This window comes from Vulpes lagopus, chromosome 12, assembly GCF_018345385.1.
Source record: "Vulpes lagopus strain Blue_001 chromosome 12, ASM1834538v1, whole genome shotgun sequence".
NCBI lineage: Eukaryota > Metazoa > Chordata > Mammalia > Carnivora > Canidae > Vulpes > Vulpes lagopus.
The window spans coordinates 7,616,168-7,851,020 of NC_054835.1; the positions used below are offsets into that span (position 1 = coordinate 7,616,168).

Here is a 234,853-nt window from a genome sequence, read left to right on the forward strand (position 1 = left end):
CTAGACAACATGACAGCAAATCAAAGGCATGGTGGGAAGACAGTGTGTGGGGGGTGGTGGTTAGGGGCACAGGTTCCAGAATCATATTTGATTCCCAGACCAGCTCCATCACTTGACATTGGGCAGGCATTCTAGCTGACTGGGTTTTCTGGTAAAAATGTGAACTCCCAATGAGGGGCAATGATGGGCTTCACAGACACCCCCCCCAACACACACACACCCAACAGCCTTGCCACCAGATGGAATGTTATAACAAAAGCAGGTCTTATCCTGTCAAATGTCCAAATATTTACCAGCAAGCAGGTACAAAAGAAGCCATACACCACCCATCTGTCCAAGGAGTAGGGGAACAGGGACCCCAGGGCCCTACCCCAGAGGGCCCCAGAGCTCTGGGGGGTCTTGGGCTGCTGAGCTCACTGCCAGGAATCTTTTTAGCCAACTGCCGATCTGGCCACCTCACACTTCTCCTAAGAAAAGGGATTTCTAATAGCCCTTTGCTAATGAACATACTGTAGTGTCAATTGTAATAACAGCATGTTATTAAAATGCTAATGTGTTTCCTTCTGGAGAGCAGATTCCTAATGAGGGTATTTCAGACACTAAGGGACTGTCCCTGAGATGGAGACTAGAGGTAATGTACATGCACACCCTCCATTTCCACCAAAGCGTTGAAAATAAATAAGTGCGTGGGGGCACTGCTCTCTGGGAAGACCAGGAATTGGCTCAAAAGGCTGATGTGGGGGTAGCCTGGGGCAATGTTTCCAGCACATGGTGAGCTCGCAGTGGGTATTAGCTGTTGCTGGAGTTGGCTCCTGTCTTTTCTAGGCAGCCTGGGGAGGCATCTGTAGGGACGAGGTTCAGAGCCCCTGCTTCCCATGTGGTGTGGGCAAATGATGGGTCATAGATTGAGGTCTGCATTGATCTGCCCTTGACCCAGCCTACCCTGGGCAGCTCACTGTGGGTTGAGGCCCACTGGAGGCAGAGACCTTGACTCTTCTTCTCCACCTGGGCCACCTGCTTTTCCAGGCTGCCATTTCCTGGGCGTGATAGCAGGATCAAGCGCCCAGGATGGCCCCATTTCTCCCCACTGACAGCCTTCCACCCTATCCCCTTGCTCTGCCAAACCTGACTCTTGTCTGCATGCTAGAAAGTACTTCCCTAATTCATCTTCCCTGGAGCCCAACTCAGACATCATCACCAGGCCTAGAGAGGAGGAGGAGAAGAGAAGGATGGGCAGTGGGGACGGGGGTGGGGAATGAGAGGTGAACCCCTGCTCTGGCATGGCTGCCTCCTTCCTGCCATCTTTTGGGGTGAACCTGTGCAGGACGCATCCCATGGCAACAGGTTCCCTGGTCTGGAGGCTCCTGGTCAGGGTGATGGGCATGGAAAGGGACTTTAAGGCCACCTGGGTGCAGGAAAAGTGAGCCCACATAGCTATGGTAGAGCCTTCTGCTTGTTCTCATATCTCTTGACCCCTTTTAGCGGCACTCGGGGCTGCACAGAAGAAAGGACTACATTTCCCAGACGCCCTTGTAACTGAGTGTGGCCACGTGACCCAGCTCTGACCAATGGGATGAGAGCGATGAGCACACCTCCTCTCTCACGTCCCCTTTTCCCCTGGCTGGATGGAGGACTCAGAAACTAGCCTTCCTGAAACCAGGGTCATTGACCCGCGGAGCTGCCACACCAGCCGTGAGCCATTTACACAGGGACCGTTAGGAGGAAAAGAAACACACTTCGATCTTGATTAAGCCATCCTGGGTCTCTGTGTCAACAGCCACATTTACATTCTACCTAATATACTGAGCAATCTACTGGATCATTTTATTTTATTATTATTTTTAAATATATTTTTTAGGGGGATCCTTGGGCGGCTCAGCGGTTTGGCGCCTGCCTTTGGTCCAGGGCGTGGTCCTGGGATCTGGGATGGAGTCCCGCGTCGGGCTCCCTGCGTGGAGCCTGTGTGTGAGACACAGGGCGGGGTGGGGGGGCGGTGGGCAGAGACACAGGCAGAGGGAGAAGCAGGCTCCCCACATGGAACCCCATGCGGGACTCCATCCCAGGACCACACCCTGAGCCCAAGGCAGATGCTCAACCGCTGAGCCACCCAGGTATCCCTTATTATTTATTTTTTAAAGCAATCTCTACACCCAACGTGGGGCTCAAACTTAACAATCTCAAGATCCAGAGTCACATGCTCTACCAACCGAGCCAGCCGGGAGCCCCTGGGTCATTTTAAATGATCGGATGCCACCTATAAATGTTTGCATCTAAACTCTCAATTTATGCCAGAGTGATTTAATAAAAACTGCACAGTGCAGTGTGTCACCTCTTCTCACTCACTTCCTTTTTCCTCTTCCTTTCCCACTGTGTACTCCTCCAAAGGCTCAGGAGACTGAGGGTTCCAGTGGGGAGGGCTCCGGGGGCAGAGTTTTCTTTTGCTAAAGGACTAGGGATGGGGGGCAGAGGCCAGGGGGTCTGAGGGGCCCTGAAAGACTAGGCTAGTTGGGTGTTTGCTGGGAAACCACAGTGAGGGCGCTGGGCAGGCTGGCCTCACACTGGGGGTCCTGGGAATGTGGGGACTATAAGACCAGAATTCCTCACGTCTCTTCAAACTCCCATCTCAGAAATTGTACCCTTTTCTCCAGAGACCCGAAATAAAGCATTGCATAAGCAGATCTTAGAATTAACAACTGTGATGAAGCATAAACCAGCATTGTTCAGAGAGGAGGAGGAATGGGTGGGAATCATCATCTGGCCGAGGGTGGGTTCTATTTTAGTCATAGGTCTGTTGGTTGCCCCAGAGGTGAGGGGAAGTCTTTGTGATATTGTGGAAGGCCCACATTAAATTTCAAGGCTCCCAAAGACCCCACTAATATGTGTCAAAAGGCCTTCCTCCTTTAGAAGGAGCATATTTGTGCAAGCTCAGAGGCCAGAGCTGGGAACCGGGTAGAAGGTACAATGAATCAGCCTGGGAGGAGAAGGTGGGGGAGCTCCCCATCACTGGGATGGAATCACCATCATCATCATCATCATCAGAGAAAATCTCCAGCCCACTCTGAGATTCAGAGTCACCCAAGCCTGTGCATCAAATTAACTAACACAATGCTGGGTTTTCTAAGTGATTTCTAGGTAACAGCCTAAAGCTAACTGGAGTCCCTCACCAGCTTCTGTGGGGATGAGTGAGTCTGGCATGTGAACTGTAGGGGAGGACAAATTTTCCTCTGACTCTTCCAGGTTCTGTGGCTGGTCCAATAATTAAATTGACATGAGACAGATTAATGGGAAAAGCCAAATTTAATTACATACATACACACGGGAGTTACAAAAAGATATTACTCAAAAAGGGACCAGATGATTTACTTACATGCCATCCTGAGATCAGGACAGGGGGAGGGGGCTTCTAGGTGTGGGGGAAGGATTCACAGAAAGATGAGAGGAAGAAATGTATAGGACACAAAGTTTGCCTTGTTTTGTAGACAAGTCTCTCTGGTGGATAAAAAATGATCTCTGGTAGTAGCTCAGTTCCTGGTACAGGTACCCCTTCTAATGGAAATTTCCTTTACAAATGTAGATTTCCCTTCTGCTCTGTTTCTAGAGCTCCTCCTGCACCTGCTGTTTCTCAAAAAATAATCAGCTCAAAATAATCCTGATGCCAAAGAGGCACATTTTGGGGTGGCATCTTCTGCTACCCTTCAGTATGCTGGGTGGTCACAATGTCAGGCTTTGGCCACAGCCTTTGATGAACGTGCTGGTGGTTCAGGAAGGAGAACACACCTATAGAAGGTCATGAACACCAGCCATAGATGGGTAATGCTGGCCAAGTGACCCAGTATGGGTCTCTGAATGAGACCTTCCTGGGCTGACCTTGAAGAATGGCCACTCACAGGGTCTCAGTGAGTGAGGAGGAGGGAAGGTCATCCCAGGCAGGGAACAGCAGGTGCAAAGGTGCAGAGGTTGGATTAAAGGAAATAAACAACTGGAGGTGGGGAGAAGGCAAACGGAGCCAGTGGTCGCTGCCTATGTGCCAGTGAAAGGTCAGATTTTTCTAGAATATGAATCCACCCAGAAAGACAAGATGCAGGAAGTCGGCACCAGCACAGGCCAGGGTGGTCTGAGCTCATCACCCTGTGGCCCTCTTTCTGTGCTTTTTGGAAACCTGAGCAGAAAGGCTCTTCTCTGTAACTCACCCATTTTAACTGTTAGCAGAGTGATCATAACCGTGTTAAGCATGATAATGATCATAGTCAGCACCGCATGTGTGCTTGGTTCACCTGCAGTATCTTTTACTCCTTATGGCATCGCCCCCTTGAGGCCAGTCCCAGTATGATCATCCCACATTTTACCGACAAGGGTGCTGAGGCCCAGAGCGAAGTACTTGTTAGACGTACAGGCTGTAAGGGGCTTCCAGGCTCCAATCAAACTGTCCTCGGTCAGAGGAAGGGGCCGGGGTGGTAGCTTCTGTTAAGTCCAGATGTGGGCGGTCACTGTTCACCATCATCCTCCCCTAGGCATCTAGTGCTCAGGGAGGTAAGGTCTACCAAGGAAGGGGCCAGGCCAGCTGGGGCCCATCAGTGGGAGGGCCAGCGGCTGGAGGGAAAAGAGGCTCAGAGGCAGGTTGGGAGGCAAGGGGACATGGGCAAGGGCAAAGGCTGGGTATGGAGAAGAGGGGTCCTGCTCACAACCTTCTTGGGGCTGGGAGTGTGGTACCCAGAGGGATGCCTAAGCCTTAGAGCCCCATCCCTGCCTGGGCAGTCAATAGGCATGAAGTGTGGGAGGTGGGGGTGCTGCTGGGGGTATGCCGGAGAGAGGGGCTCTCCAGGGCACAGGAAGGGAGGCAGCAGGCTTGAACAGGGTCCCAGGGCCCGTCCTGGGCAGGATGGAGCTGTAAAATGGTGTTGTTCATGGGACTCACCTCACTGGGCATTGTCATGAGCACCACGTAGCGCCAGACTCTCCAGTAGCACCCATATACAGCTGCTGCAGCTGTTGTGATGATGACTTTGTTCACACTGGCTCTCGGCCCCTCCTCGCCCCTGTCTCTGCCACCCCCGCACCTGTGTGCTGTTCTTTCACACCCAGTGGGGTAGCTACTGTCCTTATGTCCATTTTCAGGTGAGGAAACCTAGTCCCAGAGAGGTTCAGTGATTGCCTGGGGTCACACTGGTAATAAATGGGAGAAGTAATAAATGGAGGCAATAAATGGACCTGAGGCTGGGCCTTCTGGACCCAAAGCCATAATCACCACTACAAGCCATCACCTCAGACCTGGGGTTCTCTGTCTTGGGTGGCCTAGAACTGGAACTTCCCAGAGTCTGGAATTTAGCTATGGGGCTAAAACCTCATGAGGAAATGTCGTTTTCTTGATGGAGAGACAAGTCAGATCCTTGGTTCTCTAGAACTGCTGGCCCCCAGCTGGGTGTTCTTGGCTGCCTTCTGGCCTTTGCCTGCCTTGGATTCTCCAGGAAGCAAGGGAAGAATGACTTAGCCACTCCCATGATCCCTGTCCTCACCCTCCTGACCACTCTTTCGACAAGACAGGAAAAGGGGTTTCTTCTACAAAAAGGGATTTGATAGACCTCCCAGTGGCCTGGGGACACTTAAAATTCCAGGGATAGAGTGGGACCTAGGAAAGACTGCTCTCTTGGGCATTTATGGATGGTTTCAAGACATCTCCAAGGCATACCACTTGCTGTACCATCTGGCTGTAAAATAAATACCACAGGGGTTAGGAGGAGGATTTCCCACCTCTCCCAAAGTTTCCCATTTCCCACCTCACCAACATAACATAGTTATGTTCTTCTGCTGGCTTCCAGTCCTGGCTGCACCACTGCAGCTAAGGAATTTGGGATATTACCTCTCTCAGCCTCCCTCTCCTCATGGGTAAAGTGGGGACCATGGAAGCACTTTTTTTTCCCCATTGAGAATCAATGAAATGACAGGCCTGGAGACCTTTCACAAAGGGAAGAAGTTAAACTGTTCACATCAAATGCTCCGCATCCCAAAATTGCTGCCCTTTCATTTGGTCCAACTTTGGTCCAGCGATATAGCCCTCAGCTTTTATTTGTCACCACTTCTGCCCCTGGATAGACTGCACTCGGAGTCCCAAATTCTAGAGGAAAATACAGAATGCAAAATCATTCTGTAGCCGAGGGAGGCTCCCTCCCGGCTGATGTAGCTTCTGCCCTGCAGACCCCTGCCCACGTTGCTCTCTGGAGCTCCACAGCCCCTAAAACCCTCGAGGTGCAAAAAGGATGCTGTGCCACTAGCAGGGAGAAAGCCCCTGCCTCCCTCTGCTCAGCGGTGGAGGGGTTTAGGCTTCACCGTGACCTTCCTGGGGACTTCCCCATTCCCTCCTTTCCTGGAGCCGCCAGGACTCACGTCTAAGATGAGCAGAGAAGTTTGCATCAAATGCAGCCTGGCTGTGGGCAAGTCCCTGCCATGAGAATCGATACCTGGAAATTCCCCAGATCAATACCCAGCACAAAATGGGCTGAGCTCTGCTCAGTGCCAGCAGAAAATTAAGAGCTTACAGAGACACAGAGGACAGAGAAGGATGAGAAAATGATTCCGCCCCCCCCCCGCCCCCATAAAGTGAAATGAAATGATTTGTAATGTGTCCTTAGTTTCTTACCAGCAGAAGCAGCTTGTCCGGGGAGCACCAGCCAGGAGGATGGTCAGCCACTTCCGGAGTCCCGGTTCCCACACTTCCCCGTAACCACTGGCTGGCCTCGGGTGGAGCAGACCAGGTTCAGATCCAGCAGAAGCACCAGCTTGGAGACTCAGAGCAGCTTCTATTCTCTGATCTGTGTGTGCTCGTTTACAGTTGAAAAGATAATACATTAAAAAAAAAAGAAAGAAAAAGAATACATTGAATACGTTGGTGCGGTAAGTGTTCTACAAAAATGAAAGACCAAACTAAATTACATCAATGGCATGGGCTTCAGGTAAGAGCACAGAAACAAGGATCCTTTTCTTTCTTTATTTTTTAAAGATTTTATTTATTTATTCATGAGAGATACGAGAGAGAGGCAGAGACACAGGCAGAGGGAGAAGCAGGCTCCATGCAGAGAGCCTGATGTGGGACTCGATCCCGGGACCCTGGGATCACAACCCGAGCCAAAGGCAGATGCTCAATCACTGAGCCAACCAGGTGCCCCTCATTTTTTTTTTTTTATTGATGTAAAGTTCACATAACACAGTTGGCCAGCAACCATTTTCATGTGTACAAATCAGTGGCATTTAGCACATCCACGATGTCGTGCGGCCACCTCCTCTGACTACTTCCAAGACATTTTCATCACCCTTGAAAGAAGCCCTGTTCCCAATTAAGCAGTCACTCTCTTCCCCCTGTCCCTGCTCCTTGGCAGCCACTAGTCTGCTTTCCGTCTCTGGATATTTCATAAAAGTGGAATCAGACAATATTTGTCCCTTTGTGTTTGGCTTCTTCCAATGGAGCATGATGTTTTTGTGGTTCATCCATATTTGGGCAGGTACCAGGGATTCTTTCCTATTTATGCTTTTTATGTGCTTCCTAATCTTTAAGAAGGAGTGACCAAGGTCATATGGATCTGTGGCAGGGGAAGGAGTTCCTCCCTCTTGGCAGGTTTGCCTAAGGACAGATTCTCTGAGTGGCTCCCATCCACGCCCAGAGTGACCAGGAGGGTGCAGGTGACATTGAGTTTCACCTGTGCCACCATGCTGAGCAACCAGACTGACAAATGAACTGTCACACACACAATCCTCGGATCAGCACCAATAACATGCTCTTTCTCGGCTCTTCTGCAAAGTGGGGATCCCAGCAGGATGTAACTCCCAGATCAGTGTGAGACTCAGGGAATGGGATGATGCACAGAAACTCTGCACACAGAAAACACTCAACAAATGATCCTGTGATCCTTATTGCTATTACTCCCCCAGGCAGGCCTCTGCAGGAATCCCCACTGTTAGGGGAAGAGCCCTCGAGGTGGTAAGTTCTAAGGCTGGGGGCTCACACCCAGTTCCAGGGATGTTGCTTTCAGCCCAGGGTTCTCCAGATCTCAAAGCCAAAGTATTCTCTCTCTGGACTCTACTAGTTGCTTCAGTCCCCAGCTTACTTTCAGACCCCCGGGAAAAGGTCCTCAGTGAAGGCTTTTAGGACAAGGATTTGTTGGGGAGGTGATCCTAGGGAACCACTGCACCACCTGAGAGGTGAGTGTTGTTACCCCCATTTTACAGATGAGAAAACAAAGGCTCAGAAAGCTGAGTGGATATTGACATTACACTTGGACTCCTGTTAGATTTTTAAATTGTATTTTCTTAAAAATCCAATTTTCATGACCAGTAAAGCATGTTGAACACATTCAACTTCATTAGTAAACCAAGAAATATACATAAAAATAAGTATAATATATTTTAATTTACCAATTAGTACAGATTTTTTAAAAAAGATTTTATTTTATTTATTTATTCATGAGAGACACACAGAGAGAGGCAGAGACAAAGGCAGAGGGAGAAGTGGGCTCCGTATGCAGGGAGCCCTATATGGGACTTGATCCTGGGACTGGGATCACGCCCTGAGCTGAAGGCAGATGCTCAACTGCTAAGCCACCCAGGCGTCCCTGGTACAGATATATTTTTTTAAATATCTTATTTATTTGAGAGAGAGAGAGAGAGCACAAGCAGGGGGAGGAGCAGAGGGAGAGGGAGCACAGAGCCAGATGTGGGGCTTGTTCCTGGGACCCCAAGATCATGACCTGAGCCCAAGTCAGTTGTTTAATCAACTGAACTACCCAGGCACCCCTGAATTTTTTTTACTTTATTATTTCTTTAAAAAATATTATTTTAAAAAGATTTTATTTATAAGTAATCTCTATACCCAGTATGGGCGTGAACTCATGACAGACTCCAAGATCAAGAGTTGCACACTCCACCAACTGAGCCAGCCAAGCACCCTTAAAATAACTTCCAATATTGGGGAGTGTGTAGGAGAATTAAGACCTCTACTCACTGCAGATGGAAGGATATGCTGGTGACACATTTTTTGAAGGCACTCTACAGTTTATATCAAAAATATGTATTTTGGGGGTGCCTGGGTTGAGCGACCAGCTCTCGATTTCAGCTCAGGTCATGATCACAAGGTCATGAGATCGAGCCCTGCGTTGGGCTCTGTGCTCAACATGGAGTCTGCTTGAGATTCTTACTCTCCCTCTGTACCCCGTACCCCCAACTCATACTCTCTTTCTTTCTAAAACAACAAACCAAAACTTTAAAAAAATATTTTTTCAATTCTTCAGCTCAGAATTCTGCTTCCAGAAAACTTTTCATCCAATCTAATTACGAATATGTACAAAATTCAGCTCTAAGGTGCTGAGCGTTAGTAAAAATAACACTTGTTTGTATTTAGGAAAGTAATTCAAAACATGAAAATAAGGCAGAAAGTCATCCTTTTTAAAGTCAGGCTGTGGTATTTTCTAAGATGGGTTGATTCTTTTAGGAGTTGTAACTTCCTTTGACTTCCTGATATAGCCATGCATTAGGGATCAGCTATTTTACATCTCTGGGATGTTTGAGGCTAATTTGTAAGCAATTTATAAAGTACAAAGATTTTCTTTTCTGCCAGGGAGAAAGTTACCCCCCACCCCTTAATAATCCCAGTGTTGTATCTAATTTAGCAATCTGTCAGCATTCCTTGGTCCCCCAACTGTGTGCAACCCCAGCCTTTTCACAGTCTCTGAACCAATACTGTCCTAATCCTGCTGCCCTAGCTACTGAACTTGGCTATGTAATGCTATTTATTTATATGAAAAATCACGTTTTTTATTCTTTTGAAAATTTTGCTTTCACATATGTAATATCAAAGATAAGACATGATGTGAGTGTCTGATTTTTAGGGCTCTGGCTACAGAGATTATGGTATACCTGTGGTACAGTGGATTACAAGGCAGTCACTAAAAATCAGTTTGTAAACAGCCCACGGGCATATTGTAAATGTGCCCCCTCCCAAATTCATATGTTAAAATCCTAACCTCCAAGGTGCTGGTATTGGGAGGGGGCCTTTGGGAGGTGATTAGGTCATGAGGGTAGAGCCCCCATGAATGGGATTAGTGCTCTTACAAAAGGGGCCCCAGAGAGCTAGCTCCCTGGTGGTTTCTGTCCTGTGAGGACACAGTGCAGAAAAGGTCATCTATGAGCCAGGAAGCAAGTCCTTTCTAGACACAGTACCTGCCGGTAGCGTGACCTTGGACTTCCCAGCCTCCAGAACTGTGAGAAACACATGTTTGTTGTTTATAGCTTTTTGTTGTGGGTGTCTTTTTGTTTTATTGTTTTAATCACAGCCCAAATGGACTAAAACACAGGCAAAGATAGAGGTGTCGTTATATTTACCAAGGTAACAGTGGTTATCCCGGGGAAACTGGTTTAAGAAATACTTTAAAGCTCTATCATGTGTCTTCATTTTAAACATGATTTTCTGCAATTAATATGTTTTTTTGTTTATTTTTTTGTTTTTTAGAAGGAAAATGTCTGAATTTAAAAACTCATACAGGGGTCCCTGGCTGGCTCAGTCAATAGAGCGTGCGAACCTTGATCTTGGGGGTTGCGAGTTCAAGCCCCACATTGGAGGTAGAGATTACTTAAAAAATGAAAATCTTTTAAAAAATAAATGAAACCTCATCTGTGTTATTTTCAGAACTATACATTGATAGATCTATCCTACACTAATCTTCTTAGGCTTCAGTATTTTTCAATCTTTGAATCAAAATACAGCAAAACTGACTTCATATTTTGGTGTAAAGTTCTATGAGTATTAACACTTGTTTAAATCTGTGTAACCATTACCACCTTCAGAAAACATCCATCACCTCAAAGAGATACCTTTATGCTGTCTCTTGAAATCACTGGCTCCCCTCACTCTTACTTAACTTGCAGCAACCATGGATTGATTCTCATCTATATCACTAGAGTTTTGTGTTTTTGAGAATGTTCTGAAAATAAAAACGTGCACTGTTTCTGGAGGTCATCGAGAGGATGAGATCGCCAGCTGACCCGAGAGCTGGACCCGGGCAACCAAAGTCTCCTCACCCTCTCCCCTGTCCTGGGAGTCCTGTCCCCAGTTCCCACAGAGGGAGCTGAGCTTTGAGGACAGAGTCTTAAGAAAGTAAAATGTTGCGGAGATCCCCTGGAAGGTGTATGTGATGGAGATCCATAAAGCCTCTATAGAAATGTCTAACATTCTGATGGCGGGTGAGGGATCCACTTGCCTTGTGGCCCCTAAGGCAAGCCTCCTAAGTAAATGCCCTTGCTTCTTACACCTGCCACCTGCCCATCTGGAGTGGCCCACCTCAGTCTTTGGCCTTTCCCTGCCTTCTGAGTATAGGGAGCCTGTTTCAGATGTCACTCCAAGGTCCCAAGGGCACAAACCAACCCACAGCACATCATCCTTTAGGTTGGCTTGGTTCTTTTGGTCATTGCACATTGTTGCTGTGTGTGCGTAATCTCTCCTGCATTGCAGGGTAGTAAGGAGGGATCCACTCACCAGCTGAAGGACATGTGAGTCATTTCCGGGCTTTGGCGATTATGAATAGATCTGCTGTGAACATTCATGTATGAGTTTTTGTATGAACCTCAACCTTCATTTCTCAAGGGTAAATGCCTAGGAGTGGGATGGTTGGGTCACATGGCAAGTGTATGTTTAACTTTATTAGAAGCTGCTGAGCTATTTTCTGTGGTGGCTATACCACTTTGCATTTCCACTTGCCATGAATAAGTTTCTTCTCATCTTCACTAGCACTTTGTGTTGTCACTCTTTTTATTTTTATTTGTTTATTTTTTACCTTTCTATCTTGCTGTTCTACTAGGTACGTGGTACATCTCACGCTGGCTTAATTAATGTGTGTTTCCCTGAAGGCTAATGATAACCAGACATATTGAACATGGGCCTTCCAAATGTTCTCCTGGGAGTGTTATCTTACTGTTGAGTTTTGAGAGTTCCTTATACATCCTGAATACAAGTCCTATGTGGGATGTGTGATTTGCCAATATTTTCTCAAAAACTACGGCTTGTCTTTCCATTCTCTTCACAGTGTCTTTCGCAGAGCAAACACCTTTTTTTTTTTTTTTTTTTTTTTTTTTTTTTTAGAGCAAACACTTCTAACTGTGGTGAAATCCATTCTGTTTGTTCTCTTATGGGTTGTGTTTTTTGGTGGTACTTCTGAGAACTGGGTGTCTATCCCCAGGTCATAAATATCTTCTCTTGTTTGTTTGTTTGTTTTCCTCAAAGTTCTGTAGTTTCATGCTTTTTATATTTAGATCTAAAATCCATTTTGAATTAGTTTCTGTATAATGTGCAAAGATAGGTCAGGGTTCTTTTTTTACTGTTGTCAATTTTTGCATATGGATGTCCTATTGGTCCCAAGATCACTGTTGAAGAATTTATCCTTTCTCCATTAAATCGCTTTCACATCTTTGTCAAAATCAATTGGCCACAATTAGGAGTGTCTATTTCTGGACTGTCTCTTCTGTTCTATTGATCTGTGTAGCTTTCCCCTCACCAGCACTGCTCTGGATTGATTGGTTAACTGTTGCTTTAGAGTAAGTCTTAAAATCAAGGAGAATGATTCCTCCCAATTTATTCTTCCTCAAAAGTGTGTTGTGTGTTCTAGTTTCTTTGCCTTTCAGTAGAAATTTTCAAACCTGTGTTTAGATCTTAAAGCCTGCTGAGGGAGATCTCTGGGTGGCTCAGCGGTTCAGCGCCTGCCTTTGGCCCAGGGCGTGATCCTGGAGTCCCGGGATCGAGTCCCACGTTGGGCTCCTCTCTCTCTCTCTCTCTCTCTCTCTCTCTCTCTCTCTCTCCGTCTATCATGAATAAATAAATAAAATCTCTTTTTTTAAAGTCTGCTGAGATCTGTATTGAAATTGCATTAACGCCATGGATCGGGATGCCTGGATGGCTCAGCGGTTGAGTGTCTGCCTTTGGCTCAGGGAGTGATCCCGGAGTGCTGTGATCGAGTGCTTGTGATTGAGTCCCGCATCGGGCTCCCTGCAGGGAGCCTGCTTCTCCCCCTGCCTGTGTCTCTGCCTCTCTCTCTGTGTCTCTCATGAATAATAAATAAAATCTTAAAACAAAAAACAAAAAATGTGTGTTGATCTGGGGAGAATTGACATCTCTGCTGTTAAGTTTTCCAATCCATAAACACAGTATGTCTTTCCATTTCTTCAGATTCTCTTTGCTTCCTTTCATCAGCATCTTACCGTGTTCAGCATATGGAGCCTGTAGATGTTTTGTTAGATTTATACCTAGGTATCTCATCTTGGGGACCTATTGTCAAAAATAACTTTGATTTCTTTTTTTTTTAAAAAAGATTGTGTTTATTTATTTGATAGCAAGAGGGGGAGAGAGAGCGCTGAGGGAGAGGAAGAAGCAGACTCTCTACTGAGCAAAGAACTGGATGTGGGGCTTGATCCCAGGACCTCAGGATCATGACCTGAGCCAAAGGCAGACACTTAATCAACTTAGCCACCCAGGTGCCCCTGAATTTTTTATTTCTGATTGTTCATTACTAGTAGATAGACATAAAATGGATTTTTGTGTGTTGAGCTTGATTCTGCCTCCTTGGTAAATTGACAAACTAGTTCTGTGATTTTTTTGGAGGTAAATTTATTAATTTGTATATTTTTTTTATTGGAGTTCTATTTGCCAACATATATTTTTGGAGGTAAATTTAATGGATTTTTCTTTTTTTAAAAAAAGATTTTATATTTATTCATGAGAGACACAGAGACGTAGAGACATAAGAAGAGGAAGAAGCAGGCTCTATGCAGAGATCCTGATGTGGGACTCAATTCCAGGACTCCAGGATCACACCCTGAGCCAAAGGCAGAGGCTCAACCGCTGAGTCACTCAGGCATCCCTGGTTTTTCTATTCTGACAAGCAAGTCATCTGAAAAGAGAGACAGTTTTATTTCTTTCTTTCCAATGTTTAATTAGGCCACTCCTTTTTTCCTTGCCTTAACACAGTGACTAGGACTTCCAAAACAATGTTGGAAAGGAGAGGTGTAAGTGGACATCTTTTCCCTGTTCCCAATCTTAGGGAGAGGTTGTTCAGTCTCTCACCAGTAAGTATGATGGTAGCTGCAGCTTTTTGTAGATGCCATTCCTCAGATTGAGTAAATCAGCTTCCATTCCTATTTCCTGATAGTTTTTTCATGAATGGATATTGAATTTTGTGTAATTCTGTCTCTGAATCAATTGATTTGATCATGTACTCTTTCTTCATATGGTAGTTTACACTGATTGCTGTTGAATATTGAGTATCGCATATCTGGGATAATCCTCACTTAGTCTTTTTTTTAAAAAAAATTTATTTATTTATTCATGAGAGACACACAGAGAGAGGCAGAGACACAGGCAGAGGGAGAAGCAGGTTCCCTGTGGGAAGCCTGATGCAGGACTCGATCCCAGGACCCTGGGATCACGACCTGAGCCAAAGGCAGATGCTCAACCACTGGGCACCTGAGCCACCCAGGTGCCCAATCCTCACTTAGTCTTGGTATATATTTTTGTTTTCTAAATTTGGTTTGCTAATATTTTGTTGAGGATTTTGGCATCTATCTTTGTGAGAAATATTGGTCTGTAGTTTCCTTTTATTGCATATCTTCATCTGGTTTTGCTGTTAGGGCAATCCTGGTCTCATAAAACTAGTGACAAAGTGTTTCTTTCTCTTTAATTGGGAAGAATCTCCCTCCCCTTTAAATATTTGATATAATGAGACGCCAGGGTGGCTCAGCGGTTAAGCATCTTGCCTTCAGTTCAGGGCGTGATCCTGGAGTCCCGGGATTGGGTCCCACATCCGGCTCCCTGCATAGAGCCTGCTTCTCCCTCTGCCTGTGTCTCTGCCTCTCTTTATGTCTCTCATAAATAAATACATAAAATCTTTTTTAAAAATTAAAAAACATAAAAAAAATTAAAAAACATAAATATTTGATATAATGACCAGTAAATTGTCTGAACAAGAAATGGTCCTCTTTGGATTCATTTTTTTATTTTTATTAAAAGAATTTATTAATCTGTTTTAGAGAAGAGAAAGAGTGTGTGCATGTGGGGGTAGGGGCAAGGGGAGAGAGAGAGACAGTCTTCAAGCAGACCTTATGCTGAGCAGAGAGCCCAATGTGGGGTTTGATCTTACCAACCTGAGGTCACAACCTGAGCTGAAACCAAGAGAGGGACACTCAACCCACTGTGCCACCCTGGCACCTCCATTCTCCATGTCCTTTATTAGTTTAGGATGAGTCGGGTTATCTGTTTCAACTGGGCCGAGTTTTGATACTTTGTAGTTTTTGAGGAATTTGTTAATTTCACCATCATTATTGGATTTATGATATTACTTTATCATCCCTTTATTTTTTTTTTATTTTTTTTATTATTATTTTTTTATTTTTTATTTTTTTTATTTTTATTTTTTATCATCCCTTTAATGTCTGTGTAGCCTATAGTGCTATTCCTCCTTTCATTTCTGATATTGGTAATTTTTTTTCTCTTTTGTCTTTGTCAGTTTATTCATTTGGAAGTTTATTCATTGTATTGATCTTTTCAAAGGCCCAGCTTTTGGTGTCATTGACTTTTTTTTTTTCTAATTTTTCTGCTTTCAATGCCATTCATTTCAGCTGTAATTTTTGTTTCCTTTTTTATGCTTTGCATTTATTTTGAGCTTATTTTTCTAGTTTCTTAAAATGGAAGTCTAGATTATTGATTTGAGACCTTGCTTCTTTTCTACCATGAGCATTTAAAGCCATAAACTTTCCCCAGGCTTTACCTGCATGCCAAATATTTTGATATATTTTCATTACATTTTTCCTACCTGATTTCTAGTTTAATGCCATGATGGTCAGAGGACCTACTTTGTGTATTCAAATTCTTTCAAATTTGTTAGGGTTTTTGATGCCCCAGGCCATGGTGTATATATCTTAGTCATGGTCACAGTTGCAATTGGAGAGAGTGTATATTCTGATATGCTGGGCGGAATGTTCTCTATATCTCAGATACAGATGGTTGATGGTGGTGTTCAGTTCTTCTATATCCTTGCAGGTTTCCTATTTACTAGCTCAATCAATTATGGAGAGAAGCTGCCACATGTTAGCAGTTTGTTGTGTAGGGGACGAAGTGCCATGTGTGAAGAACAAGATAGGTTGGTCTCCCAACAGGCTGTGTCCTCATGGCTGCATTGGTGTCATTTACTGTGCCATATTTGGATGCAGACACACATGAGTTTGAACCTCACCAGTACTCTTGCCCCTTAAGTGGGAGCTCATGGTTAATGGTTGAGTTCCAGACATGACCTATGTATATCCAAATACACATATGCCTAGAACTTACTTATCCTCATGTTCTTCTTATGACATTGTTGAGGAGAGAAGGCTGATGGAGGCTGGGCATTCACTGCCTTTCCCCCTGCTTGACTCCTAATGAACGTTTTGTTGCCTTCCCTGAAACTCTGTGGACTGGTGGGGGTTGACGGGTGAAGGTGGGACAAGTCTAAAGGGGCTGAATTAATTTACAGTTTACAAAGGGGCTCATGCTGGGGTGCCTGGCTGTCTCAGTCAGTAAAGCATGCAACTCTTGAACTCGGAACCCTGAGTTCAAGCCCCATATTGAGTGTAGAGAGTACTTTAAATAAATAAAAACTTAATAAAATAAAATAAAAATAAAATGGGCTCATTGCTATTGGAAGGAAGAAATAATGGGTTGAAAGAGAGAGGGAGCTGGAGTAAGGGAGAGGAATAGAAAAATTTGGAGGTGCAACTGGGACATATTTGGGGAGACATGTGGAAAGAGGACTTTTTGAGAGCAGAACGGGCATTGTGAGTGTGATCCTCCCTTTGCTAACACCTAAAAGTCTTCAGTAAGGACCAACTCGACCCATACCTTTGAGTTGCACTTGTGTTTCTTCTGGCTATGATGTCGTACCAAGATGGACCTGGAGGTCAGACCGAGGCCAAGCTATCATGCTCAATGCATGGGGGACACTGTACAGAAGCTTGGGGCAGTAGCTTTTCTCTCATTCCAGCCCCAGAAGGCACAGATGTGTGCTCCCCATACCAGCAGGGGAGGCTTGGCAAGAACGTTCCAAGTTGGAATCCAGGGAACTCCTTAGTTATGGAAGTTCTGTATTCCAAGTGGAGTGCTTCCTCCAAGAGCAGGTCATCAACTCCCTCAGTGAGCACAGTCTCCTGATTACATCAAAAATATGTTTTCCCCCTTCTCAAGTTCATAGAGTTGGGAGGAACCACTTGGGGTGAGGCTTTTTTTTCTTTTCTTAAAAGATTTTATTTATTTATTCATGAGAGGCACAGAGAGAGAGAGGCAGACTCTATGCAGGGAGCCCGACACAGGACTCGATCCCAGGTCTCCAGGATCATGCCCTGGGCCGAAGGCGGCGCTAAACCGCTGAGCCACCCAGGCTGCCCAGGGTTAAGTCTTAATTGGAGATGTTTGGAGGAAAAGGGGAAACAGCCTATCCAAGACCCAACCCATCTGCCCCCCTCCTGTCCCTCCTCTCTGTAAATGGGAAGGAGACATTAGGACCAATGCTAACAATAGCATGTACCTAGCAATTATTGAGTGCTTGCTGGATGCCACGTCATTTTACAGACAGTGGAAGTATGTAGGCCAGGACCCAGCATTAGGAAGATGTTCATTAAATGTTTGCTGGCAGGATGGCTGGGTGGCTCAGTGGTGGAGCATCTGCCTTTGGCTTGGGGCCTGATCCCAGGGTTCCCAGATCGAGTCCTGCATGGGGCTCCTGAGTCAGGGAGCCTACTTCCCCCTCTGCCTCTCTGAGTTTCTCATGAATAAATAGATAAACAATCTTTAAAAAAATAGACATTTGCTGACTATTACTGGCGTGCTCTGCCAACGGTGTTTCAGTTCTCGGAGATTCTGCTTCTTTTAACTAACTGTGAGTCAGCTGCTATCTCAGGAGAAAGATCAGCCCATGAGGCCATTTCCTGAATAAAGCACCATTTATCCACCTTTAATATTTAGGATTTTGTTGTAAATGGCAGAAACCCAAGTCAAATGAGCCTGAGCAAGACAAAGAAACTTATCAATGCACATAATCACACCAAATGGTATGGTGGGGGGAGTAGAGACTCAAAGGATGTCAGGCTCCTTTCTCTTGCTGTCTGCTGGCTTCCCTGTCTCCTACTGCAGACGGTCTCCTCTCAGGGAGTGGGGAACACGCTATAGCCATCTGTCCATTGGAAGTCTTTGAGTCCCAACACCCCAGAAACAAGATTCTTCCCTAGTACAAACATCCCAGGGAAGGATGTTGATTGGCTCTGCTGGGGTCACATGTCCATCACTAGACCAATCACTGCAGCTGGAGGGCTGGGACAGTAGGATTAGTTCAGCCTGGCTCATGTGACCATCCTGTGGTTGGGGGGAGTCTGTTGGAAGTTACCAGAAGGAATGAATCAGTGTTCTTAACTGTGGGCAACAGAAGCTAACTTCTGCCGATGTGAGCAGTGCTACTGAGTGCTCACAGGTGAGCTAGAGAATCACACTTAATGCTAACCAGGTGGGAACAAGCCTGATGACGAGGGGCTGCAGCTCACATCGCTGCCCCTGTCCTGTCAAGCCTTTGTTCCTGCCACGGAGGCCTGTTTCTACTAAATGTGAAACGAGAGGTAATAGGTCTCCTTTTGCAAAGAATCCACCTCATAAATCTTGCCACTTGGCAAGCAGCCCCTCTTCACGCTAAGAAGGTCATGGTTTGATGTCTGGGCTGGGGAGCATCACTTCTCTCCTTCAGATTTCCAGGTGGGGTTTCTTGGGAAGCAGCTCCAGGCACCATTAATTTAAACATCTTTAATCTGATTCCTTTTTGCAATTCTCTGCTTTCATCAAAGGTCAGCTGTCACGGCTCAAGTGTCAGATCTATCTGTTTCTTTGACTGACATGATCTCCGTGACACTGTGGACACTTCAGTGCAGACTTCCTGAGGGGAAACTGAATTGGCAGGATGGTAAAGGAGGCTGTGGGGGGTGGGGTTGGCAAGGCTCCAGGGCAGGTGGGAGAATCCAGGTTCCCCCCCTGCAGGGGCTGGGCTCAGTGTCACCAGAGATGGCCACCAGATCCCCTGGTCATCCAAAAGCCTTAATTTGGTTTTCCACCCATCCTCCCCAGGCATCCACACCCTGCCTCTTTGTGTGTGTGTGTGATGAAATACACATAACATAAAATTCACTATTTTCATTACTTTGAAGTATACAATCCAGTGACATTTAGTACATTGATGGTGTTATGCAATCTTCAACCCTGTTTAGTTTCAGGGCATTTTCATCACCACGAAGGAAACCCCATACCTGCTAAGCAGTCACTTCCCACTCTCCCCTACCCCCAGCCCTAGCCAAATACTTGTCTGCTTTATGTTCCTATGGATTTGCCTATTTCATATTATGGATATTTCCAGATTCTATTTAGGTGACTCCATATGAATGGAATCATACAGTCCATGGCCTTTTGTGTCTGGCTTCTTTTACTTGGTATCACGTTTCTCAGGTTCATCCACACTGTGGCATATATCAGTAATTCCTTTTTATTGCCAAATAATATTCTGTCGTTTGGATCCACCAAATTTTGTTTATCTATTCATCTGTGATGGACATTTGGATTGTTTCCATCCCTCGGCTATCAAGAGTAAAGTTGTTATGAGCATGGATGTGTGAATTCTTGTTTGAACACCTGTTTTCAATTCTTTGAGGTCTACATCTAAGAGTGGAATTGCTGGACCATATTGTAATTCCATGTTTGATTTTTTTGAGGAAATGCCAAGCGTTCACAGAGGCTGCCCCACCTAACATCCCCATTGCCCTGCTCTTCTTGACCTGGCATCTTTAAATGCTCTGCAGTGATTTTTCTTGGCTGTCATGCTTCCCTCCCATTGCCCTGGAGACGGGCTCTCAGAATCTTCTGGTTGACAAGAGCCGGTCTGCTGAGCAATCCAAGTTAATGGACTGATAAGAAAGGGCTAGGGTCATCTTATCTGGGCCAAGTGCAGGGGCTTTCTGGAACAAATTCCTTCACCTTTGCCATGTAACTTGGCGTAAGTTGTGCTAATGGTGGGCATTTAGGCCTAGTAGGATGGAAATTGCCTCTGTGGCTGTAAGGGCTCTGATTTGGGGGCATCACTTTTTAATGACCCTGTCCCCAACAAGACTGTCCAATTCTGACCATGCTCTTCAAACACCTGGAGGAAATTATTCAAGTAACAGGAGAGTGTAGATTAAGAGGAGTTGGTAAAGGAACAAGGATACAGCATATGGAATTTAATGATACTGATTAAGTTTATGGATTTATAAAACTGTGTGGAAGGGCTTGGATTTTTCTCGTCTTTCCATCTATCTGCACAACACTTATTTATTAAGTTCTTCTATGTGACAGGAGCTATGCTGGGGCTTGAGGCTCTGAATGAAACATACTCACATGTGGTCTCGGTGCTTTGGGGACATTTTTTGTGGGTCACTTTTCTGCAGCTCTCAGTGACAGGGTATCTCAGCACCTGCACCAAGGGCTGGAGTCCAAAGTCAACACATAAGGACAAGTAGGACATGGTTGTGTCAAGTTGTATACCATATGAAGGAAAATCACAAGGACGGGCATATTGCAGTGAGAATGCTTTGGCTGCAAGTAACAGAGAATGCAATGCAATTGGCTTAATTAGGAAGGAAATGCATGATCGCACATGAGGAAAAAGCCATATGTCAGACTGCTCCAAAGTGCTCTTCTTAGCAGGCTGGCTTCCTCATGGTTTCAGCTGCAAAGTTCCAGGGTCCTAAGCAAGACAGGATAGCAAGTGGAAGAAGAAGGGCTCTTTTTTCCATGTGCTTCTTTTTCTAGAAGGTTTATAGTTTAGCTTTTACACTTAGGCTTATGAATCATTTCAAATTAACTTTTGTATATGGTGTGAGCTAGGGATCCAGGTCCATCACTATTCCATACAGCTGTCCAATTGTTCCCACACCATTAGCTGAAAAAGACTTTCCTTGTCCCACTGGCACCTCTGTCAAGAATCAATTGCCCATATATGTGTGGATCTATTTCTGGGCTCTCTTTACTACCCTACTGGCCTACTCACCTTTCTTTTGCCTATATCACATTGTCTTCATTATGGTTATTTTAGAATAAGGCTGCAAGTCTGGCAGTGTAAGTCCTCTGGCTTGGGAGTGACACTAGCACATGTTCCTTTATGTCTCATTGGCCAGAGCTGCATCAAAAATGCCCATTCCCAGACTAATGAATGGAAAGAAGAATGGGACCACAGGGGTGACCTATTCCATCAGGATTTCTCTCAGAGAGGGGAAAGGGTCACATTTCCTCAAGTCATATGGAGGAAGAGTAGACACCTGAATTAGGAAGCCAGGGTGGAGTAAGCCAAGCTTTCCAGGAAGAAGGAGGGAGAGACTCTAGGGTAAGAAGTCAACAATGTGCGTCAAATTATATGAAACAGTTCCATGGAATTTTAAATTATTAGATAGATAGATAGATAGATAGATAGATAGATAGATATGGAGAGAGAGGACAAAAAAATTAAAAGGGACAGACAATAAACCTCAACTCATTCTGGATATTCTAGCCAGCTGCTGATGACAATGACAAAGGTGACATCATGGCCATAAATGACAGCAGACTTAGTGTACAACGCAGTGAGTTGCCAATGGGGCAGGCTCCTTCTACCCTGATGACAGCATCAAAGGCTCGGTGGCACATGAGCTCCATCCAGAGGTCTGAGTGGTGGGGAGTGAGTCTTAGAGCTCTTGGCTCTGGTTTAGCTCATGTAATTATTTGTTCTTGAAAACATGGGGATGAGCAAGAGTTCCTGTGTCTCTTGAGCTGCTCAAGTATTTCTTGGGACAGTCTCAAACCATTCCTTATGGTACATGTGATTTGGAGCCTGGCTCCTGAGAAGGATTGGATTCAGCAGTAAATCACTCAAGTGCCTGGCTGCTTGGAGCCCTTGGTGGTTATGCAGATTCTAAATTCCTGGCTCCTCCTCCTTATCCTCGGTAGCTCAGACTCCCTGCTAGCCCTGTCCTCCAGGGCCCTCACTTAATTCTTTAATTCCTCCCCAGAAGAGATAAATAAGACTGTTTCTACTTCTCAAGGCCCTGGGTGTGCGGCCACGGAGCAATGGGCAGTCCACCTGCTAATCTATAAGCAGGCTGTTTCTCTTGCATTTTGCCCAGGCGGTTTGGTTAAACATGGGGTGGATAGGACTCTTCAGCATTTCCAAGGTGCTAAGCATCTGAAACTTGAGTCCAAGTCTGGTGGTGTTTTGCGGAGTGTTTGTCACTCAGTAAGGGTGAGTGGCCAAATGCTCAGTTGGCCAAATGCTCTCCACTATCGGTGTTTCCTTTTTTTTTTTTAAGATCTTATTTCTTTGACAGCAAGAGAGAGAGAACAAGAAGTGGGGAGGGGCAGAGGGAGAGTGAGAAGCAGACTCTGCTGAGCAGGAAGCCTGATGTGGGGCTCCATCCCAGGACCCTGAGACCAGGCAGAGGCTTAATCGACTGAGCCACCCAGGTGGCCTTCACCATTGGTGAGGAACAGGGCAAATTCCTTTAGGAAGAGGGCTAGGTGGGATGAGGTAAGAGGTGCTGGTTAAAATCAGAGAATCTAATGTGGTCCCATTAGGATACATTTAGGGAGTGTGACATAAGGAAGCATAAGGAAGGCCACGAGTAGGGAGGGGCCACTTTTCTTTGACTGACCAAGTGTCCAGAGCCCTAAGTTCTGATCCAGCCCCCCCCCATCTGGTCTTGGATCCCCAGTGTAGACACAGTGGACAGGACTGGATTTCTAAGCCAAGGCTGAGGGCGGTGGGGTGAGCAATAACAGTGCATGCTTCCTGCAAGTGGATGGGCCAGGCCCACAGTGCTCTCCACAGCAAACATGTGGTTATGTTAGGAAACAAATAACTCCTCTGAGACTGCTCCTTCTGGAAATAGGGGGAAAATGTGGATTATCTTAAGTTCAAAAATGTGGGCTCCCAGGTGGCCTGGAAGGTCAAGATGGTGGGATGGAAATTGATAAGGTTGAGCTGTTTCCTCTGGGTCTTCTGTGCTCTTGCTGGGTACTGGGGCCTTGCTCATGGGTGGTGACCATGGCTACATCCTTGGCAAGCCCTGAGCACCTGGAGAGGCCCATGCTTGGGCAGCACACCTGGCCACCCTGGACGGAGTGATGGGTGGGTGCCTGCCCAAGGCTCTCTCCCATGGCAAGTGAGGAGGCTTTGTCTCCATGAGCTCTGACGATCTCTCGAATCCTTTCTGTGCCTCCAAGGGCGTCCTGGAGGTGGTTCTAGAGTGGTGGGGCTGCAAGAAGCATTAGCCGCCCTCCATCTCAAATAATTTTACAAATGGGGAAACCAAGGGCCAGAGAGGGAATGGCCTTGGTCAAGTTCACAAGGCTATTTCAGGACTCGGATCCATGACCCCACATGCCTTTGGGATCAGCCCAGGGCAAAACATCTTGTTTTCTTTGGGGTCAGCTCTGCTTTCCTGTCCTTGGGGAGGAGGTTTATGGTTTCTCAGTGTCTGCAAGTGCTACCCTCTGAACCTCTGCCTGCTGTGACCTTTCTGAAAGGCAAATTGGATCAGGTTGCTTCCCTGCCTGATATTCTTCAATAGCTCCCCAGTGCCTTTGGAGAAATCCCATGCTCTTCGCAAGCCATTTAAGGTGCTTCAGGATCTGGCCTTTGTCCCCTCCTCTGTCATCACCTTCCAGCCACCCTGGGCTATCAGTGGGTGTCTTGTGACTTCTCACCTTTGCACATGCTGTTCCTGCTGCTCCAATACCCTTCCCCTCTCATTCTTAGAGGCTTCTCAGGCTCACTCTGTGGCCTCCTGTGACCTCTTCGGCTCAGCCCCTCCTTCCACTGAGCTCCCAGAGCTCTTGGTAATTCCTTTATTAGCACTTATGTCATTGACTTAGAATGATTTGTTTACTTGTCTTGTCTCCCCAGGGTAGGAAGTTGTCTTAGGCATCTGTATGTCCCCCCTCCCCCAACAGTGCCTAGCAGCGTGACTGATACCCAGCCTGGGCTCAGCCAGTGTCTGGGGAGTGAATGACCGCAGGAGGTATTTGTCTCCAAAGGTCCCCTGCACCGCGCCTGAAATGTCACTGTCTGTAAGCCCTGCCTGATCCTGGCTCCTGTTCGCCTTTGCTTTTCCACAGCTGGAGCCTCTCTTCTCTCTCCAACAGCTGGCCCAGCCCTGCCCAGGCTCTGGGGCCAATCACCGCCTTAGCCCAGGGAGATTTAAAGAGCTAGCGTTCCAAAGTGCAGGTGACTCAACTTCCTGTGAGCGCCGCTGTGAGTTCTACTCTGGCCGGGGCCTGGGTGCTTGGCTCCCACCCCACCCTGGGAGACAAGGAGCTCCATGAAGATCATTTCCCCTGGACTCCAGCCCCTCTTACACAAGGGCCTTGCCCTGGTCTAGAAGTGAGTCCCTGAGGACAGCCAGGGATGCCACTTCTCGCTTCCCCGCCATTGCCAATGCCCAACAAACAGGCCTCCCTGATACCCACTGACCCATTCATGGAGCAAGACTTCCTTGGGCACCTGCTGGGTCCCAGGCACTGGGTCTGTGCTGCCACAGAGCTCACACTCAGGGTGGAGGGGACAGACTTGCAGATATGACACTGGTGATAGTGTGGTCTGTGTTAGGACAAAGGATCAGGCAAGGGGCTGTGGAGGTGACTGAAACAGCCTCAGAGATGGGATATGAGCTGAGATTGAAGAGGAAAGAAGAGGTATGGGTTGGGGAGGGGATGACTTCCTCCTGGTTGAGGGCTCTGAAGGGGCAGGGGCTGGAGAGCACCCCACCCCCCATGCTGACAACCAGTCACTAACCCAGCACCCTTAGCTAGGTCTAGGGGCCTACCTGTCCTTGTCCTGGGAACATGGTTTTGTCAGAGGAGGGAGTGGGGTGGGGGTGAGCTGCCCTCTCTCACATGGCTCTCAAAACCAGGCAGGCCCACCGTCTCTTCCTTATCTATTGAGGCAGCATTTAGTGAGTCCCCAGCGTGTGCCAGCGACTGGGCTGGGAACTGGGAGCTAACTGGGAGAATTAAGACACAGCCTTGTCCTTGAGGGGTTCTTAGCCAGTGAGGAGGGAAGGATAGAACAAGCCAGGAGAGCACCGCCTGAGATGAGCAATGGTGGCAGAAATGAGCTCTGTTAGGGCCGGGGAGCCCCAGGCAGCACCAGGAGCACCTCACAGGTGTTCTGGAACCTTCTCAAGCAACCCATGGGATCTGGTGAGGTAGGTGGGCAGAGGCGCATCCCCCATCCTCTGGAGTCATCAGGTGACCTGTGACAATGTCTTACAACACTTAGGGGAGGCAGCAGAGCCCAGGGACTTTGGAATCTCTCTAAATATGGCTTCTGGGATCCCTGGGTGGCTCAGCGGTTTAGTGCCTGCCTTTGGCCCAGGGCGTGATCCTGGAGTCCCAGGATTGGGTACTGCATCGTCGGGCTCCCAGCATGGAGCCCCCTTCTCCCTCCTCCTGTGTCTCTGCCTCTCTCTCTGTGTCTATCATAAATAAATAAATAAATAAATAAATAAATAAATAAATAAATATTAAAAAAAATAAATATGGCTTCTATGCTTGTCTCCACCTCTTGAGGGCTGAGCGACTTTGGGCAAATGACTTACCCTCAGTTTGCAGCTGACTGAACCTCGGTTTGCGCATCTGTAACGTGGGTTTTGTGCTAGTTCTCTCCCTCTAGGGTCGCAGCGACCACTGGAGGAAATAAGAACTATGTAAAACACGCTTTGCACATAGTCGGTGCTCAGCTTACGGTGCTTTGGTTATGACAGTGATAACAGCAGTAACTGGGAAGCGCAGACGCCCCTGCGGAAAGGAAAGGCCTTGCACCGCCTGTGTGTGCCGCGGTGGAGGGGGTCGGCTTAGGGGGGTGGGGGGAGAGCAAGCCGAGCCAAGGCCCTGCGAGGCCAGGCCTCCGGGACAGGGGCGGTCGCGCCGCCCCTCCCTCCCCCCCCCCCCCAGCCGGGCGCGCGGTCGGCGGGAGGCGCAGGTGTCCGCGGCGTCCCGCGCGTCCCCATCCCTCCGTCCCTCGCCGCCTTGGCCGCGGCCCCAGCTCCCTTCTGCCGTCCGCCCCGCGTCCTCCGCTAACCTCGGGTCTGGACTGGCGAACAGCGGGGCCGGGAAAGTTTGAGTCACGGTGGGGGGGGCGGAGGAGGCGGGCCGCGACCCCGAACGGGGTGGGCTCTAGGACCCGCCTCGGGCTCCCAGCAGGGGACCCGCCGCGAGCCCGCGCCCCGCAAGCCCCGGCCCCGGCGGAGGGAGACTCCGGGAGGGCCGCCGCGCGCTGGGAGGGCCGCCGAGCCGGGGACCGTCGCGCTCGCAGCCACCCGCGCGCCTCCACCCGCGGCCGCCGCCGGTCGCCCCGCTCGCACGATGCCGCGCGCCCCGCTCCTGCCGCTGCTGCTGGCGGTCTCGGCGGCGGCGGTGGCGGCGGTCGGCGAGCCCGGGCCGGCGCTGCCCCTTCCCACGGGGGACGCCACCCTGGCCATCGTCTTCGATGTCACCGGCTCCATGTGGGACGACCTGATGCAGGTGCTGGACGGAGCCTCGCGCATCCTGGAGAGCAGCCTGAGCCGCCGCCGCCAGGCCATCGTCAACTACGCGCTGGTGCCCTTCCACGACCCAGGTACCCCGACCCCCGGCGCCCTGGCGCGGGGCGCACCTGGAGGTCCGCACGGGGCTCGGCGGCCGCGCGCTCGCGGCCCGCGCACCTGGGAGGCCGCCCCGGGCTTGCCCCGGGACCCGCTTCAACCTGTGCCGCGCCTGGGGGTGGCGGGAGGCCTCGCCGGGCTGGTGACGGAGAGCCGTGTGGCCGCCACCTGGCTGTGTGTCTTGGGCAGGTGACCTCGCCTTCCTCGTTTATGAAACCGGGGGAGAAACTGTCCCCAGCACTTACCGAGACACACGTGCGACAGACGCATTCGTGCTTAGGGCCTGGCACGCGATGAGCCTTTGCAGGGCTTATTACTTTGGGTTGATTCTTAGAATTTGTCCCCAGCATGGGCTTTACAAAAGAAAGCTCTTTTCTAAAAAAGAGCCCCCGAGGCTAGGCAGACCCACGCCTGCCTGCCTGCCTCGTTTTACCCCTGACCGGTTTTCCCTAGGAAAACAGCGGCTCCCCCAGGTCGCCCCCACCGGCCAGGTTCCTGCCCCTGCACGCAGCACCTTGTCCCCTGCAGCCGCCTGGGTTCCAGCTCAGTGTTAGGGGCAGGGCCTTGAAAAGGTCCCTGGGAGACCCCACTGTGGGCGGTTCAGGTGATCAGCTGCTGAGTAAGGCTGCAGACCCCCGACCTTCTGAGGAGCGGGGCTGCCTTTTCTGCCAACGGTTTTTGATGAAAAACTTCAGACTTCCAGCAAAACCGGGGCAGGAGGGCAGTCCATTGAACACCTGTCTGCCTGCCCACCCAGATCCCATGATTAATATTTTACTGTTTGCTGTAAAATACATGTCTCTCCATCTAGCCACCTCTCAATCCAGAACCATAGCTTTATAAAGCCAAAAATAACATAAAAATGGCAGATTCCTTGCGGTATTGTACTACAAAGTGCCTCAGGCTGAGCAAATAACAATAACCCAAGGTTATATGAGATAGTAAGCCTTTTTTAGAATAATGTGCCTTTATTAATCACAACAGCATTACAGATTTTTGCAAAATGTGCAACAGTGGGTGTGACTTAATCCTGTGCAGTCCTGGGGCTGGATTTGGAGATTCTTCTGCTTCCAGGAGTCCCTGAGGCTGGCGGGTATGGAAAAATATTTCTGGGAACAAAAGGATAGCTCCCACCTGGGGGTCGGGGACAACAAAAGTTGGGGGAGTTGTGAAGCGGGTGGGATGCAGGGTGTGTCCTGGGGTTTCAGCTCAGACACAGGTCACCTTCTATCTCCCTAGTGCTCTCTCTCCCTTTCTGGATTATTCTTGGGCTTCCAAAGATATCACGCTGAAAGAGCTGAGAGGTCATCCAATCCACACTTTTTTCTTACGGATGGAGAAACTGAGGCTCAGGACATGGATGGGGCTTACCCAAAGCCACCTGCCAGGATGATGTAATTTCTGATTCATAACCCACATTTGTCTCCAAAATGCTTGGCTGCAGTTGCAGGGCAGGATAGCAGCCTGCTGAAGCCAGACTCAGTGTCCCAGGCTGGGGCTCCTGAGGGCTGTTCTCCCTGCTCCACCTGTAACTGTGGTCTCCCTGAAGCCCTTTTCTCACCCCCCCCCCACCAGCCTTTCCTCCCTTCTCTGGACACCAAGCAGGTGTGCGCCTCTCTGACCTTCCCCAGTGCTCTTTGAGACAAAAATGCCAGCCTTCCTCCCCATTCCCCAAACCATCCTCCCTGCAGACACACCCAGGTCCAAGTGCAGAGGGGGACCTAAGCGTTTAGTGAGCCTGTTCTGTGTGCATAGCCTTTATTAGTCCCCCCTTTGTGAAGGGGGCAGGCTTCCCTGCAAGGAGCGAGCATCCTGCTGGGGACAGGCCAAGTGGAGAGCAGGAAGTGTTACAGACTGGCTCAGGCACCAGCTCCTGACCATGGGTCGATGGGTGGGCAAGGGAGGGTGCTGATGGAAGGCTCTTGGAGGAAGCAGCACTGGAGCAGGGATTGCACACGAATGAATGTTTATCAGCTTTTCACTGTTTGCCTGGCCGATGTTGGGTGCTGGCAATGCAGTGGGGGTATCCAAGTAGGGACTAGACTGTGGTTTAGGTTTGGCCGTCTTTTGAATTGGCCAGTGGCATTCCCTTTGGCAGAAGAGGAGCTCCAAAAACAGGGGTCTTAGCTGACTTTTGAGGCCCCCAGGGCTGCAGGCATAGAGGGCTTTCTAAAGGAAACCCCCATCCTGAACCCCGAGGACCAGTCCTTGCAGGGGGAATATTAGTGGCTCTGGGTTGGGAGTATTTGGAGAGAAACTAGGACCCGTGCCTCGGAAATATTCTTAAAGTTTTTATTTTTTATGATTTTATTTATTTATTCATGAGAGACACAGAAAGGCAGAGACAGCAGAGGGAGAAGCAGGCTCCCTGCAGGAAGCCTGATGAGGGGCTTGATCCCAGGACTCCGGGATCACACCCTGAGCCCTGAGCCGAAGACAGACGATCAACCGTTGAGCCACCCAGGCGTCCCCCTTAAAATTTTAAAAGATTTTATTTATTCACGAGACACACACATACACAGAGAGAAAAAGAGAGGCAGAGACACAGGTAGAGGGAGAAGCAGGCTCCATGCAGGGACTCGATCCCCGAACTCGATCCTGGGACTCCAGGATCACGCCCTGGGCCGAAGTCAGGCACTAAACCGCTGAGCCACCCAGGGATCCCCCCCCCCACCTTAAAGTTTTTAAATGAAAAAAGTGGTTATGTTCCCAAACTAGAGAGCATTTTGTTAATGGTTTCATCTTGGCTGAAAATTTAGCTCATTTTCAGTTTTTTTTCATTGTTAAAATGTTGCCAAAAAAAAAACCCCCACTCCTGTGCAAATATTTCAATCTCTGATTGTTTTTTCCATAGGGTAAAGTTTCGAGTGTGGAATTCCTAGGCCATTTTTAACACACTAAATGGGTGGGCAACTCTTCAATTTGTTTTCCAAAGTGTTTCAGGAGTGTAAGCTTCTACCAGCAGCTTTTGAGGGGCCCGTTTCAGAGCAGCCACCCCCAACACTGGGTATTAAGATAAAAACATTTTCTTTTTCCCTAATTCGAAAGATGGAAAATTTTTTTTTTTTTTTTTTTTTTTTTATTTATGATAGTCACAGAGAGAGAGAGAGAGAGGCAGAGACACAGGCTGAGGAAGAAGCAGGCTCCATGCACCGGGAGCCCGATGTGGGATTCGATCCCGGGTCTCCAGGATCGCGCCCTGGGCCAAAGGCAGGCGCCAAACCGTTGCGCCACCCAGGGATCCCGAAAGATGGAAAATATTTTAATTTCTAGCAAGGTCCAGTGTATTTTCAAGTGTTCACTAGATTTTTGTGTGTGTGTGTGTGTGTGTGTGTGTGTGTGTGTGAATTTCTTCTTTTGCACATTCTCATCAGTGCCTTTACTTGTTTTCCCATTGGGGTTTTAGTGGTTTTCTTATCAATTGGTATGTGCACTTTATATTGATGATATGAACTCTTTTTTGTTGTGTGATTAGTATTTTTCCTGATTGTTTGCCTTTTAGAATTGTTTGTGATTCCTAGTGGTCTGAAATTAATTAATTAATTTTCCTGGTGGTCTGAAATTTAAAATGTTTGTGGAGCAAAATCTGTTGACTTTTTCCCTTTGTAATTTCTTCTTCAACATGCTTAGAAAGTTTTTTTTTTTAATTTCTTATCACAAAATCATGTTAGGTACATATTGTAGATTTTTTTCAGCAGTTCTCTTTTTTATATTTAAATCTTTAACATGGAATTTTTTTAAAAGCTGGTGTAAAAAATAATCTAACGTCATTTTTCCAGGATGGGATCGTTGTTCGGGTATATTTTATCAAACAATCTCCCCCCTTTTCTTCATTTATTTGGAACTGCCTTTATCCCAAATTACTTTATCTATTAAGAATTTATCTGGGCTTTCCATTCTGTTTTGTTATATGGAAAATCTTGTGCCAAGAGCATATTATATTCATTATTTGGTTTTACAATATGTACTAATAAGGCAGATGCTTCCTCATATTCTTATTTCTTTAAAATATTTTTTTGGGGGCACCTGGGTGGCTCGGTGGTTGAGCATCTGACTTGGGCTCAGGACATGATTCTGGGGTCCTGGGATCGAGTACCTCATTAGGCTGCTTCTCCCTCTGCCTGTGTCTCTGGCTCTCTCTTTGTGTCTCTCAAGAATAAATAAGTTATCTTAAAAAAAAACACACACAAAAACATTTTTCCCCCAGGGGTGCCTAGGTGGCTCTGTTGGTTGAGCATCTGACTCTTAATCTCAGCTCAGGTCTTGATCTCCGGGTTGTGAGTTCAAGCCCCATGTTGGGCTCTGGGCTGGACATGGTGCCTACTTAAGATAAATAAAATTTTTTTTAAAAGGTGTTTTTTTTTTTTAATTCCCTCTCTGGCTTTACTGAAAAGTAATTGACACATAATATTGGGTTAGTTTAAGGTGTGCCACATGTTGATCTGATACATTTGTGTGTTGCAAAATGATTGCCACCATGGCATTAGCTAACACCTCCTTTGTGCCACTTAATTACCATTTCTTTTTGGTGGTGAGAACATTTAATATGTACTCTTTGGTAATATTCAAATAAATGATACAGTATTAACCATAATTACCAACTTATACATTGGATCTCTAGAATTCATTTACCTTCTAACTGAAAGTTTCTGTCCCACTTCTCCCACCCTCTAGTGCCTGGTAACCACCACTCTACTCTCTGTTTCTGAGTTTGGCTTTTTTAGATCCCACATCTAAGTGAAATCATACAGTATTTTTCTTTCTCTGTCTGACTTATTTCACTTCGCATAATGCCCTAAGTGTCCATCCATGCTATTGCAACTGGCAGGATTTCTTTTTCATGACTGGATAATATTCCGACATTCCATAATATTCCTGTCCATGCATATATGTACTGCATCTTTTTTATCCATTCATTAGTTGGTAGTCAAAACAAATTTTAAAGGCTCCTGGTTGGCCCAGTCGGTGGAGCATGGGACTCTTGATCTTGGGGTTGTGAGTTTGAGCCCCACCTTGGGTATAGAGATTACTTAAAAAATAAAAAATCTTAAAAATTACTTTAATAAACTTTTAATTTTAGCACAGTTTTATTTTAGATTTACAGATTTATTGCAAAGATTGTACAGAGGTTTCCATATGCCTGACACCTAGTTTTCCCTGTGATTGACATGTTGCATTGCTATAGTACATTTATCACAATTAACCAACTGATATTGGTGTGTTATTATTAACTACTGTCCATTATTCATTCAGATTTCCTCAGTTATTCCTTAATGTCCTGTTTCTGAGTGCATCCAGGATCCCACATTATATCCAGCTGCCGTGTCCCCGTAGGCTCCTTTGGTTGTGACCGTTTCTCAGACTTTGTTTTTGATGACCTTGACAGTTTGGATGAAAATCACTCAGACGTTTTGTCCCTCGGTCATGATTTGTCTGGTGTTTTTCTCTAGTTAGACCAGGTGATGGGAGGAAGACCACAGAGGAGCAGTGCCATTCTCATTATGTTCTGTCAAGGGTACATACCATCAATATGACCTGTCACTGTTGATGTTGACCTTGATCCCATGGCTGAGGTTGTCAGTTGTCTCCACTGTGAAGTTCCTCTTCTCTTTCTCCCTTTCTGTACCGTCCTCTTTGAAAGAAAGTCACTGTGAGCAGCCCATGCTTCAGAAGTGGGACACTGTGCCCCACCTTACCAAGGTTGGAGAATCGGCATGAATTATTTGGAATTCTTCTGCATTGGAGAGTTGCCTCTTCTTCCCCATGTATTCAGTCATCTCTATGTCTCAGTATGGTCTCATGGATATTTATCCTGTCCTCTGGGTTATAACTCAATACTACTTTATTTTGTCGCTTAGTTCTTCCAACTTTGGTCATTGGAAGCTCTGTTGATATCTATGTGCCTTTGGCATGCCTCCATTGTGTGTGTGTGTTTTATTTATTTATTTTAAGGATTTAATTAATTAATTAATTAATTAGAGAGAGAATGCATGAGCAGGGGGAGGGGCAGAGGGAGAAGCAGACACCCCGCTGAGCAGGGAGCCCGACACAGGGCTGTATCCTAGGACCTTGAGATCATGACCTGAGCCAAAGGCAGACACTAAACCAACTGAGCCATCCAGGCACCCCCGAGTATTTTAAAGCACTGTCTCACTTCCCGGCACTACAAGATGTTCACAATTCATATTTTCTGCCTCAGTCCTAGCTCTAACAATTTTATCCAAGCAGCCCTGGCTCCTTCTATTGAAAAATGGTCCTAGATAGTAGGATCTGAGTGTTAGGTTTACTGGGATGTCACTGCTTCTAGACCTTTGGCTGACAGAGCAATGAGGGGATGCTGCATGGGAAATTTGTGTATATACCTATAAGTATTTCTGTAGATAACCATCTGTTTCTATAGTAAGCTGGATGGGATTTCATACAGATGTCTCCAACTCTGGTTTTATTACCATATAGATCACTCCATAGATCATTCCCCTTGCTTATCTATAACCTCCCATCCAACAGTAACAGACCTGGCTCCCACCACCCACCATGTGTTTACTTAGTGGTTCAGGCACAGTATACAGAGAAGTGGCTTCAGCGTCGTTAACTTGTACCCCACGGGAAACAATTTTATTACCTAGAGTCAGTTCTGCCTTTAGTCTTACAGACTGTTTTATTTGCAGAGTGACTTAGGCCAGTATCTTATTCATCTTCTTTAGTTTCAGAATATTCTTGAATATTCTTTCAGATGACAAACAGAAAAACTTAGTCAACTTCCAAACAAACAAACAAACAAACAAACAAAAAAAAACGTATTGTGATTTTGCTCAGAATTGTGTGAAATCTTGATTCGGGGGAAAATTGTCACAAAAAAAATTTAGTTGTTTCCATCGAGGATGCACGCCTCTTCATTTGTTCACATATTTATTTCCTTTCATAAAGATTTATAGTTTTTTTTTCCTTATAGGTTCCACCCATTTCTTTTAAAGATCATTTCTAAGTATTTTGTTTTTTGTTGCTATTTTGACTAAGAAATTTTTTCCATTACATTTTTTGCAAATGAGTATTCTTGGTATGTTGGAAAGCAGTTCATTTTCATATATTTATTCTGTTTCCAACGTTCTTACTGAAATTTTTTTTTTAACTACTTCTGATTTTTTTGGGTAACGGCTTGAGTTTCCTAAATTGGCAAACATAGCCTGTCCAAATTATAATTTTACCTTACTTTTCCAATCATATATTTCACTTGTTTGAAATATCTCATGGTCTTTATCAGCCAGAACTTTCAGAACAATGATAAATACACAAAGAGCAGCTGTGGTCACTCTTGCCTTGCTTCTCATTATTTGCCGCTGTGTGATGTTGGCTCTCCGTTTGAGGTTTTCTTCAACAAGTGAACGAAGATGATGCTTTCACTCCTAGTTTACTAAGGGTAAAAAACAAACAAACAACACCCCAAAACAAAACAAAAAACAACAACAAAAAACCCTCAAATAGGGATGGGTGCTGAATTTTAGCCATTGGATTTCTGGTTTTGTTAAGATATTTGTAAGCTCTTCCTCCTGTTGACCTATTGATGGGATTCCTTCATTTTTAACTATTTCCACATTCCTCATATAAGCTCTGATCAGTCATGGATGATTTTTCATATACAGCTGGATCCCATTTGCCAGTGTTTCATTTGGGGAATTTTGCATTTTGTTTCAGCATGTCAGATCAGTAAGTGACATTCTTTCTCTGTGCCCTTTGTCAAGTTTTGGCATCAGGACTTGGTTAACTCTTTTAGTTAGCACCTTAAATTATTAAGTTTTCTCCCCAAATTGCAAAAGTTTTCTTTTGAAGTTTATTTAGATTTTTAGTAATCTCTCCACCCAATGTGGGGCTTGAACTCAGTGACCCTGAGACCAAGAGCCTCATGCTCCATTGACTAAGCCAGCCAGGCCCCAAATTGTAATATACAATGTCCCCAAAACTAATATACACTGGTAAAATATTCTAATAATACTACTCTCAAGGGATGCAAATGCTTTTCATGATTTTGCATCCTTGCAGACCATGTGTGTGTGTGCAATTCACTCTTATACTATACGTATGTGCACCTAATTTTTTATTACATAAAAAATAGAATTATGTGACACCTACATTTTTTGCAACTTACTTTTCTTCCCTACACAATATATCGGGTATCTTTCCATGTTGGGAAATATCAATCCACCTCAATGTTTTTAATGACTACATAAGATGTGACAGAAGGAATCTTCATTGATCTTAATCCTATCTTGAATTGCCAGCCATTCCCATATTGCAGAAAATAGATCACTTTCAGTTTCTTGACCACAAACCCATACACATTTGCAAACATATCTGAATGATAGAGTCCCAGAAATGCAATTACTTTGTTAAAGCATATGCACATTTAAAATTTTGCTAGATATCCCTAAACTGTCCTCCAAAAATGCTGTGCTATCCTGCCTTCCTACCAACAGAGTTTGAGACTGCATTTTCCCCACATCACACCTTGTTGACCTCTGAGGACATCATTCTTCCCTTTCTTGCTAATTTGATAGGTGCTAAATGATGTCCCATTTTAATTTGCATATGTTTGGTTGTTAGTGAGTTTGAGCATCTTCTCTGGGTTGCCAGGTACACTGCCAGCTTTCCTCAGGGAACAGGGGTGTTACTTGGTCTGGGACGAGGATACAGGCAGGCAGGGCTGACATGTTCATTCACAGCATGGCCTGTGAGTGGGGGTGGCTGAGCCTCTGGCTGCAGACTGTGTGTGTACTGTCACCCCAGAGCGACATTGCTATTACCCAGCCACTCATCATGAGATAGATCTGAGTGGTTCTTGCTCCAGAGGGGAGAGTCCAGCCCTTTGGCCTGGCCCCTATGCTTTTCTCCTTGGAGGTTGGGGGTTCTGAGCTGCCTGAGAGGTGTAAGCTGGATAAGACACATCCTTGTCATTGATGGTGCCTCATCCAAGGGCAGTGTTCCTGCCTGAGGTTTCCAGGCATGAGTCTATGCAGGGCAGGGGTGTGAAGAGAAAGAGGTTGGGGATGGCTTTGAGAGGAAGAGTGCCAAGGTAAGGATGCAGGGGGTCTGATGGCAGGAGTCTGCATAAAGGGGCTGGGATGGGCTGGATGCATCAGTCTGGTCCCCAGGGATCCCAGACAGACCCATTATTCACTCACTCCATAGGTGATTCTCAAAGGATGACCACAGGCCAGGCAGGGTGCCAGCTGGCCCTGGAACCTTCAGTCAATCCTGGCCCACAGCAAAGGGCCAAGTTCATTAGCCACAGTGTGGTCCCTGGTACAGAGAGGCCCTGGTTGCCCTGAGAGGTGGGGATATAGGAGTGACATTCGAGTTGAGGTAGAGAGGAACTGGCAGGGGTGGGGGTGAGGGAGAGCCTGGACAGATTGGGGAAGAGCACTCCAAGCTGAGGGAACAGCAGAAATCATGGCTCTGTGGCTGCCAAGAGTGTGGATGTGAACATCTTGAAGATGGCAGGGCCTGGCTGATGTGGACACGTAGGGCAGAGCCCGAATCCATTGGGTGTTCAGGGCAAGGGGCCCTCCTGAGGAGGCCCTCGGAAGCGTCGGGTTCTGGACTCCTGGACATGAAGGAGGAGGTGGACGAAGGTTCTGGGGCCCTTTTGGCTCTTTGGACAGAGCCTCTTGCCCCACTATTTCCTGCCCCAATGTGTCTGTCCTTTGTGGGTGTTTTCAACGGAATCACATTCACCCAGGCCTGGGCTCAGGAACTGTTGGAATTCTAGCAGGCTAGACTCCAGCCCCTGCCTTGGAAATGGGAAGCCTGTGTCCCAGAGAGTGGATGCAGTTTGCCCACGATTGGGGCAGACTGGGGGACCCGGCCTGGGGGCACTGCGGCTGGAGGGGGGGGGTAGGTGCAAATCCAGAACTGGCCCCAGGATCAAGCCCTGCTTTCAAGAAGGAGGGGGGAAGGGCAGGCCTGGGAAGGGTCCATGGCATGAGATCTTTTTGAGGCTGGGCCTCTAGTGCCTGGCTGTGACCCTGACCGACTTCCCCAGGGCACAGGATTCTGGGCCAGGGGCTGGAGCATCACCTGGGGGGAGGGGCTGGGTGCGATTCTGTGCATGATCCTCCCAGTCCCAGAGGCTCCACACCCTCCTCTTGTCGAACGGAAAACAATCTGCCTGAGGAGAGATTGTTCCAGACCAGCCTTCTGGGGCTCAGATGCTCCAGGGCGGCACAAATGGAGCCAAGGTCATGGGTTTAATGATTTTTGCAGTCGGCCGGCGGGCCCTGCTCACAAGGACTGCATGCCACATCTGCCCAGCTGTTTGGCAAGTGCCCATCTTCAGTCACGAGCCTCTCCCCCCCTCCAGGAACAAGAGTGAGAGACCAGGGGAACACGAGAGCAAGTTCTGAGTATCTGCAGCTTGGCAATGGTCATGATCTTGAATGTGGAGCTGATAGATCAGCTCTGAAGCCCGCCTGTATTGTGTCCACATTATAAGACCCTGGACAGGTCACTTCACCTCCCTGGGCCTCAAATTCTCATCTATGAAATGGGGATAATGAACAGTAGGCTTCTCTGGGGGCTGTATTTTCCTCAGTGAACATGTGGCAAGTGCACAGAATAGCACCTGGTGCTTACTAAGTATTAAAACCGTTAATAATATTAAAGATATTAAAATATATCACCATAGTCACCGTTATTTTTGGAGGCAGCATAACCAGTGGCAAAAGGTACAGGCTTTGGAGGCAAACAAGTGGATTTGACATTGTTGTAGGTTGAATAGTGCCCTCCCGAAATTTGTGTCCTTCCTAGGACCTCAGAACATGACTGTATTTGGAAACAGGATCCTTGAAGATGTAGGTAAGTAGCGTGAAGTCATATGGGAGTAGGGTGGGCCCTTCATCTAATATGATTGGTGTCCTTATAGGAAGGAGGGATGCAGAGCCAGCAGAGGGAGAAAGCTCCATGAGAGCTTTGGAGACAGACCTGAAGTGCTAACGTGTTACAAATCAAGGAATGCCAAGGGTTGCTGGTATTTGCCTTCAGAGAGCATGGCCCTGCTGACACCCCGATTGTGGACTGCTAGCCTCAAGAACTATGAGAAGGGAAATTTCTGTTGTATATAGCCACCACATTTGTGGTGTTTTATTATAGTGGCCCCAGGAAACTGGTACAGACATTAACTACCACTTAGTAGCTGCTTGACCTTCACTACGGGCATTGTCTCCTTTCTAAGTCTTGGTATGCTCATTTGTAGCAGGGAGATAGTAATAGAAGTGAGCTCAAGTCTGTAAAATAGTAAGTGCTCAAGGCATAGAAACTAGTGTGACTGTCACCACCACCACCACCATCAACATCACCACCATCATCATCATGCTAGGAAGGGCAGATGCTAAGATGTGCAGGGATCAAAACTTTTTGTCTAAGCCCAGCCCTGCCCGGACCCAGTGAAAGAAGGAGATTAGGAGCGTCTCACATGACCCCTTTCAGTAGGTAAACTCGAATAGGGATGTGTCAGGTGTCCTACCCTCTCTGCCCTGTCCTGGTGCCTCACTCTGTCCTGCTGGAAGATGAGTCTTGAAATGTTTGTCCTGCTGACAGCACCCTGTTCTGGTGGGGTTTCAGGATTGGTGAGTGATGATGTCTAGTGGGTCCCAGGAATGACAGAGGAAGGAAGCTGTGGGCCAGTGTTAATTAATGACAGGAAGGCATCTGTCTCTGGCTTGCTGCCCACAGCTGTGGATGGGTGGGTGGCTGGAAGAACAGGTGGCAAGGAGATCTCCATACCCCCAGCCCCTTCTTTGCATCCTGGAGGCCAGTCCTGCCCTGTAATGATGGGACTGTTCATTAGTAACACCCTATGCCTGGAAGTGGCTTAGGGATTATCCAGCAAAAGGAAGAAATCCCAGATTGCTCTCTGTGTGTGTAAGTGTGTACTCTCAGAAGTTGAGGCAGGCATTTAAAAAGCCCTCGCCCCAGTGTTTGCTGGGGCCCTGCCCTCTGTCTTGAGAGCAGTCACAGACACTCTTGTCCATCTGGCTAGCCCTTCCTCCGTATGGCCAAATCCTCTGTGTGCCCCAAAGAATCACATCAGTTCCTGCTTCGCTTCTTATCTGTTTCTCTGGGAGATGGGTGGCAGCGTGTTGTAGTGGGAGGGCCTGGGGACCCGGTGGGCTTGGCATCCGGTACATGTTTGCTGAGTGTTGACTGTATGCCTGGTGTTGTTCTGGGACAAATCATAAAGATAAATGAAACTTTGTCCTGACCTGGAGCTGCTCAGACAATATGGAATTCAAATGTATTTATTCAGTCACTCATTTGAACTGCATTTATTGAGCACTTACCATGCGCCAGGCACTGAACTTGGCCAGAGGCTTGCCGTGGTGAAGAGGAGAAGGGGTCACCGTCTGTGTGATGTATCCAGGCGACTCTTGCCCCAGATCTTCCCAGTTGACTTCGAAGGACTCCCCTCTCCTCTCTGGGCTTCAATTTCTCCATCTTAAAAAAGGTGGGGTCTTTGGATCTCTCTAACCTCAACTTTGTTATGTTTGGCACAGAGGTTTGTAGTCAAATTGGTTTTTCCCAAGTCCATTCTTACCAGACACAGGATGATGGGATCTGTGGGAGGCAGAATAAATGCCTCCCCCAAAGATGTGCAGGTCCTAATCCAGGGAACCTGTAAATCTGTTACTTGACATGGCAAAAGGGGCTTCGCATGTGTGGTAAGTGGAGGATCTTGAGATGGAGGGATTATCCTGGGTTATCTGGGTGGGTTCATTAATCACAAGCCTCCTTGTAAGAGAGGAAGGGGGCAGAGTCGGAGAAGGAGATGTGGCTGAGAAGCAGAGGGTAGTGAGAGAGAGACTGGAAGATTTTCTGCTGTAGGTTTTGTAGATGGAAGAGGGCCACGATCCAAGGAGTGCAGACGGCCTCTAAAAGCTGGAAAAATAAAAGAAGCAAATTTTCCTTTAGAGCCTCCAGAAGGGGTGCAGCCCTGCTGATACCTTGATTTTAGGACTTCTGACCTCCAGAAATGATGGGTGTTGTTTTAAGATGCTGAGTTTGTAGTAATTTATTAAAGCAACAATAGGAAACTAATACAGAGGCCAAAATCCTTTCCAGGGCTTTCCAGCTCAGAGGATCTCCCTGGCTCCTGAAATTTTCCAAGTCTCTGTGTTAGCCATACAGTCCCTGGCCCTCAGCATGTGCTGGCTGAGTGCTTGGGACATAAGGAGGTTGGATGAGGATGTCACTGAGCATTGCTGAGGGGTGTGGGGGAATCAGGATGGGAGATTTCCGAGAAGAATCTTCTTCTCTCCCAGAGTTTAGACTCTCCTGGAACAACCTTGGCAGCAAAAGGCTAGACCTTAGATGGTGAGTCTGGTATCCTTGCCACTTTCTACCACGGGGCTGCCCACTTTGGGTTTCTCACTCCAGCAAAATTGTTGAAAGAAAAAAGAAAGAAAGAAGAAAGGAAGAAAGAAAGAAAGAAAGAAAGAAAGAAAGAAAGAGAAAGAAAGAAAGAAAGAAAGAAAGAAAGAAAGAAAGAAAGAAAGAAAAAGAAAGAAAGAAAGAAAAAAGAAGGAGGGAGGGAGGAAGGAAGGAAGGGAGGGAGGGAGGGAGGAAGGAAGGGAGGGAGGGAGGAAGAAGAGAAAAGAACTAAAAGGAAAGGAAAACAGAAGGAATTGGCATAGGTGACCAACTTTTTATCTTAGCAGGTAGAACCGTGAACAGAATCAACTCCCCTGAACAATTCTTGTCCCTCCACGAATGAGAGCCATCCTGAATCCCCCAGAGAGGAAGACCATAGGTCGTAGCAGCAAAGGCCACCCTTCCAACTGCCGCTTTATTTGTGATAACTCAGGTCACCAACTTTATTGTTCTGACGTTGCCACAAACGGGAGAGCATGTGGTCAGCCGAGCCCTGGTCCAGCACCGGGAACCGAGGGGTGGCTGATGTCACAGACCATGGTGGGGGAGGGCGGGGGCCAGCTGGAGTCAGAGCTGGGCCCCCCGGGCTGCAGCAGTCGGTGTCCGCTCTCCACGTGAGCGGAACCGGGCGCAGGCCGGCTTCTCCAGCGTTGGCAGGTAGACGGATGCGTGGTTGGCCCGCCTGGAGAAGGGAGGACAGTTAGGAGGTTACCGGACTTGCTTCCAGACTCTTTACAAATATCCTTGCTTTTGACCTAGTAATTGTGCTCATGAGAGAGTGCGTGCCAAGGAACCAACTGAACTGGTGCTTGAATGCCATGGGTCTAGAGGTGCCCTTGGTAACACTGCTCATTGTAAAAACTGGAAAAAAAGCGATATGAGACGGGCACGTCCACTCTTAGTCATTTATACAAAGGAAATACTTTGTAGCCATTAAAAATGATTTTGAAACTGAGCATTTGGCCTTCTGGAAAGTTGCTCAAAATATGTCATTTGGTGAAAAGAATCAGGTTAAAAATAGTATGTTATTTATACTTCAAGAGAAATTCTGTGTAAAGTAGGATGCATGCGTGGAAGAGGCAGGTTTACAAATCCGCACGCACGTTTTGGAGGCTATGTGTAAAAATCAGGATGACTGTCTCTGGTTGGTAGAACTCCCTTCTCTTTCTGTGTGTCAGGAATTTCTATGTAAAATTCACAGGGAATCATTCTCGAGAGCTTGGTATCTGGCATTACACGGACCTAGGCTCATCCCAGCCCTGCCATTTACTGTCTGTGTGTCTTTGGGCGAGTTACTTAACCTCTCTGGGCTTCCATAGTCTCCTCTTGAAAATGTAGATAAACTGAGACCTACCAGGTGCCAGGGAGGATTCACTGAGCAAATGCTCAGGAAGCCTCTCGGCACACGGGCCTGCACGTAGTAGATGCTGCTTAGTAAATGTCAGCATCGTTAGTGTCCTTTTATTTTTAACCACAAACATGTATTATCGTGTAATAAAGAAAGAACCACTGTTGAGTACAAAACATCTCAAGTATTGCTTTTCTGGAGTTTGAGGAACTCACGCTGGAGCAAGATTGTCTTGCCCTGTGCCTCTTGTGAGACGTCACGCTGGAGCTCGGGCAGCTGCAAGCTGTGGGGGCAGGGCCCCCTCTGGTTTTCTGACCCTTTGCTGTGTCCCTTCTTGTTCTCAAAGTGATGCTTCTCAGCCAGGAGAGATGGTGGTGTCATATGCCTCGTTTTACAGATGGGGAAACTGAGCCTAGGGATGGTGAAGTAAGGTCTTAAGGGTCCTGTGGCTGAAGGATGGAGTCAGGATTCCAATCAGATCTGTCAGCAAAGGCTGAGGGTTTGCCTGAATCAATTATTACCGAGTTCAGAAAGTGGGAGGACTGGAGGCAGTGGGGAGGCTTGGTAGAGGCTGGAGCAGCTGAGGGAGGGTGTTGGGCATGATGAATAAATTCAGAACACAGAGACAGGGGCCCCCGCAGGGGATGACTGATCCTAAAGTGTTGAGCAGAAGAGCTAGTGTCCATACTTTCCTTGAGAGTGTGGATGAACACCAGATAATTCCATGGGCTTCCTTCCCTAAGAAAGACCAAGTCAGTGGACTAGTCGATGAGTATGGGAATTTTTTTTTTAAGATTTATAAAATTTATTTATTCATGAGAGACACAGAATGAGAGAGAGGCAGAGACACAGGCAGAGGGGGAAGCAGGCTCCATGCAGGAAGCCCGACTCGGAACTCGATCCCAGGACCCTGGGATCCTGACTTGAGCCAAAGGCAGACGCTCAACAGCTGAGCCACCCGGGGGGCCCAGAGTATGGGAATTTTTTCAGGGTGACTAGAATTTAGAATTCTTGAACCAAAAATAGCCCATTATTAGAGTTCACCAAGGATGCAGATGAAATAGTTTCCTAAGAAATTTGATGTCCATGAACCTTGTAAAGCCCCCGTCATGCACACATGTCCACATGGGGATTTGGGATTCTAGCCATGTTTTCAGCGTGCTGTTAGCCTTGTCTTATGTTAGCTGTGGCTTCCAACGAACAGCTATTAAAAAAATCTTTTTACTGGGGGACATATCAAATATATACAAAGTAAGCAAGTAGTGTAATGAGTCCCCCACATACCCATCACCAAATATCAAAACTGTTCTGCCATCCTTGTTCATCTATACCTCTTCCCACCATCTATCCTCCACCCCACACCCCGTGATGATTGTTTCCTATGGTTCTGGTTTTAGGAGGTAGAATTTTCATACATTGAAACACACACATTTTTGCTTTGCACTTTGGGGAAACCATGTACCCGATACATCTGTGGAACCCACTCTCCTATCACAAAATATAGAACATTTCCACCTTCCCCTACAGTCTCTTTGCATGTCCCTATCCCCCAGACAGCCTCTGTTCTGATTTTTTTTCCACCTTAGGCTAATCCTGCCTGTTCCAGAACTTCTGTAAATGGGACCATATAACTGTGCCTGGCTTCTTTCATGCGGCGTTATGTCTGTGAGGTTCGTCCATGTGGTTGCCTGTATTGGTAGCTTGTTCTGTTTTCATGCTGAGTAGTATTTGATTATCTGAAGAGACCACAGTTTGTTTATCTGATCATTGGTTGATGGACATCTGGCTGGCTTCCAGTTCTGGGCTATTATGAATACAACTGCCCTGAACATTTGAGTGCAAGCCTTGGTGTGAACATGTGTTTTCATTTCTCTTGGGTAAATACCTAGGAGTGAAATGACTGGATCGTATGGGATATGCACGCTGAGTGTTTTAGAAAGTTCTATTTGTCTTCCGATGTGATCGAACCATTTTGCATTCCCACCAGCCGTGGACAGAAGTTCTGGTTGCCCTGCTGTCTTCACCTGCATTTGGTGTAGTCCACCTTTGCAACTGAACTCTGCTCTTTGTCAATGAGCTAAAATATGGATAAAGTTTCTGGAAGACTTTATTTGCATTGATCAGCCTCGTTGGTGTTGGACCATTTCTCTATCTCTTTGTCTTTCCAGAATTCCTTTCCCGCTGATGGTGGGGGTGGGTGGGTGGTGGGTAGAGGGGAGGTTCCTAGGACAACCATGTTCAGGAAAGATTGGGGACAGTGATGTTGAGGAGGAACTAGGGGTTTGCTCTGTCTCACCTTTGTGCTCTCCTGGAGCTCTGGGCCTGGCTTGGAGCAGGGCAGGGCAGGGGGATGAGTGGCCTGACTTCTCTTCCAGGTCAGATCCCAGAAGACCTGGAAACTGCTCCCTTACTGCTCCCCTTTTGGTGGTGGGGGTCTCTGGGGCCCAAGCTTCACCTTCTTTGCCCTCTGGTAGCACATCTTGTAACTGCTGCGCCACTCCGTGGAGGTGATACATCTGGGAATACAAGCCCACCTGAGCCTCTCTCTCTTTTCTCTACAGATATTGGCCCAGTGACCCTCACGGCAGATCCAGCGGTGTTTCAGAGAGAGCTGAGAGAACTGTATGTGCAGGTGGGCTGCTCCGCCCCTGGCTGCTCCTTTCCCAGCCCAAGCCTGAGGCCAACCCCGGGGGCCAAGATGGAGGCTTCCCACAACTGCCATGACCTGTTTCCCAACGCTGCCTGTGGCCTGCACCCTGGCTTGGAGATCCTGAAGATTCTGTACTTTACTTCTGGGGGTCCCTTCCTTTCTTTAGTCCCGTAGGGGACTACCTATGGGAGTGCCCGTGCCCTGCACATAGTAGGTGCTTATTATTTAGTGAATAGTTGAAGCATTGGAAGGAGGAGGTATGTCGTGGTTAAAGGAGGGTGTGACCATTTGCTTCAACGTGGATGGAACTGGAGGGTATTATGCTGAGTGAAATAAGTCAATCGGAGAAGGACAAACAGTGTATGTTCTCATTCATTTGGGGAATATAAATAATAGTGAAAGGGAATATAAAGGAAGGGAAAAGAAATGTGTGGGAAATATCAGGAAGGGAGACAGAACATAAAGACTCCTAACTCTGGGAAACGAACTAGGGGTGGTGGAAGGGGAGGAGGGCGGGGGGTGGGGGGGGGAATGGGTGACGGGCACTGAGGGGGACACTAGATGGGATGAGCACTGGGTGTTTTTCTGTATGTTGATAAATTGAACACCAATAAAAATTAATTTATAATAAAAAAAAAATAAAGGAGGGTGTGAGAGGTCTCAGTCCAGACCCCTGAAACCAACATGACTGGGTCAGAAGCCCCATGGCCACCTGGGCTTCTTTCCTGCACTGAACACCTGGGTTCAGCATCTCTCCCACCCACCAAGCAGCAGCTCCCTGAAGGCAGGGACCCCCGTATCTGTCTAGTTCAGTGCCAGGTCCCCCAGGGCTCAGAAGCGGGCCCTGCACACAGAGGAGACAGGAAGTGCTTGTGGGCTGGATGAGTGAATCCAGGAGAGAAGCATTACTGAAAAGTTGTGCCAACCCTGTTGCTGGCCCTAGGTGGGCAAAACTGCCCACAGAGTAGAGGTCCTGTCCATGGTCGAGGAGGCTGGGAGTGTGTGCTGCTTTGGGATTCATTCCAGGGCAACCTGCAGAGATGATTTCGGGATGCGGCTTTGAATGCTTTCCCCTGCCCAACACCCACCTCTCCTCCTGGCTCCTCCTGCACCCTCTGTCCTCCCAGCCTTGGCTAACATGTGGCTTCTTTGGGGCATCTGTTAGATATCCTGGGACTCCTGTCCCTCTCCCCAACTTGTATCACTCATCGCAGTGGTAATTAAATAATCGTGTTGTGCATATTAGCGCTTATAGCAGGCCCCATAGGAGGGACCATGCCACTCTTGCAGGGGTGAGTAAACGGCTGGTGCTACGGGTCTAAAGCAAGAGCTCCCTCCTCCCTGTGGGTGTGAGAGGTGTCCCTGGGTGGACCTCACCTGGAGGAGGCAGGCGGCAGCCCCTGACACCCACCCTATCCTGCAGGGGGGTGGTGATTGTCCCGAGATGAGCGTGGGGGCCATCAGGGCTGCCGTGGAGGTGGCCAACCCCGGCTCCTTCATCTACGTCTTCTCGGATGCCCGTGCCAAGGACTACCACAAGAAGGAGGAGCTTCTGCGGCTTCTGCAGCTTAAACAGTCACAGGTGAGGGGCTGGCTAGGGGAGCTGGAGCGTGGGGGCCCCCAGGGGTGCCGAGGAAGCGGGGGGGCCCCCAGTGCAGGCAGCCCAAGCCCCCACCTGCCAAACGGCTGCTTCTCCTCGAGGCCGAGCTGGTCTGCTGAAGTCCAAGTGTGTTCTCATGTTCTGGGCCCCCCGCCCGCTGGGGCTGCTGCCGCCTGGCGAGGCTCGTTCTTGATAAAGACCACACCACCCGCTCCCCTCGCACCCTGTCAGGGTCTGTGCAATCCATTTTCCTCCTGGCGTCGCCTCTGCTCCCATCTCTGCGGTGCTTGGCACCCTTTTTCCCACCCTTTATCCCTCTGCCTCGGGGGCTGGACTCCCTGCCAGGGCTTTGGCTTCTGGCTTTCACAGCCAGGGGTGGGGGAGGGATGTGCACAGGGAAGGGGAGAAGGACCCCCCAACCGTGTGATCTCCTTGGGTGAAGCTCTCAAGAGCTGGGACAGCTTCCCTGTTCTCCCGTCTAGAACAAACTGCCTTCTCCAAGGTTCTTCTAATTCTGCGCCTCCCCCCCCCAGCCCCCCACCCCGCCCACGGGGCTGCTCGGAGGGGAGCCATTCCATTCCCTTCTGTGTTGTAGATTTAGTACCTGGCTCTGTGCTACACCCTTGACCTGAGTTAGCCCTGATCCCCAGGGGTGGGCACTCTTATCATTCCCATTTGATAGGTGCATCACCTGAGCCCAGAGAGAGGCAAGGGCTCGCCCCTGGTCCCTCCTCCCTTGTCCCAGCCCTGCCACACACCCCTGAAGTAGGCGGTCAGGGAAGCCCCGAGCCAGAGCCAGGCTTCGTGTCGCTCTTCCAGGTGGTCTTTGTGCTGACGGGGGACTGTGGTGACCGCACTCACCCTGGCTACCTGGCTTACGAGGAGATCGCTGCCACCAGCTCTGGGCAGGTGTTCCACCTGGACAAGCAGCAGGTGACCGAGGTGAGCCTCCCCTGGCCATTCTGCCTCGCTGGCATCTGTGCCTGGTGGTCGGATAGCTGCCATTGGCGAGCAGTGCCGTGTCCTCACCCTGCGGCCAGCGCTGCGAGAGCTGTGCTCAGGGCTGTGTGACATCATCTCGCCAAGCCCTTCAACCTGTGGCCATTGGCGAGCAGTGCTGTGTCCTCACCCTGCGGCCAGCGCTGCGAGAGCTGTGCTCAGGGCTGTGTGACATCATCTCGCCAAGCCCTTCAACCTGTGGCCATTGGCGAGCAGTGCCGTGTCCTCACCCTGCGGCCAGCGCTGCGAGAGCTGTGCTCAGGGCTCTGTGACATCATCTCGCCAAGCCCTTCAACCTGTGGCCCAAAGGCAGGTGCTACAGGCTTGCCAATTTTGCAGGTGAAGAGGCTGGAGCTGGAAGGAGCACCCTGGGTCCCACAGATGGTCCAGGCTGGTGGGATGGACCTAGCAAAGTTTGTCACAAATGGGAGTAGGGGGTGGGCTTCTCCCCTGAGTCAGGGAGCCTGGGATGGGTAGAGGAGTGGGTGGGGGGCGGGGGGTGTCAGGTTCAGGCTGTGTCACTAGGCCAGAAGATCCTGCTGGGGGCACTTAGCAAGCAGGGGCTTGCTTGGGCCTGGGTCAAGTGATCTGGGTTGTCAAGATCTGGGTTCATTCAGCCTGGTGCTGACCAGGTTGTCCGCGTCTTCATCTTATTCTTGGACTGGGGGCCAGGTCTTCCTCCCCTGCAGGTCCTGTTGGCCGCTCAGGGCTTACCCTCCTTCCCTCTCCCCACACATCCGCTCCCTCTCGGGAGCCAGAGGGATCCTTCTATCAACACGCTGGTAAATGTTCACAACCACCTCCCTGGAAAGAACAAGAATGTCCATTCCCATGGTGTAAATCCTCCCACCCTGGCTGATTTCAAGCTGCCATTGTGAAGTCACTGAGCAGAGTTGGGAAGTGGTGCTCACAGTTGGGTTTTTTTGAGCCTCTGGGAGCCATCTTTCATATCCCACTGGGTCTTTCTAGAGCAAATCTGACCAACAGGTCTCTCCCAGGAGAGGTCCAGAGCCTTATCTGACCCCTGCCTCCCAGACCCCATGGCCTGTGTTCTCCCTGTTGCTCACTGCTGCCACTTCACTGGCTTTCAGTGTCCCATGTCTTTCTACCCCAGGGCCTTTGCTCATGCAACTTGTTTTACCCTCATTTTCCCAGTCTTAGCTGAAATGCTCTCTCCTTGGGAGACATTCCTTGATTTCCCATCAAGATGAAGTCTTCTTTAATACCCCCTCCCACCTCCCTGCCCTGCTTTACATAACTGCAATTTTATAACTGCACCATTACTGAATGCTGCTAGGTTGGGAGCAACCTGAGAGCCAGGCCCTTATTATGGGTCCTGTTTCCTGCTGTATCCCCAGAACCTCATGCGGCCACCAGCATGGAGTAGGTGCTCAGTAAATAGCTGATAAATGGACAGATGTGGGCTCCCTTGTGCCTAAGACCCTGGGAAGAGGAAGCAAGAGAGGCCACATCTGAGAGGCGAACCCTGGCTCCAGCCAGCCCTGCTGTAGCCTCCAGGAGACAGTTTGATTTTGTGTTGTATATTTATGCACTGAAGAAAATGGTCTCCAGGGCCGTGTTTAGATTAGCGTGCCTTAACTCCCCATTGACAAATGGCGTTTATGGTTCTCTGAGACACATTAGACTTTATTTTTTGGCATGTCAGCCTACTCTGGCTCTGGGCCACCCAAGTGAGTGTGGGACGCATTTCAGAGTGGAGCGATGGCCCTGGTCCTTGTTCTGGGGGAGACCTATTTGGGCAGGAGCTGGGTCTGTGTCGGGGACAAATCAGACATCAGGACAGCTGGGCAGGTTATTGGAGGACGGTTTGCCCAAGTGTGGGGCTGGGCTCCCCCCCCGCCCCCACTGGTTCTCTCTCTTGAGGCGGGAAAGTGGGGTGAATCCACTGGCTCCTGGCCGTGGTGCCCAGCCTTCTGCTATGGGAGCCTGACCTGGCAATATGTGTTGGACTCAATGGGACCTCCGGTGGCCAGGATTGGCTGCCTCTGGGTAAGGGCCTGGATCCTTCTCCTTCCTGGACACAGAGCTGTGTCATTCCAGATGTTCCCAGACATTCAACAAGCCTGAGAAAGTGGCCGGGGCACTCGGGGCTGTGGTCATCCCCACCCCCCACCCCATTCCCCAGGAGAGGGAATAGTGCCTTTGCCCAAGCCAGGGGGCTTCAGCTGAGAAAATGACTCCTTAGAAGTTGCCAAAGTCCCCAAACCGTGCATGTGTAGTTAAGTCCTTTTACAGTCAAAGTGTGTCCAGTGTGGCAGGAGCGACATATTCTATGTTCCCTCTTCCCTTCAAGTCCCACTCACTGTGCACCTGCTGCTGGCTGGTGCCATCTCAGGTGCTGGGCACAGAGACGGAATCTATCTAGGTTAGGTCTCAGGGCTTTTGAGCTTTCACTTTTTTCCAGTTGTGGCCTTGGCCCTTTGGGGTTCCTGGGTAATGAAAGCAAGGTGAGGCTCCCCTCCTCTTGGTGGGGGCAATTTGGAGTTTTTGCCATCCTTCAATGGACGGGGGAGGGAGGCACCATGGCCCCTTGTGGGGGAGCCTAGGCATAGCTAGGTCTAAGACCTGACCCCCGTGCCCAAGCACAGCATCGTGTCTCCCCACCCCCTCCCTGTCTGGCTTAGACACAACTCAAGGGACTGTCGCTGTTCCCAGCAGAGTGGGCTGGAATTGCTGGGCAAACCCCCTCATTCTGCAGCTGTCCCTGATCCCAGGAGGTCTGTTCTGGGAGCCTGGACCCTTCCCCGTCTAGCACCAACCCATACAAATGTGCCAAATTGCCTGGATTCTGCACATCAACTAGGAGAAAGATGAAGCACCTTTCTAGACAGTAAGTGGGGGTGGAAGAGGCAGGGAGGGCTGCCCAGGTGGTTCCAATTAACAGATCAGGAGGCACAGGTCCTGGAGATAACGTCATCCTGGACTCTTCCAGGAAGGAGGCAGCGTGGTAGAGGGTTAGGGCCCATGCCAGCTTCGGACCCCAGCCCTGCCACCTGCCTGCAGCGTGACCTTGAACATGGCACTTGACCTCTCTGGGCCTCCGCTTCCTCCTGTGCACAGTGGGTCAGGACAGCCCCTGCCTAGTGAGCCGGGGTAACCGGTAGGCACCAGGAAGCCTAATGGCTGCAACTCTAGCCCCTTGCTTTGGTGGGAGCCCAGAACCTATGCCTGGCTCCAGTGAAGCCCCCTGAAGAGTAGGGGCTCTCTCGTGACAGGTTCTCAGAATCTGAGTGCCCAGTGGCTCCAGCCAGCTGGGGTGGTGTTCTCTCTTCATCACTGCCCGCCGAGCATCCTGATCCAGGCCCCACAATCTGGTCCCTACTTTCTGCTCTGAGGCCCTATGGGCCCCCTGGCCTCTCCTCTCCGCATCCTCGGCCGCCCTGGCTGTCAAGTGTCCGGGGAGGAGCCTCGGGGGATGATTTATCTGCCGTGACCGGCCGAGCGGCAGCCATCTGGCCAGGGTAGCAGCGCCAGATTCTTTCATTCCTTCCCTATCGGTGACAGAGCGATGAGCCCCATTGCTGCGCTGGCTCGCAGGCCCCCAGTCCCGCTAACATCTGGAAGCCATTGTTTCCGCCAAGTAAACACTGAGCTTGCTTGATGAAGGCTCTCTGCTCAGAAGGCTCCCTACATTCCGCTCCAAGCCCTGAGGGTATTGTAGGGTCTGGGAAGCCTTATCTGCAGGCCTGGACCTATAGGAGGTCTGGCCTTGCTGTGGACAAGACTGTCAGCACCCCCAGCTCCCCCCCCCCAACCCCTTGGGCAGTGATGTGCTTCCGGGGCAGACCCCATGGGCACGCAGCCTCCTTGTGGGGTCACTGGCATTGTGCTGTGTCTGAGCCTTCTCTGTGGTTCAGTAGCCTGCACTCCCGGGCATCGTCCCCCTGTCGGAACATATCAGGACAAGTTTGTAATGACAGTTGCAACACAACAGTGGGTATGATTTCTCTGCGTCTTTGTCAGCTGGTGCTGCCACTGCCTCCCAGCAGCTTTACCCAGTTGTGATTTCCTCATGACCCCTGATGAGGCCCGGCCCTGGGGCGAAGAGGACAGTGACCATGGAGCTGTGGCTTTGCTGTGGGGGCAGCTGCCTCACCTCGCCAGCTTCTGTCTGCCTCTCCAGCTGGGAGCCTTGGCTGCTGCTCCCTCCAGCCAGCCCCCGTGTGCAGGAAGAATGTTTTCGAGAGAAACATTACTTAGAAAGCTAGGCAAAAAAGAGAAGAAAGCGGCAGCTCCAAGCATAGAAACAAGTGAGTTTTCAGAATACAGGATTCTTACCCTGTGGTAACTGAAATCTAGGCACCAACCTTCCAGCTCCGGCTGAACAAAACCCGGTCACTTTTTAAATCTTGGGCAGTTCTTTCAATTCCTGTCTTTTCCTGTTCTCTTTCATGGAGGATCACACGGTAGGACTATGATTCAGAGCGAGGATGGCCAATATGCAGCACGTGAGACGCTACTTTCTAATCCTGTATCCGTGGCAGACATTACTCATCAATCACAGAACGTTTTCCTCACTGGGGCTGAATGCAGCTTCGAACTTTATCAGATGGTTTTCCAGGAGGCTGCTTCCAGATGATTGGAATTGGCCAGCCACAGGACCCCTCTGTGGTTGTTAAGGGGTATAAGTTAAAGTCATGAGGACTTTTCCTTAAAAATATTACTGTGAAAGATGTTCAAGAAAGGTAAGAAGAACTTATGTCCCAACTAGACTCAGCAGTTAATACTTTTCCCCATCTGGTTTATTTCTCCCATTCTGTCTTATCCATAAATAATTCAGTGTGAATTTTTTTAAAAATATGATCTTGGACATAATCCACAATATCCTCAAATAAAATGAAGAGTACTTCACTGTTAACATCCAACGCCAAGTTCATATTCAAATTTCCCTAATTGTCCTCAATATGTCTTTTGTAATAGTTTTTGTCAAATCAGGACTTAATCAGGGGCTGTGCATTTCATTTGGTTGTTATGTCTGTTAAGTCCTCTTACATCTGGAGCCTTCTACACTTTTTTCTCTGCCACTAACTTATTGGAGAGGCATTGATTGTACAATGTCTTGGGTTCTGGATTCATCTGATTGTTTCTTTATGGTGTCATTGATTTGCTTCTTTCCCCCATGTATTTCCCCTAACCTGGCAGTTAGCTCTAAGGGACTGATTAATGGAGGCCAGTGTTTGGGGCAGAAATATATTATGGTTGGTGCTGTGTGTCTTTTCTGTTGCATCACACCAGGAGTAAGTCACGTCTCATTGTGCTGCTATTCCTGACGATAGATTTGGTTCCTGGCTTAGGGTGGTGACAGCCAGCTCTCTGCATTGTAGGGCCATGTTTTTCCCTTTATGGCTCAAGTGGTCCATGGGGGTAATGCTGCGGCTCTACCTGGACATCCAGTGCCCCATCCACTTTCATCTAATGGTTGTGGCATCTGTGGGGGACGCTTCCCTGAAACAGTGATTTCATTAGGGGTTGCAAAATGATCTCCTAATTGCATCATCTCTTTCATATTTACTAGTGGGCTTTCTTCCATGAAGAAGAGCTCTTGGTCCCCAAAAGGGATGACTTGGTTTTTTTGAAGCACACACACACACACACACACCTATTGAAAAGACAGGGACCATACTTAAATCTTTCTCTTTAATGAAGAAGTTGCCTTCATGGGTGGCAAGTAAGGTTTTATCATTTTGAATTTTGCTTTTCTTTTTTGAGTATTATTATGGGCACTCAGATTCTTTTTTTTTCAAATATTTTATTCATGAGAGACACAGAGAGGTAGAGACATAGGCAGAGGGACAAGCAGGCTCCCTTGCCTGACCTTGGGATCATGACCTGAGCCAAAGGCAGATGATCAACCACTGAGCCACCCAGGCACACAGATTCTATGATTACATTTCAGTTAAGGTCATTGTTCTTTGGGGGGCTCTGGCTCCCCCAGATTTAGTTCATGGGAGCTCCCTCAGCCTGGTGCCTGTGTCCTTTTGCTATGTACCCATTCATCTCTGAGAACTTCCTTGCTTTATGGAATTGCTAGTTGTCTCAGGCTTATCTTGTAAATCGCCTGCTCCAGACCTGGAACCAGCCATTTCCCCAAACCGTCCTAGTGGGGAATGGTATTCAGAAACCACTGGGTTATAAATTCATTTGGAATGAATTTGTATATAAATAAAATACTTGAAACTCTCCCTTACACTTGGCTGTAAGAGCAAATCTTGGTTCAGCAAGCATTAACATCTTTACTTCTTTGCTTTATCCCGCAAGACACATAAAACAGTTTCACAAGCATGATCCTTTGTGCCAACTCAAAGCTACCAAGGAAGAATTTCTTTGCAGTTCTTTCTGTCCGCACGCAGAGTGCCTTCCACTGGGAAAGTATAGTTGAAAGCCTGGGTGTTCAATTCACTAGGCACTCTTCTTTTCTCTCTGTGGTTACGGTGCTGATTTGCTGTACAGTGAGGTTCGTGTTTCATTTTGTTTTGTTCGAGAAGCATTCTGTGAAAGCCTTAAAGTAACTTGGCCTGGAAGGAGCCCCCTCCTTGTCCTCTTTCCTGCTCTTCTTACTGGAGACTGGGAGGCATGGGTGTTACAAGGGAGGATTGGGGTGGAACTGAGTGAAGTGTCTGTCAGGTGAATCTGATGGCCCTGCAGGAACACACACAGTGAACAAATGCTTCCTGAACACCCTCTCTGGGCCAGCCACTGGGCTCGGGGCACAGGACGGGGTCTCTGCCGTCATGGGGCTCCCAGACCAGAGGGCATGAGAGAGAGAGAGAGAGAGAGAGAGAGAGAGAACAGGGGGAGAGGGAGAGGGAGAAGGAGACTACCCCGCCCCCCAAGCAGGGAACCTGACATCAATCCCTGAACCCTGAGTTCACCACCTGAGCCAAAGGCAGGGGAAACAGATCAGGAAGAGATTCTATCTTTGCAGTGGACCCTCTCGGTCCTGCTTAGAGAGCTTGGCACCCTGGCAGCCGTGTGGTCTGAGGGCCCACAGGGATGAGGGTGAATGACATTGTTCTGGGGGGACATTCCAGATCTCCAGGGTTCACCTGTGTGTAGCAGGCATCTGGAAGGCTTCCTGGAGGAAGTAACAGGTGACATAGAAATTGGCCCTTCCCTCCCAGCTGCCTCAGTTCAGGTGTCACAGCTCCCAGCCCACAGGTCAGGAAGGTCATGGTGTGTGAATTGGCCATGGTGTAGGGCCCGTGGGAGTGGGGTGGCCTTAGGTGACCTGGAAAGCCTATATGCTGCCTAAAACCCAGGGGAGGGGGGGGACTGGATTCTGCTGGCAACCTATTACGGATCTGCCTCCAGAGGGTCAGTTATAAGCAAGACCACAGGCACCTGCTGCCATCAGCTCCTCACACCTGCCTCCCAGGTGCTGAAGTGGGTAGAATCAGCAGTCCAGACTTCCAAGGTGCACCTGCTGTCCACGGACCACAAGGAGGAGGGCGAGCACACGTGGAGGATCCCCTTGGACCCCAGCCTGAAGGAAGTCACCATCTCCCTGAGTGGCCCGGGTCCCCAGATCGAAGTCCGAGACCCACTGGGTATGTGCACCTGAGGACTGGCATCTTCTTTGACCCCGGGACTGAGCTGGGAGTTGAGGACAGGACAACGAGAGAAGCCCCAGGGTGACAGGGGGTTTGGACATAAAGCTCTAGGAGCAAGGTGGGGGATGCCAAGTGCAGGGCAGTGAGGGTGCTCATGGCGAGTAAGGAAGCAGGGAGCTTGTTAGCAGCCAAGCGAGGGGAATTAAGGTAACGACCGTCCCTGGGACACGAGGCTCCTATGGAGTCTTCCCCATATTCTCTCAGCAAATCCCTACAGGGCCTAGCAGGTCAGTCGGAGCAAGAATTAGAGGCATGCCACTGAGATGGGAAACTAGGGTGGAGTAACTTAGGTGGTTCTCACCTGGGGTCAATGAGATTAGGACCCAGTCACCCGGCCTCATGGTGCCCTGAGGATGTCATGAGTCCCCAGGTCATGGTAAGGTGTACAGCCCACACCAGGAGCTGGGCAAGGGTGGCGTGCAGAAGAATGTGAAGGGCCGAGCACCACCAAAGGCCTCTGGCCACTTCCTCTGGGAAGCCCGAGGCTGGTATTTGGAGGATTGTAGGTTCCTGGGGACAGGGTAGGGCCTCTCTCATGGCCAGGAAAGGACTGGGGACTAAGAAATCCTTGGGGGCTCCACAGGGAGGATCCTCCAGAAGGACGAGGGCCTCAACGTGCTCCTCAACATCCCTGACTCTGCCAAGGTTGTCGCCTTTAAGCCTGAGCATCCCGGCCTGTGGTCCATCAAGGTAGGAGGCTCTGGTTCCCAGGGAGGGGGATCAGTTTCACCAGGTAGAGACCCTGTCTCCTTCCTGCCTGTGCTGGGGAGCCTGGGCCCTGGGAAGTTGAGGGCTGGAGCCTGGATGGTGATGTGGACATATCAATAGACTCAAAGGGTCAGGAACAGAGGAGGACTATCCTGCCTTCCACCGGTGAGAGGAAATAGAGTGATTTGGGGTTAATTAGGGAATTTAAAAAATATATTTATTCATGAGAGACACACAGAGAGAGGCAGAGACACAGGCAGAGGGGGAAGCAGGCTCCCCCTAAGAGGCCTGATGTGACTTGAATCCCAGGACCCTGAGCCAAAGGCAGATGCTCAACTACTGAGCTACCTAGGCATCCCTAATCAGGCAACTTCTAAGAAGGAGTTGGAGAAACAGCTTGAGTGTCCAGAGGTGGATGACTAATCCGGCTTGAGGTTCAGAAACCCATCCTGTGAAGAATGAACAAAAGAAGCAAGGGAGACCTTGAGGGAAAGATGGCTTAGAGGGACAGGCCTGGCACAGGGTGGGGGGCCTGCTCTAATCTGCAAGGTGCTGGGGTCAGGGACTGGGGGTAAGCTGGGCTCCTGGCAGAGTGTCCTGGGATGGGGCAGGCTGCTGCCTTGGAAGGGTGTGAGGTCCTGCTGGTGGGGCAGACATTTGAAGAGCACCTGCTAGGTGCCAGGCCCTCGGCTGGTGTAGATGCTACAGGCGAAAGGGCAACATGGGCCCCTACATTTCAGTGTCAGCATTTTTGAGCCAAGAGTTCTCATGCCAGTGGGGAAGGCAAGGCAGGGATTAAACATGCAGGAGGCAGATGAGACCGTGGGTGTTGGGGGCGCAGCTGGAAAGGCAGAGCAGCTTCAAGAGTCCCAGTCAGGGCAGTGTCATACCTGGGGCCTCTTCTACTGCATTTGGGGAGCCTAGTGCTGGGCCCCCGGGGAGCAGGGTAGTTGCCTGCGTGCCTGCAAGGGTGGGAGATTCCAGCTGCTGGCACCGGGGGCTGGGCAGGGAGGCCACCTTCTGCCCTGGAGCTGAGGTGCTGGAGTCGGGCACCCTGGTGATGTGGGTTTGGGCCCATGCTAGGTCTATAGCAGTGGTCGCCATTCAGTGAGGATCACAGGTGTCAGCAACATCGACTTCCGTGCCGGTTTCTCCACCCAGCCTTCTCTGGACCTCAATCACACCATTGAGTGGCCCCTGCAAGGTACAGTGCTCCTGACCCTGGGGGTGATTCAGAGCTGCTTTCTGGAGAGAAGGGGCTTGCTTTTGGAAGGTGGGGGAACCTTGGGGGTCAGGCTATGAGTGTGTGGCTAGAATGGGCCCTGCGGAGGCTGGTGGGGTTTGGGAGCCTAGGGGGATGTTGGAGTTGGAGGTACAAGGCCAGTTTTCTGGTTAGAAGCTGCCCACTAGGATCTGGGGTTGCCTGTGTGCCCCATCATGGTTCCATCTGGAGAATGTTGGGCTCCAGAGCAGGCAGGGGCTTTTGGCCCAGGTTGCCAGAGTTCCATGCCAGAAAATACCATCTGGTGGCCAGATCAGGGGTCCCAATTTATAGTTTGGGAAGTATGATCCCTCACCATGGGGCCATTCAGAGGATTTTGCTGGAACCAGCTCAGAAGGGAGATGGGCAGGGATCTAGACCAGCTCAGGCTAACTCTGGACCAGTGACCGGTGACCAAAATGGTAAGTACCAGATTCTTAGAGCTTTCAAGCATGTATTTTGTCTAACATTTGGCATCCTTGTCAGCCCTCAGTTCTGTGCCAGGACTAGCAGTAACATCTTCAAAGTGAAAAGGGGCTGCTTGCTTATTTAGAGCTTGTTTTTCCCAGTAGCAGGAAGGGAGTGAGGCAGGGAAACTTTGTTCCTCTTCTAGAGCCAGGAGAGAAAATAATCCTAAAGGCAGTGCTTGACAACTGGGGGATCCCTAGGGCCAGTCCTCAGTGGAAGAGGGGGAAGGGGAAGCCATGTGGAATCTTCTTTGGTTTCTGCTTTTGAAAAAGATGTGGGTCTGAGACAGTTTTTTAAAAAGGGGAGAGAAAAACAGCAAACAGCAGTTGGCACTTGGCTTCAGTGCAGGGGCATCAGAGAGTGGGGGAGGCTGTGGTTAACTGGAGTGGTTGCCCCACCATGGGGAGTGTGCCCTTTGCTGATTGTTGCAACATGAGGATGGGGTCCAGCCCTGACACACATCTTTTTCAAAGGAATCTGGACTTCCAGATTTTTATATGCCCTTTCCATATTGTTCCATGTTTCTTCAAAAAAAAAAATGTAATGCCTTTGATGGATCATACCAACCACACCCTCAGTTCCCTGGTTTATGATCTCTAAGACAAAAAAATAATTGTTTGAAAAAGGAAAGACCTTAGCCATGTTCCCAAATCAACTAGGGGAATTATGAAACCCGACTCTAGTTCTCTATTTTCTGGACTAGTGTGAAAAGTCCATTTTTAATAAGACAGAAAAGAAGATCAATAGGAAGCTGAACAGAGGAGAGAGAATAGGCAGGAGTCAGAGTTCCCAGACTAGCATGTGCCTCACCTAGGCTGGTCCCAGAGCCTGCCTGATGACACCAACCCCAGAGTTAATAGGGGATGGGTGGAGTGGAGAGAAATGCCCTCTCCGAGGTCTACTCCCCAAGAGCCCAGGCCGGAGATGGGAGGTGATGTGGCCGTGGGAAGCCGTAGTTTGGATGGACAGTGGCGTTTCAGGACCACGGACAGTAGCAGGCCCCCCTCTGTCTCTCCATCCCCAGCAGTAGTTGGCACGGGGACAAGAAGGTGAAGGAGCCTGGAGGTAGGAGGGCCAAGCAGCCTGGGGTCCTGACTGTGGCCTGAGGGTCTCTTCTTGGTTGGGGAGGGTCAGGGAGCCTGGGCAGACGCCCGGAACTTCTTTCTAACCCTTCTCTCTGCAGGAGTGCCCATCTCCCTGGTGATCAATTCCACGGGCCTGCAGGCACCCGGCCACCTAGACTCAGTGGAGCTCTCACACAGCTCAGGGCGGTCCCTCCTGACTTTGCCCACGCAACCCCTCTCCAATGGATCCACCTATCAGCTGTGGGGAGGACCGCCTTTCCACGCCCCCCAGGAGCGCTTCTACCTCAAGGTGAAGGGCAAAGACCACGAGGGAAATCCCCTTCTCCGTGTCTCTGGAGTTTCCTACAGCGGGGTGGCCCCAGGCAAGTGATTGGCTCTTACCACTCCCAGCAACCTGGCTCACTGGGAGACCCAGTTCTTCCTGGAAACCTTTTCTGATTGGATGAGATTAGGAAATGTTCATTAAACTTTGATGAGCAGCAAGCTCTGCAATGCATGATGCTAAATACTGATATGCTTCAGATGCAGCAATCAGGTCAAGGATTTAGTACAAAGCCATCCATCTGTCCCTCCACCCATGCATCCACGCATCCACTCACCCATCCATCTGTCCATTCACCCACTCATGGATCCAAACATCCATCCATTCATCAGTCTATTCATCCATCCACCATCCATCACTTGTCCATGCATCCATCCATCCAAATATATGTCCACTCACCCCCTTGTGCATGCATGCATCCATCCAGATACCCATCTAGCATTCATTTTGTGCCAATCATGGTGCTAGACACTGTAGGCACAGCGGTGGTGGTGGTGGTGGTGGTGGGGTGGGACAGGGCAGTGAGTATGGGTATGCTCTTCCATAATAATAATCATAATCATGGTAATACTAACCTACTCACCATTTTGAGCACCTCTCATGGGACAGTCCTGAGCCAAGCACCTGCCACACATTAGCTCACTGAGTGCTTATATTTCTGAGGTGTGTCCCCATTTTAGAAATGAAGAAGCTGAGGCTGCCTAATTCACAGGGTTGCCCTGAGAGTTCCATCAGCTAATACACATAACAAGACATCTCTTGGGTGCCCTGAGGCTGTGCCCAGGATGGGCGTGTTGTGGGCCAGGGCCCTCACATGTGGCAGCTGCTGTTATTCTTATGCCATTGTGGGCACAGGTCATTTTGTGGTCCTGTCTTTCGTTATGTGTGGCTTCTGCTCGTCTCCTTGGGTCTCACATCCAGGTCAGAAGCTCCCAGGGCTGAGTTTTTGGCTCTCCAGGTCTGCCTCTGGTCCTGGCCAGGGATATCTGAGTTTACCGGCCAACAGCCTCCTTGTTGGGCTTTGTTCCATTCTCCTACTCACTCCCCCCTTTCTCAAGGTAGTGGCCTGGGGGGAGCTCACAGAGGTGGATGTCCCTGACACCACATCTTCTTTGCTGGGGATCTCTTGACAAGGGGACAAGGGGCAGACTCCTGTCTACTTCAAGCAGGGATGCAGGGAGTGCACTCAGGTGCCCACAGTGAGGTGGAGGACTTTGAGAACCCAAGTAGGGCAGGGTGGGGGCACTGGGGACCCCTTCTCTCAGCCTCCGGCCTCCACTCCTCTGCTATGGTCCCTGGGCCCCTCTTCCCTTGGCTTTTATAACCTCGAGAAGGAATTTTCAGAAAAGAATTTCAGCAGAGGCAGTAACAGCCTCTGTTTCTCTCTCTCCTGTTCTTTCAGATGAATCCAAGGGTTTGGGGTTTAGCTCAGGCTTGTGTTCTTCATCTCAGCTCTAGATTAAAAAGTGTGTGTGTGTGTGTGTGTGTGTTGGTGAGGCAGGGAGAAGGGAGGTGGTTTGGGGTTTTGTTTCCTTCCCCACCTTCTAGGTCTGGGAAGCCGGGAGTCTGGCCCAGAGCAGGAGGCTCTGGGTTTGGAGACATGGCGGGTGGCAGGGCTGGGCCTCAGGTCCCTGGGCCCATTGAACTCATGGAAAATGGAGCCCGAGCCGGCCTCACAGAGGCTTCCAGGGTGTGTGGGTGAGTGGTGGCTGCTTTGCACACAGCTGAGGACGTGGCTGGATGGTCCGACATCCCTCTCCCCTGGGATGTGGCAGGGAGCCTGCAGCATGATGTCACCCGCCGCCCTCCCGCCCCCAGCTCTGGGCTCGGAGGACGTCTGGCATTGTCTCACCCACGGAGCATCTCTGGTGGGGATGGGGGGAAGCGGGGAGGGTAGGACGAGAGCTGAGCATACGCCCGCCATCCCTCAGCGAGGCCCCGACAGCACTGACCCTGCGGGGGAGTTCTCAGACCTTCCCCCTGAAGTGGTTCCAATAGCCAAGGAGAGAGAATGTCTCACCCCAGGAGCAGGGAGAGGTGTGGGGGGTTGTCTCACAGGGCCCCCGCGGGGCTCATCACAAACTGAGATTTCATTGAAGTGTCTTATCTTAAAAATGCGTGTGAACTTTGCATTCACAGCCATGCTCTAGCTTTGCTTATTTTTTAAAGAAAGGCTTTCTTCCAACATCCTTGGGTGAAACTGACTGTCCAGGCAGATGAGAGGTCTGGAAGCCTGGAGAGCCCAGTCTGGGGAGCATTTCATCAGATGTCAGGACTGTTCTGACTTCCACGTCCTGGGCAGTGGAGAAGGTGGTGGTGCAGACTGGTCCGTCTTGGCTGGTCTTCCTGCAAACCACAGAAAACACAGGAGCTCATCCCAAGGGAGCTTGCCATGCCATGTGCACGTGCCAAGTACTTCCCATGCCCTGCCTCTCACCAACTCCCCAGACGGCCTGGTGACGTCAGTGCCAGGATTAGGCCCATTTTATAGAGGTGGAAACTGAGTTTACAGGGGTAAAGCAACCTGTTCTTGGTGACCACCAAATGGCAGGGCCAGGGATGGAATTCTGGCCCCCTGGCTCAGACCTCTCTGCATCACTGACAAGGGCAGGCTGTGGGGGGCTGCAGGAAGGGGTCCTTACTGCTGGGCCCTGCCTGCAGGTGCACCCCTGGTCAGCATGCCCCCTAGGATCCATGGCTACCTGCACCAGCCCCTGCTGGTCTCCTGCTCTGTGCACAGCGCCCTCCCCTTCCGGCTACAGCTGCGGCGGAATGGAGCCAGACTGGGCGAGGAGAGGCACTTTCAGTGAGTGGGTGCTGGCCGCAAAGTATTCCCAGCCCTGGGGGTCTGAGGGGAGTGGGTGGCAGGAGAAGGACCATGGTCTTGGTCATATTGTTCCCCTGGGCATCTTGCGGCATGGCCCGGGATGGGGGAGTGTGGTCTGCAAAGCTCCCACTGCTGCTGTGGTCCTCCTTAGCTTCTGAAACACTCAGTCCATGCAGGGCCCAGCTCTATGGTGTCAGGGCAGGAAGGACTCTCTTTCATTCCCCTCCTGGATGAAAGTCAAGAGCTCAGTGACAGAAAGGGACTTGCTCAAAGTCACATAGAGCTGGCTGACTCTTCTTACCAAGTCTCCAAGAGGATTTGTACCCTCTGGGCCGGGTTTAGGGGCTGGACGAGGCTGGGGGACCCTGGCTGAGGTCAGTGGGATTGCGTGCCTTCAGCTGTTCTGTATTTGCAGAGTATCGGGAAACAGCAGCTGGGAGATTCCACGGGCCTCCAAGACCGAGGAGGGGGTGTATGAGTGCACGGCAGTCAGCAGGGCTGGGACCGGACGAGCAAAGGCCCAGATTGTTGTCACAGGTCTGTCCTTTCGGGCCCGTCCTTGTATACCCTCCCTACCCGCTTCGTGATTTTTCCCTCTAGGATATCCCCCCACCCCGGGTGTCTCCGTCTGTGGGGGAGCCTGCCAGCCAGCTGCTGAGGACTGTCCATCACCCAGAGTCCACTGCCCACACAGCCACCTGCCTCCTGGCGCCCCATTTGGGCCATCACCCAGGAATGGCCTGTGGATCTTAGATGGAGGAAGGTGGAGAAGCCCAACTAGGGTCATGCTCTTGTCCCCTAGGCCCTTTCTGGGGCCACCATCCATATGGAAGTCCACCCTTAATGCTTCCTGGTCCCCGCCAGGATGGCACCATCCAGCTCAAGAAGATTGAAGATGCCACAGACAGTCTCAAAATGAAATAGGCTCTGTTTATTTATTTTTAAAGATTTTATCTATTTAATTGACAGAGAGAGAGAGAGAGAGAGAGAGAGTACAAGCAGGGGGAGCAGCAGAGGGAGAGAGAGAAACAGGCTTCCCGCTGAGCAGGGAGCCCGATGTGGGACTTGATCCCAGGGTCCTGGGATCATGACCTGAACTGAAGACAGATACTTAACCGACTGAGCCACCCAGGCGCCCCGGTTCTGTTTTTTAACTCAGAAATCTAAACTGTCTTGAAAAGAAGAAACGGAGCCCTAGAAACATGGAAATACTAGCCAGTCTGCAGCCTCTCATCTCACACAGACTCACCATGCTCCTTGCAGGAAGGTTAGGGGAGTACAGACAGGCAAAAGACCCAGATAACCTGTAGCCTTATTCTAGAGACGACCTTAGCATTATACATACGGACACATATGACAACCTGGCTTTTTATCATCTAACAGTATAATGTGTCTGTGAACATGCTTCTATGGAATGGATGAATTTTTACTTTTTTTTTTTTAAGACAAACCCAATTTTTAAAAAGATTTTATTTATTTATTCATGATAGACAGAGAGAGAGAGAGAGAGAGAGAGAGACTGGCAGAGACACAGGCAGAGGGAGAATCAGGCTTCCATGCAGGAAGCCCAATGCAGGACTTGATCCCGGGACTCCAGGATCATGCCCTGGGCCAAAGGCAGATGCTAAACCAGGGCAGGAGCCACCCAGGGATCCCCACTTTTTTTTGTTTTTTTTTTAATTAAATTTTTTAAAAAATTATTTATTTATTTGGGGGATGGGAGGGACAGAAGGAGAGAGAGAGAGACAGAATTCCAAGCAGACGCCCCATGTGGGGCTTGATCTCACCACCCTGAGATCACAACCTGAGCCGAGATCAAGAGTTGGCTGCTTAACTAACTGAGCCACCCAGGCACCCCATGTTTTTCCTTTTTAGAAGTGATAAGGATAGAAAAAGAGAGCAGTATAAGGAAATGTGCACACACAGTCTATAAAAATTATTAATCACTAAAATTTTGCCATATTTGCTTTCTCGTTCTCTGGCTAAACTATTTTAAACTAAGTTGTAGGCATCCTGATGTTTCAGGATTTATCTCTCTCTCTCTTTTAAGAAAGTATATTTTCCCATATAATAAAGATTTTTATGATCACGCCTAATAAAATGAACAGTAATACCTTAATGCTATTTAGTTTGGCTGTAGTCAGACTTTCTCATTTGCCCCAGAATAGTATTTCTGGCTGGTTTCTACAATATCAGTTTTCGGGGCTGTGAAGCTCACATGCTCTTTGGGACATCAGGTCACTGGCACGTGTAGGCCAGCGTGGATCCAGCTTCTTCCTTGCCAGTTCTCAGGCCCACATCCCTGTAGATGGTCTCTGATCGTGTCACTTATGCCTTTTTCCTATCACAACAGTGTTTTTCTTAGCTCTTGCCTGCTCTGGGGGCAGTGGCCTCAGTTCTATGTTTTGGCTGTGTTGTATCCCTGCTATTTGCACAGAGAATAACTCTGGACTCATTACTGTTTCCCCCCGAAGGGTGACTTCCAAGGCTCTGTCCCCCAGGGTGGAATTACTGGCTGACGGGGTGAGAAGAGTGGTGTAGATCTTGTTACATATCGCACTTGGCTGTCGTGTGGAAAGCACACACACACCACGCAGCCTTCGCCGGGTGTGCGATGCCAACGGAGAATTGAGGGGAACGGGCCCTCTCTAAGGGTGCACGATCCCAGGATGGTGAGCAGATGTTCTTCACTGCTCTGCTGGCCACCGGGTCCTAAAGTGTCCATTACAGGGCGGACCTCTGGAGGCAGGAACCCCTGGCCTGTGTCAACCCCTCTGCATCACTCCTCTGTTTTGTCCCTTCAGACCCCCCACCGCAGCTCATCCCCGCCCCCAACATCACCGTGTCCCCGGGGGAGACCGCCATCCTGTCCTGCCAGGTCCTGAGTGCGGTCCCCTACAACCTGACGTGGATCCGGGACTGGCGAGTCCTGGCGGCCTCAACAGGCAGAGTCACCCAGCTAGCCGACCTGTCCCTGGAGGTCAGCCGCATCACCCCCAGTGACAGTGGGCGGTACCAGTGCATGGCCAGCAATGCCAATGGGGTCACGAGGGCGTCCATCTGGCTCCTGGTGCAAGGTGAGGCTCTGCCTTCACTGCTGGCTGTCCTTCCAATTTAACCCAGTGCCTAGCGCTGATCCCCGGAGCCTGCCCATCTGCGCCTCTGCCCAGGCATCACGTCTGGCAGGCAGCCTTTGTCCTGTCAGTGTCTTCTGAATGTTCAGAGAAAGAGGATTCTATAGCCTCCTAGCATAGGTGTAGTGGTTCTCACTGTTGGAAAGTTCACCCTGATATTTGGCCTAAATTTCTAGTGCTATAGGCCAAGCCAGTTTCACTGTGTCCTGTTTATTTCCCATGTCGTGGAGCACCTCCACTGGCCCTACCCCCTATATGTAGGGCAGGGATGGAATCCGGGAAACTTCTGGAAGTCCAGAAACCACAATGTGCTTGGCAGGGGATGGGTGGCAGTGACCAGATTTTGGGGGCGGGGGCACAGAGAAGGCTGTGGAAAGAGCATCCATCTGGGATTTTCAGGACCTGGGTGTTGCCTTGGGTCCACCCAGGGTTTAGACAGATCCTTCTCTCTGGGCTATTTCCCCAAATGTCAAAGTGAGCATGTTGGGACAACCGTTCTCTCTTCCGCCAGCAACTCTTGGTTGGTTGCTTAGAGTGTGCTGAGAAGGATTCTGAGGCCCTATCTAGGCCCTGCCATGTCCATTAGTTATGTCTGCCACTGATATGGGAGGGGCACTGCTTACCTTTTCTGGATGAGTTGGCCTAGTGGGGTCTGTTTGAGTCTGACTAGCCTATTATACTGTGAATTGAACCTGAGTTTGGGGCCAATACTCAGGCAGGCCTTAGGGTCCACCCAGGGCCACTGGAGATGACAGTTGTCCCCAGCCCTGGCATCTGCCTATCTGCCTAAGCCTCCCCAAGATGCTGAGCCCAGAGCAAAACCCCAGGGAGCTTGAGGCTCTCCCAGAGGCATTGGGAAATCCACCTTGTGCCTGGTCAGCCCCAGTTCCCAGGAAAGCCACTCCTAGGGATTCAGGCCCTTTGGGGCCACCTTTGCTTCCCGCATCTGGCCCATCTGTGACTTTGGGGTTGGAGAGGAGGCTGGGGCTGGGCTCCTGGGACAGCATGGCTGCTCCAACAGGCTCTTCACCACCTGTCCCCTCTTGATACTGCAGAGGCCCCACAGGTCAGCATCCACACCCAGTCCCAGCACTTCTCCCAGGGAATGGAGGTGAGAGTGAGCTGTTCGGCCTCTGGGTACCCCACACCCCACATCTCCTGGAGCCATGAGGGTCATGCTCTGCAAGAGGATAGCAGGTAAGGGGCCCAGGACAAGGGGCTCTGGGGGTGGGGGCAGGACTGGGTGAACAAGGACTCCTGGGGGTACGCCTCCATCTTTTTACCTGTAAATGGAGTGGGGGGGGTGCGGAGCAGGGAGAGGGTAGTATTTGCCTTGCCTTCTTCCTGGGATCATTTGAAACTCAGGAGCAAGATCACTTTGGAAATATAACGGTACCTTGTAGGAGCTCAGGAGTCAGGAGTTATACTAGAATCCAACAGACCTGTTTTTGCCACCCGGGCTGTGTGACCTTGGGCAAGTCGCATTACTTATCTGAGCCTCGTGAATTAAAAAGGACGATCTATGTAAAGTTCTGAGCACATAGCCAGGCACAGGGCAAGCGGTCCGTATAAAATGGTGGTCACTAGTGATGTCATTAATTAATTTGTTATTGATGATGACTGAGGTAGTCCTCATGTGACCTGACCTGACCAGCCCCTTGCTGCTGAATGTGTTGTTTTTTGGCATGACTCCAGAATTCATGTGGATGCCCAGGGAACCCTGATCATTCAGGGCGTGGCCCCAGAGGATGCTGGGAATTACAGCTGCCAGGCTGCTAATGAGGTTGGCACAGACGAGGAGACCGTCACCCTCTACTATACAGGTACTTGGGCCCCGGGCATCTCAGAAGAGCCTCTTTCTCTTTCTCTCTCTCTCTCTCTCCCTCCTTCCCATCCACAAATGCTTGTTGAGCATCTACTATGTGCCAGGCACTCAGGGGTACAGCCGTGACACAGGGTCCCTGCCCAGGTGAAGCTTATAGTCTAACGAGGAGGCACAAAACAAACAGGCAAACAGTGGTACTTTCGGAGGGTCCTCTGAGAGCCTAGGGCAGGGTGACATGCAGGTGGGGATGAGGGAGACATGGCTACACACAGGACCAGCCAAGGCTTCCGTGAGGAGGGGATGCTTGCCAGAGATGGGAATGCGAAAGTGTTCCAGCCAGAGGGACCCAGTGAGGCAAAGGCCCTGAGGTCAGAATGAGTCTGGAGTGCTCAGGAGGCTGCAAGAAGGCTGGTGTGGGGAGAATGGGGGGTAGTCGGGGGGCAGGGATGGGGGAGGGATGGGCAGCCCCTGGAGGGTATTTTTTTAGGACCTTGTAGGGTTTTGGCTTTTATGATAAATGTAATGAGAAACCGTGGGCACTGGGATGGGTTGATTCTAGGAGTGACTGGCTTTCATTTGAGGCCCTGGGTCAGAAACTTCTAAGAAACCAACAGTGGCTCCATCTTTCTGGTTCCTGCCGATTGGGGGGATGGGGAGGAGGCAGGGGTTGCAGTTCCTTCTCTGTCCTCGCCCTCCCTGCACCCCCCATTGTGAAAAGCTGCAGTGTTGCCCTAGGGAGTCTGTGAGTCCGAAGTCCCCCATCTGTTCTTCCCACGCAGATCCACCCACAGCCTCCGCTGTAAATGCCGTGGTGTTGGCTGCCGTCGGGGAGGAGGCCATGCTGCTGTGTGAGGTGTCTGGGGTGCCCTTGCCCCGGGTCATCTGGTATCGAGGTACGTCAGGTGGGGGAGGGGCCTGGGAAGCTGTCCCCTCTGGGTCCCCCCACCTGGAGACTCAGTTTTCCAGAACAGTCTTGAGAGGAGGGGCACTGCGAATGGGGTATCTGGGAGAGCTGGCCTGTTCTAGCAGCACCCCGTCCCCTGGCCCAGCATCCACACGGCTCAGCGGTGAGGAGCAGGATTTAGAGTAGGCTCAAGTGTAAATTCGGGCTCCCCCCAGGGTGAGAGCGGGCAGGTGACCTGGCATCACTGAGCCTGCTTCCTTATCTGGGACACGGGGACCATCACATAGGTTAGCTGTGTGAGGATGAAATGAGGTCACATAAGTAAAATGTTTAAACAAGCCTGGTGCACAGACTGGGCTTTGTGTGTGTGTGTGTGTGTGTGTGTGTATGTGTGTGTGTGTATGTGTGTGTGTGTGTGTGTATGTGTGTGTGTTTAAGATTTTATTTATTTATTAGAGAGAGAGAGAGAGAATGAGTGGGGCGAGGAGCAGAAGGAGAGGGAGAAGCAGGCTCCCCGCTGAGCAGAGAGCCCAAGACCGGACTTGATCCCAGGACCCTGGGATCATGACCTAAGCCGAAGGCAGACGTTTCCCTGACTGAGCCCTCCGGGCACCCCCGGGTTGGTATTTTTAGTGACAGTGACAGTGATATGGTTAGCTGAGAAACAGGGACCTTATAGTACCAGGGTTGTTCTGAGGCTCTCTTGAGTTCATGGCTGCTCCCGTCTTGCCAGGAGCAGAACACTAGCTCCGTCTCAAGGGTCAGCTACTCACATGTGTTGCTACCTGGACACACTCTACCTCTCATGGCACCTGTCTGTCACCTTGTCAGAGCCCATCTTGACTTTGACACAGATGCAGCTCAGAGTGTGAGCATTTTGTGCAAGGCCACCGCTGGATGGCAGAGGGCTCGGGACTCCTGAGTGCTCATGTCTCTCCTGTCCCAGCCGAAAGCCTACCCCTGGGCCCCTTTATAAAAGGGCCTCTCTCACTGGAATATTATTCAGACTGGAAAAGAAGTGGAATTCAAATTGTAGGGATGCCTGGGTGGCTCAGCAGTTAAGCATCTGCCTTCAGCTCAGGACGTGATCCCGGGGTCCTGGGATCGAGTCCCACATCAGGCTCCTTGCATGGAGCCTGCTTCTCCCTCTGCCTATGTCTCTGTTTCTCTCTATGTCTCTCGTGAATAAATAAATAAAATCTTAAAAACAACTGGGCAAGAATGTCGATAGAGTTAACACCCCTGAACTGTACTCTCAGAAGTGGTTAAGATGGTAAATTTTGTTGTTTTTTTTTTTTTCCCCACAACTGAAAAATTGTTGTCACTTGAAAACAAGGGATGAAATTCTGAGACCAGCATGGATGAGCCTGGGGGATGTGATGTGGGATGAGATGAACCAGACACAGAAGGACAAATATTCTATGATTCCACTCATGTGAGGGACCTAGAAGAGGGAGAGGTGTAGGGACAGACAGGAAAACAGTGGGTGCCAGTGGCTGTGGGCAGAGGGACTGGGGAGTCTGTTCATCGGGGACAGAGTTTCAGTTTGGAAAGATGAGAAAATTCTGGAGACGGATGGAGGGGATGGTTGCACAATAATGTGAATAATGTGTAATGCCTTTGAACTGGACACTCAAAGTGCTTAAAATGGCAAAATTTTGTGTTATGTACATCTTACCACAATAAAAACAATAACAGATTAAAAATTTAACTAAAATTTACAAAATAGGTCGGAATCGGAAACCTGGGTATAGACAACAGGTAGTAGAAATGAGGGAGGCCTTGGGGTGGGTTTCAGGATGAGGCCTCAGAGAGGCAGTCGTGACTGGGGTGTGCTGATCCCAGGGTGACCTTAGACTCCCCCCAAGCTGATCCAGACCTCAGGCTGGGGCTGGGACAGAGGATGGGGGGCCAGCAGGGAGGGGAGCCTGTCGGATGTAGGGGGACAGTCTAGGCCTCACTCCTGCTCAACAGAGGGGCTCAGGGAAAGCCCCCAGCAGGGAGACTTAAAACTTTTATTTTTAATTGGTAAAAAATACAAATAACAAACTTTACATCTCTACCCTTTTTTAGGGATACAATTTGGTAGTATTAAGTATATTATGTTGTTCTACAGCCTTTACCAGGGTCCATTTCCAGAGCTCTATTCCTCACACAAAACTGAAACTCCATCCCCATTAAATAACAGGGGAGGAACGTTTTTGGGGAGGAACGTTCCCCCTACCCAGCACCTCCCAGACCTCAGCCCAGTGCAGTTATGGGAGCCCGAGGGTCAGGAAGGTCCAGCAGTCCATGGCCACTGTGGGCACCTACCTGATACTTTCCCATCTTTGGTCCAGGGGGTCTTGAAATGATTCTGGCCCCTGAGGGCTCCAGCTCCGGGACGCTGCGGATCCCAGCAGCTCGGGAGAGGGATGCTGGCATCTACACCTGCCGAGCTGTCAATGAGATGGGCGAAGCCTCTGCAGAAATCCGGCTGGAGGTTGGACGTAAGTGTATACCTGTCCCCACCTGCAACCCTACCCCCTTGGCCCTGAGCAGGCCAGGTGAGGGGACCTGAGCAGGGAGGTGGGCACTCCACCGTGTAGAAAGCCAGCGTGGAATCTGTATCATGTGGCTCTGGAGCACATGAGACCAGGGACACGGTGCCTCTTACTGTATGACAAATGGCCCCCAAACTTTGTGATTTAAACAGCAAGCATTTATTAGCTTCCAGTTCTGGAGGGTCAGGGTTGGGGAGTGGCTTGGCTGGGTGTCTGTGGCTCGGGGGCTCCGATGGGATTGTGCTTAATGCTTTAGCTAGGGCTGTGTCATCTGAAGGCTTGACTGGGCTGGAGGAGCCAGTCTGGAGTCACTCGCGTGGCTGTTGGCAGGACGCCTCTGTTCATTCTCCATGTGGGCTTTTCTAGAAGCTTCTCCAGACATGGTTCCCATGAGCAAGGGAGCTGAGAGAGAGAGAGAAAGAAGAGAGAGGGAGGGAAAGAGTGAGAGAAAATCTAACAAGGGAGTTGCAGTCTTCATAAGCAGCCAGTCTTGGAAGTGACATATAGTCCCTTCTCCTATATTCTGCAGGTCACACAGACCAACCCGGGTACATGGTGGGTGGGAGGGGCTACTCAAGTGTGTGTGTACCAGGAGGCAGGGGGCCCTGGGGCCACCTTGGAGGCTGCCTACCACAGAGACTATTTGGTTCAAGCTTGGCCACTTTCATCCCTGAGACCTGAGTTCTTGCCTTGTCTCCATCACTTACCATCTATGTGCTTTGGTTGAGTCACTGACCCTCAGTTTCTCTGTCTGTAAAATGGGGCTGATCATGCCAGGGGGCTGCTGTGAGGGACAGTGAAATCAGGCATATAGCGCTTAGCACAGGTTTGGCCCCTCTCAGGTGCTTAACAAACAGATGGGTGATTAGCCCCTTTGTACAGATGGGGAGTCTGGGTTCTTCTGTGGCTGGCCCACGGCCTCGGCCATGACTGTCGTGACATCTGAACCCCAGGCCTGCGCCCTGGACCCTGGGAATGGCTCGATGTTGTGGCCACGGCTCCTCGGCATGCTAGGTCAGGATGAACTGGGCTCTGAGCGGTTTGCTGTGGCCACGGTGGGAAGGCCAGGTGTTGGGAGCTCTGGGGAAGCACAGAGACCCAAGAATGTGCTTGTCGAGGCTGGTCAGGCTGGCCAAGGGGCTCCCCCAGGGCGGTGGGCAACCCTGGGTGGAGCAGGCCCTGGGAGTAGGGGGTTCTGGCCCTGAGGACAATGGTGCATGCTGGGGTTGGGTCCTCCCAGGCTTGGGGACCCCTGAGCCCCCACTTGTTTGTTCTATCTCTCACTCGTGCCTCCCACACGCAGTCACTGGGTGGTCACCACCACCCACACGATGGTGGGTGAGACTCGGCATCTGCTTTCATGTTACTCTTGGTGTCAGGGTGGGAGAGGCAGACAGACAAGTGGAATACTCAGAGTAGCGAGCATTTGCAAGTGGTATCCATGGGGAGCTGCTGGTGCCCCAGCCAACACTGGGGTCTGGGAAGGCTTCCTGGAGGAGGTGATGTCTGAGGTGATCCCAGAAGCCATCAGTCAGGTGATGAACTGGGGAACAGTGTTCCAGGCCAAGGGAACAGCATGTGCAGATCTCCCCATGGCAAGAGAAGGGAGCCAGGGAGTGAGACAGAGCAGGGGGCAAGGGTGCCCAGGGGGGACCCTGTGGAGCCAGTTTACAGCCCCTCCCTGGGTTACTGCAGGGGTCACCTGGAGTCTGTGGGGGAGGCTGTGGGTCATGCTCAGCCTCAGGAGCCCGGCACAGTTTGGGCTTTTGTCATCCTGTGGAGGTGGCCAAGGGAGTTGTTAGGGCGGAGGGTGATGTGCTCAGATTTTCCCTGTGGAGACTGCACTGTGTGGCTCGCTCTTGGGTGGGGAGGGGTGGGTGTGGAAAGCTGTCGGCTCAGAGTCTGATAATAATAAACATCTAAGCCAAGATTTCTATGAAATTTGCCATGTCCCAGGGCCAGCTCAAAGCATGTTTCATGTGCGAACGTGTAAACCTCATGACAACTCTTTGAGGTGGGTTCTGTCATTGTCTCCTGTATACACGGGGAACACAAGACACAGAGAGGTTAAGTGACGGCAGAGCTGAGATCCGAACCCAGGGTCCATCTGGGCCTTTAGCTCCTGGACTTCATCCTGACGCTCACAGCAGGATTAGAGAGGGCGTTGCTTCCCCACTTGAGCCCCAGCTTCCTGGTGTGCAAAATGTCTCTGGGAGGCTGTATGAGTGCGAGGTAAGGAAGGCCTGGGGCCTGGTGGATTCTGATCAAGGTCGTTGTCATTGTTAATAGTAGGTTCTGGGTGAGCAGAGAGGGGGCTCCAGTCTTGGCTACACTTGGCACTGTTAGGGGAATCACCCTTTGCTCCATGTCTGATTTCTTTTCAGCAGTGCCTTATTTCTTTGGGGCCCAGGCTGACATGCCTGCTGGTCCTGTGCCTTCACCTGTCAGCGATTGACCTTAAGGTCGATTCCCAATGTCAGAGGAGGAGGAGACAGCTGGCATCCCAGAGGCTGGCTTCTTGGCCCACTTGGCCATGGGTGGCCTTCGGCTTTAGGTCACGGAAGGGGTGGACAGTGGCCCAGCCACCTGTGTGTCTGGGGAGTGCTGGTCTGGCAGCAGTGGTGGGAAATCGAATTTCCTGCCCATCTGGGTGGCAGCTGTGGCCCAGCCTTCCTCGCCAAGCCCGCAGAGCCTTCCAGGGCAGAGGACGGCCAGGCGCTGTGCCCAACGCCTGCTGTTGGGCTGGGAACTGGCTTCCTGATGGTGTTAGGGAAGGAAGGTGAAGGAGGGAAGGAGGGAAGGAGGGTGGCAAGTGCCTGTATTAGGGGGGGACCCACCTGCAGGGCACCTTTGTGTCACCTCTGGGCCTGGCACCTGGCACACTGCAGTCCCTGATCCAGAGCCCGGCTCTACTACTTATTTTGCCGAGTTATTTGCCTCCCTGAGCCTTCTTCCTTTTGCCAGCTGTGCAAAGGGGTGACAGTAATAGAGCTTTACTCAGAGTCCTTGAGAGATTTAACGGGAGAATGGGCTTCGTTCAGCATTTGAATGGAATAAATACTCAACACGCTGGCCACCCCAGGGCCAAGGAGGCAGCGTGATTCATCCTGTGGCTGGTGACTGGGGTCCAAAGCAGGTGCATCCTCCCCAAGCTCAGCACCCTTTCTGTTCCCGGGGAACAGCCTGCTCAGAGCTAAGTTATCTGTACCTGCTGGATTCTCATTGAGGAAAAGAGGATGCTCATTCTTCTGTTGCCTCATTTTGGCTCCTGCCTATGACAGGTGTGGCCAGCGTCTGGGTGGTTTTTCCATCAGGCACAGCAGGCATGGACCAGGGCCTGTGATAGTTCTAGGGCCCCAGGACAATGCTCTGATTTTAATTTCTTTTAAAATCGGAAGGAAAAAGGGAAAAAAATAAAATCGGAAGGAAACAAATGGATAACGGCAAATAAATGAAAATGAATCTAGCCTGGATTATGTCTACCTTTATGTTAATGTGGTCGTAAAATAGAATTGTTAATATTTTTTTAAGGCGAAAGAGTCCCACGAGAGTCCTCCCACAGCCCTGGCTATGGGGCTGCAGCTCCGGTCCCAATTTTAGGAGCCTTTCCAGGAGGGGACTGTGGAGGCCAGTCACAGGGACCCTGGCATTCCCAGGAGGGGGCTGTGGACCCCCAGTCACAGGCATCCTGGCATTCCCTCTGAACACAGGGCCTGTGGAGCCAGTTTACAGCCCCTCCCTGGGTTACTGCAGGGGTCACCTGGAGTCTGTGGGGAGGGGACCTAAAAGAACAGGGGGCTAAACCTCTGATGAGGATCTGGGAAGCACACTAGGTTGGGAGCCCAGCCCTCTCTGACATGCTGCAGGACTCTGGGCTGGACTTGCCTCTGGCCTCAGTTTCCTCCCTGCAACTGAGGGGACCAGTGGGCCTTCAGGTCTGACATAGAGGATTCTGGGGTCCTGCCTGATTTGGGGGCTTCAGTGAGGGAGGGGGCGGGGGTATGGCTATGCCAGAGGCCGGGTCAGTGTTTTCCGGATGGGATCTGAGTCTGGGATTTGGCTGCTTTAGTTTTCACCCCAGAGAAGGCAGAAAAGGTGGGTGCAGCTCTGGCTGAAACAGAGACCAAGGGACTGCTTCCAGGACACCGGGGGACACAGGGGTGTGGTGGTGAGAGCCTGGGCCTTAGCAGCAGCCAGACCTAATTCTGAGCCCACCTCTACCATTGAGTTTGAGCTGTGCCCTTGGACAGCCTCCTTCCTCTCTCTGACCTTCAGTTTCCTCATCTGTAAAATGGGGTTGTCATAATATCCACTTCTTGAGTTTAATGGGGCCATCGATGAAATTGTGTTTCAAAAAGCACCAGCACCATCACCTGTCTTTAGTAGGCATCCCAAATGCTACCTTCTGTATGTATTATTTGCTATTAAAAGTCGGCTACCCCTTTCTTGTGGGAAGTTCAAGTCTGAGAGGAGCCTGGGGAAGAGAGTGTGCTTTGTAATGTCCCAGAGTCTGGAGATGAAGCTGCGCTGCTTGGTGGCTAAGGAGGGAGGGGTCACGAAGCAGATCTGGCTAGATGGAGTGGGCAAAGGCAGGCTCTGGGGGTATCTGGCCCTGGAGCTGAGCCTCAGCTCTGCCCAGCAAGGGAGGATGTTGCAGTCATGCCTCCCGGGTCTAGGGCTCTGCAGGAGCAGTGATCCTGTCTGAGGCTTTCTGGGATTCTGGGATTCTTTTTGGCAGCTGCCAAGCCCCAACAAGAAAGAGAGGCGTGCGGGTGGTGTCTGAGGCTGTGTCCAAGACTTCTGGGTCCTTGCAGTGATTTTCCAAGTTGTGTTTATATCTCCTTGGAACATCCCTAATCCCCAGGCCAGGAGGGAAATTTGATGTCATGATTTGGATGGATGGGGGAGGTTTCTGGAGGGAGGCGGGCAGAACAAAGAGATGGAGGATTTTCCAGGGTGTTGGATGCCAGGGGTTAAAAAAAAGGCTGGTGGACCTTCCTGGTCATGGTTCTGGGGACAGGGACCTGAAGACAGTGCCCATGAACTTTGGGGACAGGGCCTGGACCCATCTGGAATTGGACCAACTCCTGGCTGGCTGAAGAGCAGGAAGGATCATGGATTTCTGTTTGGAGAAATAACTTATTTTCTCCTGATTATAGATATAAGATAATGCTTAGAAAAAAAGCTTAGAAGAAACACTACAGACTGTTAACAGTGGTGACCCTGGGGAAGGGCGTGAGGTTTGGGGTGTGGGGAGCAAGAAGCGGGGGAAGTATATTCTTGTGTATTACTGGAATTTTGTTTGACTCCCGTGAGCAAGGCAGTCCTCGTTGAGAACTGTTGTCCTGGTGCCATGATTAAGATGGCCCTTTCCATGCTCCGGTGTCCCGTTTGGACCATCAAGTGTAAGGTCACTGAATTTAGAGGAAGCATGTTTTCATTTTGTGGTGGGGTTGTAAATACTCGTTACAGAAATATTAATGAACAGAGATGTAGAGGAGAGAGTAAAGATGACCATTAATATCCCCATGGATTTGGCTTTTGGGGCATCAGGAAATGGTTGCCCAAGTTTTAGGGCACTTGCAAGAGGAAGCTCCTCTTGGCCCAGGAGGAGGATGAGAGAGGGTAGGGTCTCTGGGGTAGTGGGGCTCCTGTGGCTGGAGCTTGACTTGCTGCCCCTCGGAGGTGGGCTTCCCAGGAGATGCGGCTGCCTGGAGCAGGCCTGTTGCCCCCCTGCATGGCGAGGCACAGGGAGGCCCCCGTGACCCCATGCAGGGGGATGAGGCGTGGCGGCAGCATCATCCCGCCAAAGGCTGCTCCCTCTGCCTCATCCCCGAGAGTTCTCCAGGGCTAGACCCTGCCAAGCTCAGGTTGGCCCTGGAGCCCTGGATATGAGTCAGCCCCAGGTTCAAGAGGGTGAAGCTGGGAGAAATGGAAACTCCCGGCAACTGGAGGGGAGGCCGGTGGCGCGCGGTGGGGACCATCCCCTTAGGGCGGATGGTGGGTTCAGCCACCAGGCATGGCTGACTGGTCATCTCCCTGCAGATGCTCCCCAGCTGATGGAGCTGCCCCGGGATGTCACTGTGGAGCTGGGGAGGAGTGCCCTCCTGGCATGCCGGGCCTTGGGCCGCCCGCCCCCGATAGTCACCTGGCGCCGTGGAGATGGCCAGCCTCTGGGGCCCCGCCGGGGCAGCAGGACTGGGCAACCTGATTCAGGAGTGCTATTCTTTGAAAGTAAGAGACTGGAGCTGGGGGAGGGTGGGCAGGGGAGACAGGATGGCTTCTGAGCCAGTCTCAGCCCCCAGGCCGGGTGGCTCAGAGCAGAACCTTGGCCCCTGGCACTGACCATGCGTAAGGTTGATGCAGGGTCATAGTTTGGTTGAGTGACTGGTCAAGTCATTTTACTACTATGAACCTGTAACAGTAATGATAAGCACAAAACCTACCACTTGGGTTTAACCACAGGACTCCCGGAGGGGTCACCATGTGGATAATACACATTAAGCGCCCATCATGCTTCCTGACGTGTGTTAAGTGTTATGTGTGTTAACCATTGCCAGATCATGGCCACCATCATCACCACTCCTACTGCTGCTCTGTGCCAGGCTGGATGCTGGGCACTGTGTTTGCATCAGCGACCCCACCTCATCATGCCACAAGCCATGGGGATTCATAAATGTTCCCTATTCTGCAGATGAAGCCAGGCCTTCCTACCCTTCCTTCAAGGCCTGGCTGCCTCCCCCCAGCCTTCCGACCTCACTTCTGCAGGACCAGGCTGTGCCGAGGGCTGCCTGCACCTTGGGGGTTGGAATGGTGGTGTGCCCAGGCAGTCAGGCCTGCCTCTTTCTGCCCCTTAGGTGTGGTCCCTGAAGACCAGGCCTCGTATGTCTGTGAAGCTCAGAATGTGTTTGGGAAGGTCTGGGCAGAGGCCTGGCTCGTCGTCACTGGACATGGTTCGCTGGTGGATCTGAGGAGGAGGGTTTGGTGGGGAGGTTGGGCCCCCCAAGGGAGGCCACCCCATGGCTACACATCCTCTGAAACAGATGTGTCCATGCCAGGTTCTCAAAGAAGAGCAGCATGCCCCAGGAAGTGTACCCTTGGAGCCTCTAGGATCCCCTATCCTGATGCTTCCACTGGTTCCCTGGTGGGGGGCAGTGGGGCCTCTGTCCCCCAGATGACCACCCATGGGAATCTAGTGTGACCCATACCATCTCCTGTCCCAACAGCCCCACCACAGATCGCCAGCAGTGCCTCTACTGTTCGGGTCCTGGAGGGGCAGCCCGTGTCCCTGCCCTGCATCATCCTGGCTGGGAGGCCCCTCCCTGAGAGGCGCTGGCTCAAGGCGGGCCTGCCCGTGAGTGCTGGCTCTTTGGGTGCAGTGGCAACGTGCTTGGGGGATGGAAGGGGCTGTCATGCTCACCGCTCAGCCTCTACTTTGCTGTTCTCTGGTTTTGGAATGTGCTCCTTCTTCCTGCCTCTATTTCCTGCCTCTTTCCAGAAATCTCTCTGATAAATGCACCGATAGCATCTGTCACCCTCTCAAATCCTGCCAAGGATTGTGTGGCTGCTGCTGGTCACCCCTGAAGGTCAGCAGGAGGACCCCGCACTCCATTAGTGCTGAGGCTGGAGGTTGGAAGTTAGGGGACACAGAGACAATGCTTTTGTCCCCCCCCCCCCCCCCACCATTCTGATGGTTCCAGGGTAGAAATGTGGCCTGTATGGTTTAGTACCTGCCCTGAGTACATAGCTGGGCACACAGTGGCTGCTTTCTCCATTCATTGGTTTGGTTTTCTTTATTTTCTTCTGTTTCTCCTCTTGTGGCCACTCCTTCTTTGCCTCTCACTTTCCCTCAATTCTTGGGCCCTGTCCTCAGACATACTGGGGTCCTTGTGCCCTCAAGGCCATAAAGAAGTGCTTTCACTGTAGCAGTGGGCAGACACTGGACATCCAAAGAGGGAGTGACCGTGTGACTGTCTTTCTGGCTCCTGCTGGCCTGGTCCCAGACCCTGGTGCAGGGCAGACAGGGTCCTGCCCCTGGAGCATATGGGCTGCAGAGTTTGGTCATGCAGACGACTCACTCTGCTGCTTGTGTGATTAGATAGGACCCTGAGGAGGACCCTGCCTGGGGGTGTGGCTGCAGTAGTGGTGAGGAGCCTTCCTGAGTAGAACCTGATGCGGCAGGTGCAGAAGGAGTGGTCCTGGGCCTTGTCGATTCCAGGACAGGGAGTGGCTGGAGACATGGAGTCTGTTTTAGCTCAGCAGGGACACCGCGGGGACCCGTGTTGGGCCGCTGAGCACCACAAGCAGAAACCTTCTCAAGCTTGCTCAACATAGAAGGGCCTGGTGCCCAGATGGCTCGGGGGCAGTTCTGAGAACCTGAGTGCAGGGTGTGCAGCCAGGCTCACAGGACAGGGTCAAGGAGGCAGAAAGAAGGCTTGGGCCTGGTGGAAAGGTTTTTGAAAGGACCTGTCACCAAAGACAAACTGACTAGACATCTTTACAGAGGTTACTGCAGCCCCATTCTGGACCAGTGCTTCCTGCCCCATCCTGGTCCCCATGAGGACACATCTGGGTGGTCACCAGGAGCCACCATTTCTGCTTCTCTCCCTGGGACCACATCTGATGTGGCCACACCTTTGTTCTACTCTGTATGGCTGTGTTCTCACCCCACAGGAGTTTGTCCTTCCTCTCTGTAGCCTTGGTGTGGCCCCAGGCCCTGCTTAGTAAAGGCCCTGGCCCCAGCCCTGCACTCTTGGGAGAGGCTCCCATGGCCCACTAGGGTCAGGCAGCTTGCCCTGGTCCAGCTGGCCCTGGGAGAGTGGGGTCAGAGGTGTGCCCGAGGTCATGGCCACCTAGCCCTGAGGGTCTGTAGGTGGGGAGGAGTCTCAGAGAAGGAGCAGGGGTTCTCCAAACCCCTAGCTTCTCAATCCAGCCTGGCAGGCAGTGTGGTTTCCAGAGCATTCCATCTCAGCTGGCTCCGCATAGGGCTGCAGTTCAAACTGAGGCTTCCTAACCCTTACCAGCTCCCACCTGGCAGCCAGCATTCCATCCGAGCAGATGGCAGCCTCCACCTTGACCAGGCACTGCAGGAGGATGCAGGGCGGTATAGCTGTGTGGTCACCAACACGGCTGGCTCTCAGCACAAGGACGTGGAGCTGGTCGTCCAGGGTGAGTCCCAGGGTGGATGGGGTGGGGGGGGTGTGATGGGATGGGGAAGGTGCATGGGGAGAACTCGATCTTCAATACTTTTCTTAAAAAAAAATTGTGCAAATCATACATTTTCATTGTAGGAAAATTTGAGGTTAGACAAGTAAAAGACAGTACTCCCATAATGCCAGAAGCTAAGGAGAACCAGATATGTTTACATTTTGGTGTGTATCTTTCATACTTTATACACGTGAGCTTGCACATGTGCACATATACACACACTATGTTTTAATGACATATATAACATAAATTGTGTATAACTTTGTGTGCATTGTATGTAAATCATTTTTACATAATATATACATTCCTTATATAAATTGCATCTAAATTCTTTATATACCTATATTTCCATATTTGACTCCTCAGACTGAGTCAAGTCACTTTGCTGTAAACCCTCTTCCTTACAAATATATATCTATATTTGTATCTATAAATTCTTTATATATACATACACAGAAATATATAAAAACCAAACTGGGATCGCACTGTATTACTGTCCTACAACCTGGGTATTTCTCTTGACAAAAGATTATGAATATCTTCTGTGACTAAGTACTCAGAAGGCTGGGTTTAAGATCATGTGTCCTCTGTGTGGATGAGCCTTGAGCATCTCACCTGCCCCCTCTTGTGCTCCTCCTTTGCCCACAAGGTTGCTAACACCCCCAATTTTATTTTTTCATTTGTTTCATGAAACCTCTAAGGATGTATGGAAAGGATACACTGTTACCATTTTCTAGCGGTGAGGGGGAAGCCCAAGTTCAGAAGGAGGGATGTAGAATACTGTCTCACCTCCTTATAATGCCAGTTATTAATATGATCAACGGCTAGGGGTGCATGAGCCAGACCTGTGCCAGGTTCTGTGTATGTTTTACTTAAATTTCACGACCACTGAAGAGATAAGATTTAAAAGACTCCCCGTTCTGAGGTGAGACTGAGGCTCAGAAAGGTGCATAATCCAGCAGGATCTCAGGACTAGCAAAGGCCACTTCTAGGCCCAGCACAGCCTCCGCTGTGGGGCTGACACGGCTCTTGGCTCACTTCATCTCCATTCAACAGGAGTCATCGACTTGTGGGCTTTGGCCACCTGAGAGGATCCAGAAGGGCATGTTCCTCCCTCATGGGTCTCAGTGTTACTGGCAGAGCCCTTGGCTTCTGGCTTCCCCTCCTGACTTGTCCACACCCGGTTTCTCTTCCTCCACAAATCTGGATGGTGCCCAGAATGGATTTGGCACTTGTTTTTAAGTTCATTGTGTTCCATGAACACTCTTCATTGCCATTTCTCATCTTTCCATCCCTGGAGAGTAGGCAGGGAATTGGGGTTAAGGAGATTTTTGCTGATGAAGGAATATGGGTACCAAAAGATTAGGTGGTTTGCCCAAAGTCCCAGAGCAGAGAAATGGCACAGCTGGTTCCCAGGCACAGGCTGCCTTCTGTCCGAGACATGAATCTATGTAGATACTATGCCACGTAGATAGTATGCCAGTTGTATTCTTTTGTCGAAATATTTTTTTCAATTGGGGTAAAATATGCATAATCTACAACCTACCATTTTAACCATTTTAAAGCCTACACTTCAGTGGCGTGAAGCACATTCATGTTGCTGTACAACCATCACCATCACCCAAGTCCAGAACTTTCTCATCCTCCTGAAGTGAAGCTCCATCCCCATTAAACACTAGCTCCATGTTTCCCCTCCCCCAGCCCCGGACAAGCACCATTGTCCCTTCTGTCTCTGACTTTGCCTGTTCTAGGGACCTCCTGTAAGTGGAATCATGTAGTATTTGGCTTTCCATGTCTGGCTAATTTCACTGAGCATACTGTTTTCAGGGCACATCCATAGTATATAGTACGCATCGGGCTTTTATTTTTTTATTTTTTTTAAAAAATTTTATTTATTTATTCATGAGAGACACAGAGAAAGAGGCCCAGACACAAGCAGAGGAAGAAGCAGGCTCCATGCAGGGAGCCCGATGTGTTGTAGGACTTGATGCCGGATCCCAGAAACACACCCTGAGCCAAAGGCAGACGCTCAACCACTGAACCACCCAGATGTCCCAGGCTTTTATCCCCTTTTAAAGTTGAATATTTTACATTATTGTTTATCCATCATCCTGTTGGTGGACACTTGGATTGTTTCCACCTTTTGGCTACCATGAATGCTGCTGCTCTGAACTTTGGTTTATGAAACTGGTTTGTTTTCAAAAGTGCCACCAAGAATCCAGCCCACTGCCACCCACCATGTCACCAATGAAGGGGTTCCAGCCTCTCTCCCCTGTATGGCCTTGGGGGTCCCCACCCCCACCATCACTTGGACCAAGGTAAGAGGAGCCTGTTACCATGAGGGTAACCAGAGAGGTAGGCCCAGTGCATCCTGGGGAGGGGAATGATGCAAATCGTCATGGGGTGTGGGCTTTGCTGATGTCACCCATAACTCTACCATAGGAAACCAATGCCCTGAACTTCAGGGGTCCCCACTACAATGTGAGCAAGGATGGCACCCTGGTCATCACCCAGCCGTCTGCCCAAGATGCTGGGGCCTATATCTGCACAGCTACCAACACTGTGGGCTTCTCCAGCCAGGAGATGTGGCTTTCTGTCAACAGTAAGTGGCAGCCAGCCCTGTCCCGGGAGAGAGGCTTGGCAGGCATGGCGGCAGGGTCATGGACAATCCGACCTTACCTGCATCTTCCATGAACCCCGCAACACTGCCTCTAAATTATTCCCATCTGAAAGGCCCACAGACCAAAGCTGTCCCCAGCTTCAATCGCTGTCCTCCGTAGGATGGGCATACTCCAAAAGTGGTTCCAACTCAGCCCTTTGTAAACAGGTGGCAGGAAGCCTTCCCATTAACAAGCCTTGGGAAACCATGGGCCCCATACCGGACCCCTCTCACCTTAGCAGCCCCCTTGCCCATCTCTTGCCCCGACTCTCTATGCCCCAGGCCCTCTGGCCTCCTTTCAATTTCTTACATGGTACATCCCGCCTCAGGGCCTTGAAACATGCAGTTCCTTCTGTTTGGAATTCCCTTCCCCCTCTTGGCCCAGCTGACTTCTCCCATTGGTCAGGCATCGGCTCTCTGACTCCTCAGAGTGAGTCAAGTCACTTTGCTGTTAACCCTCTGGAGCATCCCCTTTGTAACACCCTTCATCGCTGTGATTAAATAACGAATTGTGTATTGAGCTGTTTGGTCCCGATGTTCTCTGTGGGCCCTGATGATCTGTCTCCTTTGCTGCTGCTTCCCAGCATTCACACAGAGCTGGGCACTCAGGAATTGCCTGGGATGAATGAGCAAATGCACAGCCAAGGTTTTCTATATATGATCCTATACCCAGTGTTTTCATATTGCAAAAAAAAAAAAAAAAACCTTTAAAAAGAGAGAGAGAGAGATTTTCTCTATAAACAAAGGAATTTGTGAGGGCTACATGGGTCTTGGTGTCCCCAGCTGGCTAACTTAATTATTGCCGCTTAGACACATACCAGTGCTATCCCTCTAGGAGCACCAGCTAGAAATGTAGGGGCTACATGAGGGAGGAGGAGTACAGGGTAATCTCTTTCATTAGGAGCTTTAAGCTTGATATGATGCATGGATTGTCCTAAACCCCTGATCAGAGTTTTGAGAAGGCCAGAGGGACATTGTGCATCGTCTGGTGGTTGATATTCTCAGAATAACTGGGATGGTCCCAGGGAAGAAGGGAGATAGAGAAGATAAGGACAGAACCTCCTGGATTGTCTCCAGAGAAGGGACAGCAGGATGAGGAGAAGCTAGTAGGTAGCAGACACTGGAGCAGGAGGGGCCGTGCTGGGGTCATCAGAGTGAGCCAAGCTTCCAGAGGGAGGCTGGTGGTGGAGAGGTGGAGGCCGGGACTGGGGGGAACCATTGGATCTTGAGGCCACTCCCAAGCCTGCACTCTCCCCTTATAGCACAGCCCACCCCCTTTCTGTACCTCCAGGAATGACAGTATCACCTCTGCTTCCTGGGAGAGTCACCCTAGTCCTTTTTTACTTCCTGTCCAGCTCACAGTCTCTGCTTCCACCAACAGCTGAGCCCAGGATCCACGTGAATGGGTCACAGGATGCAGATGAGCCTCTGAGAGTCACGGCCAAGGCTGGTGATGAGGTGACCCTGGACTGTGAGGCCCAGGGCTCCCCACCCCCATTGGTCACCTGGACCAAGGACTTCCGCCCTGTGCCATCCATCACCAATAGGTAACCCCGACCACGTGCCCTCAAGCCTGGAAATGGGCAGAGCTTGGGGTTTGAGGAAACTGGCCTCAAGGTGACTGGTGACCCAGCCAGTGTGTGGGACCCTGTGGACACTCCCAGGAGGTTGCATATTCAACTTCACACATGGCACTTCTTTTGTTTTTTAAGATTTTATTTCTTTATTTGAGAGAGAGAGAGAGAGACAGAGAGAGCATGAGGGGAGCAGGGGCAGAGGGACAAGCAGACTCCCCACTGAGCAGGAAGCCTGACGTGGGGCCTGATCCCAGGACCCCGAGATCATGACCTGAGCCAAAGTCAGACACTTAACCAACTGAGCCCCCCGGGCGCCCCTGCACATAGCACTTTGGTCCGTGGGCCTCTTGAAGCCTCTCAGGGGACCTCCTAGAGAGCAGAGACCCCTCTAAGAGAAAAAGAGAGACTCTACTAAAGTCACATGTGCCCAGCGCTTCATGCACTGGCCACTGGATGCTGCAGGCCGACTCTCCATCAGTCTGCTTGGCAGATCTTCTATCTGAGTCCACTGAGGCTCAGTGAGGTGGGGTGAGCTGCTTGTGGTCACACCACAGTTGGGATGGCGTCCTGACTGTGTCCTCGCCTGCTCTGCAGACCAGGTGTCTGGCGGCTGGGCTTTCTGACTCATCTTCTCTCCAGCCATCAGGGGTCCTGAGAATGGGCAGAGAGGGAGGCCGTATACCCCCCACACAGGCAGGGCTGTGGGAGATGGTGGTTCCAGACAAGAAGGCCTGGAAACTCCTTAGGACCCTTGACTTTTGGGTCCAGGGTGGTGGGGTGGGGGCAGCAGGGGGTGGGGGGGTTCATGGGGGAAGCTTTGGCCAATGACATCAGTCCTGGCAAGGTCTTTGAGAAGTTCCAGACCCAGAAGGTCTCAATCCCCTGCCCCCCCTAATGAGTCTGTGCATCTCAGAACATCTGTTCGGTGAGCCCTTCCAAACCTCAAAGCCTGCACCCCTGACTGCGGCTGGGGTCCTGTGCCTGGGCCGGGTCTGCAGTGCCTCCACCCCCATGTCCTGTCGGAATCTCTGCACCTGCATGCTGTGGGGCTGGGGCACCAGGGGAGCCAATGTTTCTCACCAGAAAGCCTGGTGCTCTAGCTTCTGGTGGGCGGTGGCTGGCTGGGTGCTTGTTTATTTATGGCTTGTTACTGAAATGAGGAACCGCAATACCCATTTGTTCACCCCTCCTTCTGTGATGTGTTAATAGATCAACCGGGAGCCATAAATTTGTGGGAGCTGCTTTTGCAATCTTGAGTGCTGTTCTTCTCCCTTGCCCTCTCCACTTCTTGCTGGCTTACAGCTTTCTCCTGAGATTTATGAGATTTCTGGGAGTTTATCTAAATGAGGAGGAAAATAAGTCTGGAGGGCGGGGCTGGGCAAGGAGCTTAGGCCCTGGGGCTCCTTGTACCTCGCTGTGGATCCTCCAGCTGGTGTCATGCTAGCCGTGTGGCCTCAGGTGGCCACTGGCTTCCCTCCACCTGTTTCTCCACCTGTAAAGTGGATGGTGTTTATATAACGCTCATGCGGCGCAGCGAGGGATGCACAAAGCTTAAGAGATGGTCAAGTGCAGGAAAATCGCTGCCTCTGATAGCCACGTTTTGGCCGCTGCTGTTCACAAACTAAGGCATCATTTCTGGTCTTTAAAAAGTTATCACATCTCTTATCTCATTTTATTCTCACCTACCTTTTAATTTCTTTAAATGTATAAGCTTTAGTGAGGTAACAGTCCATATGAGGGACAATTCTGGGTTTTGGCATAATCAGAGTTGTGCCACCCTCACCACAACCACTTTTGGGACATTTCCAGCATTCCCCACCCCCTGCAAACCCCACCCTCGTTGGCAGCCACTCCCATGCCTGCCCCTCACCCACTCCAGCCCCTTGGCAGCCCTTACTCTGCTTTCTGGTTTGGGATTTATTGATTCTTTTTTTTTGTTTAAGATTGCTTATTTATTTATTCATGAGAGACACAGAGAGAGGCAGAGACACAGGCAGAGGGAGAAGCAGGCTCCATGCAGGGAGCCCGATGTGGGACTTGATCCTGAGTCTCCAGGATCACACCCTGGGCTGAAGGAGGTGCTAAACCAGTGAGCCACCTGGGCTGCCCGGATTTATTGATTCTGAATGTTTTGTAGAAATGGAATTATATACTATGTGGCTTTTTGGTGTCTACCTCCTTTCACTCAACATAATGTTTTGGGGCTCATCCATGTCATAGCTTCGGGTCAGGGCTTCGTTCCCTTTTGTGGCTGAATAATACTCCCTGGTATGGAGTATGGGCCACCTTTTGTCTATCCGTTCACCTGCTGGTGAACCTTTGTGGCATTTCCGTTGCTGGCGATGGTGAGTGACCTCACCAACTTTGATGCATGTGAACTTCCTTCACAGACTCTGGGCCCCCGTGGTTCCCTGGGACTCCCTGTGGCGCTGACAGCTTCCTTGCACAGACCTGAGCTCTGTTTTCTCACAGATGCACAGCTGCCCTTAGTCATACAACCACTCAGCCAGAAAATGAGAATTTAAAAACCCCCTGGAAATACACACTGAGTGGTGCTGAGCGGGATGGAGCTGCTGCCTGTCTGCTCCTTCCCTTCTGCCACCCTCCTCTCTTCCTTCTCCAGGGGATGTCCCGAGGCTCTGCTTCCATCAAAGCTGCCATTCTGGAAGCTTGCAGACTTATTCTCTTGAGTTGTAGGTGTTCATGGGCCTCTAGGATCCAGTGTCTCCTCTTCCCTCTCGGGCTGGGTTGGGCCTTGTGCTCCTTGCACCTGCTTGAATGGCCTCCTCATCTGGGGTGGCCCCTGCCTCTGTCCTTAGGGAGGAGAAGCCAGCATCTACTCTGTGGCTGCCTGGGACCGGTCTTTCCTGTCCCCATGTGATGTTGGCAGGGGGCTCTTGGCCTTGGCTGCAGTTAGGGTGGCCAGCAGAGCCCCAGCGCTGGTGCTTCTTCAAAGCTCCCTGGAAGCTCTGTAGTGCGGTCAGGTTGAGAGCCATGATGTGGGCGCGTCTCTGAGGCGTCTCACATTTCCATTTGGGCCTAGGTGGTCCTCTTCTCCCGCCAGCCCTCCTGAGGGTGGCTGAGGAGAGTGGCGCCATGCCCAGTGCACAGAGTGGGAGACAGAAGCACATAGGGTGGGGAAATTGGGATCTGGACCTTCCCACTCCTGGGGCTGGGTCCTAACATGCACACATTTGCATCCACACACACGAACAGACATGGACACACACCTATATGCCCATAAACAAGCACAGGCTTCTGGCCCAAGATCAGGCAAGCCACTGCTCTCCCTGGAGGATCTAGAGAATATTCTGGGCTTCTCCGTCCCCTGAGTCAATGATTCCTAAGGGAAAGACAGCAGTAGGAGCTTAAGTATCATTAAACTCAAAATATCCACCTGCATCCACAAGCCCTTCACATCTGTGCATGCAGATGCTTTTATAGGAATCAGCTTAGTGTACCTTCTTTTCTGCACCTCATCACTGAAATTTTTCCCCCCTTTACCCATTTTCTTGATTTATCCTGGCCTGTGTCACTTGCTTTTCATTTAAAGGGCAAAATAACATTCCAGGGCTCTCAGCTCTCATGGTTGCTAAGCGGCTCCTCTGTTTGGGGCATATGTTTCATTGCCAGTTTTCAGTGGTGATCAATGGGCTGTTGGAACATCTTCCCACAAATGCTTCTCCTTATCTTCTGGGTCATTTCCCTGGGGTATAGTCCCAAAAGCAATCAACTGGGTCCGGGGGTGGGAGCAGTCGTCGGGTGCCTCCTGCCCCATGTGGCCACTGCTTGTGAAAAGCAGAGCTGTGATTCAAACCTGCTTTCAGCAGGATTCATGAGCAAGCCCATGTGCCCAGACCCATGCCACAGCAGCAGCAGAGAGAAAAAGCTCTTGGAGAGGCGCTGGGCTCTGGCTGCGTGTGACATCGGGCAGCAAAAGACCTGGGGTCCCATCCCAGCCTTGTCTCCAGCTCACTGAGCAAACTTGAGCAAGATCTGTCCCTTCTCTGGGCCTCAGTCTTTCTGTCGGAGAAATGAAAGGGCTGGGCAGACGATGGGGCCAGAGAACTCCTAGTGGCTCTGGTCCCATGATTCAGCCCTGGGATGCTGGGGCAAGGCAGGGTTTCCAGGCAACAGTGTTTGTTTGTGGCTCTGAGGTGTAGCTGGGACAGCTGCGAGCACTCCTGGCTCTGGCTCCAGCTCCCAGGGGCAGTGGGCCAGGGTCCCACACAGGGCCAATCCAGACGCATCCGGGGGACCTGGGCAGGGAGCAGGGAGGGCACACTGTCAGGGAGGGGACAGTGAGTGGAGGGAGCATCCCGAAGATAGCCCTGAGTGGACAGGTGGGGCCAAGCTGGGTTCTGATGGTCCCGGAGAAAAGCTGCTCCCTCACTGGAAGCTGGCGGCATGGCAGGGCCTGCCCAGGGCCCCTTTGTGGGGTCTTCACCTTGGTGGATCCTCATAGCTCATGCTGCTTCCTGGCCTAGCAGCTCTGAGGCGTGGTCTCACTAGCCTGTGGCCAGCAGCCCTCTTTCTGGAGAACAGTCAAATGAAATGAACTTCAGAACGCAACACAGGGAGTGGCAGTTGGGAGCATGATCCCAGCACCCAAAGGTCAAGTCTGCGCCCTGCCCTGACCAGCCGAGTGGCCACATCTGTCTGTTTTATCTCAGTTTTGTCCTCTGCTGAAGAGAGTGCTCATAGTGGGCCCTACAGGTCTTGCTATAGGGAGTTTCCAGTGGGAGTGGGCACAGTAGGCGCTGAGGCATGTGTGGTACACAGGAGGCGCTCAATAGTTGACAGCCATCTGTGGTTGGAATTGCTGGCTTGTTCCTTGGACTCATGGGGATGGCACATTCTCCTGCTCTTACCTGTGCCGTACTTAGCCCTTTTGTGAGGGTCAGGGCCCCTCTTCCAAAATTCTCCAGACTGTTTTTTTCCATCTGGGGCTTCTTACAATGTTCTATGGTGTGGCTGCAGCAGACCCTGGCCCGGCCCCAGCAGACCCAGGCCTGGCCCCAGAAGGCCCTGCCTCAGCCCTAGCAGGCCTTGGCCTGGCACCAGACCTGGGAGCCTCTGAGGAAGGGGAGGGAGAGCTGGGTCACAAGCCAGTGTTGGGGGGGAGGGGCTGCTGTGAGGGGGAAGGACAGGCAGCTGTGGGAGTCCATGGGCTGCACCTACCAGCCTCGAGGCCTCAAGACAGGAGGTCTTCCTGGAGGAATATCCAAGTATCGAAGGTTGAGCAGGTGTGATTCTGGTGAACGGGAGGTGGAGGAGTGCCCCAGGTAGCAAGGACAGCATGTGCAAAGGGGTGGAGGTGACGTGAACCTGGTCTCTCTAGAAAGAATGATGGTCTAGCAGGGGTGGGGTTGGAGCCTGGTCCGTGTAGGTCCCCACAGGCCAGGACACTGTGCTTGGGTTTTGGCAAGCAAGCAATGGGCAGCCACAGAGGGCTTTAAAGCAAGGTGGTGACATGGCAGTGACAGCAGACATAGGCTGCACAGGGCAGGTGCTGGGTCCTCTGGCCTCTTCAAGGCCTCAGCTTGTCCATCTCTAAGATGGGTTCTCCCTTTGTTCCATTTTTTCCTCTGTGATAGAGCATCAGCCTTCCCTTTCAGGGGAATGACCTGGGGCTGGTCCTAAATAAGACAAGCTGTCTCCCTTCACTGTTGAGAATTTTCCACTTTGGGAAATTTCTTTTCTCTTTTTCCAGAAGCTCTTACTTCCTATCCTTTAAAGGTCTTGTTGAGGGAGACAGAGAGAGAGAGAGAGAGAGAGAGAGAGAGAGAGAGAGCGTGCGCAAGGGGCTCTGAGGTGTCTTAAGTTTCCAGAGCTAGAGGGCAACTTCTGAATAAAGGATCCAGAGCTACCTCTTCAAATATGAGGAAATCAGGGATCAGAGACATCGACCAGCTGCCTGAAGTTGCAGAGCATGTCTATTGCAGAACCAGACCTCGGATCCTAAACTCCGGTTCCTACCCCAGACCTCCTTTTACTGAGCCGTACTGTCCCCATTTTGCCAGTTGGGTTTGCAGTGAGGCCCTGGGAGGGAGGGAACCGTGTCCCCACCCCCAGTGTGACCAAGTATATATCCCAGCCTCAAAATGATTTAGTCCTTGTTTGGTGGATGGCAACATTATTTAATTAAAAAAAAAAACAATAACAACTATAGATGAGAAAAACCAAGCCAAGGAAGTGATGCCGTGTTGGGGGGAGACATGCCCTTGTCACTGGGATGAATCAGGATCTTTGCTGGACACAGTGCTGGACAGGTGTTTTTCTTCCCCTTTGAAAGATGAAGGGACCAGCTCAGGGCCGTCCAGCTGATTGGAGGCTGGCATCAAGAGCCCAGGCCTGGTGGGTCATACTAACAGCAAGCTTGTTTACGGAGCACTCAGTGTCCCAGGTACATGGGCTTTGTGTGTACCATGTCAATTCAGGCTCACCATCTTCTGTGACTCGGATGGGGACACTGAGTTTCAGGGAGACAGAGTCCTTGGCCTCAGGTTAGCCTGAGAGAGGCAGATGGTGGTTTGCACAGGACCACTTGCTGTCAAAGCCCTGCTCCCATTGGTTCTGCCTTGCTGCTTCCTGGGGCAGGGGCACTGCCTTGTATCTCTGGGCAGTGGTCTCAAGGGGTGGCCCCTAAACACCTACATCAGAGCCACCTAGGGCCTTGCCAAAACCCCGGTTCCTGCCCCATCAGAGTCTCAGGGTGGGCTGCGAATCCACATGTTCCACACAAAGCCAGGAGATTCTGATGAGAAGCTGTGCCCTACAAGGCATCGAGGAGGTGGCCTGTGCCGATGAGAGATGATGGTGTATGAGCCATGGGCCAAGAGTCCTGCTTCTGCACCTGCAGGACACATAGAGCAGTGTGCACGGAGCTGTGGCGGTGGAAGAAGAGAGAGAGAGAGAGAGAGAGAGAGAGAGAGGGAGAGGGAGGGAAAAAATCTAAATATTTAAATGTTGGGACACCTGGGTGGCTCAGCGGTGAAGCGTCTGTCTGCCTTTGGCTCAGGGTATGATCCCGAGGTCCGGGATGGGGTCCCACATTGGGCTCCTTATGGGGAGCCTGCTTCTCCCTCTGCCTGTGTCTCTGCCTCTCTCTCTGTGTCTCTCATTAATAAATAAATAAAATCTTTAAAAAATATATTTAAATATCCACTAAACAAGAACAAGCTCACGAATTGTAGTTTGATCATGTTAGGGAATATTATACAGCAGTGAAAATGAATGAATTAGACCTACACACATACACATGAAGCCATTTATATGAACCTTTTAAGCAATGCGCTACCGTACCGCATATTGTTTATACATGCGCTGTCGTCACCATGGGAAGAGCTGTCCTTTGCGGAGTGCCTTTCTCCTCTGGGCACCGTGCTGTGCACTAGGCCATTCAGTTCTTTGGATGACCCTATGAGGGATAAGGTTTCCAGAATGAGCTTCCAAGGTGAGACAGCTGAGGCCCAGAGAGGTTAAATGTCCAGACCAACTTCACACAGCAAGCATGTGGCAAAAGTTGAACCCACATGGTCTGGCCCAGTGCCTGGGCTCTGAGGACACCACCACCCAGTGTGTCCCTTACAGCTGTCCTCAGAGAACTTGTGCCAAGTGCCTGCTGGTTACTCCATAGGAGGAGGCTGCTGAGCAGGGGGATTATTATCCCATCTTACAGATGGGGAGACAGGGGCCCCCCCAGGGCAAAAGTCATACCCGAGGTTGCATAGAGAGTCCGGCGCCAGCAATGTTGTCCTGTTTGAGAAGTGCATGCCCAGCACTTTGCTTACAGCTGCCTGGGAGGGGGAGACTTGTCACGTCCATTTTGCAGGGGAGGAAACCAAGGCTCAGCACAGAGGGCGGAGGGGGCGGGGCCCCGGATCTGTTGGGCTCTAGAACCTATACTGGGGGCACAGGCTGGGGACTGGCCTTTGGAGTCTCTAGCCCTCGTACTGGCCACTTGCAGTTGGGGCCAGATGGGGCCAGTGGCTATATAGCTGCCCTCCTCAGTGTGTGGGGACAGGAGCTTCACAGAGCCAGCACATATGGGCCAGTGACATCATGTCTGCAGGGGCCCCCTGAGGTCCAGCACAGCTGCAGGAGCCTGGCTGGGGGTCCCGGATCCCTTTGGGATGGGGGCCAGGTGACTTCAGCAAGGCAGGCCAAACTGGGGAGGGCAATGGGGCTGCAGCTCTCTCGGGAGGGCCCAGCACATGGCTGGACAGCACGACACCCAAAAGCGACTGGATCAGAGTGTGGCCAGCCCTGGCACTGAGCTGCAGAGAGCCTCTGGGCTGTCAGCTTCTCCCAGAAGCCGTGGGAAGGACGAGCAAAGGGGGCTCATCCCCTGCCTCAGGGGAGGACGTGCAGTAGAGGAGGGGGTGTTACTGGTGACCATGTACCAGGCCCTGGGCTGAGCCCACTTGGACTCTGCTCACCAGGCCCAGACACAGGCCTTCTGGGTGTGCCCATTTTCCAGATAGGAAGTGGGGGCCCCAAAAGGGAAAGGGACTTGCTTCACTGAGTGAGGAAGAGTTCAGAGTATGGACCCGACCCTAAGCTGTGGGTTCCTCGTCCAGTGCTCTTTATGTCCTATACCAGTTGGGGTGGGATCTGGCCCTAGCCTGGAAGTGGAGGCCAGGCAGTGGGAGGGCTGAGGGTGGGTGGTGGACACAGCCTCCATCCTGGCAGGCTTCCTGGGGGAGGTAGCTGGTTCAAGTTGGGTCTTGAGGTCCTTCCAGCAGGGATGGGTTGGCTGGGGACTCACCAGTGCTCCTCACCCCTGCAGGCATCGCCTTCTCCCATCAGGCTCCCTGCGTCTGGCCCAGGCCCAGGTGGGTGACAGTGGCCTCTACAGATGCACAGCCAATAACCCTGCTGGGTCCGCCTCTCAGCACTATATTGTCCAGGTGCAAGGTAAGGCCCGTGCCGGTGGCCTGGGTCTCTGCCCATGGCCCTGCCCTTCCCTCTGTCTTTCTCAGGCCTTCTCCGTGCCTTTCCCTATATGCTGGCTGGGCTAGGTCACCTCTTCCTGGGGCCCTCCAGTGCTTCCTTTCCTCCCCTCTGCGTCCTGCCTTCCACCAGCCCTGTCTCTCTTTGTTCCTTTTCTCCCTTCTCTTGTACCCTCAGTTGGGATGCCCTGAGAGAAGAGGGCAAGGCCCAGGGCAGGCCTGTGGTGGTAGGGACTTAGGAGTCAGGAGGGGGACCCAAGGAGGGGTTCTGGTTCCTGGCTCAGCTGGGGCCCAGGGGTGGACGTTCCCCTAGATGTCTGGGTCCTATCCACAGAAGGCAGCCGTGGCATTACCACCAAAGAGGCAGGAAACCTGTCCTCTCCAAAAGCCCCAAGGAATTACCAAAGCCAGGAGTCAACTGATGCTGGCCCTCAGACTCCATCTAATCCATTTCTTGTTTTCACCTGACCTGCCAATGAGCGACGTCCACATTTTTAAATGATTGAGGAAAAAAAACCCAAATAATAATTTGTGACATGTGAAAATTACATGAGATTCAGATTTCAGTGGCTGTAAAACCAGCGTTCTGAGGGCATGGCCTCCCACATTGATTTGCATGTGGCCTGCGGCTTCTTGCCCTTTATAGAAAAAGCGACCCCTGATCTGAGCTAGCATCCCATTTCACAGGTGGACAGGCTGAGGCTCAGAGAGGGAGGGGCTCAAAGATTTGCTGTGGGTTTGCGTGAGCATATGAGACACACGGCAGTGAGGTGCCAGGTGATGAGTAGAGCCTCAGAGTGGGGAGGACTGAGTTTGAATCCTGTTTCTACCACTGACCGGCCATGTGATCACAGCTAGCTGCTTGACACCTCTGAGCCTTGATTTTCTCCTCCGTGAAGTGGGGGCCACAGTAATGCCCATCCCATCATGGTCAGAAGGGGAGGGAGCCGGGGGCACCTCAGCACAGGGAATTCTGCTATTGTTTACAGCAGGTCTTGGGGCGGGTGGGGCATGTACACCCTTGTGCTCCTGGGCATCGAGACCCTGGGGGTGGGGGCTGGTCTGACAGAGCCTATCAGCTGAGGGAGTAGATGACTCCAGTCAATCATATAACCCTTCTGAGCCTCAGTTTCTTCATCTGCAAAATGGGCATGGTATCGCCTGCTTGTCAGAAAGACCAAATGAGATGGAGGAGATGCAAAAGTAAAGGAAATGACCACCAGGGGAGGGAGGATGTGGGGCAGGGGCTGGGGGAGGGGGGATGAAGGGAAGGGAGGGCTGGTGGTGGAGGTGTGGGAGAGAGCAGTGAGGACCAAGGAGCGATTTTGTGATGAGAGCATGTGTGTGTTCAGGTGAAAGGGCAGATTCTTTCTCTTTGGGGGGGTCCGCATGGGGTGTCCCACTGTCCTTTCCTGACAGCCTCAGGCCACCCCCCACGATGACTTCTGCTGGGGGGTGCTATCCAGGTGGGAGGCCAGGCACTCATCTCTGTGGGTTTGGGCTCTGCGACCCCCTGGGGCCTCACTTCCTGACGTCCCTCGCCCGGGGCCTGTCAGCGCCCCCCCAGATGCAGCCGGGCCCGCGGGTCCTGAAGGTGCTGGCAGGAGAGATTCTGGACCTGAACTGCATGGCAGAGGGCAGCCCGGAGCCCCAGCTGAGCTGGTCCAAGGACGGGGTGGCCCTGCAGGGTGGGGAGCCTGAGGGCTCCATCCACTTCTCTGCCATCCGAACCCACGACGCCGGCTGGTACCGCTGTGAGGCTTCTAACAGTGCGGGCGTGGATGCCTGGGAGCTGGAGCTCCAGGTGCTGGGTGCGTCTCCCTGGAACCCCAGAGCTCACCGCTCCCTGCCACCCCTGACAGCAGCCTGGGCTACTGAGATGCTCGCCCCTTCCTTCCTCCGGCCTCCAGCCCCTGAGGCCGTGGGGGCTGTCCTGCGTAAGGGAGCTTCATGGGTACCCTGTCCTCTGGGGTGGAAGAAGGGGCCTCAAGGTCGTGATCGAAGAGGAGGTGCCTGGGCCGAGGTCCAGCTGGCCAAGGTCCAGCCAGGCACCTCCACTCTGTGATCCTTGGTTTTCTCCCTTGGAAAATGGGCCCAGTGATATGCCAGGAGTCAGTGAGAGAACGTGTGTGAAGTACCTGGTGCCCAGAGAGGTCTGAATCGGGGCACCCCATTTTCACTATTATGGATTTGACTTTTAAAAGATTTTATTTATTTATTTATTTATTTATTTATTTATTTATTTAAGAGAGAACAAGTGAGCACAGGGGGAGACGCAGAGGGTGAGAGACAAGCAGACTCTGTGCTGAGCTCAGAGCCCCATGTGGGGCTGGATCCCACGACCCTGAGATCACAACCTGAACTAGAATCAGGAGTCAACAACCCAGGTGCCCCTCACTATTATAAATTTAAAGCAGGGATGCCTGGGTTCCTCAGTGGCTGAACATCTGTCTTTGACTCAGGGGGTGATCCCAAGGTCCTGGGATCGAGTCCTGCATCGGGCTCCCTGCATGGAGCCTGCTTCTGTCTCTGCCTATGTCCCTGCCTCTGTCTCTACCTCTCTCTCTGTGTCTCTCATGAATAAATAAATAAATAAATAAAATCTTTAAAAAGATAAATAAATTTAAAACAAACCGGGAGGCTGCAGCTCTGGAGGGGAGTGCAGGGCAGGACGATGCCAAGCTCCACCTCCAGGCCCCTGGAGCCTTGTGTGGCACTAGTGGCTGCTCCGTGGGCCACCCCATGGGAGGCAGGCCAGCACCAGGGGCCGGAAGGCGGAGGGCCTTTTGCCCAGCTGGGTTCTGGATGGGCCATCCTCTCTGCTGGCCCTGGGTATAAGTATGGCCACACCATCTCTTCCCAGAGCCGCCATACTGGGAGGCCAATGAGACCAGCAGCCTGTTGGAAAGAGTGGTGGGAGAGAACGCCAGCCTGCCATGCCCTGCCAGAGGTGATACTGGGCCCAGGGTGGCTGGGCTGGGAAGAGCACCCCCTACATGTCAGCGTCTGGGTCATACACTGTGGGCAGTGCCCGTGGGTCATGGAGGGTTAGGGGGTCCTCACTCTTAGCCAGGCCATGCCACACATTTTATCCTATCGATGACCCTATAGGATGGGTCACACCACCAGGCAGTGACTCACAACATGTGGTGCGGCCCCCAGTAACCCCTAAGCCCTAGCCCCTCTGCCTGGGGCATGCTACAACTGGGGCAAGGATGGCCCAAGGGTCCTGGGACTGGGGTTCAGTGGCCCACACCACTCCTCAAGCCACCCCTGGACTTCCTAGCAGATGATGGATTCACGTGGCCCTTGGCAGACTGGCCCTCTGGGGGCCCCCGGGGTGGGGAAGCAGGACAACGTGAGGCCTATCGATAGCCACCTCTGTGGTCAACTGCCCAGTGCTGAACCCTGCTTTGGCCCCTCTAGGCCAGGTCCCGTGGAGGCAGTTTACACCTTCCATCTGAGCCTCTGTTTTCTTATCTGTACAGTGGGGTCATTCTAGTCCCTCCATGCAGGACTGCTGGGAGGGCTCAGTGGGATGGAAGGGGTTTCAGGTCCCAGCTCGATGCCTGACACATTGTGGAGGCTCCGGGAAATGTGCTGGATGGGCATCTGGGTCCAAGGAGCAAGTGGCAGCTCACAGAAAGGCCGGAAGGAGCCGGGAGAGCTGGTTCTAGTCTCTGCTGCACTTCTTGTGCCAGGAGCCCAGGAAAGTCCCTGGAACAGGCCTGAGGGAGGGGCAGGTAGGAGGCAGGCCCTGGGTGGGAGCTCTGAGAACCGCCCACCTGGAAGGGCCGCCGCCCTCCTCGGCCAGGGCGCCACCTTGTGTCCACCTCTGGTAACAGCAAGTAACCCTTCCGCAGTCCTGGGAGGCGGGAGATGGGAGGTGGGAAGTGGGACCACCCCCCGGTGGCCTGCCTGCCCCGGGGTGGCCTCATCGTCCCGGGTCAGTCAGGGGTCTGTCCTTGGGTCAGACTTCAGCTGAATCCGCATAACCCAAGCTCCTCTGATAAACCTGCCCCCAGGCTGTCGTTGGCCTTCTCCCTTTGAAGCGGGTAGTACCTGGTGGGCAGTGTTGGGCGCTGGCATTCACCGGCCCTGTGACCTCGGGCTCAGAGGGCTGAGGAGAAAGTGCCAAGCCCAGTGCCTGGAATGTGGGAGTCCTGGTCCCTGCTCCTTGTGGGGTGAGACGGAAAGGCCAGCAGCCTGGCCACTGACTTGCTGTGATTTGGGGCACATCACTGCTCCTCTCTCAGCCCCTCTAAAAGAGGAATGGGGAGTGAGGTCAGTGGTTTTTAGTGGCAGTTGTGAGTCCCCCGGGATTTTCCCTGGGCAGAGCTACAGGGCAGTTCTGTGATTAGAGCTCATCAAGGGATTAGATGTTTTGCATTAAAAAAAAAAGTTCCAGGGTTCAAACTCCATGTCCCTCCAGGTCAGCAGCTCTGAAGTCCTGGGTCCTGGCATGGGGTGAGGACGGGAGTGGGGTGGGACTCTCTGGAACAGCTGAGGAGCTGAGAGGTGCATTGTGTGTTGTGGGTGTGTGCTGGGGTGTGTGTGTTTGTGCATGTGGTGTGTGGTATGCATGTGATATAGTGTGTGTGTGTGTGTGTGTGTGTGGTGTGTGTATAAAGGTGGTGTGTATGGATGTGTGTGTATATGTTGTGGGGTGTGTGTATGCATGTGTGTGTGACGTGTATGTATGTGTATCTGTTGTGCTCTGTGTGGTGTGGGGAGTATAGTGTGTGTGTGTATGCTGTGGGATGTGTGGTGGGGGGGTATAGTGTGGTGTGTGTGGCATGGCATCCATGTGGGTGGTGTGGTGTGTGTGTTTGGTGTGCGTGTTCGCACGTATGTGCCCACAGTGGGGAGCAAGGCCCCGGCAGCAGTGGACGTCTGGTGGAACGTGAGACGCATGGAGCACGGGTGGCCGAGGACCTCCTCCTCCTTGCGGCGGCAGGCAGATTGGTTGGTGCCGGTGGAGTGGGCCAGGAGCCCTCCAGAAAGATGTGACTTCAAGGATGCCTTGGGCGTGCCACGTCTTCACTGCCCCCCATGCCCACCCAGGGGTTGCTCACCCCTTCCTCCCTGTGGCTGAGAACTGGGAGCCAGCGAGACAGGGAGAGATGGGTCTACGGAGAGAAATTGTGGGGTGCTGCATTGGCTCACATGTATTAGCCCACATTGTGGGGCCCAGTGACTGACGCTGGCCGCGAGTGAGGGGGTGGCAGAGGCGTGAGGCTGCTGTCCTGTGAGTTTGGGGAGTGCCCCCTCCTACGTGGCACAGGGGAGGGCCGAGCTGGCTGAGGGCTGCTTTTGTCCTCACATCGTCATTCAGCAGGTCAGCAGGGCGGGGACCCCAGCTCTGCTATGACCCCCGGGGGCCACAGCCTCCTGGGCATGTGTGGTGCTCAGGAGGCTGGGTCGTTCCTGCCGCACGGATCTGGGGACCCCCTGTGTGCCCAGCCCCAGTGGGGCAGCTGTCCACTGTGCGCCAGCCAGGCCGTGGGAGCCATCAGCCTGGCGGCAGAGATGGACCTGGACAGTCCAACGTGAGTCGTGTCCAGGAAGGGAGTCCAGGGCGATGGTGGCACTCCCGGTGGGGTTGGGGGTGTGGCAGCAGTGGAGGGAAGGGCAGCCCAGCCTCCCACATTTCCTGCATGGATCCCAGGGCACCTGGTGCCCTACAGGATGCTGAGCACAGCAGGCAGGCTCATTCATGTAGCGCCCCCTAAGGGCTGGGCCCTGCAGTGGGGGGGGCAGCAGGGAATTCTAGCAAAGACCCTGGCCCTTGGGCTGAGGAGACAGGCGTTAGGCAAAAGAACTCTAAGTAAGGACATCCTGTGCTCCGTAGAAGGCTGGGGTGATGGGCAGAAAGGAGCGCGGGGCAGGTGATGGGGCTGGGAGTACAAACACGGGGGCCCAGATGGGGCCTCTTTGAGATGGGAACCGGGAAGAGGGCTCTGACCACTTGCCTGTGGCCTCGGGGCACCGGGAGACCAGTGAGCCTGCTGCACTGGGTGGGAGGCAGTGGGTGGGTGGGTGGGAGCTGAACCTGCTGGCCGGTCAGGGGGGACGAGGAGGTGCCTGGACCCACTGCTGGAGGGTCAGCAACATTTGCACAAGGTGGGGAAATGGGTGCAGAGGGGGAAGAGGACAGGGCACTTGTGTTGATGACTCCATGCTCCCTGCCAGGGACGCCCACGCCGCAGGTCACCTGGTGGAAGGGCCTATCCTCGGAGCCCCTGCGTGGCCGGCCAGGCCTGGAGGTGCTGGATGAGGGCTCCCTGTTTCTGGCCTCAGTTTCTCCCACTGACAGTGGAGACTATAAGTGCCAAGCCACCAATGAGGCAGGCTCCACGTCCAGGAGAGCCAAGCTGGTGGTCTATGGTGAGCAGGGACCCCAGAGTGGGGGGGTACACGCTTACTGGTGGCACACCAGGGTGCTCAGGTGTGGCAGTGCCAGCTCCCCGGGCCTGAGAGCTCACTGCAGGGCAGGATACTGGGGGCGGGGCTTGGGGGTAGGGGACAGTGGCAGGTTGTATGGGCAGGCACCCCTTCCCCAGAGAGACCCCCATGGAGACAGTGTAAGGGGAAGGACCTAGAACCCCATAAATAGCTTTTAAAAGGGTCCTGTAGGTAAATTCATTTTAAAATGAGCACCAGAGGCAGTGAGTGTCCCAAAGCCCACCTCGGGGTTGCAGCTGCTAAAACTGACCCAAGTGTTGTATCCTTCCGGCAGCAGGGAGAGCTTCCTACCCCGTCCACCCCCATCCAGGGTGCTGTGGGCAGAGGGAGGGGGCCCATGGGCATCATGGAGGCCTAGGGGAAGTTTTAACTTCTCCTAACGGGCCACCTTCCACATCCCCATGACCAGCCACCCTGGCTTACTACATAATGACTTGCCTGGGAAGTTTGTTACAAAGATATACCCAGGCCCCACCTTCAGAGACTACAACTCAGGAATCTGCCCCACCCCCACCAGGTGACCATGACAACAGGTTATAAGTAGAACTAGATGGATCTGGGGGCTCCAGCATCTTGCAATGCTGAGTGCCAGAGAAAGTGGCACAGTGTCCAGGAACAACTGGGTGTGCAGTCCCAGGGCGGGCTGCAGTGGCATCCCCAGTTCCACATGGCTCTTGGCAGTCAGATCAGGGACTGGGGTGGACATCCTGGGCCCCCAGAATCTGGGGAAAGGCAAGAGTTGAGACTGCCTGTCCAACCCAGGAAGAGCGGCCCAGATGGGGTGTGGGTATGGCTGTTTCGGGAAGGGACAGTGCCTCTGCTTCTCTTTGCCCCCAAGTGCCCCCCAGCATCCGGGAAGACGGGCACAGGACCAATGTGTCAGGCATGGCCGGCCAATCCCTGACTTTGGAGTGTGATGTAAATGGCTTTCCAGCCCCTGAGATCGTGTGGCTCAAGGATGGGCAGCTGGTGGGTGTCCTCTGGGGGGTCTGGGTTGTGGGTGGGATTTGGATAGGGTATGGACCTACATGTGCCAGGTGTGACAAGGAGATGTGACAGGTGTTTGGGGGAATGTGCTGGGCAGTGGAGGACTGTGTTCTCACAAGGCAGCCTGGGGGGCTGCATGGTGGAGGCGGCATGGCACTGTTTTGGGAATCAGAAGCCCCAGGTTGCAGTCAACAATCAGCTCCCTCGCCCTCAGTTTCTTATTGCTGATGCTGGGGAGTGGCCAGACCCCTCTTACCAGCTCCCCCTGGCCTCTCCTGCCCAGATCCCTGAGGCTAGCAGTCACCGTCTCCCGGACAAGCCTCAGGCCCTCCACCTCCCCAGGATCCAGGAGGGCGATTCTGGCCTCTACTCCTGCCGGGCGGAGAACCAGGCCGGGACAGCCCAGCGGGACTTCCATCTCCTCGTGCTCAGTGAGTGAGGCCTGAGCCCCTACCCTTTTGTGGGGGGCAGGGAAGAGGGAGTCTTTGCCTGCTGAGAGTCCGGGACACAGAGGGGCCCATGGCAGACTCTGTCCCTGTCCTTGCAGAGCTATCAGGACAGACATTAGACAGTCACATAATTAGCCCTGTATGTGCTACAAGAAGGCCCTGCAAGCTGCTGAGAAAGCACAGAGCAGGGTCCCCATCCAGCCAGGGAGCTTCGAGTGAAGGACAAATGGGGAGGGAAGGGTGCACTGGGCTGGGGACCCGCATAGATGAAGGCCCACCACAGGGCCTTTGCCTGTGCAGGATTTGAAGAGTTCTCACCCCTCTGCCCCTCGCTCCCCAGTCCCTCCTTCTGTGCTGGGATCTGGGGCTGCCCAGGAGGTGCTGGGCCTGGCTGGTGCAGAGGTGGAGCTGAAGTGCCGGACCTCAGGGGTCCCCACGCCCCAGGTGGAATGGACCAAGGATGGGCAGTGAGTGGTCTTCTTGGTGGGTGGCATGAGGCTGGGGCCCAGGACGCGGCCGAGAGGAGGGAGACCTTGGGGGGAGTGGTGCTGCAAATTCTGCGAGGAAGGTGTGCCACCCAGGGCCCAGGCAGGGGGCAGCATGGGCCATCTCCCGCCCCAGCCTGGCATTACCCAGGGGACACCCTCCTTTTCTCCCTGCAGGATTGTCTCATGACTTAGCCAGTCTTGCTTTTTTGTTTTAAACTTTTCTTTTTTAGGTAAAATTCGTGAAATATAAAATCAACCATTTTAAGTGTGCACTTCAGTCGTATTGAGTACACGCACAGTGTGGCACACCATCAGCCACCTCTGTCTAGTACCAGAACATTTCATCACCCCAAAAGGGGACTCCGTACCCATCAGCCTCTGCCTTCTTACCCCCCAGCTCCTGGCAGCCACTAGTCTGCTTTCTGTCTCTATAGATTTACCTGTGTTTCAGATAAGTTTCATGCAGTCATACAGCACGTGTCCTTTTGTGTCCGGCGTCTCTAACTTAGCACCCAGTTCTCGGGGTTCATCCGTGCTGGAGCAGAGATCCGCACAGGCACACCTCAGAGATGCTGCGGGTTCGGCAGCAGCCCACTGCAAGAGAGCAAATATCGCGATAAAGCAAATCAAATGAGTTTTTTGGTTTCCCAGTGCGCATAAAAGTCGTGTTCCACTATACTGGAGTCTATCAAATATGCAACACTATTGTGTCTAAAAACCAACGGACCTACTTTAATAAACAATAGTTTATCACTAAAAATTGCTAACCATCATCTGAGCTCTTGGTAAGTTGCAATCACGGATAACAAATATATGCTACAAATCACAGCCTAGCAAATACGATGATAATGAGAGAGTTTGAAATAGTGTGAAAATGACCAAAATCATGACAGAGGCATGCAGGGAGCAAATGCCATTGGAAAAACGGCGCCAACTGACTTACTCGATGCAGGGTTGCCACAAACCTTCAGTTTGTAAGGAATGTAGTATCTGCACAGCACAAAAAAGTGAGATGTGCCTGCACTTACTACTTTTTTTTTCTTTTAAGATTTTATTTGAGAGAGAGAGAGAGTGAGAGAGAGAACACGAACAGAGGGAGAGGCAGAGGCAGAGGGAGAAGCAGACTCTCCATTGAGCAGGGAGCCCAGCACAGGGCTTGATCCTGGGACCCCAGGATCATGACCTGAGCCGAAGGCAGATGCTTAACCAACTGAGCCACCCAGGTGCCCCATACTTCATTGCTTTTAATGGCTGAATAACATTCCACTATAGAGATCAGCCACATTTTGTGCCCATTCCCTAGTGGACGAGCACCTTTTGGCGATGGTGAACCTTGAAGATTCCTTTTTCACAAGCGGCAGGCTCTGCTCTGAGCAGCCTGGCCCTGCCAGCACCAGCCTAACTGGTGGTGTTCTCATGACCCTCCTTCCAGGCCCATCCTACCAGGAGACCCTCACGTCCAGCTCCAAGAGGATGGCCAGGTTCTCAGAATCGCCAGCAGTCACCTGGGGGATGAGGGATGGTACCAGTGTGTGGCCTTCAGCCCCGCCGGCCAGCAGGCCAAGGACTTCCAGCTCAGGATGCAGGGTGAGCCCGGCCCCCACCACGGCTGTCCTCTGCATGGAGGGAGGACAGGGCAGAGGGGGGCCCTGGAGGAGCAGCCCCCAGTCCAGTCAGGCTGGGGGGAGGGACAGGGAACCTGGCCCAGTGTCCCCAAATCCCATTGTCCCCATCCCCAGATTTGCAGCTTTACTATTCCTGATCCTGCTCGCGATGACCATTTCTCCAAATTTTTTTAAAATCAAGTTCCTTGTCTTACACAAAAACTCACCTATTTAAAAGGATATTTAATATCTCAACTGTAATTGGGAAGCCAGGGCCACCTGGCCTTCAGGGAAGAAGCTGTGAAAGCAAATACAGCAAGAGAGCATTGATATAGAAAGTACTAGAAGGGTTAAGGGCATAGTCAGCCAAACGTCCACACCTTTCCCTTTGTCATTATCAGGATGGAAGGATTTTGGGAAGGGTGGAGCTGTTCTGTCCTGAGATGCATGGTGCTATTTCATGCTGTGCCCACGCACCCCCAGGGATCACCGTGGGTGTCACCAGTGGTGAACCCCTGATTTTGGTCATTGTGCAGATAGGGAGACTGAGAGCCAGAGAGGGAAAGTGACCTGTGCCCGGCCATGCAGTGAGTTAAGGTCAGAGTGGGTCCAGAGCCCAGACCTGTGGCTCCTCTGCCACCTCCGCACCTCTTGTGATGACCAGGACCCACATCAACAACTCCCGAGAGGCCTCCCCGTCTATCCCCAGATCCCCTACTCTCTCCGTGCCCTGTAATAGGAACCAGAGACACGTGCAGTAATTTTGGTCAATGGGCGTGTGACTACCACTCTGGGGTTGGCTCCGGGGAGGCTCCCTGTGACCAGCAGCCCCTGCCTTGTCCTTCTCAGTGCCTCCCACCATCTGGGGCTCCAACGGGACAAGCGAGGTGGCCGTCATGGAGGGCCACCCGGTGCGGTTCTTGTGTGAGGCCCGAGGAGTGCCTGCTCCTGACATCACCTGGTTCAAGGACGGGGCCTCCCTCCCGCTCAGCGCAGAGGCTGTCTATACCAGGGGCGGCCGGCAGCTGCAGCTGGAGAGGGCCCGGGGCTTGGATGCTGGCACCTACACCTGCCAGGCCAGCAACCCCGTGGGTGTCACAGAGAAGACCACCAGGCTGGAGGTCTATGGTGAGTGGCTGGGGGGTGCAGCGGGCATCGGGCAGCTGGAGTGGGCAGTGGGGGCGGGGGCCTCTGGGCTGTGGTGGGCCTGTCTTCAAAAGTCGCTGAGGGGAGCGGCCAGAGGCCTAGGATCATGAGACCAAGGAGTTGCCCAGGGAACATGGCCATCTCGGCGTGTCTGACTTCCTCACCCGGACAGGCAGGATGCTGAGGCCAGGGGCAGAGGGGCCTATCTGGGGGTCCAGGCAGAGCCCAGCCAAGAATCTGCATTCGCAGTCCCCTCCAGGGATAGCCCTTGTCACTGTTCCTCTGTGAATAATTAACTGTTCTTCATTAATCACTCACTGTAAGCCAGGGCCCCTGGGGCTTTTCACAACATCAGCTCATTTTATCAGGGTTCAGGGGCCTGGGCCCTTGTCTCCCTGTCTCTGCCTTACCCATGAGCAAAGTGGGCTCTGGGGATGACAGGCTGGCTGCGGGTCACTTGCTAGGAGGTGATGGGACCTGGTTCATGGGGTGGGGATGGGGGTCTGACCATAAATGTGCTGTTTACCTGGGTATAGACCCACCTTGAGGGACTGTGCTCTGAGGATACGTGGAGAGGGCAGGAAAAGCTGGGAGCAGGTGGGCAGGGGCAGGGTCTGACACCCAGAGGGCAGGTCACTGGGTCATCCTGGCCCCTCAGGAGGACTCAGCTCCAGAGCTCTGGCCTCCAAAGATGAGGAAGGCTTGGGCCCTGGAGCCATGGAGATCCTGAAGGTAAGTTGGGCTGCGTGGGGCAGACCTCTGAGGATGAGCCCAGCTGCCATCTCGGGAATGCTCATTTGGGGATCAGAGGACCTCCTGGAAATGCAATGGAAAGTGCATTTTCCTTTTTTTTTTTTTTTTGAAAGATTTAAATTATTCATGAGGGAGAGGCAGGGACATAGGCAGAGGGAGAAGCAGGCTCCCTGTGGAGATCCCAATGAAGGACTCGATCCCAGGACCCCGGGATCATGACCTGAGCCCCCGAGGCAAACGCCCAATCACTGAGCAACCCACGTGTCCTGAAAGTGTATTTTCATAAAAGTTTCAAAGGGGCTTGTGGCTCAGACAAAGTTGAGACACTCATCCCAGGCTGTCATCTTCCCATGTCCCCTGGTGAGGGCTCCATGGTCTCAGCCACTTGGGGGCCCTTCTCAGGGAGGGAGAGAGGAGTCCCCTCTGGCTACCCCCTTGACCATCAAAGGCTGAACCCCCACAGACCAGGCCCTCTGGGCTTGGCCTGCCCCAGGTGTCTTCTTCCTCAGACCAGGGAGGGGTCTTGAAGGAGCAGTGGTTCTGGTCTCGGGCCCTGAGGAGCCCATTGCTTTGGTTCCACAGATGCAGAGGCCTACTGTGTGCAGCCACTGAGGCACACAGATAAGCTCTTGTTCTGCTCTTGGAGAGCCCCAGGGTTGGCGGGATGGAGAGAAGAGGCAAGCAGTGTTAGGGGAGGGATGCGGCCCAGGGCAGAGGAGGGAGAGAGTGCTGTGAGCCTGGGGGCATGAGGTCAACAAGGGTCTTACAATGGGCTGGCCTGTTGGGCAGGTTACAGACTGGTGTCCCGCTCTGGTCCCTGAGCAGTCCCGTGCTTCTTCCCTAGTCCCACCCACCATCGAGGGCGCAGGAGGAGGGCCTCGTGTGGTGAAGGCTGTGGCGGGGAGGCCCTTGGCACTGGAGTGTGTGGCCAGAGGCCAGCCACCCCCTACCCTCTCCTGGCACCACGAGGGGCTGCCCGTGGCAGAGAGCAACGAGACGTGGCTGGAGGCAGGAGGCCGTGTGCTGACCCTGGAGGGCCTGGGGGAGGCGTCTGGAGGCCTGTACAACTGTGTGGCCAGCAGCCCCGCCGGGGAGGCCGTTCTGCAGTACTCCGTGGAGGTGCAGGGTGAGCCGGGGACTGTCCCCCTGATCCGGGTCACCTGGGCTATGGACCACCCCTCCTCCCCCCACTATGTGTGGGTCCCTGCCGCCCTGGGGGGATGCCAGGGGGTAAAGCGCCCTGCGTGCCTGTATCACCTAAGACATATGAACACACAGATCTGGGCTGGAGGTCTTGCCAAACTACACAAAGGGACAGAGTTGAGCCCCAGGAGCAGGATTCCTGTTCCTGCTCCGGACCCCAAGCCAGATCGCTTTGGATAGGACCCCACTCTGCCTCCCAGGTGCTTCCTGGTCAACGGGATGGTCATTATCAAGGACTCCCTGAGGCCCAAAGCTGGGCTTTGGGCTTCGGTTCCAGGGTGGGGTGGGGCCTTTGCCTGCCTTCTTCCATCCAACAGACTTTTCTTAGGCATCAACTCTGGGCCAGGCCCAGGTGGTATCGGAGATAAAGCAGAGGTCAAGGCAGATGAGACTCCTGAGGCCTCAGTCTGGTGGGGAGACAGGCATTTAATAACAGGCCAAGCCTGTGGGGAGACCAGAAGGGCTAACTCGTCCTGTGGTTCCAGAAGGCCTCCTGGGGGGCCGGAGGGGTGAGGCTGGGATCCTGCTCCGGAGGTGCTGGGGGCTTGGGTTTGCTCGGCTCCAAACACCCACTGGTGGGTCCTGCCCACAGTGCCCCCACAGCTCCTGGTGGCCGAAGGCGTGGGCCAGGTGACCGCCCTCGTGGGACAGCCCCTGGAACTTTCCTGCCAGGCCTCGGGCTCCCCAGTACCTACTCTCCAGTGCGTAAGGGGCGGCAGTAGAGGCCAGGGCAGGGTGGGGGCTGGTGGGGGTGGGAAGTACTCGCCCTCCCTGGGAGTGTGAAGAGGCCATGGAGCCAGCCTGCCCAGCCTGACTGCCCTGGCCTCATGCTGACCGACATGTCCCCCTCCCCGCCCTCCTCAGGTGGCTGCACAACGGCCGCCCCGCCGAGGAGCTGGCTGGGGTGCAGGTGGCCTCACGGGGGGCCATGCTGCAGATCAGCCGTGTGGAGCCAGGCCATGAGGGCCTCTTGGCCTGCCAGGCCACCAACGAGGCGGGCACTGCGGGGGCTGAGGTGGAGCTGTCCGTGCACGGTGAGGGGGCACGGGCAGCCTGAGATACTGTGGGTGGGTAGAGCCAGGGGCCCGTGGCCGTCCTTTGTAGGCCTGGTGGACAAGGGAAGGGCCCAGGGCTGGTCTTTTCTAGATGGTATTTCTAGGCTGCACTGCCCCCTAAGAGACACAGGAATGAGAGGCTGGCCCTAGCTGCTTCCCCACTTGTCATGTGTGCTGTCCACAGGCCCTCACTCCCCTCCCCTCTCTTCACCTGCTTGCTTGCTCTCTTCATGCTGACCTCGCTGAACTCCACTCAATTCTTTAAACGCATCAGCTTTCTCACCTCCAAGCCTGCAAAGACTATTTCTTCTGCCTGGAATATTCTTCCTCTTGGTCTTTGCCTGCCTAGTGCCTTCCTATCTTTCAGGTTTGGCCTAAAACACCCCTTCCTCCAGGAAGCCCTCCTTGCTCCCACCGTGCTTCTAATCTGCCTAGCCTGCCATGGCCATGGCCTTCCACCTGCTGTATTAAAATTGCCCATTTGGTTACTCGTCTCCACTGCCCAGCTCTGCATGGACAGCGCTGTAGCCACTGTTCTCTATGATACCCCTGAGCCCGGTACAGAAGAGATGCTCAATGCACATATGGATGGGTGGATGGATGGGTAGGAGAATTTTAAAAGGAAGACCTGCTCTGCTGGTTCCCAGTCTGGTGCTCTCCCCCTAAGCCAAGTGTCTGTTGAGTTGAGTGGATGGAAGCCAGAGGCTGACCCTGTAAAGATACTCCCCACACTCCAGGCATTGAGGAGATGGCTGGGTGCTCACTGCACCCCTCCTGACCCTGACCTGGGCCCTCCCTGCCTCTCCCCCTGCCCAGAGCTCCCAGAGGTGGCCATCGTTGGAGGTGACAATATCACAGTCCCTTTCCTACAGCCTGTGACCCTCCAATGTGTGGGGACTGGAGCACCCACCCCAAGTCTCCGCTGGTGGAAGGATGGGGTGGCCCTGGCAGCCTTGGGGGGAAAACTGCAGGTACAGCCAGGGGCCCCAGGGCTGGTGGGGTAACCGGGCAGAGGTGGAGGGTCCCGCTGGTCCCGAGTGGGGCCCTGGCAGCCTGGAGGAAGAATGAACACTGGGTGGTGGGCCTGGAGAGGAGAGGAGTCTCAGAAGGCTCAGCTACGGGAGGGATGGAATGGGGGGAAGGGACATATCCCTGGCATCTGAATACATGGCCTAGAACTCCAGCCCCGGAGCCCAACTGTCCCCTTGACTCCTTTCTCCTGCCCCTGGGGTCTACAGCAAGCCAGCTGCTCACTGTGTCCCTGCATCCCTCTGACCACCCTCCAGCACAGGGTGCCACGTCCCCATGTCCCCATGGCACACACTCTGTCATCCCTCCCCCCTGACCCAGATCGAGAAGGTGGACCTAAGGGATGAAGGCATCTACACTTGTGCTGCTACCAGCCTGGCCGGCGAGAGCAAAAGGGATGTGACTCTCAAGGTTTTGGGTAAGGACAAGGGTGCTGGATGGTGGGTGATCCCATGGGGGCCCCTGGGGCTGCTCTGGGGGGCTAGGGGTGGGGAAAGGAATGGGATTTTAAAAACACTGCATGTCCTTGTCGCATTCATACCTGGCTTTGCTTGTCCTATTCATTTGTGGGTTCGTTCCCGTCCTGGTGTGTGTGGACACATCCCTGTCTTGTCATTTTTCATGGCTGCCCAGCATTCTGCTTCTCCACCGGGGTGAGCACTGGGGTCGTCCCCGTCATACGACTGCCACAGAGTTCACAGCCCAATGACTTTGTTCTCGTGCGGGTTCAGGAGTGTGGTTCCTTGGTCAGAGGACATGAGCCGTCTGGGGCTTTTATTGCCTGGACCCTTTAGGAAGGCCGGGGAGGGGCAGAGGGATGGCTGAGATAAGCCGCCCAGAGCCCCCATCCACCAAGCCAGGGCTCTCCCTGTCTCCTCTAGTGCCCCCCAACATCGAGCCGGGCCCGCTGAACAAGGCCGTGCTAGAAAATGCCTCCGTGACCTTGGAGTGTCTGGCTTCGGGCGTCCCGCCTCCTGGTAAGACCCCTCTGCTTGGCAGGCCAAGGACTGGGAGCCCTGAGTTGTTGTCTGTCCAGGGCTCTTCTCTAGACCAGCAGTGGGGGAAAGGCCAGGAACTTGGGGCTAGGAGTATGTGTTCTGCAGATGGGGTGGGCCCTGGCAGGGTGTAAGGAAGCTGAGGATACAATTGGTCCATGCTTATGAGGCTGCTGCTTTAGGGGGCACCATGTTTTCCTCTAAAGGTTTCTGTCGTGGCTTCCCGGCAGGGAGGGGTGGTGAGGAGGGTGCAGGGCTGGCTTTGACTCTCCTTGCTCCTGGCTGCCCCAGCCTCCACCCCATGGGACTTCCCCTCTGCCTCTGTCCTGTCTCAGACACACTGCCCTGTTCCACTCCCAGCCTTCTTCCTGGAGAACCCGCCTTGCTCTGATGCCTGAAATAAGGGCACTCCAAATAAAGGCCACCCCGGAAGTCTTTTGTAGGTGCTCATTATCCAGACACAGTCTGAAGGGCTGGCAGGACTGCTTGCATCTCTCATCTCTCCCCCAGATATCTCCTGGTTCAAGGGCCGCCAGCCTGTCTCTGCCTGGAAGGGAGTGACAGTGTCAGCTGATGGGAGAGTTCTCCACATTGAGCAAGCACGATTTTCTGATGCTGGGAACTACCGCTGTGTGGCATCCAATGTGGCAGGAAGTACAGAGCTGCAGTATGGGCTACGGGTCAATGGTGAGCTGCCCTGGGACTGAAGGGGTCCTTGTCCAAAAAGTTGTCCTTTTATTCATTTGTCTGTCAATCTGTTTACCCATCCATCATCCATCATCCATCATCCACCCACCATCTGTCCTTCCATCCATCCATCTATCCATCCATCATCCATTCATCCATCCATCCATCATCCGTTCATCCATCTATGCATCCATTCATCATACATTCATCCATCCATCCAACCATTATCTACCCATGCATCCTTCATCCATCCATCTATCCAGCCCAGGAGTCCTCAGCCTTGTTACCCCATGCCATCCCCATAATAATGACCTCATGTTGACCAGAGGACTCAAGTTCAAGTACTATTTCTGTCACTTTCTAGCTGGTCAACCTTGGGCAGGTGACTTGCCCTCTCTGACTCTCAGTTCCCCATCTGTAGAAGCCTCATGATGGTATTACAAGAATGAGATGAGCACCTTGAGGATACAGAGTGATGTGCGTCTGTTGGGAGTGGCAGTCGCAGCACTTTTGTTTGTGTCTGTGTGTTCTGTGGGGTGGCCCAGCCAGGGGCCCTTCCAGTTTCGCTCCCAATGGGACTCACCTGTACCCTGTGTCATTGCTACCCTTCAGTGCCTCCTCGGATCACCTTGCCACCCAGCCTGCCAGGCCCTGTGCTGCTCAATGCCCCGGTCCGGCTGACCTGCAATGCCACTGGAGCCCCCAGCCCCACACTGATGTGGCTGAAAGATGGAAACCCTGTGTCCACTGCAGGGCCTTCTGGCCTCCAGGTCAGCAGGCTAGGCAGCCCTGGCTCTCCTCCCTGGTGCTTCAGTAGGTGCTAGAAGCAGAGGTCAGGCCCTGAGAGCTCTGACGTGAGGGAGAAGGAGGGGCCACCGAGGATGGTTTGCTGGAGGGAGGAAGGAGAGCTGCTAAATGGAGAGTCTCGAGTCACATGGTCTCCAGAAAGATAATGCAGGCCACCAATGCGATTTTTAAGAGATTTATTCGTTTTAAAGATTTATTCATTTATTTGAGAGAGAGAGATAACATGGGGAGGAGGGGCAAAGGGAGAGGGAGAGAAAGTCTCAAGCAGACACCACACTGAGCATGGAGCCTGACGTGGGACTTAATCCCACAATCGCAAGATCACCACCTGAGCCGAAACCAAGAAGTGGATGCTCAACTGACTGAGCCACCCAGGTGCTCCAAGCTGTATACATAATTTTAAATTTTCTAGTAGCTACATTCAAATGAGTAAAAAGAAATAAGTGAAATCAATTTTAATGAAATATTTTCATCAACTCAGACTATCCAAAAGTCTATTCATCACATGATTGATATAGAAATTATTGAAGTATTTTACGTTTCTCCTTTGGTTCTCTTTGAAGTCTGTTGTATATTTTAAACTTGGGGTTCAAAGGCTCAGTAGCGCTGCTCCGGAGGACTGTCTTGGGGGCACTGATGGAGTTTGCCCACCGGCTGGCAGAGGGCCCAAGGTCCAGGCACAGCTCCCACTTCCCCTGCATTGTGGGGGGCTCTGGGGCCCGAAGCCTGCTGCCCAGGCATGCCCGGCAGTGGGGCCAGCACGTGAAGGTGTGGGCACTGCCCCTCAAGGTACATAAGCTCATGTGGGCTTCCTTCTGGGGGCACAGGTCTTCCCTGGGGGCCGGGTCCTCACCTTGGCCAGCGCCCGGGCCTCAGACTCTGGCAGCTACTCCTGTGTGGCCGTGAGTGCAGTAGGCGAGGACCGCCGGGATGTCATCCTCAGTGTCCACGGTGAGTGTCAGCCTCAGGGTGCTGTCTGATCCAGACCAGTGGCTCAGGAAACTGGGGCCAGGGGTGCCCCCACCACATCCAAGGGGCAAGGGGCAGGTGGATGTGGGTGGCACCAGCCTGAGAGTATGGCTGCCTTCACGTGGGGGTCAGTGGGAGGCGAGCTCCCCCGTCGTGGACAGGTGGGTGTGAGCGGGCGGCTTGCACAGCCAGGAGCTCTGTGTTCAGGAAACAAGCGGGACGAGCGTGACATGGCAGGAGGAGCATGGGGCCAAGTCAGGAATCGGATGTTCTTACTGTCCTACGTCGAAGGGAGTAACTCCGTTCAGGAAGGGCAGTGGGGTGGATGTTTGGGGCTCATGAGTGTCATAGACGCGGGTTCAAATCCTGCTTCTGCCACTTCCTAGTTCTGTGAGCCTGGGCTACTCACTCTGCTTCTCTGAGCTTCCTTTTTTTTTTTTTTTTTTTAAGATTTTATTTATTTATTTGTGAGGAGAGAGAGAGAGAGAGTGAGAGAGAGTAGGGGGAGGGACAGAGGGGGAGGGACGAGCAGACTCCACACTGAGCACAGAGCCCGATGCGGGGCTCTGCCCCACAACCCTGAGATCGTGACCTGAGCTGAAATCAAGAGTCAGACCCTTGACCAACTGAGCCCCCCAGGTGCCCCCAAGCCTCTCTTTCTTCATCTGTGAAAGAAAGCACAGGTGGGTGCGAAGATAGCACCCACCTCAGAGGTTGTCGTGGGAGTCACTCCACTCATGAAGCACATAGTTACAGTTGCTGTTCTAACAACTCCTCTTGTGGGATTTTGTGGGGGTCTGCGGAGGTACACGGGAGAATGCTAGGAAGCATAGAGCCTTGGCTAGGAGGGGTGAGGGAGCCGTCTGTTCTAGCTCCTTCCCTTTGCTGGTGGCATGCTGAAGTGCTCACTATGGCTCACTGTGCACGGGGCCTCCACCAGGTGGGGACTTTGATTACTCCCATTTTACAGATAAGGAAATTGAGGCCCAGAGAGGCTGAGGAGCATCTCCAGGGCCTCACACAGTGACTGAGTGGCAGACACAGGACACCAGCCCAGGAGCTCTGATTCCAGACCATGCTTTTGCCTTCCTAACCCCGACCCTGCTCTGGTTATTTTTGTATCGGGGGGAAAAGTGCCTCAGGGATCTGCTTTTATGATGCTTAAAAAAAGAAAAGAAATAAAGATCCTATGTTTCTAAAAAAAATTCGAGATAATTGTAAACTCACAGAGAATTGATACCGAGAGATCCTGGGTCCCCTTTACCTGCTTTTCCTCGATGGTATCGTTGTGTGCAGCTAAAACACAGAATTGCATATGGGATATTGACCTTGCTGTGACCATGCTACATTCAGATTTGGGGGCTTGGTCTTGGAGCAGGATGGGGAAGGTCCTGGAGGGGGAATAAGAGGGCTACCGCACAGTGGGGAGGCCCCCTCCTAACCCTGACTCCGCATCCCCTGGGGCTTGCTCCTGGCTGCCAAAGTGGTTGGCCTGACAGCAGCCCTGGCCCTGTCCTGCCGGTCCCTCACCTGCCTGAGACCCCTCTCCTGCCCTCCTGCCACAGTGCCGCCGAGCATCCTTGGGGAAGAGCTGAACATGTCCGTCGTGGCCAATGAGTCAGTGACCCTGGAGTGCCAGAGCCAAGCTGTGCCCCTACCCGTGCTGAGCTGGAGGAAGGACGGCCACCCCCTGGAGCTGAGGCCTGGCATCCACCTCTCTGCAGACAAAGCCTTGCTGGAGGTGTGTGGCCTCCTAGGGGGCTGGTGGGGCGTCCACTCAGCAGAGCTAGCCCCAGGCAGAGCAGGGCCTGTGGGTGCCCTGCCGAGACTGGTTCAGCTCAGTGCGACCCAGTGCCCAGGGCACCCCCGCCCTGACTGGATCAGAAGCTGCTGCAGGGCCTCCCTCGGTCCCCACAAAGCTGAGCCTTTCTCTTCCCACCTATTTTCCACTCCTTGTTCAAAAACCTCCTGGCCTTTGGGCATTCAAGCCCTTCATCGGGCTTCTGGCCCAGCAAGGGAAGGGTGGGCTAGGATCAGGGACTCTGGGGTCAGCCTGGATTTAAATTTTAGCCCCGCCTCCTCCTGGCTGTGCCACCTTAGGCAATGGCCTGACCACACTGGCCTCACCTGTAAGCACCTGTAAGCACCTTGCCACCTTTCTTCTGGGGTGGCTGAGGTTCTTTTAGAAAGAAAGCCAGCCCCTAGAACAGCTCGTCCATGTCAGCCAGGGGAAGGGGAGGTACGTCTCCAGCTGTTGGGGAGAACCTTCCACTCCAGCCCGTTTCTTCTCTTCCCTCCCCTCTCCACCTTGTGACATGATCATTCCCAGTGCTAAGCACCTCAATTTGGTTTCCTTTGCCCAGAATGCCCGCCCTTCGTCCTCTACATTCTTCAAAGCCACAACCTAGCTTCATCACCCCCTCTGCCGGGATCTGACCTCTGAGGACAGGATCTCCTGCTCCCACCCTCCTTCATTTTCCACCCTCCATTCTGGTCTCTTCTGTTGGACTTTCCAAAGAAGCTAGGAGCAGATTAAAGGCAGGAGAGGGGCTGGGCCAGCCACATACCCATCATCCTTAGTAGGGCTGGGCTGTGGATATGAAGTGGGGTGAGGCTCCCCAAATGGCAGCTCGTTCCATGTACCTGACCCATGTCAGGCCACCACCAGCCGTGGCTTCTGGAAACATCACGGTGCAATAGGTGGGAGATGTGCTATCATTGCGTTCCAGCTGGGGAGGTAGGGATGCAGTGAGGTAAGGTGATCTGCCAAAGATCACGCAATCTGTCTGTCCATGGCTAACCCCATCTCTTTGCTGCCCCCACTGATGGGTCACTCTTGATCTTGGCCAGGTGAGCAGAGCGGAGGTGGGGGATGCAGGCCACTATACCTGCGAGGCACTGAATCAGGCGGGCCGCTCAGAGAAGCACTACAACCTGAACGTCTGGGGTAAGGATCTGGGGTCCCTTCCCCTGCCCCTGGCATGCCTGGCTCTACTGCCCCCCCTGCCCCGGGTGAATGCTACCTCGGTGGTCCCAGGATACTGGCTCTCTCCATTGCCCATCCCTTCCCTCCCCAGCCCACTGCTCACCCCACACCCCTCTCTCTCTGTTCTTCCTCTAGTACCTCCTGTGTTCCCCTCAAGGGAACCCCGTACCCTGACCGTGACCAAAGGGCACCCTGCCAGGCTGTCCTGTGAATGTCGGGGCATCCCTTTCCCCAAGATCTCCTGGAGGAAGGACGGTATGACTGTGTCCATCGTTGCCCCACACCCCATAGCCTCGCTGGGTGCCCCCACCCCACAGCCTAGCTGAACTGGAGATAGGTAGGCTTATGCACAGGGGTGAGGATGCTGGTTACAGAAGTGATGCTGCTCACAGCTCCTCTCTGCTCCGTCCCCGAGTCTGCCAGGTGCCCCAGCTCCTTCCCAGCCAGTGAGAGCTGGATGGGTCCTTTGGACTCTTCCAGAAAGTCCTCCCTGACCCCCACCCCAGGCCAGGGCAGGGCCTCCTGGACACAGCCCGTGTGTGTTAACCTGTCATGTAGCCGTCTTAGTCCTTCAGTATCTACTCTTCATGAGTCTGAGCCCTGAGGGGCACTGTCTTGGCCACCACTGAATTCCAGGTCAGCACCTGGTACAGAATAGGTGCTCAATAAATAGTTGGAATTCATTCACTTAACCAATATTTACTGAGAGCTTCTCTGTTCCCGGCCCCTTTCTAGGCACTGGAAATATGATGGTGGGTCGGGGTAGTCAAATAATAAACAGAAAGTTAGCAAATAACTTTGATGGGAAGTATCATCTATGGAGAAAAGTAAAGCCAAAAGAGGGAGAAGATGTTTGCAGTTTCAGGCTGGGTGGCCAGGGATGTTTCACCAAGCAGAATTTAAGAAGGTGAGGGAGGGACAATCATGAGAATATTGCAGAGAAGAACATTTCAGGCAGAGGTGTGAGCAGGTGCAAAGGCCCCGGGGCAGGAATAAGCCAAGCGTGTTTGAAGAATGGGCAAAGAGGAAATGGACTGGAGCAGAGTCAGCAAAGGAGAGGTAGCAGGAGATGGTCACCAGGGCAGTGGGGGCTGGATGGGAGGCCACTGTAATGATCTTGACTTTTCCCTTGAGAGAGATGGGGCTACCCTAAGGGCTCTGGACAGAGGAGGGACACATCCAATTTCAGCAAATTCACCCTGTCAGCCAGCTGAGAACAGATCACTGAGAGCAAGGATGGCCTGAGAGAGGCTGCTTGTTGCAGGGCTCCAGGCGAGAGATCCTGACCGCCTGGACTAGGCGGGGAGCCATGAGATGGCAAGGGGGCGGGGGGGGGGGGTGGAGTCTGGATGTGTTTCGAAGGTAGTGCTGGCAGATTTCCTGCTGGGTTGGATAGGAGGAGAGAAGGAAGAGTCAGGGTAACTCGAGGTTTTGGTCTGAGAGTCAGGAGAATGGGGCCAGCATCTCGGAGAGGGAGAGATGGTCAGGGGGCAAGCCTGGAGTTTGGGGCTTGTCCACATGGGGACCTCTGTTAGTCACCAGTGAGATGTCAAGCAGGCAGGGGGGCAGGTGTCTGGAGCTAGGCGAGAGATCTGAGCTCGAGATCAATCTGGGAGCAGCAGGGCAGGACAGCAGGGGTGAGCACACAGACAGAAAGGTAAGGGGAGCCTCTGGGACTCCTCCCCACTGCCAGAACACATGTTGAGGGTGACAGAGTCCAGAGGGCTGGCCGCCATGCAGGAGTACCGGATGATGGAAGGTGGTGTTCACTCCTGTGCCTTGAGGCTTCCAAACCCTTCCTCGATGCTGGAATCTTCTTGCCACCAGGGGAACCATGACAGCCACTTGCCCTCCCTCCCCAGGTCACTGCAGCTAGATGGATGGATCATTCGGTACCCATCGTTGAAGCCTATGTGTCAGTCTCTGAGGAGCTTTTAAGGATCTCAGGGAGGATGTGAGGCAGGGTCTGCCCTCCTGGGCTGAGATGCAGAGAGGACACTGACCTGCAGGCACATCTGGGATGAGGAGAAGCCAGGGGGCTAGGGGAGCTCAGAAGGGGGGCCAGGAGCAGGTTTGGCACTCAGAAGACTTCTTGGTAGATGTGACATGTCTGTGGACACCTGAAGATGTGAAAAGATGTTGATCAGGATGTGCTGGGGTGGGGAAGGGAGGAGGGAGGACAAATGTTCTGGGTGGAAGGACCAGGGGCTTCTTTCTCGCTGCATCCAGGTCAGCCCTTGCCAGGGGAGGGGAACAGCCTTGAACAGGTGTCAGCCGTGGGGCGGCTCCTGTACCTGGGACAGACCCAGCCGGCCCAGGAGGGCACATACACCTGTGAGTGCAGCAACGTGGCGGGAAATAGCAGCCAGGACCAGCTGCTGGAGGTGCATGGTGAGCCGGGCTGGGATGACCTGAACCAGGTGGAAGGGGCCAGAAGGGTGGGCAACCAGGCACTCTGGGAAGGCGGACTGCACCCTCCAGAACCCAAGCAGAGACAGGAGCTGTGGCAATTAGAACAACCTCACATGCCCTCTTAGACAGCTGGCATTTTATAAGCTGCCCTACCCTGCTCCCCCCAGTTGGCTTCTTACAGCTTGTGACTTCAGCACGAGAGAGGGGTGACAGGATCCTCAGGAGCCTTCACTGGCCCAGAGAAACCCAATATATCTTTTTTTTCTTAAAAAATTTTATTTATTTATTCATGAGAGACACACAGAGAGAGGCAGAGACATAGGCAAAGGGAGAAGCAGACTCCTCGCAGAGAGCCAGGTGCAGGATTCGGTCCCAGGACCCTGGGATCATGACCTGAGCTGAAGGTAGATGCTCACCACTGAGCCACCTAAGCGTCCCACCAAATATATCTTGAAACAGTTGGAAACAGAGAAATATAAAATTTATGTGAAGCTCGGTCACACAACGGAAACCTGTCTCCAATGACTGGTCCAGCGGGGATGAAATTAGATAGGCAGCCTTGTAAAAATTGTTCTAGAAAATTAACCAGGAAAAGCATGTTCAGCATCCCACTTGTGGAATAACACCCTGCCCCTAAACGGCCCCAGTGACTGTTTAAGGTGCAGGAAGCCCATGGTTTCTGGGGAAGGAGACCCCTCACAAGCCTTTGGGGCTGTGCTGTGTGACCTTGTCCCCGGAACAGGCCTGCTCCTGACTCTCGGGGTGCGGGAGAGGCACGGAGGTTAGGGCTGTGACCCCATCACAGAAATGGAAAGTGGATGCCCCCAGAGTGAGGGGCGTCCCCTGGCCAGGTCACACAGCCAGCAAGGGGCTGGGGGAGCAGAGGCCTGAGTGGGGGTGCGGCTGGCTCATGACGAGTGCCTGGTGCCCCAGCCGCGAGGGCGGCCTTCCTGACCCGCGCTCTCTCTCCCCCCCCCGCTCAGTTCCCCCCCAGATCTCTGGCCCCCGGGAGCCGCACACACAGGTCTCCGTGGTCCGGGACGGGGAGGCCACTCTGTGGTGCAATGCCTCCGGGAAGCCCCCGCCCAGGGTGACGTGGGAGCGGGCTGGCCGGCCACTGGGGGCCGAGCCGGGCCTGCGGCTGCAGAACCAGGGCCAGAGCCTGCGCGTGGAGCGGGCGCGGGCTGCGCACGGCGGGCACTACAGCTGCGTGGCCGAGAACGCGGCGGGCTGGGCCGAGAGGAGGTTCGCGCTGTCTGTGCTGGGTGAGCACCGCTGCGCTGGAGCGGGGGGCGGGACGCCGGAGCCAGCACGGCCCAGCCTGGGGCACAGCCCGTCCTTTCTTTTTTTTTAAAGATTTTATTTATTTATTCATGAGACACAGAGAGAGAGAGAGAGAGGCAGAGACACAGGCAGAGGGAGAAGCAGGCGCCATGCAGGGAGCCCGATGTGGGACTTGATCCGAGGACCTGGGGATCATGCCCTGGGCCAAAGGCAGACGCTCAACCGCTGAGCCAGCCGGGCGTCCCGCAGCCCCTTGTTCCTGCTGGAGGCCGGCGGCTGGCTGGGGAAGCCTTGAGCTCTGCTCTCAGAGTCGGGATTGGCTCCCAGTAGCCCTCTCTGCCTGCCTCCTTCTCCTCACTTGCTGTTCTCCTGCTCCCCTGCCCCTGGCCCTAGGGGAATAAGCAGCCTCTACCCTGCGTGACACATGTGCCGTGGGGCGACTCAGGGCCTGTGAGAGACAAGGAGTCTGAACTGTGTTGTGGGAAGTCAGGGCGGCCTCCTGTAGGAGGTGACCTTGTAGCTGAAATGTAAAAGCTGAGGGGGAGTTCACTGGGTGCCGGGGTGATGGGGAAGAGTGTGCAGGGCAGAGGGAACAGACTCTACAGAGGCCTGGAGAGGTGACACAGCACTTTCAAGGGGCCTGCAACAGCCTCGTGATGCCAATCTTTTATTGAGCTCCTACTGTATGCCTCGGGGTAGGGCGCAAGAAGTGGTGAGATCAAGTGGGCAGGGATGGGTTTAGGGAGGCCGCTCTCATCATGCCCTCCCCTCTCACCCCTCACCCCACCCCACCCCCACCCCCACCACCCCATCCCACCCTGGGGATCCCTGGCCTCACCCACTTATGTCCGCCTGATGGAGCGTGGTTTCCTTTGTGAATGGATCCTTCAGAAAGTGCAGAGGTGCCACTTACCTCCAGCATGTGGATTCAGGGGACTGTCCCTAGTGCCAATCTCGTTGCTCAGCATAGGCACGTGCTAAGCGCTGGTTGGATTCTCCTGGCATCTCTCTGAGGGGGTGGGGAAACTGAGGCTCAAGGTGCCTGCCTGAAACCAAAGCCCAGCCTGTGGCCATCGGTCACTCCCGCCAGGGGGAGTTGCACTGACCTTGTCACTTCTGCTACTTGGACTCTCCGAATAGGGGTGGGGGTCGTTGCAGGGAGACAGCTGTTGCGGGCAGGGAAGGAGCATACAGACCCCATATGCACCCTGAATGCGGCTTCTCCTCTGTGCCTAGAACCCCCAGAGCTCATCGGAGACTCGCACCAGCTGACCAATGTCTCTGCCGCCTTGCATAGCCCCTTGACGCTGCTCTGTGAAGCCACAGGCGTCCCACTCCCGGGGGTCCGCTGGTTCCGAGGGGAGGAACCCATCAGCCCCGGGGAGGACACCTACCTCTTGACAGGTAAGGTGCCAGTCAGGGGAGTACCTGATTATCAGGTCTGGCCCTCTGCCTCTACCTCTGTTTATCACATGCCCATGACCTCTGACCCCTTGCTGCTAGGCCTGGTTGGGATAAGCATTGGGCTACTGGTCCCCCGAAGAGTGCAACCAAAAACACTGACTAGGTGAGGTGTGCCAGGAAAAACAATTGGATTTAAATAAGTTCGGGAAAAGACTTCCTGCTGTGTTCCCCTGCCCTCCTCTGGAAGGCTGACAGTGACTATTTGCCTAGCTAAGGTTCTGATAAGCCCTGTGGCAAAAAAGAAAAAAAAAAAATCTCATGGCCCATCTATAACATCCCCCAGAATATTAACAAACTTTTGAAATACTGAGCTAAGCACCTTCTCTGAATATTCATCCTCCCCACAAAGTTGATTTGTGATGGTTTTTGTTGGTATACAAATGGGGAAACGGAGGCCCAAGAGGCAGTGTCCCATCCATATCTTACAGGAACTCTGAGATCACTGAAGCTCAGCCTCAGTGACTCAGCAACTGCTCCACACAACCAAAGCTGGGAAGGCACATAAATTTTCCCTGTGCTCCACTTCTGAGCACTTGGTGAGGGCTTTCAGATGCCTTGTGGTACGAATTCAGAGACCACATCTGGGCAGGAGGGAGCATGACAATCCATTAGTGGTGCCTGCTCCGGGGGCAGGAACAGCAGTAATAACATGCCCTATGTATCTGCCTTCCCTGGGCAGGTCTTAGATGATCCTTGGTCACATTCCCCTGGGAGGAGCTGGCTTGCCTCTGAGAGGCCCTTGGGAGAAGGCGGCTTTTTTCCAGGTCCACTAGAATAGAATGGGGACCTCTGGCCTGGGCCAGGACTACAGAGCCCATTGCTGTCCGTTTACCCCCAGCCAGTGCCCAGAACCAGGGGTAGCCAGGTGACAGGTCCTTCTTACTAGAACAGGTTCACCTTCAAGTTCCTCAAGTTCACCCACGTGCCTGTCTGAAGTCCAGCGGGCTCCCTTTCTTCTGTTTACCCTCCTGGGTCTCAGTTTCCCTATCTGAGAAATGCAGCACTGGGGGAGGCAGACACGTACACATCTAATTACACACTCCATGCACTCCTGTTCCTGGTGAGCGGCCGGGGCTCAGCTTGGGACAGAGGCTGCTCATCGCCGTGCTTGGAGCCCACTCCTCTTCCTCCCCAGGGGGCTGGATGCTGAGGATAACCCGGGCTCGGGAGCAGGACAGAGGTCTTTACTCATGCCTGGCAAGCAATGAGGCTGGGGAGGTTCGGAGGAACTTCAGCGTCGAGGTCCTGGGTATGTCGTAGCCCTATTCTCATGGGCATCCCATGAATTACTCTTCTCCCACCTAGGAGCTGCTGGGGGGCTATGTCTAGGATGAAGGGCTCATGCTGGACCAGGGGGCTCTGCACAGGAAGGAGAGAGAGGCTCCTTTTCTTTGCCTGATCAACGACCTCTGCTCTGAGGCTGCCATGGAACTTTCTGGAAACAGCAGAGACTAACCCAAAGTGGAAGGGAGCCACCACCACCCCACTGCCTTCTCCTGATCAGGGCCTTCCCCTAGAGGCTCTTGTACTTCTCTCAGCCAGCAACGAATGTTTATTGAACTCACTGCTCCGTGGAAGCAGGCACAAGGGGATGGGAAACTGAGGCACAGGGAACTGAAGGCAGTTGCCTTGGGCTCTTAGTTCTGGGCTCTTGCCTTCTGGCTTCATGGTTGTTCAGCCAACCCTGGTCAGTAACCAGCTGTGTCCCTGCTTCTCCCAGTTCCTCCCAGGATTGAGAACGAGGGCCTGGAGGAAGCAGTCAAGGTCCCCGAGGGGCAGACAGCTCACCTGACATGCAATGCCACAGGTAGGGGCCACATATATTTTGGGCCGGGAGAAGCATGAGAAGTCAGCTTCAGAAAGGAGGCGGTCCCCAGGGATCCTGACATGCCCTCAGCCCTACTGCTCCCCAGAGAGGTCTCTCTATATCATTAACTTGGCACCACATCCCTGCTCATCTTTGCACTCACTGTGTCTCTGCCCCCAAATACTCCCTCCCTACTCCTCACCTGACTACAGACCTCAGCTTCAGGACTTTCAGTCCTTGACTGACCCCTTTGGCCTGTGGGCTACCATCACGTGGCTCCCACAGGACCCAGAGCTTTCTTGTCCCAGCACTAATCACATTGGACCATTGTAACCTTGTGATCTCTGTGTGCCCCAGTCAGGCTCTGAGGCCCTTGAGGACCCAAGCACTGCTTTGTCACCATGGCTTTCCCAGTGTCGGGGAGAGTAGGCTTGTGGGCTGGGCTGAGCTGGCTGGCTGGCTGGAAGGTTGAATGGATAGGTGGAAGGATGGATGGATGGATGGATGGATGGATGGATGGATAGATGGGGAGGTGGGTGGGTTGTTGGATGGATGGATAAATAGATCGATGGATGGACAAGGAGTTAGGTGGGTGGGTGGGTGGATGGATGGATGGATGGATGGATAGGTAGGTGAATGGATGGATGGATGGATAGGGAGGAGGTTGGGTAGGTGGAAGGGGAGGTACATGGATGGTTGGAAGGAGGTATGGATGGATGGTTTGGATGGATGGATGGGGAAGTGGGTAGGTGGGTGGATGGATGGATGGATGGATGGATGAGAGGAATAACTTGCCTTTCTGTCTTGCCTGTCTACATCCACCCATCTCAGTTCCTCCATAAGGAAAAGGCAGTCAACCACGTAGGAAAGGATCCAGGCCAAGCTTGGTGGCTGCTTTTGTACCTTGTCCTGCTACATGGGCCTCTAACGGAGATGGAGAATCCATGTCCTCTGCCCTATCTGGAAGCCACCTCTGACCTCTTAGCCAACCTAGTCAGAACCTGCTGAATTGTCTAACCTGCCTCTCCCCCTCACAGGCCACCCACAGCCCAAGGTCATGTGGTTCAAAGATGGCCGGCCCCTGACTGGTGGAGACGCCCACCACATTTCTCCAGATGGAGCCCTCCTGCAGGTCCTCCAGGCCAACCTGTCTAGCTCTGGCCACTACTCCTGCATTGCAGCCAACGCTGTAGGGGAGAAGACCAAACACTTCCAGCTCAGTGTCCTGGGTAAGTGCTGGGTGTCTCCCAGCCACCCTGGGGACCAACAGGAGGGAGAACCAAGGTGACTAACTCCTTACAGACAGCATCCCAAAAAGCCCTTTCCTATTTTTTTTTCCATTTCTCTGGGTTCCACAACAACAAAATAATGGCTATATTGGCTGAACATTTATCATGGGTTGGGCATTTGAACAGGCCTGATTGATTGGATCTTCACAACAAGCCTAGGAGAGGGAGAAGTGCTTGTCCCTGTGTCACCAATGAAGCTCTGAGGCATAGAGGGGTGACAGGGCCCCCCCAGGTGTCTATCTCCCAAGGGCAATCAGTATGAGCTGTCCTGTCAGGAGAAACAGGGATCTAGAAGATGATAGGGACACAGCCTGGCCTAATAAAATCTGTTTCTAAAAATGCTGGTGGCAAAAAGGACAGTCCCCTGCAGGACCTAAAAGAGGAAATCCCAGAACCAATGAAAGTAGAGCTCTTCTATACATCAGGGAGCCCTCCCCCCACCAGGGAGTGGGGCGAAGTGGAGCACAAGCAGAACTGACAGGGCTCTGGTAGATTAGAAGACTGTGTGGATGCTAAGAGGCTACTGGGGAAATTGAGGCAGAAATTATCCAGCTTCCCCTGTGGCTTTGTTTAGTGGTGGGAAGCCTAGGCTCTGAAGCTAAGCAACAGGTCTGAGACTTTTCTGGATCCTCAGGCCCAGATTTCAGGGCTCTCTGCTAACAATCACACCCCCTGCCTCCCCACAGTGGTTCCCACCATCCTGGGAGTGACCGAGGACAGTGCAGATGAGGAAGTGACAGTGACCATCAACAACCCCATTTCTCTGATCTGTGAGGCACTGGCCTTCCCCTCCCCCACCATCACCTGGATGAAGGATGGTGCCCCGTTTGAGGCTTCAAACAACATCCAGCTGCTCCCAGGTGATGCCCTCTGACAGGGGAGAAGTGAGGGGCCAGGGGACACATTCTTGAGCTAGGTTAGAGGGAGGGACTGGTGAGCCTGAGGTCATGTGACCTTGGGGGTGACCCTGGCCACTGCCCCGTGCAAGCAGGCACCCACGGGCTGCAGATCCTGAATGCCCAGAAGGAAGACGCGGGCCAGTACACCTGTGTGGTCACCAACGAGCTTGGGGAGGCCATGAAGAACTACCACGTAGAAGTGCTCAGTGAGTCAGGGACCCTCCGGGACAGTGGCAGGGCAGACAGGAGGCTGTTTGGGAGCGAGGGGACCCCCGGTGCCTGGGCTCCCACAGATACCCTAAGGTACCTCCCTGTGGCTTGTATCCTCTGACGGTCACCAGGCAGCCAGGGCTGACTTAGTCATTTTAGGGCCAAGGACCCTAGGAGCTGGGAACAGGTGAGTTAGGCCTTGGGTCACACCAATGCCCAGATCCACACCAGGCCCAGTTTCCCTCTGCCACCTGCACTGCGACTTCAGACTGGCACCCCCAGAATGGCCCCCAGAGAATTTCCCTGCCCACACCGCCCCGTAATGTAAACCACTGTTAACCAGCACTCTCTCCCCTAAGTAAACAGCTGCAGGCACAGGTCAGTCTCCAGGGTCCCTCTTCCCCTGCTCTCGGGAACCAGCACGCCCGTTTCTGGGACTGCCCTGAGTCCAGGGTGAGCACTGGGTCTCAGCATCCCCTTCCTAGGCCTGCTTCTCAGACCCCCTTGTGGTTTTCAGTCCCCCCTTCCATCTCCAAAGATGACCCATTGGGGGAGGCCAGCGTGAAGGAAGTGAGGACCAAAGTCAACAGTACTCTGACCCTCGAGTGTGAGTGCTGGGCCATGCCCCCGCCCACCATCACCTGGTACAAGGATGGACAGGTAAGTGAGGAAACCCCTGGGAGCCCTGCTTCTGCTTGGAACCTTCCAGAGAAGGCTGTCAGGGCGCTCCTGGCCCCAGAGCCAGCCTGGGCCCTGCCCCACTTTGTGTTTTACTAAGAAATCCAGCTGTTTGTGGGGAACAGGTCTCATCAACACTAAACACCACGTTTACCCATTTTTAACTCCTGGTTTTTAAGCTAGACAGGCTTGGTGTTATAAAACTGTCAGAGTACTACTGCCACTTTGTGTTGTATTTTTAAAATTTTTTTAAAATATAGGTTGGCTCGGGGCACTTGATAGTGTAGTCAGCCAAGCGTCTGACTCTTGGATTCAACTCAGGTTGTGATCTCAGGGTCATGAGATAGAGCAACCCCATTTCAGGCTCCACACTCAGCATGGAATCTGCTTGAGATTCTTTCTCCCTTTCCCTCTGCCCCTCCCTATGATGCACTATTTCTCTTACTCTCTCAAATAAATAAATCTTTAAATATAAATAAATATATATATACATATATATATATATATGTATATCCTCATCTGCGTGCTTTCTGCCCCTCATTTCTGATCTTTCCCCTCTTCCATCCCAGCCCGTGACCCCCAGCGAGCGACTCCACCTCCTGGGCGAGGGCCGGCTACTCCAGATCCAGCCCACACAGGTCTCAGACTCCGGACGGTACCTGTGTGTGGCCACCAACGTGGCTGGCGAGGATGACCAGGACTTCAATGTGCTCATCCAGGGTGTGTGGGGGCCGGTGGGGCTGGGCTGGAGCATGGGCCAGTGGGCATGGGGCGGGGGAGGCCGGGAGTGTCAGTGCTTCTGGAGCCATCGGGCAGGTGGACTGCATTCCAGGTAGTTTGTTCCCTTTCTCATTGCTGGCTGGTGTGTCTTACCTCCAGGCCCCTGGCCCGGGCTCTTCCATTCACTGACTTCGTGACCTGGGGACATTCCTGCCCTCCCCCTGGGCCTTGCTTCTACCTTTATAAAATGTAGGTCATCAAATCAGGTAGCCCTGAGGGCCTCCATCACCCCTGAAAGCCAATGATTTTGTGCCTCTATGCTCCAATAAACAAACTGGCTGAAACTTAGTATCTGGCTTCCTCCCCTGAGAGGTGGCAACATGTCATGGGAAGTCTTTTGAATCCATTGGACGTGAGCCACGGTGGGCAAGAACCTGATCTTGGTGCCCAGCATAGTAGTTGCTCAATAAACACTGGCTGAGAGGCGTGAATTTAAAAACTGCCTTGGCCTCAGGGATCTGCTCTAACTGTGGCATTTCCACACCTGAGAGAGGCTAGCACAGGCGTCTCATTGGGTAGCTGTGTGTTCTAATGGCTTTGTCCCCCCCCATCCCAGTGCCCCCCATGTTCCAGAAGCTGGGGGAGGCCAGTGCAGCCTTTGAGATCCCGTCCAGGGAACAAGAGGCCCGGAGTGGGGTGATGGAATATCGGGAGATCGTGGAGAACAACCCCGCCTACCTGTACTGCGACACCAATGCTGTCCCACCCCCGGAGCTCACCTGGTACAGGGAGGACCAGCCCCTCTTGGCCACAGACGGGGTGTCTGTCCTGCAAGGTAGTTTAGAGAGTACGGTGTGGGGGGGGATCTGCAGGCAGGGATTGGGGCACACCCACCTCAGAGCTGGGCTTATTAACTGCCCTTTCGAGTCCTTGGAGCTCCTGTGTGCTGTGTGCTATGTGACCACGGACAGGCCACATGACCACTCTGGACCTTGGCTGCCTTTCATAAACCAGGGATAGACACTCTGCCCATTTGAGGGTGAAAACAGGGCTCCCCCTTTGCCTCCAGTTTTTAGAACAGAGGTTCTCACCCAGGCCATGCCCACCTCTGGGCCTCAAGATTTATAATGTCCTGGGATAACTGGCCAAAGCTGGTGTCTTTCTCTGCAGGAGGAGCCAGTTGCTTCAGTAAGATCTCAGGAGGACCACAGTGGGGGATGAGGGGTTGGGATTCCAGGTGTGGAGCCCTGTATCATCTCCTCAAGGGGGCCTTGGTGACCTTTGAGCTTAGGACCTGTCCTGTGTCCTGCAGTGTCCTGTTCTAGAGCAGTGGTGGGGCTGGCCAGGGGGAGATGCGGTGGTTTGCACCGGCCTCTAGACAAATAGGCTCATTCCAGTGTTTGTACTTTGGTGCTTGCAAAAGAAGGCAGCCTCTTGGAGATGGAAAAGAGGCCGTGCTTACTGAAAGCTGTTTATCCCTGTCAGAAACCCCTACCTGACCCCTTAACCTGGCCACTGCCCTTGGACCTGGACACTGATCTTGATCCAGATCCTGGGTACACAGTAAACTCAATCACATGCTGACTTCGACCTCAGATCCCGACCATAGGTTAATCCCAGCCCTCAGGTGACCGCTGGTCCTAACTATTAACCTCCGACCCCAACACTGACCCCTGACCCTGGCCACTGACCCCTGATTACCGACGAGCACATAGTGGTTGTGGTCACAAGAGAACCTTAATTCTGAACCTGACCATAGATTAAATTCACATATCAAGGGATCCCCAAGCTCAGCCACTGCTTCTCTAAGTCCCGCTCCTGTCCCCAGCTCTGTAGCCAGTGAGCCCCAAGCACACCACAGCCTGGGCCAGTGATTCCCCAACTTAGAATCCTGAACACAGAGTGACCCTAACCTGTCCCCACTGGAGGCCACCTCTAGCCCCACATAGGTGCTAGGGTCTGGCCCTCGTTGCCTCTTGATCACAGAGGGTCCCAGGTGATACTCCCCAGGGTCCCCCACCCCCGATCACCACAACCCAGGAGCTGCCTCACTGCTTCTGAAAAGTCTGTCCCTGGACATTTGCCCAGCTCTCTGCTTCCTCCCCCGGCCTTCACTGAGGAGCGCTGCTGGGCACTCTTGCGAAGCCTCAGTTCTTCCATCTGGAAGATGGGAGTAGCAGTAGTATACAGAGTCAGAGGCCGAGAAAATGCTCAGCCCAGGGCCTGGCCCACAGCAAGTGGGGCAAGCTGATTCTCTCCGTTTCACAGAGGAGGTGGGGCAGTGATGTCTTCAAGGTCCCTTCCAGAGGAAAGAGTGGGCGTCCTTTCCCTCACTCAGGTCTCTGTCCCACATCCCCGCAGGAGGCCGGGTCTTGCAGATCCCCCTGGTACGTGCGGAGGATGCTGGGAGGTACTCGTGCAAGGCCTCCAATGAGGTGGGCGAGGACTGGCTGCACTACCAGCTGCTTGTGCTCAGTGAGTGGTCGGCTTGGGGCCAGAGGGTTTAGGTCTACAGGCCCCCCGAGGGCCTCCCTGAGAAAGGGGTTAAGGCAGAGTGCATGTTCAGTCCTCTGTCCTGGGAGGTTGATCACGTAGGGGTCAGGAGGCTGGACTGGGTTCAAATTCCAAGTGGCCTGCTTTCTAGCTGTATCATCTTGACCAAATCACCGCCCTCTCGGTGCCCCAGATTACTTAGCTGCATCAGGGCTGGGCCGGGGCAGGGGGATGGGGCACGTGGGTAGTAGGGCTCGGGGAGACCTAGCCAGAGCCTGGCCCCATGTGCTGCTTGCACCTTCGTGCCCACCCCCCACCCTGGGGACCCTTCCCAGCCAGGCCACCTGCTCCTCACCCTGCTCTCCCTGCCACCCACCCCCCCAGCCCCACCTGTGATCCTGGGCGACACGGAGGAGCTGGTGGAGGAGGTGACAGTCAATGCCAGCAGCACCGTCAGCCTACAGTGCCCGGCCCTGGGCAACCCCATGCCCACCATCTCATGGCTCCAGAATGGGCTGCCTTTTGCCCCAAGCCCACGGCTGCAGGTCCTGGAGGACGGGCAAGTCTTGCAGGTCAGGGTGTCCCCCAACGCAGGCTAATGGCAGCAACTACCATGACACGGTGTTGTTTGTCTAGGAACCAAGGAGCTGCTGTTATCTGTGCCAGATGAGGCTCTTTGCCCAAAAGCATGTGGGAGCATCCGGGATTTAATCTGGCCCACTAGATAATCTTATGTGAGCAGATTGCTGGCAGTTCAGGGCTACCGGCCCTGAAAGGGGTGCATGGACACCGGGAGCCCAGCACAGCACCGACCAGCCCTACTTGGTGCTGGGGGGAGACTGCTGCCACCATAGAGTTTGCTACAGGGAATCATCAAGCATCAACCTCACACTGTGCCCCGAATGTCACAAAGAACACTTGATGAATTGGGGGGGGGGGGTTGGCTGTCAGTGGAGCCCCCGAATGCTGCTCCACACAGGCAGAGACGCTGGCCTTCTAAGGGCAGGAGCCCTCGCAGTACTTTCTGGGGGAGCCCAGAGCCAGCAGGCCTGTGGTTGTCTCCAGGCACCTTCTCCCTGCACCCACAGGTTTCCACTGCCGAGGTGGCTGATGCTGCCAGCTACATGTGTGTGGCCGAGAACCCGGCAGGCTCCTCCGAGAAGCTCTTCACCCTCAGGGTACAAGGTGAGCTGGGCTGAGCGGCGGTGCCTGTGGGTTCCCAGCTGAGGGCTGGTGCTCTGGGCTGGCTGTGGCCAGTTCCCAGGGTTAACCTTGTGGGCAGTCATGGCACCTCTTCCCACCCGGAGGGGCACAGCCTCATTGCTCCCAGTGTGCTGGGCTCTGGGCCTGGGCTCAGAGTACATGGATCCCAACTGGCGCCAGCCACATCATGGGACAGAGAGGGGACCCTGATCACTGTGGGCCAACCCCAGATGATTTTAAGCAGCATTGGAGGCTGCCAGAGAATGCTTCCTCTGAGGCCTTACAGAACCATTGTTGAGACTTACTCTATACTTGGCATGGGGCTGACACTTTCCCCAGAATGACCTTCTAGCAGAGCTAGGAAACCAGCCCAAATTTACAGCTCAGAGAGGTCACCCACTAGGGGGTTTCCATCTCGTTGGCCATGAGCTGTGGCCTCAGGGACAGAGGGATGACAAGGGATCCCCTTGCGGAGCCCCCAAGGTCTAGGACCAGAGCCTGAATTGATAGTTGAGCTCTGCTGCCAACCAGCTGGGTGGTTTTGGAGAAGTGACTCTCCCTCTCTGATCTCTGAGCCCTGTGTTCTCATCTGTGAGGTAGATATGACAAATAGGGGCTGTCACGTGGCCTTGTATGAAAGTGCACCAAAGTGAGGCACTGGGAGCTCCTAATCTCGGCCCCCTGCCAGGATGTGTTCTCATGTGTCTATCTTCCTCCCGGTGGCTATGGGGACAGCCCCCCCACAAATCACAGGTCCGAACTTGGAGCAGGTCACTGCCATCGTCAACAGCAGTGTCTCCCTGTCCTGTGACGTCCACGCTCACCCGAGCCCTGAGGTCACGTGGTACCGGGACAGCCAGGCCCTCTCCCTGGGAAAAGAGGTCTTCCTCCTGCCTGGTGGGTAAACAGAGGCTTGGAGCCCACCCCAAGGCTACGGGGGGACGTCAGAGTTGCTTCTTCCAACCTGGGAGCAGACGGAGGTTCTGGGAAAGCTTAAGGGTCTTGGGCCTGGGGCCTCAGGCCTGTTTGCTGCTGCAAGGGGCTGGCTCCCCCGCAGGTACCCACACACTGCAGCTGGCCCGGGCACAGCCGTCAGACTCTGGGATGTATGCGTGTGAGGCCCTCAATGCCGCCGGCCGAGACCAGAAGCTGGTGCAGCTTAGTGTGCTGGGTATGTCCTGGGTGTGCCCCCCAAACTGCACTGTCCCCCCACTCCTCCAGGGAGCCCTCAGCCCCATACCCTGAGGCAGCACAGCTAGGAGAGGGGGCAGCCAGGACACCCACACCCTCTGGGCAGCATGGTGGGTAAGATCCTGGTCTGAAGAGTTGGACACATTGGGTTTGAGACTCAGCCATGTGCTTATTTGCTCTGTGACCTTGGGCGAGTCACCCTCCCTCTCAGAGCCTCAGGCCTCCCATTGGTAAGGTGATGGTTGACATAAGGATTAAACGATGGTATATGAGTTCTTACCCCATACCTGGCACAGGGTGCTCTCCAAAGTCGAGGAGGGGACAGTGGGACAGCCACAGGAGCTGGCTCAGGCAGGAAAGGCCCTTCCCAAGCCTGACTGATCAGAGGTTCTTGGCGTGGAGCCTGTTTCAGGGCTCCTGGTCTTCAGAATCCGCTTGGGGAAAAGCTGGCCCAAGATACCATGAGCCAGGGCTGACTGGAAAGTTCCTTTTAGCCCTGGGTCTAGTTGATAAATTTGCGCTTATTCACCCACTGGTTGAGTGCCAGACAGTGTGCCAGGGCTCACAGCCCAGGGTGGGGGCTTCTATACTGTTTGCTGGAGGGACATGGGCTATGGAGATCCCTCAGGAGGGCTCTAACTAGCCGGGGCCTACCCTGTGTAGGAAGGAGTCCAGGAGGACCATCAGAACATCTCCCCATTTAGGAGGCTGAGGCCCAGAGAGGGCAGGAGGCTTTTCCCAGGTCACCCAGCAGGTCCTTGGCATGCTGACCTGAACTCTGTTCCTCCAACTCCCTGGGTCTGTGCCATCCCTGGGGTGGGCCCCACTGTGACCCCATGGGCCTCCATTAGCTGTTACCTCTGGCTGGAACCAGGGAGGACACTGGGCAGGCTGCTTTCTCTCACTCTGCTTACTTGCTATCCCAGTTCCCCCCACCTTCAGGCAGCCTCCCAGCGGCCCCCACGATGTGATCCTGGTCCGGACTGGGGACAAAGCGGTCCTGAGCTGTGAGACAGACTCTGTCCCTGAGCCGACCGTGACCTGGCACAAGGACGGGCAACCCCTGGTCCTGGCACAGCGTACCCAGGCCCTGCAGGGTGGGCAGAGGCTGGAGATCCAGGACACCCAGGTGAGCAGCCCCATGGTATGGGCAGCTGTGGGGGGTGTGGGTCCTGGTCCTGGTCCTGGTGAGCCTGGGAGATGGGGCTGGGTGGCTGTGTGGCAGGGTGTGGGGCTCCAGCTTTGTCAGCCTCACACCGAGCTGGTTAGCAGCCTCCAGGGCAGGAGACATGAGAAGAGCACAGGGATCCAGATCTGGTTCTGGACTGACCTTGAGCACATCCATTCCCTATCACATGGGAATGTGTTTTCCTGGGATCTGGAAGCCTTTCCTGGCCCCTCTAGCTATGACTCTGGGGGTTTGTTCTGCCCACCCTCCCTGGTGTGGATTAGACACTCACAAGTGTCTGCTGGATGAATATCTGCTGCTCCTCTGGGAAATCGCACTAGGCTCCCCTCTCCTGGCCCAGCTCCATCCCCACAGAGAGGGACTTTCTCCTCCAGGCTTGGCTGGCATGCAGGCCCAGGGGAGGGTGGGGGTCCGGAACCTGCACACTCACCTTCTAACAGCCTTCCTGCTTCTCGAAGCTCTTGAGGGAAGTCTGGGGGTGGGGGTCCTATCTCCTCTGGCTTCCCAGGCAGGACCAGCATATTTGGGGAGTCCCTTCTCCGGAAGGTTCTGTGGCCTGGTGTTTTGGGGGAGCCCTAGGTACTCCCATCCCAGCGCCATGTGTACCATCACCATGTGCTCTCTTTGTCCTAGGTTTTGGATAAAGGTTTATACAGCTGTAAAGTCAGAAATACAGCTGGGGAAGCCATGCGGACATTTGTCCTCACTGTCCAGGGTAAGCTGGGGACCAGCCTTCTCCTGATGGTTATGTTGACGAGTAATGGGAAGCAGAAGGTCTGGTCCCTGATGACAGAGATGGTTCATCCTGAGCACAGTCATTTTTGTTCCACTGGTTGTGGTTGCTTGGCATGTGTGACCCCATCCTGGCTGAGCAGGAGAGAGTGTTGGGATTGATTAGTGATGTCTGCCCTGGCATAAGTTAAGAACTACTGGTACATTAGCCATGCACTCACCATCCTTGGGCTGAGTAGACCCCTCTGGACTCTGCTTTAAAAATATTTTGGGGATTCCTGGGTGGCTCAGTGGCTAAGCATCTGCCTTAGGCTTAGGGAGTGATCCCAGGGTCCCGGGATTGAGTCCCACATTGGGCTCCCTGCATGGAGCTTGCTTCTCCCTCTGCCTGTGTCTCCGCCTCTCTCTGTGTGTCTCTCATGAATAAATAAAATTTTTAAAAATAAATAAATAAAAATATTTTGAAATAGACAGTTGCACGTTCTATTTACATCTGTGACTAAAACAACCTAGATCTCTACCAGTGGCAAAGCGTAAACTGTCAACTGCTAACCAGAAGGAAGAGCCAGTTGGGTGTCCCTAATCTGCCCAAGTGTAAGGAAGGGGACCGCAGAGTCTTAGGACGGTGTCAATGTGGCTTCTCTCCTGTAGTGCCCCCGACATTTGAGAATCCCGAGACAGAGAGAGTGAGCCAGGTGGCTGGGAGCCCCCTGGTCCTGAGCTGTGATGTGACTGGGGTCCCTGCACCTGCTGTGACCTGGCTGAAGGACAGAATGCCTGTTGGTAAGTGCATCTCATCCTTTCAGTGCTAAATATTCCTGCCTGTGGTGACACAGCAATGAAAGCTGGAGAGTTGTTGGTTGTTGCCATTTTTGTCAAAATTGAAGAGGGCAGCATCCTGTCTGTCACACCCTCTATTTGTCTTCAACCCTATTGGCCCTTGAAATCCCAATGCTGAGAATTGTTCCCATGGGGACTCGAAGGCTCCCTGTGTTTGTGGCCACCATCAGCCACCCCCCTGAGATGGAGGCAGGGTGGGTGCTGAAGGCCCAGCTGGCCTGACCCTGGGCTTGGTGTTGGCCCCTCCAGCCCAGCTGCTGGTCACCTCCCAATCCAGGCCTCTGTCCTGTCTGGCTCTCTTCCTCTCCTCCCACCCCAGGGTCTCAGCAGAACCCTCCTCTTATTGGCTGGTAAATACCTCTGGGGCCGTTAGCTCTCTCTGCCTGTGGCCTTCCCCATTATGGCCACCACTGTCCCCTGCCCCATGAGGACAGCAGCCCCCACACAAGTCCTGGGCCCACTCTGAGCTGCCAGGGCAGTGTCCACACAGGAAGGAAGGGATCTCAGAGGGCGGCTCTGAGGGGGTCACTTGTCTGTTGAAATCCTTCGGGCCATAGTCCTTAGAACCACAGCCCAGAGGCTCTGCAGGGCCTGGCCAGCCTACCTCCCGCTGCCCCACACTGGGCTCCGAACAGAGCCAGCCGCTGCCAGTTGATCCCACATGCCCTTCTGTGTCTCTGTCTCTGTCTCTCTCTCTCTGTCTCTCTCTCTCTCCCTCCTCCCAGTCCCCCTCCCTCTCTTGAAAACAGCTTTATCAAGATTTATATACCATACAATTTACCCATTTAAAGCCCATCATTCCATTATTTTTACTATATTCACAGACCATCCCCACAATCAATTTTAGAATATTTTTTATCACCCAAAAGGCCACCCTTTACCTGTTACCTTGTACCCCCCGCTGCCCCTCACACCTGACACCAACCCCAGCCCCAGGCAGCCGCTGACCTGTTTTCTGACTCTAGAGACTTGCCTGTTCTGGGCATTTCACAAAAGTGGAATCATATAATATGTGGCCTTTTGTGACTCGCTTCTCTACTCTAGTATCACCGTGTTTCAAGGTCCATCCCCATTGTAGGGTGTATCCGTTCTACTTTCCTTCTTTTAAGTGAAATTACATTTTCTTCACTCTTTTTAAAGCTGACTGGTCCACCATGTGGCTACATCTTTTTTTTTTTTTTTATCTGTTCATCAGTTGGTGGACATCTGGGTTGTTTCCACCTTTGGGCTGAGGCGATTAGCGTGGGAGGTTCCAGTACGTGTGTTTGTGTGGCGTATGCTCTCCTTTCTTTAAGGATTACAGCGGGGTGTGGAGCCCCTCTGAGGCCTGTTCTCTACCTCCTTTCTCGACACACACTCTTTCTTCCCCAAAATACCTACCCCGACCCCGCTGAGTACCTCTACTGGCTGATTGACACCCACTCAGTTCAGCTGAGACCTGCCTCTTCTAAAGACTTGCCTGACCCCTCCGGGCTCCATCAGGGGCTTCACGGGGTTGCTCACACAGGATCACCCGTGTCTCACTGTCTCCGATGCACTTCTGCCCCTTGAAGCCAAGGGCTGTGTTTTACTCGGCTTCGAACTCCAAGCTCACAGCTGGACATACAATAGCTGCTCCGTGGATTTCAAGTTAGAGACTGGCTATTCCAGTGAGGACCTGGGGGAGGCAGGCCAGCCTGGGCTCAGGCAGAGATGCAGCTGGAGGGAATGGGGGGCGGGGAGGGCCAGTCCAGGCTGGGGTGGCCGTGTGCAGCCTGAGCAGAGGCCCCGGGGCAGCCCTCCCGGACCCACATGGGGACCAGGAAGTGGCCAGTGGGTGGCTGGTTCACCCAGATTGGAAGCCTTGGTGGGTGGGGGTGGGCAAGGTGGAGCCGGAGCAAAGGTGGGAGGTGAGGAAGGCCTGAGGGTCTGCAGAAGAGGAGCCAGTCCTGGACACCACGGGGAGTGGGGCATCTTGGCAAGAAATGTCTCCAGTGGAAGAAGATGGGGAAAGGCTGTAAAGCATTGTAAGAGCAATGAGAGAGACCCAGCCGAGGAAGGTCATGATGTAGCCAGCAAGGGACCCTGTCCCCATCTGGGCCTCAGTTTCCCTGTGAGCACAAGAGGAGGGTGGGTGATGCCAAGATTCCTGGGTCTTGGGGGGGGGGGGATGGGCACCCGCTCAGGGAGTCATGTGACTTTGTTGTCGGGTGCCCAGTGGTGGCGCTTGGGGCAGTAGGTCTGTGCAGGTGACGGCCTGGCACATCCCTCCATCCCACAGAGAGCAGCGTGGTGCACGGTGTGGTCTCCCGGGGGGGCCGCCTCCAGCTGAGTCGCTTACAGCCCACCCAGGCTGGCACCTACACGTGCGTGGCCGAGAACACCCAGGCCGAGGCCCGTAAGGACTTCGTGGTGGCTGTGCTGGGTATGTCTGCCCCCTCCACCCATAGTGTCTCACCCCCTTGGTACCCCATGCCATTGCCCTGGGCCTCACCACAGCTCTTGCCACAGTGGCCCCCCGAATCCGGAGCTTGGGCGCCACACAGGAGCACAGTGTTCTGGAGGGGCAGGAGGTGCGGCTGGACTGCGAGGCAGACGGGCAGCCACCACCGGACGTGACCTGGCTGAAGGACGGTGGCCCGCTGGACCAGGGCGTGGGCCCCCACCTCCGGTAAGGCCTGGCCTATGCCCCGAGGCCCCCAGGCAGCATCCCAGACCCTCATGTGCCAGCTCTTGGCTCTCCGTCCTCGTGCAGGTTCTACCTGGATGGCAGTGCCCTGGTGCTAAAGGGCCTGAAGGCTCAGGACTCGGGCGCCTACACCTGCGTGGCCCACAACGCAGCCGGGGAGGACGCCAGGCTGCACACAGTGAGCGTGCTGGGTGAGCAGCTGAGGGCTGAGGCGAGGTGGGAGCTCTGCTATCCTGGGGCTGCGGCAGCCTGGCCCGTCGTGGGGCCTCCACTGGAGGGTGATACCGGGGCCAGGATGCGGGAGACCTGGTTCAAGCCCCGGCCGTGCTCACACCATGAGCTGGGCCACCATCTGACCTCTCTGGGCCTCTGCAACCCCTTCTGGGACTAGAGACACAAGCACTGCAGCCTGGGAGTGTGATGGGAGAGCTGGGGAATGGGGGAGATGCAAATAGAGCCTTCGGGTGAGGGGTGCCCCCACATGGTGGGCTTCATCCTCACCTGGTGTGGATGTGGCTCCTGCTGTTTCCTGGAATCTACCTGAGAGGAGCCCATCTCCCCCGCCCAGACCCCCTCCCTCAACCCTCTCACCAGCCCCTTTATCTCTCTGCCCACCCCCAGTTCCTCCCACCATCGAGCAGTGGGCAGAGAGCTCAGGGACCCTGGTGAGCAGGCCCGGGGAGCTGGTGACCATGGCGTGCCCTGTCCGGGGCTCCGCACCCATCCGTGTGAGCTGGCTCAAGGATGGCTTGCCCCTTCCGCTCTCCCAGCGCACCCACCTCCACAGCTCTGGCCGTACCCTCAGGTAGGGGAGAGGCTCCCCGGCCCCTGGGCCAGCAGGTCCCACACCCACTCTGCAGGCAGCTTGGGTTTCAGAATACATCTGAATGGTCTTCAAATAAAAATAATATATACATACAGAGGCTTATGATGGGCAGAATGAGGGCCTCCCACCCCCAAATAGAGCTCCGGAGATGAAAGAGGCCTCTGCCATCAGGCTCTTACAGCCTGGGGAGGGAGGCACAGATCCAGGTGATGACATCTGGTTGTATCCAACTCAGCCTGCCTTGGGGTGGAGGAAATCAGAGAAGGCTTCCTGGAAGAAGGTTTCTGAAGCAAATCTTCATGCATTCTTCCACACTTAGAGAGTGCTGCAGTTGCAGGCACTGGGATAGAGCAGTGAGCAAAATAACGCCCCTGCCCTGCAGCTGCTTGGTCAGGGGAGGAGAATGGCAATTAAACAGATATAGCAGAGGAAGGTCGCCAGGGATACGTGCTCTGTAGAACAAAGTCGAGTGAAGAATAAATGAGAGGTCCCAGGGGAGGCTAGTATTTTAGGCTGGTCAGTGATAGACACTCAGATAAAGTGACATTTGTGTAGAGGGCAGAAGGAGGCTTCTCCACTTGGGAGTTGAGGGATTGTTGGCAAATAGGTGGTGTTGGAAACCAGGACTGACTGCAGCCCCCCGAGTATGAGTGTGGCCTGCAGCCCCTGCGGCCGGTGTTAGGATGAGTCTAAGGTCCCGGGAAGGAGGAGCAGGCGCAGGGTTGGGACGGTTTAGGAGGCACTCCAGGAAAGCGTGCTGTCCCGGAAGCCAAGTGGAACATGTTTCAAGGTCACTGGGGACATTGACAAGACTCGCTCAGGAGGTATGGTCAGGGCCAGAGGGATTTCGAGAGAAAGTGGGGGACACAGACAGGGCAGGATGACTCTGGCGAGTCCCAAAGGTTAAAAGGAATGGTCTAGAAGAGGGATGGGGCAAGCAGGTGTCGCATTCCTTGGGTGCAACAGCACAGCCTGCAGAATTGGGAAAGCAGGAAATCTGGCCTCAGAGGGTGGTGGGTCAGAGAAGGCACGAGGGGCCAAGAAGTCTGAGTCCAGGGTTTACTCTGGGGGCACCAGGGAACCAGGAAAGGGGTTTAGGCAGAGGCCAGGCCTGTTCAGGTGTAAGTTTCCAAGCCTCCTAGCTGGCAGGTAAACCCCTGGGGGGTAGGAAAGGAGAGGGACCGTTTCCATGGAGCTCCCCCCTGCCGTCTTGTCCCCTCCATCCTTCTCGAGGGGTTCAGGATTTCCCAGGTGCAGTTGGCAGATTCTGGCATTTTCACCTGTGTGGCTGCAAGCCCAGCTGGCGTGACCAACAGAAATTTCACCTTGCAGGTGCACGGTACGGACAGGGAGTGAGGGGAGGGGAGTGAAGGAGGTGGGCAGGGGTGTGAGGGGAGATTAAATGCGTCCTCAGGCCCTTGTAGGCAAACACAGAGACTCGGTCTTTGGTTCATTTGGTTGCTCATTCATTCATCTCACAAGCAGCCGTTTGACCCCGTGGTGTGCCAGAGCCTTACCAGGCCGGGACACAGCAATGAGCAGGTGTAGCCCCTGCCACCCAGAGGTCAGTGCAGGAAACAGCTCTGTAAAGAGGCAGTCACAGTTCCAGGCAGCTAGTGACACCAGGGGAAGGATGGGGGGCTGTGAGAGCACAGAAGAGAGCTCCTCAACTGGCCTGGGGATTCAGGGAAGGCTTCCTGGAGGAGGTGAGGTCTGAGCTGAGGACTGGAGATGAGAAGGAATTGTCCAGGAGAAGGGCGTCCTGACCCATGTAGGAACAGCCTGTGTGAAGGTCCAAGGGTGAGGGCCACCTGGCGTGGATGAAAGGACTCATGTCCACCCCTTTTCCCTGCACAGTGCCCCCTGTCCTGGAGCCAGTGGAGGTCCAGAATGACGTGGCGGTGGTCCGTGGCTCCTCGGTGGTCCTTCCCTGTGAAGCCCGGGGAAGCCCCCTGCCCCTAGTGTCGTGGATGAAGGATGGGGAGCCCCTGTTGCCCCAGAGCCTGGAACAGGGGCCCAGCCTACTGCTGGAGACAGCAGGAGCTGGTGATGCGGGGACCTACTCCTGCGTGGCCGTGAGCGAGGCGGGGGAAGCCAGGAGGCACTTTCAACTGACAGTGATGGGTGAGCCATCTGCCCCCAGTGCCAGCTTCTCTGGGCCTGGGGGCAAGGTGGGCCTCTGGGGGTGATGGAGCAGGTGGTGAGGAGGTGAGCCCCCCTTCTGCCCTTGGATCTCCCCAGGGGCTGCTGCCTGGGTGCCAGGTTTGGAGGAAAGGTAGACTCATATGGGATGCTGGCCTTGCCGCCCTTCATTCTCCTGGGGCTGTCCCTCTTTAGCTTTGTCCCCCAAACCTTGCAAAGCAGGGACAAAGGAACCTCTGAAATCTGGAGACAGAGCCCTAAGTCTCATGCACAAGATTTTGCAAATTTTGTGCCATATTGGAAAGTCTTGTGTCAGCTGCATCCTCCATACTGTGGACTTGCTGGTTTTATTTATTTTATTTTTAATTTAATTTAATTTATTCATGAGAGACACAAAGAGAGAGAGGCAGACACAGGCAGAGGGAGAAGCAGGTTCCCTGTGGGGAGCACGATGCAGGACTTGATCCCAGGACTCTGGGATCACACCCTGAGCTGAAGGCAGACACTCAACCACTGAGCCACCCAGGTTTTAAAGCACAAATAATTGGCCCAGGCAAACTGGCCCGTGGTTTCTAGGGTTCTTAGGATCGTCCCCCACATCTGTGGCCCCATCTGCAGCCAGCATCTGGGTGATGGGGGGTTGGAGCTGAACCCCCGCTTCCAGTGCTCTGGGTGCAGCCGCCGTGGCTGACCCCAGACGGGTGTCTTGCAGATCCCCCCTACATCGAGGACTCAGGCCAGCCTGCAGAGCTGTTGCTGACCCCCGGCACCCCCTTGGAGCTCCACTGTGAAGCCCGGGGCAACCCCCCACCCAACATCACCTGGCACAAGGACGGGCAGGGCCTGGGCAGGCCTCGGGATGGCAACAGAGTGCTCCGGGTAGAGAGCGTGCAGGTGCTGCCGTGGGATGAGGCAGGGCAAGAGAGGAGGACGGGGAGGAGCAGGACCTAGGAGTTAGGCCGAGCTCCTCCTTTGGGGGGTGAGCCCGTGGAGACCACCCACCTGGGCCATGCCCTCAAGAGCTCCCAGCCAGGTCAGGAGCCAGTAACTCCCAGCCCAACCAGAGGAGGGCCGGTGTCATCCATCCAGGAGCTCTTCCTGGAGGAGGCAGTTTTCGCCCGAGCCATATAGCAAGGGTGAAGTGGAGATAGAGAAACATCCCAGAGAGGGGAGTGACTGGGAAGGCAGGATGGCAGGCGTGGCCGGCCTGAGTCTGAATCCCGAGTCCTTGGTGGTGTAGGAAGCAATCCAGATCGGGAGGCGGACAGGCCGGGGCCAGAGGCACTTGCTCACCTTGCTCCTTCCCCAGGTGGGCGATGCCGGGCTGTACACTTGCCTGGCCCAGAGCCCTGCTGGCGAAGCCGAGAAGAGCTTCCGGGTCAGGGTTCAAGGTAGGGGGTGCCGGGGTGGAGGCAGGAGAGGGAGGCAGGATGGTCTGCAGGGGCAGGTCCGTCTCTCATGCCCCCTCTGCTGCTCACCCAGGCCCCCCACATGTTATTGGGCCCCGGGGCCCCCGCTCTGTGGTTGGCCTGGCTCCAGGGCAGCTGGTTCTGGAGTGCTCGGTGGAGGCGGAGCCCGCACCTCAGATTGAATGGCACCGGGACGGCGTCCTGCTGCAGGTGGGTGCGAGGCTGGGGAGCCAGGGGCAGCACCTTGCACGCCAGTCGGGCCCAGACCCTGCAGACTAGATCTCGGGTGCTGAGGGGCTGCCCCGTGCCAGCACTTCACACACCTCCTCTCCCGGAGTCCTGCGCTCCCGTTTTTATTACCATCCCCATATTATGGATGGGGACACGGAGGCAAGGCTAGGATTTACACCCTGGGCTCCTGAGGCATATCTGTGTGTTTCCCATTATGCCGTCGAGCTACACATAGTGACTGTGTGACCTGGGGCTAGTTACTAAGGTTCTCTGTGCACCCCACCCAAGATGGGAACCAAGGGATTGTAGGTCTTCTGGAAGCTCCAGCTCCTGATCCAAGCCAGAGTCTCCTCTGCAACATCCCCGACAGGCAGAGCCCAGGGGCAGGAGGCTCATTCCCTCCCACAGGAGGCTGTTTCCCCCAGAGGGGTGTCCGTTGGGCACCTGTAGGCCAGCCCATCCCACCAGTTCCTTGGTCTCCTTGCCCCGTGCCCGGGGGCTGACCTGCCCTGGCCCAGCACTAACGAGGCTCTCTTCATCCTGGGGACCTCTTAGGCGGATGCCCACACCCAGTTCCCAGAGCAGGGCAGGTTCCTCCAGCTGCAGGCCCTCAGCACGGCCGATGGGGGCAACTACAGCTGCACGGCCCAGAATGCCGCGGGCAGCACCAGCGTGGCCTTCCACGTGGAGATCCACAGTGAGTGGGCCTCACCCCACCCCACGCTGGCCCTTCGTAGAGCCCCAGGCTCCCAGTACCCACTCCCTGTGTGCCCCTCCCCCAGTGGTGCCCACCATCCAGCCAGGACCACCCACGGTGAACGCCTCCATCAACCAGACGGCCCTGCTGCCCTGCCAGGTGGATGGTGCTCCCCCACCCCTCGTGAGCTGGCGGAAGGATGGAGCCCCCCTGGATCCCAAGAGTCCCAGGTGGGAGCTGGGAGAGGAGGGTCTTAGGTGCTGGTTCTAAGCAGAAACCGCCTGGTCAGCTGGAACAGAAAGCTGGCTGCCTTGCCAGCACGTGGGTCTTCTCAGAACCCAAGGAATAGGCTTGTCCAGTCAAGAACCTTGGGGGGCTGTCTGTCTATCTGGTTTTGACTCTTGGTTACTAATCTTTGTTTCTGGGGGTGGGTATTCATGCCTCTCTCTCTCAGACCAATTTTCTACACCTTTCTCTACAAAAATGGCAGAAACAGCCCCCCAGGCTCCCCTGACCCCAAGTTATAGCTTCTCAGTTTGTACAACCTGCAGAGTCTAGAGAACTGCCTGAGGATCCCAGTTCCCAGGGTAGAGTATTCCACTGGCCCAGCCTGGGTCCAGCTCATCCCCAGTCCAGCTGGCTGGGGTACAGGACATGGTCCTGGGAAGGCACAGTTCTCAGATCTGGGGGACATGCTCAGAAAAGGTGCTTCCTGGATGCTGCTGCCTGCTGACTCTTAGGGAGAAGCTGGGCCCAGGTGGGAGCATGGGAGGCCCCCCCGATGCCACCATGGCTGTGACCCCCCCTCTGACCTTGGCTTCATGGATGAAGTACTCCAGAGTTGGCACTTTCTTGCTGGGGAAACCAAGGGCAGAGGGGAGGGTCTTGCTAGAGACACCACCAGGGCCCAGCCCCTGGAAGGGTGTGCCTAGTGGGCTGGCCTCCACAGCAACCCCCTCCCTCCCTTCCAGGCTGCAGGTTCTGCCGGAGGGTTCCCTGAGGATCCAGCCAGTCCTTGCCCAGGACGCTGGCCACTACCTCTGCCTCGCATCCAACTCTGCAGGCTCTGATCGGCAAGGCCGTGACCTCCAGGTCTTCGGTAGGTGGACTAGGGAAGGCATGTTCCTTGCCTTCAGCAGCCATCTCCAATCTGGGCTGGTCCTGCTTGGCTTCTAGGTTCATCCTGTCAGGAGCCAAGAGCAATGGCCTCTAAATGGTTTGGGCAGTAAAGCCTATGAGTGAAACTTTTGAACATACTCAAAAGATACGTATTTATTTTATGCATATAGTATATACTTTCAATACTCTACTATTGTACCAAATATGCACAGCTCTAAAACGTTTGAAAGGATAAGATTCAGAATCACTGTACCAGACGCTCTAATCTGCTCTCCTCTCTCCAACGGATCCCCTTGGTGGAGGCCACTCTGCTGGGTGCTGGCCTCGGGCAGGGCTGAGGAGGAGTGGGACGCTGAGGGCCACATTCAGAGAGGTGGTTAGGGGGTGAGCAAAGGTCCCATCACCCCAGATTTGGGAGCCTGCTGGAAGATTCCTGCAGAGTGCCTCCTGCCTCTCCCCGGCCCTCAGAGGATGGGTTGATGGTGGTGGAAATACCCTCTTCCCCTGCCTCCATCCTGCCCCCCTGTCTCCTTAAAACTACTCTCTCCCCAGAGCCTCCAGCCATCACCCCTAGCCCCTCCAACCTGACCCTGACTGCCCACACCCCTGCCTCGCTGCCCTGTGAGGCCAAAGGCTTCCCCAAGCCCCAGGTGGTCTGGTGGAAGGATGGACAGAAGGTGGACTTCCATCTGCAGCGGGGTGCTTACCGGTACTGAACTGGGCATCGGGGTGGCATCATGAGGTGCTGGGGGTGGGGAAGGGTGTGCCCATTTCATGGTGGGGAGCCTGGTCAGAAACAAGGCAGGGAGGCACTTGGGTTCTCAACAAAGCCAGCATTGGGATCTGTGTCCTGACCTCAGGCATCTAGGAGGATTGTCACACTGAGATGCCTGACAAGGGGGTTTTAACCATTACAGCTGCTGGGGCCTACCAGTGATCGATACCTGGAGGCCTGAGTTCGGCTGGGCCTGGCAACTTGTCTCCCTGTTTCTCAAATGCAGCTGATCATGAAAAGATCAGCACCTTAAAGGTGTCAGTTCACCAATTATTTTGCCAGATATTTGTTGTGTCAGGTGCCAGGCCACCATGGAGCTTTTGTCTAAAGCAGGTGCTCAAGCAACATGAGTCATTCTGATAAGAGGTTTTGATTTGGTCGCTATTATGCAAGTTGTCAGAGCTGGTGATTGGAAAACATACAGGGATGAAAAACACAGAACAACACAGAATCACAGGGGTGAAAACTAAACGTGCCCACAAGCTCAACAGCCAGTGCTTGAAGAGTAGAAACTTCTAGAAGAAATTTCTAGATTCTGGGCTGGGGAGCAGATACCAGAGGAAAAATTAGTCATGAGACACCCAGTCCCCTGTATCCAGGTTGCTGGGCAGGCAGGTGGCAGCTGGCTGAGCTCGGGTCAGCCAGGCCAGTTGCTTAGCAGCCAACCATCTGTCTGTCCATCCCAGGTTCCTGCCCTCCAACGCCCTGCTCCTGACAGCTCCCAGCCCCCAGGACTCAGCCCAGTTTGAGTGCGTGGTGAGCAATGAGGTGGGCGAGGCCCGCAGGCTCTACCAGGTGACCATTCATGGTGAGTAGGAGCAGGAAGGGGGAGAAGATAGGATGGGGGCATCGCCTGCATCGCCTCATCCCACCCACCCCCACACTGACGCAGCCCCCCATGCCAGCACTCTTTCTGGCACGTAGGAGCTCTCAGGAGAGGCCTCTTTTCGATACAGATTGTTCTAAACCCCAATCTGACCTGTCATCACCCTGGTGAAAAGTCCTCCCTCCATGGCTGCCCACTGCCCTCAGGATAGAATGCAAGGTGTTACCTGGGTCCACATGGCCCTGTGCATGCTGATGCAGCCACCACCACCACCACCACCACCACCACCACCACCAGGCTCAGCTCACCCCATGGCTTGCCTCACTCTCCAATCATGCTGCTCAACTTTTAGTTCCTCACCTCAGGGCCTTTGCATATGCTGTTCCCTCTGCTCTGAACACTTCCCTTTGTGCTTCACCCAGTCGACCCTTGCTTTTCCTTCAGATCTCAGGTTAAATGGCATGTCCCCTGGAGGCCTTCTGTGGCCTCCCAACTCTGAGCTCCCACCAGGCTCCCTTCTCTTGTGAAGTACTCCAGAGAGATGTAGCTGGTATCTCTATACAAAACGGTTCAGGGGCCCCTGAGTGGCTCAGCGGTTGAGCATCTGCTTTTGGCTCAGGATGTGATCCAGGGTCCTGGGATCGAGTCCCACATCGGGCTCCCTGCAGAGAGCCTGCTTCTCCCTCTGCCTGTGCCTGTGCCCCTCTCTCTGTGTGTGTCTGTCATGAATAAAAAATAAAATCTTGAAAATAAAAGAAAGTGGTTCATAACTGCACCCCAAAGCCCAGCAAAAAATACTTCCCGAGTGAGAGACTGTGACCTCTCCCTGTCGCCCCACCCTCCCTGGCCTTCATCACTTGTGTCCCCCACGGGTGGTTTTCATGCACCTGGCTCCATGGCTGGGTGGGCCCCACGGACCGCGGTGGGGCCTCAAGCCTTGTCTTGCATTATAGTGCCTCCCACCATCGCTGATGACCAGACGGACTTCACTGTGACCAAGATGGCACCTGTGGTCCTCACCTGCCACAGCACAGGCATCCCAGCCCCGCTCGTGTCCTGGAGCAAGGCAGGCGCCCCACTGGGGGTGCGGGGAAGTGGCTACCGTGTCTTGCCTTCGGGTAAGTGAGGGTGAGCCCTGGGGAGTGGACCCGGGGAAGTCCAGCAGAGGGTGTGAGAGACAACCATTGGAGCCGGTGGGGGACAGTAAGGTGGGGAGCCTGGCCCCCCAGCCTGGCTCTGCCGTTCCCTGCTGTGTGACCCAGGGGCACCCCTCACCCTCTCTGGACCTTACACTACCCCCTTACCTAACCCTACTCACGCCCTGGAGTGTTGATGTCCATCTGTGGCTCCCTGATGTGAGTTGCGAGGTGGGTGCCGCTTCATGGCAACACGAGAATCGTAATAGCTATGTGAGAGGGTTCAAAAAGCTTGTTTGATCTCATTGGAAGGATTTTCCTTTCCTCTGAAATTATACTTCTCTTAATATTTTGGTGCTGGAAGGTCCTTTCTTTTGTGAAAGCAGATGATCATAGACGGGCGCCTTTGAAATGCCTCTGCTTGTTGAAATTAAAAGCGGGCAACTTTACGGGGACTCTCGGTGTGACATTTACTTGTTAGCTGATTGGATAGTGGAATCCTAAAGCCTGAGCATCGCTGGCCAGATCTACGGTTTTCACTCTTCCAAAGCAGTAGAAACTGCTTCTTCTGACAAGCAGTTATGGGGAAGCTCATGTATAAGAAGTTGTGATTCAAAAAAAAAAAAAGAAGAAGAAGCTGTGGTTCCGGTTCCATCTGGGGCTAGGCAGGGGGTTTGGGGGTGGTCCAGGAAGGTTAAAACATGTTCATTGAGCATCCAAGACTAAGGAAGACAGGGCAATAGGAGGATAGATGAAGCAGTAATCCAGGGAGGCTTCCTGGAGGAGGCATGTTTTGAGCAGAACCCAAGGGTATCAGGGTGAGGGCCTATGGCACTATGGGTGGGCCAGGGATTCCAGGCGGGGCAGAGACAGATCCTGGACATCACAGTCTGAAGTTTCTAGAGACCATCCCATCTGATTCCTCATTATATACATGGGGAAACTGAGGCCCCAAGAGTGGAGAGGACTTGCCACAGGCATGCCCCAGACAAGGAGCACCGACAGGCCTCGAACCACGGTTTTCCCATGCTGCCTACCAATGGGCAGGGAGGCAGGTGGAGTGGTCTGCAAGAGAGGCACCAGGGTGGGTGGGGCCAGCTCTGTCCCTGGGGACGTCTGTCCTGGGTCCCCTCACCCCTCTCTGTGCCCCGTTGCCACCCACAGGTGCCCTGGAGATCGGGCAGGCCCTCCCCATCCACACTGGCCGCTACACCTGCACAGCCCGCAACTCTGCAGGTGTGGCCCACAAGCACGTGGCCCTTACTGTGCAAGGTAAGGATCTCCCTGTAGGTGCAGAGCTAGAGGCGGGTAAGGGCTGGGTGGGGAGGTGAGGTCCCCCAGGTTCCAGATGCCCAGACCTGCCTCTGATCTGATTCCCCCGGGTCAGAAGAATCAGCCCACCTGTGCCTTCCATGCTGCGATTTCAGGAAGCTCCCATTCCTTTTAGAAGCTTCTTTCTCTGGTACTCCAAGGCCCTCTGGTTGGAGGACCCTGGGCATTAAAGGCGTTCCCAGGCACCTCTGTGGCCCTGTTCCCTTGCAGCCTCCCCCGTGGTGAAGCCTCTGCCTAGCGTGGTCCAGGCACTGGTGGCAGAGGAGGTGCTGCTGCCTTGCGAGGCTTCGGGCATCCCCCGGCCAAGCATCACCTGGCAGAAGGAAGGGCTCAGCATCCCTGCAGGTGAGTCCCCCCAGCACTAGCAAGGGGAGAGGAGTGTGGGCCTGGGATCCTCACACCTGCCCCAGATGGAGGGGTGTGGAGGTGAGGGGGAGCTCTGCAAATCTGCTGGGAGGGCCCAGAAACCCCCTGTGCCTCCTTTCCCGGCTACCCACCGGCCTCAGTTCGCCAGCCAGAGCTGGGTATTCCAGCTGAGCACCATGTGGCGGAGTTGGGGCAGCCTGGCTGGGCCCTGGGTCTCTGCCTCCCACCTCCCATCACCCTGTGGACCACAATGAGTCATTTGCCGCCTGGTCAACCAGAATAGGCCATGCGGCCCTCCCGTCCTCCCGTCCTCCTTGGTGATCCTGCTCTGGCCACCAGTCCCTCGTTTCCTCCCCCGCCAATCCAGGAGTGAACACCCAGATCCTACCCAGCGGACAGCTGCGGATTATCCACGCCAGCCCAGAGGATGCCGGGAACTATTTTTGCCTTGCTCAAAACAGTGCAGGCAGTGCTGTGGGGAAAACACGGCTTGTGGTGCAAGGTGGGCCCAGGGAAGGGGACCAAGGGGGACCCCAGAGGGCTAGGGGCTCTGACGCCCCTGCATCCTCCCCTACCCTGGCATGGCTTGTCTTCCAGAAAGGACGGAGGGAAAGGCATCTTTTCCCATTTGTGCCCCGGGTCTGCCTTCAGATAGTACTCGGGGCCCTCTGCCTCCTCTGACCTTTCATCAGACAGTGGTCTGGTCATCCCTCATTCGTTCTGGCTTATCAGGAACAAAAGCCATTTCCGTCCCTCGAGCCATCGTGTGTGCATGTGTGTGTGTTGGGATCACTCTGTCACCGCTTCACCAAAGTCAGCAGTCCCCCTGTTGGGCCAGACCACGGGCAACGGTGGATGACAGAGCTGGTGGAGGAAGGGGCGAGGGGCATGCTGGCTGCCCAGAGCGCTGGAACAGGGGCATCCCACCCAAGCCCAGCCCCAGCCCCCACATGGGCCTCCATCTCCCCACAGTCCCGCCCACGATCAAGACTGGCCTCCCGGATCTGTCCACCACGGAAGGCTCCCATGCCCTCTTGACCTGCTCGGCCAGCGGCAGTCCTGAGCCCACCATCACCTGGGAGAAAGATGGGCTGCCTGTGTCTGGAGCCGAGGGAAAGTTCACCATCCAGCCTTCTGGGGAGCTGCTGGTGAAAAACCTGGAGGTGAGCCTCAGACCCTGAGTGGCAGGAAGGGGTATAACAGTAACAGCAGAAGCAGAAAACGCCTGCTGAGCACCCTCCCCCACCCCACCCCCAAACCCCACCTATTTGTTGTGTTGTCTGCTGAGCGCTGTGCAGCTTTTAATCCCAGGAACATGGGGAAGTAGATATTATAATCCCCACGTACAGAAGAAGAAACTGAGGCTCAGAGTGTACCCAGTTTTTCCAGGGCACACTGTTACCAAGAGACAGAACCAAGATTTGAACCTGGACCTCCATGGCTAATTCCTGAGGGAGGGGAAGGAGCCCTGGACGGGGCATGGGGGGTGCACAGAGATGCCTTTGTAACCCCAAACTGCACCTGGTTGTCGTTGGCCATGTGTTGTTGTTGACCTGAGTCCAGGGCATAGGTGGGAGCCCCCCCCCCCGCCGACCCCCGCCAACAGCACTCAGATTCTGTCCTTACAGAGAGGCCTCTTTCCAGATAGATGGGTGGCTGCTTGGTGGGCACACCTGCTGGGGGTGGTGGGGAGAGTCACGAGGTCCCCAGGCCTTGCTGGGAGCAGATGGCACAGTGGTGATGCATGAGCCCCACTCCGAGGCACCGTGGAACTTCTCAGAGCGTGGCTAAGTCCTCCATGCCAAAGGCACCCAATGCGGGACCTATCTCAAGGATGCTGGGAACATGGATGAGCTGGTGCCAGTGAAGTCCAGACAAGGGGTCCGGCACAGTGGGTGCTCTCCTGTCGTGCAGTGGGGGCTTAGATTGTGAAGGTGCCGAGCCTTATGGAGGCTGCAGGGAGGCCCGGTGGTGAAGCAGAGCCACTTACTCACTGCGTGACCTCAAGCAAACCCCTCACCTCTCTGGGCTCAGTGCTCCAAGGGAGCCTGCGGGAGAATGGGGCCCTAGGAGCTGGGGGTGGGGGCAGTGCCCGGGCTGACCCCCTCCTTTGCCCACAGAGCCAGGATGCTGGGACCTACACCTGCACGGCCAAGAACAGTGTGGGCCACGCCCGTCGTCGTGTGCACCTCACTATCCTGGCTCTGCCCGTCTTCACCACCCTGCCTGGGGACAGAAGCCTTCGCCTTGGGGACAGGCTGTGGCTTCGCTGTGCGGCCCGGGGCAGCCCTCCCCCACGCATTGGCTGGACTGTCAACGACCGGCCAGTCATGGGTCTGGGCCTACTGGGAGCGGGTGGGATGGGGACCTGGGACCCCGGGAGAAGGGCAAACCTGGTGGCAAGACCCAACCCCGTGGAGAGGAAGAGGGTGTCAGTCAGCCTGGTGGGTTCTGGGTCTCCAGACTTGACCCTGTGTGGAGGGGACAGAGAAAACATGTGTGTGGCTGTATGTGACTGGTCACATGTCAGACCTGGCAAGAAGCCACCTGTGAAGAAGACTCAACCCTGAGAACCTCAGGGCCAGGAGGGAGCTTGTGTTCCAATCTAGCAGTGCTGCTCCCATTGTGGGCTCTTTGGCAAACCCCCTTCCTGGGGTGTGGTGGAGGCTCTATCCTCCCACCTGTGAGGAGGGCTTTGCCCTGACCCCACCATCTCCTGGGGAGAGAGTTTGGGGGAATGATCCAGCCTCCCTGAGCCTAGCTTCTTCATCTTGAGATGGAGATAACAGCAGTGCTGAGGGGGAACTGGTGTGATGCAGGAAATGCATGTTAATAGGCCCCCAAAGACCTACCTTTGGCCGCAGAGCAAGCTCACGGTGTGGACCTGAAAATTAGAGAAGTCTGGTTCTTCACCCCCATCCTCTCACCTGGGCTGTGCCTTCCCTGAATGGGTCTGACTCAGTCAGGCTCCCACCCATGGGAAGAGACACCTGTCTTTGCTAAACACCTGCTGGGTTCCCCAGCCTGAGCTGAGGCTTCAGGGCAGGAGGTTCCTGGTACCTTGCACTCAAAACCCTCTGGGGCATCTCTTTCCTACCAGAGGGTGTGTCTGAGCAGGATGGGGGCAGCACACTGCAGCGAGTGGCAGTCACCAGAGAGGACAGCGGCACCTACGTCTGCTGGGCCGAGAACAGAGTGGGCCGCGTGCAGGCAGTCAGCTTCGTCCACGTGAAGGGTAGGGCGTGAGCCTTGTGGCCTTTCTTGAGACCCCCACGAAACCCAATCCTTTGGTTTTTCTAAAAAATGGACCTCCTGACCCCTAGTAATCCCCACATTGACTGTGCCTTCGGATCCCCTGGTGGACTTTAGAGAATGCTGTGGCTCAACTCCACCCCTGACTGAAAACCGGCCTCTCTGGGCTGAAGCCCCAGCATCAGTATTTCTTACGTTCCCCAGATGACTGAGCTGCACATAGAGTGAGATCTGACCCACTGGCCTGCAGCAGCCCCCTCGGCTGCATGGTGCCTGTGTAGGAGGAGGGCTGGGGGGTTGAGGTGCCCTGGCAGAAAAATGCCTGAAGCTTGCCAGCCTACCAGTTGTCCCCCCTCGGCCCTGCATGGTCAAGAAGCAGCATGGTAACCCTGCAGGAGGCCGTGACTTAGTTGGCTGCATTAGAGGGCAAGAGCAGCCCAGGGCACCAGGACACAGCTGTGGCTGGTTTGAACCTTGGGAAACCAGCAAGCATGGAAACTGACACCCGGCAGCCAACTGTGGTTTCAGATTAGCGTGGGGCACCTGCCTGGCACAGTCAGCTAAGCATCCAATGCTTGATTTTGGCTCAGGTCATGATCTTGTGGGTGGTAGTATCACGCTCCACACTCAGCACAGTCTGCTTAAGATGCTCTCTTCCTCTCTCTCCACCTACTTCTGCCCCTCCCCCTCACTCATGCACTCTAAATCAATTAATTAACCAATTAGTTAATTATTTTTTTAAAAAGATTTGCATGAAGTGAGGATCAGGGATGTCTTAGTGTTGCTGTGTCCAACGAAGGTGTCCTAGTAGTTATATAGTCTTTGTTTCCCAAAGTCCCCAGCAGGTACTCTGCAGCTGGGATAACCCATTGACTAGAGCAAGTGTATGACACTCAGAACCCTGCTTTTATGCCTGTGCCTGTTGCAGGCATCACTAATTGATTGCAGCACTATCCCACTCAGTTTCAAATCCGTGTTCCTGGCAGTCTGTTTCACTTGCCCCATGACATGGAAGTTTTCTGCCATCCTTGATGCATGACCATCCAGTCATGCTGGGCCAGCAGGAGCTTCTGGGGATGGGTTTATGGGAGAGGCTGAGCCTGAGGACACCTCCTTTCTGATACTTTATCTGACATTACCTGGTGCAGAAGCCCCGGTGCTGCAAGGGGAGGCCTTCTCTTACCTGGTAGAGCCTGTGGGGAGCAGCGTCCAGCTAGATTGTGTGGTCCATGGAGTCCCAGCGCCTGACATCCGTTGGATCAAAGATGGCCTTCCTTTCCGAGGCAGCCGCCTCCGGCACCGGCTACAGAACGGCTCACTGAGCATCCGCAGGACAGAGGCAAGGCAGGACCCGGTGGCTTGGGGTGGGGACAGCCCACAGCCTTTTCTGATGGCCTAGGAGGGTTCTTTAGGTTTCCATTGTCCACTACAGTCTACAAAGCACCTTCCTGCCCAGGACCCAGATTCTCCCCACCACTATGTCAAGTGGCACCCAGCTGGTGAATTTTCTCTGTGCCTCAGTCACTCTAGCCATTCAGTGGGGCTTGTAGTTGTTTCTACCTCATAGATTTATAGTAATAAATCAGTGAGATGACCCATGCCAGGTATTTAAGAGTGACTGGCCCCTGGGTGATACCAATAAATGTTTTTATTAATGACCCCATGCTGCAGAGTAGACAGGTAAGAGTGCCCCATTTTACAGATGAAGACACTGAGGCTCAGAGAAGCCCATGACCAGTGAGTGCCCAAGGCAGGTCCCCCTCCGAGCTCTCCTGACTCCTGCTCCATGCTCTTTCCAAAGCCTTGAGCCCTGGGGCAGCCCCACACTCCTTCCCTTCTGAGTCCCAAGTCCCAGGGGTCTTGCAGAAATCCACAATCCTGGATTGTCCTGGATGTCCTGTCGGGTATTTCTTAGGGGCCCTTGCTGTTGCCCACTACCGTTACCTGAGTCTCCACCATGGGCCAGGCAGTGGTAGATCCTTTTGCTTTGACGAGCATGATTTCCTGCCCAATCCTAGCAGCTCTGATCCCCATTTTAGCAATGAGGAGAGGGTACGTTCCAAAGACGTGGTGGTGTACTAGTAATGAGTCTAGAAGTCACCAGTGGAGCCGGATTTGGCCCTATCCTGATCTGACCCCCAAATCTCCACTCTGACCTGCATGCTGTGATGCCTCTGTAGTCCTTTGGGAGCAGCCTTCTGGGTGTGGACGGTGGTCTCAGGCTGTCCCCCAGCTTCCACTCCTGGTAATGCTGCTGCTCCGGAGTGAATCTGAGCTGTGTTCTCACTGGGCTTCCTCACAGGGCCGTGGCGGGGGGGTGGGGGGGGCATCCTGTAGACAAGCTTCCCTCTCACTAAACTGGGAAAACACTGCACACCATCTCTCCTCTGGAAGGTTCCCAGCCCACACCTGCACAACAATAGCCCCAAGGAATCCTGCAGCCAGAGTGGGTGGTTCGCTGACTCAGTGTTTCCCAAACTTACTTCACCATGGAACCCTTTTTTCAAGGAATCCCTAGCAGTGCACCGTGGAGTGATAATACTTCATTGTACCCAGTTTGGAAGAGGGGGGCTCTAAATCATGCTGTTGCAGCATGGGCCTCCACTGAGGGCAACAAATCCATGCTCTTCATCACCACTGCCCCACATTCTAGGTGTGAAAGGGGCTGGATTCTCTTTGGATGTCTATACACAGGAGGCCACGGAGGCTCTTCTGATGGACTCCATGAGCCCCCAGCTGGTTCGTGCTCTAAGCTCTTCTTAGACGGTCTTACTCCAGTCCCCTGTGTCCATGCTCTGCTGTCCCCATCACTCTGCATTCCCAAACACCACGCTCCCTTCCCATGACCCCCTGCAGATGGATGACGCCGGCCAATACCAGTGCCTCGCAGAGAATGAGATGGGCGCGGTGGAGAAAGTGGTGATCCTCGTACTACAAAGTGAGTCTCGGCCTCCCTTTCACCTGGGCCCTGGGTGGGGACAGTGCAAGGTGGGCACTGGGGGCTCCAGGGGGCAGCTATGCTGAGGTTGGGGTGGTGCATCCCAGGCTGTCTGATCACAATGGAGGGCAGAGAGGCAGGGCCAGGGACTCGGAATTCTCCAACAAATATTCGTTGAGAGCACACAATTGGAGTCCTATGAAATGACTGCCCAGTTATGGAATGGAAGGCAGAGTCAGGGCTAATGAAGGTCCAGGGACCCCACAGCCAGGCCTGGGCAGGGGACCCATTTATTCAAACTCACAACCATCAACAAGGTCATAGTGACAGCTCTTGGATTTGCCACACACCTGGTAGTTTACAAAGCACCATCTGGACCTCAAAGTAACCTTGTGAAATTGTCTAAGTAGGTATTTTTAATAAAACTTTTTATTGAAGATTAACACACTTAGGGAGAACAGATGTTACAAGGGTACAACTCAATGAATGTTCTTTTTTAATCATTCATCTATTTATTTGTTTATTTTGAGAGAGAGAAGAGAGTGCAGGCAGGGAGGGACGGAGGGAGAGGAAAAAGAGAATCTTAAGCAAACTCCATGCCCAGTGCAAAGCCACGGGGCTTGATCTCATGACCCTGAGATCATGACCGGAGCCAAAATCAAGAATCGGATGCTTAATTGACTGAGCAACCCGGGCACCCCTCCATGAATTTTCATAACATGAACCCACCAAGTTAGCCTGCACCCAGAGCAGATATAGAAGAATGGAACACTACCAGCTCCCAGGCACTTCATCATCCTATCATACCCCTTTCCGGTCAATGCCCTCTAGAGCCCCCATGTAATCCCTATCCAGAGTTTTGCCTTTAAAAAGAAACAAACAAAACCCAGCTTGAAGCGCTGGCTCAGTCAGTAGAGCATGTGACTCAAACTCAGGGTCATGAGTTCGAGCCCCATGTTAGGCATAGAGATTACGTTTAAAAAACAGCTTTATTAAGATATATACCACAAAATTCACCCATTCATACAGAGGAATATTATTCACCCTTAAAAAGAAGGAAATCCTGATACCTGCTACAATAGGAATAAAACTTGAGGACGTCAAGTGAAATGGGGCAGTCACCAAAACACAAACATCGCATGGCTCCAGTTATATGGGATATCTAGAGTTGTCAGAGTCATAGAAACAGAAAGCAGAGTGGGGTGGACAATGGGGAGATGTGCTTGAATGGATCTAGGGTTTCCATTTTGCAAGATGGAAGGGTCCCGGAGATGGATGGTGGTGAGGGTTGCACAGCAGTGTGAACCTGCTCCACGCCACTCAGTTGTATGCTTCAAAATGTGCAAGGTGGTAAACTTTATATGTTTCCTACCACACTCTTTAAAAGTGAAAAAAGTCACCCATTATAAGTCTGCAGTTAACGATTCTCAGTCAATTTAGAGCATTGTCCATCCATCTGTACGATCCATTTCTGGGCTGGGTTGCATCATTCCCAGGGGCTCCTGCTGCCCAGCTGCTCCCACCCCCAGCCCCAGGCAATGGCCCACCTGCCTTCCACCTCTGCAGGCTTGCCTTTCTGGAATTCTCATCTAAATAGAATCCTGTATAGTCTTCAGTTCTGAGTTCTTTCACTCATTAATGTCTTGGAAGTTCATCCATATCATAGCACATATTGGTGCTTCATTCCATTTTATTGCTGAACGGTATCCATTCACATTTACTAGACATTTAGATGGTTTCTGATTTGTGGCTGTTATGAATAATGTGGCTGTGAACAGCAGCATGCAAGTCTTCGTGTGATATGTGTCCTGCTCTGTCCGGGTAAGATTCCGAGGAGTGCCTTGCTTGGTCTAGCTGACTTTTCAAGAACCCACCAACCTGGCTATACTATTCTTTTCTTGCAGTGTCTAAGGCTTCGGTTCCTCTACATTCTTGCCAACACTCCATGTCTGCCTTTTTTTATTCAGCCATACGGTGGGTGCTGACTAGTATCTCACTAAGGTTTTAATTTGCATTCCGCTAATCACTAATGATATTGAGCATCTTTGTGTGTGTGTACAGCCTATTCATATGTCTGCTCTGGATAAGTGTTTTTCTGATTTTTTTTTTCATTTTACAGTTGGGTGGTTTGTCTTATGAATGAGCTCTAAGATTCTTTATGTCATCTGGATTCAAGTCCTTTATCAGATACGTGATTTACAGATATTTCCCTCCATTCTGTGGCTTCTCTCTGCATTTTCCTATCGATGCCTTGCAAGAGCCAAAGCCTTAAAATTTGACAAAGTCAAAATGTATCAATTTTGTATTTTATAGACTGTGGTTTTGGTATTGTATCTAAAAAAAATCTTTGTCCAGCCTAAGGTCACAGTCTCTCCTATAATGTTGACACTTTTCGTTTTTGCATGGAAGTCAGTTATCCACTTCGAGTTAATTTTTGTGTGAAATAAGGCTCTAAATTCTTTTTTTTTCTTCTTTTTTTTTGTATATGGATATCCAATTGCTCTGTACCATTTAGTTAGATCTTAATTTCCTCAGTGATGTTCTATAGTTCACAGGTCTTATACCTCTTTTGTTACATTAATTACTAAGTATTTTGTTATTTTTGATGCCATCGTGGGTGGAATTGTTTCCTTCATTTGATTTTTGGATTTTGCATTGCTAATATACAAGAATCCAATTGATTTTTGTATCTGACTCTTAAAACCTTGCTAAATTCATTAATGATTCCTGGTCATTTTTGCTAGATTCCTTAAGAGCTTCTGTGTATAGGACTTTCTACACATCATCTATGAGGAGAGACAGTTTTACCTCTCCCTTGCCTCTCTGGATATCTTTCATTTCCTTGCATTGCTGCTTTGCATTGGTTAAACCCTCTGATACAGGAAGTGGAGAGAGCAGATGGCCTTGCCTTGTTCCTAGCTGTAGGCAGGGAGCATTCAATCTTACACCGTTGAGTGTGATGGCAGCTGTGGGGTTTTGTAGGTGGCTTTTTTTTTTTTTTAATATATGTTTTATTTTTTTTTAATTTTTTTTTTTATTTATTTATGATAGTCACAGAGAGAGAGAGAGAGAGAGAGGCAGAGACACAGGCGGAGGGAGAAGCAGGCTCCATGCACCGGGAGCCTGATGTGGGATTCGATCCCGGGTTTCCAGGATCGCGCCCTGGGCCAAAGGCAGGCGCCAAACCGCTGCGCCACCCAGGGATCCCCTGTAGGTGGCTTTTTATCAGGTGGAGGAAGTTTTATTTTATACGTAGTTTGTTGAAAATTTTTGTCATGGACTGCAGGGGGCAGAGTGGGGGGTTCCAGACAAGATGGTGTAGGCGCACTTCTCTCCATTCCTCCTGCTGCGTACAGCTGAACACCTTGGACTTTACATAGAGGACAAACATTGATTCTGAAAGACAGAGAAAAAAAGATTAACTGAGGATCTTGGGACCTGTGGAGTGACATGGCAGTGGATTCCCTCATATCTCTTTTTGCCTTGTGTATCCTGGGCAGGATGCTTGAGAAGTCAACAACCTGGAACTGCCAAGGCTCTTTACACACATATACAAAGAGCCCTGACAAAAGCCTGCTCCTCTTGCTAAAGGGCCAGGAAAGGAACAACACAGCAAGATGGAAAGCTTTTCAATAATGACCACCCTACTCCAACCAAACATCGTGAAAAAAACTATATCCCCCCACCCCCAAGCCCTATCAGTGAAGACCAAGTGGGTGGGGAGCCTGCACTTCACCCTTGTCCCCTATCCCGGGCATCCCTGCATCCCTCCTAGGGGGGTGACATTAGCTGAGGCCAAGTGAGGGGCAATACAGGTGTTTCCCCCAGCCAGAGTGACATCGGCAGAGAGAAGTGGGAACCCTGAACTCCCATGCCTGTCCACCAGTAGTGGAACACCTGTTCTGGGGTGCCCAAGGAAGCCAGCTAGGGAAGCTGGATTTCTGCCCTCATCTGGCAGCAATGAGGCAGCACCTCCTTTCCCTTGGCAGCAGCCGAGGAGGCCTGCTAGGATGGAAGATTGACATAAGAACCAGAGGCTTGTCATACTCAAAGTGTCTGGGAAGCAGTTGAAACTCACTCGTCTTACCAGTAATGAGGAAAATCACAACTTGAATGAGAAGAGCTGATCCACTAGATATCAATAGATGTTGGAATATTCTGACAAGGATTTAAAAATAAGTGTCATTAAGAATGCCTGGAAACATTAGAAATGCTTGACACACGACAGCATGAATGGGAGCTACAAAGAACCAAAGGGAAGATTTAGGACTTAATCGATAATAAAATGAAAACTTCCATGGACAGGCATAACAGCAGTATGAACAGGACAGAGGGAAGAATCGGTCACTTTGAAGATGTAACAATAGAATTTACCTCGTCTGAACAACAGAGAGAAAACAGACCCGAAAGAAACAAGAAGCGAAGCTTCAAACCCATGTGGGTACCTTGGAAGAGCAAAAGCGTTAAAATTTGATGAAGTCCAAATTATTGATTTTGTATTTTATAGACTGTGGGTTTGGTATTATATCTAGAAAAAAAAAATGTTTGCCAGCCTAAGGTCACATCCTCTCCTATAAGGTTGTCACTTTTCATTTTTACATGGGACACACGTGGGATTAAAGCTGAACTCGCACATGGTGGCATCAGAGTCCCAGAGAGAAAGGAGAGATGGGTGAGGAGTATTCAAAGAAATGGGAGCTGAAATTTTGCAAAAATTTCATGAAAGATGAAAGCCTATAAGTTCAAGAAGGTGAATAAAACTCAAACAGGGTAAGCCCAAGGAAATTCTGCACCTTATGCATCACAGCCAAACTTGCCAAAAATTAAGGGTGAAGAAAGTAAGACCCCATCCTCCTCCATCAGTGCCTTTGCGTGTGGCCATGGAGTGATTCAGAGCTCAGGCAGCTATGGGGTGGGCCTCGGCTTTGACTCTTGCAGGCCCCCAACCCCGTCCCAGCCCAGATTCCTGCACGGGTGTACATGGTCCACGGCAGTCAGGGATGTGTGGAGAGCTGATCTGGCCTTTCCACGGCTCCCCCATTTCCAGGCTCTTCTCATTAAGCTTCCAGCTGTTCCCCTGGCTTCCTCAGGCCAGCAGAAGTGCCAGTTCCTGGGCAGCCCAGGTGGCTCAGCGGTTTGGCACCGCCTTCCGCCCAGGGCATGATCCTGGAGACCCAGGATCGAGACCCACATCGGGCTCCCCGCAGGGAGCCTGCTTCTCCCTCTGCCTGTGTCTCTGCCTCTCTGTGTCTCTCATGAATAAATAAATAAAACTTAAAAAAAAAAAAAAGAAGTCCCAATTCCCCATTTGCTTCCTGCCAGCTCTGACCCAACCCCCGACAATACCCCAGTGTCTCAGAATATGCCGGCATCCTTGTCTGCAAATCAAGCCAATTCCTTGGGATAGCAAAAACTGTAGGGTTCAAAGCCAGCCACATACCCCCACCCAAGCAAAACCACTCTGACGACCAAGGTGGACTGAGGATGGGAGATGAGAGCAGCCCTAGGCCAGCCACCTCCACTGTTCTTGCCTGAAGTTCTAGAAGCTTCTTGTGGATAAATGATTCTCAATTTGTTGTTTGGTTTTCATGGACTTCTAGGGCCCTGATAGAGTTTGGTTTGGATACTTTTGTCAAGTGTTGTATTTGGCTTTTGGGGGAGCAGACTTGCTGACTTCTTCTCATGGCTATGGCCAGCATCGTGTTCTTGCTATTTCTGACCTTTAAGTGAAACCATTTCATAGGTGCTCTGTGTCAGGCTTCTTATGCACAACACCGTGTGAGAGGTGTGAGATTGCACGTGGAGGGCATCCACTCTCGTTGCTGTATGGTTTGCCACTACGTGGATGGCCATGGTATGTGTGCTCCACTCCACTCTGGGGCACTTATGAATAGCGCCGCTTCAGGATTCTAACACATGGCTTTGGCAGACACGCTTACACATTCCTGTTTCGGCCTGGATCCAGGAGGGGCTGCAACATACAGCAGGCGTATGTTCCACTTTAGGAGACACGCGCTGTGGCAGGCTGATAAGTGGCTCCCACAGACATGACCATGTCCTCGTCTCTGGAACCTGTGAATGTGATCTCATTTGGAAAAAGGACCTTTGTGGATGTGATGAAGGATCTGAAGATGAGGTTACCTTGGATTGTCTTGGTGGGCCCTAAATGTTACCACAAGTGCTTTTATAACAGAGAGGCATATAACTCATATATGGGGGGAGGCGGGGGGGAGGAAGAGGAAGAAGAGGAGGAGGAAGAGGAGAAGGAATAGGAGGAAGAGGAGGAGAATGGGAGGAAGAAGAAGAGGAAGAGGAGGAGGAAGAGGAAGGGGAGGAAGAGGATGAAGAGGAGGAAGATGAGGAAGAGGAGGAAGAGAAGGAGAAAGGGGAGGAGGAGGAGGAAAGGAAGAGGAGGAGGAGAAGGGAGAAGAAGAGGAGGGAGAGGGAAAGATGGAAGCAGAGACTGGAGGCACTCAGCCTCAAGCTGGGGAACGCTAGAAGCTACCAGAAGCCAGAAGAGGCAAGAAGCAGATTCTGCCCCGGAGCCTCCAAAGGAAGCAGGATCTGTGATGTTAGCCCGTGAAGCAGCGGGTTTGGGCCCCTGGCCTCCCAAGCTGGGGGACAGTAGACTGTTCCTGCTTTAAGCCGCTGCATTTGTGGCCGTCTGTTAGGGCGGCTGTGGGACCTGGTGGCCACAGGGTCGCACCCACTGGCACCTGCCATTTGCTGCCCCCTCCCCCCAGCTGCCCTGGAGGGTCTGTGGGAGGGTGGACAGGGATTGCCATTTTCCAGATGAGAAGACTGAGGGTCAGGGAGCCACATGGTGAGACTCACCCACAGCAGGTGACGGGCCCCGTCTCCTGTCCAGCACCAAGTGGCGGCTCCACATTGGAAACATCCCTGTAATAGACCCAAACAGGACACCAAGGTGGGCACTAAAAACAAATATTTCATGTCACCGCAAGGCACTTAGGATTTATCGTGGGGATAGAAAGGAAAGAAGCAAGCAAGCAGCTGTGAGCAATACAGTCATATTCTGGGAAACAGAGTCTCGAAAGAAATATTGTTAGAACCATAGTTGGATGTGATGATCACTTGTTATTTTTTTTTTAAGATTTTATTTATTTATTCATGAGAGACACAGAGAGAGGTGGAGACACAAGACACAAGAGTTCCAATGTGGAACTCGATCCCAGGACCCCGGGATCATGCCCTGAGCCAAGGGCAGACACTCGACCGCTGAGCCACCCAGGTGCCCCCACTTGTGATTAATTTTCCCCTTTCTACCTCTGCATTTTCTAACCGGTCTGAATGAATAATTGTATAAAAATAATAAAACGATCTCTAAAGCTGCCCTGGGCTCCCTGACAGGTGCCCCGGTGTTCAGCGTGAAGCCCCAGGATGTGACCGTGAGGCCCAGGGAAGACGTGGCCCTGCAGTGCCAGGCCTCAGGAGAGCCGGCGCCCACGGTGGAGTGGCTGCGAGCGGGCCAACCCTTGCGGGCCAGCCAGCGGCTCAGGACCCTGCCCGACGGAAGCCTGTGGCTGCAGCAAGTGGAGGCGGGGGACGCGGGCACATATGAGTGTGTCGCTCACAACCTCCTGGGCTCCACCACAGCCCAGGCCATCCTGGCCGTGAGAGGTATGGGGCATCCCCACTCAGACCTTGGAGGACGGACGGAGGCACGATCTCCTGCTCTGGTGGGGATTTGTGTGTTGAGGGGGGGGGACGTGGCCCCCGTGCCCTGCCGAGCACCCCGACTCTTCCCTTTGCTTAGAGTCACAAACTTAGGGGGAACCTGCTGGTGGGGACTTATGGGTCATCTCAGCTACCCTGCTCTTTACAGTTGGGAAAACTGAGGCTCCAAGGGGCTGTTTGCCACTCATACTGGACAGGAACCGTGGCCTTTCCGGCTTACTTGGCACAGACGTGTGTCCTGTTTTTGGATATTCCCCAATTCCGTGAAGTAGGCAGAATAAAACAAGGACCTTCATGGGCCCTGCTTTGGGGGTTGCCGTGTAATGAGGCCGTGGTAGGGAGGTGGTAACAGACCCTGCTTTCGGGTGTTAGCGACACCTGCCATCTCTGGCCTCCCCATTCAGCTCCCTCCTGCCTGAGGGCAGAGCCAGCTTCAAAATAGAGAAAAGGATTATCCTGAGAAACCACAGTAAAATGACTCAGGCCACACAATGGAAAGTCCCCAGATATTATTTCTGAAGGTCATTTCTGTGTCTCAGAAGCAAATACTCCATACTTGTGGCTTCGCATTTCCATCCCTGGCCGTAGCAGCTGTCGCTAATCTACCGCCGCACACAGTGCTCCACGTCCCCATAGAACACCTCTCCAGGTGGCTCCCCCTGAACTAACTGGTCTTGGGACTTGACACTTTGGCCCTTGCAAAGCCACTCAAAATCCATTGCCATCCCACTGTGGGACCCTTTCTGTTCCCTGGTCCCCTCATCTCCTGCAGACAGGGACAGAACACCACGACACACAGCTCCAGAAATCCAGTGGTTCTCTGACACCTAGCCATGGATGCTGTCTCGGGGGCGGCTTGAGGTCTGAGCAGACCCTCCCTTTATTTCAGAGCTTGGTCCCAGTCCTTATGCTCTTCTGTTCGGAAGCCCCCCAAACCACAGAGCTCTGCACATGGCCTCAGGATGAGTTTCCTGGGGCTGCCAGAGAATAGTCCTATAGGCTGGGTGGCTTCACAGAAATGTATTGTCTCTTTATTCTGGAGGCCAGAAATCTAAGGTCAGGGCATAGGCAGGGTTGGTTCCCTCTAAGGTCTGTGATCGAGGGTCCACTCCATGCCCCTACCCCAGCTTCTGGTGGTTTGCTGGCAACCTCTGGCACTCTTTGGCTCATAGAAGCATCACTCAAATCTCTGCCTACAAGTCCCCATGGCATTTCTCCTGGGGACGTGCCTGTCTGTAAATTTCCCCTTCACATAAGGATACCAGTTAATAGGTTAGGGCCCACCCTAATGACTTTATGTTACCTTGATCACCTCTGTCCAGACTCTGTCTTCCAATAAGGTCACATCCTCAGGTCTGGGGGTTAGGACTTTTACGCATCTTTTTAAGGGGGCATAATTCAACTCATAACAGCCTCCTTGCTTTTTAAATGGAAACAACCATTTTTAAAGTCTCCTCTATGCTCATTATAGGAAGACCAGATCATTTAGGAAAAAATCTATGAAGAAAAAATTAATTACCAATTTTCTCACCTTCAATGATCAGAAATAGCTTTACGCCATCACTTGGGGTATATTTTTTCCCCAAAATATAAAGAGAGGCTTTTTTCCTTTTTTAAAAAAGTTATTATTTTATTCACAAGAGACACAGAGAGAGAGAGAGGGAGAGAGGCAGAGACACAGGCAGAGGGAGAGGCAGGCTCCACGCAGGGAGCCCGACGCGGGACTCGATTCCAGGTCTCCAGGATCAGGCCCTGGGCTGAAGGCGGCACTAAACTGCTGAGCCACCCGGGCTGCCCTCTTACTCTGTTATAGACAACACCCCATGATAATAAAACCAGTCTATATCTTCTTCAGTGTTGAATATGAAAATATTCCACAGGGATACTTTCCTAACTTAACTGCTGTTGGCTTTGTTACATAAGCAACAGGTTTAGGTTTTGTTTTGTTTTGTTTTGTTTTGTTTTGTTTTGTTTCAAGTCCTCCCCCACCCCTGAAAACGACACTGTGGTGCACATCTTTGTGTGCTGGCCTGAATATGTCTATGGGGTCAGTCCCTCCAGGGGGCATTGCTAAAATTAGCTAAAACATATTCAGAGGTTTTGAGGCTCCCTCACTGTGAACAGTCTTCTGTTCCTCATTTCCCATCAGCCTGGGGGCCCCCTCTTGGGAGGCAAGAGGCTGCTGAGTCACCCTATGTCTGAGAAAGTTGATGGTGGCTTGTCATTCCCAGGCTCCAATTTCTTGTCCCCTTTGAAAAATGCCAGGCCATACTGCTGCCTTCGTATCTGCACCTGACTCCTTCCTCTTCCCCTTATTAAGATGCCAGGGGTAGGTTCATGGCCTGCTGCTGTCCCTCCCATAAACCCCAGAGCTGCGGATATTGATGAGAGATGTCCCAGATGGGCATCAAATCTCATCAGACCCCAGCTCTGGGCTGCAGGAAACAGCACTGCTTCCTGGAATCCAAAATTAACCAGCCCCTTGATTTACCCATTTAGGATCCTGGCAGTTGAGTGTTTTATGTTATTTTTCCAACAGATCATGGGCAATTGGTTGTTAATTTCCCCAGAGAGCTGGTAAGCAAAGAGGCAGGCTAGCTTCTATGTCTCAGCTCCTTGAATGCCATCTGTGCGGAAGAGACAGCTGGTCCATTAGCCAGAGGAAGTGCCCTCTGTGCCCACCCCATCCATCTGATTAGTGCTGGAGAGCACCAGCCTGTAGGCCGCCTGGCTGCTGTTGGAAATCCAGCTGCAGGGCAGCTGGAGCCAGGGCCAGTGATGAAATAAAGGATGTTCAGGTGACAGCATTCAGGTCCTGGCCTGGTGCCCTGGCTCCTCCAGCATGCCAGCCCCTCCATCACGGGCTCCTGGCATTTTAGATTTTAGAACCCAACAGGTCTTTGACACATCTGTGATCCCACCACCTCGTTTTAAAGATAAGCCAGCTCAAGTGTGTCTTAGGGGCCTGACTTGCCCAGAGATCTAGATAGGTGATGGCAGAGCCAGAATCAGAAGCCAGCACCATCCCAGTGCAGGGCACCTCTCTGAAGCCTCCCCCTCGCTTTCAGAGTCAAGATCCCCTGGGCAATGAGCCTATCACCCACAAGCTGTGTGGTCTTGGGCAAGTCACTTCCTGTCTCCCAGCCTCAGTTTCTCCTCTGTGGAGGGGGTGACAGTATCTGCTTGCTCTGAGGGCACAGAGGTGGATAACCTTACTGTTCTCCTCCCTCCTCACAGGGGAGCCCCACGGGAGCCGGGGCAGCATGTCCGGCGTGATCAATGGCCAAGAATTTAGCAGGGCGACCCTCAATACCACCGTGCAACAGGAGGCACGCTCTGGGGTCACCACCATCCAGAGCAGCATTAGCCACATCCCTGCGAATGTGGGTAAGTGGGGGCCAGAGCCTGTCCTGCGCCTAGGGCTCCTCCACCAGGAGGAGGCAACTCCCATGTTCTGAGGCTGGCTCAGGGCCTGATGGCTGGAGGGAATCTGACTGCCCCTAAGATCCAAGTCTGAGTCTTAGCCAAAGTGGCTTTAGGTGTGGGCCACTTCCTCCTCACCACCACCACCTCCCAACAGAACAAAGTAAAAATTATAGACTGAGACAGTGTGAAATAACCAGGATATGTGAATGCAGACAGATAATGCTTTGGAGATCACTGACTGCCAAGTGGGTGATCCCCGCTTCCCACACTGTGAAGAGCTGATAGAAAAGGCAGGAGTCAGGGGGTATGGATGGGCTGGAGGGGACAGAAAGGGGGAAGCGAGGAGAATAACCTTAGCTAGAAGGCCCAGAGAAGCAAGGAATATCCACTGTCACAGAGTCATAAATCAGTGTGCACTAGCAGATGGAATTTTCTAGAGTGATGTTGCAGACCTTGCTATCTCGCCCTTCCCAGGGCACCCTGGAGGTCCAGAACAGGGAGAGGACACTGCTGACTGGGTCTTTGCCAGAAGTGGCTGCTCCAGAGCTGCCCTCAACCACACACCTGTGTGAACAGTGTGGGGTCAGGGGGCTCTGGCTGGGGGTCGTTCCAGGCTGGCTGTCAGCAGGGATCGAGTGAGGTGGGAGGCTGCCCGGGTATGGCTGCTGTTTCCAGCTGCCCAACCAGGAGCCATGGAGAAGCAGCTGGCCCTGAGCCAGGTGGGCCAGCCTCCATGTGGTGGAAACAGGCATAGAAGGGTGAAGACGGTTCTGCTGCCCATGAGCCTGGGTCTTCCCCCGCCTCTCTTCAGATCCAGTAGTTTCCCTGAGAAGCTCAACCACCCCTGACCCCCAGCGAGTGGGGTCTCCCCTTTCCCGGACCGAGGCACCCCCTGCCCTGTGAGGAGGGCTGGGCATCACATGAAGGTCTGGGAATCCATGTCCAGAGCGATTTTTTGGTTCTATTTTCAAAGTCAATGGCCTTCCTCTCCCAGGCTCTTCTGGAAGGTGTCTGCAAGGTAGGAGACTTGTCTGGTTTTCAGCTTGGTCTGGCACATATGTCCCAGGCTTGGTTGGTGACCCAGTCACTCTCAAGATTTGTTCAACTGAGTTGAATATCAACAAGTCACATGCCCTTCTTTGTATAAGTGTATTTTGTTCGTTTTCACAACCACTCCACAGACTGGATATTTGCCTTCACCCCTTCCCAGGTCTGATCCAATAACTGACTCAGGTGATCACAGGGCTGGGCCTGAGCAGGGAGGGAAGGGGCTAAGCCCTCCTGCGGCAACAGGGAGCTACAGAGGGATCTTGAGCGGGAGAGTGGCAGCCCTCAGGATCTGGCCCTGACCCAGCCTCCACGCCCATCCCATGCAGGGCCCCTGATGCGGGTGCTCGTGGTCACCATCGCCCCCATCTACTGGGCCCTGGCTGGAGAGAATGGGGATGCCCTGAATGGCCACTCTCTGACAGGTGGCAGCTTCCTACAGGAGTCGCATGTGGAGTTTGCCACAGGTGAGCGGGGTGGGGGCATCTCCTTCCCAGTGGGCCACATGGGACTGAGGCCTGAGCCCAGGGCCTCTCCCCCATGCTGACTCCAGGCTGGGTGGGGATGGATTGCAGGAGAGCTGCTCATGATGACCCAGGAGGCCCGGGGCCTGGATTCCAATGGCCTCCTGCTCCTTGACGTGGTGGTCAGTGGTGTCGTCCCCGAGAGCCTGGCTGATGCAGATCTGCAAGTGCAGGTGGGGACTAGCCCCGAGGTGTGCAGATGAGGGCAGGGGAGAGGTGGGATGTGCTGCCCCAAGCATCCTCTGCTGACACCCCAGCAGGGGCTGGGGTGTGGCCTGGCCTGGACTTAGCCCAGTGGGAGGATGCCCTGGCCCAGCCTCTCAGGGACAGGTGTCTTGCCCATTTCATACACAAGAATGCCAAAAGGAGGTCACCTGCTCAAGGACTCACAGGCCTCCACCTCCAGCATCCCTGGCCCCTTGAACAGGGGGCTGAGGATCCTACCTTTGGAAGTTGAAATCCTAGACATTCTCTATCACCCTCCTCCTCCCTCTCCTCTCTCTCCTCCCCCTCCTCCTCCCCTATCCCCCACTTCTTCCTCCTCCCTTTCCTCCTCCTCCTCCTCCTCCTCCTCCAGGACTTTGAGGAGCACTATGTGCAGATGGGGCCAGGCCGTCTCTTCGTGGGCTCCACACAGCACTTCCTGCAGGACAGCCTTCCCACATTCCTGCGCTGCAACCACAGCATCCGGTACGACGTGGCCCAGGGCCTCCAACCCCAGCTGGTGCAGCACTTGCGGGCCTCGGCTATCAGCTCGGCCTTCGACCCCAAGGCTGAGGCCCTGCACTTCCAGCTTACCACAGCCCTGCAAGCTGGTGAGGCCCCTGTCTTTTGTCTCCACTCCCCCCTGCCCCAGCTAAACACCCACCAGGGCCTCCAAATGCACCTGCTGAAAGCCAAGGTGACACCTCCCCTCCTTGTCCACTCACTTCCAGCGTGTCCCTGCTCCTGTCCAACCATCCACAACCCCAACAGAGACACAGGTCTTCAGGTCACTCCTGTTCAAACCCTCCAGAGCCTCTTCCCCTGCCCCAGGGTGCAGGTCCAAGCCCACCCCCTCAGGCTGATGTCTAAGCCTCCAGCCATACGCTGCCCTCTGCTCAAGGGTGCCTGCAGCAGAGGCCCCACCAGGCAGTCAGGAGCCTCTATTAGAACCGTGGACACCCACATGGCCATGCTGTACATATTCAACCAGTGGATGCTAAATATATGCCTGTTACCCTTATTGAAGCTCCCAATTTGTTTTTAACATTGAACCTGGCACAGTGATAAGAACACAGCTTTGGGGTCAGACAGACCCTGGTTCAAATCCAGCCATACCATTTCCTGGCTCTGGGACCTTAGGGGCAATGCCCTGTCCTCCCTGAGCCTCAGTGTTCCCATCTATAAAATGGGCATAATATCACCCACCTTGCAGGGTATCGGGAGTAGCCAAATTTTCTCTGGAACCCTCACCTGGCACCCAGTGATTACTTTAGCAAGCATGCTATCCTTGCAGTAATTTAGGGAGCCTGGTCTCCTTTCTGTCTCTAGAATTCCTGTACTTCCTACCCCCACCAGGTGCTATTATTTACCCATTCTGCACATCCCCTTCCCCTTACACAGCCAGGGCCACATCCACCCCTCTGGATCCTCAGGAGTGTGCTTTTGCATGCATGGACATCCTGTTTTGTACTTTCCTTTCCTGGTTTCTCCTGTGTCTGCCAGCTGATAGTCTGGCCAGCCCACCATGGGCATGCCCGTGACATGACCCACAGCCACTGCCTCCAACTGGCCTGGGCTGGGAATGGGCTTGCAGACTGGCTGGGCATGGGCCTGGCTCAGGGCTGAGGGGGCATCGGCCTGGCCAGACTGGCAGGAGGGAGCTACAGCCAGGGCTGCTGTCTGTTCCGGGGCACCCTGGCTGCAGTGCCCTTGTGTCCTTAACGACCTATCGACCTATCACCTTTGCCTCGCAGAAGAGAATGAAGTTGGCTGCCCCGAGGGCTTTGATCTGGACACCCAGGGAGAGTTTTGTGTGGGTGAGTGCCTTCCCCTTCCCCTGGCATGGATGGTCTGAGAGGGAGGATGTGTCCTGGCCAGCCAGTAGGAGGGCCTGTGAGCACAGACCACAGGAGCTCTGCCCACCGCCCCCCCCCACCCCCGGCCCAGACAGGGACAATGTTCAGATGGCCCCAGCCCCTGTTCTCACTCCTGCCACAATGCACCTGGTCGCTTCTCCTGCTCCTGTCAGGCAGGCTTTGCCCTGGCCAGGGATGACAGGAACTGAAGAGGTGAGCGGGCCCAGGGGCAGAAGCTCTCCTTGGAGCTGGCCTCAGTGTGTGCAGGGCATTCTAGAGCCACGACCCTGGCCAGGGGCACACATCTCAGGACATGGCCTGTTCCTGGTGGCACTGGGTGCCAGCCTGAGGGTTACGACACCCTGTTTCCCTTCGGAATTGCCTACTATGAGGGCTGCAGATGGGAGAAGCTCAAATACTGGGGGTGATAGGGACCCCCAGCAGGCAGCCACCATGTGCTCCTGGTGTGCATACCTGCTGAGCCTAGACATAGCCTTGGGCTTTCCTGCCACTCCCTGGTCGTGCCCAGACAACTGGGGTTGGAAGTGAGTGGACACCCGTCTGCCCCACTTGCTCTACTTGTCCCATTTGCAAAGTTTCTGGACAACAAATGTGACCGTAGGACACTGTCCAGATGTTGACCCTCCCCATCTGCGTCCCTTCACTCCCACCAGTGAGGCCTGGCACTGCTAAGTCTCTGCTGTGCTTTGAACCAGGTGCCCAGGGGGCATCATCTGCAACCTTATATCAGATGCCCCAGACCAAGGCCTGTCGGTCCCTCAGGGTGGGCTCTCTGTTTCTGGGGAAGGGGCAAGATGAGGGAAAAAGCCAGCAGGAGAGGTGGGGCTTTCTTGTCAGGGGCTCCTGGGCCTGGGGAGGGGCCTGCGTCATTGATTGGCCAGGATCAGGGTGGCAAGGAGGGCCTGGGGGACATGTGTTCATCAGCTCCTGCCCCCATATCGCCCCCAGATGTGGATGAGTGTGCCTGGGACACCCACCTCTGCCAGGAGGGACAGCGCTGCGTGAACCTCTTTGGGTCCTACCACTGCCTCCCCGACTGCAGGCCTGGCTTCCGGGTGGCCCCTCATGGGGCCGGCTGTGAAGGTGACAGGGGCATGATGTGGGGCTGTCCATACTCCAGGGTTTCCAGGGTTCAGTAGAGGAGGTGCTCTGTGCCACTGGGACTCTGGGCCTCCAGGGAAAAGCAGAACTCTCTTGGCAGAAGGAGCCATGAGACGAGGGCAAAAGCTTGAGCCGCACTCCAAAGGTCTGGGGCCTGGCCTGGCCTGGCTGCTGGCACTTTGATTATCCTTGGACAAGTGTCTTTTCCTGTCCGGTTTCTTGTCTGATGAAGGGGCACCAGGTCAGGGAGGGCACACATATGCTGTGTCTGCTGCCGCTTCCCGGGTTCCCTCATGGATTGAGGCCCGGCCGGCCTAAAGACAACCTCTGAATCCTACTCAACGCAGCTTCTCCAGCAGCCACTGTGAATCAGCTGCAATTAGCCTTTGAGATGAAACTCAGGAGCTGCCCTGGATTGGCAACCTGTATGGCCTTTCTTGCTCCAGTGTTCTAGAACTTCATGATCATGGGTCCTCAGGCTCCTCTGAGTGGTAGGACCACCTAGCGCAGGGGCAAAGTGCAGGGGAACTCAGAAGAGGAAGTGACCCCAGGGCTCTTGAAGTGTCCATTCCACCCACACGGCTCCTCTGCCTCCTTTCTGCCCTCACTTCCTTCCTTCTCTCCAGCTCTTAGAGCTCTTTCCCTGAACCAGCTCCTACCACCTTCTTGCATGTGATCCAGTTTTTTCCCCCTGACCCCAGGGAGAGGTCCCACCCTGACGCCTCTTCACAGATAAGAAAACCAAGCCTGGGAGAGTGAGAGCTACTTGCTCAAGGACCTAGAGATATGGCAGCGCTTGGCCCAAACCTGGGACTCTGCCTCCAAAGCCCACCTTTTAAGCCCCTGCTTTCTTTTCGGACCTACAACCTTCTTACTCTCCAAAGCTGGCATAACTAGGAGAGGTGGTTCAAACCCTGGCATTCCACCTGGTGGCACTGAAGTTGGAAGAGGGGATGAGGAGGAGGCCAGACATGGAGAGGCGTACTGTATTCCCTGGGGGCAGGAGTGGGAGGCTCAGCCCCCCTCTGTCCACACCCCTGCCTCCCCAGATGTGGACGAGTGTCTGGAGCAGTTGGATGACTGTCACTACAACCAGCTCTGTGAGAACACCCCAGGCAGCCACCGCTGCAGCTGCCCCAGGGGGTACCGGATCCAGGGCCCTGGCCTGCCCTGCCTAGGTATGGGGACACTCGCCCCCTTGTTGGAGCCCGGGTCAGTACCACCTGGCTCATGAGCAGAGAGCGTTTATGACCAGGGTGGGGTGGTGTTGGGTTCTGTGAGTAGCAGCAGCTAACACTGATTACATCGCCCCACGCCCCCCATGTCCCCAGATCCATGCTTTGCTATCGTCTGGCACCAGACCTCACCCCCTACCCAGCAAGGTCACTATCCCCGGGAGCCCAGGAGGAGGGGGAGTGTAGGGAGAAGCGGATGGGTCCCAAAGAGGCTGAGCTGAGTGAACAGGCCAGTAGAGTCTGGGATGAGGCCGGGAGCTGGGAGAGGTTAGGGCCTCTGAGCAGCAGAGGCTGGCGGTGGTCCAGGAGAGGGAAAGCTGGTGGGGAGGTCTGTCTGTAGGCAGTGGGGGAGGACGCGGGGTTCTGGGGAAGGCGAGAGACCAGGAGAGAGTTGGCGTCGGGCAGAGTGGCCACGGTTAGCCCTGAGCCACCCTCAGCATCCCACCTGGCCCTGTTCCTTTCCAGATATCAACGAGTGCCTGGAGCTGCCCAGAACCTGCACCTTCCAGTGCCAAAACCTCCAGGGCAGCTACCGTTGCCTGTGCCCGCTGGGCCAGACCCTCCTCCGTGATGGCAAGACCTGCACCCCACCAGAGAAGAGTGAACAAAACGTGACCACTGTCAGCCACCGGGGCCCCTCAGTGCCTTGGCTGCGGCCCCGTGCCCCTGTCCCCGGGGGCTCTTACCATGCCTGGTTCTCCCTCCGGCCACGCGCAGGAGCCCTGAGCAGCATGGGCCGGGCCTGGTGTCCCGCTGGCTTTATCCGACAGAATGGTGTCTGCACAGGTAAGGCCACACGCCAGCAGCCATCCCCTGGGGACGCGCCCTGCGTGGTCCTAGGCTGGGTGTGTGGGCACCACGCCCCATGTACAGAAACCCAGGGCTCAACAGCAAGCAGGGTGGGCAGCGCATGCAGATAGTTACATCCTGGCTGCATATGCCGCCTTGAAGCCCCGGCTGTAGAATGGGCAGCGGGCATCTGAGAGGGGGATGGAGTATTTTCCCAACCATTTGACTTCAGGACACTTTACCCACTTTTGAGAAACACTCCTTTTGGTGCGCAGGAGTGAGGCAGTCAGGGCAGGAGATTTGCAGGAGTGAAGGAGGTGTGCAGGCTGACATGACACTGTGAACAGGGACTGGTGGGTATGGGGGCAGGGGAGCAGGGACAGCCCCCAGGCTCCCCATGGAGGCAAAGGGGAGGTAGTGGAGGGCAGACAAGCTTCAGCATCTGTGCCGGGAGCAGTGTCTCCCCACCCCCCATGCCTTGGTGAATGTCTGTGACTCAGTGTGTGTCTCTGCCTCCATCCCCCACCCCTGGGCCTGGTCCAGACCTGGACGAGTGCCGGGTGAGGAACCTGTGCCAGCACGCCTGTCGAAACACCGAGGGCAGCTACCAGTGCCTCTGCCCCGCTGGCTACCGCCTCCTCCCCAGCGGAAAAAACTGCCAGGGTGAGCAGTGGCCCTCCCAGTTCTGGAAGAGTCAGGATGGGGCTTCATGGGAAGAGGTGGCTCTCTCCAGCCACTTCTCAACCATCTCATGTGAGGGTGAGGCAGGGAGAGGAGCTCAGAGCACCCTAGGTGCCCACAGCCAGGCTGGAAGCCACACTCCACACAGTAACTAAGAGGTTGCATGGGCAGGCTCTGAGAGCGGTCCTGGAGGTCCATCACAGCTCTGCTGTGCATCCCTGGGCAGCTCACATCGCTTCTCTGAGCCTCAGCCTCCTGGTGAAGTGGGGCTAACACAGTCCTCCCCTAAACGGCTGGATATGTGGAGGGCGGGCGTGGAGACAGCATTCCAGCAAGGCAGCAGCTGCTAGTAGGAGCAGCAGAGTCTCCTAACACCCAAGCAGGGGAGTCCCCTAACTCCCAAGCCTAACACTCCAAGCCACTCTCCTTACTGTGCTCCAGGGCTGGGGCCAGCCATGCCCTTCACCCCAGCCCCGTAAAGTGGGAATCGGCCTGCCTTGCCTGTCTCCGACCATCACTCTCTGCCTGAGGATCTATGAATGTCCTCAATGGCTTCCACCAGGGCAGACAGGGGTCACGGGCAGTGAGCACCTGTCTGCCCAAGGGCAGCCCCTCACCTCCTCCAGTCCCTACAACCAGCTCCAAGGCTCAGGAAATTCCCAGGGTTGCCCACCTGGGGAGATGGGGAGGTGCCTGGAGCCTGCCAGCTGGGCAGTCTATAGATCAAGGTGGTTGGGTCTTCTCTCCTGCTTAGCCCCCACTCCCATGCCTTCTGTGGTTCCTGCCCTGGGCCCTTCCACTTCTCTTCACTTTTTCACTCGCATCTCTTTGCCAACCTCCCCCACCCAGACATCAACGAGTGTGAGGAGGATGGCATTGAGTGTGGGCCCAGCCAGATGTGCTTTAACACCCGCGGCAGCTACCAGTGTGTGGACACGCCATGTCCGGCCACCTACCGTCAAGGCTCCAGCCCAGGGTAAGGGTTGAGTAGGCTGGGGGGTGAATTGGGGCACATTGTCTGCCAGGAGCTGGGTGCTTCCATTCTGGCTCCTGGACCGCCAGACTCTTCCTCCAGAAAGGCCATGTGTCAGGCAGGGGCCCTCTTAGGGCCAGTGGGATCGACCCTGCCAGAATTCCTGAGTGGGACATCTATGCCCACAGGGCAGTGTGCCCTCATAAAGAGCACCTTCCTGCAGCCACGCGGGGTGCACACTCACCTGGACACTGGCATTTACTGCAGTGATGCTGCAGCTGGAGGCTCTGGGTGGAGCAGGGGGCACTCAGAGGCCAGAGAGAATTGGAGATGTACATGTGAGACACATGACTATGTACATAAAACCCTATACACGGGGACACACACACACACACACACAAAATGCCCCCACAAAACCCTAGGACTCCGACACGCACTGGCACACAAACACAAGACACATTTCCTCCGAGTCACTCACTGTGGCTACTAAAGGGACTCCTAAAGATGCACAGATATGGGGACCTCGGCGACAAGGTCGAGGTCCAGACAAGCTGGAGCCATGGCAGTTAGGGAAAGTGACTTGCTCTGGACTCTACCAGTCAGGAAGCCCAGGCCGCAGGGAGTGGGGAGGGCGTGCATGTCCTTGGCAAAGCTAAACACGCGTCTTTGAGACCTCCTCTCTCGTTCCAAATCCAGAGCAGGTGACTCAGCCCTGGGGTTCCCGGCGGACCTGGGGGACCCCAAAATGTGTGCCCACCAGGCTGCCCTGGGGCGTGGGCTGAGGAAGCCCGATGGGATTAGGGGACCCGATCCCATGGGAGGGGGCACATCTCTGGCTTCTTTGGGCCTCAGTTTGCTGATCTCTAGAGTGGGCTAACAGTGGTGCTTGCGGAGGAGGCGCGGGGGCGAGCAGCGCGCAGGAGAACTGCGGGGCTTGGGACGGCGCTCTGTCGGCCACCCGAGTCACTCGGTCTGTCCCGCCCGCCCGCAGGACGTGTTTCCGACGCTGCTCGCAGGACTGCAGCGCAGGGCGGCCCCTCGACGCTGCAGTACAAGCTGCTGCCGCTGCCCCTGGGCGTGCGCGCCCACCACGACGTGGCCCGCCTCGCCGCCTTCTCGGAGGCCGGCGTCCCCGCCAACCGCACGGAGCTCAGCGTGCTCGAGCCCGACCCGCGCAGCCCCTTCGCGCTGCGCCCGCTGCGCGCCGGCCACGGCGCCGTCTACACCCGCCGCGCGCTCACCCGCGCCGGCCTCTACCGGCTCACCGTGCGCGCCGCCGCGCCGCGCCACCAGAGCGTCTTCGTCCTGCTCATCGCGGTGTCCCCTTATCCCTACTGAGGGCGTGGTCCCTGGCAGCAGCTTTTGGGCCAGTGACCTCGGGGCTGGGGGACACGGCCCAGCCCCCACCGCGCAGGGGGCCCCCTGGCCGTGGGCTGTGGCGAGCCACGTCATCTCCCACCCCCGTGCGTCATCGAGCGCTTCAGCAAACAGGACCCTGCGTGCGGCCTTGACCCCCGGGACAGCGAGGACCCGAGTGGATGCGGAGCTCAGCAGCAGAGTGTACGGCCGCCCTTAGGTGGTGAAGCAGCCGACAGCACCAGGGGGAAGCCTGCTTGTCTGACCCGCTCCTCCAGGCTTGCCCCACGCCCCAGGGAGACCTGGCTGGGACCCAGCACCCAGAGGCCCCAGGGGAGGGACAGCCCCTGTGTCCTCCGCCCACAGCTGGCACTGTCATCCTGAGCCCCGTGTTGTATGTATAATATAAAAATGTTTTCTTTCAACCAATTCGACTTCTTCCTCCAGTTATTTTGCTTTGGTAAGGAGGGGCTTTGGTTGGTGGGAAGGCCGCCACCCTTCTGGTCCAGCAGTCCTGGACACTCTGCAAGAAGGTGGGGGAGGCTGGGGGTGTGGTGAGCTGGGGGAAGGAAGAGTGAGTTGTGATCAGAAAGGTAAAGGTAGGGGATCCCCTGGTGGCTCAGTGGTTCAGTGCCTGCCTTGGCCCAGGCGTGATCCTGGAGTCCCGGGATCGATTCCCACATCGGGCTCCCTGCATGGAGCCTGCTTCTCCCTCTACCTGTATCTCTGCCTCTCTCTCTCTCTCTCTCTCTCTCTTATGAATAAGTAAATAAAATCTTTTTTAAAAAAAGGGTAAAGGTATTGGGTCAGATCCTTGGGGCCTCTCTGTGCCATTGCAGAGACTTTGGCTTTGATGGAATGAACTGGGGACAGGATTAGAACATCTATGTATGTATTGGCGTGTCTCCAGTGTGCTGGGATAGGGTCTGAGTCTCCAGGGACTCCACCGAACTGCAGGGCGCTTATTGACCTCCCACCCTCCTGACCCCACCCTGGACTAGCTACAGCCCTTGCCTTGGCGACCCTGTTGCCAGCTGCCCTTGGCCACGGCCTCTGACAGAAAGGCGCTCTTTTGCACCTAGTTTGAAAAGGAGAGACCCTTCCTCCCTGCTCCCCTTGATTAGTGTGACACTGTCACCTCCCCCTTCGCATCCTCATGCTCTCCTCATCTGGGCAAGAAGGAGAGCTGTCTGGTATATTTCTTATTAAGAGGTGGATGACAATCAGTATACGTAAACAGAGACTTCCACCAATGCTGGATTAAACAGGAAATCACTGTGTCCATTTGACAGATGGAGAAAATGAGGTCTCAGAGAGGGGACATGACTGACCCAGCCATTTGCTAGATAGGTGACTGGTTAATAGTTAGACTGGGATGCCTGACTGCCATCCAACAGGCCCACCTGAATCTTCCCAGGGCACTTCCACTTTCAGAGCTGGTTTGCTGTTTAGTTTAGTTTAGTTTTGGTTTTAGTTTTGTTTAAACCAGGGGTCTGCAAACTTTTCCCATAAAAGGCCAGATAGGGAATGCTTTGGGCTTTGCAAAACACAGCCTGTGCTGTAACCACTCCCCTCACCGGTGCAGGGCCAGAGAGCCAGGGCCAGCACACGAATGAATGAGGATGGCTGTGTTCCAATAAAACTATTACTGGACACTTAGGTTTGAAGTTCATATCATTTTCACATGTCATGAAATAATCTGCCTTTCATTTATTTCCAACCATTTACAAATGCAAAAAGCGTTCTTAGCTTGCAGGCTTTACAGAAACTGGTGGGGACTGTAGTTTGCCACCCCTGCTTTAAGCCACCGAAGTCACTAATGGTAGGATTTCAGGCTGAGTGGAGGAGAAATTCAAGGGGGGGGTGGAGTCCTCCAAACCTGGGTACCCATTTGTTCAGCGCCCACCTGTGAGGACCTTCTTTGTGCAATCCTAAGGGCCATAGGTCACAACTTGAGCCCTGCCATTTGCTGGGCTGTTAATTTTTTTATGGAGCCCATGAAAAGGTCAGTCCCAGGGTGAGGCACTGCAGAGGTGAGACCTGTGAAGGGGAGGTACCAACTTGTCTGTCACCCCTGCTGTCTTCTGCCTGCTGCTTCCCAGTCTTCCCCTGGCCCTTCATATTTGTAAACCATCTATTGAATGTCCGGTGCCTTACGGACCTGAGTTTTAATTCTCCCAGGAGATCCAGAAGTAAGAAAGAGTATGCCCATTTGAAAGATGAAGGAATGGGGGCTCAGAGAAGGTGAGCCACCAATCTAGGCTCACACAGCCTGGAGGGGAAAAGAATTCAAAGAATTCAATTCTAACTCTTAACAGCCCAGGGGCATTGGCCTGCAGGCTTCCCTACCTCCACTCCCCAAGAAAGGAGGATGGGGAGGAGAAGGAAGACCAGGAGCAGGATGAAGAGGAGGGACCATGGCAATTCAAGACCTGAAAAGCCGCCAAGGGAGTGTCTATCCATTCAGTTCTGCCTCCTTCCTCCCCCACCTTCTAAATTTCAATTTGACGCTGGTGGAAAGGAGTGATTGCTCAATGTCTTACGGTGAGCCGGTGGCAGACTTGGCCTGGATCTGGGCTGTGATTCCGGATCTGGGCTGGATCTGGGCTGTGATCTGTGTCTTGTGCACCCCACCCCACCCCCGATGCCACCCACCCCTGCCCACATCCACAGGGATGGTCCTAGAGTAGAGGAGGAGGCTCCCTGGGGAGCTGCAACTGGAGCCAGCTCCAAAGGAGTGTTTTCCACTTCTGCTTTTCCAGCTGCTGGCAGGCAGTCATTGGCCAAGGCCTCATCCAGCCACCCAGCCCCCTAGAATCACCTGACCTCCGGGCTGAGGCTGTCCTGCACCATCAATGGTGGTAAACAGCCCTGCAGGTCACTCATTAAACTCTCTGATGCAGTTTTTCCAAGAACCCAACAACTGGACTCTGTGTTCCCTCTGGGCAGGGACTGGCAACCTGGCTAGAGGACACTCTTTTTCCTGGAGCCAGCACCCAGGCCTGGGCAGCAGCAAGGTGGTATCTGGCACCAACCATGAGATGGTTGTGGGGTGAGGTACTTGGAGCCTCCACACTCCCCGGTGTCTTTGTGACTGGCAGGTGCAGAGGCCCTGAGTGGCAGAGGAGAGATAAAAGACAAGAGGGGCCTACTCCTTGGTTAGATGCACAGGCTGTATCTATATTCAGACAAGTGGCCACAAGAGTCAGAGCTGACACTTAGAAAAGCCACCCTGGCTGCAGTGTACAGAGTGGATTAGAGGGGGCGGTGAGCATAGCCAGAAAGACAGGTGCAGCACAGTACAGGTGAGAGGTGATAACGGTCTAAGACAACAGCAGCAGGGAGAGGAAGAAGGGACTAGAGCCCTTGTGTTCCTTCATTTTATCACTGAAACTTCAGGCATCTATTATGTGCAAGCATGAGAGATAGCAACTAACAAGGCACAGACCTGGTGGAAGGACAGGACGGGTCAGAGAGACATTGCCAAGGAACAGTAAATTCAGAGACCATAATGCAAAGAGCTTGACATGCTGAAGAAACCACAGACAGGCCAGTGCAATCAGGATGTGGTGGGTGAGGACCAAGGAGGAAGTACAGGGCTCAAGATTTGATGCTAAGAGTGATGAGGAACCATCAAAGTCATATAAAAAAATAAAACCTTTAATTCATTAATATTTTAGCATATATCTCTAAAACTTAAAAAGATCTCAATAAAATCCCCTTACCGACAATACCATTATCATATATAGTAAAAAAAAAAAAAAAAATCAGCAGTAATTCCTTGCCATCATTAAAGATCCTATATGTGTTCAATTTCCAAGTGCTCACAAAGAGGATTTCTCTTATGCTTAAAAAAATCAGGATCTGAATAAGGTCCACATGTTGTTATTAAGTGCGTCCTTTACATCTCTTTTAACCCTAAGCTCCTCTAACTCCCTTTTTTTCCCTTAAAAACTTAAAAATCAACTTTATTGAGATATAACGATTCCAGGAATGCAAGGTTGGTTCAACACGCGAAATTCAATCAATGTAATTTACCATATTTATAGAATAAATAGAAAATCATATGATCATCTCAGTAGATGCAGAAAAAGCACTTGACAAAATTCAGCCTCTATTCATGATAAAAACTCCCAACAAACTAAATAAACATGAGTTTCTTTACCTGATGAAATGCATCTACAGAAAACCTGCACTAACATAGTTATCAGTGAAAGCCTGAATGGATGCCTTCCTCTAAGATCATGAACAATGCAAGGATAGCCACCCTAACCATTTTTATTCAACATTATACTGGGGATCCTCACCATTGCAATAAGGCAAGAAGAAGAGGTATAACGATAATATAGGCAAATGTAAGATTGCCTCTATTCACAAACAATGTTATTGTCTACATGGAAAATCCTCAGGTATTTACAAGTATCTACTGAAATTAATCAGTGACATTAGCAAGGTTGCAGAATATAAGGCAAATGTACAAAAATCAGTCATATTTCTATATACTGGCAACAAATGACAGAAAATGAAATTTGAAACATGATGTACAATAGTATCAAAATACTTAAAATACTTAGAAATAAGTCTAATGAAAGATAAGCAAGAACTTTACACTGAAAACAACAAAATATTGCTCAGATATCTGAACCAAGATGGATCCTTTGGCACTCTCACTGAAATTAAGGTCTTTTATAGCACCCATCAAAGATGCATCAACCTGCCAGGTTTTCCTCTTCTCTGAGTAGAAGACTTGGCCGTTTGCCTGAGAATAGGCCTCTACCTGGCAAGTCATCCAACCTATCCAGTAAAATATCCACTTCAAAGCTGAGCTCTGAAGTAGCCATATTTGTGACTCCAAGAAGCCCTATTTCTTCCAGCATGAGAAGCCACAGACCCCAGGCCTTTCCCAAAATCACTGCATACTTTCCCAACTGAAGGATGTCCAGCCCCACCTAGTTTATTTGGAAGACTTCATCACCTGCAAGGAACTTACAAAACTCCAGCTCCTCTAACTCAGGTCCTGCTAGTCTATCTCCTTAAAAGACTCTTACCTGCAATCACACATTGAATAAAGAAGTCATTTTGTGACACTCTAGGATGTATATTTCACTATCTTAAAGATACACTTTCCATTTAAAGCAAACGAAGATCATCTCAAGATGTAACCTATAGATTGGCCTATTTGAGTTTCTTTCTCATTGCTCATGTAAATAGCAAGTAATACTTTCCAATAAACAGTTTGAAGTCTTTTTAAATGCTGGAAACTTTAAGAAGATACAAATAACTAGAGAGATGTACCATGATCATGGATTGAAAAACTCAGTATCATTAAAAATGTCCATTCCCCACCCTCAAGCTGATATATAATTATTGCAATCCCCAATCAAAATCCCAGCAGGCTTTTTCTATAAACTGGCAATCTGTTTCTATTATTTATATGGAAATGCAAAGTAGACACAATAATTTTGAAACATAACAAAATTGGAAGATACACACTATCCGACTTGAAGTCTTACTATAAAGCTGTAGAAATCAAGATGGTGTAGTATTAGCATATAAGGATAAATAAACAGATCAATGGAACAGAAGAGGGAGTCCAGAAACATATCCACACTTACATGGTCAACTAATTTTCAACAAATGTGCCAATGTAATTCAATGCAGAAAGGAAAGTTTTCAACTAATGTTGCTAGAACAACCAGGAACTATAGGGGAGAATGAACCACAAAAAGGTTTAAGAAGGGAGTGACTTGTTCTGAGTTTTTAAGAACTCTCTGCTCTTGGGTGGAGAAAGGATTTGAGGGAGGGAGGAATGGGAAACCAAAGAAGCAGAGAAATGATAAAGAAGGCTATAACAATGGTCTGAATAAGAGCAGATGATGGCCAATGTGGAGAAAGTGCAGATAGAAAGGAAGGGGCAGACTCCGATACAAATAGAAGATATGAACTCCCAGACTCCAGCACCTCAGTTTCTCCCCTGGTCAGGCCTCAGTGCTGCTGTATTTTTAAAGGCACCACACAAGATTACTTACTAGAAGGTGTATAGACTCCTTGAGGAGCCCTGACCTGGGTGTGGGTGAAAGGCAAAGGAAACAGTGGCTCGGCCCCAAGTAGGGGATCCCCCCCTGGCCACGCCCCATTGCTGGACCTGGGACCTGCTCTGCAGGGTAAGGGCTGGGCCAGGGCTGGGCCAGGGCTGGACGAAGGGGTGCAGGTGGAAAGTGGCTCATGAGAGAGCCGGCCAGTCCACCCTGGCCTTGATCTTGCCTCTCATCCACCCTGGTGCCCAGTGGGCAGGACACCTCCTGGCAGTTGGGCTCGTTTTCCTTTCAGGAGAGCTGTGACATCACTGTCCTTAATATCACCAGCACCTGTGCGTCAGGAAGGGACAGTCCCCTGGACTGGAGCCATTTCGGCAGCAGAGACTAAAGGTCCCCACAGCCTGTGACCCTGAGACTGAGACCCTGGTACCTCTACAATTCAACTCAAGCTTGAGGTAAAACAGAGGGTTTGGCCAGAGCTTCTGACACTGGGGTGTAGTGCTGCTCTGCCACTAACAGGCTGTGTGGCCTTGGGGAAGATACACTTCCTCTCTGTCCTGCAGGATCCTGTCTGTAAAATGGGGATAACAGTCACAGTTACTTCATATAGGGTAGTTGTGAGGATCAGGTGAAGGTCAGGTGAATAAAACAGTGCTTGGTGATAACCACAAGGGGTGCAGTCGTGCCCCAGATCCAACTAGACGACCTTACTTCCTCTTTCACCCCCGCTGCCCCCCACCATCTATCCTAGACTGGCAGGGGCTCATCCCTCACCCCACCCTCTTTCTAAGGTCTGGGTAATGGGGCTTCTCTCTGCGGCCACCACTGGCTTTGGAGGAGCTTGGGGGAACATCAGGCCTTACTGCCTCAGTTTCCTTTTGCACTTCCTCTGTAAAGAAACTCTAAGGAAGCAGTCCCTGTGCACCCACACTCTCCCCAAATTTCTCAAAGGGCAGTGACATCTTAAAGGAAGATACAAAGACCCAGCACAAAGTCATAGGATGGAGACAGAGGACAGTGGGAATGCTCCCCCCACCTTCCCGGCTTCTGCTGGAGAAGGAAGCTGCCCAACCTGCACGACCCCCTGCAGGTGTGTGGTTTTGGCTGTTCCACACTTGCTTTCTGCTCCCATGGAAGGCCAGGGGCTCTGTGAGGCCCAGAGATGGCTCAGTGAGAAGGCTAAGGGGGCCAGCTGCCCGCCTGTCTCCTGGCAGGAAGGCCCCTCAGGCCACTGGCCCCATGCAGCTCTTAAGGGCCTCCTTGCCATTGCAGCCTCTTCTGGGGTTTGGGTACCAGAAGCTAGTAGCTCTGTGGTTCACGGGAACTGAAAGCTGTGGCTTTCCTTGTGAATTGGTCTGACGCCTTTTCCTTCCTGATGGACTCACAGCTACTCGCTGGCGGATGTGCTTGGTGGCCAGGCAAGAGTGCTCAGGGACTGGATGGGGGAACCGACTGGCAGAAGGATGCAGTGACTAAGAGAGCAGGCTTCACCCCTCTCTGCGGAGGGTCCCCTTCTCTGGCTGCTTCTTCGTTGCAGGAAGGGGCCTGGGACAGGACTGCCTCCTTACCACCAGCTACCCGCCCACACCTCATCCCCACTTTTAGGAGATGGCTGAATGGCAAACCAGCAATATTAGTCTGGGGACTCCCACCTCCTGGGGGCTGGGGGGGGGTGGTTCAGGGCTGAGAGTGCCCTCAATCAGTCCTAACCATGGAGTTGCCTTGAACAGGTGGGCACCTGCTATTTTACTCAGTTGTGGGCTGCCGTGATTGGTGCTTTGAGGCCTCTGAACCAGGCTGGCAAACTTCTGACGCACAGAACCTTCTGAAGGCCAGACTGGGGCAGCAATGCCTCCTTGCTTTATTTGCAAACAAGGAGCTTCACTGCTGTGAACCTCAATTGTGAACTCCTGCGGTCCAAAGGCTTAGGAGCTGGCCGGTCTTCTATTCTCTATTAACCGGGCGCCCTAGGGAGTTTGGTCAGGCGCCAGCCTCTGAAGACAGCCAAGAACCAGCCCTGGACCGAGGGGTGAAATCCCGACCTTCTGGTGCCATCTCCACCTGGGCTCCAGCTCCCGGGAGCTACGTTGGGGGAAGGGAGGGGTCTGGAGGTCGGCAGATAGGCCACCACGAGATCGAAGTGGACACAAAACTCACCGCGCCTAAGGGACCTTTATTCCCACTCCCCCCCACGGAGCGGTGGCAAGTCCCTGGCCGCACAAAGTCAGCCTGCCAGTCGCGCGGTCCAGCCACAGCCGGGCCCCAAGGAGCCGCCCGCCCGCGGGCCAGGGCGACACGCCCCGGGCCTCGAGCTGAGCCCGTGCGCCCCGGCGGCACTGGGAGCCCCGCGGGGTGGGGGCTGGCGGCTGGGGGCTGGGGCCCCGCGAGGGCGGGAGGGCCAAGGGGCGGGCGAGGAGGGAGGGGGAGACCCGTCCCCCCCGCAGGTGGCCGGGACGCCCAGCGGCTCCGCGCGGGGGCCGGGCCCGGGGGCGGGGCCTGTCGCGCGCGTCCCCCCCACGTGTCCCCGGTGCCCGGCCCTGCCCCCCGCCCGGTGTTTATAACCCGGGATTCACGACGCGATCGGCCCTGCTCCGCCGCCTGCCACCGCCGCCCGGCCCACGGTAAGGAGCCCCCGGCCCGAGACCCCCACTCCCACGCCTCGCCAAGGCCACCCTGCCCCGGGCCCCGCCGACAGTCAGCCGAGGAGGCCGAAGGGAGCGCGCCCCGGGGCTTGCACCTGGGCGGGGGGCGGGGGGCAAGGAGGCCGAGCCTGGGGCCACCGCGCTCAGGCGCCGCGCGACGGGATTCCCGGGTCCCTCGGGGGTGGGGCCGGGCCCGCGTCTGCGGCCCTGAGGGGGGCTGGGTCGGGGGCCGAGGTCCTTTCTGGACTTCCCGTCTCTAATCCAGCTTCCTCTCTGCCGGAGCCCAGCCCCATGGAGACCCTGGGAGTCCGGAGGGTGTGGGGTTCCCGGGTTCTCTCGCTCCCTCTGGCCACCCCCACCCCGTCCCTCTCTTTCTCTGCGGGAAACCAGAGTTCCAGCCCTCCCTCTGCCCCTCGCCCCGGGGCTTGGGCGTATGGGCCCCCTTCCACAGCCCCGAGCCTCAGTTTCCCCGGGCAGCTGGGCTGCGGCCCGAGTCTCGAGTGTGGCCGCGCTCCCTCCCCTGCAGGGGACGCGCGTCTCCGCCTCCCGAGCGGGGTTAGCGCCCTGCGCCCAGGTGGGGCGGGAGGGGCAGCTCCGCAGGAAGCGTGCGCCGTCCGGGTGGCTGTTGTCTTTGGCCCCTGCGCGGCTGCGCCCTCCGGGGCGGGAGGGCCATTAGGAAATGGAGGAAACTCCCCTCCCGTCCCGCCTGGGCTCTTTGGGGAGCTCCCGTGACCCGGCCACCTCGGTGTTCCTTTCTGCGCAGTGGGGGTGTCTCCTCCGGAGCACCGCCGTCTGGCTGCACGCCTCAGGCAAGAACAAACCTGTCCTTTCCCCCAGAGACGGATGAAATAGGCCCTAGGCTTTGATCTTCCTTCCCAGCCCACGGGCGGGTGGCAGGGCACATTCTGGAGCCAGCCCACTCAAGCCGGGATGGCAGACACCACCAGGGGAGGCCTTGGGTCATCTGCCAGCTAACCCAAACCTCAGTTTCTCCATCTGTCCGAGCTGCCGCAGGCTCAGGGCTCAGGAGACAGTAAGAGACTGTGGGACAGTCTCTGTAGACTGTTGAGAGCTGTGCCTGGGTCCATTCGCTCATTAACTGTCTGGGCCATGCCTTCCCTGGAGCAGTAAACTAGGGACATGGAACAGGAGGTAAGTTGTCTGCCCTCCTACTGAAGGTTTTGGTGGGGAGAGAGACCCCAGAGACCGAAAGAGCCACCAAAGGGATGGGAACTTTGGTGATGGACCAAAGAGACCAGTGGAGTCTTCATCCTAAACTCCCTCCCCGGGGCGCCTGGGTGGCTCAGTCGGTGAAGCATCTGTGAAATGGCTCAGATCATGATCCCAGAGTCCTGGGCAGCATCCAGCTCCCTGCTCAGCAGAGAGTTTGCTTCTCCCTCTCCTTCTCTGTGCTTGCTCTCTCTCTCTCAATAAATAGATAAATCTTAAAAAAAAAAAAAAAAAAAAGGCTCCCTTCCATCGCCCCCTCTCAAAACCCAGGCAGGGGAGCCCAGGGTGGGGTGGGGTGAGGTAGGGCAAGGCAAGGTGAGTCAGGGACCTGCCTCAGTTGGAGCCACCTCTGCTGAGAAGCAATTCTGGCTCTGCCCAGTACGAGTTGATGGAATGATGAAGGCTGCCCACTGATTAGCGAGGCCCTGGAAGAGGCCTTCACTCTGCACGGTCTGAGGTCCTCTGAGTCCTCACATGTGCCCCACCACCTGCCCTTTTGCTCCGGCTTTGTGGTCACTTGGCTGTGCTGCTAGCCGTTTCCCCTGGTTTGGGGCCCAGAGCCTGACTCCCGGAGCGGGGCGGGGCGGGGGGGGGGGCCACGCCCAGACTCACCTGCTGGGCAAGCACTTTCCCATGTCCCATTTCATCTTAGCCCCCTGGGTCCTGGGAGGTGAGCCAGGACAGCCAGATGCCTTCACTGGAGCACACACCCCTGAAGTGAGCACCTTGCCTACGGGCACCCGTGTGTAAATAAACCAACTCCCTGGAATGCAGGGTCTAAGGCCCTGAGCTCTGGTCTAACACTGCAGGCAGGGTTGATCTTCCAGGCCCTGGCATGTTCCAGCAGGTTGTAGGTGCCCCCTGCCCCACTCCCAGACTTGGGGGTAGGCCATGCACCCATAGGCTTTTTAATATTATTAATAGAATCAACGAATGAATGCACTCTTCTTTCCTCCACGAGCTCCAAATGCTCTTAGGAGCTTGCATGTCCCTTACCAGAGTCTGGTGAGATCTACTTAGTCTCCCTTCCATCCTGTCTCAGGACCTTTGCACCAGAAGCAGCGACTCAACCTTCCTGGCCCAGGCAGGCTCTCAAACGACCCCTAACCCTGCCTGGATAGAAGGAGTTTGCTGCAGTATCACTGTCCTCAAACGGAGCCAGTGTTTCAGATTTGATTCTCAGGCTCCCGTGGCCAAGAGCCAGCTCAGTGTCTAGCCTAAGGCAAGCCCCTCGACCTCAGCTTCCTCATCTGTCAATTGGGAAGAAAATCCCTCCCCTGTCTCCCAAGGATGTGGGGATGAGCTGAACCTGTCAAGCACAGGGTGGGGCTGAAACCCGACAGCGGCACCTCCTGGTCAGAGTGCAGAATTGCAGCCTAGCTCTGTAGAGCATAAAGGAAGCCCCGAAAGGGACAGGGGCTGCAGCCCTAGAATGAAGAAACCCCAAAGTTATAGAGAATTCTCCTGGCCTCAGGGGAGCGAGGGTGACAGGGGCTGTAGCCCTAGAATGAGGAAACCCCAAAGTCAGAATTTTCCTGGCCTCAGGGGAGCGAGTTTTCAAAAAACTGTAACAACCGAGCTCAGCTGAGTTAGAATGTCAGGGAGGGATTCCGGAAGAATGTTTGCCAGGCTATATCCCTGACACAGAGAAATATACTATTTATTGGTGATGATTCGTTGGGGGTTTTGTTTTCTGGAAGACAGAAAGTGAGGGAGGTGTGATCTGTGGCCTCCTAGAGTCCAGAGTGTATAGGGCATGGAGCAGGAAAGAGCAGGTGGTCTGCGGTCAGCCTCAGCTTCTGTGCCAACACTGCCATCCGCTAGCTTGCGGCCCTTAGGAAGTCACTTACCTTTGCTGAGCCCCATGTGGTCATAATAGTCTCCACCTTGAAACGGCCCTCGTGTGGCACCGAGCATAGTATCTGCTCTTGCCATTGGTCCAGCTCTGACATTTTAGAGCACATGGGCTTCCTTAGAACCAAGCGAGAGTCAAGGCTGGCCTCGCACCCTCCCTGGAAATCAGTGGGGATGGCTCTGGCTGGGGCCACGGAGAATGCCACCTTCCTTGCCAACTCAGGCCAAGCTGCCAGGCATCTTGGCACGAGATCATCTTTTTTCCCTCTTCCCAGGTGTCGCTTTTCTGTTGAAAGATGTCAGGGCTAACATGGGAGGGGAGAAACAGAGATGTTTTGGACAGGGACACTGGGCCTGTGCCCAGGACCTGGGGAAACCTACCCTGGGCCCTTCAAGGAAGGTGGGGCAGGGGCAAGGATTGGCTAAACACTTCCCCCAGGCAGGCAGGCAAACCAGAGTCCTGGGGTGTCAGAACCAGAATGGTTTTCAGGTTGTAGAGGTGGCTAGTTGAGCCCTGGGGAGTGAGGGACAGGCCTGAGCTTAGCTGTGACAGTGGTAAGGAGAGTCTAGGGAGTACGGGCTTGGGTACCCAGCTCTGGATGCTCCCCCCAGAATCCCACTGAATCCTCGATGGCTTCCCTGTGGACCGATGGGCTATTCTCATCCCCATTTTGCAGATGAGCAGCCAAAGCCACTTGAACACCAGCCTGGAGGATCCAGCCACTGTGCTTTACCCATAGTGGGTCCCACTGGGCAGTGACTGCTATTCCTTCCTGCTCCTCTCCCCACCTCCAACTCCCACATCGAGGCCTCAGCTCCATTAGTTTCCACTCCCGGAGACAGGCAGCAGTCTCATTACTCAGCCCAGGGATCTTGCTGGCTGGGGAAGGAGGTCCTTCACTGGGTGCCTTGGGGGAGGGGGCAGGAGGGATGCCAGCGGCAGATTGCATCACTTCCTGGCCCACCTGCCCCTCTAATCTCTGCACACACAGGCCCAAACACACCACACACCCATGTACGTGCCGGCATGCACACAGCATTCGTGCTCTTAGTTACGCAGGCCTAGCTGCCTGCATTCTTGCACACTGCTCAGACCCAGAGGCCACCGTCCTCAGCGCCCATGCATAGATGCGGCCTGGCAAGCAGGAGGGGCTGTCTGTCATCTTCGTGAGAACATGCATAGAATTCCAGGCTTTGAGGGGACTTATCTAACCTTCTCTTCACAAGCAAGGAACTGACCTGTAGGCCACAGAATCAGAAGTGTTGTTCTGAGTGCCTGCCACATGTCAGTCACTGTCTCTGTGAGACGCTCCCTGTCGCCGTGCAGCTCACAGCTGTGGCGGTGGGGATGCAATTAGAATACTGTGTGACATGTACTGAGATGGGCCACGTACAAGGGATCACTGGGCAGAGCAGGGCAGGGATAGGCGGTCTATCTGTCTCCGTGGCCTCCTCTCCCGCACTCCAGGGCTCACCCCCTTGGCTCTAGATGCCCTTAGGAGACAGCAGAGCAGGTGGATCTTGCACCAGCATCATCCTCCCTGTCTGGAGCCCACCCCAGCCACGCCAGGGTGTCTGAGCCACCTGTGGCTTCCCAGACCGCACCTGCCCCTGTATTTCCCTGCCCTGGGCCTTGTACCTTCCAGCGGTGGCTTATGGGGCCCAGCTGCTCTGAGTTTGAGTCCTGACTCTGCCACTCCACCAGCCAAGCAAGGCCTCGAGCAAGTTCCTTAACCTGAACCTCAGTTTCCCTGTCTCTGAAACAGAACGCAAAGGGAAGGGCTCAGCTCATGACGGATAGGTTCATTATGCTGATCGCGGTGACGGTTTCACCCTACGTAAGACACTCTCCATATACGCAGCTTCTTGTATCTCAGTTATACCTCAGTGGAACTGTTTGAAAAATGTGCATTAGGATATACTCCCCACTCCAAGCCCACAAAGCTAGGAGCACACACATTCCAGTACTTTCCAGGGCCAGGAGGCTCAGCAGGTGGCTGCCAGGCCTCCCCAAATCTCCCTGGTCAACAGGGCTGCTCAAGGGGAATTCAGCAGCTGGAGAGGCCGGGTTCAGGGTCTCTGGCTTCACCTGGACTGCTGTGCCAGGCAGCTGAGCAGCTCTCACTTTTGCAGTGGTTCACCAGGCCGCAAAGTCAGATTCCAGAAGCTGGGAACCCACATCTCCAATCCAAGGTATTTTCTGGGTCTTCCTGCACCACCACCACCACTACCCCCCCCCTCCCACCGCTTCCCTCCCTCCATTTTTGATGGCCTGTTGCTTAGCTGCAGTGGCCACAGGCACATTCCCTTGGCCCCTGGGTCAGGGTCTGCTGAGTCACCAGCAAACCAGGTGTCTGGGGACAGGGCCTGGCAGGTGGTCGAATGCCCAATGGAGACGAAAGTTGCATACATCCATCAGAAACACCCATCAACTTCGTCATTCCCTTCCGTGTCCAAAGGGCCACAGGGTGTGTGAGCCCTGGGGCTGGCCGGCGGGTGGGCCAATGAGATGTGTCTGCACATAGGACGTGTGTTCTAGTCACACATTTGGGCTCTGCCCAGGCTCTGCTGCGCAGGATTGAGTGACCGGGTCAGCACTTCTCTGCACCTCCAGACACAGGGCAGGTTCTCAGTACACAGGAGCCTGCACCTTTGTGGTGGTAACAGTGAGGTGCCCCTTCTGGATCCCATGGGTCTGTGGAGGGCTGTCCATGGCTTTTCCCAGTAGTATCTAATAAGACTCTGACCTTGGTCAGACCCTGATGTAAATGCTCTCACCAGACATGAGGGGTCCCAGGTCTCTTGTTTGCCCTCCCAGAGGTGCTTACATATGAAAAGAGTCTAAAATCCCAGTGTGTGAGAGTTCACTGGGGCCCCAAGTGGAAGAGCTGCATGGAGGCAGGAGCTCTGCACCCCAGCATTCTATTCTGCCCACAGCTGGGAGGCAGCACTGCATGCTGGGAAGAGCCCTGACACAAGTGCTCTGTGACCTAGAGCCGGCTGCTTACCTGTCTGAGCCCTAGTCTCTGTCTCCCCAGTGGGCATGACAACATGGGGTCATGTTGGGGGTGCAGGGTGAGCTATGTGAAGGCCCCCAGGGCCATGCCTGGCGCTTTCCAAGTGGCCCGAGGCTTGGGGCCCAGGCCCCACTTGTGTCTCCCGAACATTCTGGCCTGATCCTAACATCTCAGCCTCATGTGCTTTCTCTAGCTGGTGGGGAATTGGCTCCAAGACATGCTTCCCTTCCCCACAATGTCCCCCTATCCCATCAGCCCCAGGCTGTTGTCAGTATTCCCAGGACCCTGCATGTATGTGGGTGTATGCATGCAGTGGTGGGGCTGGTTCCCCAGGGGTGGGGGGTGGAAGGGGTGAGGCTACAGTAGGGAAGAGCTCCTGGACTGGCCTCGATGGCAGGTGAACATCGTGTCCCCAAGCCCCCAGTGGCAGCTTGTCCAGGGGATAAGGCTGCCAAAGGCCAAGGTGGGGGCTGTTTGCAGGGATTGAGGTGGGCTGGCTCTGCATCACTGTCCTTCCTCACCTCCACACACTGCCCCCTCCCCAGACAAGATGTCCAGCAAAGGCTCCGTGGTTCTGGCCTACAGCGGCGGCCTGGATACCTCCTGCATTCTCGTATGGCTGAAGGAACAAGGCTATGATGTCATTGCCTACCTGGTAAGGAAGTGCTTGGTGTGTCCATCCTTCTACCTGTTTATCCTATTGCCCATGTGCTCACTGTCACTCACCTGGGCCCAGCTTCGCCTCCCTAAGCCTGCCTTGAACTGAAGGCACATACTTGTCATTCTGCCTCCCTTTCTTCATCCATAAAATGAACATCCATGGTGTCCCCAGGTCTAGGATGCCCCCAGAGCACAGAGGAGGCCACCCTCACAGAGGGTGACCAGAGCAGGGAAGGGGGAACGCCAGAAATGAGCTTGGCAGTACAACTCAGGCGGCCTGCCTGCAAGGGACCATGGGCATGCTGAAGGCCATGGAAGATACACAGGCTTCCTGTTTCCAACAGTCCTTGTCAGCCCCCAATAATTCTGCAAAGATTATAGAATCCTACAGTGGCTGAACTGGCAGAGCTTGGAGATCAACTAGTTCTAGGGTGGCAATATGTCACAGGCATAGGTAATAGGTTGTGTGTGATGCCATCCCCCCATGCTGGGGGTCCAGCAGACATCCCTGATCAAGCCAGCTCCACTTTTAATGATCTGGACATAGCTTCTGAATGTTTCTCCACATATTCAGGACTCCTGAGTACAAATTCTAAAAATCTAACCATACCAATTTAAGCAAAACAGACAAAAAACAAGATCATTTTTGGCTTGTGTAACAGAAATTTGGGTTTTGACAGCTTCAGGCAGGGCTGGATCCAGGTGCTTATCTAGATCCATCTCCACTTCTATGTGGCTTCATTGTTTCCATGTCATTATAGCCTGGCTCTCCCAGAGCAAGGAAGGCTTCTTGCAGAGACTCTGACAGGAGGGCCCAGGGGTCCTCTCATTGCCCAAGCCACTGCCCACCATGCATTGGTTACTATGGCTGTGTCATGAAGAGTTCTGATTGTCCGGGCTTGGATCCTGGGCCTTTCCCTACAGTGAGCAAGAGACATGATCTGCTCCTCTCCATTCCTATGGCAAAAGGGCCCAGAAGAGAAATTTCTGATCCCAGAGAAAGTGAGGATGATGCTTTGTAGAGATAAAAGTTCAGCTGTTGCCAGAAGTGATTGGTTTGCAACCCAGGCCACTTGTCACTCGGATAAGGAAGACTAAGGCCCAGGGAGGAGAAGCGTCTTGCTCACAGCCCCTTGGCAAGCAAGAGCCACAGCTTTGAGAGCATGCAGGCACCCCAGGGTGTGTTCATCTTGCTGATGGCAGCACCATGGGGCTGTCTGGAAGCCTGGCTACCACTAGGTGGATTTAAAAGCTGAGTGACCTCAGAAAACACCTGCAATTGGGCTCTGGGAAGTTTCCAGAGTCTGGTGAGCAGAATGCAGAGTTGAAATCTGGGCAACAGGCCAGAGTGCAGCCAGCAGAAAACATGCTGGTGTCTGGAGAGGGGGCTATCACAGAAGTCAGACTCCCAAGAACAGGGATGGCCTCCTGCCTGCTCAGATGCCTTAGGAAGGTCAAGTCGCTATGCTTGGCTGCAGACATTACCTGGGGGCTGCACAGTTTCTGACATACCAGCCTCCTGAAAACTATCCCCTGCTGGCTTTGGGGGGTTTTCAGGAAGAGATGGGTGCGTTTAAGGGAAGCCTGAGACCTTCAAGGCAATGACAGCAAATTCAGGTCCTGGTGGCGGAGTGCACAGGGCCACACCCACCTAGTTTTCCAACCGGTAGGAACTGCTTCCCTGCATACACAGGCAGCACCAAGTGGCAGTTCCTAGAAACATCCAGGCTTCTCCAGACCCCGCTTTGTGCCTCTGTCTTTCTTACTGTGACTCTGGCCCCTCAAATGGAAAGCACGTCCATTTAAGGGGTGCTGTAGACAGCTTTTGCCCCCACTCTTCTTTATGCCCCTGGGCTAATGAGGCCTCTCTGCTTCTGCTCAGGCGAACATCGGCCAGAAGGAAGACTTTGAGGAAGCCAGGAAGAAAGCACTGAAGCTCGGGGCCAAAAAGGTACAAAGAGGAGACAGGGTGTCAGATGGGATGAGAGTTTGACATGGTAGAAAAGCAGTGGGCATTGCTTCCCAAGGTTTCTTGTCCCCTGCAGCCCTGACCCTGAAGGAATGGTGTGAGAGGCCATCAGCCCACCTGCTTGGTCAGAACTGGTCCCCTCTGCGGGGCACTTCTGTGGGGTTCTCAGAACCTAAAAAAAGAGTAAGAGCTCAATTGGCATGTTAAAATGAGTGCATGCATCCCACATCATATCACTTGACCACAAGCCTAAAACTGGATATCCCTCCTTGGTCAGGAGTCTCCCCAAGTCTCTCAAAGAGGAGAGAGGTTGTCTGAGCAGGACCCCAGGAAATGGGATAAGAACATTTGAGTGTTGAAAATGAGTTGGGCTTTCGTGTAAAGATTTGACCTTAGTTCATTACTCTAGATCAGCAATTCTCAACCTTGTGCTCTAAGGCTCCCATACACTTTTACATATTCGTTTGGAATTGGAATTGGAGTTTCTTACCCATACCATCAGGGAATAGTCCCTGTTGCTTTTCTTTTATTTTCATTTTCTTTCATTCTTGGCTTCATTTAAAAAGAAACTTATTCTAAAATAATTATAGGCTCACGGGAAGTTGCAAAAATAATACAAAGAATCTTGTGACCCCTTTACATTCTTGAAAATTACTGAATGCCCCGTAGAGTTTTGTGGATTATGTCTATCGAGATCATTGTAGTATAAATAAAAGCTGAAATTCTAAAAATATTAACCCATTTTAAAAGAACAATGTTAAACCCATCATATGTTAAATAAGTGACATTTTTACCTCAGAAAAATAACTATTTCCAAAACAAAAATTTTTGGTAAAAGTAGCATTGTGTGTGTAACATTTTTATAGATCTTTCATGTCTGGTTTAACAGAATATATGGATCCTTTCCATTGTGTCTCCATTCCTTTTGTCATGTGTTGATTTGGATGATGTTAGGAAAAAATATGGCCGCATGAATCTAGCACTAGAAGAGAGAGGAATATTGTGGGTTTTTTTTAAAGATTTATTTATTCATTTTAGAGAGAGAGAGAGCATATGGCAGGGTGGGCAGAGGAGAGAGAGATGGGGGAAAGAGAAAATCTCAAGCAGATTCCCCACTGAGCAGATAACTCAACATGGGGCTTGATCATGACCTGAGCCAAAACCAAGAGCTGGACACTTAACTGACTGAGCCACCCAGGCACCCCACGAGAGGAATATTTTAATGGCCTTTTCAGAGAGTTGGGGAAATCTTTGATACTGCACCAAAAGTCAACAAGGAGTGGTTTCTTAAAGATTAGTGCAATGGGGAAACTGAAACTGTACAATGAATTTTTCATGCATTGAAATCCCCTGGCAAGAAAGAAAGAAAGAAAAAGAAAGAAAGAAAGAAAGAAAGAAAGAAAGAAAGAAAGAAAGAAAGAAGAAAGAAAGAAAGAAAGAAAGAAAGAAAGAAAGAAAGAAAGAAAGAAAGAAAGAAAGAAAGAAAGAAAGAAATCCCCTGGTCCATCCTGCACTTTGGATTTTTTCACCATGCAAGATTGTGTATGACATCATGCATTCATTTGAAAACTATTGTTTCATCAAGTTATGCAGATCTTCCAACTATTGATGTATTCCATTATAAAATATCAAAACACCACATTTGTCAGTCTCACCACTACTCATCGAGATATTAGGAAGCTGTCAGATGCAAACTGTCCATAAATTTTTACTGGCAAGCCTGAATTTTATCACTGGCCACAAATACTTCATTTCCCTGGAGTGGCAAGGTCACCTCATTTTTGTGAAACTGCTGGCCAAACATTCAAGTCTGAAAGACCATATTTAGTAAAAACGAGGTTCTATGAAAAAAAAAAAAGTGGCTAGTTCAGCTTGTAACTTGCTTTGGAGTGCAACAGAAATGCTTTGCATGTATTGCGCCTTTTGTGCTTGAGATTCAACAAAAGTCATCATTTTTACGACTTCAAGACCCTTCTCAAGTGAAATCGTCACTGTGGAAAGAAGGCATTAGGAACACAGTGGTGGTGTCTTTGCCCTGATTCCCTGATTTGTGCTGAGTCGCCAGCCCCTGCACCCATCATTGCTTTTGCAAATCTGATGTGAATGTCAGCCTAGTGAAAAAGGCAAATAACACCTTAGTATCATAAAAAATCTTTTTGCTTAGTCTCCCCAAAAAGGTCTTGAGGACGTCCAGACGTCTACATTTTGAGAACCGTCCCTCGAGATCAGGATTTCTCGAACCTTGACACTACTGGTGTGTGTGGCTGGCTGTTCTGAGCATTGTGGGATATTTATCGGCATCCTTGGCCTTTATCCATGAGACACCAGAACCCTTCTCTCCCCAACCCACCAGCTATGACAACCAAAAATGTCTCCAGATATTGCCACTGCCCCTGGGGACAAAATCATGCCCAGTTGTGAGCTTTTGTTGATTACTATCTACTATCTACTGCTCTAGATCTTAGGTGACAACAAGTTTCACCTCGGGGCCAGAATGCTGTGCTGGGAGGGACTTAAGAACCATATCCATTTTTAGCTAGATGGTGTATCAGGATTGATTAGTGATAGTACTGTATGCTTGGATTGATTAATGATGTCTACTACAGATAAAGAAGGAAAAGTGGAGGCATGTCTTGCCAAGACCGATTAGTAGTGTCTGCCATAGATGCAGGCCACCGGAGGCCCCCCCCCCGGGGCTCTGTCTTCTGTCTGGGCCTCATCCTTGCCAAGCCTCCCTTCCACGGGCTCCTCTCCCTGCAGGTGTTCATTGAGGACGTCAGCAAGGAGTTTGTGGAGGAGTTCATCTGGCCAGCCATCCAGTCCAGTGCACTGTACGAGGACCGCTACCTCCTGGGCACCTCCCTCGCCAGGCCCTGCATCGCCCGCAAACAAGTGGAGATTGCCCAGAGGGAGGGAGCCAAGTATGTGTCTCATGGTGCCACAGGAAAGGTGAGGCAACGGATGGACAGTGCTGGGGGGGCGGGCAGGGCAGAGGGAGGAGGGACAGGGGAAAGTCTCCCCTGTGCAGGGGACTTGGCAGCCAGGGCTGTGGACGCCCTTGGGCAGTTGCGAGTTTAGCCCTCTGGAGATTCTGGCATGCAGCAGACAGGCGGTCTGTCGGGTCTGAGTGGGAGGAATGGCATTCGCAGGGGCGGGTATCAGGGGTGGTAACGGCTTCCTGCTGCAGGTTCCACGCGTGCCCTGCCAGGAACAGTTTAGCAGACTTGACATTGCCGCTGGCCCACGTCCCAGAGCACACAGGTCACCAGGCAATGCAGTGGAAAGGGTCAGAAACCCTGAGCTGGCAAAGTGGACTGGGTCCCGGCTGTGTGGTTTTTGGGGAAGCCCTTCCCTTCCCCAAGCCTTGGGTTCTTCATCTGCAAAACGGCCATGTGGGGAGCGGGGAGGACCCTGTCTTCACTTGTCAGGACTGCCCCGCTGTGGCACCATAGACCTGTGGGTTGGGCTGTGCTCCCTCCGAAGGGTCTGGGAAGGCTTCATCTCAAGGCCTCTGTCGGGTAGGCTGACCCCTTGTAGATGCAACACTCTGATGGGCCCTGTGCACCTGGCTGTCCTCTCTCCATGCATCAGCCCTCACTGCCTTCTGGGAGGATCCAGTTCTGTGTCCAAATTCCTCCCTTTTATAAGAACACCAGTCATATGGGGGATGGGGCCCAGCCTAATGGCCTCAGCCCAACTTCATCACCTCTGTGAAGACCCTATTTCCAAAAGAGGTCACACTCTCAGGTATGGTAAGCTGGGGCTTCAACTTATCTTTTGTGGGGACCAGAACTCAATCCATGACTCACCCCCCAACCTCTAGCCCTTGTATGGACAGGGCAGACTGAGGGAGGGACCAGGTAGGAGAGCCCTCAGCATGCTGTCCCCCGAGGTGCCATGCTCCAGAAACAAGATTCCCATGTTGGCAACTCTCAGGCAATGCTATTATATAAAGACTGTAGTCACGGGCTCTCCACGGTCCTGGACACCAAGCCAACAACCTGGCACAGGACTTGGCTCCCTGACAACCACACCGTCAGCAGACTCTGCACCTCCCAGGGACAGAGAGCTCACTACCTTACCCACACACTCACTAACCTGACCCAGGCCCCACTACTACCCAGGCTGGTCGGGCAGTGGGATGGGGGTTGGGGGGGAGCAGGCTCTGGCTCACCATGATGTAGGGACATTGACAGCCTAGATTAAGACAAAGGAGATGTGACTGGAGGGTGACCTTGCAAAGCAGAGTGGCACTGGTTCATGTCTTTGAAAGCTCATGCATGCATTCATTCACTTGGGTATTAGGTCAGCAAGCTTCTACTGGGCCTCTAGACAGAATTGGACATGAGCTGGGTCAGGCCCACAGCGCCAAACTTCCTGCCTCAGGGAGAGGAGAATGGACATGTGATAAAGTGGCTGTAGGGGCAATGCCTGGGAGCTGTGGGTGCAGCAAGCAGAGAAGGGAGGGCTAATCAGACATTGGCCCTGCAGGATGAGCATGGGGGAATGAGTGATGGGCGTGGCAAGAGTGTGCCCAGCAGAGGGATCCAACTGTGCAGAGACTTGGAGCAAGAAGCCCAGACAACAGCCTGCCTGGGAGCACGGGGCCAGAGCCAGCAGGGTCAGGGCTGGGCTGTGGCCTCACCACAGGGTTGGCTTCCTTCGGAAAGCAAGAGATTAGGAGGTGCCAGAGCACCCCAGGCTGCATGGGGGGAGGGTGGCCAGCAACTCCCCTGTGGTGTGTTGGGGATTGTTCTGGATGAAATGGTGGGCTGTTGTAGAAGAAAGGAATGGTGAGAGTTTCTCCCCCAGACCTGTGACCCTAGCACTCACTGGCAGCCCAGTCGTGAGCGCATTTTGAGCAGGATGACAGACCAGGGCTGTTTGGACAGGGATGTATCTTCACCTTCCACTTCAAGGCTGTAGGACAGGGTGTAGGAGAACCCAGTGGTTCAGGATTCGGGGCTTCGAGTCCGTGCAGTTGTGTTCTGATCCTGGGACCTTGCACTCAATCTGTGTGACTTCACCCCCATGAGTCTTCATTTCCTTGTCTGTAAAATGAGAACAAAGTAGAAATAGGCCATGGGGCAGCTGGGCGCAACGTAGTAGGATCATTCCACAAGTGCTCCGCATGGCTCTGGCAAGCAGGGAATGCTCGATTCACTCGAAACTGCAAGGAGAGTGCCCTGGTCATCTGATTATCAGTCATGTGCTGGGGTCTCTGCGGGCAGAGGAAGGTCAGTGAGAATGAGCATCAGTGCAGAAAAAAGAAGCTTCCGAGCCTCATCTGCCCATACTGAGATGAGCTGAGCAGTGAACTCCCCATGGCGGGGGAGGGGGGGATGTTTAAGCTGAAGCCAGATCTGGATCCACAGGGGCTCCTGCCCAGAGAGGGTCCCTTCCATGGTATCTTCAGGACTGAGAATGGGTGGCATTCAGGGCTGGTGGGGTGAATGTGTGCGTGTGTGGTGGATCTAGCCCCGGCTTGGGAGATTCAAGGGTCTGGGGAGACTCCCCGCCCCCCTCCTCCCCCCACACCCACCCACTAGCCCTCCCAGGCTGCAAGACCTGCAGCTGTGTGCGCTGCTCTGTTTCACCACAAGAGGACACTAGAGGCTTGAATTTGAGGCCTTTGGCAGCTGACCCTGGAGAAGCAGCTGGAAAAGCTACCTCCCCTCTCCCCCCAGACTCCTCTGGTCCCTAATAGGGTCTGCAGACTCCAGTTCTGGAAAGAACATCCTCTCCAGAGGTTCTGTGGCCTCAAGACTAGAGGTTGGAAGGCCATGGGAGAGGAGGGAAGGGAAGTGGCACAGCACTACCCTGGATCTGCCATCTCTTTTGGGGGTTGATGAGCAAAGCGGACTCCTGTGCCTTAGTTTCCCTTATTTGCAGAACCTGGGAAGCCCCCCAAAACCTCTGAAGATAATTCCTAGAACTGAGGGCTGCGAATAGGGAGAACCAGGAAAGCCTAGAGTGGGGTCCAGAGAAATGCAAAGTTTTGAGAGAGGAAGATGGTGGGGAGGGGCCAGCAGCCTGCAACAGCCTGGTTGTGGGGGGGCTGGGCACCAGTGACTTTACATTTCAGGAGGCGGGCTTCAGGAGCCAGGGAATGAGGCTCCTGGCCCTGGGCCACATGGAGTGGGGTGGGACTGGCAAGCCCAGAAAGATGCCAGGACACTTGGCAGTTTTTGTTGTTTTTTTTTTTTCCCAAGAGCAATTTGTGCTTTTATTTATTTTTTTAATTTTTTTATTTTATTTTTTTTAAGATTTTATTTATTTATTCATGAGAGATACAGAGAGAGAGAGAGAGGCAGAGACACAGGCAGAGGGAGAAGCAGGCTCCATGCCAGGAGCCCTACGTGGGACTCGATCCTGTGTCTCCAGGATGACGCCCTGGGCTGAAGGTGGCGCCAAACCATTGATCCACCCCCCCCACCCCCGGGGATCCCCTTTAGTTTTTTTTAATTGGAGTTTAATTTGCCAACATATAGCATAACACCCAGTGCCGCCAAGTTTTTTTTGCAAGGGGTTCACAATGCAGAGGAAGCTGGGGCATTAGCAGATGGCAGGGGCTCCCCCACCCCCACCCCCACTCCGGCCCAGGTGGAGGAGATTGCAGCACGGCCAGTCCTGCAGCTGCGGCCATCAGGGAAACTCAGCCACTGGCCTCCCCAGCTCCTGACTCCTGAGTCACCCGTAGAGGAAACTAGAGCTTCGGGGGTCCTTGTTCCAGCCTACCAGACATTGCATCAGGCATGTGTTCATTCACTCCCCGAATATTCATCCATGCTGGCCCTCCTCCGTGTGTGGGGTCACTGCTACAGGATGGGCTAAGGGAGACAGCCAGGGACTCAGGAGCCCGAACCCAGCAGAGGGTGGAACGCAGGGGAAAGAGGAGTTAGCCAGTGACACCAAGGGGGAAGGGCACCCCCAGGCTGCAGGAACAGCCCTTGCAAAGTCCCGGAGGTTAGAAGCAGCTTCCCTCTCAGGGCCCAGCCCAGCAGCACCTGGTACGAAGCTGGAGCTGGGGTCCACCTTTCATGCCCCACCCTGTTCTCCCCCTCCAGATTTGGAAGAAGGGCCTGGAAATATGAGCCAGACTCACGCAGGGGTATGGGGAGCAGTTTTGTAAATGGCACCATCTGTATGGTTAGCCCTTGAACAGATGGGCAGACCCCCACCCCCGCAGTCCCTCCAGTCCCCGTGGGCACTGCACCCACGTCCACACGCCTGCACGTGTATCAGCGGGTGGACACACATGGTGTGCAGGATAGCTGTGCCCCCACACACACCCTCCCACTCTGGGGAGCTGCCGGGGGCTGCCCTGGTGCAGAGGTCCTGGGGTTAGGGGGAGGAAGGCCCGGACCAACTTCAGCTCTTAATCTGGAACAGAGTTTGAGCCAAAGGAGCCTATTTGGCTTCTGGGAGGGTCTCTGACTCTGGAACAGATGGGTGTCCCCATGTGGGTCTGGATGGGCAGACACCAGCCCAGCATGCCTGTCCAGGGAGGCACGAGCTGCCATTGTACTGGGGACACATGAAGCCGCAGGGGGAGAAAACATCACCGGGATGTGCAATACCACCATGTGCTTTACGAATCTGAAATGAATCTACCTTTTATTAGAGCTGCCACTGCTCCAGTAACTGTGCCGGCCACAGGTCCTTGGGCTGGGGTTCCCGCCTGTGCCTCAGTGGCCCCATTTTTACAGTGGGGATAACAGCAGAACCTACTTCTAAGGGCTGCCTTAGGCCTTGAGGATTTTTGCGGGTTTTTTTGTTTTGTTTTGTCGGGTTTTTTTTTTTTAAGGATGCTTCCTTTTATTTTTTTTTTTTAAAGATTTTATTTATTTATTCATAGAGGCACAGAGAGAGAGAGAGAGGCAGAGACACAGGCAGAGGGAGAAGCAGGCTCCATGCCAGGAGCCTGATGAGGGGACTCAATCCCAGGACCCCGGGATCACACCCTGAGCCAAAGGTAGATGCTCAACTGCTGAACCACCCAGGTGTCCCGGCCCAGAGGATTCAGTGGGTTTAAGTCTGGAGCTCAGGCCAGTCACCTGAATGTGCGCTGTTAGGATGGAAATGTCTGTGGACTGTGTGACCCCGGGGAGGTGGCATCGCTTCTCTGAGCCTCACTTGCAACAACAGTGGTGGTGGCAGCACAGCAGAGGTCCGTTCCCCCGCTGGCCCCCAGTGGCTCTCCCCTGTGACACTGGGTGCTCAGGACAGGGCTGGGGAGGGGAGTTGGGTGACGGGTCTGGCACAGCTCACGCCCCCACGCCCCCACCCTGAGAGGCTCGCGAGGGGGCAGCCACGGCCCTCAGGCTCCTGGGTGGGCGGCGAGAGGGGCTGGGGCCTGCATTTCTGTGCCGCCTGACAAGACTCTGGAAAATAACATGTCATTCTCGCCGCCGCCTCGCTGGGCCCATGCAGTTTTCACAGTAGGCGAAAGGTCCCTCTGTTATTTCCGCAGCTTCAGTCCCCACTCCGGGCGCCGAGCTGATGGCAAGCAGGCAGGACACAGGCAGGACGCTGGCAGCCCCTGCGTCTGCGGCCTCCTCTTCCTCCTCCCCGTCATCGGCCCAGGCTCAGACGAGTCTTCCTCTGGCAGCAAAGGATGCTGGACCCGGGAGGCAGGGCAGCCCTTGCTGAGGTGGAGGGTGTGGGGGGGCCCGGGCTCTGGGCCCTGGGACCGTCTCTTCTGTTGGACCTCCGTGTCCAGAGCCAGGCAGCCAAGGCCCTGCCGCAGTCACCTGGTTCCACCCGCTCCCTGCCAATCAGCTACTATACACATGGGAGACTGAGCCTCACAGAGGCCACAGGAGTCCCAGTTCTGTGGATATGAGGCCTGATCCCAGACTCAATCTCTGGATTGGGGCAGATGGGGCCAGGCGGGGAGAGAAACTTCAGGAAGAGGCTGAGGTGCGAGCAGCTGGGGGCCACCTAGAGAAGGACTGGGGGTCCTGGCAGGGCCAGACCTCCAGCCTGGCACACACGCATGCAGCCCCCAAAGTGCACACATGCATGACGACACATGTACCTGTCCTGCCACGTTCCCACACACGTCCCCATCCTGCCATGTGCCTGGCACATGGGCATCCTGTCCTGCATACCTGCACACCCACCCTGCTCTGCTCTGTGCTCAGGGAGTCCTGGATTCCCATCCTGACTCCACCTGAAGGCAGGAGCTGGGGTTTCCTCTCTGACAAAGACCAACATTCGTCTTTAAAACAGGCCAATAGTAGTACCCACCTCAGAGGGTTTCAGGGTCGGGGGTGAGAAGAGAACCATCCAGTGGGCCTGCCCTAGCAGCCCTCTGGGAGGTTGTCAGCAGTAGTGAGGGCTCCTGACGATGCCTTGTCTCATATTTCAGGGAAATGACCAGGTCCGATTTGAGCTCACCTGCTACTCACTGGCCCCTCAGATTAAGGTAAGATGCTGCTCCTCCCCTTGGGGTGGGTGCTGGGGGCTAATGTCTCTGGGTGGAGGGTGCAGGGTATGGAGTTCTGGGAATTTTTATGGACAGGAACAAAATGCTCCTGAGTCTCCAGGAGGGGGATGGGGGCATCTGTGCCCCAGATACAGGGGCACAGCACTCTGACCATTAGCCCAGGGGCCAGGTAGGTGGGGGCATTGGACAGAAAGATGTGGCCTGGCCCTTTGGCCAGTGCCTTCGGTGTTCTCAGATCTTTCGTGGGGGCAGGCTGGAACAGTTCTGGGTCATTACGGGCCTGTTTCTGGGGTGCTCACAGCCCACTCAACCCTGGTCAGGGCCACCTGGTTAAGGCCCTGGCTCTGCTCTGGCTACCTGGCCTCTAGCATCCTGGATCCCTTTCCTGGAGTGGGAATCACCAGAGTCTGGGGGAATCAGCTGCCAGGCCTGAATCAATCAACAGGCCTGAGAGTGCATGGCAGGACTGTCCAGATGCCCACTGCTACCCCTGCCTCCTCCAACCTGACCTGGGACCTGGGCTTGTTTCCATCTGTCCTTCCTTCCTTCCTTCCTTCCTTCCTTCCTTCCTTCCTTCCCCCCGTGTCTACCAGGCTCCAGGCATATGGAGCTGTACTGCACTACCAATGTGAGCCCTATGTGGAATTTAAATTTTTCTAGTGACCATGTTAACACAAACAAACAAAAAACAAGATGAAAAGCAACAGGTGACATCATTTTAATAATATATTTCACTGAACCCCGTGTACCCAAATGGTACCATTCAGCCTGTCATCCCTGCAAAAACACTATTCATGACATGTTCTCCATCTTTTGTACTAAGTCTTCAAGATCCCTGTATGCTTTGCATTGGCGGCACATCTGAGTGGGGACCGGCCACGTTTCAGGTCTCAGTGGCCATACGTGGCTTTCAGGTTCCAAATTGGACATCACAGGCCTAGGTCTGGACCCCTTATAGGTCACTTCAGGCTAAGGCTGCAGAAGATGTGCCTCTTCCTAAGCTCTGAGAGGGCCCTAAGGGGTTCCTTTTTTCTTTCTTTTTTTAAGTGGAACACCTTTCTCTGTCCCTTTAACCAGCCAGCAGCTGCTTGCTGGGTGGGAGTGGCCTGGAGGTAATGAGCTCTAATGATCTTTTCTGACCCCAAACACTGGGCAGCTAAGAAGTCCTTGAGGTGGCTGCTTGCTATCTCACTGCAGGCCTGTGGCCATGGGGGCTTTCTCCTGACCCCCACTCTCTGGGGTCTCACAGCAGCTGGGGGGAGCCTGGTGTCTGGTTTCTGAATCTCTGTCTACAGAGGCCAAGCCAAGGGACTGGGGGTAGGGGCCAAAGCTGATCTCTGGGAGCTAAGATGAGGCCAGAGGGTGCTCCCAGGGCCAGGCTTTCCCCAGGGGCTGTTCATTCTAAGGCCGAGACCCCAGAAAAGCTTACCATCAGAGGTAGGGGCCTGGCTGACTCCAGCGCTGGGTGGGGGCTCTTCTTGGGGACCTGCCCTTACACCTCCAGGCTGGCACCCAGAGCAGCTCTGGTGAGCAGAAGGAGGGAAAGCAAGAGAAACAGGATGGGATTGCTGTATGTTGTCTGCGGGCCACTGTCCCGGAGAGGGCCTGGCTGGGCTTCTGCAGCAGTGTGAACCCTGCCTGAGTCACCATGGGGTGAGGTCAGGTGTACTAGTCCTCTGCCCAGGAGCACTAGCGAGAAATGTGAGGCCCATCTAGTTCAAACCCTCAAATCTCAGACAGACAGAAGCCCAGAAGGGCAGAGACCCCAGAGGGGGACACAAGGCCATTCTGCCGTGGAGCCCAGGCCTCTACAAAGCCACCCCCAGTGTAGCAGGTCCTGTCCTTCCCCTGCCTGATGGGGCACCTCTGCCCACCCCACGTGGACTATGTCCTCTTTGGGGAGGAGGCAGCAGGAGACTCCAGGTGAGCACTGGGGGTCCCAGGCTCCGTAATAGAGAGGCCGGCTCTGAGGCTGAAGGGCCAGCAGAAGCCAACATCCGGGGTCTCCCATGTCTGACTCCTTGCCTTGTGCCCAGGTCATCGCTCCCTGGAGGATGCCCGAGTTCTACAACCGGTTCCAGGGCCGCAATGATCTGATGGAATATGCAAAGGTATGGCTGAGTCTCCCCTCACGCCCCCAGCCCTTGCCTACTGCCCCCTCCCGGGGGGCATATCCCTCTCAGGGGGGCCGCCTAGACCAGCAGCATAAGGCTGGGGCTGATCCCCATTCTGGGGGCACCAAGTCTCTGCCCCAGCTGACCCCTGTGGCCGCTGTCCCCAGGGCCAGCCCCACAGAGGTGTGGTCACTGCCTGGGCCGGGAGTCTCCATGGAGAGTCCTCAGTCTGCCAAGTCCGATGGTGACAGGCACCCTCTGCCTCCCGTTCTCCTGCCACCTCCGTGGGAGGTGTGAGTGAGAGGTTCTCTGGCCCACAGTTACCTGGCTGCTCATTGTCCCAGTGCTTTGCCAGGAACAGGTAGGCACTCCAAGGGGCAGTGGCAGACAAAGGCTTTTGTCGAGCCAGCCCTTTTGAAGTACAAGTTGCAATAAAACATATTAGAAGTTTTGCATCAAGATCCTTAGCCGCTCCCCGGGGTACCTTTCTTTTTAGCGACTCGATGGCAGCCCTTGACAAACAGCCTCAATCAATCAGACGGGGGAAAAGCAACTCGGTGCACACACCAGAAAATTGCTCAGGTTTTAAATAGCAGTCACCGGGGCTGGCTGTGAGCTCTTGCTGCAGTCAAGGTGCTGCGTGGTAGGGGACTCGGCAGGGACACAGCCCTGCCCCTGCTGCCAGCATCCCATTAAGACCTGGAGGGCTTGGAGGAAAGATCTCCTGTACCATCTGTTGTTTTATTATTAAGAGGGGAGTTTACAAGAGCAAGCCCATATGTTGCCAAACAAATTGTCAAATAGCAGAGCTATTAAGAGAACCGAGGTTGACGAGGCTTCCCACCCCCCTTCGTCTCCTTGATATAGAATATGGAGCACGTTTCATCTTTAAGAATAATGAATTGGAACCCCCGCCCCGTCTCCATTCTCACAACGGCAGTCCCAGTTCAAGAGAGGGCCAGGGTGACCCGTGCCTTGCCCTGCATTTCCGTTAAGCCCCACACAAAAGCAGTTCCTGGTTTTCCCAGTGAAGATGATTTTCAGGAGTGTTGTCACTCCTTCCCGGATTTTGGGGAGAAGCCCCTTCACAAAGCTTCTGTCCTCAATAACCTTTGAACAGGAAAGCATGTTGAGGAGAGCTGAGTCTGGGCCCCCCCCACCCCGCCTCCGGGCCCTGGAGCCTCCCTGGGAGGCTGGCATCTGCCTTGAGCTCTGGGGAATCTGAGCACATTCTAGGAGGGAGGCCGCGTTTCTGCACCCAGGAAATGACCAGAATAACTGAGCAGCAAACAGGCTTTGTCCAAAATGCAGAGCCAGGCAGCTGATTCAGCTGAGACAAAAATCAATGGCGCTTTGAAAATCCCTGCTTTCAAGACCGATAAGTTGCCAAGGCCAAAAGGTGCGGCAGGAGACCCACAAACACACATTCACTCCACTTTCTGCACCGCCCCCCACCCCCACCCCAGTCGTCATCCTGTTAGCATCGTCACCGTAATTAATTTCTTTTAAAAAGCCAGCGTACTAGGTAGGGGCTGGAAAGCAGGCCAGTCACCTCTGTGTTGTCATGGAAAATGGTTTTGTTTTTGTTTTTGTTTTTTAAAGATTTTATTTATTTCTTCATGAGAAACACAGAGTGGAGAGAGAGAGAGAGGCAGAGACACAGGCAGAGGGAAAAGCAGGCTCCATGCGGGAGCCTGACGTGGGACTCGATCCTGGGTCTCTAGGATCACACCCTGGGCTGGAGGCAGCGCCAAACCACTGAGCAACCACCCAGGCTGCCCGATGGTTTTGTTTTTTGTCCTCAAGTGCAGCGAGAGTTCCTTGGGTGGGTGGGCAGGGGGTTGGGGGGAGCGGTGGACACCTAAGACTAGAGAGGGGAGGGGAAACAGAAATCTCTTTGGTCAAGGGACTGCCGTTTTTGGCATATGTGTGTGTCTCTGCCTGCTGAGGAGGGGTTGCCTTATCCTGTCCTGCCCATTTTCCCTCCCTTTCTCATTTTCTTGCTCCCACCACAACCACGGAGGCCCAGTGGGGAAGAAGGCAAACGTGTTTCCAAACCCCTTTCCCAAGACAAAGGCTGCAGGGAACCCATCTGCTGACTTTCTCGGCCCCTGGCCCACAATTCCAGCTTTTGTGCAGGGGTCCCTGGTCCTCTCACGCCTGGCCTATTCTACCTGGATGGGGGGGGTGCGGCGGGGGCTGGCATGTGCCTTGGATGCTCAGCAACTTTGAAGAGGGGGATGAGCAGCCTCTAAATGAGATGCTCCTGTTTGCCCATTGTGATTTAAATTGAAGAGTACACAAATCCTAGAATAGATATGGACCATGTCTTTTAAAGCAATTCCCCTGGCAAAGCTTGAAAGAAACACCTGGAAGGTTTTAGCTCCATTTATTTTGAAACTTTAGGGTGGTGATGAAGGAAACAAAGTGGGTTCCCAGAGGAGGCTGGAATCCTACCGTAGTGGGAATGAGCACAGACTAGGGGGGCCCCATCAGGAGAGATGGGATGATGCCGGAGGGGGCTACAGGGACCAGCCAGGGCTGGCCAGGTTCTAGGACCACCGTGTGGCGGGGGGTGGGGGGGGGGTGGAAGGTGCTAAGAGGGGCTGGGGAAGCAAAGCTTCAGGTCTCACTGCCTTACAGGGGCCTGGCTGGGCCACTTAGCAGCCTCTGTGCTCCATGGGCAAGGAGAGGGAAAGCAGAATGTATTGAGTGTGTTGGATTCCCACCAGGTATCAGCCAAGGCAGCGTGGAGTGGCAAAGGGATCAGCCTGATCCTTAATCCAAAAGGCTAAGTGAGATGGGTCTTCAGACCCACGGTCTTGGTTTGGATGAGTTTTCTCCTTGAACAATGAGGATCAAACCATCTGGGAAGCAAAACACACTTAGAACCAATAGGGGAGGATGGAGAGGGTTGAGATGGACCTGGGATGTTCTTTTCAGGGTTGCAGAGTGATGTCTGTGGTGACTGTGCTAGGCAAGGGGAGAGGGGTGGCTCCCAGAAAGTGCCAGGCAGGTACCGTAAACAAGTGCCATGAGCTAGAAGCCGCTTCCTTGGGACGGCATTAAGTGCTGTGTGGGCGCAGATGCCTTGGTTGAGGTCTACGGTGGAAGTTCAGACCCTTCCTGCGCCCAGCAGGGGTCAGCAAGTGGGAAACCTCTGGCACACTGCCTGGCACACTCTAGTGCTTCAGGGCCTGTGAAATATATAGGCTCAGAGACTCTTCTGGAAGAAACCTCCAAGGTCAGCATCCTCTCCATGACATCTCAGACACACGGTCTTGTTTCTGCATGGGCATGTCCAGTAACGGGGCCCTCACTCGTTCCCCAGGCAGTGGGGCCGGGTTGGCGATGGGGGACACGTGGGGGGCAGGGGATGGTGATTGGGGAGGAGATGGACACCAGAGAGTGGCGCTGGGTCCTGCATGAGGACCAGAGTTTGGGGATGTGTGCAGCCCTGAAAGAAAACCAGGACAGCTGGGCCTGACCCTCAGGCCAACTGCAAGCTGCCTCACGCCTGCCCTGTGTCCCGTCTTACCCGCAGCAACATGGAATCCCCATTCCAGTCACCCCCAAGAATCCATGGAGCATGGATGAGAACCTCATGCATATCAGGTAAGCCAGACATCCCACCTGTGCGCTGCCCTGCCCCACTTCAGGGAGCACCTGCCTTCACAGGGCAGATGTAGCCTCAGTGGTGGTCCCCGCCCCCCCTCCCTCCTACCCAGTACTCTTGGGGCTCACTCCCAGGCTCATGGGGCTAGATAATAGGCATCTGGCCTCAGCTGGGGGGTTGGGGTGGGCTCCTCTAAGGAAGTGGCATTTGAGGTGAAAACTTCAAGAATGAGAAGGAACTGACTGGCCGAAGTGCAGGGGGAAGTGTGTTTAAAGCAGAGAGAACAGCAGTGTGTGAAGTCGTGCCCCACCCCGCCCCCCCCACCCCCCCACCCCGCAGATGCAAAGCCCAGGGCTATGCCCCAGAAGACTGAGGGAAATGTCCCAGCTCTTTCTTGCAACCTGCAGCTCCCACAGCCAACTGCGGTCAGCCCAGAATGTTCCAGACAGGGTTGGCAACAGTTGCTTTGGCAGAGAAAGAAGGGCAGAGCAGATTTGAGGGGGGGTCCTCCCTGCCCGCCTCCCCACCTGATTTCCTGTCTTCCCTTCCCTTTTCCCTCATAGCTACGAGGCTGGAATCCTGGAGAACCCCAAGGTAATACCACCAACCCCACCACCACCACCACCACCCCCCCACCACCCCCAACCCCACCCTCCCCAGTTTCCTGTGAACCGGCTGCCCATCTTTGGTGGTAGCTGCTCCGTGCCGATGCTGTCTGATGTGATTGTAGCCTAATTTGAAATTTCACGGGGGCCGGGTGTGGGCCTGGGGCCGAGCCCTGCCTGCATCCAGATCCTCCCCACTGGGGCCCCCCTCCACATGCCTGCTCCATGCTGCTGCTCCACTTTGAGACACCCCCCACCCCCAGCACTCTTTTTCTAATTGCTGCTGGGATGAATAGGGTAAGGAAATATTTCAGGGCAGCATGGAGAGAGTGTGTGATTGTAAGACAATAAAGAAGCAATTAGGCAGATGAGACACTTGTGGGAGGGCCCGGCCTGTGCCCACCAGCTCTCAGGCCGCTGCTGCTGCTGCTGCTGCTGCTGCTGCTGCTGCTGCTGCTGCTGCAATGGGGTCGGTGTGGGGAGTGGGGGTGGCACAGATTAGAGCCTCAGGGCCCATTTGTCCGGGTTTGTGCTCCACACCCGCCCAAGGCAGGCCGCCCAGATCCCCTGTCCCCAGCCTCCTAGACTGGCCAGCCTGGGCCTCGGCCCTGTTTGAAGTTTAGGATTTCTATCCCTGGGGGGGGTTCCCTTTGTATGTCCCCCTGCCACCGTGGGAGATGGGGTGGAGGGTGGCAGGATGAAATCTATCCTGGGAAGAGAAAAATCTCTTTGTCCCTGAGGGAATGTGTCTCTGTTCCCTGGCTCAGCTCCACACTGGGGCGGGGGTTTGAGAGTGGGGTGGGCTGCTTGTCTGACGTTAGGGAAGAAGTGTGCTGTGAGGGGGTTGCTTGGGCAGCTGGGCCTGGGGGAATCCAAGAAGGCCAGCTGGAGGGGAGGATGCCCTGGTGGTGTTGGTGAAGGTGGGAGAGCTAGAGCTCTACCGGGGTTCCCGGGATGGCTCCCAGAGGGGACCAGGCCTCCCAGTCAGTGTGGGTAATGATATAACCAGGACCAGCGACCAGTTCTGGGGCCAGGCCTGGGTTTAGCATTTTCTTGGCTTACTTTCCTTGGCTCCTCGCTGTATGCATCCTCATTTTATGGGCGAGGAAACCGAGAAACCAAGGCCCAGAGAAGTGACTCACCCCCAGGGCGCCCCACCTCTCTGGAGCTGGCCCTCCTGCCTCTGTGGTTCCCCCAAGGCCCGCCCCCACTCCACTCTGCCCAACCATGTTACTCAAGAGAGCCGGCACCCTTGCCCCCTGGGGGCTGATGGCCCCACAGGGCTGCTGCCTGCTGGCCACAGGTTTTTCCAGTTCATGCTCTGCTGACCCCATGACACTCAGGCCAGCCACCCCTAATTAGCCAGTCAGTCAGCGCCAAGGGGGGTGGGGGGAGGCTAAGCCCAGCAAAGGCAGAGCTGTGCACAGGCGGGCTGTCCCCTCTACCTCTCTCCAAACATCCTGTGGTGCTCTCATCTCAGAACGGGGGGGGGGGGGGGGGGGGGCAGAGCCATGGCCAGAGGGAAACTCGCCTCTGGGGCAGTGCTGGAGGTACAGATGGGTCTGTGACCTGGGCAGGTCCTTCCCCTCTGACCTTCCATTTCATGAGGCCAGTGGATGGAGGAGTAAGTGCTAAAGGGTGTCTTTTTAAGGATTTTGGCCCCTGATCAGGTGGGAAGGTTGATGCATCCATCCCAGAGACAAGAAACAGGGATCCAAATACTGACTCTGCCACAATTTGCAGTACAGTCTTGGGCAAGTGACCCAACCTCTCTGAGCCTTCGATTCTTTGCGCACACAGGGAGAAACCACAGCACCTCCCTTCTGCAGCATAGAAAGCTCTTGGCCTATCCTTATACCTCAATCTTGAAGCCAGGGGTGCCTCCTTCCCTCCGAGGGCAAGCTAAGATTGTTTGGGGAGGAAGGGGCCAAGATCCTCCCAGGACCCCTCTCCTCAGGCTGGGGAGGCTGGGCTGGGTATGAGAGATGAAGTGTGGGGTGAAGCTGAGGAACCCAGGGTCCGGCTCTCTGGGCCTGCCCTGCTTTGTGAGGGGGCTCGCCCAGATTAAACCCCAGGACCCTCCCTTGCCTCCTGGGGTGTCCCCCCTACACTATCCCCCAGATCCCAGGGATAAGGAGGCAGTGCCCAGGGGCCCAGTGCCATCCTCCAGCAGCTGAGAGCCGCTGCGCCCCCGCAGCCCTGGCCCCCTTGGGAGGAGATGGGGAGACAGGGCTTAAGGGAACAGGGGCCCCCTCCCCCTCTCCAAAAAAAGCTCGGAGACCTGCAGAAGGGAGGGTCTGAAGGCAGATGGTGGAGCCATTTTCTGCCTCCGTGATGGCTGATTGAAGGGCAATGAGGCAGCTAATGCGAAGAAAGATAGAAATTTACTTGCTTTAACTTCATACGGCACACAGTGAAAGAGTTCATTCAGTCGCCGGCCCGCCATATCTGATGGATGAATAAACCATTTGCAGCATCGATCATGCCTCTACATCATGGTTTAGTTCATGGGCCATTTGCTTCCAATTTCTCCTTCTCGGCCCTGTTTCATGCTTTCTTTCGTCCTCTCCACCCCCCCCCCCAGCTTCTCTCTCTCTTTTTTTCTTCCCTCTCTTCCCTCCCCCCAGCTCCCCCCCCTCACCAGATGACATTGGAAGTGAGCCCTCCTGCCGGGATGGATAAATAGATGGTATTGATACTCAGGAACAAACTATTTGTCATTTGAACTGGGCTTTTAGGAGGGAGAGTAAAAAGAAGGCAGGCGCCCAGCCACCCCAGAATGCAAAGCAAATGTCACTTTATTTCTATTTAGTTATTTTATTTAATCGGTGCTGTCAGGGTGTCGGAAACCACATCAGCTGCCTCCAACTTGCACTGTAGAGCGCAGGTCTCCCATCCTGCTGGTCTGCGGAGAAGGGTGGCAGGAGAAGTTCAGACTGTACAGGTGGAGGTAGGAGGAAGGAGCTGTGGGTGGGGGCATGGACTCTGGGCCCTGGCACCCTGCTTTGAGTTCATCCTGGGCTGGGGACCCAGCAGGGGCCCCAGGCAGGCAGGAAAGAGGCTGTGGAGTCACGTTGGACACCTAGAGGCCCAAGCCTTGGTTCACTTTGCCTTCTTGCCAAGGATGGCTGGTCATCGGGCCTGTCTGTGCCCAAGGATACAGTGGTTGGCAGGACCCAGTGGGGCCTGGGGAGCCAGGCACTTCTCTGCACCCACCTGAAGCCTGTCCCCATGGTTAATGATGCTGGGTGTCTCTGACCAAGTCCCTTGCACTGTTTCTCAGCCCTGAGGTTTCTAAAGCAGCTGGGAAACAACAGGGGGTGATAGAAAGAGCACTAGACAGGGATTCCAGAGTCCCCACGCAGTGGGGCTCCCACTCTGGTGGGGACAAGCAATATGGTTTGGTCGAGCCACTTCTTTGGTCTTGGTTTTCCATCTGATCCACAAAGGCTTCAGGCTTAGGGTCCCTAAGGACCCTCTCCCTCTTTGAGGCCAGTTCTGGATCCTTATTCCCACCCCACAAATGGAAACAGATGAAGGGATGCAGCTGATCCCACATCACATGGCACCCTGGAGGTGCCCAGTCCACCACAGGCCTCTGTCTGAGCTCAGAAGTAGAAGGACCAACCATCACCCTTGCCCAGGACTGAGGGGTTCCTAGGGGTGCAGGAAGCAGGATGGCTGGTCACCCAGACACAGAGCCCACAAGCAAAGTGACCACAGGTGAGGCATCTGAGGCATTGCAGCTGGCCACCCCTTCTGGAGGGGGTCTTCCGAGATGCAGTCACCACCAGCTGTCCTTCCCACCTGCAGAGCAGGTAACAACTTGCACCTGGTTTTCCCTGGCATTTCTCGGTGATGTTCATGTCCAGTAAAAGCTATGAAAACCATCTATATCCTTAAGGTATAAGGCAGTCAAGGGCAGGTATCCTTTCCCCATTTTGCAGGTGAGGAAAACAGGCCCAAGGAAGTAAAGCACCTTGGCCAAGGCCCCACAGCAGGGGATCTTGACTTCCCAGCTTTGAGTATTTTCCACCACTCTAAAGTCCAGCATATATTTGTGGCCGGCCTCAGAGTTCCCTGCCCTGTCCTGGGTCCAGCCCCACACGGAACTCAGTGAGGGGAGAGGGGTCTCTCCTCCTCAGCCTCTGTTTCTAGGGTGACAGCAATTGACCTTCTTACCAAATGGGGCTGCTGAGAACCCAAAAGAAGCCGCAGGCAGAAAGTGACACATAAATGTCCGAGGGGTATTGAAAACAAAGATTTAAGGTGTCCAGGTGGAAATAGCTAGGGCCCAGGGGTGCCCACAGGGGAGACCGGAACAGTGAGGCCAAGAGGACCCCCGTCACCTTGGTGTCCAGGGTCCGAGCACAGCTTGTGGGGGCCCTTGGGCTTCAGGAGCCAGGAGAGAATTTTGAGAGCCCCATGCAGCCGGCAGCCCCTCTACCCACTGCATCAAGACGAGAGGCCCATTTTCCAACCCACCCAAGGAAAAATATACATAAAGGTTGATGTGTTTTCAAATGGGTTTTTGCTTTGCTCTTCTCTTTTCTCCCTGTGAGTATTAACCTCAAGGACCCGGGGGACGGCTCGGCTCGCCAGAGCACCTGCTGGGGTCATGCGTAGTCATTAGCTTTGCGGTCAGTGCAGAATAAACCCCAATTCCAGGCGCCTGTGAGAGCAAGCGCCCGCTCCCAGGAAGCCTGCCGCCGCCTCGCTCCTCCAAACTCACACTTTTCTTGCCTGACTTGTTCCTCTGCTGCTATTCTACCTCCAGCTGTGGGGGCGTCGAAGAAAAAGATGAGATCAAGTTGAGGGGAAAAATTGTCTGATTCCTGGAGCCCTTTGTTTCCCAGGCCCCCGGCAAGCGGGGCCAGCTCCAGGCTGGGGGCTGGGAGGCCCATGGGTCTATGCCAGTCGGCGGCAGGTGCTGCAACGCCCTGGTTCTGGGGAAGGGGTACCAATCTCTGCAGGAGGTGGGGTGCGCGGTGTGCGGGGACTGGCGGGGCCTGGCTTGGCTCTGGACACCCCATTCTCCAGCCTCTTTCTGTCTTTTGTCAGAACCAAGCACCTCCGGGCCTCTACACAAAGACCCAGGACCCCGCCAAAGCCCCCAACAGCCCTGACATCCTTGAGATTGAGTTCAAGAAAGGTAGGTGCCCACCTGTCAGGGTTCAAGGGGGTGGGCTCTTGGGGCTCTGGTTCCTTTCCCCTCTGCCTGGGAGCCTGGGCGGGAGCCCACTGCATCCCTCTTGTGTTCCTGGGAGTCAGAGTTCAAGCAAGGGCTTCAGGGGCTCCCAACTGCCCCTTCCCAGGATGGTGTGGTCCATGGAGGCCCTAAGCACTCATTTTGTCAGCTGCTTTGAGACTTTAGACAGTCACACCGTTTTCTTGATCCTCAGTGTCCTCTTCTGTAGACTGGGGATAAGAGCACCTGCCGCCTGGTATAGAATGTGGTCTGTCAGGGATGTGCCCCTTAGAGGGTCCTGGTACCAAGTTGAAGCTCACGTGGATCTTAGAGACCCGGCCTCAGGGGCCCCCTGGCCCCACAGCTAAAGCCTCAGCTAGTTCTACACTCAATGCTGTACCCCACTTTACCCCAAGCTCAAAACTGCCAGTGCTCCCACTGGCCATGAGTAGGTGTCCTGATCTCCTTATCTTCACTTCTATCAACAAGACATGTTTGCTGCCCTGGCCTGAGTGCCCAGTCTTGAGCCTGGCACAGGCACACCTCTTGCCATGGAGAACAGAAGGGAATGTAGGATGAGCCTGGTAATGAGAGGTGTAGGGCCAGGCTCAGAGTGAGGGCTCAGAGTACCCAAGGAGAGGACCTGTCCTGACAGCTGCAGAAATCAGGGAGGCTTCCAAGAGGAGGTGGTGCTAGGCAGGAGCTAGAGGATCCAAGAGGGAGCGAGAGGGTATCCCAAGCCTGGACAAGGAGGCTGGACAGTCCATCTACAAGGCAGCTTCCCGGGCTGGAACAAGAGCAGAGGGAGAGGGAATCGGCCCCTCTCAGGGCACCTCACATCCCTGCCCTCACTCATGCTGGTGTGACCTTGACAACCAACTTCACCTCTCTGGGCCTCAGGCTCACTTGCCTATAAAACAGGCCATGGAAATGATGTTCACAGGTGCCAAGTATGGTGTGCGGAGTGAAGTGGAGGGAAACAGAGTCTGTTTAGAACTTGAATAACACACCTATTCCTGGCCTTTCCCAAGAGCCTGGCCAAGCCAGTGGGCATCTTCACTGCTTCCCCCATCCATTCAAACCCTTGAATTTCACACCACTTGGGGACCAAAGGACCATGGGCTGAGGCCTCTGAGGGTAGCCGGACCCCCAAGTGCCCACTCCGTCTGACCCAGGCATGGCCCAGGGATGCAGAGCACCTTCCAGCATCATCTTGGGGAAGGCAGCGGGCTGGCCCCAGGCACACCTCCAGCAGATCTCCCCGGGGAGCCTGGGTGAAGGTGGGAGACAGGCAGGAGGCAGTGGGGGTGTCGGACACAAGGCTCTGGCAGCCTCTCCTCCAGAAATAGGGCAGCCCCAAGGGCTGAGCCGGACAAGAAACGTGATCCATTTTAATGATTCGGGGACCGTCTGGAAAAAAAAATAGACAGGAGGAGCCGTCCCCGACTACTCCCATTCACCCTCTAGTTAATTTATTTGAAGTTTTAATCTAATTATTAACTATTTTAAAGGCTAAGAGGCTTTCTCCGGCAGCAGCACTGACAATGTCAGCTCCTCTCTGGGGCAGGCCCCATCCAAGGCCATAATAGGACCGGGAGGGAGAGAAAGCGAGAGGGGAGAGGCGGGCAGTGGCGAGAGGGGCTTAAGGTTCATTATTGGGCAGACTTACATTTAATAGCAATTTACAACCAAGTTATAAAACCCCTGGAAATGGGGGTGAAGAATGGCGAGGTGACAGCGCCTTGAGGGAAGCCCCTCCAAGCGGCGCCTGGCTAATAAAGACTCGAAAGCCTCTATTGAGACCTGATTGGCACCCGGTCGCTGGCTACATGGTAATGAGCTGGGCAGATGGGTGGGGGATTATCCGCCAACTTTGAACAGCTTTCCTTTGTCACTGTTACAGCTCTCTTGTTAGCCCCCTAATACATTTATTGCTCATTTCACACCGCTCGAGAAAGTGCCCCTTGCTATTCAAAGTCAACCCTGAACCCACCCACTGCCCCCCCCCTCCCTACCACCCCCCTTGACTCGGCCCTGCCCTCCCCTCCGGGACCAGCGGCCACCTCCCTCCTGCCCTCCTGCCACCCCAGACCCGACTTCTCGGAATCCACGAGGACACCTCTAACACCTCGCCTGCCCAAGTGGGCACCGCTTCACCCAGCCGGCGGCTGCGTGGCTCTGGGGTGCAGGGGGGGGACACTGGGGTCCACCTGACAGACGTGGCAGGGGGCTGTGGGGGTGTGTGCGTGTGCATGTGTGCGCGCACGAGCGTGAGCTCGGCCCCACCTCGGCCAGGCAGCCTGGGTAGCTGGTGGGACAGAAGGTGCCCCGGTGTAAGACAATGGTGGAGCGTGAAATTCAATTAGTTCAGGGCTGGTTCCAATTTCACAGCCCCTAAATGCAAAAGGGACAGAGAGAATGGGAAGGGTGGGGGGCGCGTTTTTATTGCATTTTCCCTTTCATTCTGGGGGGCGTTCTCGCCCCTTCTCTCCCTCCAGCAGGCCCCAACCTGCACAGGGCTTTTCAAGGAGTCATTTGGAGTCCATATCTGTCAGATCCATTTAAGGCGTTGCGGGTGGAGGGAGAGGGCGGGGTGGCAGGCACCGGCTCCTGCGCCCAGCCCGGCTCCGGCCTGCAGGCCTGCAGGCCCACTGCCCTCTCCTCCCCTAGGGGTTCCCGTGAAGGTGACCAACGTCAAGGACGGCACCACCCACCGCACGTCCCTGGAGCTCTTCATGTACCTGAATGAAGTCGCGTGAGTGCCCACAGCCTGGCCCGGCCTCCTGGGAAGCCACCCCTGGGAAGCGCTGGTGTAGGCCCCTGGGGCTGATGGTCATGGCTTGAGGCTTAGGGGCTGAGGACAGGCAGCCCTGGTGCAGCCCGCAGGCATGGGAGCCTCTGGTGACTGTCAGCCTTGGAAGGTTAACAACCTCCTGGAGGTGGTGGGAAGCATATACTGGCCCCTGGGGACAGCCTGACTAGAGCTTCTGGGCCCTGCATAGGAAAGATGAGCATTGGGTAGGGCTGGTGCCGTTCAAGGCCCCAGGACAGAGGCAACAGAAGTTGCAAACTCACTGTGTGACACAGGCAATCCTTTCGCTCTCGGGGCCTCAGGTTCCCCACCTGTACAGTGGGCAGTTGGAGTAGGGACCTGGCTCCAATGTCCTTTGTGTCTTGGATCCTGGAATGGGGCCTGACCCCCTGCATGTGGCTCTGGCACCCTGCAGCCCAGAGCCCAGCCAGGTGGTGGCGTCTGCCTTGAATCCTTGTGGCAGCATGTGGTTTTAAGGGACCCATTCTCCCCACAGGGGCAAGCATGGTGTGGGCCGCATTGACATTGTGGAGAACCGTTTCATTGGGATGAAGTCCCGAGGTGAGTCTGCTCACTGCCCTTGGAGGCATGTCTCAGCTCCCAGAGACCCCAGAGGTCCCTCAGATTCCCATTCCATTCAGGTGTTGCTACTCCCACGCTATGTGGATGACTTTGTGCAAGTTCCTGCACCCATCAGACTTTCTCCCCCTGTGGGGTGGGGATGGTGGGCCCTTTGCCACTGACTCTCAAGGGCCTTATGAGAAGCACTGTCCTGAGAGCGAGTGGGGGGTTGGAGGGGAGGGGAGGGGAGGAAAGGGGAGGTCGGGGACCGGACTGGAGGTCGGGCTCTCCTGTGCCCCAGGGCGGGCGGGTTGGCCAGGTTTGGAGGCACACCGTGCAGGGCCGATTTCACAGTCATTAAGGCTGCTCGGAGGAGGCTGCCAGCCCGGCAGGGCAGGAATCCTGCCAGGGGTGGGCGCTGTGGGCTGTGCTGGTGGTGTGAGCCGCCGGGTCGGGCGGGGCTCTGCCTCTGTGCGGAGCAGCTGCCACCTTGGCTAGACGGTCAGGCCTGCAGCCAGCCGCCTTGGGCTGTGCCCGGAGTGGAGAGAGGTTGGTCCCAACCAAGCAGGCACCTGAGTCTTCTCTTATTAACCAGAGTCCTGTGACTTTCCGTCACCACGTCATCAGACCATACCCTCCCCTCCGGGACTCAGTTTCCCCATATGAGTGGACCTCCTGCTAGCCTGTGATAAAGCAATGCTACGTCCTCAGGGCACTTTAAGAGGGAGTGGGCAATCTTTCAGCAGTCTGAGCCCCCAGATTGAGCACCTGATTTTTTTTAAGTACTGGTGATGAGGTTGAGGGTCCCCTGTCTTTTTTTTTTTTTTAATTTTTTAATTTTTTTTTGAGGGTCCCCTGTCTTGACGGATATTCAAAATTGCTTTGCTTAGGGTCAATTTAAAAAAATAACACAGGGCAGCCCTGGCGGCGCAGCGGTTTAGTGCTGCCTGCAGCCCAGGGCATGATCCTGGAGACCCGGGATCGAGTCCCACGTCAGGCTCCCTGCATGGAGCCTGCTTCTCCCTCTGCCTGTGTCTCTGCCTCTCTCTCTCTCTCTCTGTCTCTCATGAATAAATAAATAAAATCTTTTTTAAAAATAAATAATAAATAAAATAAAAAGATAACACAACCAAAAAAAATTTTTTTAAAAAGACAATACAACCAAAGGAAACCAGGCCAGGGTAGAGTCATGGAGCTTTGTCCTCTAGGACGTTTTTACTAAGATTCTAAAATCCAGGGAGCTGATGGCCAGATTTCAGCTGTTACAACAGGGTGCTGGTCCAGGAGACAAGAAATGGGGGTCCTCACTCAAGCTTACCCTGCCTTGACTGATGACCTCTGACTTGTCACCTCCAGGCCTCATTTCCCCAAGTGTGATGCGGTGGGCACAGCACAGGGGAGGTCGGATCCTTCCAGCTCTGACCTGTCTGGATTTATCTCAAAAGGTGTGGGGAAGTGAAGTGGCCACGTTGCTTCTTTTCCTGTCATTTTTTTCTTTCCTCCTCAACACAGCTACTATCTGCGAGAAGCAAAGGAAGGCCTTGTCAGAACAATGTAACTAATTAGCTGCTCCCTTTTGTCCTCACTTAAACCTTCGCCTCTTACTTGTATTAACATCTGATTAAATGTCCCTTTGTCTCAATCTGCCCTTGGGAGACAGCACAATGTAAATCACACAAGGCATATCTGGTGAGAGGGGGGTGCAGCTTGGGGGAGCCACAGACCAGCACCCTCACCTTACAGAAGGGGAAACCAAGGCCAGGACAGATGCCCAGATCCAGAGAGGCACAGAGTGGAGGTTAAGAGTGCAAACCCTGGGGTGGGGCAGATCCAGGTTCTGGCCTGTATTTGGTCATGGGGTCCGGTGCAGGGGAGGTGCCCCACAAATGGCAGCGGCCCCCGGGGCAGGCTGAAAGGTCAGAGGCAGCCTGTGCCCTCCAGGAGCTCCTTGTAGCTCAGAAGTGTCCTCTCTGGCACCAGTCGTCATGCCTTTCCTGTGCTGTCACTAATGGATTATGGGTGTGACCCAGGGGTGCAGATAGTTAACTACCAACTGATCAGGATTGGCGCTTGTGGTGAAAATGAATTGCCTTCCCAGGTAAGGACTGGCTTGGGGCCACTCCGTGATATGCCATCCTGCTGCACAAGAATAGTCGGAGTAGACTTGATCTGAGGGGTGGTAATAAAGGCCTGGACTGGGCTATGCAGAGAAGACATCCTGGAGGAGGTGGCAGGAGAATAGGCTTCAACTGGTCGATGTGGTATAGAGAGGGTGGAGTAGGAACGTTCCAGGAGATTAGTAGAGGTCAGGGGCTGTTAGGTCTGATAGGGGCTGAGCCCCTGGAGCCTGAGGGAGGCCCAATGGAGGGCTCATCTAGAGGGTCTGAGCTTTGGTGGCAGACATGAGTCCCAGTCTTGGCTCTATCACCCTGAAAAAGCAACTTAGCCTCTCAGAGCCTTGGCTTCTCCGTTTGTGAAATGGGTGGTTGTGTGGAACAAAGAAAGGGAGCTCTGGATGGTGCACTATGCCTTTTCCCCAGAACTGGGGGGCATCACCGCAACTGAAGTTCAGGGCCTTGAGGTGAGCAGTCAGTTCTGACTTCCTTGGCTCCTAACACCCCATCAGGGGAGAGGCTCCTGGAGCATAGCCTCCACTGTGCCCAGGTCCTCTGTGTGTACCCACAAGGGGCTGTCCCTAAATGCACAGCATTTAGCCTGAGGGTTGTACAGTCTTTGGGGAAGAGCATCAGGATTCTGACTCCCAAGAACTTGCTGTGTGACCTTAGCAAGTTGCTTTCCCTCTCTGTGGCTCCACCTGTCAAAGCTGGAGCCAAGGTGATCTGCCCCCTGGAAGTTGAGATTTGCCTGTTTTCTTGTTTGGATCAGAGAGGTAAGAGAAGAAGTTTGCTTCGTGATTTTAGGGTGGCAGTGTCCTGTTTTTGTGCCTCTGTTCCAAGTGATTGGTCGTGAGGGAGAATGAGCAGGGCAGTAAGTGAGGGTGTTGCGGGTGTCCACACACCGGGTTTTTATGAAGTCTGCAGCAACGGGAGAAGCCGTTAATTGTCAATGATATTGAGGGCAGAGCGAGAAGACGCTATTGTCCGTACCCCTGTGTACAAGGGGGAGATGTCATTTGTATTGATTTTACAAAGCTCATAATTGAAATTCGTTAAAGGGCTTGGTTTTTTTTTTTTTTGGTGGTGGTGGGGGAGTTGGGCAGTGCTAGTGCCCCAAGTCTGGGGTGGTCATGGGGTCAGAGGGAAGGAGGCTGGGGAAGCTGCAGATGGAGTAGCTTTTGCTGTATTGTGGCTGTTCACATCGTCATTATCACATTATCTTTTTAACTCTGGAGGGGGGCTAATTAAGTGAAGTAAATGAAATCAGTGGGAAGGAGAAGGGGGGGCAGGGCAGACAAGAGGGAAGGGGGGGAGCCAGAGCCTGTCCTTCCGCTCACCTTCTCCCTCCTTCTTTAGCCATCCTGGCTGTCTCCTGAGCTCCCTATCCCTGCCCATCTCACCTCTGCCTGCTGCTGCCTCTTCCCTCTGCAGACCCCCTCCCGCTTCTCTTCTCTCTCCTGTCCCTCTCTCGTCCACCCTTCCCATCTGTCTCCCACTCTCCCCTCCTAGCTCACTTCCTCCTGACTCCTCCACTTTCTGGCTAAGAAGAAGCAAGGGCTGCCCGCCCACTTACCCACCTGCCTGCCCACCTGTCCAGGCCTCCCAGGAGGCTCTGCTCAGATGGAATGTTCCAGATGGAGAGTAGAGGGAGACCTGTGAAAACAAAGATGTCTGTACCCTCAGAGGCCCACCCTGATCCCAAGACTGGGGCCAGCAGGGCACCAGGAACATAGAGGATGGCTAGAGACCCACCATGACTTGCCTCCCCATCACCATAGCAACTGCCTCCATCCTTGGCCCTGGTACCCAAGAGGGGAGCCCTTGGGCTCCAGCCAACCTCCCTTCCCCAGGCCTTTCCAAATGTCTCCCTCTGGAGACTGCTTTCCCAAAGGACCAAAGCCTCTGGTCCAGGTGCCCCAACCCCCACCCCACACCCACCCAGGCCCCAGCTGATTAGAAGGTCCCACTCTGTTCTGCCAAACTGTGCCGCCCGACAGCCTCAGGAACAGAGGAGACGGATTTAAGCAGCAGCAACATTTTGGTCCTCACCTCTTCCTCTTTGGTCCATTGGCCCCCCCCCACACACACCCTAGCTCCTTGCCCTTTTTGCCATCCACCCCTTGGCAGTAATTATGGTGTGATTGAAGCTGCTCCACAGAGAACCGCTGACACCTCTGTCTTTTTCCTGTAAACACGGGGAGATGAAAATAGACACTTGGAGCCGCTGTGCGTGTCACTGCGAAGATGTCTGTTGTCTCTTCCACCGCGACAGCAAGACTCACCTGTCATCTCCTCCTTCTTTTTGCGCAGTGGTTTGTATGCCGACTGTCAAAAGCCCCAAATCCAGTCTTTTAGCATCAGGTTTCTGTCAGTGGTTTTTTTTTTTTAAAGTCATTTTTTTCCAGAAGGACTACACAGAAATCATCTGTACCCCCTACCCCTGTGGAGAGGAGAGGGGAGATCTTTCAAATGCTCCCATGCACACGTGCACACACATACACTCACACACACACACACACACACACACACACACACGATAGCAGCAACCTGAAAACAGCTTTTGATCAGTCACAATTAACATTAACACCTAGGAAAAGGAGCAGAAATATTAATTGTGCCGTGTGTCAAGGCTGTGCCTTTCCTCTTGCCCGCGATGCTTCCTGTGGCCGTCTTGGGGGGTTGATGGCCATGAGGCTGGTGCTCAGGGCACAGGGGCAGGCAGCTCTGCCCACCAGACACTCTATGCTCCTTCCCCGGGGAGCAACTCTCTTGGGCCAGCAGCAGGTGGCCCTTGGGCAGGTCAGAGCTCTTCCTAGCTGGAAAGTACCGGTGTCCTCCTAGCACTCTGCACACAACCATTGATGTTCCTTCTCTGGGCTGCTGGGAGGTGATGCTGCGGAGTCGGCCCCCGTGTTCTAGAGACAAAACCATCAGCATGCACACCACGTCAAGACACAGTGTGTCTGTGTACTTAACCTTCCAGGCAGGTCTCTGGGGAAGTTGGGATGAGGAGCAGTTTGCCTGGGGCTCAGGAGGTGGCTGAGGTGGACGAAGGTCACACAGCAAAGCTGAGCTGGAAATTCTGGGAAGGTTTCATTTCCATGAGCCTTCTGGTCCCCAGCCTTAGCCCTGAAGGTACCATTTGGCCTGTGCCCCCCGCCTGGCCCAGCAGAAGACAGAAAAGCAAGGAGTCCGACTTCCCGGGGGCCAAAAGCAGGAGGGCTCCAGTCATTGGCCCACCTGGGCTGGCACGGTTGAGACTCTGTGCCAATAGATGGGCAGCCTTTGAAACTTTCTGGGTTTTTCCAAAATCTAGCAAAACTAATCCTTAGAAGGCCTGTTTCCAAATCGATAAACACCAAACTCTTAGTATGTCCCAGGATGAAAGACCAGTAAGCTTGGGTCAGTCACTATATTCCCAGAGATAAAGTTTCTAGGAGAGTTGAAAACTTGCCCCTTTAACATTGTGGTCATCTCTGCCATTCTGGAAGCAGACATTTCTAAAGGTTCTGCAAACGTCTGTCTTTGTAAAGAGGTGACTAAACCAGTGGGTCTTGCTCCGTTGCCCCGGAGCCATCGGGAGCCACTTGTTTGTGGCACCTTGCTGTCCCCACAGGAAGGGCCCTGACTTCTGTGCCAAGTTTTTGCAGGTTTTCTGTGCCTCCCCTGTTCTCACCCAGCCAGCCAGCCATCTCCACCGCCAACAACCTTTTTGGTTCATGGCTCCCAGTTGCTCCATGGAAATGGATGACAGAGCCTGTTTGAACTGTGTTTGCAAGAGTGACAAGGAGACTGAGTGAGGGCCTGAACATTGCCCCGGGACTCCAGGGCTTGGGGCCAGTGCATGATCTTGGGATGTTGGTGCTTTCCTGCTGGGGAGGCCATTTGCCCCTAAACGTCACAATTGGATCAGGACAGCAGACATTGCCCAAGAGCCACACTAGTGAAATGGAACAGGCTCTTTTGTGGCACCTGGTCTCCAGGTGGGGCTTTGACACATATGTCCCCCCAAGACCAAGATATCAGGGGTTTGCAGATAAGAGAATCACCCCCCGCCCCAAGAGGCTCTTTTCTGCTTGGGAACACCTTGGAGCCAGGATAAGAGCCCCGGCCTGTCCTCCTCGGCCATGGCTCCTCAGATTTGTGTTCCTTTTCATGGCCTGGTAAGCACGGATCGCTTTGCCAAAGACTCTGAGAAGCAACCTGGGCAGAGAAGGGAGATCTAGATGCTGCTCACACCAACCTTGGGCTTCAGCCTGCCCATCTGTAAAAGTCATGTTGGACCAGATTGGCATTTTAAGGACTTCCTGGTGGAGCCCGGGGTTTGCAGAAGGGCCTCTGCTCCCTGCAGCAGGGCCCAGGCTATCCCTTCCCTATGTTAGGCTTCTGTCAAAGACTGTTTCAACAGTGCAGCTCAAAGTTAGAAGAACGGGGCACTGATGGTCTGAAAGGGCCTGTCCTGGCAGCCAACATTTCTCTAATTTCTGAGTGAAAGATCGAACATTGGGGGTTCTCAGAGGAGGACATTTCTGGCAAGTGGCTGCACGCTCAGCCATGCCCATGGCACCTTTGGGCTCCAGGTTCGAAAACAATCTCCCTTCTGATTTAGGAGGGGGGGGTTGCTAAAAACATTTTTCAAATAGTGGTGAAAGGGACATAACATTTACCATTTGAACCATTTTGAAACCTACAGTTCAGTGGCAGTAGATACAGTCACACTGTTGCGTGGCCATCATCCTCATCCACCTCCTGAAATCTGTCTTCCCAAGCTGAGAGCCCCCTCTCTGTAGCCCTCCCCCACCAAACGACAACTTCCCACTGCCCCCTCCCCCCACCATCCCACTTCCTGTCTCTACGAACCTGGTGACTCCAGGGATCTCATCTAAGTGGAATAGAGGTATTTGTCTTCTTGGGACCAGTTTATTTCACCCAGCATGCTGTTCTTCAGGTACACCCGCCCTGTAGCAGGTGTCAAGAGTCGCCTCCCTCTTTAAGGCTGAATAATATTCTACTGTGTGTGTGCCACATTTTGTTTATCTACTCAGCTGTTGATGGACATTTTGGTTGCTTCCACCTTTTGGCTGCTGTGAACAGTGCGGCCATGAACATGCGTGTACAGACAGTGTGGAAACACAGTGGTAAATTTTTGGGATCACTGAAAATGTGCCCCTTTAGCACTGTAATGATGTGTGGTGTGAAGAAAGGACAGTCTCAGAGTAGCATTTGTGGGATGGGGACAGATCTTACCTTCTCCCATTGGAATAGTGGACGCCTGGCAGGTTTTCCTGTGGTCAGCTCAGCGTGCTCCCCTGATTTCTTAGAAAGGCCATGTTGCTGGGGCAAGAGAGGGTCTGGTGGTCCCACCTCCTGGTGTCTTAGTGTTCTCAAATCCAGTGTGGGACTACCAATCAAACCTCCCGGCCAGCCAGCACCAGGCTCAGCTCAGGGTCAGGCCCCTCGGTGTCACTTTGGACACCATTTGGTCTAAGCAGATTGTTTAGGAAATGGAGAGACTGGGCCTGGGGTCATCAGGAGGGGGTTTGGGCAAGACCTTCTGGTGGGGTTGGGGTTTGGATTTGGGTCCCATCAGCAGTGGGCCCACGGGGCAGCAGACAGCACTGGTCATGGGCTCGGCACCTCAACCCAGGCCCCAGCTCCACATTGGGCACTTTATTTCCCCTCCCGGGCTCAGTTTCCCCATCTGTACATGGGATGAGTGCAGGGGCCCACCAAGCCCTCTGCCATCACAGAGATTGGGGTTTATACTCAGAGACATAGCTGCCAAGGGAGGCACTGGCTGAAGGTGGCATGTGCATGCACACGTGTACACGAGTGTGCATGTGTATGTACAGCTGTCCCCTCCCCTGGCTCCCCCATGGAAGGGAGGAAGGGATATTTGGGGGCCTGGGCTCTACTGTGGTTGGTTTAATTACAGGTTTTCAGCCGCGGGCCGGTGGGCACGCGTCGGGAAGGAGGGGGGAACAGCTCCGAAACCCTATCATTTTCCAGCGTCTGAGGGCCTCTTCAAAGGGGGGCATCCAGACATTTTCTCCACAAGCCGCAGAGTGGACTGTCGTGGCCTCAGCATGAGCATAATGACAGGCGCATTTTGCAACAAGCTGGGAGTGAATGGGTCCGACCGGCTTGTCTCCTGTCAGACGAGTCATTATTTTTTTTTTTTTTTTTTTGTCATTTGCTGACAGTTTGGGTTTCATGCGTTTCTCTCTTTTTTCTCCTTTTCCCCCTGCCTGGAAAAATGGCTAGGTATCTACGAGACCCCAGCAGGGACGATCCTTTACCACGCTCATTTAGACATCGAGGCCTTCACCATGGACCGCGAAGTGCGCAAAATCAAACAGGGCCTGGGCTTAAAATTCGCCGAGCTGGTGTACACGGGTACGTACCGCACGTGGCTGCTCCCCCCTCCCTGAGCTGATGGCACCCTCCTCCAGTCCCTCCCCACCCACTGCCATCCTCAAGAGAGCCCAGAAGGTGCAGGTTGGAGGAGATGAGTGAGGGCAGGGGACAAGGAGTGAGGGAATTGGGGGGCTGGCACTGCCCTGTTCACGGGGTGTGGAGGGAAGCATGCCAGTCACCCCAGGATGTCCGGCTGCCTCTGCCACCTGAGATTTGCATGGCCTCAGCAGGGCCAGGGAAGCATCATGTGTCATTCTTAGGGTGGCCAGCACCTCACACATGCCAGGTGCCAGGCCCTGTGTGGGGACATGAGCCTTCCTGGGGTGAGGTGGAGGGTGGTCCTCCCAACGTTCCTAGGAGAGCCACAGCTGGCTCCTTTTACAGAGGAGGAAAGGGAGCCTCAGAGCAAAAGGACCTTGTACAAAGTTCCATGACTGGAAGTGGCCTAGCTGGGGTTGAGCCCCGGTCGGGCTGTCCCCGGGCAGAACCTGGGGCTGCCACAAGCAAGGCAAAGCCAGAGCCAGAGGCAGCCCAGGCACCAAATGACATCAGCACACAGTATGGGTGGGTCCCCCTGTTACAGGTGAGACCCAGTGCCTTATCTGTCACAGAGTTGGAATCCAGGCCTCCTGGCTGCAAACCCCTCCCTCACACCATATGACAGGGGTCCCCACATCCAGCCCACCTCCCATTTTTGTTCAACCCACAAGTGAAGCCTAGGTTTCTACACATTTTTTTTAAATGATTGGGGGGAAAACGATTCAATACTACCATTTCTTGTCCCATGAAAATTCTAGGAAATTCAAACTTCAGTATCCATAAATAGTTCTTTGGGCATGGCCACCCGCATTGGTGTATACGTTGTCTCTGGTCACTTCTGAGCTACCATGGCAGAGTTGAGTAGTTTGTGAGAGAGACCATGTGACCTACAGAGCCTAGAATATTTAGTATCTGGCCCTTTGCAGAAAATGTTTGCTGACCCTCCTCTATAACATTCACCATCTCCCTAATGGGAGAAGTCACATCCCTCCGAGCTTGGGCGCGGTGAGGGTGTGGGGGACAGGCTGCTGCCTGAGGCCCGGTTGACATCTGTGGGGGCCTAGACATCAGGGGAACGCGGGAAAGTGCGTGTTAACAATCCCTATCTGGGATAAGCCTCTGCTGCCCTCGCCTTATCCCCTCCCTCTCCTCTGGAGGTTTTATTTTCCTTTGAAAGCTCCTAATCACTGTAACTCATCTTGGGATTTCAAGGGGACTCCAGTGGTTATTGGCTGGGCGATTTTTCCCTCCCATTGTATCTGGCAGCTTTGAAGCTGGGTCCCCCCCTCCACCTCCCCAGGTACAGACAGGTGTTTAAATACCATTGTCTCCTGCGGGCTCTCTTGCTCAGCAGGGTTTCAGCAGAAAGGTGGATTCTGGTTACAAAGTAGGAGAGTCATTAAGCATAGCAGGCCCATAGGGGAGAGCACCTGGCCCGGGCTGCTAGCTCAGAGGCTTCTCCCGGAGGCCAACTGGGGGCCGCCTCCAGCCGCCCTCCCCTCCCACAGCCACCGCCTCTCTTGCTGCGGGACCCTGAGCTGGGCGCTCACGGGCATTACCTAGTCTTAACTACACAGGGGTGAGAAACTGGTTTCTAGGTTTCACAGCTGATGAGTGGTGGTGTTGAGCCCAGGACAAGCCAGCTGCAGAGGCCAAGTGCTTGGCCAGGCCAGTGGATCCTCGTGGGGCGAGGGGGGGAAGGGGGGAAGGTAAACTGGGGTTCTTGGGAAACGAGATCAAGGGGCTTGGTGGCATGCACATGGGTCCCTTGAGATCCGGGGCACAGCTTGGCCCCAGCCACGGGCTCAGGGCCCCTACACCTGACCACCGGGGTGTAATCCTTACTGTTACCCACTGAGCCTTCCAAATCCCCAGATGAGGTACAATGATTAGGAGCCTTCAAAGGATTCTTTTTATTTATTTATTTATTTATTTATTTATTTATTTATTTTATTTATTTATTTATTTATTTTTTCTTCAAAGGATTCTTGATACTCTATTTCCCAGGTGCCCCTGACATCACCAGGCCCCTGTAGATATCAGCCCGGCCTTGGGTGGCAGCCTGTCCCCACCCCAGCTTGGAGGGGCTATTTGTTATGACTTCTCATGTCATGGAGACATGAACGTTACAGAGAGGTTTAAGCAAGTTACCTGTGAATCTCCCCGTGCCTCGGTTTCCTCATCTGAAGAGTGGGGATAATAAACATACCTAGAACAGCGCCTGGCACAGAGGAGTGGGTTGATATACTACAAATGCCTGGTGTGTTTTCCAAGGGTAGAGGCAGGGACCTGGGGCCTTACCTCTGTGTGGGTTTATGACCGAGTAGGTCTGTCTACCTTGATCCTCAGTTTCTCCTCCTGTAAAATAATGGGCACCAGACCAGGTCTCTTCCATCTGGTTCCATCTAGCTCCCACTCGTTGAGCCTGCCACTTTGCTGTAACACGTGGCTTCCTCAGAGCACAGATAGGGACACTGAGGCACAGAAGAAGCCCATCTGCCTCAGCCCCACTGCTAGATGCCCTGGTGACTGTGACCACTGTTCATTTCCCTCTCCTCACCCCATCCCCAAGTTTCTCTATGGGCTTGTACAGACCCTCTCCCTCCAGGCATAGACGCTAGTCCCCACCCTCAGGGTCATTCTGGCAGGACCCCGGCTTTAGGACCTGTCTCCTTCATTTTTAAAAAAAAATATTTAAAGATCTTATTTATTCATGGGAGACACACAGAGAGAGGCAGAGACATAGGCAGAGGGAGAAGCAGGCTCCTCGCAGGGAGCCCGATGCAGGACTCAATCCCAGGACCACCGGGATCACACTCTCAGCCGAAGGCAGACACTCAATCATGGAGCCACCCAGGTGTCCCAGGACCCATCTCCTTTAGGGCATGTAGCTCACCTCCTCTCCCTCACCTGTTTCTTCAGCAGAAGAATGAGTATGATGCACAGCTCATACAGAGGGCTGTTGTCCCAATTAGCATAGTGCTTGGCCCACCCCCAGACCTGGGATACTCACGCAGCACCACAAGCTCACTATCCCTCAGCCCAGGCTGGAGCTGCTGGAAAAAGAAATCTGAGTTCAAGACCCCCATGCAGCAAAGGTGGGAGATCCTGAGATAAAGCCCAGGCCAGATGTTCCCATGTGGGTGCACCTATCTCTGACTTCATCTCCTCCCCGTCTTCCAGCCTGAGAGCTTAATGGTCTAATTATCCTGACTTAGAAAGATGGCCAAGCCACTGGGGCATGGCAGGGGGCAGCCATCAGTGTTCCCTCCCATGCGGGTCTAGGCTAGAGTCAGGAGCACTTTTCAGGATCTCGCTGTGGCTTGGGACACTTCTCCAGGTGTCTGTCTGTCTGTGCAGTGAGGGCTGGCCGAGGCCATATTCAAATCTCAAACCTAAAATGCTTAATGCTCGGCCTGCATCCTATCAGTGAATCCATCCAACTCACCGGAGAGTGGTCAGTAATATCTCATTGTGCAAATTATCATTGCGGAGCGGGATCTAAACCCAAATGGCAGGTGGCTGGAGGGTGAGGACCCTGCCTGGCCCTCCCCCACCTCTGCAAGTCACTGGACCCATCCCAGAGAAGCTTGCCCCCCTTTCCCACGGAAAGCCTCAGCAGGTGCCCCTGGAGGCCCGGCCTCCAACAATAGCCGCAGACCCGGGGCTGACCTGGCCCTTTATCAGGGCAGGAGATCGCGCACCATCTGGCCTCACAGCTGCCCAGGTGGGCTCACCTTCCCAGCTCCGTTTCACAGAAATCCTACCCCTCGAGCTGTCCCTCCCCCAGTCTTGGCCACAGCCCGCCTGCCCTGCACAGAGACCAGAGCGGAGATGGCTGGCTGCCTGGCTGCAAGTCTGAGCCCGTCGGTGCTGAGCTGCAGGCCCCAGGGCAGCCTGGGGACCGAGCACACAGCCTCCAGTGGTCTCAGGGCTCTGGGGGGACAGCATGGAGGAGGGGACAGCATGGGGGAGGAGGAGGTAGCACATTTCTCAGGTACCTTGGGTGCTGATGAATGTTCTGTCCACAGGCAGTAAAAGTCTAAGATTATCATACGAAGCAGGGCTGTTATAACTAAGGTCAGACCCTGGTCCCTCACTGCAGCCTGTGCATGATCTTGGGGAAACCTCAACTTACTTCTCTGTGCCTTACTTGTTCACTCAGAAAAGAAGCTAAGGGAACTTTTCTCCTAGGGCTGTTTATGATGATTCAAAGAACTAGTCCAGGTGAATAATTTAGCACGGTGTCCATGCTTCATACATAAAAATATTTGCATAGGAAAGTATTAGCAGCATGTAGACAGTTGACTGACATCTGAGGGGTGGGGCCAGGACTCCAGTGTGTGGACACCCAGGGGCCTCTACGCACAATAAGCGCACTAGTCCTGGGAGGGGGATACTGTGTCATCCCCACTCAATAGATGGGGAAGCAGAAGGACAGAGCAGTGAAGGGAACACACACACACAGAGTCTTTCTGCCCCTGAACCACCACCCAGCTGCCCCTGGGAAGATGAGCATTCCCATCGCTCAGCCCTGAATCTGGCCTGAGGTCTCCTACCCGACAGCTATCTGCCATCCTCATAAGACTGAGCTCCCTGTGAGCAAGCCATGGCGTCCCTTCACGGCTGTGTCCCCACGACCTGGCCCGTTGTACTCCTTGAATGTCTGGCATGAGGCAGAGGGTTGGCTCCCCTCCTCCCAATCCTTGGGAGGTGATGCTTGCAAGAGCAAGGAGGGCCCCTCCTTACCCACCAGGGACATGCAAGGTCAGAGGATAGGCACATGGGCTTGTTCCTTGATGCAGCTGTTTGTAAGCGTTCTTTGTGCCAAGACCCTCCCGCCCCCAAGGTCTGCCACGGTGGACTGCAGGACAGGGTGGCCTCCCTACACCCCCGATCCTAGGCCCCAGCACAGTGGGCCTCCCTAGCACCCTCTGTTTCCCATCCCTGCAGGTTTCTGGCACAGCCCCGAGTGTGAATTTGTCCGCCACTGCATCGCCAAGTCCCAGGAGCGTGTGGAAGGGAAAGTGCAAGTGTCCGTCTTCAAGGGCCAGGTGTACATCCTCAGCCGGGAGTCCCCACTGTCCCTCTACAACGAGGAGCTGGTGAGGTAGGTGCCCCATGCTTACCCCCCAGCCGAGGAACACACCCTCACGGCCACTGACCCTTCCAACCAGCTTTCTCAACAAAGATGTGCCTGAGCATGGGGAGGCTGTGGGGGAGCCAGTCACACAGGGAATCAACGCTGCCTCTACCCTCCTGGGCCTTCCAGGCTAGACGGGGAGAAAGGCACCCATCAAATGATCACCTGAATGTAGAATTAGGAAAGACGGTGTTGGGCTGTGAGGAGGCACAGGTCTGACTGGGTATTCTAACTGGGATATGGAGAAGCTTCCTGAGGAAATCACTGTTGAGCTGGCCTCCAAAAGACAGTTGCTAAGCAGGTGGAGAGGGAGCTTGGAAGCTTCCAGGGACACGGTCACGTGCAGAGGTTCTGGGCATTGGATGAGTCCAGAAGGTCCCAGGCACGCTGGGAGAAGGGGGTCAGAGGTCCCGGAGGCAGATCTTAAAGAGGAGCCATCAGAACTTTGTTTCTTGAGGGTCCTTCTGGCTGCTCCGGAGAATAGATCCCAAGGGACATGCCAGCTGGGACCAGGCTGACGGGTCTGGAGATGGAGAGAAACAGAAGGATCTGGCAAACGGTGAAGTGGTTAAGAATGGAAAAGGCTTGGATGTGGAAAGGGATGAAGCACTTTCCGGACTCGCCCGGCACAAACAGCTGGGCGCACTGGGGTGGCAATTCCTGAGTTGAGGGAGTTCTTGAGAGAAGGTCCTGCATTTGGACTCAGACACCTTGAGGGTGAGTCATCTTCGAGCCAGACCAGGAGAGTGTCTGTCAAGCCCTCAGACACACCAGCATAGAGTTCCAGAGAGAGTGGGTGGAAGACAATGGAGAGTTGCAGACATCTGGAGGTTTCCCAAAGCCAGGAGGAACCTGGCCAGGGCCAGGGGGGGCGGGTCGGAGTGACCTGGGATGGGAGCCAAGGAGGAGGTCTCTAGGCCATACCAAGGATGCTGCCTCCAAGGCCCCAGGGCCAAGCTGCAGAGCCCTGGTGGGCCGGGTCAAAGGCAACCTCGGCTCTTGAGTCGCATCTGCACCATGCCTTCCCCGCGGACCCTTCAGAGGTCACCTGGCCTCCCAAGAGGTGGGACCCGACGGCCCCACCCGACCCCAGTCCCCAGCCCAGCTTAGCCCTGGCGGAGGCCTGTTGGGAATTAGCAGGCGAGTTTTGTTTGGCGGTCAATATTATTTCCCTCTTTCCCTGTCTCCTCGCCGTGCTGAGCTGCTCCCCCCTTCTGTCTTTCTAAACACTTTATGAGCCATAAATATAACCGAATCAGTTTAGATCAGTCGGGGTAAATGTCAAATTATCTTCTCTCTTTCTCTCTCTGGCTCTTTCTTCCCTCCCCCTCCGAATCAACAGCTTCTAATAATCTGCCCAACCCTTCATTAAGCCTTACAGCCTCACTCAGGGAGATTAAATGAAGAAAGTAAAAAGGGGAAGGAAAAAAAGAGAGAAAAGCAGGCGCATTTATTCTCACTGTGTCTCCGACCATTTCCCCTTTCTCTTTGATTTCTACATCGCTGGCTTGAAAGCCCTTGAGTGACAGCCTCACAGGGACCAGCGAGGAAGCCGCGAGAGGTAGCAGAACTGGAAATGCCGTGGCACAGTAGGTAGAAAGTAACGTAATTATAGAGCAGGTCAGAGCCACTCGAATGAACAAAAATAAAAGCACAGAGGTTTTCTGTAGACCGTCAGGGGAGGTAAAAAAAAAAAAAAATCATTGTAAACTCTTTTTCCACCACCATCAGCCACCACCACCCCCACCACCACCCCAAACCACAATTTTAAAAGAGGTTTTTCAGCTCCCGAGAAACACCTCTGGGAACTCTTCTGCAGCCTCATGCTCCGGACAAGTTTGTCCCCGGACCTGGGCCTCTCTTTGCAGGGGCTGCCGAAGTGGGCTGGATGCCCCTCCAGGGGAGGGGAGTGGGAAAGTTTGTTTTGACATGTGCAGGATGGTGATGAAGAGGAGAGGAGTGCCTGGAGGGGAGCTGGAAGGGGGTCTGAGCCCTGGCTTCTCCCCGAGCTGAGCACAGGGATCCTTCCGAAGGGAACAGGTGATTCAGGCAGTGGGAGTGTGTTTCACGATTTGATTTGTATGTGTGTCAGGGGGGTAAGCTTTATCATCCAGAGCAAGGTGTGTAAAAGGGATCTGCAGAGGCTGATGCTTTAGGGGATGCCATGAGGTAGCCCCTCCGAAGTCTGACATCGCGCCCCCTTACAGGGGACTTGCTGATCTGCTCCTGAGACCTGGAGAGGCCAGCAGAGGTGGGGAGGAGGAGAGACGGGGGTGGGAGTGTGGGAGTTCTTGTGCTGTTTCACAGCCCCATGAAGGTCAGGGCCAGGGCATGGTGGGGGTAGGGCAACAGAGCCCAAGTCCTGAACAAGTTGCAGGATAGCTAAGCGCAGAGAGCCCACTTATAGAAAGTCCACAATCCACAAAGAGCCAGCCAGAGGCACAGCCTTGTCTTGGGGAGTGGGGGGGGGGGTGGATGACAGATTCCCCTCTGCCCTCTTCCTCCCCAATCTCACCTCTCCAGAGAAGGCTCCTGAGGGGACAGGCTGCCTCCTTGTCATCAAGAACCTTAAGACTGCTTTGTCCTCTCCTGAGGCTGGAGTTCTGGGGACACAGGGACAAGGAGCTGATTCAGAGTAGGACGCGTGAGAAACAGAGGGACCCCGTCCCCACCAGAGGCTTAGAGAGTGGCGGTACTGAGACAGATCTGAGACCACAGTGCCCTAAACTTGTCCTCAAAGAGCTTATCACAGTCCTAATTAAGGCAGATGGGTGATTGATGGCTTACGTCTGCTGCCCCGCCTACACACCATGGGCCCTGTTCTTGTCTTGCTCCCCGTTTCCTCAGCACCTGCAGACCTTAGGTGCCTAAAAAATACCTGAATAAGTGAATGAGTGAACAAATGACATGAGTAACAGTGAATGCGAGCCAGGTGCTAGCTACATCCTTCACGCGGAGCCAGTAATAACATGGAGAGGCCCGTTTGGCAAGTGAAAGCCTGAAGCTCAACAGGCAGGAGGATGTGCCCTAAGTTCTTTGGGGGGGGGGGGGTAGAGCGGAGATGCAGCCCCAACCTGAAGGACTGTGGCTGGGAAGCGTTTCTCAAAGGATAGCTAGGTGAAAAGATGAAGCCTGTCGAATCTGGAAGATGGGAGTTGTAGATGGGGGAAACATTTGTCACAGTGGCACTGACCAGGGGATCCCTGGGTGGCTCAGTGGTTTCGCACCTGCCTTTGGCCCAGGGCACAATCCTGGAGTCCCAGGATCAAGTCCCGCATGGAGGCTGCTTCTCCCTCTGCCTGTGTCTCTGCCTCTCTCTCTCTCTCTAGGTCTATCATAAATAAATAAAAATAAATCTTAAAAAAAAAAAAAACAATGGTGCTGACCAGGTGCTTCTCGGAGCCAGCTGGCGTGGAGCAGGTGCCATGTTTGTAGATGGACCAGACAGGGTCTTCCTGGGGGCCTCCCTGCCCTGAGAGCTTCAAGGGAGCTGTCACAAATCTGAGGCTGTTCTGTGCACACCCTGTGGCTTCCCAGGGCCTCCAGGCCCCTGGATGCCATCAGCTGGCGCTGGAGATGCCTCTCAGATCCCCTTCGCCACTGCCTCCCCCCCCCTCAAGCCCTGAGAAGCCGAGCTGGCTCACAGGTGTGTCCTCAACTTGCAAACACAGTTCTCTGGTTCCTAGGAGGATTTCAGCAGATAGCACTGACTGAGCCAGGACCCTCTCTGCCAGTTCACGTAGCAGGGACGAGGCTCCTTGCTCCCCAGCCCTGGGCACAGTGCCTGGCCCTGAGTAGGGCTCCTGAATTGGACAGAAATGCAATGAGAAGCCAAAGTTTGGGCCAACCCAGCAGAGATACCCTGAGTTTCTGTGAACCTGAACTGTCCCTAGCCCCAGAGAGCCTCGGACGTCAGAGGTGAGGCCTGGGGGTGTGCTAACTGGCTTCTCTCTCTCTCTGCAGCATGAACGTGCAAGGTGATTATGAGCCTATCGATGCCACTGGTTTCATCAATATCAACTCCCTCAGGTGAGCAGCTCTGGCCCTGATGGGTCTTCAGACCCCCCCGGGTGTGGGTAGCAAGCTCTGATGGGACCTCAGATAAGCCCTAGAGAGGCCCTCCCTTCCCGTCCCTCTGCCCACGCAGCTTCAGTGCCTGCTCCTATTCTCAGAGGGGCAGAAGGCACAGCCGGAAGCCACTGAAGGTCCGGGACACTGGGGTTCCATGTTTCTGAGTCCTGTCCTTTGCCTTGGACACTCAGTCCCACCCTCTGTAGCTGCAAGAAGGACTCCACCAGGAGCCCCCTTGCTTGGGGAGGTTAGAAAGAGAAGTGGCTGAGAGGTAGAAGGGAACCTCAGAAAGTCATCAGGCCAGAAGGCACCTGGTACCTACCTACATGTCACCATACCTGAGCTGCAGGTCTAGCTGGAAACTATCCTAGCCACGTGGATACCCATGGCCTAGTGAGGTAGCCCACACCATCTGAAGCCACTCAGACCTGCGTCCAAATCCTGGCTCTGCATTATGGTCTTGGACTCCCTTCTGGACCCCTGGGAACACAAGTGGGGATGTTGACCGTAGCCACCTCACAGGTGTGGCCAAAGTTAGCGTGAGTCCTGGGAAATCAAGCACTCAGCCCAGACCTCGGCCTGCAGGAAGAGCACATGTGGCTGACAGCACACGTGCTCAGCGTGGGTGTAGCCCGGACACACACAAAGGCAAACAGGGTCGTTTATTACCGGCAGCTACTGTACACTAGCCTCCAGGCACCCGCCTGGGTTGTCTCATGGCATTCTTACACACAAATTTGCAACTCCAGAAACAGGCCCAGGGTGGTTAAGTAACCTGCCACAGTCACCCAGCGAGGAAGCCGGGGAGCGAAGTCCAGGTGTGTCTGTCCAGCTCTGGGTTCTGATCACCAACATCCTTCTCTCGGGGCTTGGCATTGGGGAGAAGGCACGAGTCTCTCTAGCCTCCCTGACACATGTCCTGGGCACAGAGCCACCATTTTCTCCTAACGCCAGGCTCTTGTCCCTGGAGCTGAGACTGGGAGAGACGATGAATCCAGCTTGACCTTCCCTGGTGCTCTCGGGGCGACAATCACCTCCACTGCCCCGCCTCCTTCGCCCTCTGTATTTTATGACTATAAACCCTTTTAAATGGCTCCAAACACATCGGGTTTTCATAATGGCCTCTTCATCTCTCCCATTGCCAGTTAAATGCTTTGTCTTCAACAATGCCAAGCAATGTTTTCCCCCAAAGATAAATTAATTACATTATCCTGATTGGATGGCAGGAGGGGCCAGGGCAGGAGTGGGAACAGAGGCGGAGAAAAAAAGACAACTTCACACACATTTTAACTAACAGCTGCCCCCGCCACCCAGGTTCTGCCTGAATTAATTGAACCGAGTGCGTGTTGTTATTGTTAATTTACATTTTTCTTTGTTTTGAATCTGGTTTACAGGCTGAAGGAATATCACCGCCTCCAGAGCAAGGTCACTGCCAAATAGACCCGCTGACAATGAGGAGCTGGGCCTCCTCCTTTGCCCATCTCCCGAGCACAGGCGCTAATTGTTGTGATAATTTGTAATTGTGACTTGTTCTCCCCGGGCTGGCAGCCTGCTGCCCAAGTGGTCATCAGTAGCCTGCCCAAGTGGTCATCAGAGGAGAGGGTGGGGTTGGCGTCGGTGGGGAGATGCAAAATGACAATTAAAAAAAAAGATACGTTAGTCTTCCGTTTCTTTATTTCTGCAGAAAGAGGGTATATGTGTGGTGTCAGTCATGCTCTTCTTAGACCAACCTTTGTGTCCGGTCAAAGCCACCAAAGCCACCTTTGGCTGGGGAACGAGCTTCTCCGGAAGGATGGCGCCCTCTCTCCCAGCAAAAACTAGGGAATCCAGATGTGTCCCGCTGGGTCAGCCCAGTTGTGTCATCAACTGTGGCCCGCGTGCCACATCACAGGGGAACAGAGGGGAGTTTGGGGGACACCCCGGGGAGCTGCCCTGCCATCGTCCACAGAGGACCACTGGGAAGGGCGGCCACGACTGACCCCCCGAGAGCCCACCACCACTGCACAGCGGCCTCAGTAGCCCAAATTGCGGAGGAGGAGGAGGAGGAGGAGGAGGAGCCCCGAGTAAGAAGAAAAGCCTGAGCAGAGAACACAAGAGGGCAGGCACAGAATAGAGCAGACACCCTTGGCGGAGGCCACCTGGCCTGCAAGGTGCCCGCTACTGCTCCTCCACCAACCAGGAACCACAGCGGCTACGTCTGTACAATGGCCCCGCCCCCTCAGTCGGGGCTCATTGGGCCGTGACCCAACCTGACCCAAGCTGGGCCAATCAGAATCTCACTCCCAGGAACTGGGCGGGGGCAAATAGCCAGAAGTGCCGACCGGTACACCTGGGCAGGGTAGGATGCTCTGTGCCCCGGGAAGCAGAGGGGGTGGAAGGAAGCAGGAGGAAGGAGATGGGAAGAGAGAGTTTGAGGTTTAGGATCCCAGTTCCCAACCTGGTATGAACCATGATGCTGGTGGCTTTGGGGTTTTTGTTTGTTTTTGAGGAGACTCCATGCCCATTGCAGAGCCCAACACAGAGCCTGAACTCAGGTTCCAAGATTAAGATGTGAGCTGAGATCAAGAGTCAGACAACCGACTGAGCCACCCAAGCACCCAGGGTTGGTGACATTTATGGTGGCATTCCTTTTTCTTTTTAAATATTTTATTTATTAATGAGAGACACACAGAGAGAGGCAGAGACATAGGCAGAGAGAGAAGCATGTGGGACTCAATCCCAGGATCACAATCTGAGCCGAAGGCAGACGGTCAACCACTAAGCCACCCAGGTGCCCCTATGGTGATATTT

General features: G+C 53.6%; 2 protein-coding genes and 1 long non-coding RNA gene across 3 annotated transcripts; 2 read left to right on the forward strand and 1 right to left on the reverse strand.

Annotated features, from left to right (window-relative positions):
- Window positions 1–26,056: 26,056 nt before the first annotated feature.
- Window positions 26,057–172,648, forward strand: HMCN2 (hemicentin 2). Its single transcript, XM_041724913.1, is given in 98 exon segments — window positions 26,057–26,711; window positions 44,065–44,135; window positions 45,577–45,735; window positions 46,573–46,695; window positions 54,149–54,320; window positions 54,967–55,073; window positions 56,175–56,295; window positions 58,004–58,267; window positions 60,889–61,033; window positions 61,470–61,591; window positions 63,859–64,131; window positions 65,244–65,385; window positions 65,884–66,011; window positions 66,793–66,906; window positions 69,257–69,406; window positions 75,506–75,694; window positions 76,318–76,413; window positions 76,687–76,814; window positions 78,484–78,628; window positions 80,873–80,985; window positions 81,110–81,269; window positions 82,708–82,873; window positions 91,695–91,822; window positions 93,414–93,668; window positions 94,721–94,807; window positions 98,050–98,244; window positions 99,161–99,291; window positions 99,593–99,740; window positions 100,099–100,225; window positions 101,679–101,833; window positions 102,700–102,978; window positions 104,594–104,875; window positions 105,545–105,653; window positions 105,817–105,986; window positions 106,824–106,978; window positions 107,358–107,454; window positions 107,918–108,013; window positions 108,542–108,718; window positions 109,331–109,488; window positions 110,353–110,476; window positions 112,060–112,235; window positions 113,345–113,441; window positions 113,616–113,735; window positions 115,710–115,871; window positions 116,876–117,157; window positions 118,413–118,580; window positions 119,776–119,889; window positions 120,361–120,447; window positions 121,485–121,676; window positions 122,423–122,596; window positions 122,728–122,841; window positions 123,363–123,505; window positions 124,093–124,243; window positions 124,860–125,078; window positions 126,605–126,718; window positions 127,121–127,308; window positions 127,825–127,921; window positions 128,675–128,836; window positions 128,997–129,110; window positions 130,057–130,259; window positions 130,953–131,034; window positions 131,703–131,834; window positions 134,152–134,295; window positions 134,382–134,541; window positions 134,626–134,750; window positions 135,181–135,364; window positions 136,627–136,724; window positions 137,243–137,509; window positions 138,240–138,421; window positions 138,837–138,918; window positions 139,010–139,146; window positions 139,723–139,864; window positions 139,950–140,094; window positions 140,836–140,963; window positions 141,536–141,692; window positions 142,445–142,566; window positions 143,538–143,702; window positions 144,885–144,992; window positions 145,263–145,397; window positions 145,786–145,920; window positions 146,391–146,581; window positions 147,539–147,752; window positions 148,519–148,653; window positions 149,819–150,009; window positions 151,527–151,608; window positions 158,980–159,249; window positions 162,544–162,693; window positions 164,109–164,246; window positions 164,355–164,476; window positions 164,881–165,118; window positions 166,262–166,324; window positions 167,333–167,467; window positions 168,535–168,663; window positions 169,186–169,506; window positions 170,053–170,172; window positions 171,040–171,166; window positions 172,155–172,191; window positions 172,193–172,648. Coding segments are annotated over 98 exon segments (15,093 nt in total). The 5' UTR covers window positions 26,057–26,458; the 3' UTR covers window positions 172,502–172,648.
- Window positions 154,699–172,493, reverse strand: LOC121473028. The gene is made up of 4 exons (XR_005983075.1): window positions 172,429–172,493; window positions 158,443–158,508; window positions 155,696–155,766; window positions 154,699–155,004 (listed from the first exon to the last, which is right to left on the reverse strand). It is a non-coding gene; the product is annotated as an uncharacterized LOC121473028 (long non-coding RNA).
- An 8,389-nt stretch (window positions 172,649–181,037) lies between the features above and the next one.
- ASS1 (argininosuccinate synthase 1) lies at window positions 181,038–233,722 on the forward strand. Its single transcript, XM_041724772.1, has 16 exons — window positions 181,038–181,178; window positions 186,417–186,476; window positions 187,846–187,955; window positions 189,843–189,911; window positions 192,690–192,878; window positions 199,303–199,359; window positions 201,417–201,491; window positions 205,039–205,109; window positions 205,674–205,704; window positions 210,777–210,867; window positions 213,574–213,658; window positions 214,212–214,276; window positions 222,658–222,789; window positions 227,803–227,959; window positions 231,956–232,021; window positions 233,458–233,722. The coding sequence occupies exons 3-16, from the start codon at window positions 187,851–187,853 to the stop codon at window positions 233,501–233,503; spliced, it is 1,239 nt and encodes a 412-aa protein (XP_041580706.1). The 5' UTR covers window positions 181,038–181,178; window positions 186,417–186,476; window positions 187,846–187,850; the 3' UTR covers window positions 233,504–233,722.
- The last annotated feature ends 1,131 nt before the right edge of the window (window positions 233,723–234,853 follow it).

Coding starts and splice junctions, on each gene's coding strand:
- ASS1 (XM_041724772.1), top strand. CDS start 187,851: ATGTCCAGCAAAGGCTCCGTGGTTCTGGCCTACAGCGGCGGCCTGGAT. Junction 199,360..201,416: donor CACTGGCCCCTCAGATTAAG/GTAAGATGCTGC, acceptor CCTTGTGCCCAG/GTCATCGCTCCCTGGAGGAT. Junction 205,110..205,673: donor GAGAACCTCATGCATATCAG/GTAAGCCAGACA, acceptor TTTCCCTCATAG/CTACGAGGCTGGAATCCTGG.